General features: G+C 42.9%; 6 protein-coding genes and 3 pseudogenes across 14 annotated transcripts; 5 read left to right on the plus strand and 4 right to left on the minus strand.

Annotated features, from left to right (window-relative positions):
* The first annotated feature begins 4,906 nt into the window (after nt 1-4,906).
* PPP6C (protein phosphatase 6 catalytic subunit) lies at nt 4,907-42,611 on the plus strand. The gene is made up of 7 exons (XM_044264916.1): nt 4,907-5,048; nt 26,730-26,825; nt 30,374-30,439; nt 31,580-31,721; nt 37,046-37,125; nt 37,298-37,507; nt 39,325-42,611. Exons 1-7 carry the CDS (start codon nt 4,974-4,976, stop codon nt 39,571-39,573), a joined length of 918 nt encoding a protein of 305 aa, XP_044120851.1. The 5' UTR covers nt 4,907-4,973; the 3' UTR covers nt 39,574-42,611.
* Nucleotides 19,106-19,749, minus strand: LOC122917252 (annotated as a pseudogene).
* Nucleotides 42,612-45,646: 3,035 nt separating the features above from the next.
* Nucleotides 45,647-181,941, plus strand: SCAI (suppressor of cancer cell invasion). Of its 4 annotated transcripts, none has more exons than XM_044264917.1 (18): nt 45,647-45,763; nt 46,474-46,518; nt 106,397-106,528; nt 128,760-128,855; nt 129,417-129,503; nt 130,583-130,681; nt 138,424-138,520; nt 139,762-139,860; nt 139,986-140,138; nt 143,078-143,179; nt 143,442-143,543; nt 144,254-144,332; nt 145,969-146,068; nt 148,172-148,253; nt 161,646-161,718; nt 165,596-165,769; nt 165,943-166,043; nt 175,447-181,941. In XM_044264917.1, the coding sequence occupies exons 1-18, from the start codon at nt 45,711-45,713 to the stop codon at nt 175,591-175,593; spliced, it is 1,821 nt and encodes a 606-aa protein (XP_044120852.1). In that variant the 5' UTR covers nt 45,647-45,710; the 3' UTR covers nt 175,594-181,941. The 4 variants fall into 4 exon arrangements, with proteins under 4 accessions (XP_044120852.1, XP_044120853.1, XP_044120856.1 ...); XM_044264919.1 differs by lacking the exon at nt 45,647-45,763 and adding an exon at nt 84,374-84,400 and having other exon boundaries at nt 46,496-46,518; XM_044264918.1 differs by lacking the exon at nt 129,417-129,503.
* On the plus strand, nt 74,496-74,852 carry LOC122916995 (annotated as a pseudogene).
* On the minus strand, nt 128,232-128,343 carry LOC122917843 (annotated as a pseudogene).
* Nucleotides 181,942-185,694: 3,753 nt separating the features above from the next.
* GOLGA1 (golgin A1) lies at nt 185,695-233,438 on the plus strand. Of its 6 annotated transcripts, none has more exons than XM_044264922.1 (23): nt 185,695-185,802; nt 186,618-186,667; nt 187,518-187,820; nt 193,281-193,371; nt 195,322-195,396; nt 196,313-196,410; nt 197,761-197,793; nt 200,410-200,538; nt 200,858-201,027; nt 201,478-201,589; nt 210,520-210,645; nt 212,664-212,759; nt 215,648-215,743; nt 217,212-217,361; nt 218,085-218,180; nt 224,077-224,166; nt 225,155-225,257; nt 225,381-225,538; nt 226,026-226,169; nt 229,449-229,508; nt 230,059-230,229; nt 230,701-230,787; nt 231,267-233,438. In XM_044264922.1, the coding sequence occupies exons 3-23, from the start codon at nt 187,686-187,688 to the stop codon at nt 231,345-231,347; spliced, it is 2,301 nt and encodes a 766-aa protein (XP_044120857.1). In that variant the 5' UTR covers nt 185,695-185,802; nt 186,618-186,667; nt 187,518-187,685; the 3' UTR covers nt 231,348-233,438. The 6 variants fall into 6 exon arrangements, with proteins under 6 accessions (XP_044120857.1, XP_044120859.1, XP_044120862.1 ...); XM_044264924.1 differs by having other exon boundaries at nt 186,623-186,667; XM_044264923.1 differs by lacking the exon at nt 185,695-185,802 and adding an exon at nt 186,102-186,282.
* Nucleotides 233,439-234,180: 742 nt separating this feature from the next.
* On the minus strand, nt 234,181-241,508 carry ARPC5L (actin related protein 2/3 complex subunit 5 like). Its single transcript, XM_044264928.1, has 4 exons — nt 241,219-241,508; nt 237,043-237,115; nt 235,952-236,128; nt 234,181-234,994 (listed from the first exon to the last, which is right to left on the minus strand). Exons 1-4 carry the CDS (start codon nt 241,365-241,367, stop codon nt 234,932-234,934), a joined length of 462 nt encoding a protein of 153 aa, XP_044120863.1. The 5' UTR covers nt 241,368-241,508; the 3' UTR covers nt 234,181-234,931.
* A 4,814-nt stretch (nt 241,509-246,322) lies between these two features.
* Nucleotides 246,323-250,580, plus strand: RPL35 (ribosomal protein L35). Its single transcript, XM_044264929.1, has 4 exons — nt 246,323-246,405; nt 246,823-246,959; nt 248,363-248,444; nt 250,392-250,580. Exons 1-4 carry the CDS (start codon nt 246,403-246,405, stop codon nt 250,539-250,541), a joined length of 372 nt encoding a protein of 123 aa, XP_044120864.1. The 5' UTR covers nt 246,323-246,402; the 3' UTR covers nt 250,542-250,580.
* Nucleotides 250,581-250,855: 275 nt separating this feature from the next.
* WDR38 (WD repeat domain 38) lies at nt 250,856-254,550 on the minus strand. The gene is given in 8 exon segments (XM_044264930.1): nt 250,856-250,945; nt 251,049-251,096; nt 251,845-251,994; nt 252,074-252,205; nt 252,455-252,535; nt 252,845-252,863; nt 252,865-252,977; nt 254,455-254,550. Coding segments are annotated over 8 exon segments (714 nt in total). The 3' UTR covers nt 250,856-250,870.
* Between the last annotated feature and the right edge of the window lie 23,712 nt (nt 254,551-278,262).

Raw genomic sequence — 278,262 nt, forward strand, 5'->3', positions numbered from 1 at the left:
GCTTTCCCGAAAAATGGAGCCGTGGCTCACCTATGTCTATGTTCCAGGAGCCCCACAATCATTTAGGAAGACTGAAACCAGTTGCTGTGTTCTAGGAAATAGAAGAAAAGCTAAGGAAAGAGACCACAGGAGCTCTTCAAGAGTAGAGCTATGGTACCCTAGTGGGAACCAGACTGACATGCTTGGGTTCAAATCCAAGCTCCAGCACTTACCGTGTGACCCTGACATTTGGCAAGTCCACTAACTTCTCTGAGTCCCAGTTCCCTCATCTCTAAAATGGGGATGGTAATATCTCGAATACCAATTCTTGAAATTATAACAGGAATTTATTGACAAAGTGGAATTTGAGGTCTGCTGCTCTTCTCACAGCTCAAATATCCTGATTCAAACACCTGAAGTCTTTGTGAGTTCCCATCTTAATGGAAAAATCTCCATTGCTGTCTGCCACAGAGGATTTTTAGGAATATTTAGTAATTCTGGGGGCAACTGGGTGGCTCAGTCCGTTAAACATCTGCCTTCAGCTCAGGACATGATCCCGGGGTCTTGAGAGGGACCATTGTGTCAGGCTCCCTTCTCAGCGGGGAGCCTGCTTCTCCCTCTTCTCCCCACTTGTGCTCCCTCTTGTTATCTTTGTCCCTCTCTCTCAAATAAATAAAATCTTAAACAAACAAACAAAAAAAGAGTAGTCAGTAATTCAGTAATTTTGCTCTCCTAAAGGAAAGAAAACGAGGACTAGATTGGCTCTGGCACGTGTTCATGCATGTCTAGATGGAGATTTTTGCTCGGAGCTGCAGAATGCTCTGATGCATCCTGTGTCCTTTGGCCAGCTCCATTTCAGGGTGCCAAACTGGAGTTGCGCATAAGAAAAACTGGAAAAGGTTTTGGGCAAAGTAGCGACCACTTTTCTTTGTGAGACCTACGCTTTATACTAGAAATCACATTCAGAAATTGCTGGAAGGAACTTTTTTTTAAATATTTTATTTATTTATTTGACAGAGATCACAAGTAGGTGGAGAGGCAAGCAGAGAGAGAGGAGGAAGCAGGCACCCTACTGAGAGAGCCTGACAGGCGCCTACAGAGAGCCTGACGCGGGGCTCGATCCCACGACCCTGAGATCACGACCTGAGCCGAAGGCAGAGGTTTTAACCCACTGAGCCATCCAGGCGCCCCTGGAAGGAACTTTTGAGATCTATTTTTAAAATGGAAATGGAGGCCCAGAGAATTTAAACTGATTAGCCTACATAAATGGCAGAACCAGGAGCCTAGATTTCCTCCTTTGCCAAAGGAAAACTAAGAATACATTCCAGTGAGCAAGTTCTGTACATTTTCCAAAATAAATGACCAGTGTATCTATCACCTCTTCTAAGAGATCACCCAACACTCTGAAGGATGCTTCCCTTATTTCTCTCTGCTGTGTATATCAAGAGTGAGGTTTACTGAATGGGGTGGGGCTACGGTGGGGAGTTTACCACATGATTTGGTAATGTGAGAACTGTCACCTGTGATACCATCCACCTTCATTAGCTACCTGTTCACTGACTTATCAGCAAGGAAAGCAATGATGCTGATGTCATCTCCCTTTCAACCCATATTATAATTTGTAAAGAATGGTCATGTCCATCTCCTTACTTGCCTTACTTCCCAGTTCTGAGAAGGTATCTTAAGTAGGATTAATTTCCACTTACTGAGATTCAAAGCTAAAAAGTGAATTGCCAGCTTTCTAAAGAGGACGGTATTAATAATTTTAAAAAGTCAAAAACAATAGCATCTTGGGGCGCCTGGGTGGCTCAGTGGGTTAAGCCGCTGCCTTCGGCTCAGGTCATGATCTCACGATCCTGGGATCAAGTCCCGCATCGGGCTCTCTGCTCAGCAGGGAGCCTGCTTCCCTCTCTCTCTCTCTGCCTGCCTCTCCATCTACTTGTGATTTCTCTCTGTCAAATAAATAAATAAATAAAATCTTAAAAAAAAAAAAACAATAGCATCTTTTCCTCATTTGGAATTCTTTCTCCAAGAAATTCTGGACATGTCATCCTTACACTTTTTCCCTCTTAAAATCTTAAATGTTACCTCTTCAGAAAGGCCTTTCCTATCCACATAATACTAAGAGCTAACATTCATGTTGCACTCACTCTGTACCTAATATCATTAAGCCCTTTCTATATACCACTAACTGAACTAAACCTTAGTACAAGCCTATAAGGTGTTATTCTTATCTTCCGCATACAATATGATGACAGTTATTATCTCCATGTAGAAGCTGAGAAAACTAGAGTACAAAAAGGATAAATAACTTTGCCAAAGTCACACTATGAGTAATAGAGCCTGGAATTGAACTCTGGCCAGCTGGTAATACACTGCACACTTTATCTATACTATATTGCCAACCTAAAGTAGGCCTCTTCCACTCCATTTTTCTTACAGTACCCTTCTTTCCCTTTTAGGTATGAATCACACTTTGCAATTAGGATTTGCTCATTTATATTTATTCTGTTTGTCAGACTGTAAGCTCCATGAGGGCAAGGATCATATCTGTCTCATTCCTATTGTTAAGTGCTATATAAATATTTGTTGAATAAATGAAGAAATATGTGCTGTATGTCATTAATTCTGCAGCAAACTTTTAAAAATTAATTTTAGGGGTGCCTGACTGGCTCAGTCTATAGAGCATTTGACTCTCGATCTTTGGGTTGTGGGTTCAAGCCCAATGGCGGGTGTAGAGATGACTTAAAAATAAAATCTTCAGGGGCACCTGGGTGGCTCAGTCATTAAGCATCTGCCTTTGGTTCAGGTCATGATCCCAGGGTCCTGGGATGGAGCCCTGCTTTGGCTCCCTACTCAGTGGGAAGCCTGCTTTTCCCTCTCTCAGTCCTTCTGCTTGTGTCCTCTCTTGCTGCCTCTCTCTTTCTGTCAAATAAAGAAATAAAATTTAAAATAAAATAAAATTAAATCTGGGTGGCTCGGTCATTTGGGTGTCTGCCTTCAAGTCAGGTCATGATCTCAGGGATCAAGCTCCGTATCAGGCTCCCTACTCGGTGGGGAGCCTGCTTCTCCCTCTTCCTCTGCAGCTCCCCCTCCTTGGTCTCTCTCTCTGCTAAATAAATAAATAAAAATCTTTTAAAAAATTTAAAAATCTTCAAATAAAATTAAAAAAAAATAATTTTGGAGGTGCTTGGGTGGCTCAGTCAGCTGTGAGTCTGACTCTTGATTTCTGCTGCGGTTGTGATCTCAGGGTCGTGAGACTGAGATTTTAAATATTTTATTTATTTATTATTCATTTATTATTTGTTCATTATTATTTTCTATCATTTATTTCTATATTATTCGTTTATTTATTATTTAAAGATTTTATTTTAAAGTAATCTCCACACCCAATATGGGGCTTGAACTCACAACCTGGAGATCAAGAGTCCCATGTTCCACTGACTGAGCTAGCCAACCCCCCCAACTCCCCCTACACCAACAAAATACACTTTAAAGTAAGAGGATTCAGGCCAGGGCCATTTGAACAACAAATATTATTGAGCATTTGCTACTACTGGATTTTTCAAGTCTCCTAACTGGTCTCTCATCTGTAGCTGTCCTAATACAGTCAGAGAGACCCTTTTAAAATGAGTTTTGCATGTTACTCCTCTGCTCAAAACCCTGCAGTAACTCCCCATTAGATTAAAAGTAAAAACGTTCTTTTCTCTCATCCCTTCTCCTCTTGCTTCAACCGCACTAATCTTGACATTTTCAATATTCCATCTAGATATGCTTCTCTCTCCGGGCCTCTTGTGTTAGCCTCTTCCTTCTGATTGCCCTCAAGCATCTGAATGGCTAACTTCCCTACCTCTTTATTGGTTCTTAGAAATGCATCACGCCATCTCCCTTACACTATGGTCTTTCTTCCTTTTCTCTAGCACTTATCACTCCTAATATGCTATACAGTTAATATTTTATGTTCTGCCTCCTCTTCTAGAATGTAGTTACAGATTGTGGATAGAGATCTTTGGTTATTTTTCTTTCTAAATATCTTAAGTGCCTACAGCTGTACCTGGCATATAATTGTTGTTCAATAAACAGCTGCTAAAAGAACTACTGTTGAAGTTATACTTAGTGCCAAGTCCTGTTTTTGTTTTTTTTTTTTTCGTTTGTTTTTGTTTTTCTTCACTGATGGTAGAACAAGAGACTCCCTGCGCTCATGAGACTCACACCGAAGCATATTTAAACCAGTAGACCTATGTTCGGGTCTCTGTTCCCCTGCCTAGTCCCTGTGAGTTATGGGTCAAGTTACTTAACCTCTCTGAACCTTGCTTTCCTATTAACTGATATGAGGATTAAACGGAAAAACAGCATTTATATAGCATTTAGCCCAAGAAACCCGTAATGAGTGGTTCCCTCCTCTCTAGGTCTGCAAGACTGGTATCCTGATGTCTCTGTACAGGTTTAGGCAAGGTTTTCACAAGGACTTTCAAAGGTACAAATAGGTTAACTATGCTCAGGTTTACCCAATTTTTAACTGAAGAACTCTGGTGAGAGGATGCTTAAAAGCGTCTAAGTGAGAAACTAAGGAATGGCTAGGGTAATCTCCTTTTTTTTTTTTTAATCAGAAAAGCCTCGGTGGGCCCACTGAAGTTCAAGTATAAAGGAAGGGAAGGGGAGAAAAAGTGGGGCTAACTGGCCACAACTGCAAACTACAAATCCCAGTACTCCCCCCGGCAGAAAACTACGGGTCCCAGCCGGATTCACCGTCTGGACCCGGGGTGCCTCCAGGGACCCGCAGCCTGGTTCCGCTGGAGAGCGCGTGGGGCATGCGGAGTCAGCGGGGAGAATCGGATCAAATTTTACGCCGCTGCGCAGACGCCTCTCACGGGCCGGACGTGACGTAGGAAGAGTTCCGGCTTCGGCCTCCGCCGCTGCCGCTGCCGCTGCCGCCGCCGCTACTAGAGCCGCCGCTGCTGCCGCCGACGCCGTCGGGGCTTGTTATTTCTAAAATGGCGCCCCTAGACTTGGACAAGTATGTGGAGATAGCGCGGCTGTGCAAGTACCTACCGGAGAACGACCTGAAGGTGAGCCCGGCCGGGGCGGGAGCGCTGCTTGCGGGGCTCGCCCCTTCCGGCAGTGGGGCGCCCGCCGGCCCGCCCTTCCTCTCTCTGCGGGACCCCCGCCAGCATCCCGCCCCGTCCGGTCCTGGCGGTGGGCCTAACGCGGGGCGAAGCGACCCGGTTCGACCTGGTGTCACGCGGAGAGCGGGGGGAGCCCGAGTCCCCTGAATGCTGTCCGGGTTCCCTCCGTGGGGATCCCGAGGGATGTCGCGGCCTCTGTCCCAGGGTTGCCCCTCCTGGCCTTCGGGCTACCCCAGGCTCTAAGCCCTGACAGCTTTGCGTGGAGGACTCCTCTCCGCTCACCCCGACCCGGGTCTCCCGGAGGCCGACCGAGGCCCAGCGGACAGTGCCCTCGGAGTGGGGTCATCCCCCAGAGGTGGTGACAGGAGCGCGCGGGGTGGCCGGCGTCTGACAGGAGATGCCGCCAGCTCCCGGAACGCGGCCCGGCTGCGTTTAGGTCCCTGCGGAAAGGGAAGACGGTGGGCCAGAGCGGTCTGGTAGGGATGTCAGAGAACGTCAGGTCGTCCCTCTTTCCGTACTCCTCGTCCCAGTCGCTTGTTGCGAGCGTTGGTTTAGTTCTGTTAATTCAGATAGGAACCCATTTTCCAGTGCGTTGTTGAGCTAATGTCAGTGGATAAAGTCGTAGGCCCTCAATAGAAAAACTTTATGCCTCTTAAGTTGTTTCCTCGTAATCCCTTCCTTTTTTTTTTGTTTATTTTTCAAAGATATTATTTATTTTATTTGAGAGAGAATGAAAGAGAAAGCACGAGGGGGAAGGGTCAGAGGGAGTAGCAGACTACGCGCCAAGCAGGGACTCTAGGATCATGACCTGAGCCGAAGGCCGTCGCTTAACCACCTGAGCCACCCATCCACCCCTCTTAAGTCTTTCTTAACTGAAGATTTTCTTTCTTGGTTTCCCAAAGGAGATGAGTTGTTCCTTGCTATTGCCTAGCATGTGAGGGTAAAGGAATGAATATAAGAGAGAAGGAATGTAAGTTTTTGGTATGTTGCTTTTCTGAGAAGTGTTTTCATGCACAACGTTTAGGTGTCTGACTGTTCAGCGGTCAGTGCTAGTGCGTGTTTTACTTGTTCACTTAACTTTGATTTACTGTGTGGTAAGTGGGTAAGCCATTGATATTTTTTTCCCTCTAGTCTGTGGATGTAAAGCAATTTATTTTTGTAAATTCTTTTTCAAGGAAGGGATTACTTTTTTCTTCTTCTTCTTTTGCTCTGTTCGTACAGGAAGTTGATATTTAACATCAGTCAACAAGTATGCAAAATGTCTAAGGTCACACCAGCTCTTATGGATGTAACTTAGTTGTACTTAGATGTTAATTATATGTGCTGTATGGTAGGGGAGTCATTCTTGCACATTTTCCTCTTTTTAATAAGATACTTTGATTAAAATGAGGACAAAGCCAATACTAGCAGTGTAGCTTTTATTTATGCCCATCTGAGTCCTTCTGACATTAGTTTTGTTTATATGCACCAAGGATACAGAGAACATTGGGACCTAATTCATGGAAAACTAACCAGATGTCTTTTGGTGGCATTGTTCAATAGATCAAGTTGATTTTCTCATATCAGTGATTTGATGTGGAACTTTCTGTTTTTTAGCACAAGTAAAGCGGTCTTGAGCTTGGTGTTAATGAATAAAATGTTGCTTATTATTATAGTGTGTCTTGATATTAACTTGAGATTGGTTATATGATTTGGAAGATAATCAGTTGGATTGGATTTTCTTTGGACCTCTTAGTTTGATAAACATTGGATTTTCTTCCCATCTTAAGGAAATAGAGGTATTAAACCATTTCATTTCCCTTTGCAACACTGTTGGGCTGTATGTAGTGTATATCTGTTTCTTTTTTTCCCCCCTAAATAAGTATTTATTTATTTTTATTAACATATAATGTATTATTTGGTTCAGGGGTACAGGTCTGTGAATCATCAGTCTTACATAATTCACAGCACTCACCATAGCACATCCCCTCCCCAATGTCCATAACCCAGCCACCCTGTTCCACCCTCCCAACCCTCAGTTTGTCTCCCTCCCCAGTGCCATCTAGTTTCATTTTTTCCCTTCCTGCCCCCCATGAGCCCCCATCCTGCTTCTCAAATTCTTCTCATCAGAGAAATCATATGATAATTGTCTTTCTCTGATTGACTTATTTTGCTTAGCATACCCTCTAGTTCATCCCCATTGTTGCAAATGGCAACATTTGGTTTTTGATGGCTGCATAGTATTCCGTTGTTGGAGATCTGTTTTCTTTTGTTTTGTTTTTCCAAAGATTTCATTTATTTATTTGACAGAGAGAGACCGTGAGAGAGGGAACACAAGCAGGGGGAGTGGGAGAGGGAGAAGCAGGCTCCCTGTTAAGCAGGGAACCTGTCGTGGCGCTTGATCCCAGGACTCTGGGATCATGACCTGAGCTGAAGGCAGATGCCCAACCAACTGAGCCACCCAGGTGCCCCTGTATATCTGTTTCTTTTCTTTTCTTTTAAAAATATTTTATTTATTTATTTGACAGATAGAGATCACAAGTAGACAAAGAGGCAGGCAGAGCAGGGTAGGGGAAGCGGGCTCCCTGCTGAGCAGTGAGCTGGATGTGGGGCTTGATTCCAGGACTCTGGGATCATGACCCGAGCTGAAGGCAGAGGCTTTAACCCACTGAGCCACCCAGACGCCCCTATATCTGTTTCTTTCTTTTTTCTTTTTTTTAAAGAGTTTTGTTTATTTATTTGACAGACAGAGATCACAAGTAGGCAGAGAGGCAGGCAGAGAGAGAGGGAAGCAGGCTCCCTGCTGAGCAGAAAGCCAGATGCGGGACTCGATCCCAGGACCCTGGGATCATGACCTGAGCTGAAGGCAGAGGCTTTAACCCACTGAGCCACCCAGGCGCCCCCCACCTATATCTGTTTCTTTTATTTATTTATTTATTTATTTGACAGAGAGAAATCACAAGTAGATGGAGAGGCAGGCAGAGAGAGAGAGAGGGAAGCAGGCTCCCCTCTGAGCAGGGAGCCCGATGCGGGACTCTATCCCAGGACCTTGAGATCATGACCTGAGCCGAATGCAGCAGCTTAACCCACTGAGCCACCCAGGCGCCCCCTATATCTGTTTCTTTTCTTTTTTCTTTTTTTTTTTTTAAAGATTTTATTTATCTATTTGACAGACAGAGATCACAAGTAGGCAGAGAGGCAGGCAGAGAGAGAGAGAGAGAGAGAGAGGAAAGCAGGCTCTCCGCTCAGTGGAGAGCCCGATGCGGGACTCGATCCCAGGACCCTGGGATCATGACCTGAGCCGAAGGCAGCAGCTTAACCCACTGAGCCACCCAGGCGCCCCCTATATCTGTTTCTTATTAAACCTTTTTTTTTTTTCAGTCTTCTGGACAGGTAGTGGGAAAAAAGCAATTCTGATTTTTCCTCTTTAAGTAGAGGCTTTTCTTTGTCTTGGAAATGGTTTTATCAGATGAATTTAGTTGTGCTCTTCATGTCTGGTGTATTTTTAAAGAAATTTAATTTTGTTTCTACTTCTTGGCATAAAATAGAAACTAAAATTAGACAAGCCAAGGAAGTATTCCAGGAGTACCTTTTCTGAAGATTTTAGAGCCAAAATAAAAGATTAGAGGAAGAAAATTCATTGGAGCCCCTTAATGGTCATTATGGAAAAGATTTGTTCTGGTAGAAAAGATGATAGCAATATACCTGTGTTTTTAATTTGAGTAGAAGTTGGAGGTACTAAGTAATATGAGTGCATAGGGTGTTCTACATCTAATTTTGATTTCTCTATATCTAAATTGCAAGTGGTCAGATCATTAGTACTGGCTTGAATCTGCATAAATGTTTGGTAGGAATAAAGAGGAAATATATGAAAGTGAGTGGGCCAAAACATAACCTTTCTTAAAAATGAGCTCAAGTGGTTCTCATCCACAATAAAGATTTTATTTTATTTTATTTTTTTAAAAGGATTTTATTTATTTATTTGACAGAGAGAGATTACAAGTAGGCAGAGAGGCAGGCAGAGAGAGAGAGGAGGAAGCAGGCTCCCTGCCGAGCAGAGAGCCCGATGCGGGACTCAATCCCAGGACCCTGAGATCATGACCTGAGCTGAAGGCAGCGGCTTAACCCACTGAGCCACCCAGGCGCCCCATAAAGATTTTAGAGAGGATCATAGGAGATAGAAATTCCTTATCTGGCCAAGTGGAAGAATGAATGAGAAAAGGCAGGTGTATTGAATACTTAAGAATTTTGGTGGGGGAAGGGTTCTATAACTTGGGGACTGTTCAGTCTCTTGGACAGTTCTTAAAGGTGACATGTAGGTAAAGAAATTGCACAAGGAATTGTGCAGTTCCATAATAACCACTTTTATGAATTAATAGTTTATGTAATCTTTTTGGAACTCACTTTTATGTTTAGTCTGAGCCATTTCTGGGTTCTTCATATAAGGCTACTTGCACAGCAAAGTTGCATCTTGCTTGAAATGCCTCCATAAAGCTTCAAAAAATTCTCCTTTGCTTTTTTCCTGAGATTTAGTGAATAGCCTTTTATACCTCCTCATTACAGACTCTATCTGATTTTATAGATCCTCATCATACATAGTAGTCTTTATCCTTCCAGACTTGGAATTCTTTAGTCTAGTCACTCACCTTAGTAGTGCTTGTTGCATTGATCATTCTGTTTACCCAGATTGTTTGTTTTTTTGTTGTATCTTTTTCAGGTACCCTAGGGAAAACTGAAGACAATGTGACAGTAAGGGACATACTGTAGCATTGTATAAGCTAGAAGAGTGTAGTCGGTGTTTTCAGGACCCTTTCTGATAATACCTTGCATTTTGTTTGTCTTTCAGGCAACAGAATCACATTCCTCTATGTCTTATGAAATAGTCTACAACAGTGCTGTCTGGTAGAAATAAAGTGCTCAGAAACATGAACCTTCAATGGCCACATTTTAAAAAAATAGAATAGAACAGTTGAAATTAATTTAGTAATATTTTATTTAACCCAATTGCAACTTGTACCAATATAAAATTATTAATGTAATATTTTCCCCTTTTTTGGGGTACTGTGTGAAATGTGTATATTTTACATTTATGACACATCCCAGTTTGGACTAGCCATATTTCAGGGGCTTAGCAGTTACATGTGGCTGTAGGTGTTCTGTTGGAAGGTGCACATCTCTAACAACTCACTAGTCCCTTTCTAGAATTTCAGAGCTAAGAGAGAATCAGAGTTCTTCTAGTTCATGCCCTTCTTACTTTATTGAGGGTATACTGAGCTTCTTGGAGTGTATGATCTGCCTGAGGTCGTGCACCTAACCAATGAATTAAGTTGGAAAGCTTCTTGTGCAGACTCTGTCTGATAAAGTTATTAGCTGGGTTTTTTTTTGTTGTTTTTTTTTTGGATGACAAATAGCTTGCTTTTCTAGGCATATCTTCCACTCATGGCTTTTCTTTTTACCTCCATTCTAAGCACATTGGACGGTTCACTTCTGACAACACGCCCTGTGCTTTTCTCTGTGTTTGTTTCTGCTCAGTCTGTTTCTGTCACCTAGTTTTTTTTTTAATACTTACATAACACAAATTATAAATCATTTAATACTCTATGAGTTGGGTACTAATATTTGCCCCATTTTATAGATAAGTATCTGAAGCACAGATGGATTATAAGTATCTTTCTATAGTTATACAGTTAGTAAGTGAAGAAGCTGGGATTCAAACCTAGGTAGTCTGGGTCCAAGATTTATGTCTGTAACTACCATTTCTGTTTTCTCTATACAGTACCCTCAATGTCCCTTTAGACTTATGCCTCAGATGCCACTTTCTCCATGCAGGGCTTCTGGATTCCCCAGGCAGAATAATTAGCAATGATTAGAATGTACTTAGCTGCTTACAGTTTTCAGAGTACCTTCATGTCCATTCTGTTATTTACACAATACTTTTGTAAGGCAGAACAAATGCAGTGCAGGTCTTGAGGTTTATGTGGGTTTTGCCACAGTGACTCAATGGGAGTATATACCTGCATTATTTGCTATTAAAAATTTCCACTTTTGGGGCATCTAGGTGGTTCAGTTGGTTACACATCCGACTCTTTTTTTCAAAAAATATTTTATTTATTTATTTGACAGACAGAGATCACAAGTAGGCAGAGAGGCAGGCAGAGAGAAAGAAGGAAGCAGACTCCCCACGGAGCAGAGAGCCTGACATGGGGCTCGATCCCAGGACTCTGGGATCATGACCTGAGCCAAAGGCAGAGGCTTTAACCCACTGAGCCACCTAGGCACCCCTAAACATCCAACTCTTGATCTCAGCTCAGGTCTTGATCTCAGCGTGGTGAGTTCAAGTCCCAAGTTGGGCTCCATGCTAGGCTTGGAGCCTACTTTAAAAAAAAAAAAAAATCCCACTTTTTTTTCCCCCTATACTGACCTTTGTCCCATAACTCCATTTACCTTATTGCTCCATTTTACCCTTCTCTGTTGTATGATAGCAAATATGTCTGTATCCACCATTAGATTACAAGCTTCTGGAAGGCCAGGATCATATTTGTTTATTTTTGTGTTCTCCGTAGTCTTAGAACACTGTCTTGTATGTGATAGACAAACAGTTAAGGTTTGTTGAATCTCATTGTATACTGTTCTACAACAGACATTTTTCAGATGTCTCCTTGTGTCAAGTACTGTTCCCTGTGGGTGCTAGAGATAGAATCCGATACTTCCCTATGAGGGGCTCTCAGTATAGTAAAGGAGATAGGCAAACAAATGATTGTTGCGTGGTATGTTAGGTGCTATAATAGAGAGCTCTTCTGGATATTGGGGAACGTATTCAAAGCAGCATCTAACTGGAACTGGGACGATTTCAGCAAGGAGGAGCAGTGAGAGGATAAGAGTGTGTTCAGGTAGACAAAACAGGAAGGAAAAGAATTTGCTAGCAGAATAAATACCATATGCAATGGTACAGCTTAATTTGAAAGAACATGGCTGACTCAGGGAACTTGAAGTAGTTTGGTGTGGCTGGAGGTGGTGCTGGGAAGGCAGGGAGAGGCCAAATCATGGAAGACCAGACAAACTTCGATTTTTATCTTTCAGGTAGTATATAGAGAGACGCTGAAATGCTTTTTATATTTTAGGGAAAAACAAATCATACTGTGGACTTTGGGATGTTTTTTAAATGTACCTACTTGGGTGCCTGGGTGGCTTAGTGAGTTAAGCATCTGCCTTCAGCTTGGGTCGTGATCTCAGGGTCCTGGGATCAGGCCCCATGTTGGGCTCCTGGCTTGGTGGGGAGTCTGCTTCTGCCTCTTCCTTTTCCCCTTCCCCTACTTGTGCACTCTCTCTCTCAAACAAATAAAATAAAATCTTAAAAAAATGTAGCTAAAAAGAAAAGTAGATTTAAAGAAAACTATTACAGGGATACGCTGTTGTATGTGGTAGGAATATGACAAAAATCATAAAGATGGTATCTGTGTAAAGTTTTGGAAACACTGCCATAGACCGAGGAGTGCTCTTGAGAAATTTTTAAGGAGGACTGTGATCGTAGATTTTAGAAATATGGTTCTGGCAGCGTTTGTGGACCATGGTTTGGAATGGGCAAAAATATCATAGAAGCAGTAGGGCAGGTGACATGGGAATTTAAAGTAAGGCAGTGACAAATGATTGCAGTGTTTAAAAGGAGATGGGGACTCCTCGCTGGCTCAGTTAGGAAAGCATGCTACTGAATCTCTGGGTTATGAGTTCAAGTACCACACTGGGTGTACACAGTTTTACTAAAACACACACACACACACACACACACCCAAAACTTTACAAGTAGATGGAGAAGGTGTACTAGGATCTGTTGTCGTGTTAGGTCTAGGTTATGAGGAAGAGAGAAGAGTTCAGTGTAATCTGTTTCTGGCATAGATTACTTAGTAAATACTGTAACTAAATTAAAGAATGCAAGGGAGTTTGGTTTGGGCTGTACTGAGTTTGAGATGTGGCCAAGTGAAGATATTGAGGTAGAGATGTCCAGATTATCTGTTGGATTCACAAGCTGGTTAGGTAACAAATACTTTTTGATTGTCAAATGTGCTCCAGACGCCAGTAGCTCTAATAGTAGTAAACTCAGAAGGAAGGTCTTTACCATTGATTCTCACCTGGGGTGATTTTGCCTCTGAGAAGATCCTTGGCAGTGCCTGGAGACAGTTTTGATAGTCACAGCCAGGGAGTTGCTATGGGTGTGTAGTGGGTATAGAGGCCAGGGGTGCTAAACGTCCTGTAACAGATTGGACAGCAGCCCCCCACAAGAAAGAATTATTGGTAGTGCCATGGCTGAGAAACTCTGGCTTAGACTAAAGATATGGATGTTTTCTTCTAGATTGCAAGGGTGTGAATATTATTATCATCTTGGATTCCAGCTCCTTATTCCCAGTGATTTCTATTATAGTAGAAATTCTATACAAAAGCTATGTAAAAAATACTTTTAGATAGATTTTTATTTATTAAACCAAGAGATTTTATGACTACTAGTATGTTAAAGTAAATAAAGGAAATGGTATGTTTTAGCTAGCAGGGTCAGCTAAACAAAGAATCACAGAAATTTAAAACTCAGTGAATTTGAGGAGCAGGAGGGGACACAGAGACAGGAGCAGAGAATAGAATGGAGCCCTGAGTATCTTGAAGAAAAGGTAGAGAAGGGAAATGGGGTCTTCTAAGACCCTTCTAAGAAGGGTCTTATTTGTTCAAGAATTAGGAACTAATTGGGCATTGTGGGGAGAGATGGGTATAGTTTGCCTTAAAGTTGGGTAAGATTGAGAATCTTGCCTCAAGATTGATGATTTTGGAGCAGTAAGAGAAACCACGCTTCTTACCAACTAAGCAGTAGAACAAAGCTGTGAAGGGCTTTGGAACAGAGGACCATGTGTCTTCTCTCATGGCAAGGTTAGGCTCTCTGAGGCCAGTGTGTGTGTAGTTGGCTGACTTATATAGAATTTGCATTTGAGATTTCGTGGACTTATTTTTGTGTGTGCTTGGTTTGGATGTGTAAGCTACTGCTGAACTGGAGAGATGAGAGGCAATAGCTTTGGCTTAGAGACTCGACTCTCTAAATCTTCACTTGGGACTGCAGACATGGCAGTGACAGGAGACACTTGTTACTTAAGGTAGTGTGCGTGGTCTCAGATTGAAGATGCTGCCTAAGTAGTTTACATGTGTTCCCTAGACACTTACCAGCTTTTGAGATTGGCAAGGTTTCACAGTAACGTTCTTGAGTTTATGGTGTACTGTTACTTTGAGGTCAACACTGGGGGATATGGGCCGGTCAGCAGGGGTGACTTGCAGTTCAAGGGATATTATGGGCTAGGAAAGCCAGACATAAGTGGGTGCAAATTCTAGCACATCCGCATATGGGAATCATGGAGTCCCTCGGGAATCTGTGCTGTGATTAGTTTCAAAAATGTTAATTTGTTCCAGAAAGGATATAGAGTGGTTTACAAAGGTGTATTCAATATAGCAAGATAAATTACATACAGAATAAGTAAGAAAAATGAGACAAAGAGAGTGTAAAGATAGAATACCAAGATGGAGCGGTAAAAGAATTGTATATAAGATAGAAGCTGTGATGGCCAGATTAAGCCCTGAGCTTTCAGGGAGTCTACTGAAAGATAGAAACTAATCAGCTAAAAAATTCACCAAGTCTAAAAGGTAACAAACACAAGCTGCTCAGGAAATCACATGTATCCATGATAGAGGGAGCAGAGATGTTCCTCCCCTGGGTCCTCCTTGAAGATGACTGTATAACAACAACACCCTGTGCATCTTATTTATTGTCTACACGATGACAAGCTCTGTTCCCACAATGCCCCTTACCACAGGTGGATGGCACCACATTAAAGTGTAATTTGGGGAAAAAGCAATTGGGAAAGGAGGGCAGTATAATACAGGGTGATGACAGGTCTCCCTGAAGGACAGTTTGGCTTATTTCAGGGTGGAGTTTATAGTAGGTTGGCTTCTTTCTTTCTTTTCTTTTCTTTCTTTCTTTTTTTTTTTAAATTTTATTTATTCATTTGACATAGAGAGGGAGAGAGAGAGAGAGAGAGAAAAGAGAGCATGCACAAGCAGGGAGAGGAGTAGGAAGCGGCAGGTTCCCTGCTCTGTGGGAGCTCAATCCCAGGACCCTGGGATCATGACCCAAGCCAAAGTCAGATGCTTAACCTACTGAGCCACCCAGGTGCTCCTAAAATTTTATTTTTAAGTAATCTCTGTACCCGTTTTGGGTCTTGAATTTAGAACCCTGAGATCAAGAGTCACATGCTCTACCAGCTGAACCAGCCAGGTGCCCCTATTTATTTATTTTTTTTAATTTTTTAATTAAGAAATCTGGGGGGACCCCTGGGTGGCTTAGTCATAAAGTGTCTGCTTTCGGCTCAAGTCATGATCCCAGGGTCCTGGATTGAGCTCCGCATTGGGGTCCCTGCTCAGCGGTAACCCTGCTTGCTGCTCCCTGTCTCACTCCCCCTGTTGTGTTCCCTCTCTCGCTGTGTCTCTCTGTCAAATAAATAAATAAAATCTTTAAAAAATCTTTTTTTTTTTTTTAAGTAAGCTCTGTGCCCAATGTGGGGCATGAACTCAGGACCCTGAGATTAAGGAGTCACATGCTCTACATACAGAGCCAGCGAGGCACCCCTAAAATCAACTTTTAAAGAGGTGCGTGAGTGGCTCAGTTTGTTAAGTGTCCAATTCTTGATTTTGGCTCCCATCATAATCTTGGGGTCACAAGATTAAGCTCTGCATTAGGTTCTGTGCACTCAGCACAGAGTTTGCTTGAGATTTTCTCCACCACTCCCTTTGCCCCTCTGCTCTGCTCTCTTTCTCTAAAATAAATTAAAAAAAAACTTTTTAAAAATTAAGAAAGATTAACTCTTAAAGTGTACAGTTCAGTGGGTTTTAGAATATTTAGAGTTGTGCAACTATCATCATAATCAGTGTTTGAACATTTTTTTTTCACCCCAAAGAGAAATTCCATAACTGTTAGCAGGAGCTCCCTATTTCCCCCTTATCCTAAGCCTGAGGCATAGGCAATCACTAATCTACTTTCTATGTCTATGGATTTGCCCATACTGAATGTTCTAAGTTGAATTATATAGCATGTGGCCTTTCGTGAATGGTATAACGTTGTCAAGCCTCATGTACTTTGTAGCATGTACCATTACTTCATTTTGTTCTGTGGTTCAGTGATATTCCATTGTATGGATGTGCCACATTTTGTTAATCCATTCACCTGTGGATGGACACTTGGGTTGTTTCTACTTTTTGGCTATTGTGAATAATACTGTAGTAATATTGGTGTAAAGGTATCTGTTTGAGTCCCTGATTTCAATTTCTTTTGGCTCTATACCTAGGTGTGATAGTCCTGGGCATGTGCTAATTCTCTTTAGCATTTTGAAGAACTGCCAGACTGTTCTCCATAGTGGCTATCCCATTTTATATTCCTATCAGCAATGTGTGAGGATTCCTGTTCTTGCTAGCACTTGCTGTATTTCATTTTTATTTTTATTTATTTATTAAGATTTTATTTATTTATTTGACGGAGAGAGACATCGAGAGGGAATACAAGCAAGGGGGGGAGTGGGAGAGGGAGAAGCAGGTTTCCCACTGAGCAGGGAGCCTGACATGGGACTCGATCTCAGGACCCCAGGATCATGACCTGAGCCAAAGGCAGATGCCCAATGACTGAGCCACCCAGGCGCCCCTGTATTTCATTTTTAAAAACTTGTGGTCACCCCAGTGTGTGTGAAGTGTTATCCCATTGTGGTTTTGATTTTCATTTATTTCCCTAATGACTAATGATACAAAACATTTTTTAATGTGTTTATTGGCTATTTGTATATTTTCTTGGGAAATATGCCTGTTAAGTCTTTTGCCCTTTTTTTTTTTTTTTTTTAGAGTTATTTATTTGAGAGAGAGAGTGAGTGTGCATTGATGAGGGGAGGGGCAGAGGGATAGGGAGAGAGAAAATACTAAGCAGACTGTTTTCTTCCACAAAGAATAAATGTTTTTCATGCTTTTTTAAAAAGTAAAAGAAACAGGGATGCCTGCGTGGCTGAGTTGGTTAAACGGCTGCCTTTGGCTCCGGTCGTGATCTTAGGGACCTGGGATCGAGTCCCACATCAGGCTTCTTGCTCAGTGGAGAGCCTGCTTCTTCCTTTACCTCTGCCTGCCGCTTCCCTGCTTGCGCTCACTTTGACAAATAAATAAATAAAATCTTGAAAAATAAATAATTAAAAAGTAAAAAAAACAAAGATAAAAGTGGAATTCCTTTGGTTTGACATCTCCAGCAGCTGCTATTGTGTGTGGGCTTGGTGTATATTCTTCTTGGTCATGTTTTATAATTCAGTGTACACATATATGTAGTAGGCTGAGTATATAACCCTGTGTGTGTATGTATAAAACTCTACCACAGCACTTTGCATGCACTCTCTTATTTAATCCTTAGAATCTCCAGGTAGGTATCTCTATTTTGTGAATGAGGCAACTAAGACACAGAGAAAGATCAAGTAACTTGCTCAGGGATATACAGCTAAGGTAACAGTAAACTAAGTAATAGGTAAGAGGTAGAGCTGATATTTGACCTCTTATCTTTTTGGACTTAGAAGGCTGTGCGCTTAACCTCTGAATTATACCATGGTATTAATTGGTATGCTCTGTTTCTTAGCGTATAAAATATTCTGGGAATGGTACTTGTTGATTAGGAATAAAAAAGTATTCCCTCTCAGCTCCACTCTGTTTCTCCAAAATTTGACCTTTTAGGAGCATTGAACATAGTTGATTACTCCTCATTTTCTTTTTTGCCCATGCCTCTCGATCACTCCTCTTTTTTTTTTTTTTTTAAGATTTTATTTATTTATTTGAGAGAGTGAGAGAGAGCATGAGTGGGATGAGGGGCAGAGGGAGAAGAGCTTCCCTGCAGAGCAGGGAGCCTGACACAGGGCTCTATCCTAGGACTCTGGGATCAGGACTTGAGCCGAAGGCAGATGCTTAACCAACTGAGCCATCTAGGTGCCCTGATCACATCTCTTTTGAAACATTTTCTTTTTTTTTTTTTTAAAGATTTTATTTATTTATTTGACAGAGAGAAATCACAAGTAGATAGAGAGGCAGGCAGAGAGAGAGAGGGAAGCAGGTTCCCTGCTGAGCAGAGAGCCCGATGCGGGACTCGATCCCAGGACCCTGAGATCATGACCCGAGCCGAAGGCAGCGGCCCAACCCACTGAGCCACCCAGGTGCCCTCTTTTGAAACATTTTCTTCACTGGACTTTCAGGATACCACATGCTCATGGTTGCTTTTCTGCCTCACGAAGCTATCTCTTTTGCTTGTTCCTCCTCTTTTCCCTAACTTCTAAATATTGATGTATCTTACAGATCATTTCTTGATCTTAATTCTTTCCTTTCTTTGTAGATACCACTATAGTTATCTCTTCTAGTCTCATGTATGTATGTATGTATGTGTGTATGTATATCCTGACAGTCTCTAAATTGGTCTATCTGACTCAGACCCTTTTCCTTGAATTCAGGACTCATTCGATCACTTATTTACAGCACATACGGGGCTCTTAGAAGTCTGGTAGGCATTTGAGACTTACTGTGTCAAAATCAGATTCTGACAGCCAAATAGTGAAAACCACCCAAATGCGTAGCAACTAGTGAATGGATAAGTAAAATGTGATACATACAGTGGAATATTATTTATTTAGAAAAAAGAACAAAGTAATAAAATGTTTCAATACAGAAAAGCATTTTCATTACATATAACGAAAATCATTATATTAAGTGAAAGAAACCAGTCACAAAAGGCCATATATGCAGATGTCCAGAGTGGACAAAGCCATAGAGACTAAGTAAATAAGTGATTGCCTAGGGCTGTGGCGTGAGTTGTAGGAGGAGACTACCAATGCATACATAGCTTTTTGAGGGATGATCAAAGTGTTCTTTTTTTTTATTATTAATTTGTAGCTTTGAGGCATTTTATTATAAAAAACTGGCATTCATGTACATAAACAATAAACTTAAAATTTATCACATATTTATTTCACTTTTTAGCTTGGCCTTCTAGTAAATCTTTAGCTTTATTGATTTTGGCTGCTGTGTAAGGAGATTCTCCCTTGTCTGGGTGATTTAAAAACACAATTCATCAGTGAGCAACTCTTATTTATTCCTTTATTGGCAGTAGTATGCCTAGTATTTTTTTTAAGTTTTTAAAAAAATTTATTTATTTGACAGGCAGAGATCACAAGTAGGCAGAGAGGCAGGCAGAGAGAGAGGAGGAAGCAGGCTCACTGCCAAGCAGAGAGCCCGATGTGGGGCTCGATCCCAGGACCTGGGATCATGACCTGAGCCAAAGGCAGAGGCTTTAACCCACTGAACCACTTAGGCACCCCATAGTATGCCTAGTATTAATGCTGCTTCTTGTTTTGTCATTTTGGGTTCTAATCCACTTCTGTAAGCCACCACTGAAGGCAGATTTTGGTAGACATTGAAAAACTTGTTTGACTTGAGGCTCCATGTTTGCAAAACATAATATCCTGCAAATCCTGCAGCAGCAATGGTCAGTCCAGCTGCTACCATTGTATTGGCCATGGCTCTGGCTCAGTTCCCTTCCTTCACCAAGAGCAAGGTTCATCCCAGCTCAAAGACCTCAGCCACCAATTCCTACACCTCTACCAGGCAGTGATACAGCCGCCACCAGCAAGCACTGAAAATTTTCTAAAATTAATTATGATGATGGTTTCTGAACATCGAGCATGTGAAGAAAACAACTGAATCTTGCACTTTATTATTTTTTAAAAGAACTAAAATCAAAACCATCTGCTTATGCAAGAAATAATTGATAAGCTGGACTTCATTAAAATTGAAAACTTTTGCTCTGTAAAAGACAGGAGAATAAGAAGACAAGCCACACACTGGAAAAAATGTTTGCAAAAGACATATGTGATAAGGGACTTTTATCCATAATATGCAAAGAACTCTTAAAAATCAGCAATAAGAAAACAAACTGCTCCTTTAAGAAATGGGCCAAAGACCTGAGCGGACACCTCACTGATGATCAACACGTGACGAGCCTATGAAAAGGTGTTCCTTATCATACATCACTAGGGAAATAAATGCAAATTAAAACAATGTTATAAACAGCCAGAATTCCGAACACTCATATCACCAAATGTTGGCAAAGTTGGGGAGCAAAAGGAGCTCTCATTCATGCTTGATGGGAATGCAAAATACAAAGTACAGCCACTTTGGAAGATTGTTTGGCAGTTTCTTGCCAAGCTCTTAGTATACAATCTAGTAGTCATGCTCCTTGCTGTTTACCAAAATTAATTGAAAACTTGTGTTCATCCAAAAACCTATTCATGGATGTTTACAGGAGCATTATTCATAACTGCTAAAATTGGGAACCAACCAACATGTCCTTCAGTAGGTGAATGGATAAATAAACTGGTACATCAAGGCAATGGACTATTATTTAGCACTAAAAAGAGCTATCAAGCCATTAAAAAACATGAAAGGACCTAAGTGGTTATCTTTAAGTGAAAGAAGTGAATCATACTTTTGTATGATTTAAACTGTATGACCTTCTGGAAAAGGCAAAATTATGATGACAGTAATAAGATCACTGGTTTCCAGGGTTTGGGGGAGGGAAGGATGCATAGATAAAGCACAGAGGATTTTTAGGGCAGTGAAACTATTCTGTATGATACTATAATTCTGTATACATGTCATTATACATTTGTCCAAACCCACAGAATGTACAACACCACAGGTGAACCCTAATTGAAACTATGGACTCCACATAATACTGATGGATCAGTGTAGTTCATCAGTAACAAGTGTACCACTCTGATGGGGAATGTTGATAGTGGAAGAGGCTGTATGTATGTATGTATGTGTTTGTGAGCAGCACATAAATGAGAATTCCCTATATCTTCTCAATTTTACTTTGAACCCAAAACTGCTCTAAAAAAATAAATTCTAAGAGAAAATTACAGTAAGAAAGTCTTTCCTTAGAGTCTTAACTATCAATAATGACTATCAACACCCTTGCAGATACTTAAGCCAAAATAATTTTTTAAAGATTTATTTATTGGGGTGCTGGTGTGGTTCAGTCACTTAAGCCTCTGACTTTGGCTCAGGTCATGATCCCAGTGTCCTGGGAACGAGCCCCATGTGGGGCTCTCTGCTCATCAGGGGGCCTGCTTCTCCCTCTCCTTCTGCCTGCCTCTCCGCTTGCTTATGTGCGTGCTCTCTCTTTCTGTCCCAGGCAAATACATTAAAATCTTTATTTTAGGATTGAGGATTGATTTATTACTGGTGTGAGAGAGAGAGTGCCCGCCAGTGGGGGGAGGAGCAGAGGGAGAGAATCTTCAAGCAGACTCCCTATTGAGCACAAAGCCCAACGTAGGCTTAATCTCTACCCCTGAGATCCTGACCTGAGCCAAAACCAAGAACTGGACGCTTAACTGCCACCCAGGCACCCCTTAAGCCAAAAACATTGAGTCACCCTTGATTCCTTTCTTTCAATGCTTTCTTTCCAATTGTTCTCAAATCTAGTGGATCCTGCATTCAGAAAACATCTGGAATCTGTTCACTTGTGGCCAGTTCCTACTTTTATGATGCTGATCAAAGCCAGTATTAACTTTTACCTAGATTATTTGTAGAAGCCCTCATAAGTGGTGTTCCTGCTTCTGCCTTTATCTCTTTCCAATCCCTAAATTCATCATAGCCCATAAAAATAGCGGACGTAAGATCATAATCACTCCTCTGCTTAGGGCCTCCCAATGGCTTCCTGTTAAAAGCCAGGTCCTTATATTTACCCCTAAGGACCTAAAAATGTTTTGTGGTGCTCTCCTGTTTTTTTTTTTTTTTAATTCAATCCACTAAGCACTCCAGCTTTGATGTTTCTCGGACAACAAGCATGCTTTCATCTAAGCAGTTTGTACTTACTGTTCTCACTGGCTGCAGTGCTGTTCCCCCAAAACCTTACCTTTTTCTGATTTTTGCTCAAAAGTCACTTTATCAGTAAGGCTTTTTTTTTTTTTTTTTTTTTTTTTTAATCAGTAAGGCTTCTGTGCTCACCTTATTTAAGATACCAGTACCACCTCCCGCCTCTGCCACTATTTACTCTTGTTACAGTTCTTCCTTTTTCTCCATTCCTCTTGCCACTATCTGAAAAATTAGTATAAACATATATTTTACTTATTTATTTTCTCTACCTCTCCTCATTAGAGTGTAAGCCTCTGGAGAGCAGGTCTTTTAGTCTGTTTGGTCATTACTATTTATTTACTTTGTTTCTAGAATTACTGGTATCATCCTAGGCTCTCAGTAAGTACTTGTTGTGTTGAACAACTAAATATTCAAGATAATACAGTGAAAAAAGGTAGGTAACCTGGATTCCAGATCTGTTGTTACTAAGATTAAGTAGCTTAGTGACTGAGTACTTGTGGGTCTCAGTCTTACCATCTGGGTCAAGTGAAAGATTTGACATAGGCGATTTTTAATGAAGTGAGATAATAGAAATATATATATTGGTTTCTGCCTCCAGTTCCTAGCACAGAAACCCTTATAATTTCTTGAGTAATAGGAGTGCCTTGTTCTAAAGGGATGGCTCTGGGTCAACTCCCCGATGGCTCCTGGGTATAGGCTAATCACTGGAAAAACCAAATCATGATTAGAAGCTTGGCATTTTCAGGGGCACCTGGGTGGCTCAGTGGGTTAAAGCCTCTGCCTTTGGCTCAGGTCATGATCCCAGGGTCATGGGATCGAGCCCCGCATCAGGCTCTCTGCTCAGCAGGGAGCCTGCTTCCTCCTCTCTCCCTGCCTGCCTCTCTGCCTGCTTGTGATCTCTCTCTGTCAAATAAATAAATAAAATCCTAAAAAAAAAAAATCTTAAAAAAAAAAAAAAAAGAAACTTGGCATTTTCAGTCCTGTCCCCAATTGTTTTCAAATGGGAGAAGGGCTGAAATGGGGTTAATAGTGGGAGCTTCCATAAAATCTCTGAAGTATGTGGTTCAGAGAGCTTCCGTCTGAATGTTCATTTGTATCCTTTGTCATGTTCCTTTTTTTTTTTTTTAAGATTTTATTTATTTATTTGACAGACAAAGATCACAAGTAGGCAGAGAGGCAGACAAGAGAGAGGAAGGGAAGCAGGCTCCCAGCAGAGCAGAGAGCCCGATGCGATGTGGGGTTTGATCCCAGGTCCCTGGGATCATGACCTGAGCCATAGGCAGAGGCTTTAACCCACTGAGCCACCCAGGCGCCCCCTTTGTCATGTTCTTTAATAAACTGGTAAATACGTAGATGTTTTCCTGAGTTCTGTGAGCTGCTCTAGCAAATTAGACCCAAGGAGGAGGTCTTTGTAACCTGCATAACCTTTGATCTATATAGCTGGTTGGTTAGAAGCCTAGGTGATAACTTGAGCTTGTAACTGATACCTGGAGAGAGAGAGAAAATATGTGTGTGTGTGTGTGTGTGTGTGTGTTTGGTGGGGGGAGGTGGCGCAGTCTGCTTGTGGGATATGATGTTATCTCTGTGTGGATAGTGTCAGAATTGAGTTAAATTGTTGGACAACCAGCTGCTGTCACAAAGAATTGCTTGTTGTGGGGGAAAAAACCTCTACACATTTGGTGATCAGAAATGTGAATGTTTTGTGTGACTAGTACAGGAGACACATAGAAAAGAAGCACACACTAGGGAAGAACTGGGTTTTTCCCTCCATAGGAAAGAGAAACTGAATTTTTTTATTCTACAAATGTAAACCAGAATTTTTAAACTGAAGCAACCTTGAGAAACCATCTTTCATTATAAAGTTAAAGCTTTCAGTTCAGAAACATTATTTCACTCACTGGTATCTGTTCCTATTATGGATTATTGGCAGGACTAAGTCTTGTTTGGTGAAGCGTTTGAGTGTTGTGGGAAATTCAGCACAAGAAGGAGCTAGCTACTCAGGGGCCCTAAGCTAGAAGGACTCCAGGCCAGAAGAAATATCTTGCCTTTGAGGTTCTATTTGAAGATGAGGAACTTATCCTAGGAATAAGAATAAACCATTTTATTTTGAAAAATTCCAAGCAGCTCTATTTCCCCTCATTTTCTTTTGAGGGGCTTCCACTACCCACCCCCTGTTCCCCCCGGATCATCTGTCATTGTGAGTTCTCTCTTGTGCTTGGCTCTGTATGAAGTAGCTGTTGCTGTTAAAAGTGTGTCTCTTATATGTTTAGTTAAATTGTAGCATTTATATTTTTATTTTTTTAGATTTTATTTTCTAAAGTAATCTCTATACCCAATGTGAGGCTCAAACCTATAACCCCAGGTTTGAGAGTTGCATGCTCTACCAGCTGAGCCAGCCAGATGTCCCTAGCATTTAGATTTCTTCACTTCTTTTTCTTAAGGCTTTATTTATTTGAGAGAGAGATAGAGAGTGAAAGAGTATGTGTGCATGTGTTGGGAAGGAGCAGAGGGGAGAGGGACAAGCAGACTCCGTACTGAGCATGGAGTATGGAGCCTGACTCGGGGCTTGGGGCTCGATCTCACAACCTTGAGATCACGACCTGAGGTGAAACCAAGAGTTGGAGGCTCAACCAACTTAAATTTCTTAATAATTTCATTATGCTTGTGTAGTTGGTTCATTGGTTGGTTGTTTTAAGTAAGCTCTCCATCCAACTCATAACGCTGATGAGCCAGCAAGGTACCCCTTTTTAATTAATTAATTTTTATTTTTTAATGTTTTTAATGCTTGCATAGTTCAGTTTCTCTTTTCTTAGCAGACCTACCATAAAACCAAGTAGGGCCACTGACTATACTATAAATTGGTCTCAGATGGAAGGTAGGTTCTCCCCCAGTTCTCCATGCATAGCAAGACTATACACTTCCTTCTCCACTGCTCTGTCATGAGAATCATTTTCCTTCTATGAAATCTTTTTTTTTTAAATATTTTATTTATTTATTTGACAGAGATCACAAGCCGGCAGAGAGAGAGAGAGAGAGGAGGAAGCAGGCTCCCCACCGAGCAGAGAGCCCCATGCGGGGCTTGATCCCAGGACGCTGGGATCATGACTTGAGCCAAAGGCAGAGGCTTTAACCCACTGAGCCACCTAGGCGCTGCATCTATGAAATCTTTTGATATGAGTGTTGTCAGAGAACAAATACTTTTAAATACAAACAGAGTTCTTTTTAAAAAGTTGGGTGACTCCTCAATTTTAGGTTTACATTTTGTAATTATTTAATTTTAATCTTTTAATTTTAAGATAACTATTTGTAATTGTAAAAACTAATACTGAGAGATCCCACATACCCTTCACTCAGTTTTCCCTAGTAGTAAGGTCGTATAGAACTATAGGATATTGTTGATACAACCCATGATCTTGTTCAGATTTCTCCAGTTTTACTTGTACTGTGTGTGTGTGTGTATTTATTTCTCTGAGATTTTATTACATATGTAGTTTAAAAATTTTTTTTTTAATTTTAAGATTTTATTTATTTATTTGGCAGAGAGACCGAGAGAGAAAGCACAAGCAGGGGTAGTGGGAGAGGGAGAAGCAGGCTCCCTGCCAAGCAGAGAGGCTGACTTGGGGCTCGATCCTAGAACCCTGGGATCATGACCTGAGCCGAAGGCAGACACTTAATGACTGAGCCACCCAGGCACCCCTATTACATCTGTAGTTTTAAGTATCCAACACCATATTTAATATACTTCCATTACCATAAGGATTCCTCATTTTGTCCTTTCATAACCATACCCACTTCCTTTCTGCTGCTCCTAATTTTTGAACCCCTGATGACCACTAAGCTGATCTCCATTTCTATAAATTTGTTATTTTAAGTGTGTTATATAAATGGAATCATATAGTATGTAATCTTTTGGGATAGGTTTTTTTCTCACTCAGCATAGATCTCTTGAGATTCATCCAGGTGTCAATAGTTTCTTGTTATTACTGAATAGTATTCCATGGAATAGATACAGCACAACTTGTTTAACTCTTCACTTGTTGAAGGATACCTATTTATTTCCAGTTTTTGGCTATTATAAATTAAGCTTTGAACATAAATTTTCATTGGTGAGTCCAGTTGCTAGGTCGTATGGTAAATACATGGTTTGCGACTTGCTGTATTTACTTATTTTTTAAAAGATTTATTAGTTCATTTAAGTGGTGGGGGAAAGAGGGCAGAGGGAGAAGGAGCGAGAAATCCAGGCAGACTCCTCGCTGAGTGTGGAGCCTGCTGCAGAGCCTGATCTCCCAACCCTGAGATCATGACAAAACCAAGAGTCCGGGGTGTCTCCTGACTGTGCCACCCTGATGCTCCTCCAATTTACTTTAAAAATTAGTAGATAAAAATCTTTTCTTGTTAAAATTATTTACTCTTACATTTGTTTGGTGAAAAGTATCATTTTACAGTTTCTTTAAAGCTATTTTCTAGAATAGCCAGGGAATTTGCGTTTGGAGTAGCCATTAGATCATCCTTGGGCATTATGAGATGAAGGTAGAAGCTGGCAAATCAAACCACAGAATCCTTAAAGGGTAGTTTTCCTTTCTTATGAATAATATGTGTATTAGTTCTTGTCTTTTTTGCATTTGATCTTTAGTTTTAATGTTGTAGTAAAAGGTTGAATTATATTTTCTCTTCTTACAGCGGCTATGTGACTATGTTTGCGACCTCCTCTTAGAAGAGTCAAATGTCCAGCCAGTATCAACACCAGTAACAGTGTGTGGAGACATACACGGACAGGTAAAACTTCATGAACAGATTTTTAGCTTTTGTACTGTCCATAGTCCACGTGTGTTTCCACTTATGTGCAAAAATGCCACAAGAAAAACAAGAAACAAACACAGTTCATTTGATAGATTGGCCTGTCTGTGTGACACTAATGATTCCTGGTTACTGTTATAGTGAGTAAAAGCGGTGGTCAAATTGCTCATGGAGTTTGTTGAAATTATACTTGCAAAGAGGATAGATGCAACATTATTGCTCTGGGAAGGCTTGTGGACAGCTCACAGTGACTGTGATTAATAGGACGTGCTTTGGTTTTAGGTGCTAATTTTCTATTCTATTCACTCAGGTCAAATTTTATTGAAAATGTATCATTTCCTTAGTGGGAATGAGAATAATATAGGTTCAGAAGGATAAAATTATTGGTGCATGATTTTAGCAAGTCTCTGCTAGGATGGGAGAAAGATGAGTCTCGTTTTTGTTTTGTTTTTTAAAGATTTTATTTATTTATTTGATAGAGAGAGATCACAAGTAGATGGAGAAGCAGGCAGAGAGAGAGAGAGAGATGGAAGCAGGCTCCCTGCTGAGCAGAGAGCCCGATGTGGGACTGGATCCCAGGACCCTGAGATCATGACCTGAGCCGAAGGCAGCGACTTAACCCACTGAGCCACCCAGGCGCCCCGAGTCTCGTTTTTTTATCTGCTGGGCATTTTTTTTTTTTTAACTTTATAGAGAGAGAGAGCCAGAGAGGGAACGCAAGCAGGGGAAGTGGGAGAGGGAGAAGCAGACTCCCCGCTGAACAGGAATCCTGATGTGGGGCTCGATCCCAGCATCCTGGGGATCATGACCCAAGCCGAAGGCAGCCGCTTTAACAGCTGAGCCACCCAGGTGCCCCTGGGCTTTTGTTTTTAAGACTTTCAAGGCAGTGGCAAGAGGAATATACCTCATCTTTAGACTCTTACTGTCAGGGTGTAGCCCAGTTGGAAAGCCTCTGTGTATTTGTAGAGGTGTTTTGTGTGTGTGTTTTTTGTTTGTTTGTTTTAACTGGGAATGGAAGCTAAGCAGAACTCTCACTCAGTCTGCTGTCTGTGTACAGTGGGGTTGTGGATATAAGGCATATATTGTAAACAGTATCTTTATCAAACCCAGCATGACTTGCTGTCATCTGTGCAATTTCCCTGCCTCTAATAAGAGTGCCTAAAGGAGCAGAAATGTATGTAAATTGGTTGTGATTGGTGGCTGTTCCATGAATTAAGTTCTCTTTTGACCACTTTAGGTCTCTTTTCTTTTTTTTGGTTTTCAATTTGTTCTCTGGGTGGTTGAGGTCATAATAAATCTGGCATTTGCATGTTATCAGCTTCTAAATAGAGAGCCCATTAGGTCATCTCTGAGCTGTTGAAAGATTTATTTATTTATTTATTTATGTAGGTGGGGGGTGTGAGAGTGGGGTTTCGGTGGAGAGCGGTAGGTGGGAAGAGGCAGAGGGAAAGGGAGAGAGAACTCAAGCAGACTTGGTGCTGAACTCGGAGCCCAAGGCAGGGCTCGATCTCACTACCTGTGAAACCATGTCCTGAGCTGAAACCAAGAATTGGATGCTTAAGTGGCTGTACCACTCAGGCACTCCCATCTGTGATCTTTTAAAATCTTAGTTCTCTAGGGTAGACTGTAGGAGTGCATTTCTTAAAATTTCCATACACTGGGGTGCCTAGATCGCTCCATCCTTAAGCTTCTGCCTTTGGCTCAGGTCATGATTCCAGCATCCTGGGATTGAGCCCTGCATCGTTGGGCTCCCTGCTGGGGTCGGGGTTAGAGGGGTGAGGGGGCCTGCTTCTCCCTCTTCCTCTCCCCCTGCTTCTGTTCTGTCTCGCTGTGTCTCTCTCTTTGCCAAATAAATAAGTAATCTTTAAAAAAAAAAAAAACCAAAAAACAAGTCTCTCTAAAAAAAAAAAATTCCATACACCTTCTCTCCAAAAACATAATAAATAAACATTTGTATTTTGCTAAGATAAATGATATTAATATAAGTGTGCTATAACACATTCCTAAAAGCTGAAATAAACCAAATAATGTTTTTCCCTAGGGGCTTCTGGGTGGCTCAGTGGGTTAAGCCTCTGCCTTCGGCTCAGGTCATGATCTTGGGGTCCTGGGATTGAGCATCAGTCTCTCTGCTCAGCAGGGGGCCTGCTTCCCTCCCCCGCCCCCCCTTTCTTTCTGCCTGCCTCTCTGCCTGCTTGTGATCTCTCTCTCTTTATTTATCAAATAAATAAATAAATAAATAAATAAATCTTTAAGTTTTAGAAATTTAATAATTTTATTTTCAAGTGTAAAATACAACTGTATAGGTGTTTTAGTTGTAGTTGGTCAATATGTTATAGTAAATTCCTTTAATTCAAAGTCTTAGAAAAGCTTAAGTTTTCTTTAGGAATTAGAATTAAGATAATCTAGCTGATTGAGTTTACCACATGTACAGTTTGTCAATTACCAATTTACAGTGAAATAGAATATGATGAAATACACAGTCCTTTTTTTTTTTTTTTACTGATTATTGAGAAGACACTCCATAGCTAAAGAGCCTGAGGGTATAAATCTCTAAAATAGAGTATGGGAAAGTAGGTTGATGTGATGTTGTGAAGTGTCATGTAAATTCATTTGAAAAAAATTCTTATCTACTTGTTTGCTTATTTTTTTTTTAAAGATTTTATTTATTTATTTGACAGAGAGAGACACAGCGAGAGGAACAGAAGCAGAGGGAGTGGGAGAGGGAGGAGCAGGCTTCCTGCTGAATGGATAGCCCCAACGTGGGGCTCGATCCCAGGACAATGGGATCAGGTCCTGAGCCGAAGGCAGACGCTTAACAACTGAGCCACCCAGGCGCCCCCTGTTTCCTTATTTTTTATCTCTTTAAAATAGATACTGAGGGGCGCCTGGGTGGCTCGGTGGGTTAAAGCCTCTGCCTTCGGCTCGGGTCATGATCCTGGGGTCCTGGGATCGAGCCCCGCATCGGGCTCTTTGCTCGTCGGGGAGTCTGCTTCCTCCTCCCTCTCTGCCTGCCTCTCTGCCTTCTTGTGATCTGTCAAATAAATAAAACCTTTAAAAAAATAAAATAAAATAAAATACTGAGTATGGGTTGGGTGGTTAGGTTAGCTTATTAACAAGTTAGGTAACTGATCAGTTATTTCAAATTCTCAAGTGATGGGGCACCTGGCTGACTCCCTTGGTAGAGTATGTGACTCTTGATCTTGGGGTCGTGAGTTCAAGCCCCGCGCTGGGTGTAGAGATTATTTTAAAAATTCTAGGTGATAAAAATGAAAGAAATTTGAGGGAGAAGGCCTGTAACATTAATGATCTGGGAATGACTTTACTGGTAATTGTGAGATTTATTTTAGTGCTTTTTTTAGACTTGAGATCTGTGCTTGGCAGTTTTGCTTACACTTTATTTCTTCTTATAAGTGTCAGTATTTGAGGTCTTCTTAATTACATACTTCTTTACACATTTTGCTCTCAGTTTTATTATTTAACTCCTTTGCGGGAATTTGTAATCAGCATATATTGCCTTTCTTTTGTAGTTTTATGACCTTTGTGAACTATTCAGAACTGGAGGTCAGGTTCCTGACACAAACTACATATTTATGGTATGTAAACTCCAATGATATCACATACTTGCTTAAAATGGAAAGGATCTGACTTATTACAATAAATTACATAACAGTTTCACTTTCATGTGACATTCACTATTTAATTTTATGAAAAGGTGATGCTGTACTTTTTTACATTTTTGCCATTTGTCCAGATGAAAGTAATTGCCTTAGTAAATTGGGATATGCATAGGACTGGGTTGTAGCCCGAGTAATGTTGGCAGAAAAATAGTCCAGAACCACCCAACTTTAAGGCACAAATCTTCAATTTACTGTTATTTTATTACACCTTTTTTTGAGCATTTATTTTCATCTGTTACCATTCTATGGATTGATGAATATGTGCACATACACATTTGCTATTAAGGGGGATACTTGCTTACTTTGCTTTTGGAATGTAATGTTACTATTGAATTTTTCCTAAATCCTATCATTTTCCTTCCTTTTAAAGGTTTCTGGGTCACTTTCCTGTTATTTTAGCTGTTTTCCTATTGATCTAACATTGTTCCAACTAAAACATTAATGGGAAGTATAAATAGTATGGCTTTACAAGCAGTTGTTAGATGCACAGCTGAACCTAGAACACTGTTTTAATTACCGTATCTGCTTTTACAAGAACACTATCTCTTCAGATTGGTAGTTTTTCTGATATAGTTAACGGTGATTTTGGGGACACCTGACTGACTCAGAAGAGCATGTGACTTAATCTTGGGGTCGTGAGTTTGAGCCCCATGTTGGGTATAGAGATTACTTAAATAAATAAATATTTAAAAATAATAGAGTGATTTTTGAAATTTATTTTAAAATTTTTGATTCACATATGACCTTTTAGAAACATCTGCTAATGTAGGTAATAGAGAATTGGAAAAATGGTGGTTTTGTAGGGAAGATCCTTGAGAGACGTGCACAGCAGATTCCTGTAGGCCTCTGGAATCGTAAGACAAGCACTTTTAGTGGAGACTGCTCATTTACTTTGTTTTGAGTTTTTTTGTTAAAACCTAGTGTCCAAGTAATTCAACATGTGACTCTTCATTTTTGTTATTTTTGACTGTGTCTCTCGGTTTGTACATTTAGGTGTAATTTTAAAACATATTATTGCTATTATATTGTTTCTAACTTTAAGTTTTTACTTTACAGGGTGATTTTGTAGACAGAGGTTACTATAGTTTGGAGACCTTCACTTACCTTCTTGCACTAAAGGCTAAATGGCCTGATCGTATTACACTTTTGCGAGGAAATCATGAGAGTAGACAGATAACACAGGTGTATGGATTTTATGGTAAGACTTTTTGTTTCTCTGATTCTGAATATTGTTTTACTTTTCTCTTTGGGAGAAAAGCCATGCAAGTCATACATGTGTTTTACAGTAAAATTAGAAATACAGATCATCGTTTTCCACTTTCTCAACCTTGAACTCTTCCCTCTTCTTCCCCCAGTCAATTGAGAACCTTACCATGGAGTGAGAACTCTTTTTAACTTTTTAGCGTGCATTGTCCTAGATCATTGCCTCCAAGTGTAGTCCTCCGTTTACCTCATATGAATCATTAGGAGTGCTTGTTTAAAAGGTACATTGCCGGGACCCCACTTAAAACCTTTTGTGGTGGGAATCCTAGAATCTGCTGAATGTGAATGTTCTACGCTTCAAAGTTTGAGAATGTGTGTGTGTGTGTAAACATTTGTGTGTGTACATACCTGTTTTTTCACTTAATGCCACCAGCCTTTCTTCACTTCAGTGATGTTGTTTTTATAGCTGCATTGCGTTACACTGTATGGATGTATTATAATTGATTAAACCTGTATCTTTACCATTGGACATTGAAATTGTTTGTTTGTTTTAAAGATTTTATTTATTTATTTGACAGACAGAGATCACAAGTAGGCAGAGAGGCAGGCAGTGGGGGTGGGGGGAAGCAGGCTCCCTGCTTAGCAGAGAGCCCAGTGTGGGGCTTGATCCCAGGACCCTGGGATCATGACCTGAGCCGAAAGCAGAGGCTTTAACCCACTGAGCCACCCAGGCGCCCCTGGAATTGTTTTTAAGGTGCTCTTATACACATAGCTGAATGAATATTCTTTTACATGTGTTTAATATTGTATGTGTATAATATGTATAATTACGTATGTATGTGTATGTGTATCTCTATCTTATCTATCTGCTCCATCCAGAGAATGCTAGAACCTGAGGGGTCAGAAATGGAACTTAACGTTTAAAAGCAAAATATCTGCTTCTTTCAAACTTTTATATGCTTGAAAGTTTTTAAAAATGTGCTAAGAAAAAAAAAATGAGGTCAGAGTGGTGTTGGAAAAATTGGACAGCCACATGCAGAAGAATGAAACTGGACCATTTCCTTATACCACACACAAAAGTAGACTCCAAATGGATGAAAGACCTCAATGTGAGACAGGAGCCCATCAAAATCTTTGAGGACAGCACAGGCAGCAACTTCTTCGACCTCAGCCGCAGCAACTTCTTCCTAGAAACATTGCCAAAGGCAAGGGAAGCAAGGGTAAAAATGAACTATTGGGACTTCATCAAGATCAAAAGCTTTTGCGCAGCAAAGGAAACAGTCAACAAAACCAAAAGACAACTGACAGAATGGGAGAAGATATTTCAAATGACATATCAGATAAAGGGCTAGTATCCAAAATCTATAAAGAACTTATCAAACTCAACACCCAAAGAACAAATAATCCAGTCAAGAAATGGGCAGAGGACATGAACAGACATTTCTGCAGAGAAGACATCCGGATGGCCAACAGACACATGAAAAGTGCTTAACGTCACTTGGAATCAGGGAAATACAAATCAAAACCACAGTGAGATACCACCTCACACCAGTCAGAATGGCTAAAATTAACAAGTCAGGAAACAACAGATGTTGGCGAGGACACAGAGAAAGGGGAACCCTCCTACACTGTTGGTGGAAATGCAAGCTGGTGCAGCCATTCTGGAAAACAGTATGGAGGTTCCTTAAAAAGTTGAAAATAGAGTTACCCTACCACCCAGAAATCCCACTACTGGGTATTTAAAGATACAAATGTAGTGATCTGAAGGGGCACATGCATCTGAATGTTTATAGCAGCAATGTCCACAGTAGCCAAACTATGGAAAGAACATAGATGTCCATCAACAGATGGACAATTATCATATGATATCTCTGATATGAGGAATTTGAGAGGCAGAACGGAGGGTTGTGGGACATAGGGAGGGAAAAAATGAAATAGGATGGGATCGGGAAGGAGAAAAACTGTAAGAGATTCTTAATCTCACAAAACAAACTGAGGGTCTTTGGGGAGTGGGGGGTAGGGATATGGTGGCTGGGTTATGGGCATTGGGGAGGATATATTCTATGGTGAGTGCTGTGAAATGTGTAAGCCTGATGATTCACAGACTTGAACCCTTGGGGCAAATAATACATTATATGTTAATACAAAAAATTTTTTTATTTTTATTTTTTATTTTTTTTATTTTTTAAAGATTTTATTTATTTATCAGAGAGAGAGAGGGAGAGAGAGCAAGCACAGGCAGACAGAATGGCAGCAGAGGCAGAGGGAGAAGCAGGCTTCCTGCTGAGCAAGGAGCCTGATGTGGGACTCAATCCCAGGATGCTGGGATCATGACCTGAGCCGAAGGCAGCTGCTTAACCAACTGAGCCACCCAGGCGTCCCACAAAAAACTTTTTTAAAAAATGAGGTTAGGAAGCTCTTTGAGGGAGATGGCAGAACTGTTGAGATTATTAACATGAATTTTCCTTAAGCCTAATTGAGGCAGATATTGAGATATTTGGAAATATTAATTTCATAACCCTTTATTTTTATTTTTTTAGATTTTATTTATTTGACAGAGAACACAAGTAGGCAGAGAGGCAGGTAGAGGCAAAGAGAGGGGGAGGGAAGCAGGCTCCCTGCTGAGCAGAGAGCCCCATGCGTGGCTCAATCCCAGCACCCTGGGATCATGACCTGAGCTGAAGGCAGAGGCTTTAACCCCCTGAGCCACCCAGACCTTTAGTTTTAGATCTTATATTTTGGATTCTTATCTGTCATAACAAAGATAAGCTAAGCTCTCTCTCTGTTCTTTTTTTTTTTTTTTTGTAAGCCATTATCAATTACTAAACTGAGAAATTTTTATAATTTATGATTTATTTATTTTTTATTTTTTATTTTTTTTAAGATTTTATTTATTTGTCAGAGAGAGAGAGAGACCGAGCACAGGCAGAGTGGCAGGCAGAGTCAGAGGGAGAGGCAGGCTCCCTGCGGGGCAAGGAGGCCAATGTGGGACTTGATCCCAGGATGCTGGGATCATGACCTGAGCCGAAGGCAGCTGCCTAACCAACTGAGCCACCCAGGCGTGATTTATTTATATATTTAAAGATTTTATTTATTTGACAGAGAGAGAGAGACAGCAAGAGAAAGAACATAAGTGGGGGCAGTGGGAGAGGAAGAAGCAGGCTTCCCGATAAGCAGAGAGCCCCATGTGAGGCTCTATTCCAGGACCCTGGGATCATGACCCGAGCCCAAGGCAGCTGCTTAATGACTGATCCACCCAGGCACCCTGATAATTTATGATTTATATAACTTTGTTTATAGTAGTTGAAAAGTTAGATGGCTAATATTTGTTTCTTTTTTACAAATTACTTCTGATTTGCACTCACAAAATATCAAGTATCATTTAAAATAAATGTTTTTGATTTTTTTGGTAAGATTTTATTTAGTTATTTGACAGAGAGAAATCACAAGTAGGCAGAGAGGCAGGTGGGGTGTGGGGGGAAGCAGGCTCCCTGCCGAGCAGAGAGCCAGATTCAGGACTGGATCCCAGAAGCCTGAGATCATGACCTGAGCTGAAGGCAGAGGCCTAACCCATTGAGCCACCCAGGCGCCTGAAGTTTTTGATTCTTTTGCAAAATAGTCAGTAGTTTGGATAGTACAATACTGTGGTGTTAACTTAGTTAAGATTGAGATTAAGGGGCACCTGGGTGGCTCAGTGGGTTAAGCCTTTGCCTTCGGCTCAGATCATGATCCCAGGGTCCTGGTAGGCAGGGAGCCTGCTTCCCACCCCCTACCTCTGTCTGTCTCTCTGCCTACTCGTGATTTCTCTCTCTCTCTGACAGATAAAGAAATAGAATCATCACAAAAAAAAAAAAGATTGAGATTAAGATGAAGTTGAGATTAATATTATATTATTAATATTATAATTACATCCCAAAATTTGACCCACATTTATCAATGTAGGACAAAGGGATAAAGGGGGAGAGGAAAGAGGACTTTTTATTTTTAATTTTAATTTTAATTTTAATTTTTTAAAGATTTTATTTATTTATTTGTCAGAGAGCACAAGCAGAGGGAGTGGCAGATAGAGGGAAAAGCAGGCTCCCCACTGACAAAGGAACCTGATGCGGGACTTGATCCCAAGACCCTGGGATCATGACCTGAGCCAAAGGCAGATGCTTACTTGAGTGAGCCACACAGGCATCCAAAAGAGGACGTTTTAATCAAGATACCTTGACTGAAGAAAATGACAACAGCACAACATCTAGGATTGAATTCTCTTGTTCTCAAGCTGTGCTGGTCTGTTATTTTGTTTAATAAAAGGAAGACCACTAGCTTCTCAGGCGGGAGATAATTTTAGTTATCATGGAAGTTAACATTGATTTTAAAGTAGTAAAAAAGTCCATATATAGCTATTAACTATATTGAGCCTTCAGTTCACACTGATAGACACATACTGATCAGTTATTGTGAACCAAACGCTTTGCATTTGTATAAAGATGAAGAAGACAAGATTCTTGCCTGCAAGCTCAGCCCAACGTTAGTACTCTCATGACAGATTTACTTAAGGATCCTGCTTCACACATAGAGGTAATTTAGAAAATCATGAGGCTTCACCATACCCCATAGTCTTCTATAGCATTTTCAATTGTACTTGCAGCAATAGTGATGTGTCAGGTTTTGTTTTTTTTTAACTAAGGAAGAAGTCAAACAGAACTTCCATGATATTAATGGAAGAAGAGCCCTATATCCTATTAACTGTTGTAGACAACAGAGAAATTGTTCAGTGGGGAATATGTCAGAACCTGATTGGCGGTCTGTCTCCAGTGGTGACTGCATGTGTACTTCCTGGAGTTCAAGTATTGCATAGTGCAATTTGCAGAAAATCTTAAAAGAGACAACTTACGCCTGAGAAATGTTGAGATAGGCATTTCCAGTGCTCCTATAATTAAGGGTCCTCTGATTTGTTTGATCATCCTACTAGAGTAAGGTGGTCACATTAAATAAATTACTCTGACAGAATTGTCCAGTATGAATAAATAATAGGCCAAAGCATTTGTTTTGGGTTGTATGAATTTAATAGTTAGCTCTTTCTGATCATAGCATTTTGATCAATAACTTGAGCTGCTTTCTAGGGGCACTTCTGGAATGAAAAGCAGGACCACGTGCTTAGATTAGTTGAATACAAGTCTCCTTCGTGGCTCTACGTGGAAGACCTACCAGGTCATAGCTTGCCATCCTAGTTTAATTTAAACTTCTTTAGTATTGGGTGCATTCTTCATTTTTATTGGCAGCTTTAGAACTTCACACTAATGAGAAACTCTTCTGTTTATTTCACAGATGAGTGCCAAACCAAATATGGAAATGCTAATGCCTGGAGATACTGTACCAAAGTTTTCGACATGCTCACAGTAGCAGCTGTAAGTTTATGTAAATCTTTGTAAAACCTCAAGTATTTTCCTGTCAGTAACCCATTAGATACTCTTACCCAATTGCCGTCTCAGTTATATTGACATCATTAACATTCATTGATGAATTTAGATATGACTGAGTTTATCATTATGCTTTCAACTCTGTTATCCTTTTTGCTAGTTAATAGATGAGCAGATTTTATGTGTTCACGGTGGTTTATCTCCTGATATCAAAACACTGGATCAAATTCGAACCATTGAACGGAATCAAGAAATTCCTCATAAAGGAGCATTTTGTGATCTGGTTTGGTCAGATCCTGAAGATGTGGATACTTGGGCAATCAGTCCCCGAGGAGCAGGTTGGCTTTTTGGCGCAAAGGTCACAAATGAGGTAAAGCCAATATTTTTTGAAAAATGGTTTTTTGGTTGCTAATGGACTACTTAAAGAACTATGGTGACTATAGATAACAACCTTCTGTTTTTCATCTAGTTCATCATCTGTGTCTTTCCTTACTGATTAGATGAGATGACATAATGAAAGCACCTCCTTCAGTATCCGTCTGCTAATATGTATAAAATAGATGTTTCTTTCTTTTTTTTTTTTTTTTCAAATATTGCAATTAAGTAATATAATAGCAAGGGCAAGATAGGTCATATACATATATGTGTGTGTGTGTGTGTGTATATATGTGTATATATATATAAATTTTTAAAAATATTTTATTTACTTATTTGTCAGAGAGAGAGAGCAAGAGCAAGAGAGGGAGCACAAGCAGGGAGAATAGCAGGCAGAGGCAGAAGTAGGCTCCCTGCTGAGCAAGGAGCCCAGTGTAGGTAGGACTTAGTCCCAGGACCCTGGGATCATGACCTCCTGAAGGCAGAGGCTCAGCTGACTGAGCTACCAAGGCATCCCTGTATATAAAAATTTTTAATATATATTTTCAATTTAGATTAATTGATGTAAAGCAGTGTATTAGTTTTAGATGTACAACATGATGGTTTGATAGATACAGCTATATCTATCTATGTATCTATATATAGCAAAAGTCCAACTTTTGAAGTTCAGCTGTTTTGTTTTTTTTTAAGATTTTATTTTTATTTATTTGTCAGAGAGAGCGCGTACAGGCAGGCAGAGTGGCAGGCAGAGGCAGAGGGAGAAGCAAGCTCCCTGCTGAGCAAGGAGCCTGATGTGCCAGGACACCAGGATCACGACCCCAGCTGAAGGCAAATGCTTAACTGACTGAGCCACCCAAGCATCCCTCAGCTGTTTTTAATTAAAAAACAAACAAACAAACAAGCACACACATACACATTATATATGGACATAGGGATGAGCTTATATTGGGAAGTAATCCAGCACAAAGGAATTAGAGAGTTAGGTTCAACATAATTTAGGTTAATTATTTATGTGCTCTGACCCTCTGTTTCCTTAAGTTACAAAAGAAGAATAAATCTCAGAATTCTTATAAGAACCATACTAAACCCTCAGTAAATGATAAATATGGATAGCAACATATTTTTCCATTATCCCATAAAAACTTTATTTCATATCTAATACTGCTTACAGAGCACTTCTAGAAATTTCTTTTTTTTTTTTTAATTTTAGATTTTATTTATTTATTTGACAGACAGAGATCACAATAGGCAGAGAGGCAGGCAGAGGAGGTAGCAGGCTCCCTGCTGAGCAGAGAGCCTGATGTGGGACTCGATCCCAGATCACTGGGATCATGACCTGAGCTGAAGGCAGAGGCCTTAACCCACTGAGCCACCCAGGCACCCCTCTTCCAGAAATTTCTAATAAATTATGTGACTGTGTGATTTCTATAACTTAAGTCAAAGCAGCTCTATACTTTTGGAAGTAGTGGGGATGACCAGTAGAGTAGGTTCTATAATCATGAGAACTTTAGTAGTAAAAGGATTTATCTTATTTATTTATTTAATTTTTTGTTTGTTTTAGAGGGGGAAGGGGTTGGGCAAGGGGAGAGAGAATCTTAAGCAGGCTCCATATCCAGTGTGGAGCCATTCAAGGAGCTTGATCTCACAACCCTGAAATCATTATCTGAGCCAAAATCAAGAGTTGGGTGCTTAACAGGCACCCCTATACTTTATGTAAATATTATTTTCGTGTGTGTGTGTGTGTGTATAAAATATATAGCGTGATTTTTCCTAAGTGTGCTAGATACTTAACAAAACCTTTCTAAATTGCAGTTTGTTCATATCAACAACTTAAAACTCATCTGCAGAGCACACCAACTAGTGCACGAAGGCTATAAATTTATGTTTGATGAGAAGCTTGTAACAGTATGGTCCGCTCCTAATTACTGCTATCGTTGTGGAAATATTGCTTCGATCATGGTCTTCAAAGATGTAAATACAAGAGAACCAAAGTTATTCCGGGCAGTTCCAGATTCAGAACGTGTTATTCCTCCCAGAACAACGACGCCGTATTTCCTTTGAGGCCTTCGCCCATCCTGCTGACCCATTTTTCCTCCCTCTTCTTACCCCAACTTTCGTGTATTACCCTCTACAATATACTTTTTATCGAGCACTTTGCTGCTGAAATGCTGCCTCTTGCCTTTTTTTTTTTTTTAATTTTAAATTATCTAAATTTATTGTTTGTTATGGTGTCTATAGCAATGTTTTTCTATCCATTTTCTCCCCCATCCCATCCCCACCTTGGACTCATTTGAGAAGACTTGAGAAATGTCTTAATACTCTCAACACTGCTGCATGTAGCTCTTGCTTATTTACTGGTCTGGGGGAAACAGGATGTGTTTCCTCTTTTTTTAAAAAGCCAATTGACAGAACAGACTACCCCGAAATGCTCCTCCTTTTGTATCATTCAGGCTTTTGTTTTAGTTTGGTAAGTTTTAAGAAATTTCAGCAGCAAAGTTGTTATTCAGTGGGCACGATGGACTGCAAATGCCTCAAGTTATGTATACCTGTCCCAGCTGTAAACTTCATTGTCCTTTGTTGGATGATATTTTAAATGGATATAAAATAAATTGGTCTAAAGGGCTGCCCTCCTTGTTGTGTTTTTAAATTTTAGTTAAAACTGCTATAGCTTATGACTTTGTACAGTAAGATAATTGTATTGATCTTTTTTCAGATTCCTTGTATTTTTTAATAAAGTAATCTTAAATAAAACCCAGATAGGTTAAAGTGTTAGAAATTTTAAACAGCTTACATTGTTAGTTTAAAGTTATTCTCCCCCCCCCCCACCCCCCAAATCAGAGTTTTTGACCCTTTGGTTATTGAGTTTAAAACCTCAACTGAAATTCAGTACTATTTATTTAAAAAAATAAAAATCACTAAACTGTGCCTAAAGAACATAACTGCCATATTAATGTTTTGGTTTATATTCTCTATAGTAATAGAAAAACATTTAATACTTGTAATGCTGGTGTGTTCATTTGATACCAGTTAAGTAGAATGTGATCGATCCAGTTTACAATCTATCATGAGTATCATTAAGTAAAATCTGTGTCCTTTTCCATAGGAATCATTCTCCTCTTGCTGTAACACTTGACCTTAACTTTTAGAAAGTGTTCATTTTTTAACTGCAACTGGAAAGGTTGAAAAGTCAGGACTCTTGTATTTGTGAACTGTAATTTGAAGCAAATTTTAAAAAGTGTAGAAAGAAACAAATTGTCCTATTTTGTAAAGGTCTGTGATACCGTGTTTCGGCTTTGTGTAAGTAATTTGAATATCCAAAGGGTGTGATGATCAGTTCTTTATATGCAACTGTCCACTTAATAAGGACAAGTGTTCCAGTGTCTGTTATGACTGTGGTCATAAATGATGTTGGAATTCACTATTTTGTGAAATAGTTGGTATCCCTTTACTACTATAATTAATTTTTGTCATTCCAGGAAATCTTTGTGAAGCCAGCCAATTAATAAAGCACTTTAGTATCTGTTCAGGTAGTTTTGAAAACCAACTTTTCCCCTTCAGGATAAGAACTTCCAGGTTACCTAAAAATGCAATAAAAATCTTTATAGTCTAAGCTTCTTGGCACATAATTTTTCATCAGGGTTTTTCTTTTATTAAATGAGCACAATAATATTTTGATTTTTATTTTCTGCAACCACCTAGCTCCTTGTTTAGTTTTTAATTGTATAGCTATATGAAAGAAGTGGCTAAGACATTTGCTGCACACACTTGAACTGTTGGGTCAGTAGCTTTGTGTTACTGCCCTGACCCCAGTGTAATTCAGGGGGAAAGGTATTTTTTATCTTACAGGGATATGTAGCTATGTATTTTACTAATTGTGAAACACTGGAAATTAATGATGCAGACAACTTGGTGTGGTCTTTGAACAGCTCTCTGCAGTGTTTTTTTCTGTTACCATAAATTGTATTTAAGTGCTTGCTCTCCTCTGCTTTTAAGTTGTACCAATAAAATCGGTAACCTCAGCCCTCCCTCCCTTCCCATTTGACACTCTTTAGCTTAGAATGATGTAGTTGTTTTAGTTATCCCTGTAATGTGACCTTTATTTTTAAGTCATGGTGTACTGCATTTGTTTGTCACTAGTTGGGCATGTGCCAATAATATTCTGTCCATTCCTTAACTGCCATCTCTATTTTGTCTGATTTTTTTTTCTCTTCAGCTGAGTAATGGCTTTTTTGCATGAAAAAAAATAGTTTTTACTATTAGACATGTAAAGGGAAGAGAGAGTGAATGTATTGGACTTTGTAAGCCTAAAAGGAACATTTGGATCCCTCTACTAAATAAGGGCTATGTACGATATAGAGTAATCATGTAGTGGAAGATACTTGGAAGTCATAGATTTGTAGGCAGGAGGCTCTGTTACTCCCTGTATGTAGGCTGAATGTAAAATCCTTTATGTTGTATTAATGGGGGTAATAACTATTTTTATTTGCTGATGGTAATACTTGGTTTCTAATAAAGTGTCCTAGGCTCTAGTGAGAACTGTCTACTTTTAATTGCCAATTACTCCCTTTCCCGTTTCCTGATATGCTCTTGGCTGGCTTTTTATAGGTTAATGCTTTTTCCTGAAATATCTCACTACTTTAAATGTGTTCATTTGGGTGCGATCCTAAAAAGTCTGGATCAAGAGCACATCTAATATGCAACCTGCATCAGCTCCTATTCCATCTGGATGACCAGAACTGTTGGAAGATTGTGACGTCTTAAACCCTGGGTTTTGCTTTTGAAATAAGGTTTGAAATATTGTTCATTGCATTCAGATTTGTGTGTTTCTGCTTTGTAAGTCCAACACCAGGTTTTGAAAATGCCTGTATTGCGAAAGCAAATCCGAACTCTTTCTGAGCCTCTTTCGTTGTCAGAAATAGAATTGCTTTCCATCAGCCTCCAGAAAATTGTGTATCTGGAGTTGAAGAGATTTAACAGCACGGATCCAGATTTTTAAATGTAATTGTTTTTTAAATGCTAATGTTTGTAAAGCACCTTCAGTTCCTTGGATGAAAGGTGCTATATTCTCTCAGTGTAAATTAATAAAAAGATTGTAGGAAGTTTGTCAGAAACTTTTATCTAATGCATAGTCTGTAGCCTGTCCCGACAAGTTAGCATTTTATATAACACAATTTAAATTAAAAAATGCTTATTCCTTCACTTGGTTGCTTGACTAGTAAACAGAAGTGAAACTTTCTCTTGTTCTGCATTTGACTTTGAGCTAAGTGTTCCTGTTCTTTAAAGGCAAGTTTCATTGTTATGTCCTGGACCCAGTGCCCAGAACCATGCATCATGAGATCATCCCAACCCTTTCAATTATATGTGTACAGTGCGCCTTCATGCTGATGAAGTATACATAGTAAAACACCAAAAAGCATTTGGAAATTCCCCTGGTGTGGTGCCAGACACAGTAGATGCCGGGGGGAATGTTTGTTCCTTATTCTCCTCCTCTTAATTTTTTATTTCCTTATCAATCAGTTGGTGATTGCCTTTCTTACCCTCCTGAGAGATTATGCTGGCTTGAATCACTCAAATATTTCCTTTATTCAAATTGCATGAAATTTATGAGGAATTTTTTGTGTGTATCAACAAGAATACTTGCTACATAAGTATATTCCACTAAATCCCTAGACACCCACTATTGTTCTCAGCACTCTGCTTTTGTGTATAAATGGGAATGAGATCTAAAAGATTGCATGGAGGCATTATGGAATAGTGTAAAGAATATAGGCTCTGGGATCAGATCTAGGTAAAAAACCCAGCTCTGCCAGGCAGTAATAGCTAACTTAGGTAAATGCCGTATGTGCCCTATTTTGTGTTTACCTTTACCATGGTTCTATGACTGTATTACCTGTCCCCACCTCCCACCCACTGTCCACCTTCAGATGAAGGAACAGATTTAGGATAGGTAACTTTGCCAAGGTTGCATAGGAGAGCTGGAACTTGAACCTCTTTAGGGCATATGAGAATACATCTTAAACCCTCTTAAGCCATCCTACGCAGTATTGGTTATTGTAGCTGTGTGACACTGCGCGAATTGGGTTCTCTGGATCTTAAAATTCTGTGTCTACAATAGAGAGTACCATACAGAGTTGATCTCAGGATTAAAAATAGCACATATAAAGTACCCAGTCCCTGGCCCAAAGCTGCCATTTATTGAGGGCTCATTCTAATACATAATTTTAATTAAATGTAGGTGGGAAGTAAGAATAATTTAAGGTAATATATAATTGCTGATACAGTGTAGCTTATGAAAGTATAACAAATTTGGAGAAGAAAGTGATGTTGAATGGAGTAATTGGGAAAGCTTAAAAGAAGTTTGAATTAAACATGAACAAGAATGGTGGGATGTACATTTCTTATTTAGTAAAAACACAGAAGCAGAGATTATTAGAACTTGCATGTGACACAAAGATAGGACTTGAGGGTGCCCCTTGGGAAGGTTTAAGAAATGAATGCACAGCTCTATTGGCAGAACCAGTTATCAGGAGTTGGTCAGTTATGAAAGATCTTGAAAACCACACAGAATTTTAATCCTTGTTTTTTTAAGAACTGTAATAAGTGATATTTCAAAATTAGTCTCCTAGTGAGTTGATGGCCCTCCCCACCAGGACTCCCATTCCACCTGCCACACTCTTGTCTGACAAATTATTCTGTCCCCCCTTTTCTGATTTGGTTGAGATCAAGGTTGTTCACAGTTTGGTGATTTGGGGATTACATAAAATGTTAATTACGGGAGCCAACAGACGTTCGACAACATTTTTTCCCTTGTCAAAGCCATTTAAGAACCTCCAGTACAATTTGTCATCATTATTTCATAGAAGGCATGTCATTTTTAACATGAAAGATGTAAAAAGAGCCATCTCAGAATAAAAGTCCTTTCTGTCAAATAAATTCGGTTTTGTGAAAAACTAGTATCCTAATTTCTGCCATTTGTGCGGGCCAGTGAGAGATTTGTCCTCCGTGTGCTGATGTGATCTACTGGAGGTTGTCACATTATTGATTCATTAAAAACATTTTCTAATAAAAAGGTAATAGCAAAAGAAAGTTTGGTGCCTCCTCCCAGTTTCAAATAGATGCCAAGGATCTACCAAAAACAACAAACACCTGTTCATGTGGAATGTAGAGAGGCTGTAGAATACATTAAAGGAAGAATTTTATATGTTAAGGAGTGTTGTCTTCAAGGATGGCCCTATTAAAAGTATAAGAGGAACGATAATTTACACTGTGCTTATGTGCTGAAAGTATTGCGTATTTAGGTCTGTCAACAATAAAAATGCAGTGAAATTTATTTTTAAATTGATTAACTGGCATTTAATTTACGATCATCTGCAGTATCACAGGATGGTTAGCACACACTCGAGGATCAATTCTACTTAGTCCTTCCAAAATGGAACACATTGCTTTTAGTTATGGCATCAATTCTGTTTGCAGTGATGATTTTTCTTTCATGGCAATTTTTTTCTTGCTTTCTTGGAAAGCTTGCCCACAAGCTTGTGATCTTTTCTTCAGAGAACTGAGCATCTGAAACATGCTTTATTTTGGTAGATTCTTGCAGTTTTCTTGCTGGATCCTCTATGAAGGGTATCTGTGAGCTGTGAGACCGTTTCAGCATGATGTAGAGTCAGGGACGGCATCGAGGTCGTTCAAAATGAAGCTCCTTCTGGAGAGTTACCGCACTGTTGCACCTGCCAGAGTTTGGGAAATTGCAGTGCTTGACTCTTGGTCTTGGCGTGGTGCAGTGTTGGGGGGCGCCAGCAGGTGTGTGGAATGCAGGACGCAGAGCCAGGAGAACCTGCCGGCAGGTGTCTGGCGCCTGAAATGCAGTTTCTACTTTCCAGCGCACGGTGGCGCTTGGGTCTCCCCTGCCCTACTAGCAATCTCTAAGGCACCTCCGCCGCCACCTGCAGTCTCAACCAAACCTAGGTGGCGGGATGTGACGGCCTGCGCGTCCAATCGACTGCTAGGCTTTCGGCCACACTACAGCTCTAGCCAATGGGAGTCGGGGAGAGGCGCGGTGGAGGCGGGCCCCGCGGCATGCCAGGCAGAGGCGCGAGGCCCTCCTCCCGCCTCTCCGCCTACTCCAGCCTCCGCCGCCTCAGCTTCCCGAGCGAGCCCTGCGGCCGCCGGAGCAGCTCCCGCGGCGGAGCAGGAGCCGGATGGTCAGAGGAGCCCGGCAGCCCCAGCAGCCGCGGAGTCGCCTGGCCCCCAGGTGGGGCGGGAGCTGGGTCGAGGTCGGGGTTGGGGATGGGGTGGGGGCGCGGGAGCGGGCCCAGGGGCCGTGAAGCATTCGGGGCTCCGAGACGGGAGGGGCGGGGGGTTCAGGCTGAGTGGGGGGGCTCGGGGGCGTCCAGGGACGCGGGAGTGGGCTGGGCGGCGATCGCATCCTCGAGGCCGGAGGAGAGGGGCGTGTGAGGGAAGGGACGCCGAGGGGTGAGGCTGGGGGCGCCGGGCCGGGAGGGGCAGGGTGCGCGCGCCCCGTGGACGGGCCGTGGAATGCGGGGGGCGCGGGGCCTGGAGGGGCGGGGCTCGGAGGGGCAGTGCACGCTCGGGAGGGGGTGGGCACGGGAAAGGGGAGGTCGGAGGGGCTTGCGGGGGTGACGAGGCAGACAATGAGTAGGTGGAGGTGGGTGGTTTTGGGGAGCGGGGCTGTGACGAATAGGAGCTGAGGATGGAGTGAGGGACTAGCAGGGAGAGCAGGGTTTGGGCACAGCAGACATTGGGGGAACCGTGAGTCCCAGGGTTGCATGGTCTTGGTAAATAGGGGAAACAGAGCATCAGGGGTTTGTAAGGTCAGGTATGAGCTTTGCGAGCCTATGGTCTTAGAGGGTGGTGCACTGAGTTTTCGACTGGCACAGTAGGACCAGGAGATGTGTTCTTGTATGTTACTTTTAGTTATCATCTTATTTGTTTGGTTTGTAGACTGACTGGCACAGTGGAGAAACCACCTCGAAAACGGAAAAGCAGGTAAGTCAAAATGCCTTTCTGTTTTGCTTCGTGTTTTTCCATTTGCTTGGCTACACCTATGCCGTACTGCATAGTTATATACTGTTAGATGAAGTTTTTTATTTAGCTTTTTTTGTAATGAATATAACTACATGCAAGATTTTTCACTTGAGGAGTTCAAAGTAATACCTGTATCGTGTGTGTGTGTGTGTGTGTGTGTGTGTGTAAGATTATATGGGAAAGAGACGTGGGTAATTGAGAAATCCTAGTTTTTTACGTTAGCTATAATTTCAACTTCTCCACCAATTTTGTTTAAAAGGCTAGTATTTGGCGGGGTGGGGGTCGGCGGCGCCTGGGTGACTCAGTTGGTGCAACATGAGACTCTCTTGATCTCAGGGTTGTGAGTTCGAGCCCCAGGTTGGGTGCAGAGATTACTTAAAAATAAGATCTTAGAAACAAAACAAAAGTAATTTGGGGGCACCTGGTTGGCTTCCTTGGTAGAGTGTGCGACTCTTGATCTCAGGGTGATGAGTTTGAGCCCCACATTGGGCATAGAGCTTGCTTTAAAAGATAATTAAAATATATTTAGGGGCGCCTGGGTGGCTCAGTGGGTTAAGACACTGCCTTCGGCTCAGGTCATGATCTCAGGGTCCTGGGATCGAGTCCCGCATCGGGCTCTCTGCTCAGCAGGGAGCCTGCTTCCTCCTGTCTCTCTCTCTGCCTGCCTCTCTGCCTGCTTGTGATCTGTCTGTCAAATTTAAAAAAAAAAAAAAAATATATATATATATATATATATTTAAAAACTAATGCTTACTGAATGTCTCCTGTGTGCCGAGTACCATGTGCAAGTGCTTTATATGTATCATCTTCTGCAATCTCGAAACACCCCAAGGAAGTATGTACTGTTACCACAATTTTGCAGAGGAGGAAACTGAGGCACAGAGAGGCCAGATCACTCATCTAATAAATAATGGAGCCCACATCTGAATCCAGGCAGTCTGACTCCAGAGCTTGGGCTCTTAACCATTATACTGTAATGCCTCTAATAAAAGTACAATTGAAAATAGATTTCCTTACTGCTTTTTCTTTTATGATCATACTTAGTACATAGAGTCCAATAAAAATCAGGGCAAAATCAGTCCAAAAAATCAGGGCATAGGGAAATAGAAACAGAGAGTGTATTTAGTCTGCAAACAAGTGAATTACTGCTTGAGTGATGAAGAAGAGCATCTGTCTATCCCACAAACATCTTCGGGTGCATTTCACATGTCAGATACTATGTAGCAATTATGAGAAGGTTTTTTTTGCACAGAGGTAGGCAGTGGTCTAGAAAGAAAGTAAGTTACAGTAATGAGGATGTGACCAGTAGGGCTACTGTCTTTGTTAATACTTGGCAAGTTACTGATGTTAGCATGCAGAATACCTCAACAGTAAGTAGATATGAAATGCTGATGACAGAAGTGATACCAGCCAAAGGTCCTTTGTCATTTTGGGTCTGTACTGTCCAATATGGTAGCCATATATGGCCATAAAGCACTTGAAATGTGGCTGGCATGGCTGAGGAACTGAATTTTGAATTTTATTAATTGTAATTAATTTAAGTTCGAAGACTGGGATTTGACTGACTGGAAAATGTTCAAGTATGTTTGGAAAAATTGGGGTATGTGAATCTACTTTTTCATCTACAAGTTTTATGAAATTTATATACACATCAAGTATTCCCAGTGAAAATTTATTGTCCAAAACAAGATGTATTCTAAGTAAAAATACACATCAGATTTCCAATCGGTATGAAAAAAATGAATGTAAAATTTTTTATTACTAGTATTTGTATTGATTATATGAAGGAATCGTATTTTAGATATATTAAATTAAAAGTATTACTAAGATTATTTTCACTTTTTTTCTTTTTACTTTTCTAACATGGTTATTCTAAAATTAAAAATAATACATATGGCTTACATTACATTGTTTTTTTGGACCGATTTTAACTCTCAGTACCCCACTACCCTTCTCTTGCTGTGGCCTCCTGACTGCATTCTCTACATCAAATCTGTAGTTCACTCATCATGCTGTCCAAGTTGATCTTGCAGTTCTAATGCTTCAATCCTTCTGTGGTTCCCCATTGCTTATTGAATGTAATTCAGACTTTTTAGCCTAATGATACAAAGAGACTACTTTTGGGGCATCTGGGTGGCCCGGTGGTTGAGCATCCAGCTCTTGATTTCAGCTTGTGTCATCATCTCAGGGTCATGGGATCGAGCCCGTACGTCGGGCTCTGTGCTGAGCATGGCACTTGCTTGGAATTCTCACTCTCCTTCTCCCTCTGGCCCCCCTCTCTTTTTTGCCCCCCCCCCAAAAGACACTGCCTTTATTTCACTTCTGCCTGTGTTCCCAGCAACAGTTTAATACTGCAGCCATGGAAATTCTCAATAATGGACCTCTCAGATGTCTAATATTAAATGACTTAACTTTCTGGTGAATCCTGTATGATGAGTAAATTGCTGAATGTAACTTTGTGTTCTGTTTGCTGTTCTCAGAACTTACGTTCTCTCTTTGCTTTGGGTTTTTGCGCATGATTTCTCTCTCTCTCTCAAATACTTTCTCCTTGTTCCTTGGCAAGCTCCCTCCTTTTGCTTAGCTTAGGGGCACCTGGGTGGCTCAGTGGGTTAAGCCGCTGCCTTTGGCTCGGGTCATGATCTCAGGGTCCTGGGATCGAGTCCCGCATCGGGCGCTCTGCTCGGCAGGGAGCCTGCTTCCTCCTCTCTCTCTGCCTGCCTCTCCATCTACTTGTGATTTCTCTCTGTCAAACAAATAAATAAAATCTTTAAAAAAAAAAGAGTGATTTCACTTCTGCTCTGAGGGCTAATGGAATTTGTGCTTCTGTATTACTGTGTTTAAAATTTTTCTTTTACAATCTAATATAAACATTGATGGGTATACTCACAAAGATAGTTTTCAAGAGTTGTAAAGGGGCTCCTGCGACTAACAAGTTTGAGAGCTGTATGAGAGAACATATTGTAAGAAAGATTAAATTATCCTTCACTTTCAATTCTCGGGATGCTCCTTTCTTTTTTTCTTTTTTTATTTTATTTTATTTTATTTTATTTTTAAAGATTTTGTTTATTTATTTGACAGAGAGAGATCACAAGTAGACAGAGAGGCAGGCAGAGAGAGAGAGGGAAGCAGGCTCCCTGCCGAGCAGAGAGCCTGATGCGGGAATCGATCCCAGGACCCTGAGATGATGACCTGAGCCGAGGCAGTGGCTTAACCCACTGAGCCACCTAGGCGCCCTCCTTTCTTTTTTTAAATAAAGGTTTTATTTATTTGACAGAGAGAGAGCTCATAAGTAGGCAGAGAGGCAGGCAGAGAAAGAGGGGGAAGCAGGCTCCCTGCTGAGCAGTGAACCTGATGCAGATTCTATTCCAGGACCCTGAGATCATGACCTGAGCTGAAGGCAGAAGCTTAACCCACTGAGCCACCCAGGTGCCCCTTGGGATGCTCCTTTAACAATAGGTCCCTCATTGAGGCTCCTTTCCTTCCTTTGGGTGTTTTGACACTTTAAGAGTCCAGAATTGCTGCCTCTGGGAGCCCCCAGCTTGGGCTTCCTGAATATTATTTCTTGTAACCACATTTTCATAAGCATTAGGCAGCAGTGAGTTTAGGCTTCTATTCTTAGTCAAGAATCATGAGAGCATGTATTTTGCCTGTCTGATTAGGTCAGACCCTGATCAAGTCAGGATTTGGACCTGATCAGACAGCCAACATACATCTCTGGAGAGGTTCTGTGTGCAAGACCATGATTTTCCTCAGAAAACAGTTCTTGAATTGCTCTAAAAATAGAAAACAAAATGACTAGTTAAGGCCCTAAAAAGATGGATTGTAAAGAAGGGATGTAATGATCATAGCCAGAAGTTTTTTATAGTTGTTATTATCAGTTGCATACCGTGGCCATAAAAATTCTCAGTATCAAATGGAATGACTTCCTGATGAACACTTCAAGATGAATTAATTGTTGAATTTGGTCTTAAGCATCCCTTTGAGTTGGCCGGCTCTGTAGAGTTGTTGACTGTTGCCCTATATATCCTATTACAGTTGGGAAAACGGTTGCCAAAAGTATCATTTTTATTTTATGGTAGTTGCTGTTAAGTCATTTTTTTTGATAGACATTAGTTAGTGGCTGAATTATTTTTTTCCTTACGTTTTAATTTAAATTCCACTTTAGTTAACATATAGTATAATATTAGTTCCAGGGATAGAATTTAGTGATTCAGTACTTACATACAGTACACGGTGCTCTTCCCAAGGGGACTCCTTAATCCCCATCACCTATTAAACCCAGCATTCCCCAACCCTGCACTCATTCCCTGCTGTGCACTTCCCCTCCTCCTGTTTTTTAAAGATTTTATTTATTTATTTGACAGACGAGATCACAAGTAGGCAGAGAGGCAGGCAGAGAGAGAGGAGGAAGCAGGCTCCCTGCTGAGCAGAGCCCCATGCGGGGCTCGATCCCAGGACCCTGAGATCATGACCTGAGCCGAAAGCAGAGGCTTAACCCACTGAGCCACCCAGGCGCCCCACTCCCGTTATCTTTTGAGATAACACACCTAGTACACACCAAACTATAATCATGTTTAAGAAGAACTAAGAGAATTTGAGATTAGCATTTTATACCCTACTCTTATTAATTTCTCCTGTATTTTTTTCCTCACTAAAACTTTTATTCCTTTATCTTAGTCTATCTTTGTACCCCTGGCACTGAGGGGGTGCTCAATAAAACCACAGTGAACCAATACATGAGTTGGTAGCAAGAGGGAGTTCATGTATGTTGGGGCTTTAGTGCTCCAAAATGCTGTGGCACTATTTAAGGACCCTGATAAGGTGTACTAGACTAAAAGGAGTTTTAAGATTAGGAAATTTGATCTCTGTGTGGTTTTGGAAATTCTAAAGACTTCAGCATGTCTGCTTATAATGTTTGGATCATGAGTTTGAGCATCCTCTCAGATCCTATCAGGAACAAGACCCATTTGCTTGGATAGGATTCATGCTGATTAAAGTTTTACCGTGTGATTTGGGGGCTTTTTTTAGTGATGCGTTTAAAGCCAAGAGATCTAAGCATTTTGATGGTATATGCAATTTGTCTGAATTACATTTGAATTCTAAAACCATTTAAGTGCTCTCTAGTCCTGGATACCAGGCATATAGACACCAGTGAGATTTGGCCCTTGCTGGGGTAAAACTCATGTAGTAGTGGAGAAGGCAGACCCAAACAATGGGCAATGTAATGACTTTGTACGTACACGAAGGATTTATGGTAATTCTGGATACTGGCGGTAAGGGCACTTTGCACAGACATCTCATCCAGGCCCTGGAGGTTTTGGGGAGGTTACTTTGGTGGTAGTGTGGTTATTGAAATGACAGAGTAGACCTTGGATGGACTGATGAGGTCTTAAGTGAGCTGAATTCAGGACCCGAACCAGGTATCAGGTATGGAAAGAAAGGTGTTTTTAATAGTTTGGGCTGTGATGTCAGTTTTTAGAGATTAAGCAGTGGTTCTCAAAAAAGGGCAAGTGGTGGGGCACCTGGGTGGCTCAGTGGGTTAAAGCCTCTGCTTTTGGCTCAGGTCATGATCCCAGGGTTCTGGGATCGAGCCCCGCATCGGGTTCTCTGCTCAGCAGGGAGCCTGCTTCCCTTCCTCTCTCTGCCTGCCTCTCTGCCTACTTGTGATCTATCTGTCAAATAAATAAATAAAATCTTAAAAAAAAAAAAAGGGCAAGTGGTTCTCAAAAAGAGGCAGTTCTGCCTCCTGGGGGGCATTTGGCAATGTCTGGAGATATTCTTGGTTGTTACAAGTAGGGGCATCTAGTGGGGCCAGAAATGCTGCTGAACACCCTACAGTGTTCCCTATAGAGTGGCCTCTAACATCGAAGAATTATTCAGCTCAAATTGTCGATGATGGGAAGTCGAGAAATCCTGGACTACAGTCAAATCCCAGCTCTTCCAAATACTGCCCTTGGACTCCAGAACAAAGTACGATTCAATCTCTGAACCTGTTTGCCCTTTTGCAAAAAGCAGGTGTTGACAGTACTTCCCTTGGAGGATTATTCCCTCTTCTAATAGCATATAAATTGTGGGAGTGCAGGGACTTTTGTCTATTGAAAAAAATAGATTCATTGGGTACTGGGTGGCTCGGTGGGTTAAAGCCTCTGCCTTCGGCTCAGGTCATGATCCTAGAGTCCTGGGATCGAGCCCCGCATCGGGCTCTCTGCTCAGCTGGGAGCCTGCTTCCTCCTCTTTCTCTGCCTGCCTCTCTGCCTACTTGTGATCTCTGTCAAATAAATAAATAAAATCTTAAAAAAAAATAGATTCATTGGAGTGATGAATGTAAAGTACATGATAACAGTGACCTGACATGCATTAAATACTTAATAAATGATACCTGTGACTGTCATTAGTTTAAATATTCTTATTTTGTCTTTCCTTTTAGTCTTTTATTTTTATTTATTTTTTTAAAAAGATTTTATTTATTTATTTGACAGAGAGAGATCACAAGTAGGCAGAGAGGCAGGCAGAGAGAGAGAGAGAGAGAGGAAAGCAGGCTCTCCGCTCAGCAGATAGCTCGATGCGGGACTGGATCCCAGGACCCTGGGATCATGACCTGAGCCGAAGGCAGTGGCTTAACCCACTGAGCCACCCAGGCGCCCCTTAGTCTTTTATTTTTTAAAATCCTTCTAGTCTTTTAAAAAACACATTGACTGAGGTTATTATTAGTGCAAAAAAAGTACACTAATTTTAAGTATGCAATTTGATGAATTTTGACAAATGTATACAGTTGTGTAGCCACCCACTGTAATTATGATCTTGAACATCAGCATTACTATCCTCCCCACCCCCACATTTGCTCATGTTGCCTTGTAGCCATGATTCTGGAAACCACTGGTCTTTTTATCCTATTATTTATAGTTCTGTTTTTTCTAGAATCTCATATAAGTATATCATTCATTAGTTAGTCCTTGGTGTCTTGCTTCTTCCTTGGCATAAAGCTGTTGAGATTCATCCATGTTCTTATTCATAACTGTAGTTAATTTATTCTTATTGCTGAGGACCAGTGTATGTATGTTTTTACATTGTATGATTTTTACCATAATTTGTTTATGCATTTGCCAGTTGACAGACATTGGCTTGTTTCTGGTTTTTGGCTAGTATAAATGCATCTGTTAATGAACATTTGAGTTAAGTCTTTGGGCAGATATGTTTTCATTTCTCTTGAGTAGATAGATGCCTATGAGTGGACTTGCTGGGTCTTATGGTAAATGTATGCTTAACTCTTTAAGAAATTGCCAGACTGGGGGCGCCTGGGTGGCTCAGTGGGTTAAGCCTTTGCCTTCAGCTCAGGTCATGATCTCAGGGTCCTGGGATCGAGCCCTGCATTGGGCTGTCTGCTTGGCAGGGAGCCTGCTTCCTCCTCCCCCTCTGCCTATCTTTCTGCCTACTTGTGATCTCTGTGTCAAATAAATAAGTAAAATCTTTAAAAAAAAAAAAGGATATTGCCAGACTGTTCTCCAAAGTGGCTGTACTATTTTGCATACCTGCCAGCAATGTTTGGGATTCCACATGCTTCCTGTCCTCACCAATATTTGATATTGCCATTCTTTTTCTTTTAAAAAGCTTTATCAAGGTATAATGGCATGCAGTAAGCCACACATACTTGAGGGGCACAATTTGATAAGTTTTGACACATGTGTATACCCTTGAAACCATCACCATTGTTTGCCATTCTGGGGGTGTATAGTGATATATATCCTTCTTTTTTTTTTTTTTTTAAAGATTTTATTTATTTATTTGACAGAGAGAGATCACAAGTAGGCAGAGAGGCAGGCAGAGAGAGAGAGGAGGAAGCAGGCTCCCTGCCGAGCAGAGAGCCCGACGCGGGACTCAATCCCAGGACCCTGGGATCATGACCTGAGCTGAAGGCAGCGGCTTAACCCAGTGAGCCACCCAGGCACCCTATCCTTCTGTTTTTAATTTCCCTTTCCATACTGATCGATCTTGTTGAGCATCTTTTAATGTATTTATTTGCCATTCGTAAAACTTCTTTTGTGGGTTTTCTTTTCATATCTTTTGTCCATTTTTTATCAGTTGTTTGTCTATGTATACAGTTATAAGGTTTCTTTATTCTGGAAACAAATGTTTTGCAAGTATTTTCCTCCAGTCTGTGGCTTGTCTTTTCCTTTTCTTCACAATAGTTTTAGCTTGAATAATAGGTTGGATGGCAACGCTTTTAATCGAGACAGCAGAGACAGGAGCAAATTTGGAAGGGTAAGATTATGAGTTTATTTTGACTATATGGAGTGTAAAGTGCTTCAGAGCCCCCCATCTCTCACCAGTCAGGTAGAAACATGGATCTGGAGCTGAGAAGGGAGTAGGGCTTTCGATACAGAGCTGGAAGCCATCAGTAAATAGTTTTCCAAGTTATGCAAATGAAGTAAGTAACTGAGGGAGACCATCTTGAGTGGAAAGTGAAGAAGAACAGAGCATTTTAATAGCTTGGTGTACACTGGGGAGGGTATATGATATGGTGAGTACTGTGAAATGTGTAAACCTGACGACTCACAGACCTGTACCCCTGGGGCAAATAATACATTATATGTTAATAAAAATGATTAATAAAAAAATAAATAATAAAAAAATTTTGGTGTGGAAATAGACCAGACTATGTTCTGTTTTTTGCATGTTCTGTCTTTGCAGTATTATCTGTCCATTGCAGTCTTTCTGTATGTAGTCATCAAACAAATAATTATCTCTGGGAGATAGATCTCCATACTCTTTGGTGAGGAACCGATTCTTGAGTTAGTTGTATTGAAAACCAGGTGAACATTTTCCAATTTACACTGAAACACAGGAACATCCTCTGCTTAGAGAGTTTGTATATGACACTGTTTGCCTTACTAACGTCCCTACAGAAATGCAGTGGTTTTGGTAAAGCTGTTTCTTACAGCATGTGTCGGTGAAAACCTAGGACATATCAAAATTCAGTTCTGCAAAAACAGATTTTACAGGGCCCAGGATAATACGGTCAACGTGGTAAGCATTTTCATGGTAATATTTTGCTCAAGATAAAACCTAGACTGGCTCAAGAAGTGATATTTTTAAGGGTGTTAAAAAATGAGCCCAAAGATTCATTGGGACTAATTCAAGGGCTTCCGGGAGGGTGGGAGTAGGCAGAAGGAAGTTAAACAGGCCGGCTTCCAAGGCTCCACGCTGACTTTTATGTATGTATGTCCGTATGCGTAGATGTCTGTATGTGTGTTTTTAATGTGGAAAACTTCAAATACAAAATTAGAATGCTACAGTGAACTTAAATTGTTCATCCAGCTTCAATAATTATCAGTTGAATCCTGTTTCGTTTATATATCCTCCTACTCTACCTGAAGCATATGCCACACATGGTATTCATCTCTAAATACGGTAGTATGCGTCGTTGAAAGATAAGGACTCTTTTAAAACACATTACCACAGTACCATCAACAATAACTTAGTGTTCCCCTAGTATCATCAAATATCTGTCTTTTCAGTGTTCAGATTTCCACATCTGGCTAATCATTTTTTTAAAATGTCTGTCTGGGGGCACCTGGGTGGCTCAGTGGGTTAAGCCTCTGCCTTCGGCTCAGGTCGTGATCTCAGGGTCCGGGGATCGAGGCCCGCATCGGGTTCTCTGCTCAGTGGAGAGCCTGCTTCCCCCTACCTCTCTGCCTGCCTCTCTGCCTACTTGTGATCTCTCTGTCAAATAAAGAAATAAAATCTTTTAAAAGAGTAAAAATAAGATGTTTATGTGTCTGGAATGTGAGGGTGGCTCAGTCATTTAAGCATCTGACTCTTCATTTTGATTTGGGTGGTGACTGCAGGGTCATGAGATTGAGCCCCATGTTAGGCTCTGGCTCAGTGGGGAGTTGGCTTGAGATTCTCTCTCTCCTTTCGCAAAAGATCTTTTTTTAAAAAAAATAAGTAGGGCATGGGTGTCTCAGTGGGTTAAGCCGCTGCCTTCGGCTCAGGTCATGATCTCAGGGTCCTGGGATCGAGTCCCATATCGGGCTCTCTGCTCAGCGGGGAGCCTGCTTCCCTCTCTCTCTCTCTGCCTGCCTCTCTACCTACTTGTGATCTCTCTCTGTCAAATAAATAAATAAAATCTTAAAAAAAACATAAGTAAAAGTACAGTGTCTGTTCAAATCAGGATCCAGGTCAGGTTCATAGCTTGCAGTATGTTGAATAGATCTCAAGTTCTTTTAAGTCTGTAGTTTCCCCCATACTGTTTATTTGTTGAAGGAAGTATGTTTGTTACTAAGAGTGTCCCACGGTCTGTGATGCTTGGGTGGCTCAGTCAGTTAAGCGTCTGCCTTTGGCTCAGGTCATTATCCCACGGTCCTGGGATCAAGTCCTGCATCAGGCTCCTTGCTCGGCGGGGAGCGTGCTTCTCCCTCTGCCTCTCCCTGCCACTCCCCCTGCATGTGCTCTCTTTCCCTCTCTTTCTCTGACAAATAAATAAATAAAATATTTTTAAAAAGAGTTTCCCACAGTCTGAATTTTTAATTTCTGAAAAAGTTGAAGTATGATTTATGTACAATAAAATTTACCTATTTTAGCGTATGGATTTTGACAAATACATAGAGTTGTTTACTTACCACTACAGTCATGGTCTCTAACAGTTCCATCATTCCCCCAAATTCCCTTCTGTCCCCGCTGACCACTTGACAGCCAATGAACAGTCTTTCCACAGTCTGGATTTTGCTGGTTCTCTCCATCCCCATGGTATCATTTAGCATGTTTCTCTATTCCTTGTGTGTCTTATAAAATAGTAGTTACAGCTAGTTCTAGATATTTGATGATTGAAGACCTATTTTTTAATTTTTTTGGAGGGAACACTTCATAGGAATGGTGTGTACTTCCATCAAGTCTTCTCATTTTTTGATGTTAGGAACCCATAGTAATCAGTGTCCATGTTTATAATTTTATTTGGGGTTATAGATGGTGACGTTCTGGTTCTGTTACTTCTTTGTTATTAGCTAGAATATTTATATAAAGAGAAGTTTCCCTGTTGACTCGAACATTTACTTTTTTTTATTTTTGCAATTAACATAGAGTTAAATTGTTTTCTTATGTGTGCAGTTCCATGAACTTTGAACATGTGTAGATTCATGTGACCACCACTGTATTCAGGGTACAAAACATTGCAGTTACCTCAAAAAACTCTCTTGTGCAGTTCTGTTGCAGTCACCTCCTCCTTGCATCCCTGCTCCCTGGCAACTGATCTGTTCTCCTTCCGTTCATTGACTTCCGTGATTTTCCTTAAGTGTGGTGTGTAAAAGGAAAAGCAGAATAAATGCTCCTTTGTCCCCCACTTTTTTTTCCTTACCATATTTCAGTAGGAGTTAGATTCCTAGTGTACTCCAAAGGCAGCTGGCTTTCTTTCTTTTTTGCTTTATGAAAAGTATTATCAAGTCATGGATTTAAACATATTTGATGCATTTCGGTCCATTATGGTTATTTTTCTTATTGATGTTCACATTGACCTAGCTTTGCCCAATGGAAGCCTCTTTAAATTGGCTCCTCGGTCTTTTTGACACAACTCCAGGGAACTTTGCTAGCTTCCTTGCTTCCTACTTAGACAAGGTATTCTAGGCCCATCTTGTAGTTTCCTCCTCTGACCTAGAACTGACCATTCTCCAAACAGACCTGTTTCTTCTGGCATCACTTTGCTTCTAACTATCTTTTCATATCCTGAGACTCTATTTGAAAGAAAGGACTACACAACCTAAAAGTAGTTTGAAAGCAGCAAATCTAGAGGAATGGATTATATATTATGTGTTTCAATAATCCTTCATAAATGTAGTTTTTAAATTTAGGTTTGTGATAGAAGTTGAGTAGCACACAGTTGGGAGTTATATTTTAGGTTACGATCCTGAAATATGGGTAATCTGTAATGCTGAGTATGGCTGAATCTATTGAGAGATCAAGTGACCAGGTGGTAGAATTGACTTTTTCTTTTTTATGGAAATTGTGGATTTCTAACCTAAATGAATGGCTTTCCCACAAGACCAGGATTTTTCTGAGTTGGGGGGGGGGCATGGGAATCCCAGGCAGAAACACCATCCCCAGCTAAACACCAATTGCTGAATGTTCTATATATTCTTTAGGAGAGTATAACCTGGAAAAAATTGTGGGTAATACAATTTTTATTTTATTTATTTATTTGACAGAGAGAGAGAGAGAGAGAACATAAGTAGGCAGAGCATCAGGCAGAGGGAGAGGAAGAAGCAGGCTCTCCCCTGAGCCGGAAGCCCAATGTGGGGCTCGATCCCAGGACCCTGAGATCCTGACCTGAACCAGAGGCAGCTGCTTAACCGACTGAGCCACGCAGGTACCCCCAAAACCTTAATGTTTTGATGGAGCAATCTATTTAGAACTTTCTTTGAAACTACCAAGAGTAGGGACGCTTGGGTGCCTTGGTTGGTTCAGCATTCGCCTTTGGCTCAGGTCATGATCTCAGAGTTTTGGGATCCAGTTCCTCATCAGGCTCCTTGCTCAGTGGAGAGCCTGCCTCTCCCTCTGCCTATCGTGCCTGTTCTTGTGCCCAATTTCTCTCTCTCTCTCTCTGGCAAATAAATAGATAAAATCTTAAAAAAGAAAAGAAAGAAACAACCAGGATTAACGAGTTGTAAAAGAGATCCATAAATTGGTTAATTAGTTGACTATATAGTAGGGCTATGAATTTTTTTAAAGATTTTATTTATTTATTCAAGGGGGGATGGCACACAAGCAAGGGGAGGAGCAGAGGGGAGGGAAGAGAGACAAGCAGACTTTGCACTTAGCTCAGAGCCCAGTGGGGCTCGATCCCACAACCTTGGGATCATCACCTGAGCCCAAACCAAGAGTTGGATGCTCAACCAACTGAGCCACCAAGGTGCCCCAGTAGGTATGAATTTTATTTCACGAAATCAGGTAACCAGGAAATGTTACAATATTTTAATTCTTTTATATGAAATTAAATCCAGCCTTGGGACACATGCCCCTCCCACCCCAATCCACCAAACTGATGAAAAATTCGGTCTCAGTGATTAAGAATGGGCATCTACCCCTCTTCCGGGTTGTAGAAGAATCTCAGAGCCAGGCAAAGGGTGAAAGGTAATTTTTAGTCCATAATGGCTGTGACTGGTAGGAATGTTGTCTGAGTGAGTATGATTCCTTGAGGTTTGGTGGCTCTAACAGTTATGGCCAACTTTAGGCACACGAATTTTTGCTAGCTATGGGGATTCCAGGGTAGAAGTTTTGGCTTTCTTAGGTACAACACACATCCATTTCTCTCTAAGGACCTGCCATTTATCTGGAGCACTGCTAGAAGTGGGGTTGCAGGCCCTGTCTTATTGTGGGTCCTGAAGAAGTCCTTCCTCTTACTAGATAATTCACTCGTTTTTTTAAAAAGTATTTTTTAATGTATTCATTAGAGAGAGAGAGGGAGACAGAACACAAGCAGGGGGTGAGGCAGAGAGAGAGAGAGAGAGAAGCAGACTCCCTGCCGAGCAGGGAGCCCATCTCTGGGCTTAGTCCCAGGACCTGGGGATCATGACCTGAGCCCAAGGCACACGCTTAACCATCTGAGCCATGCAGGCGCCCCAGTTCACTCATTTTTTCCTCTCGTTTCTACCTTTCTGCCCTCCGAGGTGCTGTTCTTCCACCCTTCCCTCAGCGTCATCTCCTCAAGGAGCTCACATTTTCAGAAAACAAACACAAACCTCTCCTGAGGCTAGGACTGTCTTGGAGACTGGGGAATACAGTGAGAATAAGACATCACTGATGCCTTAATAGCTATCCAGCTACTTTTTTTTCTTCATTGATTCTTTTAGTCCCTGTAGTGGTTTTAAAGATCTGTCTACAAATTCTTTGGTTCTCCTTTCTTTAAAAGATGGAGCTTAATTCTCCTCCCCTCGACTGTGGGCTGGACTTCTGACTCCCTTCTAGTAGCTGGAAAACAGTGGAAGTAATGAGACCTCACATCCCAGATGAGGTTGTCAGGAGACTTCAGCCTGTCTCGGGCGTACTCTTTCCCTCTCTCTCAAATCACTTGCTGTAAGGAAGACTAGCTGCCATGATGCGAGGCAGCCCTGGACAGACGAGAGCCCCTTGCCGTGTTGTGAAGACAGGCAGCCGATGGTGAGGGCCACATGGTAAGGAAGAAAGCCTGCCAGCAACCACATGAGTGAGTTTGGAAGGGGATCCTGCATTAGTTGAGCCTTGAGATGACTCCAGCCCTGGCCAACAGCTTGACTTACTATCCTGGCTTCACACGGGCTGAGTTATATAAGCCTGTGATTTCGGGGGCTGGGGGGACTATTTCCTTTCTTTCAACACTGGCTCTGTTGTACCCAAGGGATGAGTCTCTGGCTAAGCTTTCTCTCCTGGGTAGGTCTCTGAGGGGCACTGGGATGTGTGTGTGTGTGTGTGTGTGTTTTGGAAGCAGCTATCTTTTGATTAACAGCACTGCAGGACAACTGACTTTCAGGCAGTGATGTGTGCCTATGGTAATAGCCGAATCTTCAACCATTTGCTTTCCTCTTCAGAGTCTTTGCTCTATCCCTGGACTTTCGTCCCACAGATTGAGAGTTAGTCCACGCTCCTGTTCATTCTTATTAAGGCAAGAGACAAAAGGTCGTTGCCCAGTAAAATTCAGTTTTCCTTTGCCTGGTATCTGTCACTAGGCTTTGAACTTTTTTTCAACCCCTTTCTTGGGTGATGGATAATTTTATGCCAGTAACAATAGAGAATGAAATGAATGAATAAAATCATATGCATTTTAGAACTTAGAATTTTATTAAAAATAAGAGGTTTCCCTAAACTTCATTGAAGAATAAATGAGTAGAACTCAATTTTCTAGTAGTTGCTGGAATAAAGGCAATAAACTAAGTGATGTCCGAAGTTTCTTCCAACTCAAACATCTTTAATTTTCAGAGAGAAATTACTCACTCTCCTTCATTTTGTCACTGTCTTATTCTGGGAAGTACATAACCATCTTTTCTTCTCTTCTCTATCGTTAGGCCCTGAAGATAATCACTTATAGGCCATCAAACTCATTTTATCACAGAGGAGGAGAAGCTCCAGGTTATTGTTTTTAGTCTGTCCCTCTTTTTTTTTTTTTTAAAGATTTTATTTATTTGACCCAAAGAGGGAGAGTACAAGCAGGGGGAGTGGCAGGCAGAGAGGAAGGGAGAAGCAGGCTTCCCACTGAGCAGGCAGCCTGACCCAGGGCTCCATCCCAGGACTCTGAGATCATGATTTGAGCTGAAGGCAGGTGCTTAACCGACTGAGCCACCCAGGCCCCCTGTTGCCTTTTTTTTTTTTTTTTCTTTTTAAATTTTTATTTATTTATTTTTTAAAGATTTTATTTATTTGACAGAGATCACAAGTAGGCAGAGAGGCAGACAGAGAAACAGAGGGAAACAGGCTCCCCGCTGAGCAGAGAGCCCAATGTGGGGCTCGATCTATGACCTGAGCCGAAGGCAGAGGCTTTAACCCACTGAGCCACCCAGGTGCCCTACCTGTTGCTTTTTGCAGGAAAAGTCTACTTAGTAAAATCCAATAAACACTATTAACAACAACAAAAAAAACACCAACACTATTAACAAAAAATCAACTTTGATATAAACTGACACATAACCTTCCATTGTTGTAATAGCCTGTGTTTCCTAAAGATACCAGCAATGCCAGGTTCATTCTGCATTTCTCCTCACATTGTGACCTTGACACTTGTCCCACATGCTGTTGAAGTTTGTGTCCCCATCCCTTAACCAGAGCAGGCCTTTGTAACTGTCTCCATCAAAAGAGCATGGCTCAGGCAAAACTGTGTGACTCATGGGGCTAGGTCATAGAAATGCCATGTGCTTCTACCTTCCTCTCTTGGGTTACTTACTTTCAGAACCAAGTTCCCAGGCTGTGCTGTGAGGGCTCAAGTGAGACTCCGTGTGGGAGAAATTAAAGCTCCTGGCCCTCGGCCCCAGCTGCGCTCCCAGCTGACATCTAGCCTCAGCTTGCCAGCTGTGTGAGTGAGCCATCCTAAAAGCGGATCCTAATCCTCCAGATCCCCATCATACAGCCCCAGTGGTGCCCGTGGAGAGGAGAGAAGAGCTGTCCCTGCCAGGCCCTACCCAGCTGCAGATTCACAAGCGCAAGTGAAGACAGTTGTTTCAAGCCACTAAGTTATACAGCAGAGGATGACTGAATTGGCCTCCCGTTCTGCCAGAGCTTAGAGAAGAGAACCTTCTATGTATTAAAGTGCTTCATTGTAGAAACAAAACCTATTTCCACCTTCAGGAGTGCTGTTAGCATCATAAAAGAAGAAAAACAGATTCCGTGTCCTCTTCCCTTAGAGATTTTTTTATCTCCTAGGCTTTCATTTTATGTATTTATTAAATGATGGGTCTTTTAAATTAAAGAATACTGCAGAATTGCAAATGGTGGAAGTACTACCCCTGCCCAGATAACTCCATTCTTATGTACTTCTAATATGGAATGTCGTGTGCATGTTAATAATGGGTAGTGACTTTGGAATCATTCAGGCGAGGTACGTGACCTTGGATAGCAACATCCTCTCTGTAACTGTTTCTTCTCTGCAATGGTTGCTGTAAGTCTTCTGTGCTATATACCTACGAAGTGTTTACATAGTGCCTGTCACACAATGTTGGCTCTTCAGTACTACTGCTAGTCACTATTACTTTTATTGGCATTTTTACTTTTAGACAAGGGAGGGGAAGGATAACCAGCAGGAAGATTGCAGTCTGAAATGATGGAGCGAATATTTCTAAGAAGTTAGGGACAAAGGGATGTTGGGAAGTCTAAAGCGACTAAAGAATGAATGAGCATGTTTGAGATTTTTATAAGGCTTAAAATTGCAGCTACGAGGTGAAGACCTGAGGGACTCCTTTGGGAAAAAAAGATTAAGGAGAAGGTGATGAAGAAATTTCAGAATCAGGTTGGGCTGGTGCCGGTTTTTGGACTTCTTGGTGATGGTTGGCATTTACTGATCTATTAGCCAGCGATTTCTCATACATATTACCTGTTGTCACCAGTTCATTTTTTAACAAGCCCTTTACATTTATTAATGAATACTTTACATGCAACAAATGTATAGATCCTAAGTATTCGGTTCAACTGTTTGTTTCCATCAGTTCTTAATTGTTTAGTGTTCAGGCTGGTCACAGAGTAGAGTCAATGACCTAAATGGGAGAAGGGGACTGAGGGAAGATAACTTAATTCCCAGGGTGCTCGTTGGTCCTTATTAGCAGGTCAGGTTAATGTTTGTTAGAAGACAAAGGATGAATACCCAACTTTTGTATCAACATGGACAGGAGTGGAAGAGATTATGCTGAGTGAAATAAGTCAAGCAGAGGAGAGTCAATTATCATATGGTTTCACTTACTTGTGGAGCATAAGGAATAACATGGAGGACATTGGGAGATGGAGAGGAGAAGGGTGTTGGGGGAAATTGAAGAGGGAGATGAACCATGAGAGACTGTGGACTCTGAAAACAAACTGAGGGTTTTGGATGGGAGAGGAGAGGGGGGTTGGGTGAGCCTGGTGGTGGGTATTAAGGAGGGCACGTATTGCATGGAGCACTGGGTGAGGTGCATAAGCAATGAATTCTGGAACACCGAAAAGAAATAAAATAAAAATCTGAGGAAAACTTAAAAGAATATAATGACAACACATACATAATGTGAAATGGGGTCTCTTCTATACACCATCTGAAATCATGTATTTTGTAATTGACCAATTAAATAAGTGAAGGGCTGATAGCCCAAAACCGGAAGTACAGAAGGGCTCTGCTTATAAGTGGTTCATCTATAGATTGTATGTATATGGACTTGAATGAATAACAACCTCACACTCTTCCTTACCCCTGCAAAAATACATACATAAATAAATAAACAGCAAAAAAAAAAAAAAAAGAAGAAGACGAAGAAGAAGACAAATGGTAATTGTTCCCATTTACAAATAGAGAAGCTGGGGCTCAGGAGAGTAAAGTGATTTACCTAGAGTAACACAGCTAGGAAGTAGCTCAAGCAAGACAAAACTCAGTTTTTCTGTCTCTGTGATATTTTTGCAGTTACAGAGTGAAATAATGACATAGGCATTTTTTTTTTAACTTTAGTGGAGATAATGTCCTATAACGGTTTTATTAAAGTCCTATAAGTAAAAGGAAAACAGTTCTTGAAGTGTATGTCTTCTAGTTTCACATGCTTCAGATTTCCTCAAGCTGTTAAAATTATGATTATTATTATTTTTAAAGATTTTATTTATTTATTTGACAGAGAGAAATCACAAGCAGACAGAGAGGCAGGCAGAGAGAGAGAGAGACAGAGAGGGAAGCAGGCTCCCTGCTGAGCAGAGAGCCCGACTCGGGACTCGATCCCAGGACCCTGAGATCATAACCTGAGCCAAAGGCAGCGGCTTAACCCACTGAGCCACCCAGGCGCCCCTAAAATTATTATTTTTAATTTTCTCATTTTCTATAATTGACATAGTGTAGTTTATCAGATACTCCTCTCCAATGGCTAAGGTGATTAGGTAAAAGTAGTTGTTTGGGATAACCTAGTGCAATTTTACCTTTAAATATCCAAGAAAATAAAGAGCATTAAGAATGAAAAGAATCTGTCTCCAGACAGCTTATGCTGTTATAAGTCTCTTAGATAAAAGATTTAAAGGTAGAAATGATGTAAGTGATGTTACTTAATTTTCCTGGACAACAAACAACCTTGTGCTCAAGACTAGATGATGGACAAGTAATTTGAAAGGTTACCAAGTGGAGAGGTACCTGGGTGGCTCAGTTGGGTAAGCTTCTTTTTTTTAAAGATTTTATTTATTTATTTGAGAGAGAGAGAGAGTGAATGAGCAGGGTGTAGGGGCAGAGAGAGAGGGACAAGCAGACTCCCTCCTGAGCAGGGATCTGGATGTGGGGCTCCATCCTGGGACCCTGAGATCATTACCTGAGCTTAGAGTAGACGTTTAACCAACTGAGTCCTATTACTATTTTTTTAAAGTAAACTCTACCCCCAAGATGGGGCTCAAACCCAGGACCCTGATCAATGATCACATGTTCTACCTACTGAGGCAGCCAGGTGCCCCAACAATTTTTTAGGTAGAGAGAGAGATGGGGGAGGGAGCAGGCTCAGTCCCAGGACCCTGAGATCATGACCTGAGCTGAAAGCAGAGGCTTTAACCCACTGAGCCACCCGGGTGCCCCTCTTCATCTTTTTTTTTTTAAAGATTCAGTTCATGGGACACCTGGGTGGCTCAGTTAGTTGGGCCTCTGCCTTTGGCTCAGGTCATGATCCCGAGGTCTTGGGATCGAGCCCTGCATTGGGCTCCTTGCTTGGCGAGGAGCCTGCTTTTCCCTCTCCCTCTGCTGCTTGTTCTCTCTCTCTCTTGTCAAATAAATAAATAAAATCTCTAAAGAAAATTAAGATTTTATTCATTAGAGAGAGAGAGTATGTGTACAAGCATGAGGGGAGGGGGAGGGCAGAACAGAGGGAGAGGGAGAGACAGGGAGCGTGATGCGGGCGGGACTGGAATCCAAGCCTGGGAGATCAGGACCTGAGCTGCAGGCAGATGCCCAACTGACTGAGCTACCCAGGTGCCCTGGATTTTTTCTTTTTTAATACTTTGTGTTAGGGGTGCTGGGGTGGCTCCGTGGGTTAAGCCTCTGCCTCTGGCTCGGGTCGTGGTCCCGGGGTCCTGGGATCAGGCCCCGCATCGGGCTCTCTGCTCAGCGGGGAGCCTGCTTCCCCCTCTCTCTCTGCCTGCCTCTCTGCCTACTTGTGATCTCTCTCTGTCAAATAAATGAAAATAAAATCTTTAAAAAAACAAAACAAAACAACTGTGTGTTATGTCCTAGCATTACCTTTTTTTTTTTTTCCTGCAATTGTTCTAGTTTGGCCTGTGGGCGCTCTTCAGTTTGCTGCTGTGTCCCTTTGATGTACTCCTATCATTGTGGGTTAAAAAAATTTTTTTTTATTTTGATGCTTCCTTACTCTTTGGCACAAGATGCTCCAGGGTCATCATGTATATTTCTTGCCTCAGTCATAGAATCAGACATTTCTCCAAGGAACCCTGTTTCCTTCTATTGGAGCATGGTATTAAAAACCAAAATCTGGGGTCACGTGGCTGGCTCAGTTGGTAGAACATGCGGCTTATGATCTCTGGGTCATGTGTTCAAGCCCCATGTTGGGCATGGAGCCTACGCAAAGGAAAAAAAAAAGTCAAAATCTAGGTTCTGAGTATGCTTGTTCCTATTAGGGAACAATGTGGTATTAATGAGCATTCTTCTGATGACAAATGAAGTCGTGTACCTTTATACATGTTTACTGGGTTTTTGTATGTCCTGTTTTTCATGTGACAAGCCTGTTCAAGAATTTTATTCAGTGGCTGAGCTGTAGTTATGACAGAGACTGTATGGCCTACAAAGCCTAAAATATTTACTATTTAGCCCTTTACAGATAAAGGTTGCTTACACTTATAGTTATGGTAGCTGTTTTAATGTCAGTTCTGGGTTGGTTTTGATTGGTTGATTTTTCTCATTATCACTGGTCATATTTTCCTGTTCCTCTGAATACCTAGTAATATTTGTTTGGATGCCAGACATTGTGGAGGGACTGGAGTTTTGTTTGATTTTAGGGGTTTTTTTCCTCCTTATATATTTCTGGAGATTTTTTCTGGTATGCAGTTAAATTATATAGAAATATTTTGATCCTTTTGGGTATTGGTTTTAAGTTTTGTTGGGTGGGGCCAAAGCAACAGCGCTTTCAGTTCTAGGACTTATCATTCTTTCCTTGTGGCAAGACTTTGTGGAATACACTACCAGGAAATTACAAGGTTTTCTAAGTCTGGCTGATGGGAATAGGTGCTATTGTTGGCTTTGTAAACTCTAGGCACTGTTCCCTCAATTACTCTTGGATGATTTTTTCCCTCTGTGTTTGGTAGTTTTCTTGGATGCATGGGCCAGTGCGTACTCAGTGGAACACTTTAGAGGGACTCCCCACAGATCTCTAGTATTTTCTCTCTGTTTAGCTTTTTCGTCTAGAATATTCTACTCTGAACTTCATCCTCCTGGACTCCAGCTCCATCTTCTCAATTTAGGACATTCCTTGGGCTCTGCCTGGGCTCCTCTTCCCTGTGCCACACCCAGGAAATGCTAAGCGGTAAGCTGGGGCAATTGTAGGATTCACTTTTTTGTCCTCAGAGATGACTGTTTTTTTTGTTGCCTCTTGTACAGTGACTTGAAAAACTAGTTTGTTGTCTAAACTATTTTGTCTGCGTTCTTTTGGTTGTTTAATGTAAGGGGGTCAGTCTGGTCCTGGTTACTGTATCTTGACCAGAAGCCAAAGTCTTTGAGATCTTTTTTAAAATCCTGAATGGGTGTTTAATCTCATCAGATGTTATTTCTCTGTCTGTCGAGATGATCATATGATTTTTTTTTTCTTCTCTTTTTTTTCTGGTACTGTGTGTTGAATTACATTGATTTTTCCCCCTAATGTTAAATCAAGCTCTCATTTTTGGGATAAACTATTTTGTCATGATGCATTATCTTTTTAATATATTATTATATATACTTTAGAGGAACTAGTATATTTTTTAGAGTTTTTGCATCTGAATTTACATTCATATACTGCCCTTCTTCAGATTTTGACATCAAGGCTATCCTGGTTCATAAGGTGGGTTGGGAAACATTCCTTCCTTTTCTCTAGAAAACGTTTGTTAATATTGGTGCTTTTTCTTCCATAAATGGTTAGAAAAATCCTCTGGTGAGGCCATGTGGTGATTTCATTAGGGAAACTGTTTATTAACAGTTTATTTCTTTAATAGGCTATTTCTTTAATAGACACAGGACCATTCAGATTTTTTATTTGTTTGCATTTGAGTTTTTGTCAGCTGATTTTCTAAAAAGAAAAATGATCTGCTCAAGGTCATGGATCTAATAATGAATAAATCTTCCAAGCCTGTGCTTTTCCAGACTTTGTCATACCAGCATAATCTATACTTTTAAATTTGTATACTCCTTTATCTTCTACTGTAGATTATAAACTAGCAGGCAAGTTCTATCTCTGATGAAACTTAGTATCACTGGAGGATTAGGGCCAAATAGATATTTAAATTAAATTGAAGCACACTTGGGGCTTGTATTGAGATTTTGAAAGGAGAGACCTTGATTTAAGTAGTCATTTCACTACTTCATTTGAACTCTTTCAGTCTCTAAAAGGTACATTTTACCTCTTTGGTAGTGGATTGTTGTTGGTTAGAATACACATTGAAGAAAAAGGTGGGAGTAGTATAGTTCTTACACTTTAGAAGTAACATTCATACTGTTGCATTTTTTTTTCTAGATTTTGGTTTTATTTTTATTTCCTAAAACCTAGTAGGGTAAGTTGTCTGTCTGTAATTCTAGGGCAATTAAAAGAAAACAAACAAACAAACAAACCTCTAGTTCAGAATAGGACTTACCAAAACCATTTTTAAATATCTGTTCAAGAGAGATTGTAACTAAGATTCTATTATCAGGGAAGATTCAGTGAATATGTAACATTTCAATACCATAAATTGTGTCCATCTTGTTACAGTAGACTTAGTCTAAGATTCACATGTTGGGGAAGAATGTGAGTTTGAGTGGAGAGGGTTCAGTTGAAGGTCTGTTTCTATAAAGTATGTAGTCCATTGCCAAAAGAAATATTACCTAGCAGCAGTTTACATGTGCCAAGAAAGGCCAGGAAAGTCTTATATTAGAAATTGTACAGGGGAGCTGTCGGACTAGATCCCTGAGGATGTCAGGCAGGAAATAAAGCTTACAGTGCTAAAAATTTTTACTGGATAGCTAGGCAATTGGAAATAAATATTCCAATGCTTGTATTTTTTATCACGCTTTTATGTTGACTAGGCAGTTGAGAATTACAATTAGGTAATTTAAACTGTTTAAAAAATTAAAACCAAACAAAGATTTTTCTAAGATTATATTAAGTATTATTTTCTGTCTTTTTCCTGCGTAGTGTTTTATTCTGAGATTAGGTTTGGAAATGTATTGGGAGAGGGCCTTTAAGTTCTTAGGAATAAAATACAGTAAATAAACAATTTCCTTTTCAGTGCCCAAAGTGGAAATACAGAAAATGTAAATAAGTAATTGTGCCAAACTATTTATCTGTGGTTCTTTTTATTTCTAGAATACATTTCCCATTTCTACTGTACACATTCAGATATATTTATAGAAATTTCAAGCTTAAGGGACTTTTTTTTTTAAGATTTTAATTTATTTGAGAGAGAGAGAGGCAAGGGGAGAAGTAGGCTCTCTGCTCAGCAGGGAGCCCAATGTGAGATTTGATCCCAGAACCCTGGGATCACTACCTGAGCCTCAGGCAGATGCTTAACCAACTGAGCCAACCAGATACCCCTAGCTTAAGGGACTTTTAAGGAACATCTATTTGGATTCCTTTATTTTGTGGCTAGGAGAAACAAGGCAGGTACAGTTGAAATATGAATAACTTGCCCAGTGTCACGAAGGAGGGTAAGAACACTTGTTGCACTTGGGGAATGGAGCCTGGTTTACTAAGTTACTTTAAATTTCAAATATATGGTGATGGCCTTGCTTTTCTCACCACCTCATGGCTTCTAAATGTTGGTGTATCAGCTTTTGGTTCACTACCAGCAAAGTAAAAACTGTCAAAGCGGGGCACCTGGGTGGCTCAGTGGGTTAAGCCGCTGCCTTCAGCTCAGGTCATGATCTCAGGGGCCTGGGATCCAGCCCCGCATCGGGCTCTCTGCTCAGCGGGGAGCCTGCTTACCCCTCTCTGTCTGCCTCTCTGCCTACTTGTGATCTCTCTGTCAAATGAATGAATAAAATTAAAAACAAAACAAAACAAAAACTGTCAAAGCCCTTTGAAAACCATTATTATTCAGGAAACAAAAACAGTATTGACAGTTTAAATCAAATAAGAGTAGTTTTAGGTTCTTTAAATTGAGAGAAGGTTATTTAAGAAATTATAAGTTTTCTAGGCTGCTTCTACTTAACATGCTCTCTTCCATTATGAGTGCCCCTTGACATTCACAGATAGGTTTTAAACTAATGTTAGGAAACACTACAAGGGATAGAGATGGTCCTGTAATTTCAGTTTAGGAGGTCTTTGTAAGTGTTTTTAAATGTTTTCTAGGGCAGGACTTAAAATCAGTCTGGTTCACTTCTGGGCCATAGAATGTAGATAATAATTATTGTAAAAATGCATACAGTTTATAACAACATTAAAGAACTTTCTGAAGAAGACAAAAAATGTGCTACTTAATGTGAGAAAAATTTCTTCTTACAGTGAAGTTTTTTATTCATTTTTATTTTGTTAAAATTTTTTAAAAAGATTTTGTTTATTTATTTGACAGAGAGAGATCACAAGTAGGCAGAGAGGCAGGCAGAGAGAGAGAGGGGGAAGCAGACTCCCCACTAAGCAGAGAGCCCGATGCAGGACTTGACCCCAGGACCCTGGGACCATGACCTGAGCCGAACTCAGTGGCTTTAACCCACTGAGCCACCCAGGCGCCCCTATTTTGTTAAATTTTTTATTAAGTAGGCTCCACACTGGGCTTGGAACCCAATATGTGGCTTGAACTCATGACCTAGAGATCAAGACCTGGGCTGAGATCAAGAGGTGGGCATTTAACCAACTGAACCACCCAGGTGCCCCCAGAGAAGTATTATTTTGGGCTCAGACTGCAGCTGTATTATAGCCCGTCCAGCAGAGGCAGCATCAAATCACAGTTAAGAGCTCCAGCTTTGCGCCTTGCTCTGGACTGTCCAGCAGGTTCCCTCACTTGCGTATGTCTCAGTTTCTTTGACTGTAAAGTACTGTGTCCTTCATGTACTTTGTTTTGAGGATTACATGAATACTTGTGAATTGCTTAGAATAGTGCTTACCATGGTAAGTACTCTGCAGATGTTAGCTCTTATTATTACTGTCATAACATGCGGAGCTCTTAGAATCTGGCTTAGTCAGTATTCAGTAAATGTTAGCTCTTACTGTTCTTAGGCGGTTTTAGTATGTAATAGGCTTTAGGTTCTTGAAGTAAATTCAGTGGTTTAAACTAGCATTTTTCCAAAGTGTAAACCCGTAATTCAGTATTCTGCAAACCACTCTCACAGTGATAAGTATTTTCTTCCCTTTCTTAATCTTTTATAAAATACTTTACCCGTCCCTGATCTCTGGAGACAACCCAGAAGTCCCATCTAGTCAGCAGTGGGCTGAAGGTCTTGACTGTTGTGATAGTCTCTATGTCAGACCTGATGCAGTCTCCGCATTGCTTTCTGACTGTGGTTCTCTCTGAGCTCCTACCCCACTCCCCGCGTTGAGGGCTGGGGCAGGGAAGGGATGACTGCAGGAGATAGTCCCATTCTCCTCTTCTTCTGTCTTCCTTCCCTCACCTTTTCATCCCTTTGTCTTCCTTGTCCTTTCCTTCCCTTTTGCTTCCGCATTTGCTGTTTCTGGCACTGGTTTAAGTTCTGATAGGAAATATAGCTTTTCTACTCATTTTCCTTTCTTGGATCAATCATTTTCCTTTTAAGCTTACCCCTTTGTATTTTATCTTTGAGTTCTTAGTTCATGGAGTTCATTTTTTTCTTCTTTTCTCTCTTTTTTAAAGATTTTATTTTATTCATTTGTCAGAGGGAGACACAGCGAGAGAGGGAACACAAGCAGGGGGAGTGGGAGAGGGAGAAGCAGGCTTCCCGCTGAGCAGGGAGCCCAATGTGGGGCTCGATCCCAGGACCCTGGGATCATGACCTGAATCGAAGGTAGACGCTTAATGACTGAGCCACCCAGGCGCCTCAAGTTCATTCTTTTCTTAATTTTCTTGATTTACTCCACGAATGAGAAGAAATGTACGTGGGTTATGTACTTTTCATCTGTATGTTGAATATTACATTTCTTAGCCTATTTTTATATTTTACATAATTTTGTATTGGTCTCAAATCTAACATTCCACTCTTTTAATAGATTAAAATTCTGTTTCTGTCACTTGCTACTTTTTAGACTTTCTGCATTTTATTTTATCATTTGAGACTTAATTTTCTTATTTTTAAAAGGTACTTCATAAGATCTTCTTCCCAATGTTATTATAAATTTAGATTAACTTTTGCTTAAAAATGATGCACTTCCATATGCATTTACATTTCTTTTGACATTAAAAAAGCAGAAAAGGTTAAGGCTAAAAATAAGGAGAGTGATAGAGAACAGAATAGCTGATCAGAGATTTAATGAAATTTTGATGATAGAAACTTGATAGAGGAAAAAGTAACGACATAGTAGGACAGAAAAATGTTATTACCCTTTAGGTAATATCTTTAGGACCTGAAGCTGTGGTGCCTATAAGAAGCACACTAATTCACTCCACAAATTTCTCAAGTGGCACCAGGTACTTCAGAGGTGGGAGTGAGACATTGAACTGAAAAAGTGAGGCATTGGTTCAAAGTCTCTTGACTGAAATGTTGGATCTCCGGGTCCGCTGCCTTATTCTGTGCAGCCAGACAACTACCTGCCCTCCACCCTTCTATTACTCAGAAATCAAATGTGACCAGGGGTGGGGGCCTCTAAATTGGAGAGATTTCAGGCTGGAGTGACACATGGGATGGGAAATGGGGACTAGCTGTGTATTGAACAGTGGACCTACAACCTCTCACTTCATCTCCAAATATACCGTGGCTCCTGACCACTGGGACCAGATTTGTGTGGCTAATTCAGGAGATTGAAGGGTTCTTTTTTAGAGAAACTGAAGAAGACTCAAAGAAAATACTTTCTCATACTGACATTTAAGGCTCTCTAATGAAAGAGCTATTTCCTGTAGGGAAGCTCTCTGATTGAAAACACTGTCTATACACCAGGGATGCCATTTACATCTTTCAGGGCCTCATTCTTAAATAGTAACAGACAATTACTAAGGATCATGAGACATAGGAAAAAACCTTCAACATGAACAACAGAGTCCAAAGTGAATACATTGCATGGAAGAATCTGGTGGAAATTGAGGTAGGGTAGGGCTCAGAGTAAAGATATGAAATGAAAAAATAATGGGGCACCTAGACAGATGGTTAAGTGTCCAACTCTTGGTTTTAGGTCAGGTTGTGGTCTTGGGGTAATGGGGTCAAGCGCCGTTTTGGGGCTTTCTCATAGAGAAAAGGACTTTCAAAATGAGAACTGTATTCTTTGAAGAAGGAATGATTTAGAAATGAAAAAGAACTTTTGGATATATGTAACTGTGGCAGCTCAAATTAAAACAAATCAGAACCAAATTTTTTTTTTTAAGATTTTATTTATTTATTTGACAGACAGAGATCACTAGTAGGCAGAGAGGCAGACAGAGAGAGAGGAAGGGAAGCAGTCCCCCCGCTGAGCAGAGAGCCCAATGCGGGACTCGATCCCAGGACCCTGAGATCATGACCTGAGCCAAAGGCAGCGGCTTAACCCACTGAGCCACCCAGGCGCCCCAGAACCAAATATTTTTAAAAAAATGGTTAACCAAGTGAAGTTGAAGAAATCTCCCAGAAACTAGAAGGAAAAGATGGTGTAGAAAGTAAGAGAAAAACGGCTTTTTGAAGAAGACATGGTTGTGGCTACAGTGGAGCTTCGTCAGGCCTGCTTCTGCTCCCGACTCCTCGGCTGTTCATTCTTCTTGAGGAACAAGTTGGTCAGGAAGCCATGCCATGGCCATGGCTTTTAGATGACTTATTTGTTTATATTTTAGGATTTATTTATTTAGACAGAATGTGTGCAAGCAGTGGGGACGGGCAGAAAGAAAGGGAGAATCCCAAGCAGACTCCCCACTGAGCGTGGAGCCTGATGTGGCGCTCAACCCCACGGCCCCACGGTCATGACCCCAGCCAGAATCAAGAGCTGGATGCCCAGCCAACTGTGCCACCTAGGCACCCCATGTCCATGGCTTTAAAAAACACCTGAAAGACACCCATGGAACCACAGGTTGTGACTCACTGAATTAGAATGACTCTAACCAGCCACAGCATAAAACCTTTGAGGCAGTTGTGAGCCGATTTGATCAGAGGTATGAAGGAAAAGAATCTCAGGGTGCAAAGATCAGTTCAGATGCCTGTCAAGTCTGAGAAGCACGACCAGGAAAACTCCTTGTGGTGACTATTATAAGACGTGGGATCATTTTCAGATGAGGACCCAGAAGGAATGCATTGATGGCACCATCCTTCTGAGGTGGTTATGCAGATGACTTCCCTCGGTATTGAGCCAGGAGTTCAGGTTGAAGTCGCTGTTGCACTTGTTTGATTCAACGCTTTTAATAAATTGATTATCAGTTGTTAGAAGAAAAGAAAGAAGAGATGAGACACTTACAAAGTTAATTGAGGAGGTCCAATGACAGACTAATGAATACTGAAAAGACAGCCCACAGAATGTTGGGAATTGATTTGCAATCATATATCTGATAAGGGACTTCCCCCAGAATGTAAAAAAAAAACAAACCAAACCAAACAACCCCTCAACTATACAAAAGCAAATAACTCAATTTATAAATGACCAAAGGATCTGAATAGACATTTCTCTAAGGAAGATACATAAATGGCCAATAAGCTTATGAGAAGTTGCTCAACATCATTATTTATTAGGGAATGCAGATCAAAACAACAATGAGATACTGCATCATACCCACGGCCGTGATTTGTAATAAAAGAGAAAGACAGTTTCAAGTATTGATGAGGACATGAAGAACCCTCATTACGTTGCCGGTGGGACTGTAAAATGATGTAGTCACTTTAGCAAACAGTTTGGTAATTCTGTAAAAAGTTGAGAGCAAGGAGTTACCACATGACCCAGCAATTCCATTTCTATATATACACTCAACAAAATGAAAACATATGTTCATGCAAAAACTTGTACAGATTTTCAAGGCAGTGTTAGTCATAATAGCCAAAAAGTGGAAACAACCCAATTGTTTATCCCCTGATATTTGGGCAAATGTGGGTGTGGTATATCCATACAGTCAACTATTAATGCAGTCATAAAAGAAATTAACTACTGATACATGCTTCACCATTGATCAATCTTCAAAAGAAACATGATGTTGGGATTGAGTCCCCGCATCGGGCTCTCTGCTCAGCAGGGAGCCTGCTTCCCCCCTCCCTGCCTCTGCCTCCTTGTGATCTCTCTGTCAAATAAATAAATAAAATCTTAAAAAAAAAAAAAGGAAACATGATGTTAAGTAAAGGAAGCCAGTCACAAAAGTCCACATTCTATATGATTCCATTTAAATGAAATACCCCCGTAGAGGCCAATCCATGTAGACAAAAGAGATTAATGGTTGCCAGGGTAGAAGGAAATGGGCAGTGACTGTGGATGGATATGAGATTTCTTTTTGGGGTGATGAAAATGTTCTGGAATTAGATAGTGGTGATTGATGTAGAATTTTTGTGAACATACTAAAAACCCCTGAGTTACACACTTCTTTTTTTTTTTTTTTTTTTAAGATTATTAAGTTCATTTACTTAGAGCAAGTGAGAGAGAGAGAGCATGAGCTAGTGGGGAGGGGCATAGGAGAAAGAGAAGGAGAAACAGGCTCCCAGCTGAGCAGGGAGCCCAATGATGAGCAGGGAGCCTGAGGGAGCCTGACACGGGACTCAATTCCAGGACTTTGGGATCATGAGCTGAACCGAAGGCAGATGCTTAACCAACTGAGCCACTCAGGTACCCCTGAGGTACACACTTGAAAGAGGTTATACTCTTTATGGCATGTGAGTTGTATCTCAATTAAGCTGTTATTTAAAAAAAACCTGTGTGTTATGAATGGCTTACTCTAATAAGAGATTATTTTGTGATAAAATATGAATTGGAATCATAAAGTAATTAACCACCTCCAGATTGGGTGATGACTGAGAAACAGTGGAGAAAAAAAATTGCACGAGTCTCCTGCAGACACCAAGTAAAACTTCAGACTTATGTGGTAGCTACTGTATAGCCAAACACAGGGTAATATTTTTGTTGTTTAGGCTAAATTTTGGGAGGTAAGACATCTTGATATAAACTTGAAAGTGATTGTTAGTTTGAAATGTGTATTTTATTCTTGTAACAGGTTTATACTTAGGCAGGTTAAAAGGATTGTAGGGGTACCTGGGTGGCTCAGTGGATTAAAGCCTCTGCCTTTAGCTCAGGTCCTGATCTCAGGGTCCTGGGATCGAGCCCTGCATCGGGCTTCCCCCACTCCCCACTCTGTCTGCCTGCCTCTTTGCCCACTTGTGATCTCTCTCTCTCTGTGTCAGATAAATAAATAAAATCTTAAAAAAAAAGAAAACAATGATTGTAAAACTAGAAAGTGACAAAGTAGAAACTCTCCCTTTAGTTCCAGTTCATTGTCAAATCCTTCACCAAACCGGTAGAACTGTTTTGGCCATGATGGCCTCCCTTGTTGCCTAGATAGAAGTAGATGCTCTCTTTTGGGAAACAACATGAATTACTTTCAAAAAAGTGTTTGGTGGTTTTGCCAGATTGGTTTAGGTCAGTATTTTCATCTTATACTTGTCATTTGCTGTTTTTGATGAATATCTGTTTTAAAAAATAATTGAGCCATGACCTGGGTTTTTAGAAGTGTACCAACGGTACTATGGTAATTTTATACAAACATTTCCCTGGCTTTATCAGCTTTCATTTATTGCTAGTCTGTGCTAGATTTTAATGTGATAATGGAGGTTAGAAGTTATACTCATGTGATTATCCACTCTGCAATTTCCTTTAATCATTTAAAAACAGATGTAATTTTGCAGTGTGATTTGACCCAAGAGGTTATGTTATTTGAAGTAATACTAAAGCCCTCCTAACTTTGTGAAGATGGATGCTCAGCTGGTTCATTCGGGAAAGCATTTCACAAACGGCCAATTAAACATTAGTGTCAGCTCTAGTTGGTAGCTTCTTCGAGATAATTATCTTAAAGCAATTTTAGCTTTATGTTGTAACAAATAGTGCAAAGAATTTCTGTAAAGTATATTGCTAGAAACTTCATTTTGCAGCATTTGTGAATTTTTTGTTTGTTTTTCATTTAATGTGTTGAGAGCTGGCAAAGACAGCGATCTGACAGGCAGAATTAGAAATCTTTTGGGGGTGGTGGTGACGTGTTTGGATTCCAAAGCCTAGAGCCTAGAGGAAGTGATGGCAAGAGTAGAACTGTAAACCTCAAAATGCCAGTAACTTCAGATGCATTCAAGACTTTTCTCCCTAAGATTTGGAGTTAACTCTTTGAAAGTAGTTACAGCCAGGTGATGCGTGCACCTCACACTAGAAATTATGTTGTCGTTTTCCCAGTTATTTCCGCCAGATGGATTTTAATATATATGGAAGAATATGATGTCAACTCTTTTGTACTTTTGATTAGAATGATTTTGTCCTCTTGTCTGCCTGAAGAGCCCATTGGAATCTCTCCTTAGTGACCAGCTTTATTTTTTTCATTGTATTTTCTAAGTGTCCATTTCTACTTACGGTAATAATCCTGGTAGGATGCATATTACCAGCTGTATATGAAGGTGTAGCTATATGGAGCATAAAATTAGACATGATTCCTGCCTTTGGCTCACAATCTAAATTTAGTAGGCGAGAATCTCCTTTCCTAGATGTCATTAAAAATAGAAGATACCCATCTGTCTGGAATGGTTTAGATACAATTCTGCCTACAGGCTTGGAGATGAACTATATAATGATGACTCTCTTTTAGTCCTAGAATTCTTGGAAAAATACCTTCTTTAATACAGAGGCCAACAGTGTACACAGCTTACAGTTTTGACCTTAAATGATCCTGTAAGTTTGTGAAAATCAGGAAGATCTAAGAGAATTAAACTTTGAGGAGAAATGTAAAAGATAAGATGAAATAGTAGCACTTGGTTAAGAAAATTGGCTCTGAAGTGAAAGCTCGTTATGATCTAATACTTAGGATTTGCTAGCTATATGAGAGAACTACCCAACTCCTCTGAGACTGTAACCTCATTTATAATGTTGAAATAGTGAGGCTTACTTCATAGAGTTGTTGAGGAGTAAGTTAAATTAGTTAGTTTGTAAAGTGCTTTCTTCAGTGTCTGGCATGCAGAAGGTATTTTTTTTTGGTGGTAGTTATTATTGTTTATTGTAATAAACAAATTCTGATCCCCTCCCCCAATTCCGCTATCTTGCTCTTAACAGATCTTACTTTGGAACTCAGGATATAATGGGGTCAGAGATAAATAGAGAATTCCTAGGCATTTTTGGAGTGGTGGAAATCATTTATAGGAGTACTGAAAGTCACCCCCCAAGGACTGCTTACATTTTGGGGTGACAGAAGACCCAGGGAAATAGAGAACACTACCAATGAGGTGAGAAGACAACCAGGAGAGTGGTGTCACAGGATTCAAGACATAGGCTACTCCCCAGGTCACATATTTTCTTCAGAAGTTAATTAAAAAAAAACAACAAAACACAAAAACCAAAGTCTACAATAAAACAGACAAAAAGGAAAAAGTTTATTCAAAATATTGTCAACCATAGGTGATGTCAGGTAATGACCAAACCCTGGGGGAACCACTTAACTGGGCAAATGGCAGGTCTTGGTCTTTGAGAGAATAGAGAAATGGCTGTAGACCCAGATTTTTGGGGCAGAAAAATCAATGTGAGGTGAAGAAAAGTAGAGGCCCTAAGTATAAGATGGACTCTTATGAAAATTTAGTTGTCTAGAGGAGAGGGATAAACTTAAGAGGGTTGAGAAAGGGTTTGGGTTTGTTTGTTTTGTTTAGGAAAGAAAAAAAATGAGCATGTTTGGAGGCTAAAGGAGAAATTAGACATATTATCCAGTGGGTAATTGCTGGACAGGTTCTGGTATGAGGTGAGTGGGAATGGAATCCAGTGCACAGGAGAGGCTGAGGGGGCAGCTGTTGTTTTGTAGATGAAGGAGAAAGGAGGAAACAAAGAGGTTTGAGCTGGGAGGGACAGCAAGGAAATTTGTTTAATGGCTTCTATTTAAGTGGGGAAGTGGTTAGTGAATTTAGTGAGATAGTAGCAGACCAGTAATCTTCAACTGTGGGTGATTTTTGCCTCCTAGGGGACATTTGGCAATGTCTGGAGACATTTTTTTTTTTCTTAAAGATTTTATTTATTTATTTGACAGAGATCACAAGTAGGCAGAGAGGCATTTTTGATTGTCATAAGTTGGGGATTGTACTTGGAGCATCTAGTGTGTAGAGGACAGGGATGCTGCTGAATGATTTACAGCGCACAGCAGCTTCCCACCGCAAAGAGCAGTCTGGTCCCCAGTGCTAATAGTGCTGCCCTTGTCCTCGATCAGATCATTCCTGCAACGTGATCTTCAACAAAAGCCAAACAGTTTGAAAAATGGCTTCACATATCCTTTCTTAGAAAGTCACAGTACGTGTTTTTGAGGTCTGAAAAATCCTCAGGAAAAAATCTAAACTGTTTAACCAACTGACTTGTTTCGCTTTGTTTTGTAACAACCTTAACACTGAGAAATGCATTTAGGAAAAGATGGTACTTTTGATTTCTTGGCTGTATTTTCATCCTTGTGTATAAAGCTCATAGCTTAGAAGCTGGCATTTAGTAAACCGTCAATAACTGATAGCTGCTATTATTACACTTGTCTCCCCTCCAGCTGTGAAATCCTGGACCACTTCTGACATTTGCAATTTTAAGGTTCATGGAGTCAGTGTGCAAGAGACAAGAGATACCTTTCAGACCCATACAACGCACCAATCTTACATTAGAGTGTGGTGGTTCCCCACAGACTTAAACTGAGAACTACTACATCACCCAACACCTAGTTCTGCTTCTGAGTATATACCCAAAGGAATGGAAAGCAGGGACTTGAGCACATATGTGTACGCATACCCATGTTCGTAGCATTACTCACGATAGGCAAAACGGGAAACAATCCAAATGTCCACCCTTGGATGAATGAATAAACAAAACGTGTTTTATATGTATGTGTGCGTGTATAAATACACACACACACACACAATGTAATATTGTTTGACTGTAAAAGGAGTGAAATTCTGGCACATGTTACAAGGATGAACTGTGGAGACATTAACTTAAGTGAAATAAGCCAGACACAAAAGGACACATATTGTCTGCTTCCACTTATTTGAGGCAGCTAGAGTAGCCACATTCATAGCGACAGCAAGTAGAACGGTGATTTCCAGGGTCTCAAAAGGGGGAATAGATTGGGTACAGAGTTACAGTTTGGGAAGATGAAAATCCTGGACATGGGTGGTGATGATTGTACGGCAGTGTGAATGTACTTAATGCCACTGACCTGTAGGTATGCTTAAAAATCGTTAAAATGGTGACTTTTATTCCATGAGTATTTTACCTCCCCCTGCCCCCATCTCACATTAGAATACTTCGCAATCACCACAGAGCAGTCAGGACGCTCCCTGGTGGTTTAGTGGTTAGGATTTGGCCTCTTACCAAGCAGTCAGGAGCTTTACTTTTGTTTTTTATAGAACTTCACAAGGGTTAGCAGAGACCAGTTTTAAACCATTGATACCATTCTAATGAGATAGTTAGAATAGACATAAACAACAACAAAAAGTTCATTTATTATATCAGTGATTAATATAAATTTAACACTCCTACCTGACAGGCACATAATTTTCTCATGGGTGGTATTACTCCAGACCTTTGCAATGTTCAGTTCCAGGGTAACTGAAAATTCTTATGTTTTATTCAAATAAAAGGTACGTATTTGTTCAGAGAGAAAAAAAAAGTGATTCTTTTTATAATTCTGTAGGAATGACATCATGGTTAGTTTAATTTGGGGGAGTATCTGCATATATATTTTCTCCCACATTTTTATATATATTCTTAAAGGATGTTAAAAATATAGCTAGCAGTATCAGAAAGAACCCTCATGGAAATGCAGCCACTTCTTTGCATCTCAAGAAAATCCCCTACAAGTAAATCTGTTATTAAAAATTGTCTAAGGGATGCCTGGGTGGCTCAGTCAGTTAAGCTACTGCCTTCACCTCAGGTCATGATCCCAGGGTCCTGGGATTGAGCCCCACATTGGGCCCCCTGCTCAGCTGGGAGCCTGCTTCTCCCTTTCCCTCTGCCACTCCCCCTGCTTATACTCTCTGGCTCTCTCTATCCCTCTGTCAAATAAATAAATTAATTAAATCTTTAAAAATTGTCTAAAAATGTTTACATCAAATGCAAGCAACATGGGGGCACACTTATCTAGGGTAATGTTGATTTCTTTAATCTATGATTTTGCCAATCAAGCAGAAATGGAAAAAGGAGCGAGAGTTTTGATATCGTGGATGTACTGCTGATTAAGAGATAAGTGCACATACACACAAACCCAGGAATTATCTTCCTTCTGCTAAAACAACAACAAAACCCTCAGATCTCCAGTGCTAGCCTGTGTAATTGCTTTCGGCATAATAGCTATTACCTCTGACAGACTGAAAGTTTAATAACTAGATTGGAGATTTCCCTTTGCAGTGCACAAATAGGAAAAACACCACCATGGAAGTTCTGTCTCACATCTGACCCTCCTCTGTTTCTTAATTTACCAGCAGTGCAAGTGCGTCTCTCTACCATGCCTCATCTTAACATTCTTAAATTACGTTACAGATTATTGGCCCACCAAAGTTTTTGATATGTTAACATTGAACAGTTCCAAATGAATATAAAACAATTTTGTCATTCATAGGAGTTTGTCTTTTAAAGGCTTCTGTTTGATTTAATGCACCAGTATCGTCAGTTTGTGGAAAATGAATGTTACATTGCTTTATTAAATCTCTTTTACACTTGTAATCCAGTAAGAGATCGTTTTTACTATTACATTTTCTTTTTTTAAGATTTATTTTATTTATTTATTTTTTACAAGATTTTATTTATTTATTTGACAGAGAAAGACACAGCTGGAGAGGGAACACAAGCAGGGGGAGTGGGAGAGAGAGAAGCAGGCTCCCCGCTGAGCAGGGAGTCTGATGAGGGGCTCAACCCTAGGACCCTGGGGCCATGACCTGAGCCCAAGGCAGACGCTTGATGACTGAACCACCCAGGTGCCCCTTATTTATTTATTTTAGAGAGAGACAGCATACGCACACAGGGGAAGGGGCAGAAGGAGAGGATCTCAAGCAGACTCTGTGCTGAATGCGGAGCCCCATGCAGGGTCAATCTCAGACCCCGAGATGATGACCTGAGCTGAAGTCAAGAGTCAGAGCCTCAGCTGACTGAGCCACCCAGGCGCCCCTACTGTTATGTTTTCAATTATGTTCTAAGTGTGTTTATTATCTTAAATAATGGTGGTATTGAAATACAGAAATTTTCTATTGCTTGTTGACTGTTATTTTAATTCTTGGAGACTCATGAAACATCTGTAAATAAACTCTTCTTCCTTGAAATATAGGCATAATTCGAGTAACATATCCTTCTGAAATATCCAAAATACACACACATATATATTTTTTAAAGATTTTATTTATTCACTTGAGAGAGAGAGCATGAGAGGAGAGAGGTCTGTGGGAGAAGCAGACTCCCTGCCGAGCAGGGAGCCTGATGTGGGACTCGATCCTGGGACTCCAGGGTCCTGACCTGAACCGAAGGCAGTCACTCAACCAACCGAGCCACCCAGCACCCCCCCAAAAAATATATTTTGTCAATAACAAAAGGATATTCCTTGGAAACACCAAACTTCAAATAGCATTAGACTAATAATACACAAACACGTCATTTAATTCTCTTTTATCTTCTGCCTGCAAGACTCTAAAGAAGAACATCCTAATTTTTTACATGAGTTTTATATATATCTTAAATATATTTAGAGTTATATGTTTTGGTGTTAATGTACTGAAAGTTATAGATACATATAAAATATATTAATTTTCTTTAGACCTTTAACCCCTTCCAGGGGTTTAAAGATGTAGGGTAAAGAAGATATAATTTACCTATTGTTTAAAAAGATTTATTTATTTATTTGAGGGAGAGATTGTATGAGTGGGGGCGGCACAGAGGGAGAGGAAGAGAAATCCCAAGCAGACTTTGTACTGAGCACAGAGCCTGACTCAGGTCTTGATCCCACAACCCTAGCCAAAACCAAGATTCAGATGCTCAACCAACTGAGCTGCCTGCCTGTCCCTAATTTATCTATTTTTAGTAAATTCTGCCTTGTTTCTTTTTGGTGTTCCTAGAAGTCATTGTGTATATAATCTTTTTTCTCGTTGATGAACAGAACTCTAGGTATGAGTCAATGAAGTTTCTCGTCTTTATAAATTTCTTCTTCACTGCTCTCCTCCAATAAATAAATAAATAAAATTTCTATACCCAATGTGGGGCTCGAACGCATGATCCCAAGATCAGGAGTCACATGCTTCTCTGACAGAGCCACCCAGGTGCTAGCTCAAAATGTTTTTAATATCAAAATATTTTTGATATCAAAACTGTTTTTGGTATTTATTTGGACTTTAAGTTATAGGCAGCCATATATCCTGAAAAATATTGAAGTGTGTATATATATATTCTATAATCATGGAATGTGAATCGTTTTGTTTTTTTTAATCAATTAACATACAGTGTATTACTACTTTCAGAGGTAGAGTTTAATGATTCATTAGTTGCATATAACACTTAGTAGTGCTTATTACATCTCATGCCCTCCTTAATGCACGTCACCCAGTTACCCCGCCCACCTCCCCTCCAACAACCCTCAGTTTGTTTCCTATAGTTAAGAGTCTCTTATGCTTTGTCTCTCTGATTTCATCTTATTTTGTTTTTCCCTCCCTTCCCCTATGCTCCTCTGTTTTGTTTCTTAAATTCCACAGGTCCATGAACCATTTTAAGTGAAAAAGGTGAGGTGCATGGTTTACCTTATAATTCCATTTTTATTTAAAAGAGTCACAGTATATTTGATTTTGCAGAGGACAAGGTTTGGCAAGGTGTACAGGTGTTAACTGTGATGAACCCTGGGGAATGGCATGATACTCATTGGATATATCCACAGTGACTACTGTCTCAGGTTTGGGGCCCCAGAAACAGAACATCGGATGGGATTTCACAGGGAAGTGACTTACTAGGAAGAGTTTCAGGGAAACTTGCTAGGGAGTGAAGAAGTGGGACTGGGAAGAGAGAACAAGGCTAGAGGCCGAGCAAGGATGTAGCAAGGATCAAGCAAAACCTCAAGGAGGCTTCAGCTCAGCCCTGCAGGGGAGTTCTGGAGCTTATTCCTAACAGGTGTCACAGTCAAGGACAGAATGAAAAGGTAGAGCCTTTATCCTCCTAACCCTAACCCTTGAGGACCACCACTCATGGGGAAGGATGTGTAAATGGCCAGACGTCCTGGGGTCTGAGGGCGGTCTCCCTCGGGAGACCTGCAGATGCTGACCTGGTGAGGGAGAGCACAGGGTTGGGGACAGAGGCAGCCAGAGCACAGACAGCAGTGGGAGCTGTCACCCAAGCTGTAGAGGTTCAACTAGATAGAGGTTTTGGTATTTTCTCAGGTCATAATCAAGTTTGGGAAGTGTGAGGCTGGTGTGGTGGCTCCACAGGGGTCTGGGCTCCTTGTATTTGGTTGCGCTGTTACAGGGTTATTGCCCATATGTGCATGGCCCGAGATACTCAGGATTATGTCCACGTTCCCTTGCAAAAAAAGGGGAAGGTCAGAGGGAAAAGGGCACATTAACTCCTCTAAAGACAAGTTCTGGAAATGCACATCACTTCAGCTCAGATCTCACTGGCCATAACTTAGTTATATGGCCATACCTGGAGGCATGGAAGAATAGGTTTTACTGGTTAGCCGTATGCCTAGTTAAAAATAGGGGACTCTCATTATGTAACCATTTCTGCAGGAGAAAAGGCGTATCATAGGACGATCTGTTACAGGGATGTTAGTTTTCCACTTTATAAGGATGAAGTTTACTGGTTTGTTTGTTTCTTAGTTTTAACAACAAGCATGCTCCAGGTCAGGGTCTTCTGGAAGCAGAATTTGAGGTCGAGTTTAGGGTATAGGATGTTGAGAAGTGCTGTTGTGTTTAGTACCTGTGGAAGGGATGGGAAAGAGACAGAATCTGGCAGAAGTTGAGTTACAGCTCTGTTCTGAACAACAGTCCAAGCTAACTCTCTAGAGAGCCTAGAGCCGAAGTGACCTTTCAGAGTTGTCCTAGAGTTGTTGGGCTGAAATGGCTGTACCATTATACCCTTCTCTCCATCAGTCCCTGGATGTAGGCCGCTTTGGGAGGAGCATGACCTTGGGCAAGGCAGCTCTGCATGATCCCTGAAGGGGTGGCAGCATTCCCAGCAAACAGGACACCATGTCCTTCTTTGAAGGGAGATCTAGGAGGCACATACTTGTATCACAACCTGCGTGTGTGTGTGTGAAAGTAATTAATGCATGTTTATATATCCATTTATTTTTTAAAAGATTTTATTTATTTATTTATTTTGAAAGAGAGTGTGTACAAGCGAGGGGAGAGGGAGAGGGAGAGAGAGAAACTTAAGCACACTCTGTGCTGAGCATTGAGCCCTCCACAGGGCTTGATTTCACAACCCATGAGATCATGACCTGAGCCAAAACCAAGAGTTAGATGCAGGATGTCTGGGTGGCTCAGTTGGTTAAGGGTCTGCCTTCAGCTCAGGTCATGATCCCGGGGTCTTGGGGATCGAGTCCCGACTTGGGCGCCTTGCTCAGTGGGGCATCTGCTTCTTCCTCTGCTTGCCACTTTCCCTGCTTCTGCTCTCTCTCTCTCTGACAAATAAATACATAAAATCCTTAAAAAAGAAAAGAGGTATGATGCTTAAATGACTGAGCCACGCGGGCATCCCAATATCCATTTATTTTTTATTTTTTAAGATTTTGTTATTGAAGTATAGTTGACATACAGCATTTATTAGTTTCAGGTGTATAGCATGGTGATTGGACAATTATATACATTACCCAGTGCTAGCCACAATAAGTGTAGTTTTTAAAATAAAAATTTTTAAAAGATTTTATTTATTTATTTGACAGACAGAGATCATAAGTAGGCAGAGAAGCAGGCAGAGAGAGAGGAGGAAGCAGGCTCCCTGCTGAGCAGAGAGCCTGACACGGGGCTCAATCCCAGGACCCTAGGATCACGACCTGAGCCGGAGGCAGAGGCTTTAACCCACTGAGCCACCCAGGCGCCCCTAAAATAAATTTTTTTAAAGATTTTATTTATTTATTTGACAGAGAGAGATCACAATCAGACAGAGAGGCAGGCAGAGAGAGAGATAGAGGGAAGCAGGCTCCCCGCTGAGCAGAGAGCCCGATGCGGGGCTCAATCCCAGGACCCCGAGATCATGACCTGAGCCGAAGGCAGCGGCTCAACCCACTGAGCCACCCAGGCACCCCTCCTAAAATAAATTTTTATAATAAAAAAGGCTAGGGGCACCTGGGTGGCACAGTCAGCTAAATGTACAACTCCTGCTTTCAGCTTAGGTCATGATCTCAAGGTCATGAGCTCCATCCCAGCATCAGACTCTGTGCTCAGGGCAGAGTTGGCTTGAGATTTTCTCTCCCTCTCCCCTTCCCGCTCATGCTCTCTCTCTCCTCAAATAAATAAATTAGTTTTTTTTTAAAAAAAAAAAAAAAGTAAAATTTACTTAGTAATTTCTTCCACAAGCGTTTGTTGAGCAGCTATTAGGTGCCAGACTCTGTTGCAGGCACTGGAGATAGGGAAGTGGCAAAACAAAAGTCCCTGCCCTTGTGGAGTTTATGTTGTGACTGAAGATAGAATATATATAAATAAGCAAATGTATGATGTATCAGATGGTGATAATAACTTTGAAGAAAAATAACGTACTATAAGGAAGGGTCTTTCTGTTTTAGATAGACTGGTCAGGGAAGTCTTCTCTAATAAGGCAATTTGGCCAGAGAGAAGAGTGAGATGGTAGAACTAGCCACACCGATATTTTGAGGATGAGCATTACCAGCTGAGACTACAGTACATGCCAGGGTAACCCTGTGCAGGAGTGTGTAGTGTATTGGCATGTTTGGTAATGTAAATGGTATTTAGAATTTTTGCTTTTTAATTATATTCATTTTGGGAAGGCAAAACTCAATGAGTGGCAGGTCTTTAAAAGGGAATGGGTAGGGGGGGGAGGCATGGCACTGTTCCAGGGAAGGTTCTTGGTTGAGAATTATAGCCCCTAACTCCAGCCAAGTTAAGCAGAAAAGGAATTTATTGGAAGGTTGTCAAGTACCTCAGAGCACTGATGGAAATACTGGTTTAATGGTTTCGAAAGCAGGCAGGAACCAAGGGAATCAGAAGATCTAGAATTACTGCCAAGGTCATACCCCTGGAAGACCTTGGTTAAGGATGTCTGGTTAAGGAAGCGGTTGCAATCTGAATGTTTGTGTTCCCCCCAGTTTAATGTATTGAAATCCAAACTTCCAGAGGTAATGGTCTTACTAGGTAGGGCCTTTGGGCGTGTTTTAAGTTAGGAGGGTGGAACCTCATGGGATTAGTGTCTTATAAAAAGCTCCCGAGAGCTTGTTTTGAACCCTTGGGCACCACGTGAGGGCACAAGTGTGTGAGCCAGAAGAGAGCCCCTGCCTGAACGTGCTGCCAGTCTGATCTCAGACTTCTTGCCTCCAGAACTGGGAGAAGTCAGTTTCTGTGTTAATCGCTACCTAGTCTGTGGCTATTTTGTTAGAGCAGCTTGAACAGACCAAGACAGATGCTGTTGCTGCTGTTTCAGAACCCCAGTGTTGTATCTGGAGGAGGTCTGACTTCTGAACTCATTTCTTATTTGACTCACTGGATCTATCTCAAAGACCTTTAAAAACATTACTCTCGATGCTATGTCAGGAATGAAGTGAGGGGTTCAGGAGTAGAAGCAGGAAGAACTAGTCATGAGGCTCCAGCGTAGATGACATTAAGTTTGGGAGATGCTGTTAACAGGGGGAGATGAAAAGAACGGATGGATTCATGAAACAGGCCATTAGGTTGCCACTAAAATACTTGTCTTGGAAAAATTCTTCTTCTATTTTTTCTTCTTCCTCCTCTTCTTTCTCTTCCACTCCCTCCTCTTCTATTTCTTTTCCTCCTTCTTTCTTGAAATCTAAACCTTTCTAGAGGCCTTGTTGTAATCTTGCTTGCACAGGGCAGTGTAGCTTATCTGGCTTAAATTTCATGGAATCTTACAGTATTCATCGTTTGTTCATTGAAAAAATATTTCTTTTACTTTTTAAAAGATTTTATTTATTTATTTGACAGACAGATCACAAGTAGGCAGAGAGGCAGACAGAGAGATGGGAGGGAAACAGGCTTTCTGCTGAGCAGAGAGCCCGATGTGGGGCTCAATCCCAGGACCCTGAGATCATGACCCAAACCAAGGCAGAGGCTTAACCCACGGAGCCATCCAGGAGCCCCTGAAAAAATATTTCTGTGCTCCTACTGTGTGGACTGTAGTGCTAAAGAAGGTTGCTAGTTGTGGCCATTCCAAATTGAGTTCAACTTTAGACACTCAGAAATGGCTCGTTTCTTCCAGGGAAGTTCATGATTGGTGGCTCAGACTACCATTTATTTTCTAGGTGTGGATAATTTGAAACCACATGATCTCCCTTCATCTGAAGCCCCCAGAACTGATTAGTCCCTTATTTTAGTCTTTTACATATCAGTTATTTGAAACAGGCCACATAACATGTCCATTATTTTAAAAAGTAATGAGAAAGTGGTATCTTTTTTTACCCTCTTTAGACAGTGATTTTCAGATAGAACCAATCATCAGAAATGACTAAAATAGTTGAAAAAAGAAAAAAATAGAGAATCCCAGCCCTCCTGAATCGTATCTGGAAGTAGATCTCAGAAATTTTTATTTAAAGAATGAACATTCGGGGCGCCTGGGTGGCTCAGTGGGTTAAGCCTCTGCCTTCGGCTCAGGTCATGATCTCAGGGTCTTGGGATCAAGGCCCGCATTGGGCTCTGCTCAGTGGGGAGCCTGCTTCCATCTCTCTGCCTACTTGGTGACCTCTCTCTCTCTCTCTCAAATAAATAAATTAAATCTTTCAAAAAAAAAAAAAAAAAGGAATGAACATTCAAGGATAATCAGCCAGGTTTGGGAACTATAGCTTTATGTTATTGAAACTAGCTTTGGTCTTTACAAGGAGACTTAATTAAATTCTTCTTGCATAACTGGAAGGATCCATAATAAATAACTGTTTGTTTTTCTCAGCTTGATTTTAAAATATGGTGTTTGTCTCATCTTTGAGAATAGTTTCATAAGATTATAGCTAGTTTTCTTGGGAGGTGGTAGAGGTGGATTCCATTAATTTTTCTCTTACCCTTTGGCTGTTTTGTAACTGTACACTATTTATTTCATCTCTAAAAATAAAAAAAACTTAATCTCTATTTTAAGAATATAGCCCACTAAACTTCAGCTTCAAGCCAGTTTGTATCAAAAACAGTGTTGTTTTTTTTTTTAAAGATTTTATTTATTTATTTGACAGAGAGAGATCACAAGTAGGCAGAGAAGCAGGCAGAGAGAGAGAGAGGAGGAAGCAGGCTCCCTGCTGAGCAGAGAGCCCGATGTGGGACTCGATCCCAGGATCCTGAGATCATGACCTGAGCCGAAGGCAGCGGCTTAACCCACTGAGCCACCCAGGCGCCCTCAAAAACAGTGTTTTTAAAAAAGATTTTATTTATTTATTTGAGAGAGAGATAAAGAGATATCACAAGTAGGCAGAGGAGGGGGAAGCAGGCTCCCCGCTGAGTAGAGAGCCGATGTGGGACTCGATCCCAGGACCCAGAGATCATGACCTGAGCTGAAGGCAGAGGCTTAACCTACTGAGCCACCCAGGCACCCTCAAAAACAGCTTCTTAAGCTTGATGTGCATACATATTGCCTGGAGAGCTTGTTAAAATGCAAATTTTGATTTAGTAGGTCTGGGGTGATGCTCATGCGGCTGGTCTGCACCTCTCATTTGAGTCATAAGAGGCTAAATGACAATTGTATTATCCTGTGAGCTTTCATCTTTGTATGAGTTACTCTGCTTTGGGGCATGCCTTGGGACTGTTTAGTTTGACCAAAGGTTGAGTAGTATATTTTAAGGAGATTGGATTATATAACCTTTATTGCTTTTTCCCATAATCTTGAAGGTTGTAGTACTATATATAGTCTTAAGATTTTAGTTTCAGGCTTTGAAACTGAATAAAGGAAGTGTCAGAAGCAGTATTTTTTTTTTTTATTGAATCATTAAATCAGCAGCAGCAAAATTGGTTTATATACCTGAGGTAGTCTGAACTACAAGTAAAGTATTATTAAGTAAACTAAGAATAAGAAAGAAAATGATAGAAAAGAAAAAGATCGTTAAAAATTAGTAGTAGATATGCAGGATATACCTAAGGGTTGGGGAATTTATATTTTGCGGACTTGAGACTGCTTTGGAGAAGATACGTGTTAGGGCAGTGGGTTCTTAGAGGGGATTTTTAACTCCAGGGATACATTCGATAATACCTGGAGATATTTTTAGTTGTTACGATAGTAGGTGGTTGTATTTCTACTGGTATCAGCAGGGAGAGGCCAGGGACGCTGCTAGATACCCAGTAGTGCTCAGGACAGCCCCCCACAAGGAATTACTTGGCCTAAAATGTCCGTAGTTCCAAGACTGAGAAAACTTATGTTGGAAAAGTTTCACAAGTACTTTATTTTTTAATTAAAAATAATACAGAAAATATTCATTCATATTCCCACCGATCAAATTCAACTGTTGTTAACATTTTGTGATATTGGATTTTAGCCTTTCTGTTTAAGAAATTTCACTCCAGGAACAGCTGGGTGGCTCAGTCAGTTGGGCTTCTGCCTTCAGCTCAGGTCATGATCCTAGGATCCTGGGTTCAGGGCCCACATCGGGCTCCTTGCTTAGTGGGGAGCCTGCTTCTCCCCCTCTCTCTGCCTGCCGCTCCCCTTGCTTGTGCTCTCTCTGTCAAATAAATAAATAAAATCTTAAAAAAAAAGAAAAAAGAAATATCACTCTAGGGGTGTCTCGGTGGTGCAGTTGGTTAAGCATCTGACTCTTTGTTTCAGCTCAGATCGTGATCTTGGAGTCATGAGATGGAGACCCACATTGGGCTCTGTGCTCAGTGCAAAGTCTGTGTGAAATTCTCTCGTTCTCCCTCTGCCCCTCCCACTTATGGTCTCTCTCTCTCTCTCTCTCTGTCTCTCAAATAAATAACTCTTTAAAAAAAGAAATATCAGCCCATTATTTTTGGGAAAACAACATTATTATTTTGAATTTAAGTTATGTAAAAAGTTTAAGTATGAAAGTAATGAAGCTATCCCAGTTCTCACCGCTCAGACATAAGCATCATAAACAGTAGCTGCACATTATCCCAGGTGTCTTTCCATGCATAGGTATAGCTAGAAGAATAGAGAGAAGTGCTTTCATAACCATACTTATGTGAATCAAACCATACTTTACGTGAATCAAAAATAACCTTTTCCTATGAAAAATTCTAAACCCAGAGAAAATTAGGTGAATTATTAACCCCTGTGTACTCATCACTGAGCTTCAACAATCGTAAATACGGAGCCAATCTGCCTTTATCTGTATCTGGACCTACTCACCTGACACGGAGTATTTTGAAGCAAATCTCAGATAGCCCATCGCTTCGTCTGTAAGCATTTCAGTGCCTTTCTGTAAAGCTTGAGGTCTCTTTCTTTGAGCTATTAATCTTACACATGCAAGTAACAGTTTCTCTGATTGATTCATTCTTTCCCTCCTTCTCCCCTCTTTTTCTCTCTCTCTCCCTTGAATTGTGTTTTCTTCCCAATGGAAGCGTTTTTGTTTTTGTTTTTTTCCTACTGAGAGTGCACAGAATGCAACGGCAAGAACAGTAATTGCACAAAGCACGGGAAATGGGTACTGCAGAGCAAACAAAGCTGTTTGCCACAAATACTTCCTGCGAATTTTGTGTTTTCTTTCTAGAACGTTGGGGCGCCTGGGTGGCTCAGTGGGTTAAAGCCTCTGCCTTGGGCTTAGATAATGATCTCAGGGTCCTGGGATCGAGTCCCGCATCGGGCTCTCTGCTCAGCGGAGAGCCTGTTTCCCCCTCTCTCTCTGCCTGCCTCTCTGTCTACTTGTGATCTCTGTCTGTCAAATTAAAAAAAAAAAAAATTCTTAGAATGTCTACATCTATTTGGCAGTACCATGTAACATAGTGTATTTCTCTTTACTGTGTTCATTTTTCCATCTATCCATCTTTTCCAATATTTCTTTGAGATACCGTCCTGCTTTGGTGTATTTGCTTATAGCAGTGGCCTTTGGCAACTATTAGTGGAAAGTACCTGCAGGAATCATTGAACTGGGGCTTAGCTTCTTGAGGGCAAGGAGTCTTACCATCTCTCTGGCTGATATGATAGCTTCACTGTATCTTCAGTGTTTGGGGGATGGTTGTTAGTAATCTCGAGAGGATTGTGTCAATATTGGTTAATATATTAATGAAAACCACTTATTTAGAACAAAACATAGTCTAACATATGTGCAAACAGGAGCGTATAATTGGTACCTGTATCTGTGGGTGGTCTCCATACAAAGGGATGAAGCAGGGAATTCTGCTCCCTGGTCACATCCTCTGCTTTCTTCTGACACTTCAGGGTGACCATATGTCCTGGTTTGCCTGATACAGTCTCAGTTTCCAACAGTCTTGATGTAATTATTCATAGTATCCCTTTTCAGAACTGTCCCAGTTTAGATGGTAAATTAATAGTACTCCTACTTTTAATCCTGCCTCTTTAATGTGTGCCACGCTTTTCCCCAAACACTTTACATACATTCTCATTTAATTTTCGTGATAACACTAAGAGGCAGATCCTATTATTATCCCCATCTTACATAGGGGTAAATTGGGGCACAAAGCGGTCAAATAGCTTGGCTGAGACCACAAGGCTCTGTTCAGATTTTAGGTGGCGAAGCCAGGATTTGAGTCCCGGCAGTTTGGTGCGGCTGCTCTCCACTCTGCTGGGTCACACCTCTGCTCGCCCCAAACAGATCTTTGTAGAAGACCTGCTGACCTCCTGGTGACTAATCAGCATATTTGTGGATCAGAAGACTTTGGGAATTTACGTGATTTCCTTATCTTCACAAGGTATTTGTAGCTCCCTTATGTCCCACCATGCCGATGCGATTATAGATGTCTTTCTTTGAGGATTGAACGTGAGCCTTTTTTCATCCTCTTAATGGCAACTACTTGGCATTCCCTTCCAGATGCTCAGGGAGATGCGGATTCGCAGCTTCCGCAGATCATCCGTTGCTTTTCCTTCCTGTCGACCATCTTTGGTCTTTTCAGTCCACACACGCAGTGTCTCCAGATCTGCAGCCGTGCCTGCCTTTCGCTGCGTTGATGACCAGTTCATATTTTGGACTTCGCGGTCCTTGCTTGTGGTGCTTGGAGGAAAGATGGAGACAGCGACTGCTTTCAAGGAGCTTACAGTCTAGCAGGGGGATGGGGACCGAGCAGGAATGTCCATGACCTGAGGCAGCTGAGCTGTGTGGGCAACGTAATGTAGAGTTCGGGGCAAAACAAAGCATTTCTGGGGATGCCTGGTTGGCTCAGTTGGTTAAGCGGCTGCCTTCGGCTCAGGTCATGATCCCAGCGTCCTGGGATCGAGTCCCACATCGGGCTCCTTGCTCGGCAGGGAGCCTGCTTCTCCCTCTGTCTCTGCCTGCCATTCTGTCTGCCTGTGCTCGCTCTCTCTCCCTCTCCCTCTCTGACAAATAAATAAAATCTTAAAAAAAAAAAAAAAAAAGCATTTCTGACGGGATTGATCCAGAAAAGTTTTGTGAAGGTGGATGCACTTAAATCAGTTTAATGACCTCCAAATAGGCCACCACAGGACTACTTTCTTGTGCTAAGAACAGGGCTTGCGTTTGCCAAGAGCAGAGGCCTGACAGAAGAGTAAGACAGCATTCGCCCAGACGAGGGGGGCTCCAGTTGGTCTGACACTGGGTGCCGCGTGGGATCCTCAGTCGGCAGGACTGCTCTGTTCTTCTGAGCGCATCGTCATTGTCACGGCACATAGTGACCCTCTGGGTGGGTTATAAGCAGCAGGAACAGATGGAACTCCGCAGCAGCAAAACATTTTATTTTTTTAATTTGGGCTATTTATTTATTTGAATTCTTTTAGCCTCTTTAGTTTAAAGTCTTTTGATAGACACAAGGTCTTTTTCCCTAATAAAAATGTTGTCTACTTCTCTTATGCAGTTGACCCTTGAAAAATGTGGGGTTGGGGGCACCCACTCCATGCACAGTTGAAAATCCATGTGTACCTTTTGACTCCCCAAAACTTAACTAATAATAACCTACTGTTGACTTGAAGCCTTACCAGTAACATAAACAGTTGATTAATGTGTATTTCATATGTTATATGTATTATATACAATATTATTACAATAAAGGAAGCTAGAGAAAAGAAAATGTTATTAAGAAAAGTGTAAGGAAAATACATTTACAATACGGTGCTTATTTAAAAAAATGTCTGTGTATATGTGGACCCACACAGTTCAAACCCATGTTGTTGAAGGGTCAGATGTCTTTGGATTTACCTTTTTACTCTTCTTTTTGAAATTTTGTTTTTAACTAATATGTACACCCAACATGGGGCTCAAACTTACAATCCAGAGATCTAGAGTCCCATGGTCTACCAGCTGAGCGAGCCAGAAACCCCTTACTTTTTTACTTGATTATCTTAATAAGAAAAAGTGAATACATTTAATTAGAGCTTATTTCAGTAGCTAGTGAGATAGGGAAGTGTTCATTATCCTCGCTTAAAAATGAGGAAATTCAATTTAGGTTACACAGTAAGCTATGTGACTTGGCTGAAAATGTCGGAGTTTGAACTTGTACTTAGGTTGAAGCTTCAGAATGCAGATCCACTATAAATCACATGGTCTTATTTAATTTATTAGGTTAAAAATATTTTTATTCACCATTCAGATAAAGAGAAACAATGAAAGTTGTGTTTATCTCAACATTTTAACCCCTTTTTTCATGAATGGCATTATAGAATCTAGTTCAGCATAATTAGTCTGTTTCTTTTTCTGAGTCAGCACTGCTTTGGTGATTGTCTATCCCATAAATTCGACTGAAAGGGAAATCCTGTAGAGGCTGCAGGTGGCCTACATGGTACCCCTATGCACATTAGCAGAAGGCAGTCTCTCTTGCTGGTTAGGCCAGTCAGAAGAAGGCATCCCTCCTTGGGGCACGTTCAGCCTACATCAGGGTGCTGGCCTTGGGAAACAAGTGTCTGGATTTCCATCTCTCCCGTGGCTCTCAAAACACAGCAGCCAAGAATCCTGTTTATATCAGTTGATGAGGAGCTGAGGTTTCTTCAGTGTTGTGCGCATAGATGGCACCGTTGTTCTTATCCTGCATCCTGCGCGGATACCTCCCTCAGTGGCTGTCCTTGTCCAGTCCGCCTGGAACCCCAGCCTCCCTGCTACCGGGCTGCTCCCTCCTTCACTTCATCCAGGACTCCGCTTGAAGCTTCCCTTTTCAAATGTCCGTTCACCTGCTCAAACTGAACTATTACCCCACTCACACTGTCCTTCCTGCTCTGTTTTCCTCACAGTACTTCTCACTTGGAGTATTCAATTCATTTGTATTTTATTCTGTTTTTGTCTTTCCGCCATTAGTACGCTTTGTGAAAGCAGGGGTTTTGCCCGTTTTGTTCGCTGCTATATTCTAGCATCTAGAAAAATGCCTGGCATTTAGGGGACTCTCAGTTGATATTTGTTGAATGAATGAACAAACACTGGACTGTTTGTATTGTGACTAATGGTATAAATGTCCAGTTGGGTTTTTTTTCTTTTAGATTTTTATTTATTTATCTATTTATTTGACAGACAGAGATCACAAGTAGGCAGAGAGAGAGGCAAAGAGAGAGAGAGGAGGAAGCAGGCTTCCTGCGGGTCAGAGAGCCGGATGTGGGGCTCGATCGCAGGACCCTGGGATCATGACCTGAGCCGAAGGCAGAGGCTTTAACCCATTGAGCCACCCAGGTGCCCCATAAATGACCAGTTTTAATATTTGCTACCTTCTACTGACTGTATTTGTGTGCTTCCTGGACTATAATGTTATGATTATTGTCCAGTTTAACTGTTATAATAGCTATATGAGAAGAAAATAGTGTAATCCTCATTTTAGAGTTGAAGAACTCCTAAAGCTTAGAAAAATTAAATAATACTCCCAAAGTCAAAAAGCTAACAATTAGAATCATTCCTTGACAGGTAGATTTGATAACCAAAGTTTGTTTAAAAATAAAAACATGGTTTCAGTGATTCTTTGGATCTTGTAGTTTTTTTCAAAGAGGGAGTTCCAGGTACTGGGAGAGGAAAAAAAAAAAACTTAAAAATGTGGTCAGCTATGTTTTAAGGGAAGGGAGAGATAAGACCCGTGGGATTTGAAGGGTTGGGGTACTGGAGATCAAACAACTCTCGTTTGTAATCTTTGCATTCTTATCTAAGGGTGCTGACCTTGAGGGTCCTTTGGAATGAAGAGTATGACTTTGGAGTCCTTTTCCAGCTGTGTAAGTCTAGCTAAATAGCTTATCTGAACCCTTTTTTCATCTCTAAATTCTAGTAACAGTGTCTACCTTATGGTGATATGAAGATGAAATAATATATATAAATTGCCTAGCATAGTGTCTGCCACTTGGAAGCTTGATTTCTCCTGTCCCCTGCTCTGGTTTCCCTCCCTTTAGCTGCAAGGGACAAGAAATCCATGTTGTTTCAACACCCTTCAGGGTGATTTTTTTTTTTTTCTAAGTTTTTAATTATTTATTAGAGAAGGAGCACAAGCAGGGGGGAGAGACAGAGGGAGAGGGAGAAGGAGATTCCCCGCTGAGCATGGAGCCCAGTGTGGGGCTTGGTCCCAGATCTGAGCTGAAGGTACGCACTTAACCGACTGAGCCATCCAGGTGCCCCCAAGTGATTTTTTTTCTTAACAACTTCCCCCAGATAAGTAATCTCATACGTAAAGCTGTTTTTTTGGTAGTATGTAGGCAATCAAGGTACCTTTTATAATTTGGATGTCATTTTGTTTTATCATTGCAATTCAAAGAGGTACTCATGGGCTTTGTTAGTAAGTGCTGTGTGCACATATTGCCGTCACAAACCTTTGGGTCTGATTCCTGCTTTTGGCAATTGAATGTTCATGAACACTGAGTATCAGTAACTGGGAAGCCCTCTTTACTTTGTCTCCCCATGTTTCATGAAATACCAGATTTTTTAAAAGTCAGTGACATGTTTGCTAACACATATAGGTTTAGATTCTTACTAGAATTTATGAAGTACTATGTTACAATTTCTGTAATTGTCACCTTGTCTGCAGAGTAGTGTTATCATGCGCAGATTCAGAGAATAGGTTTTCCTGAACCACTGAGTAACCGAGGTAGGGAAAAAAAAAAACTGGAATTTTTCAGTTCTTTCTCTGAAATTAAACATTTGGGGCGCCCGGGTGGCTCAGTGGGTTAAAGCCTCTGCCTTTGGCTCAGGTCATCATCTCTCTGCTCCGCCCGGAGCCTGCTTCACCCTCTCTCTCTGCCTTCCTCTGTGCCTACTTGTGATCTCTGACTGTCAAATAAATAAATAAAATCTTTAAAAGAACATGTTCTGAAGTTGAATGTGGTGATGCTTGTATATCTGTGAATATATCGAAAACTGCTGCCTTACATACCTAAGTAAGTGAACTGTGTGGTATGTGAATCATATTTCAATAAAGCTGTTATATTAGTATACATATATATACAGATATATGGGCATATCATCAGTTAGTTACTGCTAAAAGAAAGAGTAACTTTTATTTTTCTTTTAGTGAAAAATTTATTATTTTCTTTCCTTGGCTTTTAATTTATTACAGATAAAACCTGTAATTTAGGAAACCAAAATTGTCATGGTATAGATCATAAGTATCTTTTAATGGGTTATTGGCTGTTTTATTTTTGTTTTTCCTTCTGCTTAACACAAATCAGGTGTGACCTAACATTTGCATGACTAACAGCTTTCTCTCAGAGTATGCTGAGATGGTGGTTATGGGTGGCCCCAGAAGCTTTTCATGTTGTCTGTTTTTAGTGTACTATAGACATAGACTTCTGGCTGTTGCCATTGTCATCTTTGTTTGTGATTAAGAAGAAAAAGTCTGTGTGGTCTGTAACTTCTTCCTATACCGAATAAGAGTAATGTCTTGTTGGTTGGTGATTGAGATTCTTGCCCAAATTTCTTATTGCCTCGTGAGTTTTTATGTGATGAATAAATGGAACTATTTCAATTGAACAAATTGCATTTGACTGCTACCTCTGTGGGTTCCCCCACTGGAGACAGTTTTTATGAATCATTAGCCTTAGGCTGCTTCAGATGATGTTTTCTCACATTATTCTCAAGGGTACATATTTTTGATGCTTTCATTGTGTATATTTTTGTGTTTCCTGCCCCATTAGCCTCATAAATAGTCCTTGCATGTGTCTTGTTGATAGTCATTGTTTTGAGATGACTGACTGACTAATGCCTACCTTCCCTTTCTTTCACTGTAGTACTTTCTTTTAGGCTGTGCTGGGCCTCAGTTCAGTAAGTACTGGATTTGCATATTTGTGTGTGTTAAACACCTCTCTTCTTCCACAGTCGGTAGGCAAAATATCTTCCTAGTCTAGTGCACAGCATCTCACAAATGGCCTTCTGGCTCTGTGTACAGGACTGAGGCTCCAAGACCTAGCTCCTTTGGCTTTCTTTTCTTAAACACTCTGCCTTCAGTCCATTCAGTTGCTCTCGACACAGAGCGAGGAGAAGTGTGGTACCTACGCATTCCTCCCGACATTGTTCTTACATCATGTAGCTTAAGTTCAGTCGCATGTTGCATTAAGTCTGAAAAATTGTTTTCAGAAAATAATTTGCATGTAATTCAGGATAGTTTTGTGCTGTCTTTGATACGTGAACATGCTTTCCATGCTGGTAAGGACCAGCTTCTGAGCACTGCCGTTTGTTCGTATTATAGGAATACCATCTGGACCAAGCAGTAGCTTCTTGTTCCTTTTACAGTGAATGTGTGAAAACCACACACACACACATTCAAAAAATTTTTGTACTTAGTATTTTTCAATTTGTGCTCTGTTTTGAGCACAAGTATGACAGTTTTACGGCTAATAATTCTAGAGTACATCATAATTTACAGGGCAGGTTTATATCTATTAGTTCATTTTATTGTCCAACAGCCTTATGGGGTCCTTATTACTAATATTACTAAAATATTACTAATATCCAATTTTTTATAGGTGAGAAAACATATGTGTGATACTTTTTTTAAATTTATTTATTTGTCAGAGAGAGAGAGAGAGAGAGAAAGCACAATTGGGAGGAGTAGGAGGCAAAGGGAAGGACCCCAGGATCGTGACCTGAGCCAAAGGCAGGCGTCCAACCTACTGAGCCACCCAGGCATGCCCACTTCTTCTTCTTCTTTTTAATACTGTTTATTTATTTGCGAGAAAGGACAGGCAGACTCCATGCTGAGTTGAGAGCCCAATGGGGGGGCTTGGTCTCAGAACTCTGATTATCATGACCTGAGCTGAAATCAAGAGCCACACTCTCAACTGACTGAGTCCCTGAGGCACCCCTGTGTGATAGACTCTTATGCTGATGCTTAATTAGACAGCCGTTCCATCTCTATTCGTCTTTTTAAAAATCTGAGTACATTAGAAAATGATTTCTTTCCTATCATGTGATTTCTATAAATATATTCTCTGTTCTGTCCGAATAAATTTCTTACTATATTTTGGTTTCACTTCCAACGTATTTCCATTGTTTTCTCGATGGTTCTCTTTTAGGTCTTTCATTCTTTCTCTCTTATCCTTCTTCCTTCCTTCCTTCCTTCCTGGGAGAGAGAGTGTGAGAGAGCAGGAGCTGGATGGGAGGTGGGGAAGGGGCAGAAGCCAGCTCCCCTCTGAGCAGGGAGCCCCATCTCAGGACCCTGAGATCATGACCTGAGCTGAAGGTAGATGCTGAACTGACAGAGCCACCCAGGTGCCCTCTCCCCTTAGCTCTTATTACAGGATGATTCTCTCTCTCTCTTTTTTTTTTCTTTTGAAGCATCACTAAACTGCAGAGTAATAACCATGGGGATATTATACATGACACAGTGTTTTCAGACTTCTTTCACACCTAAAAAACCTTGCTCTATCTTCACAACAGTTATTTGAGATCTACAGAACAAGTGCAAATTGCTTGTTTTTGTGAATTAAAAACTTGCAGCTCAAAGTGTTACCTAAAGTTTTGGTTTGTTCATAATCACATAACTAAGACGTGTTAGGAACAGGAATACTCGGGCTTCTGGGCTACGGGAGGGCTCTTTCCACTGCTGTTAGGACCCTGCATTGTCTCCCCCTGTGCCGTGTGATACACACTTAACCAGGTTTCTTTCATACTTTCGTGTTGCCAACCACTTACTCGGAATTCAGTCCAGAGTAGCCAGTTTCTCTTGTTGCTTTGTTGAAAGACTTCCTAGAAAAAGAAATAGTCAACAAGGCAGGTCAATAATTTGCCGGATGCTCTGTATTTAGCAGAACGACTCTTTGAACCGCTGTCCCTACTCGTTGCTCTTTTGCTGTGTGTCTATTTTGTAATCCGTATCAGGATTCTGTCGTATATGGATTGGTTTCCTAGGGCTGCCATAACCAATTACCAGCAAGTGGGTGGCTTAAAACAACAGAAATTTGTGCTCTCACACGTCAGGAGGGCAGAAGTCCAAAATCAAGGTGTTGGCAGGATTGGTCCTTTTTAGAAGAAGCTCAGAGGGATAATCTGTTCCATTTCCCTCCCCCTGGCTTCTGGTGGTCGCCAGCAATCCTTGGTGTTCCTTGGCATACCGCTGCATAATTCCCGTCTGTCTCCTTCTTCATATGGCTGTCTTCCCTCTGGGTCTGTGTCTGCACATGGCATTCTCCTCACTCTGGGTGTCTGTCTCTCCTCAGCTTCTAAGGACACCAGTCAAATTGGATTAATACTCTACTGCAGTAGGACTGCATGTTAATTTACATCTTAATTACATCTGCAAACACACTACAGCTGACCCTTGCACAACACGGGTTCTTGAACTGTGCTGGTCCACTTATAGGTGGATTTTTTTTAGGAAATCTATAAACTGACAGTATCAAAGAGACATGTTTTCTATTCCTTATGATTTTAATAACAGTTTCTTTTCTCCAGCTTATTTTATTTATAAGAATACAGTATATCATAGGCACAGTATACCAAATATGTGTTAACTTACAGTTGATATTATTGGTAAGGTTTCTGGTCAACAGTAGGCTATTATAGTTAAGTTTGCAGGGGGCAGGGTGTCAAAAATTATACATGGATTTTCAGCTGCACAGGGAGTCAACTTGTCTTTCACTTTTCTGGTAGTGTCTTTTAATGAATACAGTTCTTGGTTTTCAGAATGATCTAATTTTTCCATAGTGAAGAATCCTTTCAGTGAACTGTTTAAATAAACTTTTTTTTTTTTAATTAATCCCAGGGTCATGAAGATTGCCTCCCATATTCTTATGTAAGAACTATTTGATTTTACCTTTTATATTTACATCCGGGCTACCTAGAATTGATTTTTGTGTAATGTAGATAGGAATCAAGATTCATGCTCTTTCTTTTAACTTACATATCTAGTTGACCCAGTACTGGTTCTTTTTCTTTCTTTCTTTCTTTCTTTTTTTTTTTTTTTTTTTTGGTAAAATGATTTTTTTCTCATTGTTTTACAGAGTGCCACTGTTGTGTGTTGTGTGTCATAAATCAAGTGAGCATTTACATTTGGGTTGTCTTTCAACTCTATTCTGTTGTATTGTTCAATTTTTCTCTCCTTGTGCCCATACCACAGTCTTCAGTCCTGGAGCTTTTCAAAAGTCTTGAAATTAACAGATGAAATTAATTTTAATAATATATTTTATTTAACTAAAATACCAAAATATTATTTTGGTATCATCCAGTGGCATCAGTTCTTCTATTTTCTTCTTCAGGATTATTTTACCTGCTATTGGCTCTTTACATTTCTGTGTAGGTGATAGAATCAGTATGTCCATTTCCACAAACAAATCTATCGATACTTTGATTTTATTGCATTGATCTATAGACTAATTTAGGGAATCTTAATGTCTTTATAATTTTGAGGCTTCTAGTATAAAATACGGCATATTCTTAATTTTCTGTAAGTCTTTAACTTTCAAACTCTGAGGGTTTTATAGTTTTCTGTGACTCGTCTTGTATATATGCATTACATTTATTCTGAGGGTTTTTTTTAATATTACTTGGTACAGTTGCTAAAGATAGATACTTTTTAAAGTTTTACTTAATAATTATTTGTTCTGGGGCGCCTGGGTGGCTCAGTCAGTTAAGCGGCTACCTTCAGCTCTGGTCATGATCCCAGCGTCCTGGGATCGAGCCCCACATCAGGCTCCCAGGGAGCCTCATTCTCCCACTCCCCCTGCTTGTGTTCCCTCTGTTGCTGTCTCTCTCTGTCAAATAAATAAATAAAATCTTAAAAGAAAAAGAAATATAATTGAGTCATGTATGATTTTAAGTTTTCTCGTAGACACATTAAGAAGTAAGAAGAAACAGATGAAATTAATTTTTAATAATATAGTTTATTTAACCAAAATATTATTTCAACATGTAGCAATATAAAAATTATTAATGAGATTTTTACATCCTTTTTTCATAATAAGTCTGCTAAATTTGTTGTATTTTACATTTACAACATATCTCAATTTATTTATTTATTTATTATAAAAGATTTTATTTTTTTATTTGACAGAGACAGACACAGTGAGAGAGGGAACACAACAAGCAGGGGAAGTGGGAGAGGAAGAAGCAGGCTTCCCGCTGAGCAGGGAACCTGATGCGGAACTTGATCCCAGGACGCTGGGATCATGACTTGAGCCACCAAGGCGCCCAATACATCTCAATTTAAAGATTTTTTTTATTTATTTGACACAGAGAGAGAGATCACAAGTAGGCAAAGAGTCAGGCAGAGAGAGAGGAGGAAACAGGCTCCCCGCTGAGCAGACAGCCAAATGCAGGGCTTGATCCCAGGACCCCGAGATCATGACCCAAGCCCAAGGCAGAGGCTTAACCCTCTGAGCCACCCAGGCAGGCCAGCACATCTCAATTTAGAGTGCCAGTGTTTCATATGCAAAGTAACCACATGTGGCTAATCACTAGTTTTGGACAGTGTAGATCTAAAAGATGAGTCATACTTTTTTAAACAAATAATTGTTTGATTGTATGTATAACAGTTATTATTACACATATAATATGTATAATTGTGTATATGTGTACTGTACAATATACATCAAATGTATATTATACATATAATTTGTATAATGTGTGTAATTATATGTATGATTTCTTTAAGATTTTATTTATTTATTTGGGAGAGAGAATGAGTGGGCGAGGGGCAGTGGGAGAAGCAGGCTCCCTGCTGAGCAGGGAACGCAATGCAGTGCTTGATCCTGGGGCTCCAGAATCATGATGTGAGCTGAAGGCAGACGCCCAACTGACTGAGCCACCCAGGCGACCCTCTAGATATGATTTCTAATGGAGTCACTGAAGAAGCCTCTACTTGTCATGATTAGATTTTCAAGAAAGGTTTTACTGTAAAGGTGTCATTTGCATGTCTTGAACTATGAATATAAATTTATCAGGTGAAAAAAAAATAAATAAATTTACCAGGTGAACAAAATAGGCAAAAGCAATAACATGTAAAATTGTGATGTTATAGAAAAGTGGAATTTGTTCAGAGGCCCCTGGTTGGCCCAGTCAGTTGGTTGGCTAACTCTGGATTTCAGCACAAGTCATGATCTCACCGTCCTGGGTTTGAGCCCCGCATCGTGCTTCCTGCACCATACTTCCTGACGGGGGGGGGGGGGGGTGTGGGGGGAGGGGTTCATCTTCTCCCTCTTCCTCTGCCCCTCCCCCTCCCCTTCTACCCCCCTGCTCATGCACCAGAGCAGACGAACTCTCTCGAACTTACAAACCTGAGATCAAGAGTCTCATTTTCTACCGACTGAGCCAGCCAAGTGCCCAAGTTTACTTATTTTTAAGCTTTTATTTTCTGTTTTTCTCCCATGTCCTGGGGATGTGAGTCACCCTGGCTCACAAGGTATTTGAGGTGAGGTGAAGAAGGCTACAGGCAGCTTTGGCCCTAGTTTGTGCCTCTGCGGCTTGATTTAGAGAATGAAAGTGGGCATTGGGTTGGGAGGGAAGACTTACCCAGGGTCATTACACTGTGAAACTTCTTCCAAGGCCCAGCCCTTTCAGACCTGTTTCCCTCTGTTAAAACCTCCTACCCCACCGAGCGCAGAAAGCACTGGTGAGAAGAGGGAGCATGTGGACATGCAGAGTCCACACAGTACCATGCATGCAAATGCATGCAAGTCTCCCCCCACCCCGGCTCCACGGCACCCACTTGTTCTCTGCAGCCCCTGGACATTTTTAGGCTTCCTGACAATCTTCCTGCCCTGAAGCCACAATTGCCTGCTCAAGAAAATGTTGGAGAGAAAAATATTTACCAAAATAACTACACCACACCCTGACTCTCATCTCTGGTCTCTGGCTCTTGTCTGTTCTGCCTGTATTTTCACCCAGCATTAGGGCCAGATTTCTGTATGTTGTTCTGGGTGTTTCTGTCCATACGTAAACACAAATGAATATTTTTATTTAGTATAGGTTCATACTACCCATACTGTCCAGCAACTTGCTGTTTTCTCAAATGGCTTGATTACCAGGATTGATTACATATGAAGATAGCTTAGATTTAACAAAATGTATCTTTAATTTGTATGTGTGTATGTGTGTGGTTTCTATACCCTTTTTACACTGAGCATGTTACACTGGCATGTTCTCACCTTATCTTAAATATAATTTTAAGTTAGTGACAGGATACAGTGCTGTTGTTAGCATTGTGTGAAGCACTTTTTTTTTTTTTGAAGATTTTATTTATTTATTTGACAGACAAAGATCACAAGTAGGTGGAGAGGCAGGCAGAGAGAGAGGGAAGCAGGCTCCCTGCTGAGCAGAGAGCCTGATGCAGGGCTTGATCCCAGGACCCTGGAATCATGACCTGAGTCGAAGGCAGAGGCTTAACCCACTGAGCCACCCATCAACAGTCCACTAACTTGTGTGAAGCACTTTTTAAAAAATATTTCATTTATTTGAGAGAGAGAGAGCACACGAGCAAGAGAGGCAGAGAGAGAGAGGGGGAGAGAACCTCAGGCAGACTGCATGCAGAGTACAGAGGCTGACATGGGGCTCCGTCTTGGCCATGAGACCATGACCTGAACTGAAACCAAGAGCTGGGACACTTAACCGAATGAGCCACCCAGGCGCCCTGTGAAACACTTAATAATTGCCCTCTTTGGTTCTTTTAGGTTGTTACCAGTTTTTAAATATTATGATACTAAAAATTATAGATAAAGTGTTTTACATTTATCGATCATTTTCTAGGATGGATTTACAGAATGGATCCGAAAGGTAAATAGATCAGAAGGATCAACATTTTGTTTCTTAACTATGTAGAGGAGGACTTGGAACATAATAGGCATCCAGTTAATGCTTATTGGGCGAACGAATATTAACAAAAATTTACTTTCTATTATGGATGTACCAGTTTTCATTCCTACTACCAATATGAGCTTGTCTGTTTTCCCACACCATCTTGTACTTATGTTATTTGGATGATTTGACTGTGATCAGAAGAATCCTATATGTATCTTAAAAAAAATGCTCAGATAATATAACTAAGATATGTTTCTCTTTTTATTTTTACCTACTGGATAAATGGACGGATGTTTTCTTACAGGACTGAATTTGCGCTTAAAGAAATCATGTCCTCTGGAGGTGTTGAAGATGATATCCCACAGGGAGAGAGGAAAACAGTTACAGATTTTTGTTACCTTCTGGATAAGTCTAAGCAACTGTTCAATGGATTAAGGTTAGTGGACTCTTGATACCTTAAACTTTTCTCTAGTTCTGTATTTTTTCCCATGGCTGGTATGTGGTAAGTTTCTGAAAGTTATGGGTAGACTGTTCTTTTTTTTTTTTAAGATTTTATTTATTTATTTGACAGAGATCACAAGTAGGCAGAGAAGCAGACAGAGAGAGGAGGAAGCAGGCTCCCTGCTAAGCAGAGATCCCGATGCGGGGCTCGATCCCAGGACCCTGGGATCATGACCTAAGTCGAAGGCAGAGGCTTTAACCCACTGAGCCACCCGGGCGCCCCTAGACTGTTCTATAAATACATGTATTAGAGGTTATCATACTTTTTTATGTGACACACTTCATTCTCAGATGAAAAAACAATAGGAGAAAGGAGGATTTCTATTGTTTTATTCAAGTTGAAAATAATTATTTTGTTAAGTGATTTTATGTACATTGTTCCACATCATTCCTGATGTACATCTGATTTTACACACTGGGGTATTGACATTAATATATCTTTTAAGAAGACATTTACAGTTATAAAGATAATTACAGGATCACCAAATGAATCCTCCAGAACCACTATCTAAAGCTACACTTCCGGAGCATCTGGGTGGCTTACTGGGTTAAGCCTCTGCCTTCAGCTCAGGTCATGATCTCAGGGTCCTGGGATCCAGCTCCACATCGGGCTCTCTGCTCAGCAGGGAGCCTGCTTCCCCCTCTCTCTCTGCCTGCCTCTCTGCCTACTTGTGATCTCTCTGTCAAATAAATAAATAAAATCTTTTAAAAAAAAAAACCCTACACTTTCAATCACTTTATCCCTATATTTATTTAATTTATTTTTAGATTGTATTTTGAGAGAGAGCAAGAGAGCAAGAGAGAGAGCATGAGCAGGAGGGGCTGTATAGAGGGAGAGGGAGAAGCAGACTCCTCACTGAGCAGGGAGCCCAATGTGGGGCTCAATCCCAGGACTCTGGGATCGTGACCTAAGTGGAAGCCAGATGCTTAATCAACGAGTCACTTAGGTGCCCCTAATTTTTTTTTTTTTTTAATAAAACTCATCACTATCTTGAGCAGTCTTATTGATTTGCTTTATAATGTCTTCCTACCTAAAATTAAATGTTCCTGAGAGCAAGACCCTGTCTGTCACAATTTCTCTAGTAAGTAAGCCAGGGTCTGGCCCACAGCAGATGCTTCATAAACATTTGTTAATGAAGGATTCCCAAGACAGTGTTCACTCCTACACTCTGCTGCTTCCTATTTTGTGCTATAAAAGAATCTTTGAGATCCGCTTTTGCTTTTGCTAACAATCAGATTAATTGCATTTTTTTTTTTTTTTTAAGATTTTATTTACTTACTTGACAGACGGAGATCACAAGTAGGCAGAGAGGTAGGCAGAGAGAGAGGAAGGGAAGCAGGCTCCCTGTTGAACAGAGAGCCCTACTAGGGGGCTTGATCCCAGGGCCCTGGGATCATGACCTGAGCTGAAGGCAGAGACTTTAACCCACTGAGCCATCCAGGCACCCCTAATTGCATCTTTTTTTTTTTTAAAGATTTTATTTATTTATTTGACAGAGAGAAATCACAAGTAGACGGAGAGGCAGACAGAGAGAGAGAGAGGGAAGCAGGCTCCCTGCTGAGCAGAGAGCCTGATGTGGGACTCGATCCCAGGACCCTGAGATCATGACCTGAGCCGAAGGCAGTGGCTTAACCCACTGAGCCACCCAGGCGCCCCTAATTGCATCTTTTCATTATTAAAATTAATATAAAATTAATAATATTTTCATTATTAAAATTAAAAAAATGAGTTTTAAAGCCTAGGTTTTAAGTCATCCCCCCCGCCCCGAATATAAAAAATCTTTAAAATTCACATGTTTGGGTTTTTTTCCTCTTTGGTCTCCAGTATTATCCAGGTGAACCTTTTTATTCAGCATTTACTTAGGCATTTAGCCCTAGGATGTGCCACATTCTATGTTGGGTACGGAGAATTCAAAGATAAAACTACCAATCCCTGCCATCAAATAATCTGTGATGAAATTATAAAAACACAAATCTGTAGCCTCAGATTTAGTATATCTGTTAAGCAAATTTCCCACACATTTCTGTGTGCTTGTTGAAATTAAGGCAACTAAAGTTAAAGCGGTAGTAGATTTAAAAGTATGCATGAAAAGCCGGTGTGATTCCCAAACTCTTATTTTCGACTCTTAAAACATTAACTAGGTTATGTGAGCTCGGAGCCCTCCTCCTCCTCCTCCTCCCTCTTCTCCCCCCCCATCTTCTCCCTTTTAATTTATAGAGCTGCATTTCATATAAAAAAATTCACCCAGAGTTTATAATTAAATGATTTAATAACCTTTTCAGAGTTGTATAATATCAGCATTATCTAATTTTAGAACATTTAATCATCCCCAGGAGAAAGCCCTTACTCCTTAGCTGTGACTCCCCCTTCCCCGGTCCTCAGCCCTTGGGACCCGACCACTAATCTACGGTTTGTCTCTATAGATTTCCCTATTCAGGATACATTGTATAAATAGAATCATACAATGTGTGGTCTTTCGGACTGTCTTCTTTCCTTTAACGTGCTTTTGAAGTTCATCTGTGTAGTAACATGTATCAGTACTTCATTCCTTTTATTACAGATTGATATTCTGTCATACAGATATACCACACTTTGTCTATTTAATCAACAGTTGATAGGCATTTGAGTTATTTTGCACTTTTTGGCTGCTACAAATAATAGGGCTATGAGCATTTTTGTACAAGGTTTTGTGTGGACCTATGTTTTTAGTTCCTTTGAGTACATACTGTGGAGTGAAATTACTGGGTCACATGGTACTCTGTGTTTATCCTTTTGAAGAACTTCCAGACTTTTTTTCAAAGAGGCTGCACCACCAGCCATGTGTAATGCTTCCAGTGTCTCCACATCTCACCAACACTTGTTATTGTCTGCTTTTTTAGGATTTCATTTTTTAAAAAAGATTTTATTTATTTATTTGGCAGAGAGAAAGATCAGAAGTAGGCAGAGAGAGACAGAGAGAGGAAGGGAAGCAGGCTCCCTGCCTAGCAGAGAGCCCAGTGTGGGGCTTGATCCCAGGACCCTGGAATCATGACCTGAGCTGAAGGCAGAGGCTTAACCCACTGAGCCACCCAGGTGCCCCCATTTTTTTTTTAAATTTAAATAATCTCAGCATCCACTGTGGGGCTCTAACTCATGACCCCAAGATTGAGTCACATGCTCTTCCAACTGAGGCAGCCAGGTGTCCCCTTAAGATTTTATTTTATTTTTTATTTTAAGTAGGCTCCACGCCTGACATATAGCCCAATGCAAGGCTTGAACTCATGACCCTGAGATCAAGACGAGCTGAGATCAAGAGTCGGATGCTTAACCAACTGAGCCACGTAGGCACCCCAAGATTTTATTTTATTTTATAATATTTTTAAAGATTTTATTTATTTATTTGACAGACAGAGATCACAAGTAGGCAGAGAGGCAGGCAGAGAGAGAGGGGGAAGCAGGCTCCCCACTGAGCAGAGAGCCCAATGTGGGCCTCGATCCCAGAACCCTGAGATCATGACCTGAGTTGAAGGCAGAAGCTTAACTCACTGAGCCACCCAGGTGCCCTCAAGATTTTATTTTATTTTATTTATTTTTTTTAAAGATTTTATTTGTTTATTTGACAGACAGAGATCACAAATGGGCAGAGAGGCAGGCAGAGAGAGAGGAGGAAGCAGGCTTCTGGCTGAGCAGAGAGCCCAATGTGGGGCTCGATCCCAGGACCTGGGATCATGACCTGAGCCGAAGGCAGAGGCCCTAACCCACTGAGCCACTCAGGCGCCCCAAGATTTTATTTTTAAGTGATCTCTACACCCATCGTGGGGCTTGAACTTACAACCATGAGACTGAGAGTCATATGTTCCACTTACTGAGCCAGCCAGGCACTCCTATTGTCTGTCCGTTGGATGAAAGTCATTCTTGTGGGTGTGAGGTGGGATCTCATTGTGGTTTTGTTGTATTTCCCGAGTGACTAATGATGTTGGGCATCTTTTCATGTGTGTATTAACCAAATGTCTTTTTTTTTTTTTTTTTCTTTTTTTTGAGATAGAGCAAGCTCACCTTGTGGGGAAGGAGGGCCAGAGGGAGAGATAGAGAGAATCTCAAGTAGCCCCTACACCCAGCCTGGAGCCTGACGTGGGGTCAATCTCACGACCCTGAGATCATGACCTGAGCCAAAATCAAGAGTCGAGGGGCGCCTGGGTGGCTCAGTGGGTTAAGCCGCTGCCTTCGGCTTGGGTCATGATCTCAGGGTCCTGGGATCGAGTCCCACATCGGGCTCTCTGCTCAGCGGGGAGCCTGCTTCCTCCTCTCTCTCTCTCTCTGCCTGCCTCTCTGCCTACTTGTGATCTCTCTCTGTCAAATAAATAAATAAAATCTTTAAAAAAAAAAAAAATCAAGAGTCGAATACTTAACAGATAGATCCGCCCAGGCACCCAGCCAGATGTCTATTCTAATCCTTTGATCATTCTTCCAATTGGGTTATTTATCCTCTTAAGTTATAGTTGTTCTGGATACAAGTCCTTGAGTTGTAATGATTTGCAAATGTGTATTTTTCCATTCAATGGGCTGTCTCTCCACTTTCTTGATGGTGTCTTTGAAGCAGAGAAGCTTTTATTTTAGTAAAGTCCCACTTGTTATTCTTCTTGTTCATTGTTTGTACTTTTAGTGCTTTGTCTAAGAAATCATTGCCTAACCTGAAGTCATCAAGATTTACTCCTGTTTTCTTCTTTTACACTACTCGCTCTCCTATTTAGATCTGTGAACCATTTTTGGTTAATTTTTGCATATGGTGTGAGGTCTTAGACATTTTTTAAATCAGAAAACATTTTTTCAATTGAATATTGCATTTCTTTCATATTTTTCTTTCTTGTTCCTTGTTCTCCCTCCTTGTTTATATTCTTGTAATGCTTACATTGAATATTCAGCCCAAATCCTCTGCAACAATCTAGTCGCTCGATTTTCATCTCTGTTCTTTTCTTCATCACTTTCAGAAAATGTCCCTGAAATTTGTCCACTAAATATCATGTTTTATTTCTTTTTTTATTCATTTACTATTTACAAGACATATTTCTTCTTGTAATTTCATATCAGTACTTTTTTGCTATACTGCTTTTCAAAAACTAGGTATTACCTATTTGACCCAAAGTTTACTAGTTCTCTGTATATTCTTATTTGAATGTAAGAATGAGTATAGTATGGGTATGAGTATGTTTTCACTCAATATGTCTGAGAAGCATATTGGATTTAGCAATGTCATTTCCCTTCTTTTTTTTTTTTTTTAATTTATTTATTTGACAGAAAAATCACAAGTAGGCAGAAGTAGGCAGAAAGGAGGCAGAGAGAAAAGATGAAACAGGCTCCCTGATGAGCAGAGAGCCCGACTCGGGGCTCGATCCCAGGACCCTGGAACCATGACCCGAGCCGAAGGCAGAGGTCCAACCCACTGAGCCATCCAGGTGCCCTGGCATTTCCCTTCTTAAAAAGGAATTATTTTCCTAATCTGATTTTGAATCATAAATGAATCATAAAGCTCAGGTAATCTCCTGCTAGAGATTCTCTGCCTGGTTAGCATCATTCTATAACTACTATAACAGTTAACAGTAACACATACATTCCATATAGCACCATACAGTTTATAAATTATTTTTAAGTACATCTTTATCTTTAAGCCACATGAGGACAGCATATATTGTATCCCAAACCCCTGCTAACTAGGAGTGCCTGCTTGGCTTGGTTGAGCGTCCCAACTCTTGCTTTTGGCTCATGACATTGAGCCCTGCATCAGGCTTAACACTCAACAAGAGTCTGCTTGAGATTCTTCCCCCCTACCCACTCCTCCCCCTGCTCATATACATGTGCTCTCTCTCAAATAAATAAATAAATCTTAAAAAAAAAAAAAAGCAACAGCTGCTAACTAGAATAAATTGTTTTATTTCACTCTCTTTTTGAAATGTTGTTTCAGTTGTGCAAATATATTTTACCAGCTCAAATGGGTCTCATTTTGGTCTTTTTTTTAAGAGCCATTTTAATGAACACACTGATCTTTTTTAAAGGATTTTATTTATTTATTTGACAGACAGAGATCACAAGTAGGCAGAGAGGCAGGCAGAGAGAGAGGGGGAAGCAGGCTCCCTACTGAGCAGAGAGCCCGATGTGGGGCTCAATCCCAGGACCCTGAGATCATGACCTGAGCTGAAGAACCCTCTGAGCTACCCAGGCGTCCCTGATCACACTTATTTTGTTTTGATTTTTAAAATTTTATTTAGTTTTAAAGTAACTGCAGAGGAAAATTTATCTGTGGGAATGGTAGAAAACCCTAATACATGGAGAAAGTTGTGTGAGATCTAACCTTTAGGACTGTTTATTCACTGTTGCGGAAATTTATTATAATATGCCAATGATGCCTATTTCAGTTTAGTTCTTGAGCACTTGAAACTATATCAGGTTCAAGATTTAATCCTTTTGGGGCGCCTGGGTGGCTCAGTGGCGTAAAGCCTCTGCATTCAGCTCAGGTCATGATTCCAGGGTCCTGGGATCGAGCCCCGCATTGGGCTCTCTGCTCAACAGGGAGCCTGCTTCCCTTCCCCTCTCTCTGCCTGCCTCTCTTACTACTTGTTATCTCTGTCAAATAAATAAATAAAATCTTAAAAAAAAAAAAAGATTTAATCCTTTTGACTCTTGTTCTCTAAAATATTCAGTACATAAAGACACAGGTCCCACCAGTTTGAAATCTCCCTTCTTCATCTGTTAAGTCACTAATTTTGTCAGTGTACATTTGTAACTTGCAGCTATCATAAATCACTACCTAAAAGCAGTATTTTCTATACTGATACATTGATTGCTTCCCAGATGTGGAATAGTAGTTTCCTTAAGTGCTATTTTAAAATTTGACAATACTAATAAGGCTAGGACTCCTGGGTGGCTCAGTTATTAAGCGTCCGCCTTCGACTCAGGTCATGATCCCAGGGTCCTGGGATCGAGTGCCACATCAGGCTCCCTGCTCAGTGGGAAGCCTGCTGCTCCCTCTCCCACTGCCCCTGCTTGTGTTCTTGCTCTCACTCTCTCTCTGTCAAATAAATAAAATCTTTAAAAATAAAAAAAAAATTTTTTTTTAAAGATTTTATTTATTTATTTGACAGAGAGAAATCACAAGTAGACGGAGAGGCAGGCAGAGAGAGAGAGAGAGGGAAGCAGGCTCCCTGCTGAGCAGAGAGCCCGATGTGGGACTCGATCCCAGGACCCTGAGATCATGACCTGAGCCGAAGGCAGCGGCTTAACCCACTGAGCCACCCAGGCGCCCCAAAAATAAAAAAATTTAAAAAACAACTAATAATGCTTAATTTTGGCCAAGAAGAATGGGTAAGCAAAGTCATCAGGGATTTATTTTCAATGTTTTGCATGCAGGGCTCTTTTTATTTTAAACAGTCTTAATTATTTCTAGGATAAAAATGGTGAGTAAAGAATACATATTATCTGAATGCTTTTGGGTTGCTTTTTGAGAGGGATGGGACTAGGGGTGGCGCAGGTCTATCGTTCTCTGAGAGATTAGTACTCAGACTGTCTTCCATTTTCTTTTCATTTTTTAAGAAAATCTATTTTATATACATACCCAAATATAGAATAATATAGATCTATTAAAAATATTTTGGTGGATATGTAAATGAGAATTATATGGTATATGGTTAAATGATATATAGGTAAATGAAAAAGTGCAAATTGTAAAAACTTCGTGATCTCAGTTTATAAAAAATTTTATATTTCATCGATGTTCCATTCACCATACTAACTCTTAGTGGGGACTCTTTGCTCTTAGTGCCCAGTTCAGTCCCTAATCAAAGACCAGATATATTTGGGGGCTGGTTTTCTCAAAGTGTCTGGAACATGTAGGGTGTGTATTTTTTGTGCTTGTTTCTATAAAGGAAAGTGCTTTATTCAGTATTAGATCTTGGTTGAAGACTTCCCTCTGTTTATCAGTTCTGTAGGTCATGTTAGAGTTCCCTAGAGTGGTGGGTTGTGGGGTGTATGGCATTCTTGTCCACACCGCTCTCCTGGTCCCTCTCCAAAGAAGTTCTTTTTAAAGATTTTTATTTATTTATTTGACAGAGAGAGATCACAAGTAGGCAGAGAGGCAGGCAGAGAGAGAGAGAGGAGGAAGCAGGCTCCCTGCTGAGCAGAGAGCCTGATGTGGGACTCGATCCCAGGACCCTGAGATCATGACCTGAGCCGAAGGCAGCGGCTTAACCCACTGAGCCACCCAGGCACCCTCCAAAGAAGTTCTTTGAGTTACATGAATTAAACACCTCTCTACTTTTAAGAGTTAATATAGTTTTTGTGCATTTCTTTTTTTTTTTTTTTTTTTTTAATTTATTTGAGAGAGAGAGACAGTGAGAGAGAGCACGAGCAAGGAGAAGGTCAGAGAGCGAAGCAGACTCCCTATGGAGCTGGGAGCCTGATGCGGGACTCGATCCCGGGACTCCAGGATCACGCCCTGAGCCGAAGGCAGTCGTCCAACCAACTGAGCCACCCAGGCGTCCCTGTGCATTTCTTTTAAAATAGAGATTTCTTTGGTAAAAATGAAAAGAAAGGTTTTTTGGTGTTTTCCCTTCTTCTGGTTGTGTTGGTCTGAATAGAAAACAGGATCACAATGTTTATAGAGAATAAAAATATATTGGGGTGGTCTGGACCAGCTCTGGGATTTGGGGACAGTGGGGACTCAGCTGGAGTAGCGTGGCCTTTAACATGGTGCCCTTCATTCTTGACATTCCTTTCACTATTAGTGCTTATCTTCTGGCTAGCTTGCCTTTGTGTTTTCACTTATTTTTTCTTTGGGGGGCCGTTGTGGAGGGGGAGGAGGAAGGGTAGAGGGAGTGAGAGAATCCCAAGCAGGCCTCACTTGCAGCACAGAGCCCAACTTGGGACTTGATCCCATGACCCTGAGATCATGATCTGAGCCAAAATCAAGACTCAGACACTTAACCAACTGAGTGACCCTAGTGCCCCAACTTTTTTTCTTGAGTTCACGAAGTAGTTATTAAACTTACAGTGCAGTGTCATTTACTTTCAGACAAGTACACATATTATCGTGTGTATAGTGTGTTTTTTACAAACAGGGCACATCTGTGTTGTTTATACTTGGATGAAGAAAGAGAACACGTAGCACCTCAGCAGCCCCCTTGTGCCCCCCTCACTTGGACTTAAACTCCTTGCGAGCAGAGCAAAAATGTGCATTTCAGTGTGTGAAAGGCTTCAGAGTTTCTGTGTAATATCTTCCTTGGGTATAATAAATTCCCTTTTTACTCTTGAAGATGTGTCTTTCCACCTTATATTAAGTCTTTCATCTAACTTGTCAGAGCCTTTTGATTCTCCTAGATGTGAATATCTTAATGAAGTGTTTTTCTTGACTGAAAATATCTCCTTATATTATGTGCATAATAAATAAGTTCTTTCCACTCACTGTGTCAGAAAACATAGTCCAAGACAGTGAGAAATGGATGAAATGAATGGTGTTTTTCTTTTAATAGCTCTTGCATGTAGTTACAGTAGTAATGAAGTGAGAATAATGTTGGAAATATCTTTGAATACTGTCAGAAAATGATCAAAAGCCCAAGTGCTTGCAGGGTTCCAGTTACCATGGTGACTAAGACTGCTAGAGCAGAATGGAGTCCTTGCTGGGATTATATAAGGCAGCATCTTGAGACATGTGTTAGAGATACACAGCTGTGTCTACCAGTGAGATCCATGACTTTTGGGGCTTTGAGACAACAGAGGCCTCCGAATCACTGATTATTTGACTCCAGAGAAGCAGATACATTTAGCCAAAATAAGCATTGGAGGCCATAAGTATAAATATATATATTGACAGAGAAGTACACCAAAGAAGTGTAATGGTGTTAAATAAAAATAACTGCAGAAATTATTTTGATTAAATATGCTCCCAGTATTTAAGTTAAAGAAGAAATCCCCTACATAGGAAAGAATAACTGGGAAATTAAGGATTTGCTCCCTTGGCCCCTTCCTACTGCACCTCCTCCTTCCCCTTTCTTCCCTCTTTTTCTGCTGCTCCCTCTTCCTTCTCTTCTATCCTCAAAAAAAACTAATATTTTCCTAGAGGCGAGTTCTGGTAGTAGTGAAGTATATGTGATTTCAGAGATAATACTTAAACTACCTGTACAAGCCTGTGACGAATGCTTTTGTCTTCTGTGGCTTACCGTTCAAAAGAATTGCACACACATTTGAGGTCGACTGCCACCAGAGCACAGCAGGTATCTTGATCACGTGATCTAGAGAAGCATTGACTAATAAGAATTTAATATGAGCCACAAAGGTGATTTTAAATTTTCTAGTAGCCGGATCTTAAAAATGTAAATAAAAAAGAAGTGAAATTAAGGTTAGTAATGTATTTCGTTTTATCCAGTATATCTGAAATACTTTATTTCTACATGTCATCAATATAGAAAAATTATTGAGATCTTTTATCTCCTTTTTTTCTTACACTTAGTCTTTTTTTTTTTTTTTTTTTTTTTTAAAGATTTTATTTATTTATTTGACAGAGAGAAATCACAAGTAGGCAGAGAGGCAGGCAGAGAGAGAGAGGGGGAAGCAGGCTCCCTGCTGAGCAGAGAGCCCGATGCGGGACTCGATCCCAGGACTCTGAGATCATGACCTGAGCCGAAGGCAGCGGCTTAACCCACTGAGCCACCCAGGCGCCCCACACTTAGTCTTTGAAGTACACTGAATATTCTTACTCACACATATTCTTTTTTTTTTTTTTTTAAGATTTTTTTTTTTTATTTTTTTTTTATTTGTCAGAGAGAGAGAGAGGGAGAGCGAGCGAGCACAGGCAGACAGAATGGCAGGCAGAGGCAGAAGCAGGCTCCCCGCCGAGCAAGGAGCCCGACGTGGGTCTCGATCCCAGGACGCTGGGATCATGACCTGGGCCGAAGGCAGCTGCTCAACCAACTGAGCCACCCAGGCGTCCCAACTCACACATATTCTTAATTACATACATTTCAGTTCAGATGGGCCACTTTTCGAGGACTCAGTACTCATATATGGCTATTGGCTCAGTCAAAATACCTCCCACTTTCAGCTTTCGTTCTCGGGATGCTCTGCTGTGCTTTCTGGTGAATACATACGATACATACGGGCATTTGGGGGGGTGGGGGGGCTCTCTTCTTCACAGGTCCATCAGACGTCGCATTTGTTTCTTCTTTCTCTTCCCGGACAGATGCCAGTGGCTTGCAGGTCTCTTGGACCCACCTGTGTTTGGGAATTTGAGAGATACTTTGTTACCCACTGTGTAGTTTGATAGGACTATGGTAATGAAATACCACTGATGCGGTGGCTTAAACAGCAGAAATTGTTGCACAGTTCTGAAGCTTAGAAGTCCAGGAGCAAGGTGCTGCAGGGCTGCTTCCTTCCCAGGCCTCTCTTTTCAGCTTGCAGAGGGCTGTTTTCTTTCTCATACGGCCACCCTTCTGTGCGTGTCTCTCTGTGTGTCCGCATCTCCTCTTGATAAGGATTGTATTAGTGCCCCCCAAAAAGGCCTTGTTTTAGTTTAATTACTATACTTCTTTAAAGGCCCTGCCTCCAAAGGCACATTCTGAGGTACTGGGGGCCAGGACTTCAATATATGAACTAGTGGGTGACATAGTTCGCCTTAACATAACACTTATTTTTGCTGAAAATATTGTCTGTGGGTTTTTGGTTTTGTTACCTAGTGGTTCTGTCTGTTTTTGGAATGGATCTGAGTAAATTAAAGACTGTGCTGCTGCCCTTTCCCCAGAATCCAGAAAATCAGTGATTTAAATGCTATACCAAGATTTTAAAAAATAAAAAGAGATGAGTGTATTTCTAATTAGTTCTCTGTGACCGTCACAGTTCAGTATAACCTGATCTGGAACGTTACTGTTTATGAATACCTTAATTGCCTGGCTAGGAATAGAAATAGGGCTTCTTCACCTTTTTATTTAGTTGCTAGTGGGTGAGATCAAGGATCGGTAAGGGGGAAAGTATTTGTTTACTTTTTGAGGGTTTTTTTTTTTTTTTAAAGATTTTATTTATTTATTTGACAGAGATCACAAGTAGGCAGAGAGGCAGACAAAGAGAGAGAGGAGGAAGCAGGCTCCCTGCTGAGCAGAGAGCCCGATGTGGGACTCGATCCCAGGACCCTGAGATCATGACCTGAGCTGAAGGCAGTGTCTTAACCCACTGAGCCATCCAGGCGCCCAACTTTTTGAGGTCTTCCAGCAGGAGCATAAAGAGAAAAAGTGAAGATGTTTTAAGAACAATGGATTTCACGACATCCTCCAGACACCCTCATTCGCATCTATTTTCTTGGTTTATAAATGAGAAGGCCGAAGCTTTGGCGTATTAAGCAATAGCTTATGTTAATAGGATAGGTTCTGATTTGGGAATTGCTACTTCAGAGAAGTGGTTCCTCCGTATAGGAGTTAAGATCCCAGAATACCAGGGCAGCTCTGGTAGCCTCTTCTCTGGAGGTGATGCAGGCGAATGCTTGACAGTAGGACTGCTGCAGTTAACTCCCTGGCTGCTTGTACTCCTCTCCTTGGTTCGCAGAGGAACTCATGTCTGTAGAGCTTGGGTATTGTCATACCTACAAAATAGTCATGGACGCTTGGTGGGACAAGGCAGCAACACCATGGAGGGGACATGGCATCTAAAACTTGACAGTCTTTTTTTTCCTATGAGCAGGGTGCCATTAGAAACAAATTTATTAATAGTTCCATTTCTAAATGTAAGAATTTTTATACTTCCCCTGGAGCTGGTTCATAGGAGGAAGAGATACCATTCCATAGCTTTATTTGGCTTGGCATGTCTGAATTCAAACTGGGGGTGATTATTCAAAATTGTTCAAATTTGCAAACCATTATTAGGAATGGAACAATTTGCTAAATGCCTCCCTTTTTTTAATATTTCATTTATTTATTTGGCAGAGAGAGAGCACAAGCAGGGGGAGTGGCAGGCCGAGGCAAAGGGAGAAGCAGACCCCCCACTGAGCTGAGAGCCCAACATGGGTCTCAATCCTAGAACCCTGGGATCATGACCTGAGCCAAAGGCAGATGTTTAACCAGCTGAACCACCCAGGTGCCCCTGCTAAGTGCCTTCTGTGTGCCCACACCATTCTAGATATGGGGCTAGGGATAGGAACAGGATACCAAGATAGATAGGATGTCCACCTTCAGCCTATTCAAGCACTCTTGGGCGCTTTCTGTCAAACCCTCATTCAAAAAAAGCTTTACTCCCTCCTCAGTAAACAAAAGGCTTGATACTGTGGTATCGTTAAGGTACCCTCCCCTAAAGGAAGCACTCAGCGTTAACAGCCTACACCTGTTGGTACCCCTGGCACCTTCAAAGTCACAGATCCATTCCTAGACCTAAATTTGAAAACCAGATATACCAGTTGGCAAAAAAAAGAAAAAAAAAAGTGTTAGTGTTAAAACAAGGAATTGCTCAGTTGACTTGGCAAGTCCCGAACACAGTTTTGTCTGGTGTACAGAGAGACACAGAGGCATGGATCAGAACAACGGTGTCACTGTAGTACAGGCCTCTCTGTGTACACTAGACTATGTGATGGGGCGCTGTGCTCCTTGACTGAAAACCTTGTTCAGAGAAGTTGAATCAGGCCCTTGACCACAGCTTTGTTGGAGGTCACTTGCATCCCATGACCTGGGGAGCAGAATGAGCTTACAGAGAAGAAATTTACTAGTGTGGAATCAAAATCTAGGTTGTTTTCCCTTATGGTAGAAAGAAGAGAACATTAGATTAGGGGTTAGGAGGTTTGGATCTGAATCACAGCTAAACAATTTACTGGTCATGAGTTCTCAAGCAACTCACTTTAAGCTCCTTGAGCCCCACCGTGTGTGTGTGTGTGTGTGTGTGTGTGTGTGTGTGTGTATGTATTTACATACGCATGCCCTGGAGAAGCCAAGCATTTAAGGACAGGCTTAGGAAAGAGAAGCCAGTAGAAGAGAAGAGAAAGAGAGAATTACAAGATGGTAGAAGTGGTGAACCTCCGCACGCCCCAGGAAGGACTGGCATGCAGAGGATGGAAGGGTGGCTGTTGAACCGGGATGTCAGGTGTGGGTGGGCATCAGCGATCCTAGCTAATTCAGTTTAGTTAAGGCATTTGATTTATAGAAACCCAGAAGACATTCCTAAATTTTGGCATCTCAACATACTCTGGAAACAGCTTGGGGAACCAAGTTTAATCATTTGCACTGCACTTCTGCCTCCTGTAGTCTCCTAACTTTTGTTGATGGAGTTTAGGATTTAAAAAAAGAGTGAGAGAGGTGTCATACTTTCAATTTCCTCTAAAGCTTTGGAAGAAGAGAATGAGCAGCCGATTTATAACGTAGTTGCCTTTGCAAAAAGTGAAATATCAGGTCGTTTAGCTTACAGGATAATTCACAGGGCTCCATTTAATTTAATTCTATGGACCATTAATTTCCCATCTCTAATGTCAGTGATAATGACCAAATGATATATTCAGAGTTTAACACCATAGTCCGGCTCTGAATAGTAGAGAAATTTGTCTAAAACTCTTTATAAAATACTTTAGTTAGTTTTAGACTCTAATCGAATTATAGCAGTTTGTTTATTAGCTTCTGTGATGTGTCTCATTAGAGAAAGGGTTATCATAGGACTTACCCAAAGTTAAAAAAAAACTTAACTCTGTATTGAAAAAGAAATTCCTGTCTTTAGAGCTGAGTTTTTAGACTGTAGTGGCACATACTCTAAATTCTTTTGTGGGAAATAGTATAGAATTTAGCCAACATTGTTCAGAGCTATAAATCAGAAAATATTTGTATACTTAGTAGTTATTGTCAGGAGCCTTATTCTAGCCTTTCAGATCGCCTTCTACGTGTTCTTAGCCCAGGTGCAGAATTCCCTTCCTTAAAGCTTTTTACGCTGAACACCTGAAATTATATATGTCGTCATGAAATAAAACACTGAATTCTAGTTGTTTTCTCAGTTAACAATGTGTATTACTGAGGTTTATTAAATCTGTCAGTTTGGGAAACTCCGAGTAACTTAAGCAGGCACATTCTTCCTTGAAAATTTGCCTACAGAGTCTGTACAATATCTGTAAAGAAGCCCCTGGTTGTTGTCATTTCTCGTGGAGGTAATGTTGCTGCTGCACACTGTTACATAATATACAGTCTTCCTAGCAGCAGCCACATGATAAGAGTCTTAACGATTCTGGCAGCAACTTCAATTTTAAAATGTCTGATTAGCACTTTCTCACTAGAGGTACATGGAGACATTGAAAAAACAAAAGATGAAAACTTAACAACAAATGTGGAAACTGGTATCTATAGTTAACTTATTTCTGTAATCTGGAATGAATTTCTCCTTATCTTAAGGATAAGGAAACAAATTTAAAAATGTAGTTACTAACTCATTCTTGTTATGTGCACCTGACAATGTCACATAGTCCTTTTGCTTTTTTTATTCGTTGTCTTAACATCCAGTAGAGAAATGCTTATCTTCTTTCACTTATTAACTCCACTTACAGAAATTTACCTTTTACTCATATTGCGTAACTATTCAAGAATAGTATGAAGATGTTTATTGATGTTTATTGCAACATTTTTGTAACAGGGAATAACTGGAAGCAATAAAAATGTCCGTTGGGAAGGGGTTGGTTAAATAAATTGGTTATTGTGTGCTACATTATATGCAGTGAGTAATGAGATAATTGTATGCATTAAAAATGCTGATACATTTTTAAAGTTAAAGAACATGTAAAAATAAACATACAAATAAAATAAGAGGTATATTATAGAACATTATATATTTACTTAAATGTACATCGAAAATGCATTCTTTTTTTTTTAAGATTTTATTTATTTGACAGAGATCACAGGTAGGCAGAGAGGCAGGCAGAGAAGCAGGCTCCCTGCTGAGCAGAGAGCCCGATGCGGGCTCGATCCCAGGACCCTGAGATCATAACCTGACCCGAAGGCAGAGGCTTTAACCCACTGAGCCACCCAGGTGCCCCTAGAAAATGCATTCTTAATGGTGGTTATTTGGGGGGGCTAGAATTGAGGGGGGAAGCAATTGGGTATTTTTTATAATGTGTAGCATTTTATTTTCCAATTGGCTTATATTATTTTCAGAATTGAAAAAGAAAGGAAAAATTACAAAATTTCTGTGATAGATTGCTTATGAAAATCCTTCTCTTCCCTCTATCCATGCCCACGAGCCATCCCCTCCCACAGTCTGTGCTCAGCCAAGGGGATTGCTTTGGCCAATGGAACAGCTCAGACATGATGCAAAGAATCAAAAAGAATGATGCATATTAGAACTGCCCTCTCTTTTGTTGCTTTTGGGATCCTCAGCTGAGTTAGCCTGTTGGATGAGAAACACATGAGCCAGCACCCCAGCTGCCAGTCAGGTAACTGCCAGAGGTCTAAGGGAGGCCTTCCACCAATAGCTGTCCAGACCTGGGCCTTGTTTCTCTTGCACATTATCTTCTCTCTGTCTCTCTGATGGTCACTTCTTTCTCTTTTACCGATCCAGCTCTCTTCCTTCAAGCAGCTTTCCCTGACTACTCAAGTCCTCCAGTGTATCTCTTTTCTGTACTCAGTCCTATATAATTTAATACTTGGGTGCTGTTTTTCCTCTTTTTCTGTATATGTGTTCGTCTCTTCTATCTAACTGAATTTAAGCTCCTTGATTGTGGAGATCATGTTACACATCACTTTCTCTGGCCTTCGTGATACTTATCACTTGATAGAATTATACGCAATAACCAGGTTTTCTACCTCCATCCCATGACTTCAAAAGACACCTTGCGGGGGCGCCTGGGTGGCTCAGTTGGTTAAGCAACTGCCTTTGACTCAGGTCATGATCCTGGAGTCCTGGGATCAAGTCCTACATCAGGCTCCTCGCTCAGCAGGGAGTCTGCTTCTCCCGCTGGCCTCTCTCCTCTCATGCTCTCTCTCTCTCTCTCTCTCAAATAAATAAATAAAATCTTCAAAAGACATCTTGCCTAACTGCAAGGCAGGTGTCTTCAAATAGCAAGATCCCCCACTAGGGCAAGAGAAAAGCTATAGAAACATAAGTTGTATTTGTGTCTGCTCTGTAGCCTTCTTATTGCCATGGAATTAGGTATCCTTTGTTAAGTAAATTACAAAATATATAGCAGCCTTTTGTGTGTGTGGGGAGAGTCTCTTTCTGCTAATCTCAAATATGTATGTGTACTATTCACTGTGCTACATATGATTATATTAAACTTGAAAAAATGTTAACAATATAGTAAGCGAGAGAAGTTTACATTACAAAACAAGTACTGTGCCTGTATACACAAATACTGTGTATGTGTGTGTATATATATATCCCTCCCCTCCCATCCCCAAACAACTGAACAACAAAATACTACCTCAAATTTCATTAGATTAGTATAGTTTACCAAGAATATTCAGCTTACTTAGTGAGATAAACAAAGGATTGCTTTTATACTTGAAGGTTAAACTTAGGTTAAATGAGAGAATTTGAAGTCTCTCGTTTGGGGGCGCCTGGGTGGCTCAGATAGTTAAGTGTCTGCTAAGGTCATGATCCTAGGGTATTGGGATCAAGCCCCGTGTGGGGCTCCCTGTCCAGCAGGGAGTCGGCTTCGCCCTCTCCCTCTACTGTTCCCCCTGCTTGTGCTCTCTCTCTCTCTCTCTGTCAAATAAATAAATAAATCTTTAAAAAAAAATAGAAGTCTCTCTTTTGGGGATGCTTTGGTGGCTCAGTGGGTTAAGCATCCAACTTTTGATTTCAGCTCAGGTCATGATTTCAGGGTTGTGAGATTGAGCCCTGCATTGAGTTCCATGCTAGGTGTGAAGCCTTCTTAAGATTCTCTCTCTCTCTGCCTTTCCCCCTGAAACTCACCCCCTTTCTCACGAGTGTGCACATTCTTTCTCTCTTTCTCTAAAAGAAAAAAGAAGTGTCTCCTTTTACCATGAAACATTTAACTGTTTTCTCTATTTTAGGTATTTTAGTAGCCATTTGGGTTATAAGGGTCATTCTGAAGTACAGCCTTCACTTCTTTGCTTAGTTGAAAATAATGCTACTGGTGACCAGAGGGTTATTGATTTAACTGAAGTTGTATTAGCATAGACAGGTAGATTAATGAAAAAGAATAGAGTCCCCAAACACAGCCACTTTGTCTGGCAACCCCAAATAGAAATGCTCAGGTATATTGGGATTCATTGTACTGTTTTTTACTTTTGTGTATGTCTGAAAACTTCCAGCATAAAGGAAACTTTAAGACATAACTTAAAAAAGGGGCACCTGGGTGGCTCAATGGGTTAAGCCTCTGCCTTTGGCTCAGGTCATGGTCCCAGGGTCTTGGGATCGAGCCCCAAATCGGGCTCTCCGCTTAGCTGGGGGCCTGCTCCCCCCCACCGCCTGCCTCTCTGCCTACTTGTGATCTCTGTCTGTCAATAAATAAATGGGCTCTTCAAAAAAAAAAGAAAAGAAAAAAAAAGAAAAGACATAACTTAAAAAAATAAAGATACCTTTCACAAAAGCAATAAAAATATGAGACATTGTAATAATGTGAACCAATAATATTAGATCTTCATGCAAAACATTATAAAATTTATTTAGTGCGTATTTTCAACATAAATGGAAAGAGGTACTATTGACACTAAAAATTATTTTTAAAAATGTCAGTTCTCCAAAAAAAAAAAAAAAAAAAAATATCAGTTCTCCAAATGGATGTCTAGATTCTTTCAAGTCTCATTAGAACCCATTAGGATTTTTTTTGGTAGAACTTGATAAGCTGATTTTAATGTTCATATGCAAGTATAAGGAACCAAGAATAACCAAGTTATTCCTTTTAAAAAAAGAGGAAACATGTCACACTTTTTTTTTTAAGGTTTTATTTATTTGTTTCTCAGAGAGAGAGAGATCTTGCACAGGCAGGGGAGCATCAGGCAGAGGGAGAAGCAGGCTCCCTGCTGAGCAAGGAGCCTGCTGTGGGACTCGATTCCAGGATCTTGGGATCACGACCTGAGCCAAAGGCAGACACTTAACCCACTGAGCCACCCAGGTGTCCTGATGCCACACTTTTTAGTAAAGCTGTAGTAATTAACAGAATGTTAATGAGGAACTAGAAAAACCAGTAGAATAGAACAAAGAGCTGAGACCCAAGCATAAGGGAAAATTGATGACTGCAATTCTAGTCCTGTCAAATTATTCAAATTATTCAGATTTTTAAAAATTTTTTTAAAAGATTTATTTATTAGAGAGAGTACGAGGGAGAGAGAGCACAAACTAGGGAGCAGCAGAGCGATAGGGGGAGTGAAAAAATCTCAAGCAGACTCTGTGTTGAGCATGGAGCCTGATGCGGGGCTCTGTCTTAAGACCCTGAGATCATGGAGTGCCTGGGTGGCTCAGTGGGTTAAAGCCTCTGCCTTCGGCTCAGGTCATGATCCCAGGGTCCTGGGATTGAGCCCCGCATCAGGCTCTCTGCTCAGCTGGGAGCCTGCTTCCTCCTCTCTCTCTGTCTGCCTCTCTGCCTGCTTGTGATCTCTCTGTCTGTCAGATAAATAAAATAAAATCTTTTTTAAAAAAAGGACTCTGAGATCATGACCTGAGCAGAAACCAAGAGTCAGATGCTTAACGAGTTGTTCCTGTCATGGGATTTAAAAAAAAAAAAAAAAAAAAAGAATTCAGAGGGGTTCCTGGGGGGCTCAGTCGTGTTGGGCATCTGCCTTTGGCTCAGGTCATGATCTCAGGATCCTGAGATCGAGTCCCGCATCGGGCTCTCTGCTCAGCAGGGAGCTTGCTTCCCTGTGCTCTCAGCCTGCTTCTCTGCCTACTTGTGATCTCTCTCTCTCTCTGTCAAGTAAATAAAATCCTTTTAAAAATTAATTCAGTTAGAATTTGTTAATATATATCTGAAATATTGGTTATATTAAACAGTTAAATTTGGAAGGTGAAACTTTAAATCTTTTAAAAGACTATATTATTGTATGGATGAATTCTTTTAAAAAGACAGAAAAAGAACTTTCCATAGAGATTGAATTGATACCTTTTGGTAACTATTCATAAAAAACCCGGGACGCCTGGGTGGCTCAGTTGGTTGGACAACTGCCTTCAGCTCAGGTCATGATCCTGGAGTTTTGGGATTGAGTCCCGCATCGGGCTCCCAGCTCCACAGGGAGTCTGCTTCTCCCTCTGACCTTCTCCTCTCTCATGCTCTCTCTCATGGTCTCTTTCTCAAATAAATAAATAAAATCTTTAAAAAAAAAAAAAAGTGTTCTTTAAAAAAAAAAACAACCCAAAAGCCCAATCAGTAAACACGAGAAGACCAGTCATAGACTCGGGTAAGAAGAGTACCTCACTGGAATCAGTGGGTGGTTATTGTTCGTTTGTAAAACAACCAGTGTTGGGCAGTACGACCTTCCCAAGGTTTGGTTGACTCTTTATTGGATTCACGTAGCTTTCACAAACCAACAGCCATAGCCCTAGTTTTTTGAAACTTGCCTCTTTTTCTCTTCTAGAGGTTTTTACAGATACCTTGAGCTTATGAGGCTTCTGCAAGACAATTGGATCCTCATTTCCTTCTCCCTGATCCAGCTTGTTCCAGTGAAAAAATACACTTGGGGCCACATTCATAGATTTATTCATAGGCTCTAGGTTTTGCCCTGAGGATGAGACTCCGTTGTTAGTGGTGTTTGTAGCCATCATTTCCCCATCGTATCTTTCACACATACGCATGAGAAACTGTTCTTGCCATCCTGAAAGTTCTGGAACTGGTGGGTCATCACTTTTCCTTTTCAGCCCAGCTTGCAGTGAGTTCCTTTCTGAGTTCATCTCTTTCTCATGTTTGTGAAGTGCCCCTAATAGGATCCGGGGCTAGTAGCATACTTTTCCCAGCTTCTTTGTATAAATCCATATGTTCACCAGTCACTTCAACTGCTCTCCAAGTCATTGCAGCCAGATGCTATTTTGCCTCTGTATTGTATGCGTCATCATTTTTCCAGCCTTCAGTGACAGTTTTGTGTTGCTCAGTTCCAATGCCAGTGTTACATATGTTATGTATTTGTTATGGCAATAGCCTCTTCCTGGTATCCATTTCTGTACTGGCTTTTCCTCAATGAGGCTGCTGTAACAGCTCCAACATTTTAGTGCCTCACTACAATAGAGATTATTTCTAGCTCCCGTGCTAGCTGTAAGTTGTCTGCAGTTCTAAAGCTCCATGAAATGGGTCTGACTCTGTGTTCCAGGCTAAGGAGCAGCCCTATCTTGGTCTTAGATTGGAGGGAAGTGAAAGTGCTGAACTGCGTAGTCTCTCTCATGTCATCTTCTCGGACATGGTGTGGGAAACTTGCAATTATATTTCATTGGCCAGAGCAAGTCTTAAGGCCAGGCCCAGTGTTCATATGACAGGGAAGAATTTGTCTCTAAGGCGTGTGGTTTGAGTCACCAGACCTAAGGGCAGGGATACGTGTAGTTCACCTACAGAGAGACGATAGAATAAGCAAGACCAGTAATACCACTTCCACATCCATTGCTAGATGTGTTCCCTAAAGCAGCAATGTTTTTCAGAGTGCTGAGTTCTTATGTGAAGGTAATGAATTTCTAATATGAAGATAACATTTGGAAGCTATCAGTGCATAAGTGACTACGAATAAGATCACCCCAGGAGAAGAAAAAGAATGCTAGAAACCTCATGGGACAGTGTCTACAATTAGCAATAATCGCGCCTCGGATAAACCTCATTGGCTATGATACTGCCACTGCGCAAAGCTTGGGACAGTGTCTACAAAAGAGACTAAGAATGAACAGAGGTGGGGAGAAGAGTAGGAAAGAACAAGTCCCAGACTCTTACAGAACCATTTCTACTCCAAAAATTACAGCTTTTTAAAAAAGAAAGCCTGAGGGGCGCCACAGGTCGTGGGATTGAGCCCCACATCAGGCTTCCTGCTCGGCGAGGAGCCTGCTTCTCCCTCTCCCTTCCCCCCCGCTTGTGTTCCCTCTCTCGCTGTGTCTCTCTCTGTCAAATAAATAAAATCTTTAAAATAAAATAAAATCTTTAAAAAAAGAAAGAAAGAATGAAAGCCTGAATGCAGATGCTTCAAATCTCTCTAGTTTATACCGTCACAAGTCTTAATTTCCAAATAGCTTAGGAGTTTTAAAAGTAATACGTGTTTGTTTGTCATTACAGAGATTTGCCACAATATGGGCAGAAGCAGTGGCAGTCCTATTTTGGAAGAACTTTCGATGTTTACACCAAACTCTGGAAATTTCAGCAGCAGCATCGGTAAAGGAATTTTACAGTTACAGGAGAGTGAAGGGCCAGTTTATGTTAGTTCCAGTTTTGACCTTTACTACCTCAGTACGCTTTATCTCTTGGTGCACTTTAATATAGTTCATCTTCATGACACAAAGGAAAATAGTTTTTTTCCTATTTATGTAAGTTTTTAAAATGTAATGTTCTCATCTGAACTTTAAAGAGAGTGTTATATCTGAAATGGTTCAGATTAACATAGGTAGGCTTGATGCATGGTTTCATTCTAAAATAGGTGTTGTTTATTTGGTCAAAGCTGTATTGGGGGGAGGTTGTTGCTTTTAATTTTCGTGAGCATAGCTCAAAGAAGTTTCTTTTCATATTTCAGCATACTTTAGGTAGACATTTAATACATGCTTTTTAAATTTAATTGAATGATGTTGAAATCTCATGAAAAATTCATGAATTTGAATTCATGAATTCAGAATTTCATGCTGAATTGGGTGGTATTTTATCCTATTAAATTTACAGATTTGGTTATTTTTGGAATTTATAGTCTCTTATTTCTATTTTCTTATCTCCTATGTAAAACAGACAAGTCTTGGATAATCGGTATGGCTTGAAGCGGTGGCAAATAGGGGAAATTGCTTCTAAGATTGGGCAGCTATACTACCATTATTAGTAAGTGAATTACATATGGAAAAAATAAAGCATTGTCCTGATATAAACACAGCATGCAGAAGTATGCATAATATACTTACTTGGTAGGAGGGAAAACTAAGGCATTACAAATGAACCCCAGATCATAGTGATCAAAACAGTATTATGAAATGATCTTCCTTAATTTAAGTAACATTATTTGCTTCAAAGGCTTGCCTTCCTAACAGTTCATTTGGGCGGACTCATTTATAACTTAAATGCTCGTGATCTTGGTTTTAGATAAATCATAAATATGAAATGAATTTATAATTCTTAATGGCTTCACTTAAATTTTGATCATATCATAACTATATGTTTGAATGAGTGGTTTTGGGGGAATACTTTAAAACTCATATTTATAGGATATATCTAAAAGGTTACATGTAGCAGATTAATCTCACTGATGAGATGAGATCCTTAATGGTGAGTCAAGGAAAGAAGATAATTCCTTTTCGGAATCTAAATCTCGTTGAGTATCGGGTATGCCATAAAAAGCTTGGACCATATGGAATTTCTTCCTCTTCCTGTCTCTTGGCATGCCATCCAACATTCCCCCATTAAAATCACTCTTTCAGGTAGAATATTTTCTTAAGAAGTCTCTTGTAAAACTAGAAATGTTAAACAGAGAACCTGATTCATCAGCATCCTCTGAAGATTAATACGGATTAGTCCATTTCTGAGTCCTATGAGAAACTGAAGAAATGAGCCAAAGGACAAGTGACTCTGTATGGATTTGGGGAAGGCTGTGAAAGGTCTGGTGGAAAGATGTAACTGGGTGGAATGCTGTTTGGAGAATCCTTTCAAAGAAAGAGAATAATGCGTACTTTGGATTGCCATCAAAAAAGGCTTGGGAGCAGTGGGGAGGTATTTTTTTTTTTTTTTTACCTTGTCGTTATTTTTACCCATTGTAAGGGTATTAAGATTATTGCGTTGCTGATTGCAAATTTAGGATAGTCCTTCCCGTCCCCTCCTGTAGAGGAATAGAGGAAGAATAAAACAAGTATTCGTCATGAAGATTTTGAGACACTGTCAAATTTAAGGATTTTTTTTTTTCCTCATAGCCTACGCACATCTGAGACCAGCTATCTGAATGAAGCTTTCTCCTTCTATTCTGCAATCAGACAGAGATCATATTATTCTCAAGTCAATAAAGAGGACAGGTATGCACCCACTATGTTTTTAGAGAGGAGATAAAACACTCAGAATTTTTAGCCTGTATGGAAATTATGCAAAGAAGCACACATTTGTTTATAACTTTTATTAATTTAAATGGACTTTACTGAGCACCTTACAATATATTAGGCCTTCTTTTTTTTTTTTTTTAGTTTTTAATTTTTTATGAACATATAATATATTTTTATCCCCAGGGGTGCACGTCTGTGAATCGCCAGGTTTACACACTTCACAGCACTCACCATAGCACATACCCTCCCTAATTCCGTAACCCCACCCCCCTCTCCCAAACCCCCTCCCCCAGCAACCCTCAGTCTGTTTTGTGAGATTAAGAGTCACTTATGGTTTGTCTCCCTCCCAATCCCATCTTGTTTCATGTATTCTTCTCCTACCCCCTTAACCCCCCATGTTGCATCTCCACTTCCTCATATCAGGGAGATCATAAGATAGTTGTCTTTCTCCGATTGACTTATTTTACTAAGCATGATACCCTCTAGTTCCATCCACATTGTCACAAATGGCAAGATTTCATTTCTTTTGATGGCTACATAGTATTCCATTGTATATATATACCACATCTTCTTTATCCATTCATCTATTGATGGACATCTAGGTTCTTTCCATAGTTTGGCTATTGTGGACATTGCTGCTATAAACATTCGGGTGCATGTGCCCCTTCGATCACTACGTTTGTATCTTTAGGGTAAATACCCAGTAGTGTAATTGCTGGGTCATAGGGTAGTTCTATTTTCAACATTTTGAGGAACCTCCATGCTGTTTTCCAGAGTGGTTGCACCAGCTTGCATTTCCACCAGCAGTGTAAGAGGGTTCCCCTTTCTCCGCATCCTCCAGCATCTGTCATTTCCTGACTTGTTAATTTTAGCCATTCTGACTGGTGTGAGGTGATCTCTCATTGTGGTTTTGATTTGTATTTCCCTGATGTTGAGTGATGTGGAGCACTTTTTCATGTGTCTGTTGGCCATCTGGATGTCTTCTTTGCAGAAATATCTCTTCATGTCTTCTGCCCATTTCTTGATTGGATTATTTGTTCTTTGGGTGTTGAGTTTGCTAAGTTCTTTACAGATTTTGGACACTAGCTATATTAGGCTTTCTTAAGCATACAGACCTATGTTACCTAAAAGCAATAAATGTCATAGATGTAACAACAGATGTCCTAGTACCTGGGAGAAATCAGAGCATGAAGGAGGGGTTGATTATTTAATGAGAGATTGGAGACCTGCAAAGTTTCATAGAAATGAAACAATTCCAAAGTGAGGCTTAGGGGATAGCCTTTGTTCTTGTTATCCTGTATAATTTAAATTCATATACATTCAAAAGCCTGCTGACAGCTGTGGGTGGGACTAAAGAAAAGACCGCTAAAGCTGTTTACATTGTCTTATAAACTGGATATGTTACCATGGTGTAGCTCCACTGTAAGAAAAAAAAAATCATGCAGAATTTATGCATTCCCAACTGTAATCTGTTGAGCCACATGTTTTGTATTTGGCAGTGGTATAGATGCTTGGGTGGGAGAAGAGAAAAGAAAAGAAGAAGGTTTATAGGTGTTCTCTTTTCCTTTCAGAGGATTATCTTCTTATGGAAGTTACAGACATATTTGGGGTACAGGTAGACTGTGATGTTATTAATTCCAGGGGAAGACATCATTGCTGAAGGAATCAGGGTTCTGCTGGAGAATCTCTGTTACTAGTATTCCAGGAATTGTTGGAAGGGAAAGCTCAAGCATAGAAGATCTGAATGTTCTCTCTCCTGCCGGCAGCAGAGCTCACAGTTGTTATATAGTGAAAAGATTATATTCTCTTACCAGTAGACAAGAACATAATTTTGACTTATTTTTCTAGAGAACACTTTATGGTTGGCTATCATAAGCTTTCTGGCTAAACAGCAGTATTTTTTGGAAAGCCCCACTCCTGTAAATCCCCTTCATTCCCTAGCAGATCTTGTTCAGGCTTGTGCAAAGGAGTTTGCTTGATGCAAGGAAGGCAGGCAGATTCTCTGTTTTCCCTGAAGTCATCACTGTGCTTCCTTCTTCCATCAAAAGTTCCATCAGTTACTACCTCTCCTTCAGATTTTCTCATGGCTTACCTCACCTATTTTCACTACAGATACATTTCCTCAGAACACCCTCCCCCCCAATTTTTGTGTTCATATTGTACAATTTGAATTCATGGTGAGATAAATTTTATTTCTAAAAATATGCAAAGGGGCTATGTAATGAATATCTTTTCAGTATGAAAAGACATATAAGGGAAGAACCTTTTTTTTTTTAAAGATTTTATTTATTCATTTGAGAGAGAGGGACAGCAGGAGCAGGGGGAGGGGCAGAGGGAGAAGGAGGAGCAGGCTCCCTGATAAGCAGGAACCCTGTGCAGGGCTGGATCCCAGGACCTGGAGATCAGGACCTGAGCCAAAGGCAGACATTTAACCAACTGGGCCACCCAGATGCCCCAAGGAAAGAACCATTTTAAGCAATAATGAAATACCTTGTATAATTCACTCTTCTGCATTTTCTAATTCACTCAAAGGGAAATTGGCCTTGGGCCCTTTGGCCTAAAACCAACAGTTTCCTTTATTAAAATCCTTTTCTATCTTAATAGCAAATACCCCATATGAATGATTTTCCTGTGCTGCCTCCTAGAGCAAGGCAGATGAACAGAGGTAGGATTATTTATTTATTTATTTATTTGAGGTAGGATTATTTATAACCGGTATGACAAATCTCTTGCCTGAGGCCACTAAATTAGAATGAAAGGACGATCCATTATACAAAATCTTGACCTTGTTCCCTGTACCTTAGGAAGGATGATTGTTGGTAGATTGTTTCTCAGTTCATATAGGGTAGGAAGACTGCCAAGGTAGCTTGCTAATAGGTACTAAAATGAACAGCTGGTTTAGCATAATAACCCTCTAGTTCCATCCATGTCTTTGCAAATGGCAAGATTTTGTTCTTTTTTTGATGACTGGGTTATATTCTATTGTATTAATAAAATAAGATGAAAACTGAGAGGGAGGCAAACCCTAAGAGACTCTTAAGTCTAGGAAATAAACTAGGGGTTGCTGGGCATTAGGAAGACACTTGATACAAGGAGTACTGGTGTTGCATGTGACTCATGAATCACTAAATTCTACCCCTGAAGTTAATAATACAGTATATGTTAACCAAATTGAATTTAAATAAAAAATAAAATAAAGCGAACAGCTGGTTGATTAAAACTAAGAGAGTATTGCACAATTTCGCAGTTCCTTTAAAAGCAAAAAATCTCTCCTCAAAGGGGCAAATTCTCTCTGCATTGTCTCAGTACCTAAGGACTGTGTTAGAGCCAGAAGGAATGGTACATTCCGGCGATCACCAAGAGCGACACATACACAATTCTGAAAATGTCTCATTCCATCATCATCATGTTTAGTAGGGGAGATGTTACTGCATAATCATTTGCCCTGAGAGCCACTGACCCTGGCTTTGCAAATGGCTGAAGCTGACCTGGTCAGAGTTCAATGTGGAGAGGATGAAGTTTCTCAGTACCCAGAGATTGGGGCCATGTGGCAGTCAGCCACCTGGGAAGACTGTTTCTCGGGCAGATGTATAGAGTCAGTGTCTTAGAAGTAGTGGGCCTGGCAGGCTGGACAAAGCTACGGCTCTGGAGTACCAGAATAACTTTGTCAGGAGAATCATGATGTCAGCTGTGGGGGTGACATAATGGACTTTTTCCATCATGGGAACCGTGAATCTAATCTTGAGGACCTTGGCATCTTCTAGTAGTGGTGTGTGTAGGGAGGACTTGAAGTGGACCTTCCTACTGTGGTTCACGGGATATTTTCCTTCTTCAGTTTGATGTGTTTTCAGACAGTGGGGCTGTGGGCTGTTGAGGTTTTGGGGCCTGACGGGGGTAGCCTCTCGTGTGTATGAATGGATAGCCCTGACTTATTTACCTGACCTCTGCTCAGTTTGACACAGTGGTTTCCACAACAGAACACATCCATCTACTGCTGTGTGTTCATGTAATACAGGGATGGCACGGCTGTTTGGGAACTGTCTGGTAGCTTAGGATCCTTTTTACATTTTTGAAGTGCAGTGAAAAAAAAGAAAAGGTAGATACACTATGAGCACCATATGTGCCTACGAAGCCTAAAACATTTACTGTCTGGCCATTTGCAAAAATTTGCCAAAGCCTGGTTCAATATGTGTTTGTGTAATCTGTGTTACATAATTGTGTGATATGATACAAATCCACAGAACCTGTTTTATTTTTATCAAAAAATTAAAGAAATTTTCTTATTAATAGTTCAGCTATGAATGAACATCCTCCTCCTACAAATTTTCCTCCTGTTTGAATTCCACTTTGATAATGTGATAGGCTAAACAATAAAAAACAACTGTGTCCAAAATAACCTAGAGATGCTGGATAAACAGATCAACTGTCTTTTTTTTTTAAGGTTTCATTTATTTATTTATTTATTTATTTATTTATTTATGAGAAAGACAGAGATAGTGAGCTAGAGCATGAGCAGGGAGAATAGGGAGAAGCAGGCTTCCCACTGACCAGGGAGCCCCCCATGGGGCTAGATCCCAGGGCCCCAGGATCATGACCTGAACTGAAGGCAGATGCTTAACCCACTGCAGGCGTCCCTCAGCCATCCTTTTAAATGGACAGTTTAGCTGCCAAGAAAGTAAGGGAAATCCTCAGGTCATTAACCCTGTGGCCAGTGCTAGGACAACCTTGTAGGAGGCTGGTTAGTTCTGGTGATGTAAGAAAACGACTGTGGATTTCTTCAGAAAGAGAAAATTGAAACTGGAAGGAAGAGGTGATTTACAAGGATTGGTAAGAAAAAAGTTATCCCTTTGTTTCCTAAAAAATCACGTACTTCATAAGACAGTGGTTATTGTATTAATGGCTAATTGAGGTTATTGAGATAAAATGGGGCCAAATTCTGGACAAAACAAGAACATGAAAGAAGAAAGTAAAGAACTAAACCATACGAATAACATCCATTTATTGTCCAGAAGAAGCTTAGAGGCAGTAAAGTTTGCTTATTAAAATATTAACAAAAATAGGGGCACCTGGGAGGCTCAGTGGGTTAAGCCTCTGCCTTCAGCTCAGGTCATGATCTCAGGGCCCTGGGATCGAGCCCCGCATTGGGCTCTTTGCTCAGCTGGGAGCCTGCTTCCCCCTCTCTCTCTCTCTGCCTAGCTCTCTGCCTACTTGTGATCTCTCTCTCTCTCTGTCAAATAAATAATCTTTTTTAAAAAATTTAAAAAATAAAAAAATTAACAAAAATATTTTAAGAACATAAAGAAAATGTATAATTTCAAAACTGGTAGAGGGGAGGAAAGTGAAAACTAAAATTATGATGTATGATCTTTACAATAAAATGTAGGAAAGGAATACACACTAAAATATAATTAGCACAAAAAACTAAAGTAGAAATAAGTACAAGTACATTGGTAATCATAGTAAATGAAAGTGATCTAAACTTCCTAATAAAAGTCAGAGATTATCAGTATGCCTTTTAAAGGAAAATCCAATAATATAGAGATCCTCCAAAGATACAAGGTACAGGAAAAGATAAAATAGATAGCCGAGGGAAGAAATGTCACTATATTTAAGGCAGGGAGCATTATTAAAGATAGAAGTTTACTTCATACTGGTACAAGGAGCAACTAAAAAAAAAAAATTCTAAACTTGTATATGCCCAATAATGTAATATTATAGTAAAGCAAAAAGTGTCATATTTTATGGAAGAAATTGATAAATGATCCAATCAGTATACAAGAAGATTTTTCATATACTATATTTAATCATTTATCAAGAAAACAAAAAACTGAGGTTTGAATAACATAATTAAAAACTTGTCCTAAAAAAAAAAAAAACTTGTTCTAATGTGCTTAAAACTGACTCTTAATCTCACGAAACAACCTGTGGGTTGCTGGGGGGAGGGGGGTTGGGAGAGGGGGGGTAGGGTTATGGACGTTGGGGAGGAGGGTATGTGCTTTTGGGCAAATTTGAAGGGGAGGTGAACCATGAGAGACTATGGACTCTGAAAAACAATCTGAGGGGTTTGAAGTGGCGGGGGGGTGGGAGGTTGGGGTACCAGGTGGTGGGTATTATAGAGGGCACGGCTTGCATGGAGTACTGAGTGTGGTGAAAAAATAATGAATACTGTTTTTCTGAAAATAAATAAATTGGAAAAAAAAAAACTGCCAACAATACGCAAATGCACATAATTTTCAAGCTTAAATGAAACTTTTGTGAAATTGACTTAAACCTGACATAAAACACGTTTCAATGATTTTCAAGTGTAGGATATCTAACCATGGTCCAGTGCCATTAAAAATTAAGAATGAGGGTGCCTGGGTGGCTCAGTGGGTTAGGCCGCTGCCTTCAGCTCAGGTCATGATCTCAGGGTCCTGGGATCGAGTCCCGCATCGGGCTCTCTGCTCAGCAGGGAGCCTGCTTCCTCCTCTCTCTCTGCCTGCCTCTCTGCCTGCTTGTGATCTCTCTCTGTCAAATAAATAAATAAAACCTTTTAAAAAAAATAAAAAAAATAAAAATTAAGAATGACAACATAATTTTTAAAAAAATCAATAAATATATCAATTAGTAGACACCTTTCTAAATAACTCATGGGTCAAAGAGGAATTTTTACAAATTTTATCATGGAATGTGTCCAGCATATACAAAATATGCTGTTGTAAGATTATTACAATTGTAACGGAGGCTGTGGAAATCGGAAATACCAAGTTTGAATTGATAAGGGATGAGTACAGAGGGTCAAGTGTGAAGAGGTACAATATTGATGGTCAATAGCCTTTGATCATTTACTCGTAGCAACCACTAAAGTAAGCAAAGAGGTATAAGTAGGAAATTGACAGAGGACATAAAATAGAGCACTAAAATATATGTGATGAACTGGAAAGAAAGCAAGAAAGGAGCACTAGAAAACAAATACAGGACGGGCAAATAGAAAACAGACAGCCCAGTGGGAGATGCAAACCCAGCCAAAATAACAGATAAAATGTAAGCGGTCCAACTTCCTGAGTCTGTGAGGCAGAGATTGTCTGGATAAAATAAGCTAACTAAATGTTGTCTACAAAATACCAGTTAACGTGAAAAGACACAGGTACTTGAAAGGTGAGGATACAAGAAGATATGGCATACAAGCAGTAAGCATAAGAAAACTGGGTTTGATTATATTAATACCAGAAAATAAGATTTCAAAACAAAAAATGTTCTTCCTGGAACTCTTTTCACCTCATCTTTTCCTGCGGTTGTCTTCTTCTACCACAACATCACTCTCGCTAGGAACCCTCCTCTATGGGCTCAGATAGTATCCTTTAGTCCTCCTGTTGTTGTATGTATTCTGTCATTGTGTTTATCTGTGTCCACTATGTTATAGGTAACTTCCTGTCTCTGAGATTTGTGAAGAGGGGGCTGGGTCTGTAGTTGTTTGTTTTAATCATTCTTCTAGCAGAGTGCCTGAGGCATCTAAGGTTCCCGTGGGTATTTGTTCAATGAATGAATATGTGAATGAACATGATGAATCTATGAGTAAGAAACGTGTTTAAATGCAACTATAGGTTATGTGCAGAAATAGTTGTAACTGTGCAAAATAATATCTAAAGAGTTTAAAAGCCGCCAGAGAGCTGGAAATATCAAAGAGCATGTTTTCTTTTTGGAGTCTAATGAGTTAACTTCCTCTTTCTCTGCTGTAGACCTGAGTTGGTCGTTAAGAAGCTACGATACTACGCAAGGTTTATTGTAGTTTGTCTTCTGCTCAACAAAATGGATGTTGTGAAGGATTTGGTGAAGGTAAGTGTGCTTTAAAATTGTTAAAATCCTAGGCTGTAATTGTGTATGGATAATTTTGTTTCTCAAAAATAGACTCAGGGTAAAAAATAATTTTAATATATGTAAAACATTACAGCATTCAAAGTATAGTAGCTTTGGACAAGGGCAGTGCTAAGAGGATTTTCCTGCTCTCTCCATATTTCTGATACACACTAGCCTGAGACACTTCTCTTAATTCCTTGCTTTTGTCCCTTAAGCATTTTTTACATTTCACTACCCATCAATGGATGGTCAAGAAATGCAAACCAAAGGTAAAATACTTGGTTTAAGAGAAAATAATTGAAAGGTTAGGTCAAGAATCAGCATATACTGTTTTACAAAGATATTGTGAATGAATTTTGGTCTTCCCATCCTTTTGCTCTGTCTGCCTCACTCTCCTTCATTAGCTGAGGTAATTAGGAGGTAACCGTACCCAGAATTCGCTCCCTATCTGTAGTTACTGCATACCCCATTCTGGTTGCACTCTGTATTCAGTCAGTCCTTCCAGTGGTGTTTTTCCTAATTTTTGGTACTCAACTAGAACATGCTAGTTTTTTGTGGGTTGTATGTGTGTGTGTGTGTGTATGTGTTTTATTTGAATGAGAGAGAGAAAGAGTACAAGTAGGGGAAGGGGCAGAGGGATGGGGACCTGAGCAGGAACCCCCGCGTCCCCATGCAGGGCTCGATCCCAGGAACTGAAGGTCATGACCTGAATCAAAGGCAGACGCATAACCCATTGAGCCACCCAGGCGCCCCAGAACATGTTAGTTTTGCCAGGTCCTTCTCTGTCTTCTTCCATCTCTAGTTGCTAATAAGACTCTTCCCAAAACACACTATGATATAAATCCAATGAAAATCATCTAGACAGTCTTCATTTTTTCCAAGTATTAAAAACTGGGGGTTTTACCTCTAAGAATCTTCTTTTAATAAATTAAGTGCTGATGTAGCATTGATTAAATATGAGTTAGTCTCGATCTCTATGAAAATCTTACTGGTGTGTATTATTCTGGAGTCTTAAAGCAAAATAAAGCAGTATTCTTTGTTTTTGGCTATAATTGCGACTATTATATTGGGACTTTTTGGCTATAAATGGGACTATATGTTGATAATAATCAAGCTTCTTAACTATATCAATTTCTGTAAAGAATATGGTATAATATAGCAACCTAGTTTTATGTGTATTTTTCCTATAATCATTTTTCTTTGTGATATTTTAAAATTAGGAATTGTCAGATGAAATTGAAGACTATACTCACCGCTTTAATACAGAAGATCAAGTGGAGTGGAACCTGGTGCTTCAAGAAGTAGCAGCTTTCATTGAGGTCAGCTTTTGACAAGGAGGATTGTGTAATCACGAATAATATGCATTTTTATTGTGTGTATATATCACACAATATGTACTGACATTGTGTCTTATCTATCAACTACTTACTGCTTTTTTCTCCAGGCGGACCCTGTGATGGTACTGAATGATGACAATACCATTGTTATCACATCTAATCGCCTCGCTGAAACAGGAGCCCCGTTGCTGGAACAGGGCATGATTGTGGGACAGTTGTCTCTGGCTGACGCACTCATTATTGGTAATTGCAATAACCAGGTAAAGAATGGTGAAGGAATTATACTAAAAATTCACTTCGAGAAATAATGCTTTCCTATTATTAAAGAATTTCAGATTTTTTTTTTTTAAAGATTTTATTTATTTATTTGACAGAGAGAGATCACAAGTAGACAGAGAGACAGGCAGAGAGAGAGGAAGGGAAGCAGGCTCCCTGCTGAGCAGAGAGCCGGATGCGGGACCCGATCCCAGGACCCTGAGATCATGACCTGAGCCGAAGGCAGTGGCTTAACCCACTGAGCCACCCAGGCGCCCAGAATTTTAGATTTTTATTACACAATGACTCTCCTTGTAAATATCCTAAATCCATTTGTGAGAAAATGGTTAATTCAATTATGCCATGTCCGTATGGACTGTATTACAGACATTTACAGGTTTAGAATTTTTCATTGCAGAGGTAGATACACTCATGATATAGTAAGTGAAAATAAACTTGGAATAGAGCTGTGTAAACAGAATTATTTCATGTGTGTTAAAATATCTGTATGCATATATGTACAGGCAAAAAGACTAGGAGGAAATTTACCAATATCCTAAAAGGTTTATCTCTGCGTAACAGAATGATAGGTGATTTATTTTCTGCTGTTTTAAAGCTTAACTTTATTTAAAAATTTCTTAAAGATTTATTCATTTATTTTGAGAGAGAGAGTATAGTATGTGTGAGCAAGCAGGGGGGCAGAGGGAGAGGAGAGAGACTCTCCAGCAGACTCCCCCCCACAGAGTGCAGAGCCCCCACACAGGGCTCAAGCCCACGACCCTGAAATCACAACGTGACCTGAAACCAAGAGTCAGACGTTTAACCAACTGAGCCTCCCAGGCATCCCTATTTTCTTCTTTATAACTTTCTAAATCCGTATATTACTTTTACAGTCAGGCAAAGGGAGGAAGAATTATTTTTAAGTATATTCATCACAGCCAATATAAAATATTTTTTCATGACAGAATAGTTCCATGATGGTAAGGATTTAATGTACTAGAAATGTAAATTTACTGGAAATTATGGGATATCAGAAATGTATCCAGTAAATACATTTTTCTGTATGCAATATTTACACAAGTTTAAATATTGGATCCTTCCCGCACACCTTTCATTTTTGTTATTTTTTACTTTTTCTAGTATTTCTCCAATTTTGGCTTTAAAAGCTACTAATTTGCAGGATGCTTGGGTGGCTCAGTTGGTTAAGCAGCCGCCTTCAGCTCAAGTCATGATCCCGGGGTCCTAGGATCGAGTCCCGTATCGGGTTCCCTGCTCAGCAGGGAGTCTGCTTCTCCCTCTGCCTGCTCTGCCTCCTGTTCCCCCTGCTTGTGCTCTCTGTCTCTGACAAATAAATAAATAAAATCTTTTTTAAAAAAGCAATTAATTTGCAAATTTAATTTAAATTTAAAAATTGCTTGCTTATGGTCAGAAGACATTAACAGTGTCTCCAGTAGAGACATACAGATGGCCAACAGACACATGAAAAGGTGCTCAACATCACTCATCATCAAGGAAATGTAAATCAAAACCAAAATGGGGTATTCCTCCCTTCACATCAGTCAGAATGGCTAAATTTAAAAAACTCAAGAATCAACAAATGTTGGCAAGGATGTAGAGAAAAAGGAACCCTCTTGCACTGTTGGTGGGAATGCAAACTGTACAGCCACTGTGGAAAACAGTGTGGAGGTTCCTCAAAAAGTTAAAAATACAGAACTACCCTATGATCTAGTAATTGCACTACTGGGTATTTACCTCAAAAATACAAAAACACATATTCAAAGGGATACATGCACCCCTATGTTTGCTGTAGGATTATTTCTAGCCAAACTGTGGAAGCAGCCCAAGTGTGCATTGATAGATGAATGGATAAAGAAGAAGTTCTCTCTCTGTGTGTGTATCTGTATAATGGAATATTATTCAACCTTAAAAAGCAATGAAATCTTGCCATTTGCGACAACATGGGTAGAGCTAGAGAGCGTAATGCTAAGCAAAGTAGGTCAGAGGAGGACAAATACCATAGGATTTCACTTATATGTGGAATTTAAGTAACAAATGGGCAGAGGGAAAAGAGAGACAGACAAACCAAGAAACAGACTGTTAACTGTAGAGAAAAACTGATGGTTACCCGAGGAGAGACTGGGGTTGGGGGGGCGGACGGGTGATATAGATGGTAGGGATGAAAGAGTGGGCGCCTGGGTGGCTCAGTGGGTTAAGCCGCTGCCTTCGGCTCAGGTCATGATCTCAGGGTCCTGGGATCGAGTTCCGCATCGGGCTTTCTGCTCAGCAGGGAGCCTGCTTCCTCCTCTCTCTCTCTGCCTGCCTCTCTGCCTACTTGTAATCTCTCTCTGTCAAATAAATAAATAAAATCTTTAAAAAAAAAAAAAAAGAAAAAAAAAGAAAGAGTACACTTAGCATGATTTTTAAAAAAAAAAAAAAAGTTTTTTTAAAACAACACATTGCCTCCCTGAAGTTCTATAGAAGTTTTATTCAAAACGGAGATGGCTGTACCCTTAAATATCATATAGAGCCAAAATGTATTGACAAGGTTTTGAAATATGGGCCATAGCCATTTTCTAACAGGCTGTTTTGCCAAAAGTTAGCATGTTTTGAAGGACCTAATGTAGGTCTTTTTATTTAGATGACTACTTTTCATGTTTCTGAAAATACCTGAGGAAGTTGATGGATTGACAAAAATATAAGTAAATGGAGAGATACGTGGTAATGCAAATAAACAAAACGTTAATGGTATAGGATCTAGATGATGCGCTCTGGGTATTACTGTACAATTCTTTTAGTTTTCTGGTTTTGGAAATGTTTTATAGTAATACACTGGGGAATAAAATTACCCGATGTCATCAAGTATGCATGAATGCCTGGGGTACTATGATGGTCGGAGGCTTCTGGGTCTATGTTGCATTCATGGTCAGGTTTGTTTTCCTTGCAGGTTAAGTTTAGTGAACTAACTGTGGACATGTTCCGGATGTTACAAGCCCTGGAAAGGGAGCCAATGAACTTAGCCTCCCAGATGAATAAACCAGGAATGCAGGTGATCTTCTCTCTACATTTGCAATTTTGGTAACACTGTTTCTGCCTCTGCTCCTTAGGGAATGCTGTTACTCAACAAATGCTGTGCATGTAAATAGAGAATTCTCTTGAGATACAGGAGAGATAAGCACAATAATAGTAACGTGGAGTAAAAAAATAAATAAATAAAAGCTATTTGATGAAGAGGATCATAAAAAAAGGCATTGATAATTCATCAGTCAAATACAGCTCGTATGTGTCTTGTTTTCTGTGTGTAAATATAGGAATCGGCTGATAAGCCTACCAGACGAGAAAACCCCCACAAGTATCTGCTCTACAAACCAACCTTCAGTCAACTATACACATTCTTAGCAGCATCTTTTAAGGTATATATGATCCAATACTCTTTGCTATATGAGAAAAGTGTGCCCTGAGTAGAATCTGAGAGTCACTCTTTTCTTTGAATCTTTGAGTCAAGAATTTTGATGAAATAAGAAATTGAAAACTGCATTCAGAATATCTGATCACATTTATTTGGAACAGAAATTGCTTATGATGTTTTGACTCTTCCTTAACCGTTAATTAATGAGAATACTGACTAATCATCATTCTCCTTTCTCCAGGTTTTATTACTAAAGTACTTTGGGCATAATGGTCAGATTGCATAGGCTTGTTGTGTGTTCAGGGAGCTCTGGGGAGCACTGTGGCCATCTGAAGGTCTGAAAGAACTGTGAGAAGTAGGGGATTCCTGCCAGTGCTTATGCAGAGAAAGCCATGGGCAGGAGTTGGTCTTTTAGACCTATGGCCAGGATCCTTACTTCTCCATTTCAAGGTTTGCAGAGACCATTCTCTAAATGACAAGGTTTTCAAAGCAGAGAATGAATTCAAGACTTTGGGCAATAGTAATAGATTATAGATTTGTAATGATTCTTTGTTGCCTGAGCAGTTATGAGTTGGAACCTACAAGAGTGATTGAACTCCTGGAGAAGATGTCATTACTTTGAATTAGGTTCTTATTGCCCCTTTAACTTGAAAATGTCAGGATGTTCAATGAAACCGTTTGTTGTTTGGTGTATGTGATTTTCTTTAATTGCAGGAGCTGCCCGCCAATAGTGTGCTTCTGATTTACCTGTCAGCCACTGGCGTCTTCCCCACAGGTCGTGCTGATAGTGAAGGTACAATAAAGGAATGCTCCCTGTTGTGAGCAGGGCTTGAATTCTCTTTATTTTCTACAAGACGATGGCCCATAGCCCACAGACCATCCCAAGCTTTCCAGAGAGGCTTCCATATTTGAAACCTGGTCCCTTTGTTGAATTGGCAGTCTTGTAGATACCCCTGTCTGCTTTATTTAAGTTGCAATATTATACTTTGAAGTCCACAGATCACCAGCAAATTCGTATACTAAATGCATGCCTCATTATCAAGTTTGCCAAAGGCACATATATATTTAAATATATATGGAATAACCAAGCCTCCTGTTCTGCTTCACATCACTGAGTTTTTCTGGGCCTTTAGGGCAAAGGGGAATCTGGTCAGCGGCTTCATTGCGGCTAAAAGTCTTGGTAGAAATTAATGCACTCTTGTAACTGTGAAAGTTCAAGTCCTTGTCATGATTTTGTTTTCTGTCCTTTTTTTGGTTTTTATGGGTTCAATCTGAAGAATATTGGGATGCTGTTTCAGAATCAAAACTATCCAGAATATATGAGTCCAGAATATAAGAAATTGAGCAGAATAGATGAGTAACATGGATATAAATTAGGATATTAAGTCTTTGGACAAAAAAAATTTTTTTTTCTTAAAGTTCTTAACATTTTCCTCTTCATCTGTTTGTTGAAATTTGCATTCCTTTATACAGTGCATGTCCCTGCCATCTTCCTTGCATGACTTATAGGTCCTCTTAAAGTGTTAAAATGAAAAAGAAGCAAAATGAATCTCAGTCTTTTCATTGCAGTGATTCTTAAGGAATAAAATGTAACAGTGTTAAAAGTGACACAATCATAAATTGCTTTAAATTTTTTGGTAATGAAGTTAGTCATTTTATTTGTAAATAATTATTTCCTTGTTTTTAAACATGTACTGTTGAATCTGCACCCCCATTTTGACTGATCTTATTTAACTTTTTCAAAGTATAATAGGTACTAACTAAATGGCCCTTTGAGAGAGATGATTCCTAACATCCCACAGTTAACAGTTCCATTTAGATAAGAGTTCAGCTAAGCAATGTGACCAGTAGGAAAGGCTAACTTCAAAACTGCAAGTACAATGCCGACATAATAGAGACAATAGCAGATGTTTTTCACACACTGAAATTTGGCATTTCTTTTCTGAAAATGAAGTTTTTGCAATGAGAATTTTCAAGTCCCCCTCAAAATTTTCCCTAAATTTTATAATTAGTGGCTCACTTAGAATTACATTTAAGAAATTCTTAGGACTTAATTCTGCAACTTTCTTTCTTAGGTAATTTGATTGAATTTGAGAGATAATTTTGCTTGAAATGTAAAGATCATTTTGAACATCCCAGATCTCCATCCCTTTTACTACCCAGAAAAATGGGGTGCAGTAGATTCTTGTCTTGTTTCTCATTTTATTCTGTTTGAAGAACTGATGAATGATTAAATGATTTTTTAAAATGTTGAAACAGGCAACATGCTGAAATCATTTAAATACTGCATTAAACTAGAGTGTTAAATTTTAAAGTGGTTAAAATGTTTTGTAATTGTCTTCCATTTGTATCAGTAAGAGAGTCATATGAGCGTCAGATCAGTATCATTCTCCAACTGAAGTCTAGGATTCTTCCCTTTGTTTTTATAGGTCCTTATGATTTTGGAGGGGTACTTACTAATAGTAACCGAGATATTATAAATGGAGATGCCATCCACAAACGAAATCAGTCCCACAAGGAAATGCACTGGTATGTATTCAGATGTCTCTCCCTGTTATAAAAATTATAGTTCTGTCTTAGAAAATACTAAGTAAATTGGGGAGTTTTTTCTAGTACTGGAAATACTCCCTCAGGGTACTATTAAGAACACTTATTTGGGTTCCAGCAATATTTCAGGCTCTGAGTGTCCTAGGAAATTAGAATTTTTGGCTGATACTCATTTTTTTAATTTTCATTGAGTATTATATGTCAGGTCCTGTTCAGTCATTGGGAATATGTCAGTGAGCAGAATTACATTCAAGTTGGAAGAAACTGTACATGTATGCATAAATAGTATGTACATAAATAGTATGTCAGGACATGATACATGTTAACATTAATACAAGCTTTTTTTTTTTTTTTTTAAGTTTATTTGAGAGAGAGAGTGAGCCAGAGAGAACTTGAGTGGGGGAGGGGTCAAGGAAGAGGGAGATGCAGACTCCCAGCTGAGCAGGGAACCCGTGTCGGGACTGGATCCCAGGATTCCAGGATCATGACCTGAGCTGAAGGCAGACCCTTAACCAACTGAGCCACCGAGGTGCCCCCAATACAAGCTTTTTAAAATAAGGTTCTTTTGGTTTGATATAGTATAAATGAACTTAGTTGTATCATTTCAAGTAAATTTCATCCATGAAAGTTTGCTGTTTTTCTAAATACTGCACATTCATTACTTGGGCCAGTATTGGCTCCAGACTCTCTCCAGCTGAGGGATAGCCGTCTGGTTATAAAGGAGACTGGACTTGTATGAAACTGCATTTCTAATAGCACTTTACAGAAAAATGTTAACTGTTCATATTGAAGAATGAGGGAAGGAGGGCAGAAAGGGAGGTGTTTCAAATTATGTGTATAATAGCTAACAGTCCTCCAAGTCATACATTGGTGCTATCATTGACCTTGGTCATAAATGATTTATATTTGAAAAACTTATATTTGAAACCCATTGAGGTTCAACAATGATGCTCATTGACATATCATTTTATTTATATTCACATTTATATTAAGATTTTATACATACATTGTCTGATAGGCCATGAGAAAGAGGATACACACCAAAATTGTGACCTTGTTTATTAGCGGTTCTCAAATGTTTGTTATTGGACTTAAGACCTTGGGGACAGTGGGTCTTCTGTGGGCCAGTGAATCTGTATGTTTAACAAGCACCCCAGCTGATCCTGATGCAAATATCCAGAGGAATCATAATGGATAGTAAAAGGGGAGCCTCTACTTAGTATCTGTAATATTAAATTGTAGCATGATGTATTAAGAATCTTTAAAATAAATGAAGATTTTTAAAAGACTCACTGCAGTACAAATCTGGTTGTGTTAGCACATCATGATTTCAGAACATTTTCTTAGAAGGAGTTTTTTTTTTTTTAATTTTATTTATTTATTTTACAGAGAGAGATCACTAATAGGCAGAGAGGCAGGCAGAGAGAAAGGGGGAAGCAGGCTCCCTGCTGAGCAGAGAGCCTGATGCAGGGCTCGATCCCAGGACTCTGAGATCATGACCTGAGCTGAAGGCAGAGGCTTTAACCCACTGAGCCATCCAGGTGCCCCAGAAGGAACTTTTTTTTTTTTTTTTTAAGATTTTATTTATTTGACAGAGAGAGATCACAAGTAGGCAGAGAGTCAGGCAGAGAGAGAGGAGGAAGCAGGCTCCCTGCCGAGCAGAGAGCCCGATGTGGGACTCGATCCCAGGATCCCGAGATCATGACCTGAGCCGAAGGCAGCGGCTTAACCCACTGAGCCATCCAGGCGCCCGTCAGAAAGAACTTTTTTTAAACAAGCACCTACATGCTGACTTGTGAGCTTTTCCTGTTTTATGTTTAGTCCATCATTAAATCTGTAGACTTCTCTTTACCTTGAATGTATCTGAATAATTGTTCTCTCTGAATATTTTTCCATCTAAAACTGCTAACTTGTCTCTTCCAGTCAATACAGACATGTTTCGTCTTTTGCCAAATTAATCTTTGTTTCTTGCTCCAAGCTGTGTTGAAAAAGAGATGGGAGCAGACCAAACTGAGGAGTAAGATTTCTGAGACTTGGCCGGTACAGCTGCACAGTTAATCGTTGTTACCGTTGCTGTTTCCCTAGCCTTCATCCCGGAGACCTCTACCCTTTCACAAGGAAGCCCCTGTTTATTATAGTGGATTCGTCCAACAGTGTCGCATACAAGGTGAGTTCTACGTGCACCATTGTGTGTGTTAGACATTGTGGCACTATCCCAAGGTAAGCAGTCTTAACCCCAGCCTTTTTATTTTGTGTAATTCTTCAAACATTTTACGCAGTTTGTATTTAGTGTTTCTTTTCTTTTGAGGTTGTGCATGCTAGTCAGGATCTGGTGCTATGAATAGAGACAAGAAGAAAACGCATGAATGGACACTCAGTGGAAAATAATAAATTCTCCTGCAGGAAAAAAAAATTCAAGATTTCCAAGATCTCTGGTGGGAGGTTTATTTTTGTTATATAACCCAGAGTAATTTACTTCTGTAGAGGTAGGAGGATACAGGCAAATTTTATTTTCTAGTTTTCAAACTTTCCCCCTTTTGTACACCGAGCCGCTGGAGTTTACATGGAATTTCTATCCCATTTTATACGGTTACAATCTGAATAGCAACATAAATGGTTTTAGATGCACTTAATTTTTTTTTTAAATTTGTGACAGTAAGTAAAAAAAGGTGGCCCTGAAGGCTGAAATAAGTAACAGGGATTTAAAGTGAAAAGCCTTTGTTTTATATTTTGCTATTGAAGTAGTGGTTTTTTGATGACTGTGTAAAAACTGCCCATAGTGCAGTTAGAATTCAAACTACAGTAATTTATGGAAAAATGAAAACAGAATCTTTGTATGTGTTTGGAATATTTCATTAGTTGGCAATATGTTCAAAAATATGCTAGGAACACAGATCTGCCAATTGAAACTATTTCTGTTGTGGGTGTTCATATAATTAGACGGAGAAGCAAATATTAGTAGACTTATTTCAGGAGAACAATGGAAATACATGTCTACTAGCCAAGAGATGATCCCAAGCATATGTTTACCATCCAATTTTTGTGTTTTAGAGGTCGTATCTGAATTTCCAGAGCATCCAGCCCACTCTAAATTTTTCGCACATATCCTTCTACCCGTTCTGTCAAGTTTGACATTACAACTTTTGATTTTAGGAAAATTAGCTGTATACTTTTGTAAATTGTGTGTGTGTTGTTGCTTTTAATCTTTTTGAGAGGGTAGGAAGCTGCCGAAGGAAAGAAAAGCTTGATGGCTAACTTAATTTAAACCTGTAAACCCAGAAGAGTCCAGGCATTTTATGTCTTCACAGAATTCAGAGGAAGCATTCAGTGTCTTCGTCGATAAGAAGGAATCATTTGCTACAGTTTAGTGGTGTGACAGAATAGCTTGCTATACCAGGTCAGGTGTACTACTGAATAGGATCTAGCATGCATTTAGAGTATTTTAGCCATCTATTAATTTCTCTCAACTTGATTGGATAATATTTGATACCACCTTTTATAGGCTCAAGAATACCATTCATTGTACGTCCCTGCTATTTTCCAAAGTGCTGTTTGGATAGAGAATGAGTACTGAATGCTGATTATTAAAAACACCATTGTGCGTCATTGGAAATGTATTTATCTTAAAAGTATATCATGATTTAATTCAAAGTTTCGATATTCTGACACCGAGGATAACGGTGCATTAATAGAAGGTTCTTCTGTTTGCTTTTGATGGCACGTGGAGTATCACTCCTTTCAAAAATTAAATCGCCCAGAACAGACTTGTTTATGCACCAGGCAAATTAGAGCACGGCACAGACAAATTTGGTCTTCTTAAAAATTAGTACTGTTCAGTACCTCTAAATCAAGTAGGCGTCCTCTGTGTTGATACATGAAGGTGTCGGATATATACTTCTCCCCCGCAGAGCATGTGTGAAAAGTCTTAAATTACCGTTTTGCACATTTCTAATGAGAAAGAACTCTGTGACTGATGTATTATTTCTCGAGTGCCGATTTTGCTGTGTTTCTTGAACATGTTTGCTCATGTTTTTTTTATATAAGTACCAACATTTCATGTATATCTCTTCATTTAAATATTCTTTATTTTTATGGGAGTAAGTCATGCATGTAGTTTAAAGCTATAGTTCTTAACTCTTTCCATGTATCAGAAACATTCGGGTCCTTCTCAGAACTCTCTCTCCTTGGGCCCCAGCTCGTGTGATCCTGCGTCGCTGGAGCTGAGGTGGATCTTGGGTATCATTGCAATTCCAGTGTGTGTCGGGGTGGGGACCCCTCAGTCAGCAAGTTCCCACACATATTACCAAAAAGGCCTGCCCTCATTTGCCTTCTTCCAGAGGCCACCAGTTACATTTTTGTAGCTGATTATTCTGGTGTTTAGCCATCATTTTTCTTTTCTTTTTTTTTTTTTAGCCATCATTTTTCTAAATAACATGCTCGTATTGATATTTCTTGATTGTTCAGTTTTAGGCATTATGTCTTACTATCCCAATCTGGAAAAGAAATTCAGCTCTTTCCTCTTCCTATCCCCAGCTCACAGTTATACCTTTTACCTTGACTTCTAACATGATTTTGATTCACTGAATATTTAGTGCTTGTATTATAATGACTAGAAAATATGTTTAAAATCCAAGCTGTATAGTAAACTTCTTCTTTCCTGTGCAACTTCCTGCTTTCCCTGGAGCAAACAATTACGTAACGTTGTTCCTTGTTTTTGTCTGAACGTCGCATTGATTCAGCCCCCAATCTGCACACCAGTCGCCTACTTCTTTCAGATTCTTCAGATGTGTCTGTCTCTTAATTTTCTCTTGGTGCCGAATTATTCCCCACTCCCAGAGCCTCTGAATGGTGCCCTTCACAGAGACCTCATCCCAAACCTCATTTCATTATTATCTTGGGAAGTTTTCATCTCTTCTGTTTCCCAAATCCCGTCTGTCTTCCTCTTAGATGCCCATTTCATTTGCTTTCATTTTGTTGCAGCATCTCCAGGAGCTGCTTCCTAGGAAGGGTAAACAGGAGGTAAAATACTTGAGGTCTTGAGTGTCTTCAGTTGTTCTTTAATTTACCCTCATGCTTGAATGATTAGATTAGCAATTATTTCCCTTCAGAATTTGGAAGGGTTTGTTGTATTGCTTTCTAGCTTGCAGGATTTCCTAGGTGGTAGAAAAGCATTCTCATTCTTGATTCTTTTATGTGACCTGTTTTCAATCTTAGGAAACTCTGGAAACATCTAGGATCATCAGTTTGAGCTCCGGTGAAAACTCCATTAAGAAGTTTTCAACTTCTTAAATAGGATGCCCTGGTCTGGGTTTGCTTATTCATGCAGATTCGCGTGTACATCACGAGTGCTTTCAACATGGAAACTCCATCTATTTTTTTGAGTTGTCCCATTGATTTCCTCTCCCCATTTTCTCTTTTCTATCTTTTGGGACCTTGGAACCATCTGTCACTCCTATATTGGACCTTATAGTCTAGTACTCCGATTGTCTTGCCCTTTATTTCCCATCTCCTGCTCTTTTTGCTCTTTAGGTAATTCCATTGCCTTTATCTTCTAACCTGTTAGACTTCTCATTTGTTTTTTGGATGTTTTTTCATAAAGATATGGATTTGTGTGTGTTTATAAGACATATGTGCATATACATATATAATCATCTTGGTTGACATACCTTCTCTAACCTTTGAAAATATCAATGATCATTTTAAAATTCTCCCTGCATGGTATCTTTTCCTCTACGTTGATTTGTTTCTCTTTGGTTTTGTCTATATATTTCATGATAGAGACTTTCCTCAGGGTATCGTAATGTTTGTTTGCTCAGATTTAAGAGAGGAAGCTAGCACAATGATTGTTATCTCTGAGGTTGTACATAGAGCTTGTCACACTGAGATGCTTGGTGTGATGATCTAGTTGGACCACTTAGCTGGGTAATCTCTGATGTCAGTATCTTCAGGTCTTTCTTTGTGGTCTTGTCATTTTCACCAGAGCAGGTTCAGTTCTTCAGCTTAGAATGTGAGGATCTGACTATCAGCACTATGCTTTGTTTTTGCTAAAGTCTGTATGTGTGTTTATGTTCATATATTCATGGATCTTTATGTCTCCACTGCCTTACACATAAAATATTCTTGGTAATATGTGTTGAATGATTAAATGAAGGTATGCACTATTATCTTTATTCTGTAGATGAGGAACCTTTGCCTATGGAGTTTAAGTATTTTGCCTAATTGATTCCAGCAGCCTTCTCATTTCAAAGCCCAAACTCTCTCAACACTTAGCCAAAGAGGAGTTTTGCATGCTAGTCCAAGCGTCATTTCAGAAGACAGTGATTGAAATGCCAAGATCTGTGTAACATGTATGTATGTGTAACATGAATAGTAGGAGTAAGGTAAACCCCTCAGTCATTCTGAGCAGTGACTTTTAGTTCTTGTAGTTCTTTTAGTTCTGCTTTCTTTTCTTTGGAAGAAGAAAACCCTTTGAGTATTTAAATATTTGTGACAGAACTGGATCTCTGCCAGCAAACATGACTTATGCATTTGTCAAAACAGTGATATTTGGGCACCCATGTGGCTCAGTTGGTTAAGTGACTGCCTTCAACTCAGGTCATGATCCCAGAGTCTCAGGATAAAGTCCTGCATCAGGCTCCCAACTCCATGGGGAGTTTGGTTCTCCCTCTGACCTTCTCCCCTCTCGTGCTCTCTCTCACTCAAATGGATAAATAAAATTTCTTAACAAACAAACAAACAGTGATATTTATATAAACAGCCCCATCCTAAAGTATTTGACTAATGGCTGCAGATTGCTGCAGTCTGTTAAAGCGTTCACCTACCTAACCAGAGCGTGTAAGAGCTCTTCTGCCAGTCAGGCACACTCATTCCATTTCTTCTTTACTACTTTGAAAGATAGTCTCTCTCTCCTTTTTTTTTTTTTTTTTTTTTTGGTGATCTACAATTATATTGTGGTATGTCTACATTTTATTTCTTTATACTTAACCTATTGGAATTTGTTGGATTTCTTGAATTATATGTTGGAGTTTTTCATTATTGCTGGAAAATTCTCAGCCATTATTTCTTCAGACATTGGTGGTACCCTGGCGTCTCTCTCACCCCCTTCTGGAACTCCTCATACATTCATATTCATTAGCACAGCCTTCTTGCTGTGTCTTCCACATCTCTTAACTTCTCTTCTACATTTTTCTGTCTTTTTGTGTAACATGTTGACGTTTGGATAATTTCTTTGTTCTGTCTTTCAGTTCAAAAATTCCTTCTTTAGGGGTGCCTGGGTGTCTCAGTGGGTTAAAGCCTCTGCCTTCGGCTCAGGTCATGATCCCAGTGTCCTGGGATCGAGCCCCGCATCGGGCTCTCTGCTCTGCGGGGATCCTGCTTCCTCCTCTCTCTCTGCCTGCCTCTCTGCCTACTTGTGATCTCTGTCTGTCAAATAAATAAAATCTTTAAAAAAAAAAAAAATTCCTTCTTTAGCTGTGATTAACTTTCTTCTAAACCGATTTATTGAGTTTTATATTGGTTATGTCTTATTTCTAAAAGTTCTGTTTGGTTCCTTTAAAATAACCCATTACCTTTTTATAGTTTCCTCTTTTCTGTTTTTGAGTTTGTTCTTTATTTCTTTAAACTTAATAAGCATACTTATTTATTATTTATTATCTATCTGATAATTCTTATACCTGAAATCTGCTTTTGCTGCCAAAAGACACCCTTTGGTATTTTTGTATTCTTGAATGCTTGATGACATTTGACCAGTTTCTTCTTATTATCCTTAAAACGATTTGTGGGAAATTCACTGAGCCCTAGAATGAAGACACTTTCATCTAGAGATAGTGTGTATCTGCTTTGGCAAGACACCTGGAGACATGACTGTGTTGGGACCATGTTTTTAGGATTATCTTCATGGTATGAATTTGAGCTGCAAACATGAGAGGGGGAGCTTATAATTACAACCCTCAGGCACTGTTGTATTTTTGTTTGTCTCTGCTCTGTTCACTACTGAGAAAATTTTCCTTGCAGACACCTTGAGGAGTAGTCATGGGGAAAGGAAGGTAAAAAGTTTGGTTTTGGTTCATCTTTACATGAAAGGTATCACCCTTTAGGATTCCAATTTAACAGAGCCGGGTTCTTATCAGACTCCCATCTTAGGCAGACCCTGCTCTCAGGGATCCTCTTCTTTGGATTAGATCTTTAAAACGTAAATTCAAGTTGTTCGATTGCCTCAGTGCAAAAGAGGTCTGGAGTCAGCTGATTTTCTCAGTTTCTTCTGCTGGTTTTTCCACATCTTTGTAAGCTCCTGTCATTGGAATGGCCCTGGCCTCTGTCTTTGTGTTCTTCTTTTCCAGCTACAACTCACTCACTTGATGCCCTTATTTAGTTTCATGACTTTAATTATGATCTCTGCTCTGACAGTTTCTAAACCTGTCTCCAGCTCAGACCACTCGCTGTTACTGCAGACTCAAATATAATCTACCTACTCCATATCTCTGATTGGTAATTTTAATAGAGATTGCAAATTTCACATGCCCAAGACAGAATCCCTGGACCTCTTCTATCTCCAGCTTTCCCCAGAGCAGTTAATGATTTTCAACTTTTATAGTTGCACCAGCCAAATCCTTGGTTTCATATTTGCCTCCTTTTCCCCTCATACCCCACTTCCATTTCAGGCAGTCTTCTTGGCTATGACAGATAGATCCAGAATCTTACCACCTCCCCCCCCTTACCCTGGCTGATGCTGTTGCTGTTTCTGCCCTGAACTATTGCAGCAGCTCCCTGCCTTCTGCCCTTGTTCTCCTGTGGAGTGTGCCTGTACGTCAGATCATGTCCCTTCTCTACTCAAAATCTCCAGAGGCTGCTCATCTCCCTCAGAGTAAAGGCTTCATGTTATCTGCCCTCGCATGCCCCCTCTTCCCCTCGGAGGCACTTCTGAGCTTTTCTCTTGCCAGTCTTCCTAGTAGTTCTCTTCACCCACATTGACCTTGCTGTGCCTCTAACATACGTGGCTGTCAGCTGCTTAGGATCTTTGAGTCTCTTCCCTCTGCCTTGAGTCCTCTTCCAAAGACAACCACTTTGTTCTTCAGGTGTTTGACAGGTTGAAGTTTCTCAGTAGGGTCTTCCCTAGTTGCCGTATTTAAAATCATATGCCTCCTTTATTTTTTATCCACCTCTCTTTATTTTTTCCTTAACGATCATGACAGTTAGCTTCTGTGTAGTGTCATACACTATTTTAGGCACTTTACAAACATTAACACATTTAATCCTCAGAAACCGATGTGTTACTTTTATTATTCCCATTTTACTGATAAGAAAACCAAGGCAGGGGCACCTGGGTGGCTCAGTTGGTTAAGCGTCTGCCTTCAGCTCAGGTCTTGATTCCAGGGTCCTGGAATCTAGCCCCACTTTGGGCTCCCTGATCAGTGGAGAGCCTGCTTCTCTCTCTCTGTTCTCTGCCCCTCCCCACCACTCTAATTCTCTCTCTCAAAAAAATGAATCAAAAATCTTAAAAAAGGGGCACCTGGGTGGCTCAGTGGGTTAAAGCTTCTGCCTTCAGCTCAGGTCATGATCCCAGAGTCCTGGGATCGAGCCCCTCATCGGGCCCTCTGCTTGACAGGGAGCCTGCTTCCCCCTCTGTCTCTCTGCCTGCATCTCTGCCTACTTGTGATCTCTGTCTGTCAAACAAATAAATCTTTAAAAAAAAAAAAAAAAGAGAGAGAGAGAGAAAGAAAAAGAAAATCAAGGCACAGAAAGGTTAAGTAATTGCCCCAGGTCACACAACTAGCAGGTGGCTGAGTTGGGATTTAAACAATCTGTAAAGTCTGTGCTGCTAACTATACTCTGTGCTTTTTCCATATGTAATATGCATATATATAGTCACCTTATATATTATATAACTGCTTTGTTTACTGTGGGTCTCTACCTGCCACCTCCACCTGCATCTAAATGCCAGCTCCAGGAAAACAGATTGCTGGGGTTTTTTATCTGTTTTGTTTATTGCTGTATTCCTACCACCTAGAACAGTGTCTAGTCGGTAGGATCAAGGAGTATTTGTTGAAGAAAAGAGATCTTTAAAAAGGGTACTATGTACTATTTTGAAGTTTTAAAGATGTTTTAAAGTACCCATTAAATAGATAATTTCCTGGGAGAAAAAAATCTTATTGCTGTAAAAGGAAATCAGAAAAACGCAGTCAGGGTATGAAATAGAGGGAAATGATTGAAGTTATCTCATTTTCTTCTACAAGAAAGGTTAGCCCTTTGGAGTTCACCTGTAAATGCTTTTAAACTTTTGGAATCAAATATACAGTTCCAGAGCAATGAAAATCAAAACTTTATATTCAATAGCAATTAGGTCACAAGACACTTACATGACCTTGATCATGTCCTTGTTTTTTTCTGTGCCTCTTTTCCATTCTCTGTAAAATAGGTTGGCAATACTGATCTTACAGTATTGTTAAGATTGCAGGTTATGATTTACGAAGCCTAGGATAATCCCTGAAAAGTAGTATTAGTACTCAGTAAATGATAGAAATTATTATGGTAATGACAATTTTAAGACACAAATAACACACACAAAAGAAAACCCTACCCCAGATTAGTTTATTATTATAGAGTAGAAAAAAATGAAATACTAGTAAATAGACTAGTAAATGGATTAATAGAATAATCTAACAAAAGAGTTTATCTGAATTGTATATCAATTTTGTGAAAATCAATCAATATTGTATACTATACAGATAGGATCAATAAGAAGAATCACATGCTTTAACTCGGGGGTCATTTTGTACCCATTCTTTTAAAATAATAATTCATTTTATAAATAAATTTAGTACCCATTCTTTTTTTTTTTTTAAGATTTATTCATTTATTTTAGAGAAAGAGAGCAAGTGAGGAGAGGGGCATAAGGAAAGAATCCTCAAGCAGACTCCCTGCTGAGTGCGGAGCTCTACTTGGGGCTCAGTCCCAGGAACCGGAGATCATGGCCTGAGCCAAAATCAAGGGTTGGACACTTAATCAACTAAGCCACGAAGGTGCCCTGAGTACACATTCTTTTTTTTTTTTTTTAAAGATTTATTTATTTATTTTAGAGAGAGAATGTGGTGGTGAGGGGGGTAAAGGGAGGGGAAGACAGACACCCATGTTGAGCATGGAGCCCCACCTGAGGCTCCATCCCATGACCCTGAGATCACAACCTTGCCAAAACCAAGAGTCAGACACTTAACTGACTGTACCACCCAGACATTCCCCCAGTACTCATTCTTTTTTTTTTTTTTTTTTTTAAGATTTTATTTGACGGAGAGAGACACAGTGAGAGAGGGAACAGAACCAGGGGGAGTGGGAGAGGGAGAAGCAGGCTTCCTGCTGAGCAGGGAGCCCAAAGTGGGGCTCGATCCCAGGACCCTTGGATCACGGCCTGAGCCGAAAGCAGATGCGCAACAACCAAGCCACCCAGGCACCCTCCTCCCCAGTACCCATTCTTAATTTAAAAGAAAAAAAAAAAACAACTAAAAAACTCAGCTTATGATGAAAAGTTACTATACTAAGTCGCCAATTTTGGACTCTGAGTGAGAAACATTAAAAGTATTCTCAGTTAAAATAAGCAAGAAAAAGAGAGTGCCTGCTATCATCCTTGTGATTGATCTTGTTTTAGTCCTGACCAGAATTGTTTAACATTCCCAAAATAAAGCAATGAAAAAGGTTGTCCAGACTAGCAAGAAGTGTAAATATTGAAAAGAGAGAGGGGTGCCTGGGTGGTTCAGTCATTTAAGCCTGTGCCTTTGGCTCAGGTCATGATCCCAGGGTCCTGGGATTGAGCCCCAAGTTGGGCTTCTTGCTCAGTGGGGAGCCTGCTTCTCCCTTTGTCTGCTGCTCCCCCTGCTTGTGCTCTCTCACTCTTTCTCTGTCGAATAAATTAATAAAATCTTTTAAAAAGCATTGAGGTGCACCTGGGTGGCTCATCCCTTAAGCGTCTGCCTTAATAGCATTAAATCATATAAGCCCTGTATGGGGGCAATTACGAGACATTCCCAAAAACTTGAAAATAAGATAATACCATGGGAGTTACACTATAAAATTAAATACCAAATGGGTTAGACCAGAGATGTGTAAGGTATCTTAAAGAAACTGTTTCCCAGACCTAATATTTAAATATAATCTGATAGGAGGAAGTCAGAGGTCCCCAAGGTCAGCCCCCACCCCGCCACAGGCTCAGCGATTCATGAGAACTGGTAATTCTCAGCGTATAATCACACTCGCTACTAAGATTTAGCACAGTAAAGGATACAGAGCAAAATCTCAAAAGAAAAAGGCACATGCGATCAAGTCCCAGAAAAGCAGGCACAAACTTCCAAGAGGCCTCTCCCAGTGAAGTCACAGAGGATGCACTCAGTTCTTCTGGCAGCAAGTGAGATGACATGGGTAACATGTCTACCAGCGAGGCTCACTAGGGACTCGGTGCCTGGGGTTTTTGCTGGGGACTCATTGTGTAGGCACCCTCTGCCTGGCACATATTAAAATGCCATTCTCAAAAAAAATAAAAATAAAAATAAAATAAAATGCCATTCTTCCAGAAGAAAAGCAGGTGCTCAGCATAAACCATGTTGTTTATACAGTCCAGGTAAAGGAAACTGCTCTTACTCGTTCTGCTAATGGTGGGAACCCTCCTCAAATCTAAGTCCCCAGAAGCCAGCCTCCTGCCAGTCTTGTAAGCAGGGTTTCAAAGTTTGTAAGCAGACTTTCCAAAGATAGCAGTCAGGCTTGTTAAGCTGTCTTAACTGTCTCCACACAGTATTTTTAAAAAAAAAAAAGGAAGAAGAGGAAGAGAAAGGTTGATCAACAAGGGAAGCAAAGAAAAAGAAGACCTTGGAACATAAATAAGGCCATCTGCATCCCAGCACTATCCAAGAACAAGAGCATCAAGAGGCCAAAGATCCAGAAGGCCATCTTTCAGTGTAGATAAATGGCTCAAGGCGCTTAATCTGAAAAATGCTCCTTAATATCATTCTACTTACTCCCTTTGTTTTGATTGCAAGAAATTGCAAATTTACTTGTTTAATTTTTTAATACTGATATGATATTCAGAAAGTCACAAAATCAAACATTTCCAAAAGGCTTATTATGATACCCCTTAACCTTCCCAGTCTCAGTTCACTCAGTTTCTTTCTCTCTCTCTCTCTGGATGATGACTTTTGTTTGTTTCTTGTTTATCCCTCTAGAATTTTTTAAAACATATATGTAAGCCAAAACAAATATATAGGCTTTAGTCTTCTTAGCTATATAAATGGCAGTAACATGCTACATACAACAGTTCTATAGCTTACTTTGTTTCCACTTAGTGAGAAATGTTGGAGGGGTGCCTGAGTGGCTCAGTCAGTTAAGCGTCCAACTCTTGATTTTGCCTCAGGTCATGATCTGAGGGTCATGAGATCAAACCCCGCATTGGGCTCCGTGCTGGGCATGGAGCCTGCTTAAGATTCTCTCTCTCTCCCTCAAAAAACAAACAAAAAAAATGTTGCAGATCTTCCCATATCCCTTCATAAAGAACTTCTTTGTTCTTTTTTTTTTTTAATAACTGCATAGTACTCCATCATATGGTTGTGCCAGAATTTATTTTACCAATCCCTTGTTGCTGGTCGTTTGGTTGTTTCTAATCTTTCCTGTTACTACCAGTGCTGCAAGGAGTAAATTCGGGCTTAATGTTACTCACAGGTTTGAGAATTTATTGGTAGTATAAATTTTTAGTTGTAGAATTCCTGCATTAATGGAATATAGATACCGTCATATTGTCTTCTAAATAATTTGTTCCAGTTTATACTCCTATCATCTACATACGAGTATTTGTGTCCCCATATTCTTGCCAGTGTTATATATTCTCAAGCTTTTGGAAATTTTGCTAAACTGGTAGGTTAAAAAGTGACATTGTAACGTCTTTTCATGTATTTGAGCCAGTTGTATTCCCTTTTCTGTGAATTCCTTGTTATCTTCCACTCATTATTCTGTTGGATCAGTGGTCTGTTTCTTGTGGGTTTGGAGAAGCTCTTTCTATATTAAGGAGCTTAATCTTTGTAATGTGCCTTGCAAATATTTTCCCCAGTTAATCATTTTGCTTTTGATTTAGCTTATGCTGTATTTTACTATGCACAAGCCTTTGATTTTGTAACTGGGTCTATTAATCATTTTAAAGTTTATTTATATATATTTTTAGTAATCTTTACATCCAACATTGGGCTTGAATTTTTTACCCTAAGATCTAGTGTTGCTTGCTTTTCCAGCTGAGCCAGCCAGGCATCCCATGGTCTATTAATCATAATAGTTAGGAAGATCTTCTAGATTATTTAAAAAAAAAAAAAAAGCCTTTTTTCTTTCAGCACTTTTCTTTCTTAATTTTTTTACATTTATATCTTTAATATATTTGGAATTATCCATGTATGGTGCAAAGTATGGAGCCAACTTTTTTCTAGAAGGCTATCCAGTTTTTTCCCCTACTGGATAGCCATCTAGCCATCAGATTTTCCCACTTTCTTCAAAATTTTATTTTGTTCATTTATTTTATGTAATCTCTACACCCAACATGTGACTCGAACTCATGACTCTGAGATCAAGAGTTGCACGTATGCCATGCTCTTGCAACTAAGTCAGATTTTTTTATGTCCTAATTTGACCTATCATCTTTATCATATATACTGAAGTCTTATCTGTTTTGGGGTCTAATTTTGGATTCTTTGTTCTCTTCCCTCAGTCTTCTGCCTACTCTTAACGCCAGTGCCACGTATTTTTAGTTACAGAGGCTTTAAAGTATGTTTCAATATCTCACGAGTCTAGTTCCCTCTCTTTGTTCTTCTTTTTCAGAGCTTTCCTGGCTAATCTACTTTTCCCATATGAACTTTAGAATTATTTTTTTCAGTTGCAGGAAAAAATAGCTGTGACCATTTTTATTGAGGTTGGTTCAAATTCCAATGAATTAGTGTAATAATATCTTTAGAATGGGTTTCTCTCTAAGAGCATATTGTGTCTTTCCATCCTTTAGAGAATGGATATCCTTAGTCAAACAGTGTTCTAGTTTTTATCAGCTTTAATCCTCACTGTACATTAACCTATTGATATTCTAGTTTTATACGTCATTCTGTTTGAGTAGTTAATTTGGTTCACAATGAGAAATGATTGCAGTCTTCTCTGATTGCTCCCCAGTAAGTCAGGTTCTAGAGCCTTTGAGGCTGAGAGCCAGATTCTAGAGCTTGGAAAATCCACCCTTATAAATATTGGTGTATATCGTCCTTTGGAGTGGTCTCTTGACAGACAGCCAGATGACCTCTCCCTATAACACTGCAACTATTTATATCCTTTATTTTAGAAGTCAATAGTTTATTTTTAGTAAACTTCACTATTTTAAGAAAGCTCATTACGCATGGTAGTTATACATGGATGGCAGTCTGTTCAGCTGTCACTGATGTTTCTGCATCTGCTTATGAGTAAAAGGGCCCTATGTACACTAATGACATGCTTTGGAAAATTACTTGAGTAACTATCTTTAGTCAAATTTTTAATGAAAGTTTTAAATTCTTATATGTTACAGAATTTCACAAACTTATTTGGACAGCCACTAGTCTGCTTGCTTTCTCCTACAGCATATCCAAAAGCTTTACAAGGTATGTTGTCATTACCTGTTATATCCATAGGTTGCAAATAAACACAGTCTACATTTTGAATAATATGGGTCTTTGCCTCCCCACCTGTAATGATCACATGTGGTTTTATAGTGTTTAATGTGGCAGGTGTCGATCTGAAATGCACCCAGAAGTCTTGCCAACAGCTAGACTTCTTTAATGTGCTACTATTAGGTCTTGAGATAAGGCTAAAAGAAATGGTAAATCGTCCCTGAGAAAAGGTGCTTTTTGCTCCCTTACTGCCAGGGACCTCATGATCTGTGAATTTTTAGATTTGTTTTGCAGGTGTTTTTTGGTTTGGTTTGGTTTTGGTTTTGGTTTTGATGTGTGTGTCACCTTTCATAGCAGCATGATTTCCTGTATCTCTGGCTACATATTCTAGGCATCTTTTAAGACCATAGGATTTCTGGTCTAGAAAACTCAGCCTATCCCTAAGAGTTAGGATAACCTTACTGGCACAACTTAAAGGGTTTCTTTTATTCACATTTTTACCTTGTTGTATTTTTAAAGTAAAAGACCCTCTTTTCAGTGTGCTAGGGAGACAGTGTGTCTGTGTTATGGCTGAGAAATGAAAGACTGTCTTTAATAATTTGTCCTTGATAAGCCAACATGTAAAATCTAGTTCGAACTCCCAGTCTTTACGCTAGGTAGAAACTAAACAAACCTTAACCGTGTTTTAGCAGTACTTGTCACTGTTTCACTATCTCCCTGACCGTGAATAGTGCTGATGTCTCTCTGTGGGAGATGGCATTTTACTGCTACTTCCCAGCCAGAAGTCCTGTCTGCTGACATAGTTTGACACAGGAAGTGATGGTCAGCATTTGAAAGCCTGAGAGAAGCTGGAGACTTTTCACCGTTGTTTTAAGGTAAGTTTTGCTATTTAACAGGGAAAAACACGTAGAAATATTAAGTTCTTGTATCCAAAAGTCAAATTACTAAGGGATAGAACTTACCTTCAAACAACGGTAAAATTCTCCTGCTTTGAGGACTTTGTTAACCTGTTTCCTGTCATTTCTGGAGAAGTGTAACCCCTTCCAATTACTTAAAGAGTGCTTTTTGCTGTCACTGTGTCCTGTCAAGATGCAGCTTCATTTAAAATGGCATGATCTAATGGGTTAATACCAAGATTATTTGTTCCAAAAGGCTTTATTGTGTAGAGGGTAAAAACAGAGACTCTGGAGGCAAGCTGATGGAATTTGAATTTCGACCTCCACTGACTAGCTATGTGACCTTGGGAAGTTACGTAGCCATTCTGTGCCTTAGTTTCTGTGCCTCAGTTTCCTATCAAATGGAGATAATAATAGTTCTCTTTGTTAAATAATTCTGGGTATACAGTAAGTATTCAATATGTGCTATCATTTTTTCAAAAGATTTTATTTATTTATTTGACAGAGAGACAGTGAGAGAGGGAACACAAGCAGGGGTAGTATGAGAGGGAGAAACAGGCTTCCCACCGAGCGGGGAGCCAGATGCGGGGCTCGATCTCAGGACCCTGGGATCACGACCTGAGCTAAAGGCAGACGCTTAATGACTGAGCCACCCAGGCGCCCCAACTATCATTTTTTTTTTTAATTTTATTTATTTATTTGACAGAGAGATCACAAGTACGCAGAGAAGTAGGCAGAGAGAGAGAGAGAGAGGAAAGCAGGCTCTCCACCCAGCGGAGAGCCCGACATGAGACTTGATCCCAGGACCCTGGGATCATGACCTGAGCCGAAGGCAGCGGCTTAACCCACTGAGCCACCCAGGCGCCCCCCAACTATCATTTTTTAATGGTCATTATTATTAATGCTTGTTATCACCCTTAGTTGTAGTATACATCCTTAACATTTTTTAGTCAAGTATCATATCTTTATGCAAGAAAGCTTAGACCTCTAATCCCTTAAATATGGCCCGTGTGGGTACAAAGCTAGAAGATAACTAAGTATTTGGGATGTCTAATTAGGTTCTTGCACCTCTGGTATCCAAAGTCTCCAGTTCTCTCAGTCAAAGTGGAGTTGAAGGTTATATAGAATCATATGGCGCTGGGACATGGTTAACAAGACTGTTCTCGTAGAGCAATAGCATTCGAGCCCAGACATAAGAGATCTGTGACGAGAAAGTTTATGGAACATTTTTTTTTTTAAAGATTTTATTTATTTATTTCACAGACAGAGATCACAAGTAGGCAGAGAGGCAGGCAGAAAGAGAGGGGAAAGCAGGTTCCCCACTGAGCAGAGATCCCGATGTGGGGCTCGATCCCAGGACCCCAGGATCATGACCTGAGCCGAAGGCAGAGGCTTTAATCCACTGAGCCACCCAGGCGCCCCGGAACATTTTTTTTTTAAGATTTTATTTTTAAGTAATCTTTTTTTTTTTTTTAAGATTTTATTTATTTATGTATTTGACAGAGAGATCACAAGTAGGCAGAGAGGCAGGCAGAGAGAGAGGGGGAAGAAGGCTCCCTGCTGAGCAGAGGGCCCGATGTGGGGCTCGATCCCAGGACCCCAGGATCATGACCTGAGCCGAAGGCAGAGGCTTTAACCCACTGAGCCACCCAGGTGCCCCTTAAGTAATCTTTATACCCAACGTGGGGCTCAAACTCACAACCCCAAGATCAAGAGTCATGTGCTCTACCCACTGAGCCAGCCGGATGCCTCAGTTTATGGAACACTTAGAGAAATTAAAGTACATCCTGCTAGTGGAAGGATAGGGTGTGGGACTGTGTGACTGAATCATGAAAACCTTTCAGGATTTGTGAAGAGCTTTAGCTGGAAGACAGTGGGGTGCTACCAAAAGATTGTGAACAGAAGAGTAGCATGGAAGAGCATTCATTCACCCTGTGGAGAATGGGTTGGAGAGGAGCACTGATGGAAACAGGGAGACAGAGGTGGCTCTGAAAGATACTGAGCCCAGAGAGCCAGCAGGATTTGGTGATGGGTTAGATCTGAGAGAATAAGGGAGAAGAAGGAGGCAGAGGTGAACTTCGGGGTTTCTGGCTAAGTTACTGATAAAAATGGTGGTATTGGGTAAGAAGCAGATTTGTAGAGAACACAAGGGGGAAGAATTTCCTTTCCATTTCTGATATCTTGGGTTTGAGGTTACCCTTGAAACTTAGGTTGAATATTATAGTCTAGAGCAACTCTGTTCAATAGAAGATGATGTAAGTCACATGGAATTTTAAATTTTCAAGTAGCCACATTGAAAACAGTTTAACAGGTGAAATTAATGTTAATTTGCCTTTTTGTAGTGAGGCTTTGAAGTCCTACACATAGTTTACATTTTACATTTCACAGTGTACCTGGTCACAGTGGACCAGTCATATTTTAAGTGTCTAGTAGCTCTTGTAGGGCAGTGCTGTTCTAGGCCTAACGAGCTCAGTCTAGGCCATGGATAAGAGAACTGGGAGTCAGTAGGCATATAAGTGATACCTGAAATTATAGGAGTAGGTGAGATCAGCAATATATAGGGTCAAAGAAAGAAAAACTGATGTTTAAGGGATAAGCAAAGAAAGAGCAATGAACAAAAGGGAATGAAAAAGATAGCCAGTTCTAATACTCATCCGAGAATTCTGTCATGAGCTGCCCAGGTATTTGTCATATCTGGGTAAAATTTGTTAGTTGGAGTGAAAAAGGCAAAGGAGTATGTTCCTTTTTCATTTCCCTTAAGTTTACGAGGCTCTGTCTTGAGTTTGTTCAGCAGAAAGCAGCATACCTGGGATGTTTTTGTACTTGCAGGCAGAATCTACTGTATTGAATTATGATTTAATGATACAGCTTTAATTTTGTATATTATCATCATATTGAAATATTCCTCAAGTGCATTTCTTATCTTTTGCAAAACTGTTATCTATATATATATAACATGTTTGTTATTACAGATCAATCTCAACGAGGTAGCCTCTTCACTCTCTTTTTGAACAATCCTCTAATGGCCTTCCTATTTGTCTCTGGATTGTCAAGCATGCGCAGAGGCCTATGGGAAAAGTGTCAAGAATATCTTCGAAAAATCAACCGTGATATTGCCCAGCTACTGACCCATTCACGTTCAATAGGTACCCTACTAATATAACTGCACACTTAACATACTGTAATGGTTTTATATTGTTGAAATTGTTTGAATTTTTAAAGGTATTTGTTGAAGGCAGGAAAGTCGAGAAGGTTTTCCCAAACTTTCTGAGTTTTTCTTTTAAGCATCTTTTTACTGTCATCTTTCTCCTCTTTGCAGATCAAGCATTTCTCCAGTTTTTTGGAGATGAGTTTCTTCGCTTGCTTCTCACAAGATTTATCTTTTGTTCAGCCACCATGAGGATGCACAAGATTTTTCGGGTAGGCAAAGAATATTATTAAGGACCAGTTTTATAGTTTTATGTATTTTAGGAATCATGTATTATTATATTTTATAAAATACACTATATTAAATAAAATTTGAATAGATCCAAAATGATATTTACAAATTATTATGTAACATATAAAGATGACCCACATAAGGCACATCTGAATACCAGTTTAAGTAGAACATTTTCGGGGCACTTGAGTGGCTCATTCATTAAGCATCTGCTGTTAGCTCAGGTCATGTTCCTAGGGTTCTGGGATCGAATCCTGCATGGGCCTCCCTGCTCGTCAGAGAGCCTGCTTCTCCCTCTCCCACTCCCCCTGCTTCTGTTCCTTCTCTCACTGTGTCTCTCTCTGTCAAATAAATAAATAAAATCTTAAAAAAAAAAAAAAAAAGAAGAAGTAGAATATTTTCATTACCTTTTAGGCCTCTCCTGGATCTTCTCTCTCTTTCAAAGGAAACTAAAATCCTGAATTTTATAATTATCACTTGTTTTTCTTTATAGTTTTGTTACATATATTTCTATTCCTATACAACATGTTGATGGATCCATATTACATCTGTTCCTCTACAGCTTGCTTATTTTTACCTACTGTTATATTCCTGAGATTGAGCCAAGGTAATGACAACTGTAGCTTTCATCCATTTGTTTTCACTGTGCTCTAGGATTCCATTGTTTGACTGTATCTCAACAATTTCTTTTCCATCCTACTGATCATGGACATTTCTGTTGTTCCCATTATTTTATTATTACAAACAATGCCACTGAAATCTCCTATCAGTTACCTGGTACACATTTATAAGATTTTCTGTAGTGGAATGCGAAGTCGGATTATATGAGCGTCTTTAACTTGTAATGCCGGCTGTTTCACACGCGCTGGTATCAGTTCACACTCAGCAGCAGCATACGTAAGAGTTACGTTTGCTCTCATCTCACCAGCACTTGCTGCAGTCTTACTTTCATCATGTGAGTCTAATGGGTATAGAACAGTAGTTCATTGTGGTTTTAATTTTTATTTCTGAGGTTGCTTTGAGGTTGAGCAATTTTTCATGTCTTATTCTGTGTTCCTCTTTGTGAAGAGTGTGTTCAAATCTTTTGTCCATTTTGCTTTTAAGTGATTTTTTTTTCTGTGAATTCATAAAACTACACACCACTGTTGTTGAAGTTTTAAAAATTTTAGCCGTACGTTTTTCATTTCTATAAGTAAAATTTGGTTCTTTTTCAAATATGCCTGAGCATTTTTTGTTTTATTTTTTTTTTTAACCTCCTCTACCTATGGAATAAGCTAGCTCTGCACCTATTCGTAAATTCACTTACCCGAGCATTTTTTAAAGATTTCATTTATTTATTTGAGAGAGAGAGTGTGTGTGAATGGGGAGAGGAGGAGAGGGAAATGGAAGGAGAGAGAATCTCCAGGAGACTCTGCATTGAATGTGGAGCCTGATACAGGGCTCAGTCTCACGGCCCTGAGATCATGACCTGAGCGGAAACCAAGAATTGAATGCTTAACCAACTAAGCCACCCACGCACCCACATGCCTGAACATTTTTAAGTCTCTTGCAACTTTTAGTTTAAAAATATGACTTTTTTCCATTTTATTATGGTAACTTTAAATATGAAAGAATTGTACAGTGGATATCCATATATACACTAGCTAGATTCTGCTGCTAATATTTTGATATATTTGCTTTGGTATGTTTGTCCATTTACCCATTCCTCTTTCCATTTGACAGTTTATTTCATTTTGTGATGCATTTTGAAATAAATGGTAGATATCAATAGATTTTTACCCCTCAACGCTTCATCATACATAAAAATAACTACACACACACAACACACTTTTTTAAATGTAAGTTCATGTACGGTGAATTGCAAGAAACTAACATGTGCCATTAGGTGAGTTTTGACAAATACATAATACATACACCTGTGTAACTCAAACCAATCAGGTTATACAACATAGCATCATTCCAAAAAATTCTCTCTACACTCTTTTCCAGTCAGTCCAGTACCCATTACCCCAGAGGTAATGCTATTTTTATTATTTTCACTATAGCTTAGTTTTACCTATTCATGAACTTGAATTATACAGTATGTACTCCTTTGTGTAAAGCTTCTTTGACTAAGTATGTTGTTCTGAGATTCATCCATGTTTCCTATAGAAGTAGCTCATTCCTCATTATTACTGAGTAATAGTAAGTAGTAGTCCATTGACTGAATATATCACAGTTTATTTAGGTCTTCTCCTTTTGATGAACACCTGGGCAGTTTTAAATTTTTGACTGCTATAAATAAAGTGGCTGTGAACATTCTTGTACAAGTCTGCTCAGACATATGTTTTTCTTGGTCATAGAGTAGGTATGTTTTGTGTTTAAACTGCCAGAGTGGGGCGCCTGGGTGGCTCAGTGGGTTAAAGCTTCTGCCTTCAGCTCAGGTCATGATCCCAGTGTCCTGGGATTGAGCTCCACATTGGGCTCTCTGCTCACAGGGAAGCCTGCTTCCCCCTCTCTCTGCCTGCCTCTCTGCCTACTTGTGATATCTATCAAATGAATAAATAAAATATTTAAAAAAAAAAGAAAGAAACTGCCAGACTTTTCTCAGAGTATTTGTTGTATCATTTTATGTTTCCAGCAACAGTGTATCAAAGTTTCTCTGTATCCTTGCCAACATTTGGTGTTGTCAGTCTTTTAAATTTCAACCATCTTCGTGAATTTTTTTTTAATATTTCATTTATTTATTTAAGAGGGAGAATGAGCATGATCAGGGGGAGGGCAGAAGGAGAACCAGAGTCCTTGCTGAGCGGGGAACCCAACGTGGAGCTCAATCCCAGGACCCTGGGATCACAACCCAAGCCAAAGGCAGATGCCCAACTGGCTGAGCTACCAGGTGCCCCCCTCTTTGTGAATATAAAGTGGCACCTCATTGTAGTTTCAATTTACATTTTACTGAATGATGTGATGTTAGACATCTCTTCATGTGCTTCTCAGCTATATTTTTTTTTGCATTTTGTGGCTTTTTTCTTTAACAGTGACTTTTCTTAACAATGGCTTTTAAATTTTGGATGAAGTTCCAACTAACCAATTTTTTTGTTTTGTGTTTTGTGTTTTATCCAAGAAATGTATCATTGAAATTGTTATCCTTTTCTCACTGAATTACTTTTGTAACAATTTTGAAAATCTGACAACCACGTATGTGTAGAGATATTTCTAGACTCTAAATTCTGTTCCATTGATCAGTGGCATTTTTCTACAATACACTACTGCCTTGATTATTCCAGGTTTTTAAAAAATTAATTATTCCAGTTTTATAGTAAGTCTTAATATCCTGAAGTGTGAGTCCCCCTAAAATTTAAGTGTTTTAGTTATTCTAGGTCCTTTCTGTGTGAAATTTAGCAGCAGCTTTGCATTTTGATTGGGATTGCATTTAATCTATATAACCAATCTGTGGAGAATTATGTATATATGTTACTGAGTTCACACATACTTAGGATTGTTCTATCTTGTTGAAGTTACCCATTCATTTATGAAATGTCTATTATGCGTGGCAATATTCCTTGATCTGCAATCTATTTGATTGATGTTAATATAACCATAACTGTTTTCTTCTGGTTTGTGTTTGCATGGCAAATCTGTTTTCATCCTTCCACTTTTAACCTATGGCTCTCCTTACACTGGAGATTTCTTTTCTTTTTTTAAGATTTTATATATTTATTTGGGAGAGTGAGCAAGAAAGAGAACACAAGCCAGGGGGTTGTGGGTTGGGGTGGGTAAGACGCAAAGAGGCAGAGGGAGAAGCCCGACTCCCCACTGAGCAGAGAGCTCAACCCCAGGATCCTGGGATCATGACCTGAGCCCAAGGCAGTTGCTTAACCCACTGAGCCACCCAGGCGCCCCTAAAGTGAATTTCTTTTCAATAGCATTAGTTAGGTCCTGCTTTTTTCTTCTATTTAGTTTGCCAGTCTACTTTCATTTGATATTTCAGTTTTGAATTAATGTTTATATTAAACGTAATTTTTAACATTGTTTGACTTAAGTATACTATTATTTGTTATCTGTTTGTCCTGGCTGTGGTTTGTACCTTTTTTCTTTCTCTGTTGCTTTCATCTTCATTTGAATTAATTGAGGTTTTGTTTAAAAATTTAACAACACTACTGATTTACCCCTGTTGTTTTACTTTTTTTTTTTTTAAGATTTTATTTATTTATTTGACAGAGAGAGAGATCACAAGTAGGCAGAGAGGCAGGCAGAGAGAGAGAGAGGAGGAAGCAGGCTCCCTGCTGAGCAGAGAGCCCGATGCGGGACTCGATCCCAGGACCCTGAGATCATGACCTGAGCTGAAGGCAGTGGCTTAACCCACTGAGCCACCCAGGCGCCCCTGTTGTTTTACTTTTTAATACAACTTCAAATTTGATATAATTGTCTTCTAACAGTATACTTCCACATTCTTCCTCCCAACACTCTGTGCATTTGACTTTTATGAATCCATATATACTAAATGATACTTTGTGGTTAGCATAGAATTAAACAATCATCTTTTTAAAAACTTTTTAAGTGATGGGGCACCTGGGTGGTTCAGTTGGTTAAGTGTCCGCCTTCAGCTCAGGTCATGATTTCAGGGTCCTGGGATCGAGGTCCCAGCCCCCTTTACCCCCTATTTGGCTCCCTGCTCATCGGGGAGTCTGCTTCTCCCTCTCCCTCTGTCCCTCCCCCGACTTGTGCTCTCTCTCTCTCCCTATCTCAAATAAATAACTAAAATCTTTTTTTAAAATGTTAAATGAGAGAAAATCAAATATAATTACCATTTTTGGCACTCTTTATTTCTTCCTATATTTAATTTTCCATCTGCTATCATTTTTCTTACTATAAAATTTCTGTTATCATTTCTTATGGTACAAATCTGATGGTAATTTCTTTCATTATTTATTTCTCTGAAACAGTCTTTATTTCACTCTAATTTTTTTTTTTTTTGAACCGTAAGTTATTTAAGAATATGTTGTTTTTGGGCGCCTGGGTGGCTTAGTGGGTTAAGCCGCTGCCTTCGGCTCAGGTCATGATCTCAGGGTCCTGGGATCGAGGCCCGCATCGGGCTCTCTGCTCAGCGGGGAGCCTGCTTCCTCCTCTCTCTCTGCCTGCCTCTCTGCCTGCTTGTGATTTCTCTCTGTCAAATAAAAAAAAAAAAAAGAATATGTTGTTTTATAGCTAAATATTTGAATATTGGGGCACCTGGGAGGGCTCAGTCTGTTGAGTATCTGACTCCCCCCACTGGGCTTCATGCTTACAGCGGAATCTGCTTTAGAGTCTCTTCTCTCTCCCCATCTGCCCTTCCCCCTCCTCTCTATCTCTCTCAAATAATAAATACTTTTAAAAATAATAAATAAAAAATAAATATTTGAGTTATCTTTATCTTATTGACTTCTAAGTTAATTCCTTTGTGGCAAATAATATACCTTGTATGACTTAAGTCCTTTTAAGTTATTCAGACTTGTTTTATCGTTCAGATGTCATCTATCCTGGTAAATGTTACACAGACACTTGGAATAAACATACATGCTACTAATGTCATACCATCAGATGAAGAGTTTTATAAATGTCTGTTAGATCACCTTGAATTATAGTGTTGTTCATCATGGTTTTCCTATCTTTATTGATTTTCTGAATACTTGTTCTGTCAATTATTGTGATGTGTAATGTGCCTTTTCATTTTTTTCTGGATATTTTTAAGATTTTCTCTTATTAGTTCCTATAATTTGATTATGATGTACCTTGATAGGATTTTCTTTCTTTCTTTCTTTCTTTCTTTTTTTTCATTAGAGTTCATTGATCATCTTGGATCTGTGGAATATTTTTTGAATATTTTGTAATACTTTTGGTCATTTTTGTTCAGATATTTTTCTTCCTTCCTCAGTTCTCTCTTGGACATAGTTACGTATATATTACACAACCTGTTGTTAACTTGCACATCACTTTATGTGCTCTTCATTTTTCCAAAAAAGTCTTTTTCTTTCTTTCCATTTCAGTTTCTGTTGCTGTGTCTTCAAGTTCACTGATGTTTTCTTCCTTAGTGTCTAATATGCTGTCAATCCTATCCAGTTAGTTTTTCATTTCAGGAATTACATTTTTCTCATCTCTAGAAGATCTGTTTGGTTCTTTTAATATTTTTCATTTCCCTCCTAATTATGTTTTCCTTTGTGCTTTTGAATGTATGTGTAACAGCTAAAGTCCTTGTTGCTAATGCTGTATTCTCTATCATTTATAAGTTTGTGCTTATGACTTTCCTACTGGTTTGGGTTCTCATATTCCTAATTTTTTATAAATCTAGTAATTTTCTCTTAGAGTATATACGTTGTGAATTTTATGATGTTGAATTCTGTACTTTGTTGTCTTTCTTTAAAGAGTATTGGACTTTATTGTAGCAGGGGTTAAATCAATTTGCAAATTCTTTTGACCTTCTTATAGCTTGTTTTTAAGCTTTTTAGAGGTAGATTTAGAGTAGTGTTAGCATACAGATGTAAGTATATTTTGGCCAAACACTAAGAGGCATAATGTTTCTGGGGTCTCTTTCATATGTCCCCTTTTTAAGAGGTGGATATTCTCCCCTCTAGGAATTGTTTGGTCAAAACTCAAACATCTCTCACCCCTGTGTGAGCAGAGAGAATTGTTCACCTTACAGTTGTCCCCCAGTAGCTCTTGTTTTTTGGATTTTTTCTTTTGTTAGGGGTGTTGAACAGTTCTTTTTTGTCTCTCCTCATAGTATTTAGTGCGGTAAAACAAGAATTTGGTCTTTATAATTGTAATGAATAATGCCTACAGGCTGAAAAAAAGTAGAAGTGATATTTGAATATATTAACTGTCATGTGAGATGCATAGGAAAGTATTAACGTATTTATCAGTGAAATTTTAAATGAGTGGCAAAATTTAGTCTATTGAAATTACCAAGGGGCACCTGGGTGGCTCAGTCAGTTAAGGGGCTGCCTTTGGCTCAGGTCATGATCCTGGGATCCTGGAATTGAGCCCCACATCAGGTTCCCTGCTCAACAGGAAGTCTGCTTCTCTCTCTCTCTCCCTCTGCCCCTCCCCCTGCTTGTGCTTTCTCTCCCTCTCAAATAAATAAAATCTTAAAGAAAAAAAAAGGGTTGCCTGGGTGGCTCAGTCGGTTAAGTGGCTGCCTTCCGCTCAGGTCATGATCCCAAGGTCCTGGGATCGAGTTCCACCTGGGGCTCCCTGCTCAGCGGGGAGTCTTCTTCTCCCTCTCCCTCTGCCTCCACTTTGTCTACTTGTGCTTTCTCTGTCTCTGTTTGTTAAATAAATACAATAAAATCTTTTTTAAAAAATTATCAAATAAAGAAGAATTTCCAAGTCAGAATACCTGATCTTTGAAATGGTCTCTTCTGGGACGCCTGGGTGGCTCAGTTGGTTGGACGACTGCCTTCGGCTCAGGGCGTGATCCTGGAGTCCCGGGATCGAGTGCCACATCAGGCTCCCAGCTTCGCTCTCTGACCTTCTCCTCGCTCATACTCTCTCTCACTGTCTCTCTCTCTCAAATAAATAAATAAAATCTTTAAAAAAAAAAATGGTCTCTTCTGCTTCTGTGTAATTACAGTTTTTTTTTTTCTTTTTTCCTTTACTATTCCTCTTCTGGGTTTGGGTTTGTTTGGGGTTTTTTTTCCCCCCTTTCTGATATTATTTCTTCTTCTTCTTCTTCTTCTTCTTCTTCTTCTTCTTAGGGACTCTTTTTTCATTCTGCTAATATTCTTAGAAATCTTAGCCATTTTCTCAACTTTAATATTTCTCTTCATGCATATTATATCCATCTTTACATATACTGCCTAGACCTGTCTTCTGAGATAGACCTGAATTCTTAAATTCCTTTTGAGGGGCAGTTCTGTTTGTATTACAGTATTACTTCAGATAAAAACCTAAAGCTTTATACTCTCTCCAAATATTTTCTTCTTTTACTTCTCTTTTTCTCTCAAATGGCTCCCAGACCTTTTCTTATGTCATTTGTTCCTAAAATCTTACAGTCATCTTTGAAACCTCTCGTCCTATAATTAATTGCCAGGGATCATTAATTTTTAAAAATATTTTGTTTATTTGAGAGAGAGAGAGAGGATGAGCAGTGGAGAGGGGTAGAGGGAGAGAGAGAGAGAGCGAGAGCGAGAGGGAGGGAGAAGCAGACTCCCCACTGAGCAGGGATCCCGAAGAGGACTCAATCCCAGGACCTGGAAATCATGACCTGAGCCAAAAGTGGATGCTTAACTGACTGAGCCAACCAGGCACCCCAGCCAACGCTCATTAATTTGACTTTTTCAGTGCTTCTCATGTCTTTCCTCTCATTTTTTTAATAGGATTTTTTTATTTTTTATTTTTTTTTAAGATTTTATTTATTTATTTGACAGAGAGTGATCACAAGTAGGCAGAGAGGCAGGCAGAGAGAGAGAGAGAGAGAGAGAGAGGAAAGCAGGCTCTCCGCTTAGCAGAGAGCCTGATGCGGGACTCGATACCAGGATCCTGGGATCATGACCTGAGCCGAAGGCAGCGGCTTAACCCACTGAGCCACCCAGGCGCCCCTAATAAGATTTTTTTAAAGATTTTATTTATTTGAGAGAGAGAGAGAGAGTGTGAGAGCTTGAGTGGGGGAGGGTCAGAGGGAGAAGCAGACTCCCTGCTGAACAGGGAACCTGACTTGGGACTCAGTCCTGGGCTTCCAGGATCATGACCTGAGCTGAAGGCAGTTGCTCAACCAACTGAGCCACACAGGCACACCCCCGTCTTCCCTCTATTTTAATTTCTGCTGCAACATAATATTTATTCATTCATTTAACAAATGCTTGTTGAATTTCCACATATGCTAGGACTTTTCCCCTACAAAGTTAGAATTATATGATTTCTACAGTATAGCAGAGTACTCAAAAATGGTAAGACCCAATAAATACTTGTAAAGTGACTCACTGAGTGAATATATTAGGTTGAACCATGTGAAACTGTAATTTTTTAAGGTCAAAGTAGTTAAATGTGGGCGCCTGGGTGGCTCAGTGGGTTAAGCCGCTGCCTTCGGCTCAGGTCACGATCTCAGGGTCCTGGGTTGAGGCCCGCATCGGGCTCTCTGCTCAGCAGGGAGCCTGCTTCCTCCTCTCTCTCTTCCTGCCTCTCTGCCTGCTTGTGATCTCGCTCTGTCAAATAAATAAATAAAATCTTTAAAAAAAAAAAAAGTAGTTAAATGTCAGTAATTTCCTTTGTTCAACAAGTATACTGCTATTAAGAGTCATACAAATATGCAGAGAAATACATATTAAGTTATTCCTACTATTGTTAGTGTTAACAGTAATATTATTAATGTTGTATATAATTTCTTTCATTAAATTATAAAAGTTGACTTTTCTCTCCTTTGCCTACCAGGAAACACGAAACTATCCAGAATCATATCCACAACTGCCAAGGGATGAAACAGTGGAGAACCCTCATCTCCAGAAGCACATTCTGGAATTAGCATCCATTCTGGATGTTCGAAACGTGTTCCTCGAGAGTACCATAGATGACTATTAAAACAAAATCCTCTTGTTGAAACAATTTTTCATTTGCCACAGATTTTACATGGTGCAGTTTTCTAATGTGATGACCAAGACACATAGTGGTGTTACTTAGTTTTAATTTTTTAATTTAAGGCCACCATTTTAAAAACAAACTGAAAAAATTGTTCAAACTTTTAGGGTAACTGTTTTAAAATACAGTCTTTCAAGTCTTTTAAAAAACTCAATTAATCTTGGAATTTTTACTTTTTGGTTTTGAGGTATGGCTACTTACCTCCAGCATCTGTCCCTATACACAGATAGTCACTGTTCTCACCCTCAGAAGACTAAATCATTTATTTTTATATAATGAGGAAAATCCAACTCTTATACTTGGACCTTAAATGTGTGGATTTAGAAAATTTATCATTGTTCACAAAGATGAAACTAGCCAGCATGGACTATTAAAAATCAACAGGCTTTCCATGATATTTCTTTTCATTCCAACTTAGTAGGTAGACAAATGTGTGATCCTTTGAAGCATAATCAAGACATTTTAAAAAAATTATTTAACTCATTAAATACTGTCATAATTTCAGAAACTGTATAGGATTGATTTGCATTTGAAAGTTAAATCTTTAATTGAAGTCTTTAAGATGATAAATATCACTTGGAATGTGTGAGCCCTGTGTTATCATGAGATACGCTGGCATATTTTGCTTTCTTTATAATCTGAATGCTGGAAATGAAAAAAAAAAGACTTTTAAGTATTTCAGTCAAAAAATCAGATTGTTAGTTTCATAATACAATGTTTCCACAAGGAATTCTATTTAAACTCTTAATTCATGATGTCAAGTTTGAAGACTATCCAGATTGAAGGCTGTGGCATATAGTACAGCGATTATAATCTTTTTGCCTAGTTCACGTTTATGAGACGTCAGAGTCAGAGATGTTATTAATTTTAGTCAGGTGTAACTGAATTGTTATTTAACCTAAAATGGAAGTAACTTTTGCATTGACAATTTGGAAATAAGATTTTTTTAACTCCTTATATTTAACATTTTATATTCATGCACAAGTTTTTTTTATTATTTTAAATAGGACTCCATATATAATACAAAGTTTTTTGTGTTTTTCTTCTCTGTCATCCGCTTCATAATTTCATAAGCATTTGTTATGATGCTTTGGGTTTTTCCCTCTTCTTTAGACTCCAAGGCATTCAAGTTCAGAAATCTATGAACCAAAAGCCCTTCTACCTAATACTCTGTACAGGCTCACATTCTACCTCTGGTGGTCCCAGGGGAAATAAGGTGATTGCTTTTGGTGCCTCTTTCCTGTGTCCATAGGGAAATTTACTGTAACATTTTTACTTTGGTTTTCATTTCGGGCATAGGGTATTATTTGGGTCTAAGTTATTCATATACCTGTTCCAATTTGCTGATTTTTCATCTGAAGTCTTGAAATTACTGTTCTTGGATTTAGGGGTCTTCGTGGCATTTCATTCATTCTTTTCTTCATTGTTTTTGTTTGTTCTTTTAAACATTATTTCAGAAAGCTTTAGAAGACTTGTGCTGGAGTGAGATTTTTTTTGCCTGATGGGCTTTTCTTTATCAGATAAAGACTGCTTTTCTTTTTCTTGATATCTTTATAAACTTAATGGCTTTCCTTTCATAACCACGTTCACCTGGGTTACAGCAATAGGCTGACCTCTTGTTTCAGTCCCCTTGAATTTCTCTGCCAGTAATGTACCTGACCTCACGTATTTTCCTCTCCCCTGATGCTTAAAATAATATTTATCTTCCTGAGCTTTATTCTCACCTGTTTAGCCTAAAGAACACTGGTCTGAGAACTAGGAGACCTGAGTTGTAATCCTGCCTTTCTTGGTAACTAGCTTTATGCCCTTTGACAAGTGTCTTCATGTTTCTGTTTTATTATATTCTCATCTGTAAAATGAAGGCATTAGCCCAAGGTCCTGTCCAGTTGTATGGTTCTATCATTGCAATCTTGATTTCCCACCCCCTGCCACCTGGAAAACCAGTTCCTCTGAGTTTAGCATAGACATTTTCTTTTCTAAGTCATATTTAATTTGTTATTGTCCACAAATATATCTGAGTCTCAGTTATTTAGAAGCTAATCAGGTGAAGAAATTCAAGCTTTTGTGGTTAGAAACATGTTTGTCCAAGAACAAGGGGTCTTAGAAATCACAAGGAGGGTTTAGATGATGACATTGTTCCTTGAGCTGATAGTAGTATAATTTCTTTTTGGTAGTTAAAAATCTAAAGTGAACCAAAGCGATCTTGAATCTTTAAGAAAGGAAAACTGTGCTAGAAAATTCTAAACCATTGTTTCATTCATGCCTTCAGAATGTGCACTGAACAACTATACTCCAGATTTTGTTCCCATACATTGGGAAAGCAAATGAATCGGACGTAAAAATCCTTGTCTTCATGAAGCTTATATTTTAGTAGGAGGAGTCAGGCCATAAGCATAATAAGAAAATTTGTTACAGAGTTGTAAGTTGTATGAAGAAAGTTTAGAACATGGTAAGGGAAATGTTTTCATTGTTTTGGGGTGAAGAACAGTGTGTAAGTGAGTGATCAGGGTAGGCCCTATTGAGGAGACTACATTTGTGCAAACTCTTCATGTTCCTTTCTTTTTTTTTTTTTTTTTTTACTTTTTATTATGAAAATTTTAAGCATGTGTAGCACTTAATGAACTATCCTGTATCCATCACCGAGCTTCTACATTTTAAGACATTACTTTAAGCAAGAAGAAAGACATGTAAAAGGACAATCACTCATGGGCATTAGCAAAGAATCTCTTTTTTCAATGCATACCACTCTTCTTTATATATCTAAAAATATTAAGCCCCTTATTTATTTAATTTTAGAATTCATAGAAATTTAAACATTGGAACTAAAAACAAAGCAAGGCAATGGGGAAAAGCACTTCTTTGTTTTCAAATTGCACAACCTCCCCCTGGAGATTCTGATACAGTCTCTCGCCTCCCTTAAGAATCACTGCAAACAGAACAAGGTATAGGATTGCAAGAAGTCCCTTACACACAAAACAGTGTTAAGCACAATTGGATTATTTTCTCTTTGTTCACCCGTGTATTTCTGAAGTTGGTAAAGCAGCTATTTTCCCTGTTTTTCAGAAGAGAAAGCTCCGACCCCAAAACACTGTACATTTATTTGTAGTGGCAGAGCTAGAACTAAAACTCCCATCTCCTAACCTCAGCCCAGTATTTCTGGTAGCTCAGGTTGCTTTCTATAATGAACAGGAAAGGAATAATTAGAAATTTCTATTTTGGCACAAAAGGTTAGGGTATTTTTAAAGTAGATCAAATATTGAAACCAGGAAATCAGTCAGCCCAGCAAATTTTTATTTATTAATTTTAAGAAATCCCCGAGTCAGACACTTTAACCTTTATTCCAGCCAGGATATATTTTTTGTATATGTGTGTGTGTTTTCCTCCTAGGAAGTGGTGCTCTCAAAACCCCTCAAAGCACAGAGAATTTATTGTACCCTTTATATTTTCACCAAGTTGAAGTGTTTTGAAATTATAAAAGCAAAGTGCAATCTAGTCATGACTGAAATTTTCCTGATACAGGATCTGGGTTTATTTTTTATTTACTTGTGGCTATTGCCCTTTATTTCTTCTTGTAATAGAATTCGCTGAAATAGATTAGGTGGCAGTTGTACTGAATCCCATTGAGGAAAACAGAAAAGCATCCAATCTGATTTATGTGTCAATTTGTGGTGCTTTCTTTAGCATTCTTCTCCCAAGTTTAATCTCTGACCTGTGTGACTTCGTAATTTTCTGTCTCTTAAAAGGGGTTTGGACTCAGTTGAAAGATCTTGTACTTAGTTATCCATGAAGTCTTGTAATCAGCCTGATATATAGAGAATATTCTGGAGTGGAAATAGAGTAAGGTGCCAAGGGTCAGCAATCGTGGCTACTGCCAGTGATTCAGAACCACCTCCCTACCCTAAGTGAGTAAAGAGATTTGATATGAATATGAATGGTATGAATCTCGGTGATATTTTAGATGTATGTGTTCCTGTGTGTGTTTGGAGAGTATAAAGGGTATTTACACGGAGGGCTCTTTTGTTGACCTTATTTATTTGAAAATCTTATTTTATTTGTGATCGCATGTGTATATTTTTGTGATGCTAAATGCAATCTCTGTGTATACTTCTTTTGTATATATGTACATATTTGTAAATATATTGGTATGCAGTATGTGTATATTATATACCCATACCTACTGTGGGCTGAATTTATTTGAGTTCTGTGAGGACATCATGGCGGCATTGGCCGTGCAGCTGTAATTAGGTTGTGGCTGTGTCTCATTCATGAGCCTCTGTTCTGAGGGGCTTGTGTTTGGGAAAAATTGGCTAATTTGAAGTTGGAATTAGGATGTGAAAATATTAACAGAAAGCAGGATATTCTTAGCTTTAAAATCATCTGCCAATTTCCACGTAAATGGACGAGAAATTAGTGATATAAGCCTGAAAACCCTTAGTGTGTGAGACTGGGACACCAGCGGGTTCTTAAGGTCTGTTAGTCCTTTATTTTCTTGACCCTTAGTTGAGTAGTAGTATTGAATAGTATTTATACTGAGAACTAAGGGGCTGTGGAAGAAGTTACTTTGATCACATTTCAAAACAGATAGGAAAATGTCCATTAAGTAGAGAAATCTTTTGGTAGTTGCCATGTCAATACCTGATACTAAGTTTTAATTTTGGAACTGTGTTTTTCTCCGATGTGTCTCGTTTTATAGCTGTCTCTGTGAGGCAGGAAAAGGGGCATCAGCAGAGGAAAGCTGTACCTAGGTGGGGTCAGATTTAATAAGGAACAGGAGATGATTAATCTGTATATTTGCAGCCGCTGTGATGAATTTAGTCCTGTCTTGGTGTTTCAGACTACAGATTTTTCTTATCGGAGTCACATATCAAAGATGAGTAGGTTCATCTGAGGAAATGCTTCTAGTGAATAAAATGCCTCCAGTTGCATTTCTTTGTCTCTATGAGACCACTTGTGTTCTGCAAATTGATGATATATTCACACATGAAATAGAATTCTTAATATTAGGTGCATGGTGTGCTATCAAGTCTGGGCCTCCGAACCTCTGCCAAGGATGATGGGCGGGGGAGGATATTCTCTTAGAGGACAGTGACTATGTGCAGTGCCAGTGTATGTACACAGAATATCTCAGAGTCTCAGTGTTTGGTTACTCCTGTTTCCACCTGGCACGTGTATTTGCACGGACGAGGGTAGGAGATGTATAGTAAACGCTAGAACACATTCACGAAAAAATTAAGTAGAGGTTATTTTTGCATGATAAAATATAACTGCAAAACAACTGTTTACCCCATTATTTTTCAGACGATTACATCTGTGTGATAGAATATTAAGTTAGTCAGAAGTCGGTTTTACCACCCAACAAATGTTTATTTGCCTCTTCATTGTATTTTTAATAAGAAGCCAGCTATTCATTAACACCTCTCAGTTACAGTATTAAATTTTTTAAAAAGTTGTAATTGCCTTTTTGGTAAGTAAATATGAAAATTTGGTAATGTACTATTTCTGAAAAATCAGTGAAAATGTCTGTAGTATGTGACATTCTGTTGTTTTAGTAACAAATCATTCGTTGCCATCGGAGAGTAGCCCAGCAGATGTTACGCTGTTTAAAATTCCTAGAACTGACTCAGGCTCAGTATGGACATTAGTTGGAGGAAAGGAGTAGCAGTAAGAAGTGAGATTGACATTGTGAATATGACTTCTCTCTCTAACAGTTGCAAAGTCAATTACTTTGCAGTTAAATGAGGTAAGAATTGCTTAGAAAACCAAACCTTTCCCCCATTCTGTACTTTATTTCTTTTTGTGCTGCACCTCCCAGTCGTTCCTGAACACTGTGACCCCTTTACCTTACAATAAATAAATAAATCAGGCAATTCATCTTCCTCAAACTAAAATTTCAGAACATGGTATTACACTGTGTTCCAGCTTCACTGAGTTTTTGAACAGAAACTTATTAAGCATGCCTTGTGTTTAAGGAAAAATAATTGATGTGTGAATGGACTCAATCACCTATTGAAGGGAAGGGTGTCAGGTTAATGTAGGGGGACATACCCTTAAATTGGGTAAAGATACATGTATTAAATTAAGTGTAACTGACTTGTTGGTGCCATAGAAACATTTCCTTTGGAAGTCTGTAAATATGAAATGTTTTCTTAAGCTAAAATTGGTATTTTTCACTTATTAGTTTGGTGTAACTTTTGAGAATTCCATTTCTGTATAATATTGTTAATCACAGAAGCACCATTTTTTAATTTAAAAAATATTTTTAAATTTCTTTCATGTTTTCTTTAAATGTTATTTCTTATCAAACTACTCTAAGCAGTGTGATTTTTTTTTAAGCAGTGTGATTTTTTAAAAACATTTGAACAGTAGATTCAGTGTTTTTTTTTTTTTAAGAATTTATTTATTTATTTGACAGAGATCACAAGTAGGCAAAGAGGCAGGCATGGTGGGAGGGGGGAGGCAGGCTCCCCGCTGGGCAGAGAGCCTGATGCAGGCCTCCATCCCAGGACCTGAGACCGTGACTGGAGCCGAAGGCAGAGGCTTAACCCACTGAGGCACCCAGGCGCCCCTAGATTCAGTTTTTTAATAGTAAGAAGTACATTTTGTTAATTCTGCAATCCAGATTCACTTAAGCCTGAATTTGGTCATAAAACATATACTTATTAAGAATATTTTCCTATTTTGGTGAACATTTCTAGTCTATATCCTAAGACAATCATCTTTTTAGGTGTAGTATTGTTTATTAAGACATTGGTAATTTCAGGGTTCAGAGTTCTACACTTAATGATAGGCTTATGGAATGAAAGTTAATAGAGTGATTCTATTATGGGAATTATAGCTAGCTTTCCAATAGGTCTGCAGTAAGCAGTATTTAAATTTTTATATCACTAGTATTATTTTCTCTTTTTAAGCTATTGTGAATATCCAGTTGTCTGTGATGAAAATTAGGATTTGTGAACATTAAAATTGGATCCCTAAGTTTTCTCAAACATCAAATCAGGATGATAAACCATTATAAATTGTGAAATGATAATATATGATAATCCCAAGTAAATACTTACAAACTATAGAAAAATAACCACTGCATTTTTTAAAAATTTTATTCCTTCCCTCCTTTGCATGTTATGATTTTTTCCTAAATTATGTGTTGTGATATATTAAAAATCTGCAGGAAAAAAAAATTGCTTAGAATGTTAGAGGGTTATAAGAATTTTTATTATTTCCTGAAGAATGAAGGGTTTGGTTTGGTTTGGTTGTTTTTTTGTTTTTTTGGTTTTTTTTTTTAGCTCTTGGCTATCTTATTAAAAATAACTTTTAATGGTCAGTAAAATATGTTAGGACTTCATGTTCATAGCTTTTTATAGTTATCTGGATACATTACATTCCTTTTGCCACATAGACCATATGGCTAGTTCTACAATGATTTGTTTGTTTTTAATAAACCTTGCTGTTCAACAATCAATTGAGTCTTACATTTTAGAGACTTCTTCCAGTTGAGGTGAATAGAACTTAGATAATAGGAAAGGCAGATACAATGTCCTAGCATTTTCACAGTAGAGCTTATAAGTGAAGGAAATTATCCAAATAGCTTATCTTCATTGTGTAGCACCAGTACAAATAGTAATTTGAATCAGAGGAAGCAGTTATAAATCATTTCTTACTTTGCTCTAAAGATTATTGTCATTTCAGGCCACATTATTATATTCTCTGGGGAATTTCCATTGTAAGGTTGAATATCCTTGTTCTTTATTCACATCATCACTAAAGCTAATCACATAGGACTTAAAATAAGTTTGATCTTTTTCCCTGAAAATAATGGTGAACCTATTGTCTATATTATGGATATTAGACATAAATGCACTTGTCTCAATCATAGCAGAAATTACATTTGGAGAATACAATTACTTGATTTTGTAGTGGTGTGAAATACTTTTTAAAAGTTGTGCTCGTCTGTAACTGAAATGTTATAGAATTGTAACACTATAGGGATTATAGAGTTATATTTATTAGCTCTCCTCAAGAGATTGAAGCACAATAATTTTCATGTAACAGTTCTTATCCAAGTGCTGCTAATCTGTGTGCAAATAATGAAGCTATTTGGTTGCCTATCTAGCTATTCACAAATCACTGTAATCCTTGAAACTTTGTCTTGTTGCTCATTTGTACTAAATTTGGGGTATTGTGGGTTAATATTTTAGATCAAAATCTGTCAACTCAGCTCTGTGAGACAGCAAACCATTTGGATTCATTAGTTTTATATGTGTTATCAGTAGAATAAATTTTGAAGGGGCTATTTACTACCAATAACTAAGGGGAAAATTATTTTGTCAATATCATTTGACTTCAACATTTGTGGTATTGTGAAAGTCTTACTCGTTGTGTTTCTGAATTGCTTAAGCCATACATACTCTTAAGGATGTTTTCCTGTTGTGTTCTTTTTCAGCCTTTTTCTGCTTTGTCTGTTACAGTTAATACTTCATAGATTTTAGAAACTCAGAAGTTATTGAAACGTTTTATTTTCTTGAGTTCATCACTTTTGACTCTTGTATGATACGTGATTTGTCATAAAGGATAGCAAGCCTTTCACTAACTACTTCACTAAATGAATTTCAGAGTAAACACTGTGATTCCACAGGTGGATTCTGTAGGCCCTTCTTTCCAATGTTTTCTTCTGTTATGGTGCCTGCCACCTTAAGGGCACTTAAATGGTAGAGGGTGGAAAGTTAAACATTGTTTTGATGTTTATTGAATAACAAGATTACAGAAAATTTGATTTTTGTTGTCCGTGTATTGAAAACATTTTTGCATTGATAAATGTTCTCTAGGAATGTGACTACATTCATCAGGTGTGAACTCTTGTAAATGAATTTTGTATCTTGAATCCACGTGTATATTAAGTGTATCATCAATATAAAAATAAACATTATTTGCTTAAGGTTTTTGGCACTTCTTCAGAATTGTTGACAACATACGTGCTAAACTGTTAGGGTTTGCTTCTTTCAGAACATACCTAGACACTTAGGACTGTCTTGGGGTCGTAGCTTCTATGCTTATTCTTCTGGTTGGTAAGTTTCTTCTGAGTCCTGGTCTTGGTTTTTTCCCTGCCTTGCTCGAAGTGGTCAAAAGTGTCACACGCGGAAGGGAGATTGTTTGGCGGGGATGGAAGCTGCTGACCCTCTGGTCGTTTGGGGGTTTTAATGTGCGATTTCAATGTGGAATGTCTGACTTGTTTGGCATCGAGGAGTCCAGACACCGGACGCGGGCTAATTTGCAGTGTAACTTTGAACTTGAACTTTCAACTGTCAAAAGTTGGAGGACCATGAGTAGATAATGAGATGAATGTAGTGGGCTGCTATCAGCTTTTTATTTTGAAATGCAGTATATCGGAGTGTATGATATAAGAGTATGATTCCGGAAACTTTGCTTTCAGAGGTACATTATGTGTGTCCTGTGTTGAGATATAAAACGTATAACCTGCAGTTGGTCATAGGCACAAGAGTTTAAAAAAACTAGTCACAAAGCGCTAAGACCTAGTTGTACTTTCCAAAGCCACAGGCTTCTGTGTGAGGAGGGAGGCACGGACTCGCAGTGATCACCTGCTATGCCGTGGCCAGGCGGCTGGGCAGGGCGCAGTGGGATTGGGATGCGGGGAGCGGACGGAAACTCCCTCTCAGTTCCGCGCAGCAGTGGCCTTAGGATTCAAAGCCCCACAACACGCGATGGCCCCACGGCACCAACTGGGTGCTTTTCCCTTCGGCCACAAGGCTCCTCCCACTTCCCCGCTCCGCACCGCCCCCTTAAAAAGAAAAAAAAAGAACAATAAAGGCTTATGGCCACCCTGTCATCATCCACGGGTCGGGCCGCTGGGTGACGTGGCGGGCCGGCCTTAGGGAGCGCCCAGCCTCGCGCCCGCGCCCTCCAGCGGTTCCGGCCCAACCGCAGCCCGGATGATGTCGCCGTCGACCGCTGAGACCGCGCGCGGGCGCATGCGCGTGGCAGGCCCGCCCCGCGCGCAGCCACTTCCGGCGCGCTGGTGTTGGTGCGGTTCCGGGTCGCTGCTCTGCTCGCCGGCCGGCCGTGGGGGCTGGTGACGCGGGCCGGTGTTCACGAGAGGTCCCGGAGGCGGGGCTCTGCCCGCTGCCCAGAGAGCGGCAGGTGCGCGGGCGGGGGCCGGAGATGCCAGGAGGCCCCTCTTTCTCCCGGTGGCCTCGGTCTGCCCCAGAGCGGCCCGGACGGGGTTGCCCAAGACCCAAGGCGGGGGGCGGTACCGGGGTGCTGAAAGGGCGGGGGTGGTGGCAGAGGGGCTGCCCGGCCGGGGAGTCTGGAGCTTAGGGTGTCAGGACCCCCCCCCCCCCGCCACCAGCGACCTTGGACAAGTCATTCCTCCTTTCTGGGTCTCAGTTTCCTTGCTGTCAGATGGGAGAGACGTTGAGTCCCTCTCTCTTCCTTGACAGTCCAAACGCGGGCGGTTCTAGAAGGAGCCTGAGTTGAGTGGGATCCAGACTGGCGTGGCAGGTACCTGCCTATCCCTGGGCGTTAGGCTGTTGTTTTTTACCCAGTTTAGCCATTCTTTTTCTCGGCGACGTTCTTAGTGCGAGTCAAGGCTCTGTGACTAGACTGCCCGGATCTCGCCAGGTAAACAAACAATGTGTGACTGTCAGAATCAACTGAGAAATAAATACTGGCCCTAGGAAACCGTAATCTCATTCAAGTTGTTTTTGCTCGAGTCTCCCAAGATGTAGTAAATTTAGGCACCAATGAGAGATTCTGTTCTTCGTGCCTGTTAGTGAAGCTCCAGGTAGATCACAAACGCAAAGGAGAAGGTGTCCCACTGAGGACTGTGGCAGTGATAGATTCTTTCCTCTGTCTTCTGGTTAATTCTACCTTTATCCTCTTCCATTTCCCCCAAACATTTTGGCCTTACACTTGAAAGGAAATACCCAGTGCATTTTATCTTTGTTTTCATTCAGGACAGAATGCTTTGACCTCCAAGCTGTTTTAAATCTGGTAGATAAGCCAGGTGAGTAGGTGGTTTACAGACATTGGAGAATTGTACAGATTTACATGGATAATCTGAAGTGGTAAGAAGTCTTTCGTAGATCTCAGAGCAGAACCTAGGTGTCCTCCACAGAACATGGAAAGTTAAGGTTGGAACCAGAATATTGGTGTTTCATACAACACTGGGAGGAAAAGAAGGTTGAATCTCATGTTGATTATCATGTAAAACATTCTGAAGATGAAACTGAGTTCAGGTCATTTTAATCACTCTTAAAGAGAACCATACAGAATTTCTAGGAAATGTTTAAGGGTATCTGATGCTTATAGAGGATAGATGTCTGGCTTGCCTGTTTTTTCTAGGTTGTCAGCTTTTTCTAGTCAAGAGCTGATGGCCAACCATCCTCGAACATTGGAATGTTATACCTTTATCCTCATATTGAGTACATATTTTGTCTTCATCTTAAAAAAAAAAAAAAAGTAAACTGTAGTTAATATTGTGGGGAGAATTTCCAACCATTATGTGACATTAACATGTACCCTGGGCAGTTTTACTATATGTGTTATATGCCACAGCCAACGTGGCATAATAAAGAAAGAGTAAGGACTTGTGAGTCAGAGTCCTGGGTTCAAATACCAGCCCTGCCACTTAAACACACACTCTTTGGCAGATTACCTCATCTCCTCAAGCCTGGATTTCCTTATCTGTTTATGCACGTGAAGCACCTGAGTGCTTTTTAAATGTTTAGCAGTGTGTTCTGTTAAATGTCCACGTAAAATTATGAAACTTAATTTTGAAACCTGAAGGTTAAAAAGCAACTCAGTTCTGAAATCTCTCCTGTGTTTAACTTAGCTCTTTTTCGTCTGATTTATAGATACTGTTCTTTAAGCCCTTGGCCCACACTGAAGTGGGAATGCAGTTTGCTTGGATGTCTGGAACTTTTTAGGCATCAGTCTCTGAAGTCCTGCTTGCTGGCCTAAGGACTAGACTACTGGGGTGGTTCACGAGCTGGTCATCCGTGCAGGATAACCACACAGCAAAAATGTTTGCAAAACTGAAGAAGAAAATTGCAGAAGAGACCGCTGTGGCTCAGAGGCCAGGGGGCGCTACTAGGATACCACGGTCAGTGAGCAAGGAATCTGTTGCCTCTATGGGAGCTGACTCGGGAGATGACTTTGTAAGTATCTTTTCTAATTTTTAATATTTGGTACACTCTTGATATATTTTAAAAATAGTATTTCTTTTTTTTTTAAGTTTTTTTTTTTTTAAGATTATTTATTTATTTATTTATTTGACAGAGACAGATCACAAGCAGGCAGAGAGGCAGGCAGAGAGAGAGAGAGGGGGAAGCAGGCTCCCCGCTGAGCAGAGAGCCCGATGCGGGACTCGATCCCAGGACCCTGAGATCATGACCTGAGCCGAAGGCAGCGGCTTAACCCACTGAGCCACCCAGGCGCCCCTTAAAATAGTATTTCGAAGAGACTTTCCCATAAGTATTTTCTTTTAAAATTGAAAGATTAGATGGGGTTTATATCTGCTTCTTCCTACTGTAAGGTGCTTTTCTGTTTTTTCCTGTTTTTTCAGAGTCCCTTTTCATATTCTCTACATTGTCCTGTTACACTCTTTTTATACTTTATGCATTTTCTTCTATATTTCGTTTCTCCAAAAAGCCTTGGCTTATTATCTCTGCAGACAAATATACTTTAAGTCATTGTTGCCTAACATGGTCTGTGAGTTATGGTGTGGAATTAGAGTACTCTATTTTACTAGGAAAGTTGATGAGAAGAAGACACCCCTGCTGTATGTCCCTTATTTGTGAAGGACCTTTGTGTTTGGAAAGATTTAAGAACAATGAAGATGCTGTTGTGTTAGGTAGATCTCATGCCTTAGGATTAAAAGTGTGTCTTTGGCATATGACAGGATCCTCTCAAAGTCAGTTATCTTTTTTTAAAAAATTACAATATTTGGTGTATGTAAAAGAATGTGTGTAATGTAACTGTAAAGTATAAAGCATAAAAATAAAATGGATGCTTGTTAATGGGTTACCTATCCAAAGAACTAAAACATTGTGGAAACTGTTGAAGGCACTTGTATGCTCCTTCCCAGTTCACCTTCTTCCTCCCTGCCCTCCAGATAACCCCATCCTAAATTTTGTGTTTATCATTCTCTTGATTTTTAAAATAGCCTCCCAGATATGTATATATTTATAAAGAATTTGTTGTTTAGTGTTGCTTATTTGTGAACTTTATAAAAATGGTATTCTTGAACTTTCTTTTTTTTTAACTCACCATGTTTCTAGAATGCATCTGTGTTCCATGAAGCTGTGATTCATTTACTTTTACTGCTGTGTAAGATTCCAGCATTTGACAAGGCCACAATTTATCTTTGTCTTTTCCTGATGATAGACAATTGAGTTGTTTCCAGGGTCGGATGAGTCTTCTTCCTCCTTTCTTCTGCTACCTGTCCTGGGTCAAATTACATGGCAGAAGCTCTTAGGTTATTGGGATGGAACAATAAGATTACCTGATATCATTGGCTGCTATATTTAACGGGAAATGTACTGCACATTTGATCCCCAGGATGAAGGATATAGTTTCAGTGCTGAATTCTGTGGCAGAAATACCTGCTTTGCCTTCATGATGACATGCTAAATGAAGTCTGTCATTTTGAAAGTATTCCAGATATAGAAACTGGCCTGAATTCAGAAAGCATTTTCCATTGAGACTGCTGAAGTAATCTACTTGAACTTACCGTCTCTACATTCTGATCTTCACGCCCTATCTCCAAACCTGTATATCCCACTGCATATATTTCTCCAACCAAATGCTCTTCCTCTAGTGCCTCAAATTCTAAAATGAACAACACTGAATTATTTAACTCCATCTTCAAATGGGTCCCTCCATTCCCCCAAGTCACCAGCAAGAAATTTCAGAAGCATTTTAGACTCTAACCTTCATTTTTTGGGTGTCCAGTCAACAAGTATTTTGGTTTTCCATCTTCTAAATGTCTCAGACTTGCTCTCTTTACTCCATTGCCAGGAGTTCATTTACTTCCATTTTATTTCAAGCTGTCTTTTGTTTTTGGACAACTGTTGTAGTCTATCTGGGCTCCTTGCCTCTAATAACTCCCCAAAGCAGATGTATTCATGTCTCTTTAATGCCTGAAACTCCTCAGTGGTTTCCCTATCACCTTCAAGATGAAGTTCAAATTCATACATAGTACAGTGGTAAACTCTCATGGCCTCGGCACAGCTTCCCTGTCCAACCTCATCTCACTCTACTTTGCTAGACCCTGTGCTCCATCCACGCTGAACCTATTGCATTTCTGGAATGTGTTATATTCCTTCATGCCCACACCTTTTGGAATTATCTCCTGTCTCTGAGATGTCTCATCTCTTCCTTTTGCTCCTGAGTTCCTCTAACAGACTTTGAGCTTCCTTCAAGACCCCACTTACATGTTACTTTCAGGAAGCCCCTTGACCTGACCTGCCCTTGTCATCCCCTCTACTCCTTACTCCTCCTCGCCAAGTTTGGTCCCTTATCTCCTCCTGACCTCTGTAACAGCACCTGTTTACACTGCATTGTTGGTGGTTTGCTTGTCTGTCTCACTAAACTGGGAGGCTTATGAAAGGCAGTAGAGAGTAGTAGTTAGGAACTCAGGTCAGGTTAAGGAGTCAGACCTAGATTCGATTCCTAGCTTCATTGTTACTATATGACTTGGGGCAAGTTCCTTTCCTATGCCTTAGTTCCCACCCACATCTGTAAAATAGGAACTATACTTGTCTTATTAAAGCATGGGTCTCAGGTCCCCAATGTTCATCCTGAGGTTCGATTATTTAAGAGGACTCAGCGTGGTTTTACTTACTGCTGTCACTTATTATAGTGAAAGAATACAAAGCATAATCAGCAAGAGGAAAAGATGCATGAGGCAAAGCCTGGAGAAAACCAGGTGCAAGCTTCTAAAAGTCCTCTCCCCCTGGAGTTACATAGGACATGCTTAATTCCCCCAGAAAAAATTGTGACAGCACATGTAAAATGTTGTCTTCCAGGGAAGCTCCTTGGAGACTCAGTGCCCAGGGATTTTATTGGGGCTCTTCACATAGGCACTATCTGCCAAGCATTTACCAAAATTCCAGACCCCCTGAAGGAAAACAGGTGTTCAGCATAAACAATATTTTTGTACACAAACAGATTAGATACAGTGAACCTTTCTTATCAATAATAGTGGGAACCCTTTAAAGTCTTAAGTTCCCATAGTTAAGCCCCAGGGCTGGCCTTACAGACAGACCTTGCTAAGAATTGTGATTGCAGGCCTGCAGTGTTACCTCTTCTGCCTAATAAATAAAACATTTTGCATAGTGCCTGGCTCTTTAACAGGCATTTCATAATAGTAGCTGCTTCTCCTGCTGTTTTAGGTTGGGGACTCTGTTTCACCACTGTTCCCAGTGTTTAGCACAGCTGAGAAGCAGATGTCTTATTAACAGTAATAATCATAACTTCTAATATAGATAAGTATTGAAACTAATTATGTGCTATTCTGTGTTTTAGGGAGTTGACAAGTGTTGATTTATTTAATCCTCATCACAGCTCTGTGAGATTGATCATGTTTGTTGTCATAGTTTACTTATGATGAAATCAATGCACAGAGAAGATGACTAATGGGCCCAAGTTCTTATTTTCTAAGTGGTGAGGATGGAACTTTAACCCAGGTCCTCCACCTCTAGAGACTGCCTCTTATGTATAAACTAAACCAAGTCTAAATAAATGTTGGACTGGACAAGTGTCTAGACACATAAGTGAATATTTAAAGTGAATTTTGGGGGGGCCTGGATGACTCAGTCATTAAGCATCTGCCTTTGACTGGGGACATTATCCCGGGGTCCTGGGATCAAGGATCAAGCCCCACATTGGGCTGTCTGCTCAGTGGGAAGCCTGCCTCTCTCTCTCCCACTCCCCCTACTTGTGTTCCCCCTCTCGCTGTGTCTCTGACAAATAAATAAAATCTTTAAAAAAATAAAAAATAAAGTGAATTTTTCAACCACCTTTAAAGATACTTTGGGTATTAGATGGGGAAACATGGCTAAAGACTAGATATTGGAGGGCACCTGGGTGGCTCAGTGGGTTAAGCCGCTGCCTTCGGCTCAGGTCATGATCTCAGGGTCCTGGGATCGAGTTCCGCATCGGGCTCTCTGCTCAGCGGGGAGCCTGCTTCCTCCTCTCTCTCTCTGCCTGCCTCTCTGCCTATCTCTCTCTGTCAAATAAATAAATAAAATCTTTAATTAAAAAAAAAAAAAGACTAGATATTGGATAAAAATTGTTTAGGTGTGATAATGGTATTGTGGTTATAAAGGAAAATGACCTTATATTTGGGAAATGTTTATCAAAGTATTTAAGGCAAAATGTCATATCTGTTATTTATAGTACTTCAGTAAAATAATAAAGCAAATGGGGGGAAACATCAGCAATTATTAAAGTAGATGGAGAACGTTAATTAAACCATTCTCCCTACTCTTCTGTATTTTTGAAAATTTTATAATCCAAAAAAAAAGATAAATAAGTTACTTGTTAGCAATAGTAAGCAGTGCCCAAAGTAATAGTAGTATCCAGACATTTTAAAATAGATTGTTGTGGGGACATCTGGGTGGCTCAGTTAAGCATCTGCCTTCAGCTCAGGTGATGATCTCAAGGTCTTGGGATTGAGCCCAAGGCCAGCCCAAGGCTTCCTGCTCAGCAGGGAGTCTGCTTCTCCCTCTCCCTCTCCCTCTGCCACTCCCTCTGCTCGTGCTCACTCACTCACTCACTCACTACCTCTCTCAAAGAAAATCTTTAAAAATTTTTTAAAAATAAAGTAGATTGTTGAGAAAAATTGATGTTTAATTAATATATTGATTATTGAATCCATATTTTTTGAGAGATCTCCATTTTATTAAGGAAAACTTAAAATGAATCCATATTATCTGGTAAAGTCTTTGATGCATTTAGACGGAAACTTTATCAATGTCAGTGATCAGTTCTTCACCAGCCTTTAACCCCTTGTTAAAGAACCTTCTGACCTTTTCTGCCAGGACTTTACCTTTGGAAAAATAAAATGATTTTCTTTTTTCTTTTTTTAAGATTTTATTTATTTACTTGTTAGAGCACAAGCAGGGAAGCGGCAGACAGAGGTAGAGGAAGGAGGAGGCTCCCTGCCAAGCAAGGAGCCCGATGAGGGACTCGATCCCCGGGCCCTGGGATGACAACCTGAGCTGAAGGCAGCGGCTTAACGGACTGAGCCACTGAGGCTGATTTTCTTATCACTGAAAATATATTCTTTGTATCATGTACTTGGTGTGATATGACCATAATGGATTTGTTTGCCACTATTTATTCTAATACTGTACACACACACACACACACACATACACACACAGAGTCCGTTTGGCATCTCCCACCTTTTCCACGCTGTAGAAGGGGATAGTGTTGCTCCTGTTTAACAGGTAGAGAAGCTAGGACCTAGGTATGTTAAGAAGCTCTTCAGTGATCACATTTAAAGTATAATGAAAGCTGAAACAAGAGTTGTTGCTTTCCGGTCCAGTATTGGGGTCTCACATTGCTGAAAACCCATGTATGAATGTGGCCTCTTGTCTGTGTTTCCACAGGCTTCCGATGGAAGCAGCTCCAGAGAAGATCTTTCATCCCAGCTCTTGAGAAGGAATGAACAGATCCGGAAACTTGAAGCCAGACTTTCTGGTATGTCTAAGACTTCATAAAAAGCAAGCAAAGAACACTCTCCTTGGCTGACCCTCTGTCTATGTCGAATAACGATATAGTGTCACCTTATGGTGATAGTGCTATGTATTGACGTATTTCTTAGTCAAAATGGAGCAATTTGTGCCCTTTTGGTTCCCTCTTTTTGTTAGTGTACTGAAGACTGTAAACTCAAAAAGAATAAGTTGGGTTTTTCTGCTCCTGAGGTTTCTAGCCATGGATATAAAAGGTATTAAAAGTATACATAGATTACATTTGACAATCTTCCACCTGTTAGCACAGCTGTCAGGGTAGGGGATAGTACTTACAGGGAATGGCCAACAGATGGATTCTTCAGCACCAGAGTGGCTACGTTGCCACTCGCTACAGCTGCATATCACTTGTGTAAGTGTCCTGGGTCTTTAGACCGCTTTCCAGTGATACTCAACACCTGTATAGAAGCTGTAACTCTCATTATGTCTTTTGTGTGCAGTTTACAATTTACACAACTTCCATTATATCCTTGCCTGAGCAGGGCATGTTTGTGATAGAGTTGTGAGTTTCTTATTTTGGTTTCTGCCAGCGGATACGTTTTGAAAGTTTCATCCTGTGAAGTGGTCAATGGCTTCTGTGTTTCTTTTTGTCCCTTGGCCTTATGCACATTTTACTGGAGTGAAAGCAGTAGACTACAAAACTCTCCAAATTGTATACAAATACTTGTGTTTGTGAGGTTATCAAAGGTCTGTAGTCTAGCTCCCAGCTCCCGGTTGGTGTGCTATCTCCTTTTATCCTCACTGTAGCCTTACTAGGCTTAGCGAGGTTAAGGTCACCAAAGCAGTAAGTGGTGGAGCTCGGATCCAAACCCAGATTTGCTTGCTAGAGTCCGTACTCTTAACTATAATCTTCTTTAAATTCAGTTGTTACAGTCCAATTATACCTACTTGTAACTAACAGCAGGAATAGAGGTGAAATAACTTTACTTTTGTTTAACATTGGGGAGAAAGCTACATGCCTTCTCTGACATAGAGACAGAAGAATCATTTGGGCTTGACTAAAATTAGGGAAGGGATAGGGCAGAGAAAGGACACTTAGAAAGCCCAGTTGTGTCCTGGGTATCTTCCTTCAGGTTTCACATGAAAAACAGCAGCAGCAGGTACCTCTTTCTGAACCTCTTCCTGAAGCGTGTCCGCTGCTTCTGGCATAGAAAAACACCTAATTTGTTACCTAATTAGGACACAGAAAGCAGTTTACTAAGTGCGTTTGAGGCCATTGCGATTAATACCATCATTTGCTAAGTAACGAAACTAATATTTGGGATCAATAATTTGCTTATGGTCTCTCAGCCACAGACTGACAGCTGGGATTTGGCCCAAGCCTGCCTACTTTTCCACTGCACCATACTATCTTCTTTGGCCACCCAGATAATTAATTCTGACTTTCACCTTTAATTTGGCATAGGAAGCTCAGTTCCCATATAGAAAGGAAGCTGACTTTTCTAGAAAATTAAGTACTTTGAAGGTAAAGACCATCCTGTGGTAAGGTGTTTGCTATTGTCCCAACCACTGTTAACTCAGCTGTATGAACTGTGAGCTGTTCAGTGAGTTCCTTTTGCCCTGTCCTATCGCTAATACTGGAAGGGGAAGTGAAAACGGAGGTTTGAAATTAACGAGCAGGGCATTTCTGATGATCAGACCAGGCCCACTTCTTGCTCTCTATCCAGGCTAAACAAACCTGCCTGTTTGTATTCACCATTTACACCGTGGATGGTTTGTACTATACCTGTTTGCTTGTGTTGTTCATTGTTAATGGGAGGCTGTCTGCCTAGCTTTCCTTAACAGCAATGGTTTTCGGGTTGAGAAAATCATCATCATTTTCACTCATTTTTTTGTTTAATTAACTTCCTTTCCTGATGTTTGTCCATTCCTGGTATGTGCGTCACCCTCCTCACCCAAGACTATGCTGAACAGGTCCGAAACTTGCAGAAGATAAAAGAGAAGCTTGAAATTGCATTAGAAAAACACCAGGATTGTACGTATTTTTTTTCCTGCTTTTTTTCAATCTTTTCAGGGTTTAGTTTTTTTTTTTTTTTTTTAATGAAACAGTAGTGTATTGTCCTTCATCATAGCTCAAATCTTTTTAATTGTACTTCTTAATCAGAGTGGTAAAACATTTTGTCTGATATTTATAAGCATACAATTCCTGTTCATGTTGTGTTATGGGCATGCTTCTTAGGAGAAGGTCATTATGTGTATCAGCTTGTCTTCATCCAGTTGACCGGTTTATTGGCTGCCCTTCGATTTTAGTAAAATCATGTGCCTGGCCCTTAAACCTAGATTAGGAGCCTTGTTCTAGCCATAGCTTCATGCTGCTGTATTCAGAATGGGGGGAAATTTTTGGCTGTCATCACTTCTCCAGCAATAGAACATACATTTTATTTGGTCTGTCCTAATTCATATGTTCTCCTTTGGATTCAATCCAAGAAAGATGCTAAAGAAGTTTTCTGTTGACATATACTTAAAAAAATTTTAAAGGAAAACGAAGTGAAAGAAAGGTTTTTTGTTTTGCATAGTTTTGAATTTTATTTTTAATTCTGATAAAGTATGCTAGTAACCATCACTTAGCAACAGCGTTAGCCTCTTCTAGCAACCTACCTACTATCATTGTACTGTTGAAAAAGTTACCTTTTGGCATCTTCCTAAATGTATATACTTGCTTATTACCAAAATAGAACAAGAGAAAGCAAAAAAACAACTATGCTCTAATGCTAAGCCCAAAAGATTCTGGGATAATGTTGAGACGGATCAGGTTTTTCCCAGTCTCATTATCCACTTACTTGACCTTGATCTTTTTTGTTAGGTTACAGTTGTAAAATAATCACATGGGCTGTTTGTCATGCCGTTTCTGAAATATTGCCATATCTCAAATAGAGCCTCTTTGTTAACAGCTTCCATGCGGAAATTTCAAGAGCAGAATGAGACATTCCAAGCCAACAGAGCCAAAATGGCAGAAGGACTGGCTTTGGCATTAGCCAGAAAGGACCAGGTATTTTATATGTGACGCCCAAGACTGGTGGAAAGATTTCACTTAGTGACGTGATTTCAAAAATCATGACGTAAACCTGGTAGAAAATATCTGCAGCCTAGGAGAAAAGGAATGCTCTGTAATTTACATTTGTAATCGTGAGATGCATCCAGAATAGAGAATATCATTCTGTCATTCTGTGTAACTTTGTAATAGGGAGAAGGGAAATGATGTGTTCTATCTGGTGGCATATCCCAAAAGAAGGGAAATGGTCTCTGTCCTCTAAAAACCTGTCTCAAGGCCTAGACCCCTAAACCCCAAACATTTGCCTCTTAGAGTAGAGAATGCTCTCAAGCCCAGCTTCTATGATGTACATAGTTCTTATGGTCTGTTCCCTAGTGTCTTTAACCCCAGTGAGTTAGACAAAAGAACTCCTGTAATCTCACTAGAACCATCCATTGATAGATGCTGAATGAATAACAGTAAGAAAGGAAAATAGTACTATTACCACCTATTACAGTAATTATGAAGTAAATATTTCTTTCGATGGCATTTTAAATTTAAGAAAAACATCAAGATATTATACTGGTAATCTTGATTTATTAAGACAGGATCAATTTATTATGTTTCACTTAAGAATATATATAATTCATCTATAGTTGGTGAGTTGGTTGGTTTTAAAGTGAGTATTTTAAAGGGAGTATTAGGACATTTGCTAGCCAGAAAAAGACATTATTTACCAATACCTATTAGATAACTATGGTGTAAATGTACATAAATGATGATATCATCTAAAATTGGTGAATTCTGATTGTAGGCACTTGGAATATGGCTTTTTGTACCGATGGTTATTTTTCCTCCTGTGATTTGTGAATAAGGGGCATCATATACCAGACAGCGTAAAGCATATTGGTAAAATCAAGATAAGAAGGAAAATAATTATCAGGGGCTGGCGAGGGTGGTCCCTTTTACCTTCATTAAATTAGTTTCTAAATATCAATTATAGTTACCAATTCAGCTGCCCCAGCTACCCACTCCCAAGAGATAATAATAGTATTCATGGAAAAACACTCAGGAATAAAGTGAAAAGCTGCATCAGAACACCACACTACAGCTTAGTTGGGTGCTCTGCTTCGTAAAAATCTGCAGGTTTATATGTGTGTTCTAGAAGTTTCTATAAAATTCATTTTCTTCTCCTTTTAGGACTCTTGGTTCTCTTAATACTAAGCCAACTTTATGGGGTTTTTTATTTGCTGTTTTGATTGGTTGCTTGCTTGCTTTGCAGGGGAGTTAGGTTGTTTTGTTTTCTGAAAACCTTATGTTACTGATACTCTTCCCTGGAAACTGTACCTTTTTGTTGTTTTATTTTAGGAATGGTCAGAAAAAATGGATCAGCTTGAAAAGGTTAGTTCACCTTTTTTTTTATCTCCGTATGAATGTTGGCCTCTCCTCAGGGCTTGGAAAATGGCTTTTCCGGTACCCAGTGTACAGATCACTCTACCACCTCTTAGACTTGGGGTGCTGGTTGAGTTGACACTGACTTGAAAAGCTCATGGCTGCCCTTGCTTGAAGGGCATGCTGGCTATCTTTGGTTTGCCCCTCCCACTATCCTCTCCTCCCTTACCTTACCTTTCTCTGTGTCCCTGGAGGCTGACGGAAACTGCGTCAGCCAGGCTCCATTGCCCTCTGGTTTCCAACTGGGTTCTGCCAGTGGGGAACTCCAAAGGAATTGTCGGTGGCCGGGATTTATTCCTCCAGCCTTCTCCATGTGGGATCCCTTCAGGTTAGTTGTATCCCGTGGCCAAAGGTCACAGCTTTAGTTGGATATTCCTGGGTCTCTTGTAACCTCTACATTCCCTTTGTCCCTTCCTGCCCAACTGTTACTAGCACATTAGCTTTGTGCTTTCTTACTCACCCACAGCTTTCAAAAGTCCCTTTATTACACTCTTCTCAAAATACCCAATTTGAGACTGCCATCTGTTTCCTGCTGGGGCCCTAATTGGCACTGTGGTAATGTTAGGAATACTTTTTGAGGAGGCAGTGGGGAAGGAGGGCATTTTTCAAGGCTCAGCATTGAGCAGATAAGAGCATTTCTTGGCTAAACACAGACGAGGAAAATTGATTACTCTAGCACCATAGCTTGTGTAACACTGTGTAGGTGTTAATGTAATGTATTCCTGGCTCCCAGACATGAACAGGAAGATGAAATTTCAGGCCTATAGTTAGAAAAACATTTTAATTTTAAAGTCCGCTCCTTCAGCCCAAATTATATGCTGCTACCTAATTCATTTTTTGTTTTCATCAAATACTTCTAAATTACTCTTTGGGGTAAAAAATTATTTCTTAGATTGATAAATTCAGTTGCAAAATAAAAAATTTACTGTTCAGCCACCTGGGTTGCTCCATCAGTTAAGTGTCTGCCTCCAGCTCAGGTCAGTATCTCAGGGTCCTGTGATTGAGTCCCACACTGGGCCCCCCAGGGAGCCTGCTTCTCCCTCTGCCTCTCATGAATAAATAAATAAAATCTTTTTTAAAAATGAATAAAAAAACCTCATTTCTAAATATATATATATATACACACACACACACACACGTGTATTTATACTGTTCATTTTATTAAGCAGATGAGTTTTATTGTTGTTGTATTCTTGGAATAAAACTCCAAGCTAAATCAGTTCTCTTTGTGTGTTCTAGAAATCTAGTTATCAATTTATCAAAGAATGCTTGAACATATTTTTATAAGGAAAAATTACAGAAAAAAGCTATTTCCCAAAGAAACTTGTGCTTAAAAAAAAATCTGAACATGGTATTAATAATGGTCTTCTTAAATATGGAGGTATTGGTTAGGTTAAAGTTTTCTTAAAAGAAACTCGTAAGATTATAGTAGTTGAAATTCTCATTGAGCTGTTTTTTATCTTTTAAAATTGTTAAGGAAACATGCAGGACTGAACTAAGTAAAACCACCGACAGTGCACTAAGGCGATCCCCACCCCCTCTTCCCTGCCCAAAAAGGGACTGGGAAATATTTTAGACCCAGAAGAGCAGTGAGACATGTATGTAGGTCTTTGAAGCCACTGTCATTTTTGGAACTGTTATTTTTAGACTGTTTAGATTTCTTTTCAATCAGGAATTAGAAACTGTAGCAGCAGGGTTTGTCCTGAAAAGAATCTATCTTGGGAAGCTGTCATTTAGTAAATTGTAACCTGCTGACACCAGTCATGTCTAATTTTTGTTGACTTCCTAACTGAAATTGCGAACTGACATTACTTAAATGCATCTCATTTTTTCAGGGTGCTCAGTCTTACTCCAGTTACTCATGTTGCTCATCCAGTTCAGTATGCTACTGAGAACAGACCGGGAAAATGAGGATCTGCGATTTCTAATCAAACTTAAGAACTTTGAAGTGTCAAGCAGTTGTTGCTCTTACTCCCCTTATTCACAGCTGGATCATTTAAAACACATTTATTTTTAACTTAAAGAGAGTTAGATAATGCTGTATTGGTCATATCACCATAAAGCTTCCTGTTATCTACTATTGTCTGCTGACAAGAGAGTTTTTGAAAGATTTTTCTTTTTTTTTTTTTTTTAAGACTTTATTTATTTGACAGACAGAGATGACAAGTAGGCAGAGAGGCAGGCAGAGAGAGAGGAAGGGAAGCAGGCTCCCTGCTGAGCAGAGAGCTGGATCCCAGAACCCTGGGATCATGACCTGAGCTGAAGGCAGAGGCTTTAACTCACTGAGCCACCCGGGTGCCCGAAAGATTTTTCTTTATTAAGTAATCTGCTGGGGGCACCTGGCCGGCTCAGTCAGTGGAGCCAGCAGTCTGTGATCTCAGGGTCATGAGTTTGAGCCCCATGTTGCGGGGAGATTACTTAAAAATAAAATCTTTAAAAAAAATAACAATTCTGCTGAATAAAAATAAAAACTTTCTGTAGATTTTATTAAAAAGCATTCTGCATACATAATAAGGGTTTGTGGTGTCTTCGTTGCCTGAGATGATGTCTTCTTCCTCCAAATAGGAGAAAAGGTTTCTGACAGCTCAGTTACAGGAAATGAAGAACCAGAGTTTGAATCTTTTCCAAAGGAGGGATGAAATGGATGAATTAGAGGGGTTCCAGCAACAGGAACTAAGTAAAGTAAAGCACATGGTGCGCATTTTTATTTTCATAGCTACATGCTGTATAGATGATTAATTGCTCTGATTTTACTAGTTATCACTCTTTACTTGCTGATGAACATACCCTAGTAGTCTTTGATATTAATCATATGTGTTTATTTTTCAATTTATCAAAGTGGGGAAGTTCTGTTTGAAATGTGCTTCCTTTTCTTTTTCTTTTTTACTACTGGGCCCCTTATAAGCCCACAAAATTGTTATGAAAGTTTGACTTGTTGGTCCATGTTTTTAAAAATAAGTCTCAATAGTATTTCTTAGTAGTGGCCCAGTGAAACTTTGTATCTTTTTATCAGCTTTTAAAAAAAGAAGAAAGTCTGGGGAAAATGGAGCAAGAGTTGGAGGCTCGAACCAGAGAACTTAGTCACACCCGGGAGGAGTTGATGACCTCCAGTCAGATGTCATCAGACTTGAGCCAGAAGCTAGAAGAATTGCAGAGACACTGCTCAGCGCTGGAAGAGCAGAGGTTCTTGCTTGGTCTGTGGGGCCCGTGGGAAGCGGTGTTCACTCTGGCTACAGCTTGCCTGCCTCTCCCCACTGCTCTTTGCAACACTTTCTGATCTCAGTTCTGGCAAAGGCTTCTAGACTGTCCTTACCTGCCCAGGGCTTGAGACCCTCCCTCCCCTCACCTGCCTAAGTTCAGCTTCCAAGTCTGCCAAGTGATCCAGATATGTTTTTGTTTGTAAGCTATTGAGTAACCAAAGGGAGATAACGATTTTTTGCTTAAACCTGGGTGAAATTTTTTCTCCGGGCTTCTACTTCAGAAAGAGCCAAGGGGCCTTCTCCATTGATAATCTTCCAATGACTAGCATTTGCAGCCCTGACATATAAAGAACCATCTGTATTTTTCCTGTAGAAGAATGTCTCTTAGATGAGATTTCCAAATGTGTTTATTGTCTGCTTTCTTTCAATGAAGAGATCATGTGAGAGCTTCAAACACAGGTGTGGAAAATAAGATGTCAGCCCTGGAGCAAAAGGAACAAGAGCTCCAAGCATTCATTCAGCAGCTTTCGATGGATTTGCAGAAGGTGAGTGGAGTACTAGGAGTGGATCCAGGTTGCTGGGATTCATGAATGGGGTAGAAACTAAATCCGTCAGAAATTTCTGTCTCAGAGTGGCTGCTGAAACTTCTCTTTCTCCTGCAGCCTAAGTGACCCTAGTTCCAGTCTAGCCAGGCTGCCTTCTCGTGGGTGGCCACACAGCTGAACAGAAGAGGTCAGTGTTGTCCTGGTAGGAGGTCTCAAAGCGCGCCACTTGATCTGCTCACATTTGTCTTTAAGTACTACATGGTGGGCCTTGAGCATAAGAAAATGTAGCATTCGTGGTTGATGTGGCCTAATCCAGTTTGTTCCAAATGATAATCCTTGGGGTGCCCGAGTGGCTCAGTCATTAAGCGTCTGCCTTCAGTTCAGGTCATGATCCAAGGGTCCTGACATCAAGCCCCGAGATGGGCTTCCTGCTTGGCGGGAAGCCTTCTCCCTCTTCCTCTCCCCATCCTTATGTTCCCTCTCTCCCTGTGTCTCTGTCTGGCAAGTAAATAAATAAGATCTTCCAAAAAAAAAAAAAAAAGGTAATCCTTATAATTCATTTGTTCATTTGGCCAACATACATTTATTTCCTTCCTATTATAGGTCTGTGCTGTCTTGAGACTATAAAGAATAAAAAATATTGTTATTGACTGTAGACTAGTGTTCCTCAGTGGTATGTTTCTTCCTGTCATTTTGAATAGAACAGTTGTACCGTATGATTGTCCCACGCATTGCAGGACACTCAGCTTTCCTGGCCTCTGCGTTCTTAGTGCCAGTAGCACCTTCAGGCATTGGCAGTCAATGCCCTTCCATCATATGAAAAAACACCCCCTGGAGGGTGGTATGACCAACCCCACCCTCATCCCTTGAGAACTGCTAGTCCAAGTGCAGCAGAGACTTAGAGCATCATTATAGTAGAGTAAGACTTGTGTGAGGAGAAGTCTGTACATCCCTTGCAAACCATGATGTGTGCCGTGAAGGAAAACTACAGGATGATGTGGGATCCTTTAACAGCATCAGATCAGATCTAGCCTTGGAGTCGGACAGTACTTCCCTTGAGGAAGTAACATTTTAGCTGGGGAGGGGCAGTGGGAGAGAATTTGAAGCAAGAACAGTGAGCAGTTTGAACCAGTCTGCCGCAAGCAGAAACCTTGAGGCAGTAGGAAGAGCCCATTCAGGGAACTGGAGGAGAGGACACACTGAGGACAGAGGAACGGGTTGGTTGGGGAGGCAACCATTGAATGGGTTTCCAGGTAGGAAGCTCTTGTACCTGTCCAAGCATGAGATGGTGGCTTTGACAAGAGTGGCGATGAAGATAATGGGGGAGTACACAGATGTATGAAATCATGAGGAGACTGACGCACTTGCTAATGTAATGGATGTAGGAGAAGAACAAGAGAAAAGGAAGTTTCGGTGATGATTGATCAACTGAGCGGCTGATGGTGTCAGTCATTGGGCTACGAGTGCCAGAGGAAAGACAGTTTTTTCACAAAGATCGTGAGTTTTGAGTCAGATTTTTTGTTGTCCTTATCGTTATTGAATAGATGGAACATTTATTTCAGATAGCAAGTATAACAAGGCAGTGAACCCCTATGTAGCTAACCCACAGGTTAAAAAGAATAATATGCTTCCCTTTGAGCTTCCCCATGTGCCATTCACTGTTCCATCCCATTTCTTTTTCCTTTGTAAACAATCTAGAAACTGTTCTGTTCCCTTTTTAGTTTTTGCTTTATAAATTTGCTATATTTTATCCCTAAACTGTATGTATCTTCTGTTGTCTCTCATGCTTGTTAAAAATTACATAAATTATGCTGTTGGTATTCTTTTTTTTTTTTTAAAGATTTTATTCATTTATTTGACAGAGAGAGGGATCACAAGTAGGCAAAGAGGCAGGCAGAGGGAGAGAGGAGGAAGCAGGCTCCCTGCTGAGCAGAGAGCCCGATGCGGGGCTTGATCCCAGGACCCTGGGATCACGACCTGAGCCGAAGGCAGCGGCTTAACCCACTGAGCCACCCAGGCGCCCCTGCTGTTGGTATTCTTAAAACTTGTTTTTGGTGCCCAACATTGTATTCCTAAAAAACGTGCATATGGGTCATGCAGCTGTGATTTGTTCTTTCCTCAACTATGTAGTATGAGGTTACCAAAATGTATCCGTTCCATTGACCATCAACATTGCGGTGTTTCTGGTCTTTTACTATTACCAACAAGGCTACTGCGAACTTTCATCTACCTGCGCAAGTTACTCTAGAGTACATTTAAGATGTGGAAAGCTTGGGGGTGCCTGGCTGGTTCAGTCAGTAGAATGTGAGACTCTTGATCTTGGGATTGTGAGTTCAAGCCTCACATTGGGTGTAGAGATTACTTGTTTTGTTTCGTTTTAAGATTTTATTTATTTGAGAGAGAGAGGGAAAGTGAGAGAGAGCATGAGAGGGGAGAAGGTCAGAGGGAGAAGCAGACTCCCCTTGGAGCTGGGAGCCCGATGTGAGACTCAGTCCCTGGATCCCGGGATCATGATCTGAGCTAAAGGCAGTCGTTTAACCAACTGAGCCACCCGGGCACCCGGGTGTGGAGATTACTTAAAAATAAAATCTTTTAGAGGCGCCTGGGTGGCTCAGTTGGTTGGGTGTCTGCCTTTGGCTTAGATCATGATCCCAGGGTCCTGGGATCAGGCCCCACATCAGGCTCTCTGCTCGGCAGGGAGCCTGTTTCTCCCTCTCTCTCATATGCCTGCCTTCATCCCCGCCCCCCGCTTGTGCACTCTCTCGAGTGCGCGCTTTCTCTCTCTCTCTCTCTCTCTCTCTCAAATAAATAAATAAAACCTTTTTAAAAATTTTGAAAATCTTTTTAAAAACTTTTGTACTTTTTCAACTTTTCTGGATAATGCCTAGTTTTTTTCTATAGTATCTATATTAATTCACACAGTCCCACAGCCGCATATAAGGGATTGCTTGACTTGTTCCCTTGCTACCATGGTGTATTATCAGACATTAATATTTTGCCAGTCTAGACTGTATGAAATATTATCTCAATGTGATTTTTTAAAAATTTTTTTAAAGATTTTGTGGGAATGAACCATGAGAGACTATGGACTCTGAAAAACAATCTGAGGGGTTTGAAGTGGCGGGGGGGTGGGAAGTTGGGGTACCAGGTGGTGGGTATTATAGAGGGCACAGCTTGCATGGAGCACTGGGTGTGGTGAAAAAATAATGAATACTGTTTTTCTGAAAATAAATAAATTGGAAAAAAAAAAAAAGATTTTGTGGGATTTTTTTGTATATTTATTTGACAGACAGAGGTCACAAGTAGACAGAGAAGCAGGCAGAGAGAGGGGGAAGCAGGCTTCCTACTGAGCAGAGAGCCCGATGTAGGGCTCCATCCCAGGAACCTGGGATCATGACCTGAGCCAAAGGCAGAGGCTTTAACCCACTGAACCACCCAGGTGCCCCTCTTAACTTGATTTTAATTTGCTCTTCCCAGATTACTATGAGGTAACACTATCTTTTCATGCTTATTGGTCATTATTGTTCTTCTGTGAAGTACTCATTCAATTCTTTTGCCTGTTCTGCATTTTCTTTTTCTCCTTGATTATAGGAGTTCATTATATATATCCTGGCTGCTATGCTCCTTTGTTAGTTATATGGGTCGCAAATGTCTTCTCCCAGTTTTTGTCTTGTTCTCACACCCTTTTTGATCTGTTCTGATGAAAATACACTCTTGGGTGCCTGGGTGGCTCAGTGGGTTAAAGCCTCTGCCTTCGGCTCAGGTCATGATCCCAGGGTTCTGGGATGGAGTCCCACATCGGGCTCTCTGCTCAGCAGGGAGCCTTCTTCCTCCTCTCTCTCTGCCTGCCTCTCTGCCTACCTGTGATCTCTCTCTCTCTGTCAAATAAATAAAAATTTTTTAAAAATACACTCTTAATTTTAGTATAGTTCAATTTATTATTTTCCTTTAAGTTCACACTTTAGCTTTTTTATTTTTATTTATTTACTGTTAAAAAAATTATTCCCCTGTTCAGTGGGATTTCCGTTTCATTTATGTGTGTTTTTAAGTAATCTCTACACCCATCATGGGGCTTGAACTGTATGACCCCCCAGATCAAGAGTCACGTGCTCTACTGCCTGAGCCAGCCAGGTGCCCCGACTCTTGGTTTTTAAAGAAATCTTTTCTAACCCAGGATCATAATGCTGTTTTCCTATATTGTTATATAGGAAATTTTATAGTTTTTCTTTTTACAGTCAAGTCTTTGAATACACCTAAGCTATGATTTTGGTTTGAGAAGGGGATCTTTATCTTTAAAAAAAAAAAAAATTATGATACCAGTTACTGAAAAATCTGTTCTTTTCTCACCAGTCTGCAATGTCAGCTTTGTCAGGTTCAGGTTTCCAAATGTACATGGAACTATTGGGCTTTGGGCCATACGCCACTGTGGTATTTGCATGATACTATACATTGCCTTACTAGCTATGGTATTAGGACAAGTCCTAGTGTCTGGTAAGATAAATCTCCTCACCTGATTCTTTTTTATGAGTATTTTGAATATTCTTGGTCCCTTGTTCTTTCACAGAACAGCTTGTCAGACTCCTCAAAAAATTTTTAGGGGATATTGATTGGATGGCATTGAGTCTGTAGATCCATTTGGAGAGCATTGATTACTTTATGATGTGAGTTTTCTTTATCCAAGAACATGATCTGTTTTTTGTTTGTTTGTTTGTTTTAAAGATTTTATTTTATTTATTTGACAGAGAGAGATTACAAGTAGGCAGAGAGGCAGGCAGAGAGAGAGAGGAGGAAGCAGGCTCCCTGCCGAGCAGAGAGCCTGGTGCTGGGATCATGACCTGAGCCGAAGGCAGAGGCTTTAGCCCACTGAGCCACCCATCAATACACCCAGTGTATTGATTATTTTTGCAGTTTATTAACTCTTACAAGCTTAATAACTAGTCTACAGATTTTTTGAGTTTCTTAAGTAGCAGTCATCTGTGAATAATGATGGTTTTGTTTGTTTCAGATTCTTACACCTTTTTTATTCTTTGCCTTGTTCTGTTGGGTTGTTTGTGTTTTCTTATTGTTGAATTTTAAGAGTTTCTTTTATATTTTGGATAGCAGTTTTTACCAGGTAAGTTTTTTGCAAATATTTTCTCCTACTCTGTGGCTTGACTTCTTATTCTCTTGATATTGTCTTTAGCAGAGCAGAAGTTTCTGATTTTGATGAAGTCTAGCTTATCAGTAATTTCCTTTGTGCATCATGCCTTCGGTGGTTTGTTTATTTATTTATTTTTCAGTGGTGTAGTTAACAAATGATTACTATACCCATGGTCATCTAGGTTTTCTCCTTATATTATCTTCTAGGAGTTTTATAGTTTTGAGTTTTACTGTTCTGTGATCCATTTTGAGTTAATTTTTATGAAGAATATAAGGTCACTACGTCTAGATTCATTTTTTTCCTGTGGATGCCATTTGTTCCAGCCCCATTTGTTGAGGAGCTGTCTTTGCTTCATTGTACTGCCTTTGCTTCTTTGTCAAATATCAACCAAATATATTTGTGGGGGTCTCTTTCTGGGCTCTCTCTTCTATTCCACTGATCTATATGTCTTTCACCCATACCATCCTGTCTTGATTACCAATTTCATATAAGTCTTGACGTCAGGTAGCCTCAGTCCTCCAACTTTGTTCTTTCCCATCAATATTGTATTGTTTTTTGTGGGTCTTTTGCATCTCCATAGAAACTTTAAAATCATTTTGTTGGTATCCATAAGGTAACTCGCTGGGGTTTTGATTGGGATTGCATTGAATCTATAGATCAAGTTGGGAAGAACTGATAGCTTAACAATGTTGAGTCATTCTATCTGTGAACATGGACTATCTATTTATTTAGTTTTCATTTTTGGTTCTTTTTTATTCATCAGAGTTTTGTAGTGTCTCTCACATAGATCTTCCACCTATTTCGTTAGATTATACCTACGTATTTCATTTTAGGGAGTGCTGATGTAAATAGTGATTGTGTTTTTTAATCTCATATTGCACTTGTTTATTGTTGGTACATAGGAACGCAGTTGGCTTTGGTATAACAACCTTGTATCCTGCAACCTTTATGTAACCACTTGTTATTTCTGGGAGTTTTCTGCCAACTTATTTGGATTTTTCTAGATAGATGATCATGTCATCTACTAACAAAGACAATTTCAGGTTTTTCTTCCCAGTCTATGTACTTGTATTTCCTTTTCTCGTCTTATTACATTAGCAAGGATTTCTAATACAGTACTGGAAAGGATTGATGAGAGGAGACATCCTTGCCTTGTACGTGATCTTAATGGAAAAGCTTTGAATTTCTCACCATTAAGGATAATGTAGCATATAAGGTGTTGAAAAAGCACCCAGAGAGGGCAGTTTCATATGGAATATGGTGTACAAGAAGACTAAATGGAAATTGGTTACTGATTCTTTTTCTGTCCCTAACTTTGTCTAACACCAAAACTTTGGTTTTCACTGTAGAGTCACCTGTACCTCTCAAGTTTGCATAGATGTGTAGTAGAAGGAGTACAGGCTTTGGCTCCAGAAGACCTGAATTTGAATCTTTAATTTATCACTGGCCTGTGCCTTTGGACTAGTTCCTAAGCTTGAGTGTCCTTATAAATGGACACAGTGAAGGACTGTCTTGAGGACCAGGGTGCCTGGGCAGTGCTTCCTCATGCTATGCATACTCTGGCTGCTGCTGCCGTATCCTGCTCCGCATTAGGAGATTCCATTGTTAGTGAGAGACCCACCGTGACTGGCCGTCATGGCCAAACTGTTTTTCTTCCTAGCAAACTCTCTCTCCCTGTCTTCTCTGTTTGGTGTCGTGGTATTGTTTCACCAGGCAGCTAAGTTATAGACTTGGAGTTGTCTTTACTTCTCCTCCTTTTTTCCTAGTCATGCTGAACTTGGCCCTCACCTCTTTGCATGTGCTGCGCTTTACCCAGAATGCTCATTCTGCCCCAACCCCCTTCTCCCTTTACTTACCTAGTCAGGAGGTCTGAGCCGATTTCCACAGTTAATCCCTCCTGACTCTGAGAGAGCACCTCGTCTTTCCCTGTGTTGCAGCGTGACTGTATTGTTTCATAACTCTTTGTGTGTCTGTGTGTCTTTACCAGCAGCACCCTTGCTTCCATGTCCGGAACTTTGTCTGGTTGTATCCTCAGAAGACTACACGCAGTATAGACTTGATAAAAGTTTACTGAATTATGGAAACTTGAATCTACAGAGTTCAGTCTCTGGAATCCACTACTGCCTATACTCTCACCCATGTGAGAATTATTTGTTTTTAAAGACTTTATTGAGAGAGAGAGCATGCGCGCACGAGTGGGGGAGGGGCAGAGCAAGGGGGACAGCAGGGAGTGAGGAGCCTGATGCAGATCCTGGGTCCGGATCTCAGACCCAGGACTCTGAGATCATGACCTGAGCTGAAGTCAGACGCCTGACCCACTAAGCCACCCATGTGCCCCCCTGTGAAAATTTAGAATGGCGAGTGCTTCATCCTAAAACCCTAAGCCCAAGTTGCAACATTTTATTCTGAGGAGAGATTGGCGGGCTTCCAAGCTGAACATAAAGGTCTGTAGCTCAAGATACATCAACAGAAGCATAAAGTGAGGAAGCAGAGTGCCTATAAGGAGGTACAGGTCTTCACAGTAAGATGTTGATGCTATAGGAACTTTTTAAATTTTACTTTATTTTTTTAAAGATTTTATTTATTTATTTGACAGAAATTACAAGTAGACAGAGATACAGGCAGAGAGAGAGGAAGGGAAGCAGGTTCCCCGCTGAGCAGGATCCTGGGATCATGACCTGAGCTGAAGGCAGAGGCTTTAACCCACTGAGCCACCCAGGCGCCCCAGAACTTTTTTTATTTTAGACTTTTTTTTTTTTTTTTTCTGAGAAAGCACGAGCCAAGGGGAGGGGCAGCGGGAGAGGGACAAGCAGACTCTTTTCTGAGCAGAGAGCCCAATGCGGTGCTCAATCCCAGGATCCCAGGATCATGACCGAAGCTGAAGGCAGACACTTAACCAACTAAGTCACCCAGGCATCCCCTATACAACTTTTTTTTTTTTTTTTTGGAGAGCAGAATGGGCATCGTCAGTGGATGCAGGGACCACTAGGGATCTAAGAACTTGTGTAATCAAAGTTTCCTGGATTCTCTGTTTTGACGTTAAGCAGCATTGAAAGATTGGTAACAGAGGAACCAAGTCCCGAGCTGCCACCGCCACCACCATCATTGCCCGAGAGAGCCTGAGACAAAGTAGATGGCTGTTTGTTTGGGACCCGGGTGTGAGGTGTGCAGTGGCTCTGCCCTGATTCCTGTGCTGGGAGGCAGCGTGTATGTGATCCTGTGGTTTCGAAGTTCACCCTTAGCCCTACAGTCAACGGCGCTGGCATCGTTACTGCTTCACCCAGCCGCACGTTTCCAGGAACACTGTTCTGTTGATCATTTGTAGGGCTTGTGGGGACCTTCTTGAGTGGGATTACCTCTGCCAAGTTTGGCATCTGGGCTAAAGATGTAGGTCCTGCTGGATGCACTAGTAGAATTAAATGTGTGCTTAGTGAGAGTAGAGGAAGTAGATCACGACAGTACAAACGGGTTGTCTTAAAGAAGAGGAGCATCTTCTCAGGGTCTTGGCTGCATTCCACCGAGGTCATAGCCTTGTTCTTTCCCACATTGTTAGTTGCTTAGTTGAAGAGTGATTGCTTCTTGCTGCACTAGGTCTGAACGGATGCCGGGTGGTGCTGGGCTCTGGTCTGGCATCTTCTGTGTCCCTTTTCAAGGAAGATTTCATAGCTGTGTATTCTTCCGAGAGGCAGTTGAGAACAGAATTTCAGGGAAACGTGATGGTCCAAGAGGAGACAGGAAGTGGGAGGGAGAAAGGGGTTAGAGTGTAATATAATCTCTGCTTCACTTGTAGGCCACTGCTGAGACTCAAGAAAAGGAAATACTCATCACCCATTTGCAGGAGAAGGTCTCGTCCTTGGAGAAGAGACTAGAGCAGAACTTATCAGGAGAAGAACACGTGCAAGAACTGCTGAAAGAGGTAACTTGGGACAGCCGCTCTCCTGGGACAGCCGCTCTCTGGGACAGCCACTGCTGGGGAGGGGTGGGAATCCTGGAGGTTCCTACAGTCTTAGAGCCACGGAGCCAGAAGGTCTACAAGCAGCTGGGAGAGACGAGCACTCCCTCCAACTTCTGACTGTCCTGCTTACAGCAAAAACAGCCACCTGTCGCCTGTGTAGGCCGCGTTTTCCTCAGCAAAAGGAGAGCTTCATTCAGAGATGCTCAGGAATGAGTGGCATCACCCACCTGCTGATTCATGCCACTCGGGCTGTCTTATCTTAGCTCCCCGTTCTCTTCCACACGCGGTTTCCAGTGGCTGCCGGCCAGTCGTCACTGCCTGCCTGTGGCGTGAGCAAGAGTCGCCTTCGGCAGTGAGGAGACTCCCCTTTCCTGAGCGAGGCTGTTGAGCAGACTGGCCTTTTCCCCAGTAGTGTAGGTGAACTTGGTTTCTCATCAGGCCTGAGCCCATTCTCTGCCCATATTCTTTTCTTTTTTCTTTTTTTTTTTTTTTAAGATCTTATTTATTTATTTGACAGAGACCACAAGTAGGCAGAGAGGCAGGCAGAGAGAGAGGAGGAAGCAGGCTCCCTGCTGAGCAGAGAGCCTAACGTGAGGCTCGATCCCAGAACCCTGGGACCATGACCTGAGCCGAAGGCAGAGGCTTTAACCCACTGAGCCACTCAGGCCCCCCTCTCTGCCCATATTCTGTTCCTCCTTCTCTTTGTATCCAAGTGACTGACCTCACCGTGACAAAGGTGACAAAGCCGAGGTCTTGGGCCTAGATTAGATCCTCACAGTCTTGCTTTCAGCTAAACATCTCCATCTCCACTGCCAGTGTTGTACTTCAGGGCTTCCAGCAACTCTGGGCTAGTCCAGAGCAGGGTCTCCAAACTGGCCTACGGCAGCCGAAGTCTCCTCCCTCAACCCCGAGACAGTCTTCTGAGCCCACCGCGCCCACTGCCGAGCTGCTCTTCCTGGCCGCCTCGCTCCCTTAACCTTCTTCCGCAGCTCCCCTGCAGCCTACAGTGCGTCTAGCTTGGGTTTGGGGTGTAAATTGATTTCTAGAATCAGACTACCTAGGTTTGTATCTCGTATCTTCTACTTACTAATTGGTGACTTAGAGAGAGTAACTGAATCTGTGTTTTCTCCTCTGTGAAATAGGGTGGATAATTGTACCAAGCAATAGAATTGTTAGGATTCAAGGAGTTATAGTATGTGAAGTGTGTGGAATGTAACTCTAAAACATAGTAGGGTCTCTGTGTATTTCAGCTCTTAATATCATGGTCCTTGGTATTGGGCCAGCATCCTTACTACAAAGCTTAGTGTGCACAGGAGGTACCTGGGCACTTTGTGTAGAATCTATTCCTGCTGCCAGGAATCCCATTTTCAGTAGGCCGGATGTTAGACCTCAAGGTTAGCAACCACCTCCCTCCCTCACCAAGGTAATCTAACACCAGTGTGTGGACAACCCCACTTTAAAAAATACTGCCTACCGAATTGAATTCAGACTCTTTTCTGCAGCATAAAAAGGTTCCCATCATCTGCCCCTTTGCCAGACTTTCTAGTCTTATTTCTTGACCTGAATCCACCATTGCTGTAGCTTTTTGCAAGTTGTAGCTCCCCGAATGTCCCAGGCTGTTTCACAACTCCACTGATCATGACTCTGCCTGTGTACTCCCCCTCCACCCACCCCAGGCCACCTGTGAATTAGGAAGCCACCCACTTTCCTGAGGCAGCGAGTGGCCTGCTGTAGGCATTTTTGCAGGCACTAATTGTACTCTCTTGATTTTTTTGTTAGTCTTTGCCTCAGGCTCAAGGTCAAAGGAGTATGTCAGATTTATCTATGTGTACTTCATGATAGGTGAATTTTTATCTCAGCTGTTATTTTTAATGCCTTTGTGTCCCCTGTGCCTCAAACAAATCACAGTCTATAGTAGACATCAACAAGCATTCAGTGGAAAAATGACTGCTTTCATTTACTCTTCTTTCAACTTACAGAAAACTGTTGCTGAGCAGAATTTGGAGGATACCAGACAGCAGCTCCTGGCAGCCAGAAGCAGCCAGGCCAAGGCCATTGACGTCCTGGAGACTCGGGTACTGACCTCACTCGCAGGGATTTCTGTGTCTGGGTGGTAGCTTGGTTGGACATCACTGGGGGAGAACCCGCTGAGCTCAGAGGTTTTCTTTGGAAGGGACTGTTTTGGCTGTTAATTTCCGCAGGCCCGTGTTACCTTCATTCTTGCCTCATCAGCGCCGTGGTTCCACATAGCACTGTTCGCTTGCTTCTTCCCTTCTATCCTTGTTCCCTTCCCTCCCACTGGAACCCATTCTGAGGGAGTTGATACAGATCCCTGTGTGTGGGGTTACCTTAAAGTGGGCGGCCTCGCTGTGCGCGCGCATGTGCAAGTTATGTAAGCGCTGCAGTGCCACGCATATGGTCCCCTTCACCCACTCCCCTGGGTCCGTGTCCACGTCCATGTCCACGTCATTGTGTTCGCTGCTGTACTTGGTGGCTACCTTCCGGATGCCAGACATCCTGCTTGCCGCAGCCGCCACCCCCTCTCCCCACAGGCTACACTGCACCCAGCAGCCTTGTCCCTGTCACCTCCAGGACAGAGAATGCATATGACCTAATGTGACTAAGTAGGACAAGAGCATTCCTGCGGGGGCTGTCCCATGCTCTACTCCCCCAGAGCGCATGCGGGGTTCTGCATCTGCATGGCTGCCTCGTCCAACCATTTGCTTGTTTGTTTGCCAGTGGGTGAGGGTGAAGTGGTGTAAGGGGTAAGGGATCTCTGTGGGGCCTCTTTCATAAGGGCCCTGATCCCATCATGTGGACTCCACCCTCGTGACCTAAGCACCTCCAGAGGCCCCACCTCCTGTTACTGTCACATCGTCACTTCCGGCCTTAGGATTTCCACATGAATATGGGGGCGCGCAAACACTCAGATCAGAGCAAATACTTAGCTCATTTTTAAAATCTTATCTCCTGATAAATACGCCTGAAGCTCTGTATTTCTCATACAGTTTGCTTTGTTTTATTAGAATTCAGTTCTGTTTCTGAATATCTCTCTTTTTATTGTAATGAAATAAACATGACATAAAAGTTACCATTTCAGCCATTTCTAGGGTACAACTCAGTGGCATGAAGCACATTCACACTGTTATGTAACCATCACCGCCATCATCTCCAGAACGTATTCATCTTCTCAAACTGAAATTCTGTCCCCATTAAATACTGACTTCCCACTCTCTCCCACCCCCAGCCTGGGCAACCACCATTCAACTTTCTATCCCTATAAATTTGACTACTCTAGTAATCTCATATTAGCGGAATCATGCAGAATGTGGCCTTTTGTGTCTGGCTGATTTCACTTGACGTATGTTTTCAAGGTTCACTCATGTTGTAGCATGTGTCTGAATTTCATTCCTTTTTAAGGCTGAATAAGCCCTTTTTAAAAATTTAATTAAATGCCACACCACACATGGGGCTTGAACTCATGACCCCGAGATCATGAGTCATATGCTGTACCACTGAGCCAGTCAGGTGCCCCAGGGCTGAATAAGTTTTTTTTTAAAAAGCTTTCATTCCTTCATATGTACCATGTTTTGCTTATCCCTTCATTTGTCATTTTTTTTTAAGATTTTGTTTATTTATTTGACAGAGATGACAAGTAGGCAGAGAGGCAGGCAGAGAGAGAGGGGGAAGCAAGCTCCCTGCTGAGCAGAGAGCCCGATACGGGGCTTGATCCCAGGACCCTGAGATCATGACCTGAGCTGAAGGCAGACGCTTAACCTACTGAGCCACCCAGGTGCCCCCAAACCCATCATTTGTCAATGGTTTTTTGGGTTATTTCCACCCTCTGGCTACTGTGAATAATAAACATTAGTGTGGTGCTATGAACAAGATTTTTGTGTGAACTTTTACTTTCATCTCTCTTGGGTTTATACCAAGGAGTGGAATTGCCAGGTCATATTATAACTCTGTGCTTAATCTCTGGAGGATCTGAATCTTTCTTGATTGCTTCCTCCAAGTTGAGACTTGGGTAGCTGCTTTCTGAACCCATGACTTTAAAAAACTAGGCTTCAGTTCTGGCTCTACCACTAATAAAATTCGTGATCCTGGATGAGTAGCTTTACCGTCCTCCTCTGTGGAAATACAGCATTCTCCGGGGGTTGCTTCAGCTCAGTGTTCCATGTGAATGTTTATGAGGAACCATGAGACCTGAAAGTCTCCTTCCCTCGTTAAGTACCTACTTCCCCTTGACAAAACTGCAACCTCCCTTGTATTTATGTTTTAATAATAAACTTACTCAAGGTCAGACCTTATTCAACAAACAAGAGGACTTTACCAGGGCAAAGATGGCTCAAACCCGATCAGAATGCCCCGTTGGAGAGCCACATCCAGCGGGGTGGACCGGGTGTGGTCCTGTCCGCGGGACGGCCACACAGCCCAGTGCCAAGTCAGACGGGCTGATGTCTGTGGAATGAGTGAAAGTTTGTGCCACGAGCAGTCATCCCACTTGCGGGAATGTGTCCTAAGGAAGTGGCTCAAACCAGGTCACCGAATGTTGGGTGAGGACGTTCACTAATGTGTTGTCTCAGATGCGCGAGCAGGAACCGCCGTGGAGCCAGCACTGGCGGCCGTGGTTCAGTGGATCGTTAGGTGTCCTTGAGATAAACGATCTAAGTTCTGAAGAACACGTGGGAATGCAGAAGGAACCTTGAGTGAGGAGGAAAAATGCATAGTTTTCCTAGAGTTGTGTACAGAGTTGTTTAAAAAAAAAGTTACAAAAATGCACCAGAGGAAAAGATGTTAGACTCGCGGCATTGCAGAATGGTAGATATATCAGTGTCTTTTTTCTATAAAACTTTTCTATAATGTACCCGTTTTACGATGTAAATGGATTTAATTTTTTAAAGCCATTTGTTACCACGCTTCAGCTTCTTTTGAATGAAAGAAGGCTCCTCTTCCCCCTCAGGTGAAGGAACTCGAGCAGAGCTTGCTGGCATCGGAGGAGAAGCTGAAGCACAGCGGGGATGTCACGGCGGCCCAGGAGGCTCGGATTCAGGAGCTCGTAAGTGGTTCTGGGCCCCCAGGGCTTGCCCTTTATGCCTTTGCCGCTGCCCCAACTCGCTCTGCCGAGGTATCTGGACCCGACCTTCCATATGGTCGTGGCGCTGGATGTAAGCAGGTGGGCAGTGCGCGTGGGGTGAGTCAGGACCTGCTGGCGGAGCCCAGTTACCCCAGGAATTGGAGCCTGATTCCCCTCTGACGGCTGGCCGGAGGGTCCAGCCTCGGTCCGGGGCTGTTAGAGGGGCGGCTCGCAGCCAGGGTTGCGGAGAACAGGTCCCCGCTCTGGGGAGAACATGGCAAGGGCTTGGCCAGCTGTCGCAGCCCCACGTGGGGTGTTGGGTTAGAAGCTAGAGAGCTAGAAACAATATTTACTGCACGTTTGCCGTTCCAGCCGCTGTGCTGAGTATCCTGCCCGTGTTTCACTCAGTCCTTGCTGCAGACCTGCGTGCAGTTGGCCTCGTTCTCTAGAGGATGCTGGTTCAGAAAAACTGGATCAATAACCCAGTGTCGTGGTGGTGTCCCAGCTAGTAAATGGCAAAACCCTCACTTTCTTAGGTCAAAGCCCTTGTTCACCATCGCTGTATTATATAGATGGTCCCTAATTTATGATGGTTCAGCTCTGTGATTTTTCGACTTTATGAGATGCAAAATCAGTCTGGCTTCAGTAGAAACTGTACTTAAATTTTGAAGTTTAAGCTTCTCCTGGGCTAACGAAGGGCAGTCCAGTACTCTCCCTCAGTGCCTGCCAGTGGCAGGGAGCCCGTCTCCCAGGCGGCCACACGATCTCGGGGTAAACAACCAGTTCTGTACCTGTATAACCTTTCAGTTTTTCACTGAGAGAGCAGCATTCACTAAATTACATGAGCTGTTCAACACTTCAGGATAAAATAAGCTTTGCCCAGCTGTAGGCTAATGTAAGTGTTCTGAGAAATTTAAAAACAAATTTTTTTAAAGATTTTATGTTTAAATAATCTCTCCACCCAGTGTGGGGCTCAGACTCAGAACCCAAGATCGAGCCACATGCAGTGCGTGACTGAGCCAGCCGGGCGCCCCTGTTCTAAGCATTTGACGTAGGCTAGGCTAAGCTGTGATGCTTGTTTTGACTTCATGTTTTCAACTTAACGATGGGATTATCGAGCCACAACCCCATCATAAGTTGAAGAAGATCTACACTGGCTCCCCAGGAAAAGCCTCAGCTGTCAAAGTGAGCACCAAGTAGGGTGAAGGAGGGCTGTGTCTTCGGACTGGCTGGTGCCCAAAGTGTCCCCCCAGCCCTGAGACCAGTGCCAGATGTCAGCTTCTGAACAGGCCAGGGGCAGTGGGCAGAGCTGCAGGTGGGGACCTCAGCAGCACCCAGACCAGAGGTCAGGAAGGAGAGTTGTTTCTACTGGACACCCATCTTCGGATCACTGAGGGAGAGAAGGGGTTCCTCGTCATCCCCATGGGTCCCTGTCCTCCGCCCCCCATAGGCCGCCGCAAACAGGGAGAGCAGCCTGGCGCAGCAGCAGGTGCTGGCTCGGGAGCAGCAGGGCATGGAGCGCGTCCGCACGCTGGAGGCCCAGCTCGCTGCCCTGGAGAGAGCGCGGGCGGCTGAGCAGACGGCCGCGGAGCAGGCGGTGGTGAGTGGGGAGGAGGGTGAGGCCCGGCTGGGAGCGCCGGCTTCCTGCGTGCTGGGCAGCCAGGGCATTGACGGGAGAAGACCAGCGCCCCCGTCGAATGAGGGAACCACTTTCTGGAGCCATTTTCATCTTTGCAGCAAGGCACCTGCTCATGAGATTGGCTGTAAAAAGGCTGCTTTTTCTCAAACCCCAAACAGATGGCTTTGCTTTGCTTTGGGGTGGTGCAGGGACTTGCCGGCATTTCCTGAGCAGCCCCTTCAGCTTCTTCCCACTGTGTCTCTGCAGTGTTCTGGTTCCTCTGGCGTGGTCTCGCCCTCTCTCTGGTCCCCTCCCCGTTCCCCATCTTCCAGGTCAGGTGCCATGTTTCTTCTTGCGAGGCCTATGTCGGCCGGATCCTCCTGACCCTGCAGTAACATGCAGGGTGGGGTGCATTTTAAAAACGCTCCGTGTCGGGGCGCCTGGGTGGCTCAGTGGGTTAAGCCTCTGCCTTCGGCTCAGGTCATGATCCCAGGGTCCTGGGATCGAGTCCCACATCGGGCTCTCGCTCAGCAGGGAGCCTGCTTCCCTTCCTCTCTCTCTGCCTGCCCTCTGCCTACTTGTGATCTCTGTCTATCAAATAAATAAATTAAAAAAAAAAAAAAAAGGCTCCGTGTCTGTAGGACGGTGCCCTGGGGAAATAGGGTAAAACCTTTTCTTCTCACACATGCTTTTCTCAATTTACAGAGACAGCTGGAGCAAGAAAACGCAGCCCTCAAAGAAAGTAAGAATGAATGTGAATGTTCTTTACAACACCACCAGCTTGAGCTGAAGAAGCTAAAGGTATTTATCTGGTGGCACCAGCGTGTCATGGCAGTGGCCTGTCTTTTACGTGTGTGTTCCGGGCAGCCCAGGGAACATTCTGTACTCCCAAGTGGAGAGGGCGTGAACTAGCATTTGTTCAACAGTTCTCTTAGACATTTGCTGGAAATTGTCACCTCATTAATTCCTCTCAGTGACGCAGGATGGTAGGAAGAATTAGGCTCATTTTGCACTTAATGTCATTTGAGGCTCTGAGGAGAAGTTATTTGTCCAAGTTCTGTGGTTAGTTCGAAGCGATGCTGGTCTGACTTCACTCAGCCCGCTCCCCCTCTGGGTCACCATCCACATGGCCTGAAAGTCATGCCGTCAGCACCAGTGTCATTGAGCTTTCCCGTGGGACCAGGGAAGCAAGAGGTCGTAAGGACCTTACCCGTTTCTGTCGGAGGCCATGTGTAGAGATGAAGGGACAGTCTGCTGGACTGTCCCTTTCCCTCCTGAGAACTTGGCGCTTTCATCAGACGTCGCCCGCGTCTCTGCCTGGACATAACTGGATGCAAAGGAAAGGGAGTTTCTGCCGCTTCCGTAGAGGCCTCCAGGCTCCTCTGTCCCATTTCAAAGGAGCCCTTAGATGATGGATCATTGCAGTGCTTGCCCAACTCGGTCATGACCCGGGGATCTTGTGGGCCTTTTGGCAGAGGCCTCCTCAGAACATCCCCCGCTGCGGGTCTGCATGAAGTACGCGTTCAGAGCAGTCTCGACTGCATGAGGCCGCTGCTCGGGCAGAGGCACCGAACCGTGGGAAGCCTGTGCCTTGGGGTCCGAGCTGTTTCCATGTGTTCCTTCAGCAGACCTTGGAGTACGGGTAGTAACCAATCTAGATGCTGGGACAGGAGCAAAACAGGCAGAACTTGACCCCTGCGGAGCCTATAACTGGAGGCGGCAGCCAATCCGTGGTCCTGGATGTTGCGGAGAGTAAGCAGAGTGAGGGACAGAGTAGGGAGGAGGGGGCTCTTGTAAACAGGGGGGTTAGGGAGGGCGACAGTGGTATTTGAGCACAAGCCCTGAGTCATGTGGTGTGCACGTTTGGGAAGGGAATAGTCCAGACTGAAGAAATAGCAAATAGAAAATCTCTGAGGCAGAAAAAAGCTTAGTTTGTTCCAAGAACAGCACAAAGGTCGGTGTGGCTGCCGGTCAGTTGGCTGCGGAAGAGCAAGACGAGAGCAGGCAGGCAGGGAAGTAGTTGCAAGTGTTAAGCAAAAAACGTGCTGGAAGAAGTTTCGTGCAGCGTTTTGTTGTGTTTGGTTTTGGTGAGCAGCAAAGTTTATTGAGCGACGATACAAAGCTCCTGAAGAAGGATGGGGCCTGAGAGGGTTGAGGGAGATGTTTTGTATTAAAACAATTACTCTGGCTCTTTGTAGAAAAATGTTCTGGAAAGGAAGCAAGTAGAGAAGGAGGAAGACCTGTTAGGAGGCTCAGATATCAAATCACTTACTATGTTTAAGGGCATAAAGGACAAAATTGAAAATTTCAGCAGAGATTTGGAAATTACTCTAAAAGACAGTAGTGTTTAAAGGGAAACAATTAGAACGTGAGAACCATAGCCTGTAGAGCTGGAACAAAGAACGTGGTAGACTCCAAAAGGGCACACGGAAGCTTCGGAGGTAATGAATATTTTCACGGTTTTTATGGTGGTGATGGCTTCACCTGAACTCACCACATTGTGCAGGTGGTGTTAGTTATATTTCAGGAAGGTTATTTTAAAAAAACAATACGTTTTAAAAAAATATGTTTAAGAGCCAATTAGAACTTGAGAGAATTGGAGCACCTGAGTGGCTCAGTGGGTTAAGCCGCTGCCTTCAGCTCAGGTCATGATCTCAGGGTCCTGGGATCGAGCCCCACATTGGGCTCTCTGCTCAGCAGGGAGCCTGCTTCCTCCTCTCTCTCTGCCTGTCTCTCTGCCTGCTTGTGATCTCTGTCTGTCAAATAAATAAATAAAATTTAAAAAAAAAAAAAAAAAAAGGACTCGAGAGAATTAGTGAAGTGGAAGGAAGGACAGAGAGAAACACAGAAAAGGCAGGATTAAAGACGGGATCCTGGGGGGCCCTGGTCAGTGGGAGCTCAGAGGGGAATGCACAGGTGAGACTGAAGCAGTTATTTTTTTTTAAAGATTTTATTTAGTATTTAAAAAGATTTAAAGAAGATTTGTATTTATTTTAGAGAAAGCTGGCAGGAGCTGAGGGGAGAGGCGGGGGGGGGAGAAGCAGACTCGCTGCCGAGCTGGGAGACCAATGTGGGACTCGATCCCAGGACCCTGGGATCATTACCTGAGTGAAGGCAGATGCTTAACCGACTGAGCGACCCAGGCATCCGTATTTATTTATTTTAGAGGAAAAAAGAGCAGGGAGAGCGGCAGAGGGAGAGAGAATCCCAGGTGGACTTAGTGCTGAGCACAGAGCCCGATGCTGGGCTCGATCTCACAACCCTGAGATCATGACCTGAGTGGAAATCAAGAGTTGGACGCTTAACTGACTGAACCCCCATGCGCTCTGAGACCAAAGCAGTTATTGAAGTGATAATAGCTAAGAAGTTTCTAAACTGCTGAAAGCTGTCAAGTCACAGGCACAGGTGTGAGGATTCTTACAAATCCAAGTAGGGTGAATGGAAGTGCTAGAGAGCATCGTTCAGGTGAAGGAAAATTCTAGGTAGACCCAGGTAAGATGTAAGGCGGTAAGAAAGAATGAGGACAATGATCATTGCAACTAATGTACACAAGAAGAAACGGAAAATCTGTCCTGCCGTGTGTCCATCATGGTCCAGTCAGGGGAAAGAACCATACCGGTTATTTGAGAATTTATATTCTCATGTAAGGTTTTCACAGAAACAGTTACAAGCTATCACAAAGGTAGCCACTGCAAGAATGGCTACAACTTAGGGAACAAAGCAAAGAAGGTGGAATTATGGGGCGCCTGGGTGGCTCAGTGGGTTAAGCCTCTGCCTTCAGCTCAGGTCACAGTCTCAGAATCCTGGGATGGAGCCCTGCATCAGGCTCTGTGCTCAGCGGGGAGCCTGCTTCCCCCTCTCTCTCTGCCTGCCTCTCTGCCTGCTTGTGATTGCTGTCAAATAAATAAATAAAATCTTCCCCCCAAAAGGTGGAATTATTAGGAATTAAGACAAAGAGCCCCGTAGATCTGACACACAGACCTCTGAGCGAGGGACGCTGTTGAGTGTGTGCCTGGTGTGTGTCGGAGGAACAAGGCAGAGAATGAAGTCAGCCCCACTCTTGGGAAAAACCTGCTGCCTCAGGACAAAATTGCTGCTGCCCGTGAAGCAGCCTTGCTCACAGAAACCGAAGCTGACAGGGGAAGCCCGTCTTGTGCTCTGTCCCGGTGCCTTCCAGGCTCCCTCGAGCTCCTCCTGTTGGCGGAGACTCATACGGAACCAGCTCGATGAGCAGAAGTGGGGTTTGCTGGGTCCCGGGCATAGCAGGGCAAAGCAGAATATAAAAGGGGGAGCGAGGTCGGTAGGCAGTAACTTGAAAAACCAGCACACACACAGGTTGTTAGGAAGTGTGGTTCATTTTCGTACGCTTGGGGAATGTTCTCAATATCTTAGATTTCTAGTTTAATAGCATTATAGTCAGATAACACACACACTGATTTCAGTTCTTTGATATTTACTGAGGCTTGTTTTATGACCCAGCCTGTAGTCTGTCTGGGGAAATATTTCAGCGCCCTGCGGCTGGGAGGGGAAAGCATTCTCTAAGTGCCCCTTAGATCAAGTTGGGTGAAAGTATTGTCCAAGTCTCTGTGTTTTCTGATTTTTCTTTTTTGTCTTCCTGTTCCATCAGTTAGTAAGGGTGGCATGCGGATTCTTCCAGCTATGATCACGGATTTGTCTCTTTTTCTCTTTCATTCTGCCGATCTCTGCTTCAGGTGTTCGGAAGCACTATTTTTAGGTGCATACATATTTAGAATTCCCTCCGGGAAGGCATTCCCAGGTGCAGAGAGCTGCTGGAGGCGGGGAGCCCGGTGACAGGCGCCAGGCTGAGCAGTGCCCGGGGCCTGAGTCCCACAGTCCTGGGCCGGGTGTGGCTCTGTGGCCGCAGTGTGGACCTCACAGCCATGTGGCCTCCGTTCTGCGTGCCAGCTGGCCCCTCACTGGCTGGTTCTTGAGGGATTCTAGTTTCCTTTTTCTTTTTTTTAAACCGAACCTGTTCCCCCTTGCCTTCAAGAGGATTAGCCTGAGGGCCCAGTGTGCCCCGAGGAAGAGTGCCCCGGGCGGTGCCTGGCAGGGAGGGGCTTGGAGTCCAGTTCCTGCCCTCGTCTGCTTTCCTGGCCTTCGCTCAGTCGGCCTGCCGGCCCTCTCAGACACGGGCGGCCAGAGCTCCCTGCTCACTCTCCCCAGAAAAAGCTTCTGCCCTCTGCCCCCACAGGGCCAGGGTTTCAAAGCTGCATCTCCTGCGTCAACAGAGCCACCTCTGATGAGGAGGGGTGTTGTCTGCGGGTGGGGCAGGGTCCCTCCGCTTGAACTCAGGCACCCGTTGTTCTCGTCTTTACTAGAGATGGACTCAACGGAAGGTCAGTTCTGACAACTCCATGGTTGGAGCCAGAACGCCCCTGGCCAGGAGGCTGGCCTCTCCTTCCATGAACCAACTTGTAACAGCATCAGTGGAAAGGGAAGTGTCAGTAGGGGAGATAAGTAGCTCCCAGAACCAGAAAGACCTGTCCGACAGGAACCAAGGGGTGTGGGGCCTCAGGTCTCTTTTCTCCCTGTGTCGTGCTGTGTCCTGCCCTGTCAGTTACCCAAGCTGTTGGCCTTGCTTCTCCACGATGCCCACTGTGGCCAACAAATTGAGTGGACATCACCATAGCAGCTCCAAGCTGGTAACATGCCAGCTCCGGAAAGAGGGCTTCTCCCCTGAGGCTTCACCTTCTAAAAAAGGCGTCTGATATAACAAGGAACTTTGGTCCCTCTGAGGAGACAGAGCCTCCCGTTGGACAGGTCAGTTTGGCCAGGGGCTGCAGTACTGTGATTGGCCAGGTCTGAACCACATGCTTATCTCGGTAGCCACAAGATGGGCGTCTGGGTACTGGCAGCCCTACCAACACCACCTGGAGCTGCAGGGTGGAAGCGGGGAGGAACAGTGATGAGGCTCTTCCCCCCAGAAATGCCGGTGCTCCTGGGTTGACCGGAAAAACAAACTTCTCTGACCAGAACAAAGGCACCTGAGAAGTCTGGGGACTGAGCAGTGAGCCCGGCTTCTGTCGCAGGAAAGAGGACTGCTCTGTTTGTCCGGAGATAGTTCCTGTGCTCTGGGGAAGGCTGAGGAGGCAGCCCTGGTCCACGTAGGAGATATTCTGGGCGGCGGAGTCTGAGCTCAGGCAGATGCAGGCTTGCAGCCCGGCTGTCCGCTAGCTGTGGGACCGCAGGCACATGAACCTCGCAGAGCCTTTTTCTGTTCTATAAAATAGATAATTTTGATGAGTTTGTGGCATTTTGTCCTATTACAGTTCAGTAATTGCTTCTTATTTTTCCCGTAATTGGGTCGCTCTAGTCCGTTCAGTTGGGATTAGGAGTCTTTCTTCTTGTCCTGTGTTGATTTCATTAGACCAGTTCTTCTCTTCGGGTTCTCAGTCCCCTAACCTTGGCCCAGGATCTGATGGTTGACCCAGGGGATAACCAACCCCCTGCAGTGTGCCCATCTGCGGAGAGGCTGGTGGGTTGCCCAGCAGGACAGTTCCTGAAGGGATACAGAAGGCATTGCGGGGAGAGGGCAGCCCGGGCGCCTGGAGAAGCCAAGACGAACGTTAATCTGGCCCTGTAAGACCGTATCCTTGATGGGCTTCAGGTAGCGCACAGCTAAAAACTGTGAAACGAGTTTTGAGATGCAGTCTCCTGTCTGTTTTCTGTATCGTAGGAAGAATGGAGCCAAAGAGAAATCGTGAGTGTGGCCATGGCTCAAGCCCTGGACGAGGTGCGGAAGCAGAGGGAGGAGCTCCAGCAGCAGGTAGCCCCTCCGGACGCGGGGGTGTGAGCCCTGGAGTGGGGTGTGCCAGCCTCAGTAGACCAGCCTCCCTCCCTGTGTGTCCAGGACACGCAATGGGGCTGGACCTAGGTCTCAGGAATGCCATCCACTGAGTGATTCCCCTGAGGTCTCTAGAAAGGTAGGAGAAAAGTGTTATAAAGAAAGCCTCACCCCACAGGATAGGCCTTTTTTGATTTTTGATGGTCAGTTATTGTTCTTAAGCTTACCTGGCGAAAAGTCATATCCGGGTATCTACTGTGCTCTAATTTTTTAAAATTTTTTTTAAGATTTTATTTATTTGACAAAGAGTACAAGTAGGCAGAGCAGCAGGCAGAGGCCGAGGGAGAGGGAAAAGCAGACTCCCTGCTGAGCAGGGAGCCCAATGCGGGGCTCAGTCCCAGGACCCTGGGATCATGACCCGAGCTGAAGGCAGCCGCTTAACCCGACTGAGCCACCCAGGTTCCCCATTATTGGACTCTTAATTCTGTGAGGGGGCCATCACTGGCCGCAGGCCCCCAAGACCGCATAATACAGTTGAGCTGTCAGTGGGAAGGGTGGGAAATGCCTTCTTTTTCAGACAGACTTAGTGTCAGGTCCCAGACCTGGTAGTTAATGGGCCCTAAGCCTTCAGTAAGTCCTTAACAAATGTGAGTCTTACTTGCCTCTGGAAAGGCTTTAGGATAATTACACCTTTCAGGGGGTATATCAAATGCCGGCCATGTGGCAGGCAGTCAGGACCCAGAAGGCCAGGCAGGACAGCCACATATCCGGGAGGCCCAGCATAGGCCAGGTGGGCAGCGGCCCCAAGAGTGCCCAGACCAGCAGAGCTGAGCTGGCAGGTGTTCCAGGCTATGGACTGCAGGGAGGGACTCACGGGGCCCCTTCCACGGGTAGGGGAAAAGTAGAGATTCCTTCTGGGGGAGACAGGGTGACTGCTGCCAACCACGTCCTGTTGGTCTTTCTGTCCAAGGCTGCTGACCTCACAGCTGTCGTAGAGGAGAAGGAGCAGACTCTGCAGGAAAAAACCCAGGTGATTCTCCAGAAAGAGCAGGAGATTTTCCAGCTGAAGAAAGGTGAGGAGTTTTCCCGTCGAGCCTTCTGACCTGCTCCCACCTGGTGCCCCTGCCCGGAAGTGGCCTACGCAGGAAGCGGCGTGGAGTCACCTGGCTGACGGTGCCCCCCCACCCCCGGCCTAGGTCACGACTCTGCCCTGTCGCAGATGCACCAGCTGCAGAGTGAACTGGAGGCCCTGCAGAGCCTGAGGGCGGAGGAGGCCGAGGCTGCTGCTGCGGACGACGTGCTGAGGCTGCCCAGCCCGGACCAGGGCTTGGCGCTGTCGGTGCCCGAGCCACACGTAAGTCCCCACCGGAGCCATGAGCCGGGCATGGTGGCCACAGTGTGCGCTGCAGCAGGACACGTGGCTGACCGCTGTAGTTGGCCACGAGGAGGCGGGAAGATGTCGGGGTTGGGGGGGATGCGAGGGTTGGAATTACAGGAAGGCACAGCTGGTGCTCACTAGTTCCGGGCTGTGGGGCAGGTCACTGCCCTGTGCTCTAGCTTCCTGTCTTTAAAGTGGAGGTGCTTAACTCACTGAGAGCTCGTGGGTGTCGAGGAGCCCATCAGATGTGGCAGCACGTGTCAGGGCTCAGATGTTAGAGCACGCTCGTGCGGCGAAAGCTGATTGTCCCTCTGGGAGGCACTGGACGGGATCGCCAAGGTTCAGGTGTGGTTCCTGGCCAGCTGCCTGTTCGAGCTCATCAGTCCACACCTCTGGAACTTTCCCATGGACCTTTGGCTTAACTTGACCATTACCTTGTCCTGGCTCTCAACTTGCTGTCTAGGTAACCTCAAGGGCCACGGGGGGCCCCGTGTACCAGCTTCCAGCAGCAGAGGGAATCCCAAACGGCGAGGTGGGTGTCATGGACCTAGGGCAGCTACAGAAGGAAAAACAGGACTTGGAGCAGCAACTTCTGGAGAAAAATAAGGTGAGGGCGCTGTCTGGCTCAGCTGTTGATCTCCCTGCACTGTCCCTGTATTTGTGCGGAAAACTGTCCAGTCCTTTTCTAGAGAGTTTGTGGATGCCCCGGGCACGTCTCGGGGGAGATCTCACCTCTTCAGCAGAAGGCCTTCTTCCTGGATTTCCTCCTGCGCTGCCTTCCTTTCACACCTCCCCCGACTAGAGATCATGTACAGTGTCAGAGCGTGAGCAGTAGTGACTTCAGATGTTCGCAGCCACCTCTGCTGTCACCAGTGGGTCCTATTGGACCAGACCCCTTACCTCCCACTTCCTTTCCACGGCCATGGAATGACCCAGTGAGGCCTGACTTCGAGTGGTTTTACCGGGGGGGAAGGGGTGTTGGGGACAAAAGGAAAGTGTCCGTTAGCTGTCCTGTACATTTCTGGTATTGGCAGAGGCTTAATAAATGTCATGACTCCATCCACCCTGCGAGCGCGGGGTCTTGTTCCATCCTGCCTGCCAAGGGCCCTGGGAAGTCACGTGTGCTCACTGCTCATTGCTCAGCCTCCAGTGTGTGATGGTGGGGATTTTTTTAGATCTTTATCAAAAGGAGAAAGTGCTCATTCCCTCTCCCTCTCTCTCGCATGCACACGTTTAATCTTAGTATGAAATATCGAATACAGAAAAGCGAACAAACAGCATGATGTGCCCCCCGGGCCCAGCCCTCCGACCCCCTCTCTCCTGGCAGTCAGTCCCTTGCTGCGCGCTGCAGGCTTTGCACCCTTCCCGCAAGCCCAGGTGCTCCCAGGGACCCTAGATCGTTGCTGTACCTCTGCGGCAGTGTCTAAAAACATCTGAAAATTAAACCACCCAAAGCCAAACTTCAGACTCACCGTGCTGCCACCCTTGAGCTCAGTAAGTGTGAAAAGTAAAACTCGTGGTATCATTCTCAACCCTTGTGTCTCCTCCACGAGCAACAGCCACACTCTTAGCCAGTCCTTGGGCTCTTCTTTCAAACTGCACCCAAACTGAGCTGCTCCCCATACCCCTCACTGCTGCCACCCAAGGTCAGGTTACCATGGTCTCTCCCCTCCAGTCTGGTGTTGGGCTTCTAACTGGTTTCCCTGTCACCCCACAAATCCATCCCTCTGATGACTTCTTCTACGAAAGCCTAGTCTTTGCAGTGGCCCACAAAGCCCTGTGCGGTTTGACCCTTTAGTACTCCTTTTACTGCACCCCCTCTGCCGTCCCCAGCACTCCCTCTTAGCCATACTGACCTTGCCTTTCTGTGAATGTTAAGCACCCTCCTGCCTCAGGGCCTTTGCACTTTCTGAGCCTTCTGTCTGGAAGATTTTTCCTGCAATTCCCTTACTTCCTTCATGATGTCGTTTTGTCAAGGCGTCTTCCCTGCTACCCTTGGCAGCCCTCACTACCGGAAGTACCTCCTGTCCCCTTACCTCGCTCTTTCTCTCCATGCTTCTTAATACCTTCTGATGTACTAAATACTAGTTATTGGCACTTTTCCCTCCTGAGAGCAGACATTTTTCTCATTTTCCTTATTGTTTTTTCCCAGCCTCCAGGTAGGTGTCTGCCACTAATAGTAGGGACTCAGTCGGTATCTGTTAGTTGAATTAGTCCATGAGCCAAAAGCCTAAAAAATCAGGTAATATAAAATAGCAAATGTACTTTCAAATGAGTGCCCAGGCTCTTGGTTAGCCAAGAGAATAACAGACTGAAACAGCACATTTCCATTTATAAAATAGAGTGTTTAGAGCACATTTAATGTGCTTGACAGAAGCTGAGCCTCTCACAGAGCCGTCTCACTCTGGGCAGAGACTGTGGACATACCTCTGGAGAAAGCAGAGCTGACCATCGCTTTAAAAGTGGAGGCTCAGGGCACCTCGGTGGCTCAGTTGGTTAAGTGACTGCCTTCGGCTCAGGTCATGCAATCAAGTCCCACATTGGGCTCATAAATGAATAAAATCTTTAAAAAAAAAAACAAAAAATAAAGTGGAGGCTCAGCCTAGGGCATCCCCTAGAGTTACTCTCACATTTAAAGTTAAAATTGAGGGGACACCTGACAGGTTTAGTTGGTGGACCATGTGACTGTTGATCTCAGGGTCATGAGTTCAAGCCCTACCTTGGGCATAGAACTTACCAAAAAAAAAAAAAAAAAAAAAAAGGAAAACTGTGGAAAGGTGTGAAAACTGATAAATGAAAAACACTATTTAAAATTCTAGCTACTGGGGTGCCTGAGTGGCTCAGTCAGTTAAGCATCTGCCTGGGGCCCACGTCATGATCCCAGGGTGTTTGCTGCTCCCTCTGCCCCTCCCCCCAACTCATTGATTCTCTCTTTCCCTCTCTCTATCAAAAATAAGTAAATTTTTTAAAAAACAGAAACGAAATTCTAGCTACTCACCCCAAGATTGGTGACATAGACTAGAAATCCACAGGAAAAACTAATGTTGATGTTACAGTTGTGAGACTTGGGTTAACATTTTTTTCTTGTATTGCTGATCATACAGTAAGTGCTTTCGTTGGGAAAACAGAGGTTAGCCTAGTGATCAGTGGAGTGTGTAACAAATTACACTTAAGGCTGGACACTAATTAAATTCACTAAAAAGAAAATTTAAAGAACAGATAAGGACAAAAAAAACTATGATCTGTTACACTGTTAAAAATAAGCATAAAAATTATGGTACTTCAGGCGAGCAGTGATACGGGATCATGGCACAGAATTATAATTCTGAAGAACAAAATGTTCTGGGGCGCCTGGGTGGCTCAATGGGTTAGGCCTCTGCCTTTAGCTCAGGTCATGATCCCAGAGTCCTGGGATCGAGCCCCGCATCGGGCTCTCTGCTCAGCGGGGAGCCTGCTTCCCCCCTCTCTCTGCCTACTTGTGATCTCTGTCAAATAAATTAATAAATAATCTTATTAAAAAAGAAAAAGAACAAAATGTTCTGTCCAGAGGGGTTTCCAACTGCACTCCCTCCAGAGGCAGGCCCCAGAAACCATCCGGTGGGCTGAGGCCCTGTGAGGAGGCTAGGGCAGCCTGAGTGCTCCACAGAGGGGGTATGATAGTGGCCTTTGTGGGGCGTGGTGAGCATGTGCGTGCAGAACAGCCGGGGAGGAGCCCCAGGCCTGCAGGTGTGACAACGCAAGCCTCTTGGGAGACAGGGCAGCATCTTAGAACAGATACATGGGGCCCCAAGGCAGCAGCTGGCTGTTCTGTTGTCCTTTGCACTTTAAGAGTGGCGACATGTGCATTTAACAAATGGTGTCTTGTCGGGGCGGGGCTTTGTCTCAGACCATAAAGCAAATGCAGCAGAGGATGCTGGAACTCAGAAAGACTCTCCAGAAGGAACTGGTAAGTGCCCCTCTTCTACCTCATGCCTGTTGAAGCCCACCCATCCCCACTGATGGCAAGAGGCTTCTGGAAAGCCAGACGGTGGCTGGTGGGACAACGGCCCTGCCAGCTTGAACAGGCCTCTGCCAAGTAGCTGTGGGACTGTGGGCACGTGGCGTCCTTGCTCGAGCCTGTTGGTGCTCTTGAGAAGTCGGTGACGTGATCGTGCGCCGCGCGTGGACGGGACGGTGCCAGGCCCAGACTAGAGGAGCAGCGCCTCTGCCCTTTGTGGGGTGCTCCCTGCCCCTGAGGTGTCCTGACCCGGGTAAAGGAAATGTCTGAACGTCCCCTGATGACCTCTCCTTCATCAGCGGCCACCCCAGCTGGAGGGGCCGAGCCTTCCTCGGGCCCAGAAGGCACTCCCTGCCTATGGGGGGCCCTGTCATGCTGCCCTGCGCTGGGCCTGGTAAAGGAACAGCCCGTGGTCATCGTGTGGGCCCTGGGGATCTCCCGGGGGGTTTTCACACCTGACTCGGGGGTTCAGTGTAGCATCTTTCCTTTGGGTTTTCAGAAAATCAGACCCGACAACGAGCTCTTTGAAGTCCGGGACAAGCCTGGCCCTGAGATGTCGAACATGGCTCCTTCTGTCACGAACAGCGCAGACCTGACTGATGCCCGCGAGATCAACTTTGAATACCTAAAGCACGTGGTTCTGAAATTCATGTCCTGTCGGGAATCTGAGGTAGAGGCTTCTGAGTCGCCTGTGGGGGTATGGAGTGCCCGGCTCATTGGTCCGAGCCTTGCGTGGCCTCCCCCAAGTCCGTTTCTTTCTTCCTCTCCCACATTCCGATTTGCCCGCCAGTGTGGATGCCTCGTGCTTTCCCCAGCTGGCCGTGACCCGCTGACCGCAGCGCGCGCTGGGAGGCCGAGGGGGGTTGGGTGCTGAGTCCCGGGAGCTGAAGCGGCCCCACATTCCTGCACCTGCTGAAGAGCAGGGCCGCGGCTGCGGGGATGTCCTGGGGGTCGCGCCAGCTCCCGGAGGTAAAGATGGAGGGGAGAAGAACGGGTCATTGTGGTCAGACCGGGGAAAGCCCAACTTGGCCCTAAGCGAAGCTGGCGGGAGTGGACCTGGGAAGCGCTGCCATTTAGGGCCCCCGACCACCCTGCTCTGCCCCCACCAGGGCCCACGGCAGCAAAACTTTCTTTGTTCCAGGCTTTTCACCTTATAAAAGCTGTGTCAGTGTTGCTGAACTTCTCACAAGAGGAAGAGAACATGCTCAAAGAAACCCTGGAGTATAAGGTAGGTCTCCGCGGGCTCATAGAAAACTGGAGTTACAGCCCAGTGCTGGGGCGGCCGCGAGCTCCCCTGAGGATGCACTTGATTCCTGCGCACACGGCCCCGCCGCGCCCCGCCAACGGGTGTGGGGCTGTCCCGGACACTGTCACTGACGCATCTGACATCCACAGCCCCAGGTCTGGCCTGGCATCCAGACTTTAAAAAAAAATACAACATTCAGAAGGTACGTGCCGAAGGGATAGAACAAAAATACATTTCAAGGCAGAATTACCTCCGGTTCCATCACCTGGTTCTGGTCAAGTCCATGTTCTCCGGCTCCCCTCGCGTCCTCAGAACAGGCTCGGGGCTCCGCAGACCAGTCAGTGCGAGCAGCGTCTTCACCGCGAGCTCCCGCGGGGCGTGGGGGTGCCACAGGGCGGCCTTCGGGCTTCCTCTGCCCCTCACCCCGGTGCTCACCTCGGCCCCTTCTGTTTCAAACACAGATGTCGTGGTTTGGGTCCAAGCCAGCCCCCAAGGGCAGCATCCGGCCCTCCATCTCCAACCCTCGGATACCCTGGTCCTAGATGGAGCTATCGACAGGCGAGCGCCACGCGGTGACACTTTTTCTGTGAAAAGAACACTGACACACCAGTCCGGGTGGGTTTTTAATCACTGTAACTGCAGTATTTTGTACAAGCGTCAAAACATTGTTTACAAGACTTAAGGCCGCCTTCCCGGCAGACGGACCCGAGCCTCGGAGCTGGCGGACCCAGTGTCCGTGCGCTCACCGAGCCGGAGGGTCCTGGCGCGCCCCACATCTCCCCAGCGCTGCTTGCATCCCAGCTCTGGCCGCTGCCCGTCTGCGCCGGGGCCGCCGAGTGTCCGCGTTCGCGCTTGAAGCTGCAGCGGCCGCCTCGGGCAGGGAGGAGGCCTGGTCCAGCCCGGGGAGATGGCTCCGGGCGTGAAGGCGGCCCGTCGGAGTGGTGGTGGCCGGCCTGCCCCGCCTGCTTCGGCCGCACACAGCAGCTCGCTGGGCTGGGCTTTCCCGGTTAGCATGTTTGGGGTTGATGAGCTAGAAGAGGCTTTTTAACCCTTCCTCTCAAGAAAACATTATTTCACCTTGTTTCCCAAACCACCCAGAGCTTTAGGCGTGCACATCTCTAAGGTATTCTGGGGCCAGGGTGGACTCCTACATATGCAACTCTGACAGTATCTCACCTTACTGAGGAGAACTAGCAAATCTATAAAAAAGATTCTTAGTACCAAATACACTCAATTGCCTTTTTAATGAATGTACTTGTCTTGGATAGGTTGCTGGTAAACCATTTTAAACTATTTTTTATAGCTAAAGTTCTTCGCTATTATAAACATGTCTCTGTATTATAAAATCCATTTAACTGGTGTTCTTGAAGGCAAATCAGAGCATCAAGAGGAAACTATTTCTAGGATTGGGACGCCTCTCCCTTTTTTAATTTCACTAGCATTCTGTGGTCTCTGCTTCCCTCTGAAGCAGTGGTGGTATTTCGTTTGCTTTGCTTTTAACTCCGTGTTGTAAGACTGAGCAAATGCTAATCCCGTTTGCTGTGGTTAAGGACCGTCTGCTCCATTCAGGGGAAGCCGTCGTGGTCCCCTCCATCCTCGACCAAAACATCGCCTGGTATGTGGAGCCACCCCCTCTCCCCCCAACCCATGCCCCTACCCCTGCATATTTAAGCCAACACTACATTCCGGCCTCCAGACAGCCCCCCACTGGCCATAGTGCATGACAGCAGACCAGTGGCTCTGGCAGGGACCCTGAAAACTTGTTCTCTTACTAAGGAAAGGGGAACGTGCTTGCACTGGAGAATACACAATATGGACTCCCAAGAGAGTGCTCATTGATTACGTTTGACCCAAGTTTCACTGGTTGCAGAGTTAATAACAGGAGCTCCTAAATTTATTTTCAGTTAGCCAATGATGTAAAGTTACGTTTCTCAAAAATGCATAGGGTTAAAATACGTAAAATATAATCTCACGGGAAAACAGGGATAAGCCGAGTAAATGTACCACAGGTCCGCAGACCCGGAAGAACCCAGCAAGGGCAGCATCACCGTCCTCTCAGCTCGGCTCTGCCGCCCTCCTGATCTCCAGTCACCTACCTCCCCCCGTGGCTCCTCCCTGCACGTGGCTCTCCTTTGTTTAGAATATTAGTTTTCCTTTATCTGGTGGGGACACAAGATAGGAATTGCTTCTGTTCTGTAATTGTGGTAAGAGGTGGCTTCTCCAGCTGTTCCAGGAGTCTCCCCACGTTGGGTGGCTCAGGGCTTCCCAGCGGCTCCGAGACAGCGACAGCGCAGGGGGGTCCCCTGTTGACTCCACTGTGGCCTCCCTGCCCACAGGCCCCCCGCAGCTTTCACTCGGCCTGGACTAGCTAAGGGAGGCTTCATTCTGAGTAGGCTTTCCTCCTGCATGTCGAATCTCCTTCAGCTTTAAGAGGAAGAGTGGAGTAAATATTCCAAGTGATTCAATGCACTTTTACTTGTATAAAATGTTCTGTGATACAGTGTGTATAGCCCTTTATATGAGCATCGGAGTTGGATCACTCTCCATGTTGTAAATAGGACTTGTACTATCTAAGACTGCTGTAGAAAATTCATTTGTGGTGTCACTTTTTGATTAAAGCTCTTTAATCGAGATGCAGCTTCAGTGGATTTTGCTTGAGTCTGGTGTATCAGTATTTGACTAAGGAAATTTTAGTGCTTTGTGTCTCCTATTTAATGCTCTGAGGCAAATTTCCTGGACTACGAAACAGACCTTCCAGTTTGGTGAGCAGAGGTGTGGGGAGAGCAGCGAGCTTGGAGAGCGTAGAAGCTCCGTGTCCTTTCCCCTTACGCTCCCAAGTGCGTCTCTTGCATCTGGCTGTTGCTGGAAGTACAGAAAGGGGAGCGAGGGGAGATGGCTATAGAACATTTGTCTTTCGGAAAGCACTTCCACCCCGGATTTAGGTAAATATATGTGATTTAATGAAGGCAGCAGCCTAGTCCTACCTCCCAGGAATGGTGGAGGTTCTGCAGAGGAATTGGAAGGATTGTGTCACTTTGGTCAATGTCTTCTCTCCGAGAAGCACATCAGTGGGGTCCCTTAACGGAACGCAGACTGCGGTTCCATGTGCTTAGAAGGTTACAAACATATCCTGCTCTTCAAAGCAGCTGGCTGTTAGTGGTTATGGGAACAAAATGTTCCTTTTGTATCTAGAGGCTGATGGTACCTGTTTCTGGCTTTTAATCCTTTTAAAAAAATTTGTCAGCATTTCAGTAAGGGTGTTCCTGCCACAGAGCCCCAGCCAGCGTCAGGAGATGGTGACCAGGCCCTTCTGGGGCACACGCCCAAAAGACTCCACATGTAGTCACACAAACTTAAAGACTTTAAAAGCCTAGATCAATTGAATGTTTAGTACTTTATTAAATAAGCTTCAAAATTACATACAAATCAAAGGAGTAAATCCAATAAATAGTTGTCCGCCAAACTCTGTCCCCACAGCAGCCCGCAGCACGGAGCCCAGGCCGGAGATACTGCGGCGGCAAGAGGGCCGGACGCCACGCTCACTCCCCGGACCGGCTCTGCGGGGCACGCCCACCCCCACATCAGTTTCTCATTCATTACCATCCCATTCCGTACTCACTTTACATACATGAAACACACCGCAAAGTACATACTAATAAGCCAAGAGCTTTATTGATGCAGCAGGCACTTTACAATGAATCCAAGAGAGCCCGTCTTCTCTGGGAAGACGGGGCGTCTGTACAAACCCTCAACGTTTTACTACTTCAAAAACACAAGCTCTCCTTTGACCACAGCCCTTGGATCTGTACCTGCCTCGATGGTCCGTCCCCCACGTGAAACAGGCAGAGCACACAGGTTTACCCGACCAACGCCGGCCAGCCGCTCTGGTAGACAGTCACGTCAGTTCTGTTACTCGTGGACAAAGGCATAGACTATCAGATCCTGCAAAGGATTTAGGAAACAGACGAGTTCTCCCTTCACCTTGAAAATAAAATACACTTCAGCGGATGCATGTCCTGAAATACTTTAGTTGGAAGTTTCTAAGAAGATGGTCCACTGGCAATCCCTTCTTCATCAGCCTGTGCATCCAAAATTCTTCTCAAGGTAACATGAGTCCTTTTATTTTTTAAACAGTCTTTCTTGCTGTAAGAACTCTTATAATGGAGCCTAGTCCTCCTACTGCTAACGCCTGTGGGGGCAGGAAAAGGAAAGGAGTCAAATGAGACCTGGCTGACCCAGGGGGAGCCCAGCTTGCTGGGGGACATGGGACCCATCACAGCTGCCTCCCCGAGCCCTCCTTAGAAATGCCAACAGGGCTCAGCACCAAGTCGCCTTAAAGGGACCAAAGTCCTGGCCTCCACAGCAGGCACCCAGCTTGCTCAGTCCCTAAGTCGCACAGCCACCACCCCCTCCCCAAGCCCTGTTCACCTTCTGGCCGAGCAGGCACAGCACGCCCAGCAACACGACCAAAGGCCACTGCAGCCCAGCACCGAGGCTGCCCAAGCGGCTGAGCCCCCGGAACTCAACAGAGCCTCTGGGGAAGGCCTGGTGTCAGTAGTAGCCTGGCCTGCGATAATGACGAGCAGGCTGCCCCTAGCTCCGCAACGGGGAAGCTGGCTGGCTGAAATGCCGTGCTCTCGTAAGGACCTGAGCAGAGGACAGGCACAGCTCTTCGTGCTTCCGGTGGCTCAAAGCCCTATTCAGTGAACATCCGGGTTTCTGCCACTGCCCCCTCCGACCTGGTGAGGCCAAGGCCAGAGCAGGAATCCCTGAGAGTCCGCTGGAGGGCTCCGCCTGCATTCCATCCCTGTGACCTGCCCCCCCGCCGCCCACCACCACAAAGAAGCTGCCTCCCTCCCACCTGGGACTCCCTGTCTGTCTCCCATGCCATGTCCCCTGACCCCAGGACATGCCTGGCACAAATCAGCAGCTAAAGCAACTGGAACTCGCAGAACCAGGGAACCCCTACCAGGTGCTGCCACGGGAGAAGCGAGTGGGCGTCCTAGGTTAAGGTGTAAGCCCCTTACCCTCCAACGCCTAGCACGCTGTCCGTGTTGGTCCCGGAACCTCTGGCCTCCTGACATCAAACCCTGGGGCAGGGGCCAGGCGGGCACAGGCCACCTGTGCGGGCAGCGTGCTCACGTACCTTTTCATGCCACTGGAGTAACACTGCGCTGCTGTTTTCTGTGGGCTTCTCAAAGCCTTTATAAATGTACTTCATTAGCAAGTCAATGCCATTTCTGTCCAGAGACTGGACGGCCTGCTCAATTTCACTGCTCTTAAAGTTCGTGAGCACTTTCAGCACCACGCCCTGGGCTCGTTCCTGTGAAGCAGAGAGAAAGGGAGTGACGCCCGGAGCCCAAGCCCAGGCACACCCACGCCCTCCCAGACAGGCACAGAAATGCCAAACCGAGTGTCAGAACTCTTAGAAACACTGTCCCCTTTCTCATTTATCTGGGACGGTTACAATGTGAGTGGCCGCTAAGTTATTCCACGTCTTTGGGGGAGAGTAGGTGGTCTACGGGAGAGAAGCGTCCCTGCTCCTGAGGACACCTGCAAGGCTCAGGCTCCCCAAGATCCCAACCGTGGAGATCGGTTTTCTTAACAGGTCCAAGAAGAGCTGCAGCTCCCCTCTGCGTTCACCCCAGTAAGAGAGGGGCCATTTCCCTCCACCTGAGAGGTGCATCCATGGCTTACGTCAAGATGCTACCACAAGACAGCAAAACCCCCGCTTCAGAGAGACCCCTTTCCCTGGAGCAAACTTTTGACGGCTTTTAAACTGGTGTGATGTGATAAAGCAGGATCCTATCTTCTCAACGTTTGAAAAGGCAGGAAATCCTAAAAGCACTGAATATCCTTACGCAAGTAAAGCCTATTCGATAACCTTGAAAGCCAAACCACTGCTAAGTCCCACGGGGCAAGCTAATTTATAGTTTTGCTAAGCAGCAAGGGCTGGGTCGACTTCTCGCCCCAGGAAGCCCTGGGGAGGCGAGATTGTTTCTTTGGGGAGCTTTTACTATAAACGCAGACAGGCCTGATGGCAGGAGTGCCAGGAGGCTGCCATGGAAGCGCTGCCCAGCGCCAACTCACTCCCTCAGGAGAGCCTCGCTGAGGCGGACGCACAACAGACGCCTGTGTGGAGCCCCGCGGAGCCCTCACTCAGCTGCGACACAGACCGTCACGGTCACGGCCCCAGGCCCGGTGGCACCCGGCAAAGCCCAGCTGCACCCCCTTTACCTTCACGGCCTGATTCTTGGTGTTGACGGGAGAGTTCCGCAAGGCGGCGTGGAAGGCCCGAAGCATGTCCCCTGTGCATCACCACCGGTTAAGGACGGTTCGGCTCAAGCATGCCCACACCTTTGTTCACAAACTCATTTCAAGAACAGCTTGAGAGAGAGGACTCAAACAACATCCCCATGCCCCCTCCCCTGAGCCCCACTGCAGATGTCAGGTGTGGCCAGAGCCCAGTGAGAGAGCGGCCTGTAGCTCCCCAGCACCACACCAAGAGCAGAGGGCCCCTCTACTGTGCAAGGCTGCTCCTTCCGCCGCCCCCAAAACGCATTTGGACACTCCTTCCCTCCCACCCTAGAAGGCAGGAGCAAAGCAAGTGCCCTGTCGGAGTGACCCACGATAGAGGCTGACTGAGCCCACTGGCACCTGCTCCGTCCTGGGCACCGGGTCTGCCCTGGGGCTCCTCGCCACGCTGCTGCGAGGCTGGCGCTCCCACCTGTTCGTTCTCAAAAGGGAAGGACAAAGGCACAAATGGAGATCTCCTAACGCTTAATCCAAAGTTTTACCAATGCCACTGCTAAAGAAATTAAGATGTCCTAAAATTGCTATCTTTCAAGACCCGCCCGGGTGTGTGACATCCCAACTACTACTAGAAGGGAGATTTATTAATCTAAAAGTTTTTCCCCAAAATACGAGTCAATCTGCCCCACTTCCCTCAACCTCAGTTGCAATCCTGACACATTCTTTGCTGAGGTCTGAATGCACAGCACTGACAAGAAAATGACAATCTGGGTTAGGTCCCCAAAGGTGACACCTATTTTAAACTGAATTACATCAGCCAACTTTCATTTCCTCATCTGAAACACTGGCTTCAGCCAAAAAGCTTCAAAAATAGAACAAGGAATGGCTTCTGCCCAATCAGGTCTCTACTCCTGGTTGTGCAGCGATACCTACGTGTGAATGGAGCCTCCGGAGAAAAGCCCCGTCCCTTCCTCCCTTATGTGGGCTCCATCCTGACTGTGCTGGGCCCACACCACCCAAGGGCCACACCCGCTGAGCTCCCCACCCCCTGCCGGGCCCGATCCACCTTCTACAACGGAGAGGCAGCCCACCCCCTGTCGCTGCTGGCTTTGGAACTCCCTCTCCTTGGCCAGGCAAGGGCCAGTCTGGTATCAGCCACTGATAACTTCTACCTTGGCACTGTTTTCGGATTTGGCGTCCCAGAGCAATACACAGTCTCAGCGGCTTAGTAGGAAACGGAGGCCGGCTCTCCCCACGAACCAGCGTGGCTGGCAAACAGAATCTTCGAGGGATAGATGGGGGGTCCCTAGTCCACGGGGGCAAAAAGTCACTGCTTTAGTTACCTCGGTAGTGCCAGTCCACCAAGCATCCGCCATAGGTGTTGATGGATACAGGCCCTTCAGCAGCTTGGGGAGAACCGGGGAGCAGGGAGTGCACAGCGCGTGTCAGGCTGGGCCCCAGGTTCAGCTTACAGAACATGCTGTGGAGGCTGGGGACTGCTGCCCCTCATCTCTAGGTCAGGGTTTCTCAACCACAGCGCTTTTCACATTTCAGACCACATGGCCGGCGTGAAGTCTGTCCTGTACGCTCACTGCACTGTATTTAGCAGCAACCCTGGCCTCTGCCCACTAGATCCCAGCAGCGTCCCCCAAGTCGGGACAATCAAAATGTCTCCAAACAGTGCCAGATTTCTTCAGGGGGAGGAGAGAGTGCAAAATTATTCAAAACCACTGCTTTGGACACACTGCTTTTGGTTTCTGAGACCAGAAGGTTCTTCAGTGAGGAAGAAAAGGAATGGATATTTAAACTCCCTACAAGGTCTCAGCTCCTGTGCCAGGTGCTTGCACATGTCATCTCAATACTGCTACCAACACTCCGGGACAAGAATCATTATTCTCATTTGAAAGGCAATGAATCTGAGGCTCAGAGAAGGAAAATGACTTCCCCAATGTCAAAAAGGTAAGCTGTCCAGCTGGCGTTCAAATCCAAGTGTGCCCAACTCCAAAGCTAAATTCTCTACCAAATCCCCTACTGTTGTTCTACCCAAAGACCCAAACTACAGTCCAGGATACTTGCTGCGTGCCCAACACTGTGAAGCCTCTGCAAGGTTGTTGTGATGCTCCCACGGAACCTGTAAGGGCAGCCTTGTTCCCCTCCTGTTCACGGGAGAGGATGCTGAGGTTCAGACAGGGTATGAGGTCATGCAACTATAGCACAACAGAGTTAGATCTGCATGGATACATGGCCCATGTTCTAGTTCATCGGAGTGATTTCCTACCATGACTCAATTCCCTAAACGACAGTAAGACAGGCCTCCTCCTCCCTTCCTTCCCCCACTCCAATTAATCAATCTCTATCCCTAATCCTCTGGCCTCGGTTCTAAGCTCCTAGCAGCCTACTCTATAGTTTAAATTCGGTGATCTAATAGAAGTCCAATTCCTGGCACATGGTAGGGACTCAGAAAATACCAGTTCCTTCCTCCTCCCTCCCTGGGCTCCACATGTGCCAGGATTTCAGTTCTCGTTGCTAACCTCCCTTTCACCAATCCCGAGGTAGACAGTCTATGGTAACAAGGTTTCTGACACTGTCACTAGTGGAGAAACAGCCACCAACTCAATGTGCTAAACCTCAGCCTCCAATTAGCCTCAAGGAACCTGTCATGAGTCAGGGGATGTACCAGGAGATGACCTGCAACAAGTATCTGTAGCACCAGGACCAAGACAGCAGATAACCACTCTGTTCTCCCCATCTGGGGATGATCCTGGCCACAGACCCAACCCTGGAGCCTTTTTGGTACTGCTTGTCCATAAGCCACGTCCTGCACCAGGCTGCAGAATCAATCTTCCCTCGTGAGGGTCCTTCTCATGACCCCACTTCATCAATGGGGTAAGCAGGGTGGTCCTGATGGGGCAGGAAATACAGGGGTTGAATCCCCACCTTTGAAAGCACATTCCTGTTCAAACAAAGTCTGGTTTTTGTCTCAAAGGCACACTGGAGGAACCCCGCAGGACTCCACCCTAAGGTAGTCCTCAGGCCTGCCTTCCCAAGGTGAGTCAACTGCTTAAACACCCAGAACCTGATTTATATACAGCATCAGCCTCCGACCCTGCCCTGGCAAGTGCGGGGGAGGGGCAGGCACTTCCTGTAACACCATTTGAATAGAGAAAAATCCTTCCTGTGAGAATAAGTTAGTTTCCTGTGCTCAAACTGCTAAGGGACCAAGCAGGCTGTGACAACCACCTCTATTTTTAATCCTGTTTTCTAAATGCCTGCCTTATGCGGCCACAAGAATAGTCATTTCCAGTCATGAGGTTCTACTTTTACATTTCACTTGGTGCTGTCTGGATTTTCTTAGCTCTCAACTACCAGTTCTTCCCGGCTTCCCGCACAAGAAGGCTATTTCAGGGAGGGAGCCAAAAGTGACTTCTTGAACGTGGCTGAGACCATCAAGCTCCACAGCCCAGGGTGTTCACAGGAAACCGAGAACAGGTGAAAAAGAGTGGCATTAAGCCAGAGGTCAGACTCCTTCTGGGGTGGGAGGTGCACAATCTCTCACCTCAGGGCTGGACTAAGGCTCCAGCCTTCGCTCCCCCTTGGTTCCTTTCTACCCCCTCAGCCATCCACGCACCGACCTTCATGTGCTGCTGCAAGCCGGCCCAAGAGGACTGTGCCCGGGAGCCCTCTAGGCCGCTCAATTACTCAGCGGGGCTCACCTCGGCCCCTCCCGCCCATCTAGCTCGAGAATGGCCCCATTTCCTGAAAGGGAGGGATGGAGTGAAGGGGAGCCAAACGCACAGTCTGAGGGGATAAGGAGACAGAGGGGGAGAAAAGAGGGCAGGCCTCGCGGTAGAGTGAGGAGCCTGCGGGGCTGCCAGGGTGTCGGGCGTGCTTCTGGGGCTGGTGAGCCCGCGGGTCCAACCGGGGCTAGGCGCCGCGCTGAGGGAGGATCCGGGGTCCGGAGCCCGGGACAAGGGGAGCCCGGGACAAGAGGAGTGGGAAGACCGGGTGAGAGGAAAGGGGGGTTACCCGCAGTAAGGGAACCTGGCCCGAGGGGGACCGGATGGGAAGGGACTTGAGAGACGGACCTCAGGGGCCCGGGGGTGAGAGGAGTACGGAGACCGGCCTGAGGGGCGCCCGGGCCGCCGCGCTGGGTAAGGATATTGCCGCAGAAGGCCGTCCACCTCGCTGGGGTCCGGGCCTGGCTCGCCCGCAGCCGCCGCCGCCTCCTCCTGCTCGTCCACGAATTTGTTCTCGTCAAACTCGTCGATGTCCACCCGACGGAAGCGCGAGGACAGCGTGTTCCGGGCCATGGCGGGGACTCGGCGCCCGCTCAGCCGGCTCCGCTCTGGGTCCGACCTCGGCTCTACCCAGCTCGGCACCGGCTCAGGCTCGGGGGCGGGAAGCGGCCGCCCGGCGCCTCCTCCACCTCCTCCGCGCGCAGACGCCGCCGCCCGCCCACTTCCGGGCTACGCCGGAACCGGAAAAGCCGGTGGGAGGGAGGGGCGGGGCCTGGGGGAGTGGCTGGAAGCACTGGAGAATCCGCCTGATAATCAACCAGACGGCGCGCAGTCCGAGCCTCCTCCTTGGGGAACTTCATTTTTGCGATCTGAGGAGCGGGCACTCTGTCGCCGCGCAGACGGAGCATCGTGGACATCATAACTGCGCTCGGCTTCCCTCCTGAATCCGAGGAACTCCTGGTACTGGAAGGGACCTGTGCGGACACAGCCGCGGACCCGGTGGGTCATCATTGCCCAGATTGAGGGTGCACGGGCCCCCAGGAGAAGGCTCCCGGCTCTGCTTGTCGAGTGCTGGGCAGACTTCTTTGAGAAAATAATCTTCGAGCTGAAGCCCGAGTAGTTCTTACAGCTCCAGGAGTGACGGGGTGAGGGACCCTAATTCTCGGATTTTAGGAAACTTGAACGCCACCCAGACCTCGGAGGAAGTTGCCTCTGCCTTGTACAAGTGACTTTGTTGTTAACGGACTGGGAGACTTTAAAGACGTTTAGAGTGTATCCAAAGTGCTGACAACACAAAATATTTGGTTTTGGACCCGCGAGTATAGTGGTCACCTGGACCTGGCGGGTCGGGGGGCGGGGAGAGGAAGATGACCCTGTGATCACCGACCTAACGGAAAGGGCAAGGTCCTGGGGGTTAAGAAGTCAGTCCTGGCTGGAGAGGCATATCCTGGTGGGAAGCCAAATAAATCCCCAGAGCATGAGACGGGGAAAGATGAGAGTGAGGGGACTAAGGGCAGAGTCAAGGACGACACTAGTGCCAGGATTGAGTGCCTGGACAGTTGCTCGAGGGATTCTTTTTTTTTTTTTTTTAAAGAGTGAGTTTATTTATTTGACAGATGGAGATCACAAGTAGGCAGAGAGGCAGGCAGAGAGAGAGAGGAGGAAGCAGGCTCCCCGCTGAGCAGAGAGCCCGATGCAGGGCTGGATCCCAGGACCCCGGGATCATGATCCGAGCCGAAGGCAGAGGCTTTAACCCACTGAGCCACCCAGGCGCCCCTGCTCGAGGGATTGTTAATAGGCCTTAACCTTAGATAAAATTGGGTCTTTTTTTCATACAATTGTACTTTTTTTTTTTTTTTAAGATTTTGTTTTTAAGTAATCTCTAGCCCCCCAGCGTGGGGCTGGAATTTACAGCCCCAGGATCAAGAGTCACTTGGTCTACTGACAGAGCCAGCCAGGTGCCCCTAATTGTACTTTGGCCTTTAATAAAGGCCAATAGTTACTGAAATATGACTCGTTTTTATTGTCCCCAATACTTTCTACTGAATTGTGTCTACAGATAAAAAAATATTGCCAGATTATGATGCTATATCTTGGGGGCTAAAGATACAGACTCTTAGCTGGGAAGTAGGTGCTGAGTAAAAGTCTCAGGGGTCCTAGAAACAAAGCCCACCTGCCTTTCAGCTCCATTTCTTTTTTTTTTTTTTTAAAGATTTTATTTATTTTATTTGACAGATAGAGATCACAAATAGGCAGAGAGGCAGGCAGAGGGCAGGCAGAGAGAGAGGGAAGAGGAAGCAGGCTCCCTGCTAAGCAGAGAGCCCAATGTGGGGCTCGATCCCAGACTCTGGGATCGTGACCTGAGCCAAAGGCAGAGGCTTTAACCCACTGAGCCACCCAGGCGCCCCTCAGCTCCATTTCTTGAAAGAAATCTTTATGACTCAGGCAGGCTACACGACAGCAGAAATTGATAATCCCCAGAACTTCCTGGTCAGAAGGAACTTTAAACCAGAAATGCTGGCACGCCAGCGTGGCTCAGTCAGTTAACCGGCTGGCTGCCTTTGGCTAAGGTTGGGATCCAGCCCTGCACCGGGCTCCCTGCTCAGCAGAGAGCCTGCTTCTCCCTCTCCCTCTGCTCGCCGCTCTGCCTACATGTGCTATCTGTCAAATAAATAAATAAAATCTTTAAAAAAATAAAAAATAAATAAACCAGAAATACCCATTTTACAACTAAGGATATAGCCTGTTTAGTGAAAGCAATAATGACCCTACTTACGACTGTGGATCTCCCAGCCATGGAGGCAGAATTTTAAAAGTCTTTGTCAGGGATGACTGCATGTTGAGGGTAATAAAACCACACAGTGCCTGGCAGTACATTAGATAAAATGGTCAAGAGAGAGGTCCCTGAGGGGCACCTGGGTGGCTCAGTGGGTTAAGCCTCTACCTTCAGCTCAGGTCATCATCTCAGGGTCCTGGGTTTGAGCCCCGCGTCAGGCTCTCTGCTCAGCGGAGAGCCTGTTTCCCCCTCTCTCTGCCTGCCTCTCTGCCTGCTTGTGATCTTTGTCTGTCAAATAAATAAAAAAATCTTAAAGAGAAAGAGAGAGTTCCCTGAGGAGGTGACAGTGATCAGGGACCTGAAAGAAGCGAAGGAGGGAGCCAAGCAAAAGCCCAGAGATTGGGCTGACCTGGTATATTCACGAGACAGAAAGGTCATCCTGGAGTGCAAGAGTGAAAAGAGATGAGATGGAAGTGGGGTATAAAGAGGGTGCTGTAAGGTTTTATAGGCTAAGGAAAGGATGTGGTCCACCTCATGGGACAACACTGGAAATTCCAGGCAATGACATGAGCTGTCTTAAGTTTGAAAAGGGTCCCTTTAACAGCTGTCTTGAGAATATATGAGAATATAAGCCAATAATAGAGAGACAGTTTAAAAGGTAACACCAGGAATGCTTGGGTGGCTCAGTTGGCTAAGCAGCTGCCTTCTGCTTGGATCATGATGCCAGGGTCCTGGGATCGAGTCCCACATCAGGCTCAGCGGGGAGCCTGGTTCTCCCTCTGCCATCTGCTCCCCCTGCTTCTGGGCTCTCTCTCTCTCTCTCTGACAAATAAAATCTTTAAAAAAAATAAATAAAAGGTGACATCATCAGTCTCGATGACAGGCAATGAATGATAGCTTAGGCCAGGCAGTTGGCATTAAGAGTGGCGGGAATATGTTATTTTGAAAGTAGAGTTTGCAGAATTTACTGGTGTGCTGGATATGGCATTGTGAGAGAAAACAGGAGCCACAGATAACTTCCAAGGTCAGAAAGATGTGCACAGTCATTAGCTCTAAAAGAACTATAAACATTTGGAAAGTATGACAGCAAAGTCTCTGCACCATTCAACTTCCTTTTAAGACTAATCCATGCCAGGATTGCCCTCTGTCTGCCCTCTCTTCCCCATACCCATCCATTTCTTGGAAGCCTGCCTCACCATGGTCTGTAGCAAGGCTCATTAATTCATTCATCCAACAAGCATCCATGTGTTGGGCCTGGAAACTAGATAAATAAATCAGATGTCAGCCATGGATCTACCAGGGAACTTCCAGGCTGGTTATGGAGACAGACACATAAACATTTAACTCAGTATATTTGGGGCTAAAGAGAGGATTGCCCGGAAAGCTTGGGACCTGGGGCACTTGGCCAGCTCAGTCTGAAGAGCACTACTCTTGATCTCAGGGTCGAGAGTTTGAGCGCCATGAAAGATGCAGAAATTACTAAGAATTAACAAATAAAGGACAACAAAAGAAAAAGTTTGGGACGAAAGGGAAGTAGTATCCTGATTTAGTCCGATGGGCTAAGTCCCATTTATAGAGCCCCATAAGGGAATGGAAGGCTTACTGGAACTTGACAGCAACAAGGGGGCAACCTGGCTTTCACTAAGCTCTAAGAGGTGTTGGTGCATCTTTGTTTACAGCAATGAAGTGACACTAGAGAGATTCGTGCTTGCTGGTTGGGGCAACAATGAAACTGCTGTCAGAAAGTCTGAACACCTTCCCTCCTTTAACTTTCAGCGTTCATTCCACTGGGTACATTATGAACTTAATTAAGCGTTCATTCCACTGGGTGCATTAATACCAATGATATTTTGAGTGACTGTTATACATTAGATCTTGTGCTCAGTTTTACATGGTCCTAATCCTCAAAAATACCCGTTTCACAGGTGAGAAAACTGAGACTCAGAAAGGGGAAGGGATTTGCCAAGAGTCTCCGCGAGCACTAGGCAGCAGAGCAAAAATTTGAAACCGGAACGGTTTCACTAAAACAAAGGCTCGGAAATGCTCTTTCCCCTGCCACAAGCTGCCTCCACTAGAACGGTTTATGGAGTTGGAGGTACAGCTGTCTTATCCTGCCTCCCCCCGCCCACTTCGGATTTTAAAAATTCTTCCAAGGTAGAAGCCATGTTAATTCATCTTCGAAAACCCTCAACCGGGACGCCTGGGTGGCGCAGTTGGTTGGACGACTGCCTTCAGCTCAGGGCGTGACCCTGGAGTCCCGGGATCGAGTCCCACATCAGGCTCCCAGCTCCATGGGGAGTCTGCTTCGCTCTCTGACCTTCTCCTCCCTTGTGCTCTCTCTCACTGTCTCTCTCTCTCAAATAAATAAAATAAAATAAAATAAAAAAGAAAACCCTCAACCCTCATCCCCTCCACCCCTCGGGTACTGGCGCCCAGCTCAGAGCAGCAGACTGCGCATCCTGCAAGGTCTACCGAATGAATGAATGAACGAGTAAAGGACTAAAGGGAGGAATTCGAGTCCTCACTGTGCCATCTCCAGTAAGCAGCCGGTCACCCGGGCCTCGGTTTCCCCAAGCGATCGGCTCAGGAGACGAGGCCGACCAGGGGAACCGCAGAAGCGGCGCTCCTCCGGGCGGGGCTAAACCGGCTGTACCCAGGCGCTCCCGGAGGCGAGGCCGGTGGAGGCGTCGGGGGCGGAGCTAGGGCTCCCTCGCTGCGGGGCCATTGGCCGCGCCCGCAGCCACCCGGCAGTAGTCGTGGAGGTCAGCCCCGCCCCTTCCTCTTTCCCTCGGCCTCTTTCCGGCGGCGGCGGCTGCGGCAGATCGTGCAGAAATGGTGAGGGCGGTGGAATCGGGTGCCATCCGCACGCTGTGGGGCTCGGGTCCTGGGGTGGGAAGCTCGAGGTGAGCACTGGGGTCCCATCTTCCAGCCGGGCTTGAAAGGCGCCATGCGGAGTGGCCTCATGCCGCCACAGCCGGTCTCCCGCTCTCTCCCCTTGCTGAGGTGGGCCCGCGCTCCCGGCGCCTCCGTCTTCCAGTCTGCGGAATGGGGGTAGCGGCTCAGCCTCGCTGCAGACCTGAGTGAAGGCGGGCCCGCCGGGGCGTCAGTCACCCTGCCCAAGGCACGGCCTCGGCAAGGGAAGCTGGCCCTGGCGCGCCCTCCTGGGGCTGTCGGGCCAGGGCGGGTGGCCGCTGAGGAGGGGGAGGCGGCCCTATTGGGTGGTGTTTGATCCACACCTGTACTTGCTTTCAGGCCAAGATTAAGGCTCGAGACCTTCGCGGCAAGAAGAAGGAGGAGCTGCTTAAACAGCTGGAAGACCTGAAGGTGGAGCTGTCCCAGCTGCGCGTCGCCAAAGTGACAGGCGGCGCTGCTTCCAAGCTCTCCAAGATGTGAGTGAAGGCCGGTTCTCTGGGTATGGGGCACACCTGTTCACCCGAAGCATGTGTGGGTTTTCGAGGCTGTCCAAAGGCAGCGTCCGATTAGGTGATCATTGAACGGACGCGTGGGTAGGAATGTCATGCCGGTCCTACCAGCCTCCCCAGGCTCCCCTTGCTCGCACCCAGCCGCGTGGGACACCGATGTCTGATTGACCTCTTGTCTGCGGTGGACCAATTTGCCCTTCTGCCTGGAGTGCCCTTGCTCAGCTTCTCTGTGATGGGAGAAGGAACAGATTGTCCCTCCAGACCCTTTTTCAGGCTGCCTGGAAAAATCTACCTGGACCCTTTTTTAGCCACCTTGCACCAGCACTTGATTTTTTCCCCCTCACTTGGTAGGTGGCTGCCTTGCGCCCACCCCTCCCTTGAGTTGTAGTTAACTTACTGATTTACATGGATCAAGAGTCAGGGTGTGGGACTCCTGGGTGGCTCAGTGGCTTAAAGTCTCTGCCTTCACCTCAGGTCATGATCCCAGGGTCCTGGAATCAAGCCCCGCATCTCTCTGCTCAGCAGGGAGCCGCCTCTCCCCGCCTGCTTCTTTGCCTACTTGTGATCTCTGTCAGTAAAGAAATAAATCCCCCCCCCCCAAATCAGGGCTTGTGAAAGGCTGTGGGTTTGGAGACTGCTGAACGGGGCACACGTTTTCTTTTGCCACATCCTACCTAACGTGTGCTGCCTCACCACCCAGTTTTTGTTTTGTTGTTTTGTGTTTATCTTCTATAAAATGGGCCCCCAACAACCGATCTCTGGTGCTGGGAGGGGGTTGGATGAGTTGGGGAACACACAGGTTGCGTGTTGAATGCGGACTGTGTTTACCAGCTGTTTAATCCAGTGGCCCTCCCTCATCCCCCATCAAGCCCCCAATTCAGCATGACTGCCAGCCTGTTCCTGTGTTCCTCCTTTCCCCTCATCGCGTTTCTGCAATGTCCAACGTCTTGTTTTTCCCTCCCAAGTGGCCCCTCCTGAGACTCCTGAGTCTGGTCACACAGCTTGTGGCAGGATTTCCCATAGCTTATTCAGGTCGGCACTGGTTAGGTCTTCATAGCTTTGAGTCTGTGTGGGCTGGGGTGGAAGATCTTTCCTGATCTACCCTCCACTTCTCAATGAATGCTTCATACATTCTCAGAACCCCTGTCCTACTTGTCCCTACTTGAAAGGTGCCCACCTCCTAGAGTCTTCGGGCCTTAACCCCTAAAACACAGGGTTAGGTACCTCCTGGGTGATTATGGATGAGCTGGTGGGGAATCCCCCTGCCTTAGGACATCTGGTCAGGTCCTGAATAAGATGCTTGGAAAGAGGGGAGGGGGGCGGCAGCATTGTATGTCTCCACCACCTTCACTGATGTCTTTGTTTTGCAGCCGAGTTGTTCGCAAATCCATCGCCCGTGTTCTCACAGTCATCAACCAGACGCAGAAAGAGAACCTCAGGAAATTCTACAAGGTGAGTCTGGTCGGGGGGAGTTAGATGCTTAGCTGCAGGCAGCAAAGTTTCAGCCCTCCCTTGGCCAGAAGGGTAGTATAAAGAGCTTCTGCTGGGGTGCATGGGAATGGGCTTGTTTGCTTCTTCATCGGTGTCTTGCCACTGGCATGGCTCGCAGACTCCATCTCCTCAGGGCTGCAGTTGTCGGGATATCAACAGTGTGGTAAGAGTCTGGCTGGAGCCTTGGGTTTGGAATTCATCCTCACCAGCTGAGTAGGTTTGGGCAGTCTGTGAGGATTACCTTTAAATGTTTCAAATTGTTTTACCATCACTGTGTCCAGTCACTTTCAAGTACCTGATACTCTTTAATTTTTCAGATGGGACCTTAAGGTGTAAAGAGGTTAAATTGCCCAGAGTCACCTATAGTTAATGGAGTGATTGGGTCAATGTTCCAAACCATGTCTTAGGGAGGGGTGGATTGAGTGCTTCTGGGAGATTTTTACGACCATTTTCTGATCTTGTCCGTAATACTGGTGTTACCAGGGCTTAAGTAGTGAAGCAGAACCAGTGAGAGACTTCATATGTGTGAATACATGCATCTGATTTATTACAAAGAATTGGCCTTTGTGATTTTGGGGGCTTGCTAATAAGCCCAGAATCAGTAGGCCTTGCTGTCAGGAAGGGAAGTTCATGGCAGGCCAGGACTAAGACGACACCGGTTGAAGCTGCTGTTCTCGGGTGGGATTTCTTGGGGGAGAACCTGTGCCCTGCATTAAAGGCCTTTGAGCTGATCGAAACAAGCCTGCTAAATCACCCAGGATAATCTCTCTTAAAGTCGGTTGATTAGGGGCATTGAGTACATCTGCAAAATGGCTTCACGTCAACATCCCAGTTAGTGTTTGACTAGCTGGAGGCTTTCACTTCTCAAAAAAAGCCACCGTGTTGGGCCTAGGCTAGCTGCCTAGGGGACTCTAGCATGTACTGTTGGGCAGGGGCCGGAGGGGTGCCGTCATCCCTGGATGTGTATATATTTGTGGGAGCGTCTTTCCGAGAATTGGGCTTGAAACTCTGATCAGGCTCTGGGCACCACAGAGGTGGTCGTCAGGAAAAATTGTCTTCTTCCAGTGAGTGCAGCCCCTGCCAGGCAGCACTCAGGGCCATAAAGATGAGGCCTCTGCCCTCTGGTAGTTCTGTCTCATAAACTTTTCTGCGGTGCTCAAAATGCTCGGTGTCTGCACCATCCGGTACAGTAACCTCTGGCCACACACGGCGGTGGTGGCTGAAGACCTGGGTTTGTAATGTAGACCGTAGGTGTGGCTAGTGCCTCGTCCGGTGGACAGCAGAGTTCTGAGGGCTCAGTCTGAAATGGATGAGGCCCTTGCCTGTGCTGCCGATAATGGGGATATGGGTGGACAAAGACTTACCCTCATCTGTGCAGCTGGTTTCTGCAGCTCTCTGCCGTGAGGCTGTCACCCCTGTCCTATACCTCCGTCTCTGAGCTATTGGCAGTTTCCAGAAAGCACCTGAGCTTCCATCCCTTGGAGCTTTTGTGCACGCTGTTTTCTCCCCCTTGGAAGTGGTATTCACCAAGTTGCTTGCTTTTCAGGCTGTTACTGGTCATTAGGTGAAACCTTAATCTCTTTCCTCCTCCCCAGTGGTGGGCCCCCTGTTAGCTGTTCAGTCTTTCCCACTGGGCTGGGAGCTCCTTGAGCAGGGACCAGGTCTGATTCACACTAGGACAGCTCCCCCTACAGGGTCTCAGTCCCCTGCTTGCACCGGGTGTACCACACCTCCTCACACTCAGGTCTACAGAGTAACCTCCGCACCCCAGTGGCCCCTCTCAGTCACTTCCGGCATCCTCCCCATGCCCCCCAGCAGCTCAGTTCCAGCCTTAGGGGCTTCCTTTGCTGCCACAGTAGCTCCCTAAACCCTGGTGCTCAGACTCCCCCCTGCTCTCCGGTCACCCAGGGTAAGAAGTACAAGCCCCTGGATCTGCGGCCCAAGAAGACGCGTGCCATGCGCCGGCGGCTGAACAAGCACGAGGAGAACCTGAAGACCAAGAAGCAACAGCGGAAGGAGCGGCTATACCCGCTACGGAAATACGCGGTCAAAGCCTGAGCACTGGCGCCAATAAAACAGACAAACTGGCTGGTGTTACTTTGTGTTTGCGGGCGTTTTGAGTAACCATGCGGGAGAGGTGGGCTGCTGTGCCCCAGTGTGGGGCCGTGACAGTCCTGGCCGCGGGGATCTGGTGGGGGGCTCCGTTGTGGTTGGTTTGGGGGCTGTGGTGTGGAAGTGCGCTCACTGTCCTTTCATGAGTTCATGCCGCCAGGTTGCGCGTGCCCCAGGCAGGGAGAGGCAGGCTGGAGATCTGAGAGCCATCTGTGGTGATGTTACATCCCAGAGGCCCTGCATGATTTGCTAGAGCAGTGCGCTCGGCATCTTGCTTAATCAGCAGCTCCGGACACTAAGAGTTTCCCATCTGGGGTGAAGGCGCAAGCATGGGCCACATCCAGGACTCCCTGCGGAAAGCATTTCACTTTCAGGGTACATGTCCTGCCTGCCCCCAGCCTCCCCTGGCAGGCCTTTTACTGCACCTTTGGGTGCTACGCCCACAGGCCTTACCTTCAGGGTCTCAATGCATTTTCCTGTGTTGCAGTCCCAGACTTTGACCTGGAAATAAAAACAAGCAGAAAGGTGGGGAGACCTCACCCCCTAAGTCTGATGTCCTTGAAATCACTTTGGGGTGAGTCCGAGCCAACCTCTTAACCTTTTTGGCATGGGTTTTATTCTCTGAGGTTTATTTAACATGCTCAGCATAATATCTGATGTAAAAATTCAGGGCAGTGCGGTTTTTTCCCTGAAGCTGTGATGAGTCTTAAAAATGTCAATGCCAGGGGCAGCTGGGTGGTACAGTTGGTCAAGCCTTTAATTCTTGGTTTTGGCTCCAGTCATGATCTCATTCATGAGTTTGAGCCCTGCATTGGGCTGAGCAGGGAGTCTGCTTAAGATATTCTCTGTCTCTCCCTCAGCTTCCGCCCCTTCCTGCTCCCATACACACTCTCAAAGGGGACAGGCACCAGGGTGGCTTAGTGTGTTAAGCAACTGCCCTTGGCTCAGGTCATGATCCCGGGATCAGGCCCCGCATTGGCCTTCTTCTCAGTGTGGGGAATCTGCTTCTCCCTCTGGGCACTCAAAATCTCTAAAAAAGAAAAAGTCATTGCCACTAGCATTTGGGCCAGCACAGACCTTAGTGCAAGGCAATAGGTACAGAGGTGGTTGGCAGCTGGGTTCTGCCTGTGGAACCCTCCCATTTAGGGCAAATAGGATATGGACATTTCTAAAGTGCTGAGGGTTTTGCTAACGGAAGATGTTGGCATAGGAGTTTGCCAGGAGGGTGGGCCAGGTGGGCTGGGCTTACCGTGCGGGAGTAGCCCGCGCTGGCCAGCTGTGACTCATCCGGGGAGAAAGCTATGCTCTTCACCCAGGTAACATGGCCCTTGAGCTGAACAAGCAGGCTTCTGGTAGAGGGCTTCCAGATGTGGATAGTCTTATCCCAGGAGCCAGAAGCCTGGACAGCAGACAGCTCTAAGCCCCTGGGTCTGGAGCCAGCAGGGGACCAGCCCAGAACCCAGGGAAACCCAGCTCACCAGGAGGCCGGATGCCGAGTAGCACAGGCAGCTGATGTTACCACTGTGGCCCTCCAGCTCATGGGGGAAGATCACCGGGGTCTCCATCCGCAGGTCCCAGATGCAAATAGTGGAGTCCCAGGAGCCAGTGGCCTGCAGACGTCTGCTGTGAGCATGAACCAGCTAACCCGTGCCCGCCATTGTGGTTCCTAGCTAGCCAGACTCCGAGAAAGCAGGCATTCTGAGCCCGGCTGAATTTCCCATCTTACAGATGAGGAGACAGGCTCGGAAGAGCAGTCACTCAAGGTCTGGGATTCTAACCACGGCTCAGCCCCAGGTGGGAAAGTGGGTATGGGCTCCAGGTTCCTTGAGGTGGGCTCGGGCAGAGGTGGTGTGACTCACCAGGAAGTCTGAGCTGGGTGCGAAGTCACTGCTCTGGATGGCGTCTTGGTGCCCTCCCAAGTGGCGCAGCATCTGGCCAGACTGCAGGAGAGAGCCCTGAGCTTTGGAGGGCAGCCCAGAAGTCTTGTACCAGATTCTAGGCCTCAGATGGGTCAGATCAGGCCCTCCTTGCGAGTTGCACGGGTAAAGTGATGACACAGGGTCTGGGGAGACTACCTGAGCCTTGACCGGCGAGGTCAGGTCAGGTCAGGTCAACCTCATGGGGAGATGGATTGCCAGCTGTGGGCATAGGCAATAGGGAAGATGGAACAACCTTTCGGGGGCTACTGTTGGGGGTGGGGTGTGTCTCTTCCTGGTCCCAGGTCCTGCTCTGGCCACCCTTCCACACACCTGCACTTCCCAGAGCATCACCCGATGCCAGCTGCTTTGAGTCAGGGCTGAAGCTGACCGTCTCCACACTCCGCCGGTGACCTGCAGATACGAAGTTGGAGAGGGGTCATGGTGGAACAGGACACAGCAAGATCTAAAAAGGAACCCAGGCCTGGCTGCTTGGCTCCCGTCCCATCCTGCTTACCCTTTAGGACATGCAGACACTTAGCTTCTGCTGCATCCCACAGGCGGATGGTACAGTCACAAGAGGTAGTGGCAAAAAGGCGGCCATCAGGGGAGAAGCGGCAGAATTTCACGGGACCTGGGTAAGCAGCCATGGTCAGGGAACAGGGTGCTGCCCTCCACTTCCAGCCCTTGCAGGCCAGCCCCTGCTAATTTCTCCCAGCCTTGTCACCTGCTTGCCTTCTCACTCCCTTCTAACCCTCTCACCCTTCAGCTACCTGGCAAGCCAAGCTTCCATGGCTTCACCTGGAACACCCCAACCCTAATTTGCACGTTTGTAAAATCAATACCAAAAGCAAATGCAGAGACTTCCCAGTAACTTTTTGAGAGCCCACCCTGGGTTCAGAGTTCTAGCACTGGACTAACTGTATTATTAGAATTAGGCAGTCTGCCCTGTAATCACCAGATTTTTTTCTTGTCTCAATAATTACAGTAGTTATATCTACTGGGTCCTTACTGGGTGCTAGGCACTTCGCTTGAATTATCTCGTCCCATAGGGTAGCAACTGTCTCTAAAGAGAAGGAAATAGAGGCTCAAGTGACACAACTTATGATCACAGTCAAAAAAGTAGTTTAACATAGATGAAACCTTGAGGGGCATTATGCCAAGTGAAGTATAAGCAAGTCACAAAGAGAAATACTATATGATTCCACTTACACAAGGTACCTAGAGTAAATTCATTGAGAAAGCGTGGTGGTTGCCAGGGTCTAAAACAAGGGAGGAATGGGGAGTTTAATGGGTATAAAGTTTACAGTTTTCAAGATAAAGAGTTCTGGAGACCAGTTACATAACGAACATACTTAACACTACTGAACTGTGCATTTAAGAATGGTTAAGACAGTAAATATATTTTTAAGCAATTTTTAGAACAATAGTAGAGTTGGGGCACCTGGCTGGCTCAATCAGTAGAGCATGTGACTCTTGATCTCAGGGTCATGCGTTCCAGCCCCATGTTGGGTGTAGAGATTAAAAAATTAAAAACAGGGCGCCTGGGTGGCTCAGTGGGTTAAGCTGCTGCCTTCGGCTCAGGTCATGATCTCGGGGTCCTGGGATCGAGTCTCAGCAGGGAGCCTGCTTCCCTCTATCTCTCTCTGCCTGCCTCTCCGTCTACTTGTGATCTCTCTCTGTCAAATAAATAAAATCTTTAAAAAAAAAGGAAAAAGTTAAAAACAAACAAACAAAAACAGTAGTAGGATCTGAGTCCGGGTCTGTTGGCATCCAAGTTCCCAGGGAGCATGTCCTGTGTCCTTTCTCTACTGCTCCAGCCCTGCCCAGACTCTCTTGTCCGGATGCCCAGGTCAGATGTCAGAGGTCACTGTGATAGGCTCTACAGAATGCCAGACAGAAGCACAGGCCTTCGTGTCCACATCCAGCCTGAGGAGCCCCACCTGCGTGGCCACTCAGCCTCCACAGCAGCTGCCCGCTCTGGGTCTCCCAGCCATACACACAGCCATCCTCAGATGCTGTCAGCAGCCTCTGGCCATCCGGAGAGAAGGCGGAGGAGTTGACCTGGAAGGAGAGCACAGAAGAAGCTCCAGCCTGGGGCAAGAAACACCTGTCAGCTTACCCTGACCTTAGACTCCAGGAACAGCCCCAAACACTGCCCCAGGAACCCCGGGTGGGAGTTTGGACTTCAGGCTTCCCTCTACAACCACAGCCCAGAATGCCAGAACCACTCTTGCAATCCGAGGCAAGAACTTGGAGCCCTCTCTAGAATTCTGTAAAACCTGAGCCCGCAGCTCAGAGCCCTCACTGAAGGTAGAGGCTGGAGCCTTTTCTAGGAGCAGAGCCTGACACCCCAGAGCCAAGAGCCCATTCTAGAGATGGAGCCTAGACCTAGGAGTTGAAGACCTACTCTAAACCATGGATTCACTTTAAAGCCAAAGTCAAAAGAACACTGGAGTTGGTCAGGCGTTTGAGCCCTCAAGAACCAGAGCTTAGAATCTGGAGCTGGGGGCCAGAGAACCCAAGGCAGAATCAGGAACCACTCTAAACCCACAGACAGGAGCCGAGAGTCAGCAGAGCCCTACTGGACCTCACCTCCCCACGGTGCTGGCCGAAGAATTTCACTCTCTCCACGGCCAGCGGCCCTGGGGCCCCGCTGTTCATGGGCCCCAGGCCGCCTGGCCCGGTGGGCTCTCTCCCAGGCGGGCGCTGGTCCGGCCTGCCCCCCTCACTTGGGACAAGGTAGAGGGGATGGGAGAAGTTGTGTACAAGCGGTCTCCATGGCAATCAGGGCGGGGTGCGCAGCCGCCTCAGAGTCTCTGGGAAGCCAAGAGGACAGGTTGGGAGAGACGCCTCTCAGCTACTGGGAGGTGGGGCGCAGCGGACAGAACCTCCGGGCGGCCCAGATTAGGGACTTCCACGCCGGCCACCACCGCCAGCCAGCCGGACCTTGGGCAGCTCAGATCGCGGGGCCAGACGACGCGCACGGCGGCCGCTAGAGGGCATGCCAGCCCCAAACACCGCGCTGCGCCTGAACCCGCGCACAGAGGCGAGTCACTCGCCCAGGGCTCCCAGACCCCTTTGAGAGGAGCCAGTTTCCCCATGTGCGCAATGGGGTTGTACATCCCCGTCCCCCAGGGACTGCAGGCTTGAGCCAAGAGCAAGGCCTGGCACGTGGGTTAAGTGCCCAGGAGAGCCCACCCTGGTGCCAGGACCTCTTTTCTCCTGGAATGTCCAGTACTGAGACTGAACAGCTCCCATGGAGGGGGCTGGAACAGATACCCAGCTCTGCCCTGCCGAATGTGGTGGGGGAGCGGTCAGAGGTAGTGTGGGTAAAGCACAGGGCATGAGAAAGTGGGGTCACTTGCTAACATCCTGGCAGCACAAAATGTGGCATCCGAGGATGTGGAGATGGTGAGGAGGCTCCAGGAGCTGTCGAGTTCCTTGCTGGATAGTTGAAGCTGATACCAGACAAGAATGGGATTTGGTTTCAATGTTCATTTTACAGATGAGGGAACGGAAGCTCCACAAGGTTGGGGGGACTTGCCCAAGGCCACTCAGGCAATAGGAAAGGAACTAGGACTTAGCCCATGTCTGTCTGACTTTGTGGGCCTGTAGGACCATCTGCCATGAATTCCAGGAGCTTCAAGCAGATGCCAAGGTCCCTAACTCCTGGTACATCTGGGAAACTGAGGCCCTGAAGGGGCATATGTGGCCCAGTCATCCAGCACCTCTATGGCAGAGCTGGGCCCAGTCCCTCCAATGGGCCAGGGATGGAACAGAGACACCCTCCAATGGGCTAGGGATGGGACAGAGACATCCTCCCCGCCACTATCCCATGGATTCCAGGCTCCCTGGAGGCCAGGAGGTGGGGGAGCTGGGCTTTGGGAGCTTCAAACTCAAGGGTTCCCAGCCATGACTCACACCCCTCCACACACACCCACCCCCCGACATCTTTGCCAGACTCTTCTCACGAGATCCACTGTGCTCTTGCTCTATTTTAGGTCCCAGACAGTCAGGCGGGAGAAGGGACGACAATGGTGGCTTTGAGGCGGCACCACCCGCATCCTAACTCCAAAAGGGCCCAGGTCACTGAGTTGGGCCTGTAAGGCCACTACCTCATCCCCAGACATGGGTGCATACGCAGCTCCCCAGAGTTGTCTGGCTCCTGGGCCCTCTCCCCTCCCTCTGCACAGGCAACCCCGCCCCCGAGTCCATGCCCCCTCTGGCATTTCCCCAGCCAACTGGCTGCTCCTGCTCTACCTGGAGGGCCCCAAACCACCTAACCTAGTCCAGCTCATCACTCCCAGAGCCCTGGGAACAGACCTTGGCCACCAGCCCAGGGACTACTCAGCTGGTAGAGCTGGAGCTCGGGTTAAAATCTTTTGGGGGCGGGGGGGGGGCGTCTGAGTGGCTCAGTCAGCTAACCATCTGACTCTTTTTTTGGCTCAGGTCATAATCTCAGGGTCGTAAGAGGCCTCATGTCCGGCTCCATGCTGGGCATGGGGCCTGTTTAAGATTCTCTCCCTGTCTCACTGCCTGCCTCTCCCCCTACTCATGTTCTCTCTCTTAAAAAAAAAAAAAAAAAAGATTATATTTATTTGACAGAGAGAGAGCAGGAGAGCACAAGCAGGGAGGAGGGGCAAAGGGAGGGTGGGGGGGAAGTTGTGAGGGTCAATCCCAGGGTCCTGGGATCATGATCTGAGCTGAAGGCAGACATTTAACTGACTGAGCCACCCAGGCCCCCCCACCCATTCTTTTTTTAAAGTAAGCCCTAGGCCCACCTTGGTGCCTGAACTATTCATGACCCAAAGATCAAGAGTCACATGCTCTACTGACTGAGCCAGCCCCCAGGATTAAAACCTTTTTGCTTGACAGCAGAGTTTTGGCTGAAACTACCCACCATGAATTCCAGGGGCCTCAGGAGCCAAAGCATATCCACCTCTCCTGCCACATCCTATCCCTGTCTGCTGCCCTCCCACCCCCACCTTGCTCCCCAAACTCAGCTACAAGGGCCCTTTTTCCCATCCCTCCAGCTTTACTCCCAACCTGGGCCTGTGTACACAGGGCTCTCCTTCCTCTTGGCCTCATGCTTGGGCTCTGGCTCAAATATCACTTTTCCAGGGCGCCTTCCCTTACCCATCCCCCAGACTAAGTCAGAGCTCCTGCCCCAGAGATGGGGCATTAGAGCCACCGGTCTGGGTTAAACTCGAGTTCTGCCCCTCTAGCTCTGCATACCAGGCAAGTCACCTGATCACTCAGGGCCGTTTCCTCAACTGTAAAATGAGCACCGTCACAGTGTCTGTCTTCTAAGGAATCGGTGAGATGGTGCCAGAAGGGCTCCTGGCAAGCAGTAAGCCCTCAGAGAAGTGGGAGAGCTTGCGACAGCCACAAGCCTAAAATCCAAACGTGACGCTCTGAATGTCCTTTGCCAGGCTCACCCAAGCGGCCCGCAGCGGGGGATACCTCACAACGTGGAAAGAACCTGGTGCCCCAGGACAGTCCAACTCCATGCCCAGTGGAGGCTGAGGGTCTGGGCAGAGGGTTTGGTCCGTGGTGGGGGAAGGGAGGGCCTGAGTGGTGGATCATGGTCACCATGGCGGCAGAAGTATTTCACCGGCCCAGGTTCTGCCCCTGGGATTGGGAGAGTCTGATTCTAACCTCTCCATAAGGGTCCTCAAGGATGTTTGCCATCCCTTTTGCCACCTCTAGACTTTCTCTTCCTTCTCAGGGAGCCTGCCACATTCTCTCCCCAGCCCAGATTGTCCAGGTTTTGCTGGACTTTTCTACTCTCACTTTGACTCTTTTTTTTAATTATCATTTTTTAGGGTTTTTTTTTATGTATTTGACAGAGAGAGACACAGCAAGAGAGGGGACACAAGCATGGGAAGTAGGAGAGGGAGAATCAGGCTTCCTGCAGAGCAGGGAGCCCGATGTGGGGCTCAATCCCAGGTCCCTGGGATCATGACCTGAGCTGAAGACAGACACTTAACGGCTGAGCCACCCAGGCGCCCCTCACTTTGAGTCTTGAAGGTGACCCACGGTCACCAAGAAAGCCTTGCCTTTCTTCTTTTTCTCAAAATACCTGCCTTCCCACGCCCCTCGGTTCCCTCTCAAACTGCCATGAGTACACAGCCACTAGAAAGATGAAACTGGAAATTCAGAGAGTGAAATTACTTGCTCAAGGTCACACAGCCAGAAAGTGGTAAACCTGGAGTGCCTGGGTGGCTCAGTTGGTTAAATGTCTGCCTTCAGCTCAGATCATGATCTCAAGGTCCTGGGATCGAGCCTTGCATCGGACTCCCTGCTCCACTGGGAATTTGCTTCTCCTTCTCCCTCCCCCTGCTCATTCTTTCTCTCTTTCACTCATTCTCAAATAAATAAAATCTTAGGAAAAAAAAGTAGTAAAGTTTAGATTCTGATCCATGTCAATAACCCCCAAGGCCTTGGCTCATTCCATGCACCAGACACTCTCAATATAGCTTGGGGAAGTTGGGGTATGAGCCCCCGTCCGCCCCCAACACGTAGCCCACTCCTCTATGAATGGGACCTCCTACCCCTCAGGATAGCCTATCCCATCACAGGAAACTCCCACTATTTATTTTTTATTTTTTTAAAATATTTTATTTATTTATTTGACAGATCACAATTAGGCAGAGAGGCAGGCAGAAAAGAGAGCGGGAAACAAGTTCCCCGCCAAGCAGAGGCCCCAATGCAGTGCTTGATCCTAGGACCCTGAGATCATGACCTGAGCCAAAGGCAGTGGCTCAACCCACTGAACCACTAGATGTCCCCCACTATTTTTTTTTAAGATTTTATTTATCCAATAGAAAGAGAGAGAGCAAGAGAGGGAACACAAGCAGGGGGAGTGGGAGAGGGAGAAGCAGGCTTCCCGCAGAGCAGGGAGCCTGATGTGGGGCCTGATCCCGGTACCCTGGGATCATGACCTGAGCTGAAGGCAGACACTTAATGACTGAACCACCCAGATGCCCCCAGGAAACTCCCACTGTTGGAAAGTCTTGGGTGAGTCAGAATCTGCCTCATACTGTCCAACAGAGTAGGAGCTAGGCCCAGCACACATCCCTGCAATTCCAGTCCAGGGACACAGCCAGCTAGCTCTGAAAGGCTACAAACAATCCAAATAGTCAAAAACTGTAGATAGATGATTGTATAGCCAAACCATGACAGCTACCCCGCCAGGGACATGAACAGCACATAGCTCTGATATCGATGTACAAACGTCTCACAAACCATCAGCATCAGCTCAGCAAATAACAACGTAGCAGAGGGTGCTCTAGACAAGATCCCATCGTATAAAAATTAAGACATGCCGAAGGCAACCCTCCTTTACTCAGGCATACATCCATGGTACTGAAACTTTAAGTAAAGCAGGGAACGCCAAACTTCCAAATCACCAGAGTGGTTAACTATGAGGAGAAGAAGGGAGGGGACACAGGGGACCTGGAACAGTCCTCGCTCCTGGTGGTAATTCTGGCTCAGAGCTGGGCCATGGGCATTCAGATGTTTGTTGAGTTGGTCTCTAATACTCTGCCCTGCCTTTCTGGCCCCTGTCCACCCCTCCTGCCCGCTTCTGGCTTCCTCACCCTGTCCTCCATCCCTTGTCTCCACCATCCATGGTCCTGAGCAGTTTAGGGCATCATGCAATGCCAGGAAACAGAGAAGGCTGTTTTGTATCGAAAGCCCGCAGAGCAAAGGTGGAAAGTCAGACTGCGCTGGTTCCTGCCAGCTTTCCAGCTCCCAGCACTGGTTCCTGAGGCTGCCAGCCTAAACTGCTCCAATTTCCTCAAAGTCCTGTTTTTGTTTTTGTTTAAGATTTTATTTGACAGAGAGATCACAAGTAGGCAGAGAGGCAGGCAGAGAGAGAGTGGGAAGCAGGCTCCCTGCTGAGCAAAGAGCCCAATGCAGGACTGGATCCCAGGACCCTGAGATCATAACCTGAGCCAAAGACAGAGGCTTAACCCACTGAGCCACTCAGGCGCCCCTCAAAGTCCTGTTTTTGCCGAGTCAGCTCCAGTGTGGTTTTGTTGTTGTTGTTGCGTGTTGTTTTGTTTTCTGTTGACTTGCCTCCCAAAGGGCTTCAGCTAAAGCATCTCTGTGGTCTTCACAGCTGGTCCCCTACGATTGTATCTTTGGGGCTTCTCCAGACTTCCCCTGCAGTTACTTGCACACAGGGGTCCTAGCTCTCCAGGTGGGAGCAACACCGGAGCCACCTTTACTGGACTGCACTGCCATTGTTATTGTCACTCCTACTAAAGTATGGGGACCAGACCTGGAAACATGCTCTCTCTGTATGGGCCAACAAGTGCCAAGTTGAAAGGCCCTGTCATTTCCAGTTTTCTAGACAATCTCTAACAATGCAGCCTGCATTGCTGGAGGCATTTGTCTTTGCAACAGCTGCATTATTCTGGGGACTCAATGAATTTGCAGGGAGGGCTTTTTCCCACGAAGCACTGTCCAGCCAACTCTCCCTTCCCTATATGGCACTTGCACAATGGATTTATCGGGAACACGCAAAATGTTATGTTATGTTGATTAGGTGTCATTCTCTTGGATCTGAACCAGCCATCTAGTCCTGAAAGCATTCTTAAGTCTGGCTTCTGTTGCACAAAACGTTGATCCCGCCACTGTGGCAGCTGCGAATTTTATGAGCAGGTCTTCCGTGTTCCAAATTCAAACTGTGAAAATGATGATCAATGGGAAATGCTACAGACAGAGCCCTGTGGCCGACCACTGGAGATTTCCACGGATTCTGCTTTGTCTCTTGGTTTTTTTGCACCCATCCGCACCCATCCATGCTCTTGAATCATGAACTAACTGTGCGGTGAAGGAGGGCCCACTCCCTTAGGAGCGGATCTGGGTGGGGAGGAGAGCAATGAGCTCCTACCTCAAGCCTGGCTCTCTGGTTGCAAAGAACAGAAAGTATCCATGGCCCAAAGAGACCATATGGAAAAGGGCTGGGGGGAATCAATGATGAGAAGGACAGCAACACCTCCATGCTAGGGAAGGACAGGAAGCAGGGCGGTTAAGCCAGTGCACCCCAAAGCTCGCAGGATCCTTGGGCAGCATATGATTGGCCCAGTGTGGATCACGTGCACGGTGGGGCGGGGCACAGTGATTGGCACTCCTGGTATGATCAGGGCTTTTACTCCCAGTCCCACCCTCCTCTGCTAATCAATCAGGGATGTCAGGGCTTAATACCTGCTGTGCACAGTGGGGTCAGAAGGCCCACAAGTGCGTTCAGATCTGGCCCCAGAGTCCATCCTCTGTGACCTCGGGAAGTTACCCAACTGTTCTGTGCTTCCTTTTCCTCGTGTCTACAATTAGGATAATGATTAATACCCACCTCCTACACTTGTTTTGAGCATTGAGTTTTAATACATGCAAAGTGCTTGGAACAGCGTCTGGCACATTGTTAAGTGCTCTGTGTTGGTGAGCAGTGTTATTGAAGTATTATATCGCAAGTACACGGGTTTCTAGTGTAGCCCGGAAGGTAAGAAGATAATCCCCCATGTCTTAGGGAACCCTGGGAGGTATATCTGGGAAGGGCACGGTTGCCCTGTTGGTAAAGGAGAGAGGGAAGAGCCTAGTGATTTCATTCCCAGTGACCCTCCTTGGCATTTCTAGTCACCGCGTCCTTTTCTGAGGACTCTCAGATCACTGCTGGATAATCTGTCCAGAACTGCTTGGCAATCAGTGTTGGGCTAATAGTCCCTGATTGCTGGACTCACCCTTTCTGGAAAAGCGGGAATGCAGTGGCTTTCTTCCCTCCTGGTTCCTGGCCTCTGGCGGTTCCTTGTGGCGTCAGAATTACACCTTCTGTTCTGGCTCTCTTGACATACAATTTGCTAGACCTAGAAACTCGGTTGTATTTATTTATCTTATCATATTTTTAGCCTGTGTTTTTCTAAGACCGTTTTTCTGTTTGGGTAGCAGAGTGACCCAGATGCCAGAGGGAACCGGAGAAGCTCAGGGGGCTTGACCACCACCCACTCTCCCAACCATGGGCCGTGGCCCTGGGCCTCCGTTCCAAGCTCTCAGGTTCAGGGACACTTAACCACAGGCTTCTTGGACCAATCCCACGTTCCAGTAACTCTTACAGAGAAGGAGAAATCTCTGAGGCCCTGGGATGAGCACCACAAAGGTCATGAACACACTCCTCGAGCCAGGCCCAGATTAGGATGGAATGAGGGGGGCAGGGGCGGGTGTCTGGGCAGGGCCTCCGTGCACTCATCCAACTTGTGGAGACAGGACCTCAGCCTAGCCCGAAAGGACTTTTATGGTATTTATTTACTTTTTAAAACTCTTAAAACATCCGGGACATAACAGGGGGACAGTCACCCATTTTCCCAAGTTCCCGGGGTTGTGGCTGTTGTTTTTCTTCAGGTGAGGCCTGTGCCTGCATCTTAAGAATGTCTTAAATTACATTCTGCAAATATATACATATATATATATAATATATATATATACTATATATATATAATATATATATATATACTAAAAAAATAAAAGATGCAAGTGTCCATTCACTCCCCCATACCTCCAGCCTGACTCCTTAAAGGAGGCAGCTGTGAACAGTTGTGGGGGTGGGCATCTTTCTAGTGACTTCCCCTTTGAACCCTGTTTTCTCTCTGTAAAGTGGAAACAGTGACACTTGGTCCAAGGGCCTCTGAGAAAGGAGGGGCTGCCTCGTTAAATGAGACAAACAGAACCTGGCCTGGGGCCTTGGGCCTAATAAGTGGTCAGGAAATGGCTGCTCCCTTCCAGTGGTTACCAAGAACTTGTGCCCCTTCAGGCCTCAGTGGCTCCATCGGTCTTCCAGCTTGCAGCCTGGGCTCAAGCCCCACCCACTGCTTCCTAGATGCTTCCAGAAGAAATTAACTCCAGGCCAACAATAATCAGGGCAGGAGAGGGAGTGAAACTCAGAGCACTCAAAGGCCTGCCAGTCTCAGTTGATAAGGACAACCCAGTACAATCTTACTTTTTGCAGATGAGGAGACTAGGGTCTGAGTTGGGAGGTAAGTTCCCCAAACCAGTGTGACTGGTGGGCGGTAGAGCCAGAATGGAGACCAGGCCTGAGTCCTAAACTGTCCTTGCCGTGCCACCCTGACTGCAAGTCCGTCATTCTTCGCTGTGCTCAGCCAGGCCCAGAGGAGGTCTTAAAAATGCTTTCTGAGTGATGAGACGCAGGAATAAATGAGTCGGGCTACATTATATATATTCTATGTCGCTCCGATCAGTACAGTGTTGGTTTTCCTTTCATATCCCTTATTCCGTGTGATTTTTCTCACGAGATCCTACCTCGCAGGAAACTTCACACCCATTTCACAGATGGGGAAACTAAGATTCAGTTTGCCCTAGGCTTTAGCCGCAGCACCACAAGGAAAGAGAGCCAGAACTCAAGCCCAAAGTGTCCGAACTCAGAGGCCTGTGGATGGTTCCCCTGACCCCCACTGCTCTCTCCATGGTGCCGGGGCCAGCTTTGGGGACCTCTGGAGGAATCCAGCGTGGGCAGAGCATAAAGCAGGTACCCAGTACATAGGGAACCGCCAGATGCTTGCATGAATCCCCTGAGAAAACATATGCATTACTTGTTTGCTTGAAGCCAAATAAATGATCAGGTCCTGCAACACTTGCCCAAGTCCCCTGAATGACCATCCTAGCCTCGCTGGGTTCAGCCTCCCCTGGATTCTATATAGAGAGATCCCAGATGAAGCTGGTGTCCAGCTCCTTGGGCTCCCTGTGTCCATCCTGGCTCTGGGGGAGAACAGTTGAGGAGAAGGGTGAGGACTGGCTCTGGGGCATCTGTGAAGGCAGAGAACCAAAGTTGGCATCTGGTGGCCCTACCCTTACTTCCTGGTGTTTTGGGGGAACTTGGCCCTACCCTAGGAATTACCGAGGAGGGCAGATCATCTGGGAGCAGAGCCCTGAGAGATGAAACCAGTGGCACCTAGCCTGGCTGACCCAGCAGCACCGGAAAGACAGGCATGGTCACAGCTCTGCTCACGGAGTTGGGCTAAACCCTGTCCTACTTCACTGAGTCCTCCCAGTGTGGCCCCAGCTGGGATCTGGACTAGCTCTGTCCTGACACTTGACCCAGAAGACTGAGGGGGGGGACCAGAGACCCAGGGTGGGTGGTCTCCCTGTCTGTTCCTTGGTCCCTGGGCTGCTGATCCACCTTGGGCCCTGAATGGAGCTCCTGGAATCCCACTGGAATTGGGGGTGATGGGCTTGGCTTCAGGGCAAAGTGGGGAAGAGAGAGATGGGATGGTCATGTTGCCAAACCCCACATCCCCCCTCTCTTCTTCCTTCCCCCACTTTCTTTTCATTTTTTCTTTGTTTCTGTCCTCTACCCCCATTGCCTTCTCCCACTTAGATCCCTCTCTCCTGCTCTTGCCAAATCCTGCCCCTCAAGCCCTATGCACCTGCCGCTTGAGCTCTGCAGCGCCTGAGAGACTCAGGGAGGAGAACTGGGCCCCCTGTGGGCAGTCAGAGAGGTCAGCTGGAGAGCTCATAGGAGACTATGGGCTTCTAGGCTCCTGGAGGTAAGGAGGTAGCTGTCAGATGCAAAACAGAAAAAGATCTGGGAGGCAGCAATGGGCTGGGGGCCACCTGGAGGGACAAATATGGGAAGCAAGAGTAAGAAGCTGAAAAGAGTTGCAGGAAATGGAGGCCTTAAATGTCAGGATAAGGGGGTTGGTTCACATCTCCTGGGCAGTGGTTCTCAGAGTAGATGTCATGGAACCCAGTGGGTGCAAGAAGGAACCTGGGGAGTGGGGAGTGTATGGGTGGCTCCGTCAGTTAAGCTTCCGGCTCTTTATCTCAAAGTTGTGAGTTCAAGCCCTGTGCATTGGGCTCTACACTGGGCATCCAGCCTACTTTAAAAAGAAGAAGAAGAAGAAGAAGGAGGAGGAGGAGGAGGAGGAGGAGGAGGGGGAGGGGGAGGGGGAGGGGGAGGAGGAGGAGGAGAAGGAGAAAGAGGAAGAAGAGAAAGAGGAAGAAGAACGAAGGAAGGAGGAGGAGAAGAGGAAGAAGAAGAGGAAAAGGAAGAGGAGAACAACCTTGGAATTCCTTGACGGGGTCAATGAAAGGTTGGGAAGAGGAGACCCAGGTGTGGAATTCTGGGCCGCTGGCCCTGCTCCAGCCAGAATGACTCTAATTTCACAACATTTATGGGCTGTGCTGCCACATGTGTGGGGTGAGCAATGGGGAAAGGGGAATGGTATTCAGCAAGGACAAGGGGTGGCCCAACTTGGAGGAAGAACTGAACTCCAGGGGTCAAGGAACCCCGAGGCCTTTGTGCAGAGGGTCTCTGGCTTCCTGCCCTTTTCTTCTCAGGCCACCAGGAGGCAGTAATAATCCTAATAACCCAACCATCACCGTGCCACGAGGCGCGGTGCCATGCACAGCGCACCACACCACATTTTCACACCAGGCAAATACTTTTGTGGATGGGGATATTGAGGGCCTGGCAGAGGAACAGACTCAAAACCAGGGTCACCAGCCAGTTTCAGTGGCAGACTCAGGATGCAGACCCTGGGGACTGGCGGACATGGAAGCCTGGGCCCCCTTGGGCAGCCCGGAGCAGGTGTGGCGCAGCTGCTGTGGGTTCCATCCTGGCTGGAGCCTCCAGCAGCCACGCCCCCTCTGCCCACCTGCCCTCCCAGCTGTCTCAGCCACACCTGGCACCCGCGTGCCATGTGGCAATCTGACCAGCCTCGTGCACCCTCCAAGGACACAGCTGGTCTGGGGGGATGGGAGAGAAGGGTAGGGCGGGAAGCAGAGCTGCTGCCAGAAAGCAGAGGAGCAGGGCAAGGAGAGAACCACAGCCTCTGCTTGCTATGGGACCTTGAGTTCCTCAGGCTTGGGCTGCTCTGAGGCACCTGGAGTTGGGCTTGGGGATTAACTAGAAGCAACCTGTGGCTTCCTAGGCTCATCTCCTCATTCCTGGAACCTCGAACTGGCCCCCACAGGGCAACACCCAGCCTTCCACCCGACTCCAGAGTGATGGGACTGGAACTGACTAGCTCTGTGATCCCAGGGCAGTGTCTTAGTTTTCTCACCCACCAACAGAGGGTTGGTGGCTGGGATGCCCTGCAGGCATCCCTCCCTCCTCCACTTGGGGACTGGTCACAACAGCCCCACCCCTCCCCCAGGCCCCGATCTTCCTCAATGGCCAATTTGTGTCGTTGCCAGGGGACTGCTGTTTGCTCAGCTGCCCCAACCCTGAGACCTCACAAGATAATGGATGCCTGTCCGCCTTGGGGCCCCCGGGGTCTGGGGCCCAGGGGGTGAGAAGCCCTCTCCTTCAGTCTGTCTGTCTGGGGCATTGTCCTTCCCTTCCTGTCTGGGATCGGGTGGGAGGCATTTGTGGTCATTTCCTCTAAGACTTGTTTCCCTTTCTAGAAGCTCAGGCCTGAATCTCAGCCTCCTGCCACCCCCAGCTGTGCGTTCCCAAGCAAGTCCCAGCAGCCCTCTGCCTCAGTTTCCCACCCTGTAAAGACTTAATACCCATCTTTAGACCTGGGTTCAGATCCCCAGTTCCAATCTACCATTTATGGGTTTTGTGCCATAGCCTCTATTTCCTCATCTGAAAATTGGGGGTATCATTGGGGGTACCAGCTCCACAGGTAATTAAAATCATGGAGTCTTACAGCCCTGGGCTGCTTTATACTTGCTTTGGGCAAGTCACTTGAACTCTCCAACCCTCAACCTAGTCCTCTAGGGAGTGGAGGTGATAATGACACCTGCCACTTCCTGGTGGGAAGTCACAAGAGAGAGCACAGACCCGGCATGCAGGAGATGCTCAGTAAATGCTGGTTTTGAAAAACACCCCAGGAACAATGAGGCAGGATGGCCACACATCCCGTTGTTCTCACGACCAAGACTGATGTGGTGCCTAGGCAGCTCCTCTCCTCCAGGTCCCCAGGGGGTCTTTTTATTTCTAATGCATGTGGTCACACCAGGCTTAGAATGATTTCAATCCCAGCATGTGGTCACTTTTTCAAATGTCCCTGTCACCTGTCACCGCTGGCTGTGCCTTCTGCTAGTGTGGGCCGCAGGGTCCTAGATTTGGTTATGCAGTAGATCCCTTACCTGAGGTTTTGCTTCCCGCAGTTTCAGTTACCTGTGGTCAGCTGTGGTCTGGGAGCAGCTGATTCTCCCACTAACCTATCGCCAGTTAGTAGTAGCCTAACGCCGGTCACAATACCTCCGTCATTCACCTCACTTCCTTTCATCGTGCAGGCATTTTATCACCTCGCAGCTGGAGGTCAGGGTCCCAGTGCTCGGTGTGGAGTGGGTCTGAACTCCCAGCACTGCAGACCTGGAGTCTGGAGCCTGGGGAGGAATGTATGATGATCCTGGTTCCTCCTGGTTGGAGGAAAGGCCCAGAGTGAGTCTCAGGAAGAAGCAGTTTGCAGAGCATGGGGACGGGGGTACAGACAGTCTCTGGGAGGGCAGCCTCACCCACAGGGTCCCTCTCCAGTGCCCACTGGCATCAGCAGCCCCACCCTTAGGTTGGGAAATCTGCTTCCGCATTTAGGATGCCGGGGAGACTGCCTGGGTCTGCACAGTCTGCAGAAGATGCTGAGGAGGAAAGCCAAGATGCTCTAAAGCCAGGGTCAGCAGTCCTGGCCCCTCTCTGTGCTCCGTCCCACGTACAGGAGGCTTTGTCCCCAGTTTCTCCCCGACACTGGTCTAGGCCTCCAGGTCATAGCAACAGCCCTGTGACTGAGCACCTACCGCGCACCTGGCAGGGAGTGCACATGTGTTCTTTGAGTCATCGGATGCATCATTGGCCCCACTTAACAGATGAGCAAAGTGCCGCTCAGAGGGGCAGGAACTTGCCTGAGCTCCCAGCCAGATTGGAATGGTGCCCCTCGTCCCACCCGTTGGCTCAGATTCCAGGCCCCTCCCCGCCCCACCCTTGGCCTTGGCATTCTGCCTCCCCCCAGCCCAGTCCCCCAGCCCCACAGCTGACATCCTCCCAGCCGCTTCTGATCCGTCAGCTGCCAGCCTCGCCTTCAGGACATGCTGCTTTGCGGACCCTTCGTGTTCCCCGTCCCTCGCCCAACATGTGTTGCTCACCAAGGGGCTTACAGGGCTTCAGGGTGGCCAGCAGCCTTACTCTAGAAATGGTTCGATGTGGAGCTTTGCTTCTCTTCCCACTAATTCCATCCTTTAACCTCTTAGACAGTTTTTCTGGAGGGTGAGCTTGCCAGAAGGGTTTGGGATGATGAAGATAATGGCTAGTAACTTGCTGAACATTCACTAGTTGCCAGGTACTGTGCTAAATGTTTTCCTTGTATCATCTCATCTAATCAGCTGATCAGTGCACTGAGGTAGGGTCCCCTATCACTCCCATTTTCATGGAGAAACTGAGGCTCAGGGAGCTGAAGGGACACTCCTCAAAGGCACAATAACTGTAGTATCCCACATTCACTGGGCCTTTAGTCTGTGTCAGACACTGTTCCAAGCACTTTATACATATTGGGTCATTTAATGCCTTCCCTTAGCCTGTACTTACTGTACCCAAAGGTCAGTACTCTACTTTCCTATGTGAGAAGAGGAAACAATCAGATGCCCAAGGCCATGTAGCTGAGAAGTGGTTGAATCTGGGTTCTAATCCAGAATCTGGCTCCTGAGCCCACACTCAGGTCCTGTGGACCTCTAGGAGGTAGAGGTGGGATCTGAACCCAGGACCTCACTGGATGCAAGCCCCATGTCTCCCCTAGCCCTCTGCTGGGAGGAGAGGCATTAGCCAAAGCCAGGCCTGAGACCGTGGGACAGCTCCCAGCACATCAGGACAAAAACCACAGCCGGGAAGCCAGCCAGCTTCCCGGGCGGGCTGAGCTCGGACCTAGTCCATGGGAAGTGGCTTTGGCCAGGACTCCTGAGGGGGTGGGGGGGATCCCCAAGGGCTACACTGGGGCAGGGCCTGGGCTCCCCAGATGGCCCAAGAATTGGCAGGGATTTATGCCACCCGAGCACTTTGCGGTAATTACAGTTCCGGCCTCCAAAGGCTTCCAAGTTCTCACATTAAATATTTATAGCAGATGAGCCTTGAAACTCCTTCAAAACAAAACAAAACAAAACAAAACAGATTTAACCATAAAATCTAGGACTCTAGGAATACATGTTCAGAGATGACCCCTCTAGAAGTGACTGAGGACGTCTGGGGCAGATGGTCCAAGTCCACTTTGAGGAAAACCTGGAACCGAGCCGGCCCTCAGAGCTCTGAAGAGCCACAGACTCCAGGGGCCCACAGACACGTGCAAGCAGCCGGACAAGGCACCGCACCCCTATGAGCCCTGGCCATGACAGCCGGGGAGCGGGCACTCTTACCCTTCATAGTGGTGAAAGCCCAGTCACTATGCCCAAGTAAATTGTGACTTGGACTGGGCCAGCTGCAAGGTGACATAGCCAAGGTGACATAAGACATACGAGCCGTATCCTGGGGACCAGACTGTTTTCCTAGAAGGATGGGCGCCCTTGGCCCTATCTCTGAGGCCTGTGCCGTAGCTGGTCCACCCTTCCTTCCACTTCTGCACGTTGAGGCAAGGCCCAGCTGGCTGCACCCCACCCAGGCTGCACTGGGGCTGGGTGGGACAGTGTCTGTCGCCACAGTGTGGCTGGTAGAGCCATTGTAGGCCTGGGGCCAGGACACTCAGAGGCCAGGACGCAGAGATGGGAGGGCGTGGAGGCATTTCCTCCCCTGGCATACTTCACCAGCCTGAAACAGAATTCGCTCTCTTTGCCCTGACCCCTGTCCCATCTCGGCGACCGCACCTCCTTCCACTTACATCAGCCGGAATCCACGGTTGTCCTCTCTCTGTCCCTTAGCTCCCACATCTAGTCAACCCCAAGTCCCTCCACTGCACCCCTGGACTCTGGATGAGTCGAGCAGTCATGGGGGAGTGCCACAGACTGAACAAGAGAAGTTGACTTTCTCACAGTTCTGGAGACGGCAGGTTGCAGAGGAAGGTGCCGTAGCATGGATTCCTTCTGAAGCTTCTCTCCTTGGCATGTAGGCGGCCAGCTTCTCCCTGTGCCCTATGCGGTCCTCCCTGCGCGCTTGTCTTGTCCTTCTCTCTTCTTATGGGGATAAGAGTCAAACTGGATCAGGATACATTCCAGTGACCTCATTTTACCTTAATTGCCTCTTTATTTTTTTAATTTTTTTTGAGAGAGAGTGAGCAAAGACAGAGAGGGGGCAGAAGGAGAAGCAGATTCCCTGTCGAGCCAGGAGCCTAACATGGGGCTCGATCCCAGGACCCCGAGACAGGACCTGGGACCACAGCCTGAGCCAAAGGCAGATGCTTAACCGACTGTGCCGCCCATGCGCCTCTGGGGCTAAGTCCTTTAAAGAGGCAATTAAGGGGATGTATTAAAATAGATTTTATTTATCTATGTGACAGAGAAACAGTGAAAGAGGGAACACAAGCAAGGGGATTGGAGGAAGCAGGGTCCCCACTGAGCAGGGAGCCCAATGTGGGGTTCAACCCCAGGATGCCGGGATCATGACCTGAGCCGAAGGCAGATGCTTAATGACTGAGTCACCCAGGCACCCCAATAAATAAAATATTTTTTAATATATTTTTTAAGGTTTTATTTATTTATTTGACACAGAGAGAGAGAAAACACAAGCAGGGGGGGCAGCAAGCAGAGAGAAAGACTCCCTTCGAATAAGGGAGCTTGACATGAGACTCGATCTCAACGCCCCAAGATCACGACCCAGGCTAAAGGCAGACGCCCAACCAACCGAGCCACCCAGGCACCCAAATAAAATCCAGTTTTTTTGTTTGTTTGTTTGTTTTTTTTTTAGATTTTATTTACTTATTTGACACAGAGAGAGAGAGAGAGAGAGAGAAAAGTGGGGGGGGGGCACCAGGCAGAGGAAGAGGAAGAAGCAAGCTCATGGAGCAGGGAGGTCGATGCAGGGCTCAATCCCAGGACCCTGGGATCGTGATCTGAGCTGAACGCAGAGGCTTAACTACTGAGCCACCCAGAAGCCCCCCCACCAATAAAATCTTTAAAAAAAAAAAAAAGGCACAAGCTCTTTGGTGATTTATCTGAGTTAGTCCTCATGAACCCTATGGGGTAGGCACTGTCATTAGCTCTATTTAATAGATGAAAAAACTGAGGCACAGAGTGAAAAGCTTGCTTAAGATGGTACGCTAAGAGGTGGGTTAAGGCAAGACGCAAACCCAGGCCTTTCGGCTGTGCATCCATGCCCTTGACCGCCGCACTCAGCATGCTATGCTGTCTTAGCCTCCGTGCTTTGGCTCAGCTGTTCTCTCTGCCTGAAATGCCTTTCTGCACTTTCTCTGCTTCAAAACCCACATCAGATGCCCCTTCCCTGGGACGATAGCCCCTGCTCTATGTCGTCCCACTGAGGAATCATTAGTGCACCAGTCACACTCTGAAGTGATTGTCGTCGTGGCTGTCTGTCTCTCCGGGGTCAGGCACCAGATCTGATCCATTTCTGTGTTCCCCACACCTACAGGCAGACCCCAGTGAATGAATGAGTGACTGGACAAATGAACCAATGAACATTTCATCACATACAAATGATTAAGATGGGCACATCTTTAAGAGTAAATTCCCCTTCTTTATTTAAAGAGCCAAACATGAGGTGCGTGGGTGGCTCAGTTGGTTGGGCATCTGCCTTTGGTTCGGGTCGGGATCCCGAGTTTCTGGGATCAAGCCCCAAGTCAGGCTCCCTGTTCAGTGGGAAGCCTACTTCTCCTCCTGCCCCCTTCCCCTTGTTTATCTCTCTCTGTGTCCAATAAAAAGATAAAAACCTAAAAAAAAAAAAAAAGAGCCAAATGTTTCAAATCCCCCAAATTCCTGCTTTTGGAGAAAAAGAAAAGTAAGACACAGACACCTATACCTTTTTTCTCATGAAAATTTACCTTTTGCCTCATTTTAATCCTGAGCCCAGCACAGCCTTTTGGGCCTTTGTAACACACTCCTACTTACCCCCTGGAGGAAGGAGGAGGTTGTCTAAAACTCTAGGAGGGCGCCCCTGCTGCAGGATTGGGGAGGAAGAGAAAACAAAACAAAGGAAGGAAGAAATTCTTAGCACCCCATGGGTTCCTTCCATATCCCCAATAGTTGAAAATGACATTTTCTTTGTTTAAAATAATAATAATAAAGGTTTGTTTTTGTAGAAATGACTCAGCCCCTTGTAAATTTGAAAAAGATTTAAACCTCCCATGATAGGACAGAGAGGAAAATAAAATTGCTCCATGTCACTCCCCCAGCTGCTTACACATTTATATAGTCATTGAGCTACGCCTAAGATGTGAGCACTCTGCTGTGTGTTATACTTTAATAAAAAAAAATCTCACCACCCAGAGAAAACTCTTAATATCATGTTCCAGAACTTACATCTGCTTCTTGTAACATACTGATGCATTTGTCTAACCAATAACTGTTTATCGAGTACCTACTGTGTGTCAGGTTCTGACTGCGTCCTCGGAATAAAGGGTAGGTCTGCTTCTGGGGACCGACTTTCATTAGAGAATGACATATGTGATTATTTAGTTGCAACTGTGGCCAGAGATGTGAAGAAGGTGCTGGGTCTTTGACCTAGCCAATGAGGACAGGGAGGGCTTCCTAGAGGAGATGACAGATTGATGTGAGTATAGAAGAGATATTAACCTGGAGAGATTGGGAAAGAGCATCATGTCATAGAGGGCAAGCCTCTGGAGGAGGAATTCCAATGGGGCCACCACAGCTGGCAGCCAGTTCCCCTTCTTCCATTGCTATAAAAACCAGATTTTGTTCTGGTATGTACCCCTCCAGCCATTAGCTTACTACTTTCCTCAGGTTATCTTGATGAGTCTAAGCAGATCACAGAGGTCCTCATCCATTTGCCAGTGGTTGGGGGCAGGGGAGGGCATATGGTCCAGCTCTGACTCTGAGAAGGGGAAAAGGGTCTGTAGGAGGGCTTCTGGGAAGGACCAGCCAAACCCTTTTCTGCCTCTGGACACTGATGGTGAGCATGTGATATCTGGAACTTCTGCAGCCATCTTGCGCCCCTGAGGATGAGACCAACATCCGATGGTGGTTGAGCCAAAAAAAGCAAGAATCTGGGTCCTCAGCGATGTCCTCTAGCTTTTGGATAAACAATTCTGTACTGCCTTACTCAGAATTTCTTATTATGCAAGGAAAAGAAGGCCCCTTGTTGTTTGTGTGATTTTGAGTTGGGTTTTGGTGAAGTCGGTCAAGTTGGAAGTGGGGATTGAAGGGCTTGTCCTGCAGTAATTGCACAGGTTTTTTTTTGTTGTTGTTGTTGTTTTTTATCTGGCCTGTGGGCTTACTAGGGGTAGGAGTAGGGGCTGGTGGACCCCCAAACTGTCCTTTGGCTCCACCAAAGCCCATTGAAGGGAATAACCTCTAATTCAAGAGGCTCTTGGGGCTTGAACATAGAGAGCAATGGGGCAGAAGTGAGTACCCATCTGTGTGCATGGAAGCCCTAAGTCAGCCCTGGATGTCCCCATCTTGTCCGGGTACTCTTTGACATTCAATTAACCGTAGCTGCTCTTCGCATGCTCTGTCGGAAATATCCCTCCAGGAGTCCCAAGGCCTCCTGGGCAGCCAGACTCCATCACATCAATGGCTCCCTAATCATTGCTTTGGATCTGTCAGTTTCTCTTTGCATTTCTGTCAGAATTTGCTTTCCTGAAACATTGTTCAGATACTATAATATCCACACTTTAAAAGCGTACAATTCCGTGAGTTTTAGTATGTTCACGAGGTTATGGGACTATCATCACTATTTTATTCCAGAACATTTTCACCACCTCATTAAAAAATCCCCACATGCATCAGCCGCCACTCCCCCGGCCCCACTCTGCAGCCCCTGGCAATCGCCAATCTTTCTGCCTTCATGGATCTGCCCATTCTGACATTTCACATAAATGGAATTATACAGTATGTGGCCTTTGTGACTGGCCCTTCTCTCACACCAAGCATCCCATCAGGTAATATTCTCAACAAATGAAAGGGCTGCTGCAAATCACCTCTAGGTACAAACAGTACTTTTCCCCCTTGCTTTACGTACAAAAATTTTTTTCTCTAAATAAAACCATAGTCTACATGGGGTTTTCTACTCTTTTCTTAAATTATTATTCAGTAAAATATGGAGGACCTTTATCTGTGTCAGTACTGTAAAACCCTTTTTAATGTCTGTAGAATAATTTATGAGGTTAAAAAACAATTTTGGGCAACTGGGGTGGCTCAGTTGGTTACATGTCTGACTCTTGGTTTCGGCTCAGGTCATGACTTCGGAGTCTTGGGATGAAGCCCCACATCGGGCTCCGCGATCAGCAGAGACTCTGCCTCTCTCTCTCTCTCTTTTTGCCCCTCCCCCATTGATAAAATAAATAAATAAAATCTTTTAATAATAATAATAATTTTGGTTTGAGTTCAGTGCTTAAGCATTCAGGCCCACAAGGAAAGGAAAGAATGACCCCCCCTAGATGGGTCTTTACTGCCCTTCCAGCTTTTCGTGAGAGTAAACGCTGAGCTGAGCATCCTGTGTGTACATTTCCTTAAAGTTCTAGACTGGGCCAAATGGCATGCATGTTTATTTCTTTTTATATTGTCTCAGATAGTTCTAGGGAAATGTCAGATCAGAAAGGGTGCCCACTACAGTGAATCATTGTGGCTTCTGGACTCTAACTGCCTGGGTTTTAATCTGTTTTCTACTGTTCCTGAAAGATAGGACCTTAACCTATGGATGACTCAGCTGCCTTATCTATAGAATGGGGATAATGAAAGTACCAATTTCACAGGATTGTTGTTAGAATTACATTAGTCTGATACATGTAAATGGCGGTTCTCAGCTGGGGGTGACTTTACCCCTCTGCAGACACTCGGCAATGTCTGGAGATGTTTTCGGTTGTCCAACCAGGGTGTGGTAGCACTAACATCTGAATGGAAGAGCCCAGAGAGGCAGCTAAACACGCCTCTCCAGCAACAAAGAGTGATCCTATCCCAAATGTCAATAGTACTGAGGTTGAGAAACTCCGGTGTAAAGGGCCTGGCCTGTAATAAGGTCTTATCAATGTTGCCTGTTGTTTACACTCCCACCAGCAGAACCCAAGAATGTTCGTTTCCTCATACTTTGGCCAAACCTTACAAATCTGAGTTACCTTTGATGGGCAGGACATTGTAGGGTGGTACATTTCGAAGCCATTGAAGGAGCATTTCCTTATCCCTTCATGGGCATGACCATGTGGGATTAGCCTCCATTCTGGCCATCTGGCTGGCAGTTGGGTCCAGTTAAGGAAACTTTGATCTTGTAAACAACAGCTTCAGAGTTCCTGGGATTGCCCATGTATGTGTTTGTCTCTGAATATGTAGATACAGGAACATGTGATGGGTAAAAGGTAGATTTTTGACATCAGGTCTGGATTCAGATCCTACCTCTACTGCTTCCTAGTTGTGAAGACAAATTACTTCTCTAAACCCTGTTTCCTCATCTGTAAAATAGGATTATTGTGAGGATCAAATAACATAATATAGCTCCATGCCCGGTTCCCAGTCAGTGTTCAGAAGTAACAAGTATAGTCTGTTCAGTGATTACAACATTCAGTCCCTCTGCTTAGACTTTCCGCATCATTATTCAGCTTCATGGCAACTACTGATACAGTCATCGCTATCATCTCAATGAGGTCAAAGACTCCATGTCTATCTATCCAGGTACAAGGGAAAGCTACTTGCTGAGCTTTTAGTGAACATTCCACAAATGCTTACTGAGCTTTATTATGTTCCAGACCAGATGCTGGACACTGGCAGATGAAAGGGGCTGATTCTCTCCCATTCCTATTGAAGGTGGGGGAGATGGTTGGTCCAATCAGTAGAGCTTCTGACTCTTGGTTTCAGAGTTGTGAGTTCAAGCCCTATGTTGGGCATGGAGCCTACTTTCAAAAAAAAAAAAAAAAGACATATTAAAGATGTAAACAGGGGCGCCTGGGTGACTCAGGAGGTTAAGCTTCTGCCTTCGGCTCAGGTCATGATCTCAGAGTCCTGGGATCGAGCCTCATGTTGGGTTTTCTGCTCGGTGGGGAGTCTGCTTCCCCCCTCTCTCTGCCTGCCTCTCTGCCTACTTGTGATCTCTGTCTGTCAAATAAATAAATAAAATCTTTAAAAAAAAGATGTAAACAAATAAAAAACAAAAACAAAGTATCAGGAAAAAGACCAGACATATTAGCTTTCACTTTACATGTAAATTAGTTAATTTCCTTTATTAAAACAAAAAGCAGCAAGAAGATAAGTGAAAAAGCAGAAAAAGAAAGTTTAGTTATGTGTTATTGATAAGGGAACTAAAACAAGCCTCGGAAAGAAGTAATCTCCAATGAAATCACTCTGTGTTCATAATTTTATAAATTATTGAATTATATTTCAAATGAATAACAAACCACACTGAAGGGAAAAAAGAACCAATCCAGGTAACTTTTGAATACAGAACTTTTTTTTTCAGTACACAGGACAGATTTTTTATGACTTGCTGACATGACAAAGTCTTATATAACAACTAAACTAAGCTATTTACATATATGTGAAAAATCACCTCTTTTAAATATAATTACTATTGGCCCAGTGCTGTACTTATACTTCGATACTAATATAAATGGTACGTTTAGCTTTTCTCATTAGAAACTGAGGCTGGCAAGTTAGTTCTTGGCAGATGGCCTCCTAAGTTCTTCCTTCCTATCAATATTATAAATACTCTAAGATCGTTCATAAAATGTAGCACTTTCTAATGCCTGACCTGACTTTCTCTGCCTCTGAGAAAGTCTATTATATAACCACCCTTACTGGTAGTCTGGAGCCATGTGGTACACCAACTATAAATTTGGGGCCTCAGGGAAAATCTTTTTTTTTTTTTTAAATTAACATCTAATGTATTATTTGCCCCAGAGGTACAGGTCTGTGAATGGTCAGGCTTACACACTTCATAGCACTCACCATAGTACATATCCTCCCCAATGTCCATAACCCAACCACCCTCTCCATATCCCCCTCCCCACCGCAACCCTCAGTTTGTTTTTTGAGATTAAGAGTCTCTTATGGTTTGTCGCCCTCCCGATCCCCTCTTGTTTCATTTTTATCTTCCCTACCCCCCAAACCCCCTACTTTGCCTCTCAAATTCCTCATATCAAGGAGATCATGTGATAATCATCTTTCTCTGATTGACTTATTTCACCCAGCATATCCTCTAGTTCCATCCACATCATTGCAAATGTGAGGATTTCATTTCTTTTGATGGCTGCATAGTATTTCATTGTATAAATATACCACCTCTTCTTGATCCATTCATCTGTTGATGGACATCTAGGTTCTTTATATAGTTTGGCTATTGTGGACATTGCTGCTATAAACATTCTGGTGCACGTGCCCCTTCAGATCACATTTGTATCTTTAGGGTAAATACCTAGTAGTGCGATTGCTGGGTCTTAGGGTAGCTCTATTTTCAACTTTTTGAGGAACCTCCATGCTGTTTTCCAGAGTGGCTGCACCAGCTTGCATTCCCACCCACAGTATAGGAGGGTTCCCCTTTCTCCGCATCCTCGCCAGCATCTGTCATTTTTGACTTGCTCGTTTTAGCCATTCTGACCAGTGTGAGGTGGTATCTCATTGTGATTTTGATTTATATTTTACTGAAGCTGAGTGATATGGAGCATTTTTTCATGTGTCTGTTGGCCATCTGGATGTCT

Source organism: Neovison vison, chromosome 9 (assembly GCF_020171115.1).
Source record: "Neovison vison isolate M4711 chromosome 9, ASM_NN_V1, whole genome shotgun sequence".
NCBI classification, from domain to species: domain Eukaryota; kingdom Metazoa; phylum Chordata; class Mammalia; order Carnivora; family Mustelidae; genus Neogale; species Neogale vison.

Excerpts from the sequence above, each read along its gene's own strand:
- PPP6C (XM_044264916.1), top strand. The coding sequence starts at position 4,974 with ATGGCGCCCCTAGACTTGGACAAGTATGTGGAGATAGCGCGGCTGTGC. Across the intron at positions 30,440-31,579 it reads ACACAAACTACATATTTATG|GGTGATTTTGTAGACAGAGG; the intron begins GTATGTAAACTC and ends TTTACTTTACAG. Across the intron at positions 31,722-37,045 it reads ACAGGTGTATGGATTTTATG|ATGAGTGCCAAACCAAATAT; the intron begins GTAAGACTTTTT and ends TTTATTTCACAG.
- SCAI (XM_044264917.1), top strand. The coding sequence starts at position 45,711 with ATGGTCAGAGGAGCCCGGCAGCCCCAGCAGCCGCGGAGTCGCCTGGCC. Across the intron at positions 130,682-138,423 it reads CAAGTCAATAAAGAGGACAG|ACCTGAGTTGGTCGTTAAGA; the intron begins GTATGCACCCAC and ends TCTCTGCTGTAG. Across the intron at positions 166,044-175,446 it reads GGATGCACAAGATTTTTCGG|GAAACACGAAACTATCCAGA; the intron begins GTAGGCAAAGAA and ends TTTGCCTACCAG.
- GOLGA1 (XM_044264922.1), top strand. The coding sequence starts at position 187,686 with ATGTTTGCAAAACTGAAGAAGAAAATTGCAGAAGAGACCGCTGTGGCT. Across the intron at positions 215,744-217,211 it reads AGGCTCGGATTCAGGAGCTC|GCCGCCGCAAACAGGGAGAG; the intron begins GTAAGTGGTTCT and ends CGCCCCCCATAG. Across the intron at positions 230,788-231,266 it reads AAGAAACCCTGGAGTATAAG|ATGTCGTGGTTTGGGTCCAA; the intron begins GTAGGTCTCCGC and ends TTTCAAACACAG.
- ARPC5L (XM_044264928.1), bottom strand. The coding sequence starts at position 241,367 with ATGGCCCGGAACACGCTGTCCTCGCGCTTCCGTCGGGTGGACATCGAC. Across the intron at positions 237,116-241,218 it reads GTGGACGGCCTTCTGCGGCA|AGGGGACATGCTTCGGGCCT; the intron begins ATATCCTTACCC and ends GTGGTGATGCAC. Across the intron at positions 236,129-237,042 it reads CCAAGAATCAGGCCGTGAAG|GAACGAGCCCAGGGCGTGGT; the intron begins GTAAAGGGGGTG and ends TCTGCTTCACAG.
- RPL35 (XM_044264929.1), top strand. Across the intron at positions 246,960-248,362 it reads GCTTCCAAGCTCTCCAAGAT|CCGAGTTGTTCGCAAATCCA; the intron begins GTGAGTGAAGGC and ends TTTGTTTTGCAG. Across the intron at positions 248,445-250,391 it reads ACCTCAGGAAATTCTACAAG|GGTAAGAAGTACAAGCCCCT; the intron begins GTGAGTCTGGTC and ends CCGGTCACCCAG.